Source organism: Oncorhynchus gorbuscha, linkage group LG16 (genome assembly GCF_021184085.1).
Source record: "Oncorhynchus gorbuscha isolate QuinsamMale2020 ecotype Even-year linkage group LG16, OgorEven_v1.0, whole genome shotgun sequence".
Lineage (NCBI taxonomy): Eukaryota > Metazoa > Chordata > Actinopteri > Salmoniformes > Salmonidae > Oncorhynchus > Oncorhynchus gorbuscha.
In genome coordinates, this window is record NC_060188.1 from 47,420,115 (window position 1) to 47,698,471 (window position 278,357).

At 42.9% G+C, this 278,357-nt stretch overlaps 4 protein-coding genes and 1 long non-coding RNA gene across 11 annotated transcripts; 1 reads left to right on the forward strand and 4 right to left on the reverse strand.

Moving 5' to 3' along the window:
* The first annotated feature begins 25,891 nt into the window (after positions 1-25,891).
* foxr1 (forkhead box R1) lies at positions 25,892-27,722 on the forward strand. The gene is made up of 4 exons (XM_046307484.1): positions 25,892-26,027; positions 26,208-26,476; positions 26,890-27,122; positions 27,465-27,722. Exons 1-4 carry the CDS (start codon positions 26,025-26,027, stop codon positions 27,491-27,493), a joined length of 534 nt encoding a protein of 177 aa, XP_046163440.1. The 5' UTR covers positions 25,892-26,024; the 3' UTR covers positions 27,494-27,722.
* A 2,657-nt stretch (positions 27,723-30,379) lies between these two features.
* Positions 30,380-35,096, reverse strand: LOC123999239. Its single transcript, XR_006832413.1, has 4 exons — positions 35,002-35,096; positions 33,360-33,514; positions 33,023-33,242; positions 30,380-30,718 (listed from the first exon to the last, which is right to left on the reverse strand). It is a non-coding gene; the product is annotated as an uncharacterized LOC123999239 (long non-coding RNA).
* A 16,209-nt stretch (positions 35,097-51,305) lies between these two features.
* Positions 51,306-208,932, reverse strand: LOC123998912 (rho guanine nucleotide exchange factor 12-like). 4 transcript variants are annotated; one of them, XM_046304137.1, is made up of 40 exons: positions 207,802-208,932; positions 133,104-133,124; positions 132,286-132,380; positions 126,107-126,205; positions 125,494-125,543; positions 124,018-124,075; positions 123,655-123,860; positions 122,319-122,396; positions 113,033-113,152; positions 112,733-112,849; positions 111,879-111,986; positions 111,684-111,728; positions 111,095-111,205; positions 106,817-106,915; positions 104,730-104,772; positions 104,311-104,416; positions 102,523-102,660; positions 101,302-101,334; positions 97,971-98,085; positions 97,434-97,539; positions 91,699-91,920; positions 90,489-90,642; positions 89,234-89,269; positions 88,099-88,256; positions 86,301-86,447; positions 86,071-86,156; positions 84,803-84,928; positions 78,364-78,478; positions 74,174-74,274; positions 73,488-73,565; positions 72,092-72,167; positions 70,920-71,087; positions 70,260-70,347; positions 69,844-69,921; positions 69,595-69,689; positions 69,175-69,477; positions 65,891-66,196; positions 65,021-65,235; positions 61,786-61,858; positions 51,306-58,100 (listed from the first exon to the last, which is right to left on the reverse strand). In XM_046304137.1, the coding sequence occupies exons 1-40, from the start codon at positions 207,831-207,833 to the stop codon at positions 58,090-58,092; spliced, it is 4,416 nt and encodes a 1,471-aa protein (XP_046160093.1). In that variant the 5' UTR covers positions 207,834-208,932; the 3' UTR covers positions 51,306-58,089. The 4 variants fall into 4 exon arrangements, with proteins under 4 accessions (XP_046160093.1, XP_046160091.1, XP_046160094.1 ...); XM_046304135.1 differs by having other exon boundaries at positions 111,684-111,782; positions 207,802-208,931; XM_046304138.1 differs by having other exon boundaries at positions 111,684-111,782; positions 208,495-208,930.
* A 17,755-nt stretch (positions 208,933-226,687) lies between these two features.
* Positions 226,688-249,610, reverse strand: LOC124000347 (POU domain, class 2, transcription factor 3-like). Of its 2 annotated transcripts, none has more exons than XM_046306641.1 (13): positions 249,481-249,610; positions 249,050-249,106; positions 242,125-242,141; positions 241,159-241,260; positions 240,131-240,242; positions 239,824-239,912; positions 236,823-236,999; positions 236,025-236,166; positions 235,758-235,891; positions 235,147-235,311; positions 234,247-234,313; positions 227,452-227,563; positions 226,688-227,295 (listed from the first exon to the last, which is right to left on the reverse strand). In XM_046306641.1, exons 2-13 carry the CDS (start codon positions 249,096-249,098, stop codon positions 227,253-227,255), a joined length of 1,209 nt encoding a protein of 402 aa, XP_046162597.1. In that variant the 5' UTR covers positions 249,099-249,106; positions 249,481-249,610; the 3' UTR covers positions 226,688-227,252. The 2 variants fall into 2 exon arrangements, with proteins under 2 accessions (XP_046162597.1, XP_046162598.1); XM_046306642.1 differs by having other exon boundaries at positions 249,050-249,122; positions 249,481-249,606.
* Positions 249,611-253,364: 3,754 nt separating this feature from the next.
* Positions 253,365-264,255, reverse strand: LOC124000512 (out at first protein homolog). Of its 3 annotated transcripts, none has more exons than XM_046306919.1 (4): positions 263,577-264,255; positions 257,869-258,003; positions 254,246-254,450; positions 253,365-254,039 (listed from the first exon to the last, which is right to left on the reverse strand). In XM_046306919.1, the coding sequence occupies exons 1-4, from the start codon at positions 263,805-263,807 to the stop codon at positions 253,762-253,764; spliced, it is 849 nt and encodes a 282-aa protein (XP_046162875.1). In that variant the 5' UTR covers positions 263,808-264,255; the 3' UTR covers positions 253,365-253,761. The 3 variants fall into 3 exon arrangements, with proteins under 3 accessions (XP_046162875.1, XP_046162876.1, XP_046162877.1); XM_046306920.1 differs by having other exon boundaries at positions 254,246-254,426; positions 263,577-264,241; XM_046306921.1 differs by lacking the exon at positions 263,577-264,255 and adding an exon at positions 261,874-261,999.
* Between the last annotated feature and the right edge of the window lie 14,102 nt (positions 264,256-278,357).

The following is a 278,357-nucleotide window of genomic DNA, read 5'->3' on the forward strand; positions in this document are numbered from 1 at the left end:
TTTTGTCAAACTTCAAGTAGGCTGTCATGTGCATTTTACTGAGGAGTGGCTTCCGTCTGGCCACCCTACCATAAACGGCAGATTAGTGGAGTGCTGCATAGATGGTTGTCTTTCTGGAAGGTTCTCCCATCTCCACAGAGGAACTCTGGAGCTCTGTCAGAGTGACCATCGTGTTCTTGGTCTCCTCCCTGACCAAGGCCCTTCTCCCTCGATTGCTCAGTTTGGCCGGACAGCCAGCTCTAGGAAATGTCTCGGTGGCTCCAAAGTTCTTACATTTAAGAATAATGGAGGCCACTGTGTTCTTGGTATGAACGACGAGTTGCTTTGTGGTCTGATAGAAGAGTTCCAGGCCATGGCCAAACATCACAAGCTAGCATTGGACACATTGCGGAAGAAATTCAGTGAGTTGTCTACTAGGCAGCCTACCCCTCAGTAACCTGGCTGGTAGCAGCGCTGTCACCCCGGTTTCCCGGGAACCCTGCTTACCTCCCCCAGAGTGCGTCAGTGGAGTGCCGGGCACCTGTCGGGCGTTTCTCGCTCAGTGTTACCTCGGCATGGAGCTGCAGCCTTCATTTTGGTTACTACATGATTCCATATGTGTTATTTCATAGTTTTGATGTCTTCACTATTATCCTACAATGTAGAAAATTGTCAAAATAAAGAAAAACCCTTGAATGAGTAGGTGTTCTAAAACTTTTCAACAGCAGTGTATATTTTTTATCTGTGCTGTGATGTTTCACACATTTCCATAACCTTTATATTATAATAGTTGCCACAGATTGTAAATGAACAATATATTGTTTTGCTAAGAGTATTATTATTTTATTATTGATCGATTGAATATGACTTTTCAAATTTGCAGAGTTAGCTCCAGATAAATGTTGTAATTCTTCAGCCTTTCCTGACCCTGCGACCAAAAACAAGCTGCATGGGGGCAGTACCAAAACAAGTGAACAATAATTCTGTGTCTTTGTAGCAAAATCTGCAGAGCTGGGATGGTTGTATCCCCCATATAGAGTTGAAGTCGGAAGTTTACATGCACTTAGGTTGAAGTCATTAAAACTCAATTTTCAACCACTCCACACATTTCTTGTTATCAAACTATAGTTTTGGCAAGTCGGTTAGGACATCTACTAGTAATTTTTCCAACAATTGTTCACAGACAGATTATTTTAATTATAATTCACTGTTTCACAATTCCAGCGGGTCAAAAGTTTACATACACTATGTTGACTGTACCTTTAAACATCTTGGAAGATTCCAGAAATTGATGTCATAGCTTTAAAAGCTTCTGATAGGCTAATTGACATAATTTGAGTCAATTGGAGGTGTACCTGTGGAGGTATTTCAAGTCCTATCTTCAAACTCAGTGCCTCTTTTGCTTGACATCGTGGGAAAATCTAAATAAAATCAGCCAAGACCTCAGAGAACCTCCACAATAAATCAGCCAAGAATTGTAGACCTCCACAAGTCTGGTACATCCTTGGGAGCAATTTCCAAACGCCTGAAGGTACCACGTTCATCTGTACAAACACTAGTATGCATGTTTAAACACCATGGGACCAAGCAGCCATCATACCGCTCAGGAAGGAGATGCGTTCTGTCTCCTAGAGATGAACGTACTTTGGTGCGAGAAGTGCAAATCAATCACAGAACAACAGCAAAAGGACCTTGTGAAGATGCTTGAGGAAACAGGTACAAATATCCACAGTAAAAGGAGTCCTATATCGACATAACCTGAAAGGCTGCTCAGCAAGGAAGAAGCCACTGTTCCAAAACCTCCATAAAAAAGCCAGACTACAGTTTGCAACTGCACACGGGGACAAAGATCGTACTTTTTGGATAAATGTCCTCTGGTCTGATGAACCAAAAATTAGAACTGTTTGGCCATAATGACCATGGTTATGTTTGGAGGAAAAAGGGGGAGGCTTGCAAGCCGAAGAACCTCATCCAAATACCACCATTCATGGGTGTGGCAGCATTATGTTGTGGGGGTGCTTTGCTGCAGGAGGGACTGGTGCACTTCACAAAATAGATGGCATCATGAGGCAGGAAAATTACGTGGATAATAACCCCAAGCATACTTCCAAAGTTGTGGAAAAATGACTTAAGGAACAGCAAAGTCAAGGTATTGGAGGGGCCATCACAAAGCTCTGACCTCAATCCTATAGAAATTCTGTGGGCAGCACTGAAAAAGCATGTATGAGCAAGCAGGCCTTACAAACCTGACTCAGTTACACCAGCTCTGTCAGGAGGAATGGGACAAAATTCACCCAATTTATTGTGGGAAGCTTGTGGAAGGCTACCTGAAACATTTGACCCAAATTAAAAAATTTAAAGGCAATGCTAGCAAATATTAATTGAGTGTATGTAAACTTCTGACCTACTGGGAATGTGATGAAAGAAATAAAAGCTGAAATAAATCATTGTCTCTACTATTATTCTGACATTTCACATTCTTAAAATAAAATGGTGATCTAACTGACCTAAGACACAGAATCTTTACTAGGATTAGATGTCAGGAATTGTGAAAAACTGAGTTTATATGTATTTAGCTATCAACTGTATATAACATTCTATTGTTTGAATTGTATATAATAATTTAAATTGAAAAACAGCATTTTGAATCCCGCATCATTTTGTGTACCAGGTCATAAACCATGTTCCATGGAATCAGTACATTGAAAATCTCTATTTTGCAACCTGTATGGCACAGCAGTACATGTTTTGGTCCTTTATGCAGGGCCGACAGACAAGTTCCTTACCTTCTTCCCCTTCCACTTGCCTCTTCAATTTTTTAGGTAATGCTGCAATTAGTTGGTTGTAATTTTGAATAGCAGACATTTCCATATATTTTTGCTAGCTGCATGTGTGATTTAACTCAACTCAATCTATTTATGATATAATTTACAGAGCTTATACAGTTTAAAAACATTTCCCAATTAATTGTATTTTGATCAATTAGTATATTTACGTGATAATGCCCGAGAAGCCAGTGTTTGGAGGATATTTTGGCACAGGTGTTGTTAGGCTCAAGACAAAGTCGAGGGCGACCCAGTCGTTAGTTTTAAATGTTCCATTGTCATACTAGCTGGCAATGTTCTCATCCCTCGCTTGCTAGCTAGCCAACTATTGCTAGCTTACAGTCACATCAAACAGTGCAGACAGAATAACAACAGTAGCTGCATTTGTTTAAGTTGTTTCTAGTGACATTTATTTGGATACTGTACATCCATAACAATGAGCTAATGAGGCACGATTTTGCCTGGCATAGGAAATGTGCTCTCTCATTAGGACACTGTTGTTCAAGGAGCTAGCCAACAACACAGCTAACACAATAACTTCAAACTGAAGCTGGAAAGACTGCAAACTAGCTGCACTTCATTTCGTTTGAACATTTTTCAATTGACATTTCTTTGTATATATCCATATAAATTAAGCTGATTCATGATTTCTACTGGCTGAGAAACGCTGCCTGCCTCACTCTTGTCCCGACTCCTTGACCCCTACACGTTCATTATGGGACAGTTGGAAATCAAATTTGAATATTGAAACAATGTTGCAAATGTCAGAGACAGACAGCAAGGTTTATAGAAATCTCTGCTGTTGAAAACTAAATGTTAGTCGAAAATAACTGTGAGATAATGTCTACATGCTTTTTATTGTGTAGATCTTGAAGATCTTGAAGAATGATCTTGTGTAGATCTTGAAGAATGATCTGGCCTTAATATGTACGCTTATAATCTCCACCCGGCACATCCAGAAGAGGACTGGCCACCCCTCAGAACCTGGTTCCTCTATAGCAGTGGTTCCCAATCTTTTTATAGTCCCATACCCCTTCAAACATTCAACCTCCAGCTGCATACCCCCTTTAGCATCAGGGTCAGCGCACTCTCAAATGTTGTTTTTTGCCATCATTGTAAGCCTGCCACACACACACTACATTTATTAAACATAAGAAAGAGTGCGAGTTATTGTCACAATCTGGCTTGTGACAAAGTGACAAAGAGCTCTTATAGGACCAGGGTACAAATAATAATGTAATAATCAATAATTTTGCTCTTTATTTAACCATCTTACATATAAAACCTTATTTGTTCATTGAAAATTGTGAATAACTCCCCACACGTTAATGAGAATTATTGAAAGGATGCACATAACTCTGCAATGTTGGGTTGTATTGGAGAGAATCACAGTCTTAAATCATTTTCCACACACAGTCTGTGCCTGTATTTAGTTTTCATGCTAGTGAGGGCCGAGAATCCACTCTCACTGTCATGTTTTGTCTTAGATTGTCTTGTCATTTTGCTTTTCCCTCTGTTCATTTTCCCCCTGCTGGTCTTTTTAGGTTCGTTCCCCTTTTTCTCTCTCCCTTCCTCTCTCTCTTCTCTCTATCGTTCCATTCCTGCTCCCAGCTGTTCCTATTCCCCTAATCAATCATTTAGTCTTCCCACACCTGTTCCCGATCCTTTTCCCTGATTAGAGTCCCTATTTCTCTCCTTGTTTTCCGTTCCTGCCCTGTCGGATCCTTGTCTATTGTTCACCGTGCTGTGTCTATGTATCGCCCTGTCGTGTCGTGTTTCCCTCAGATGCTGCGTGGTGAGCAGGTGTCTGAGTCTGCTACGTTCAAGTGCCTTCCCGAGGCAACCTGCAGTTCTTGATCAAGTCTCCAGTCTGTTCTCGTCATTACGAGTAGAATTATGCCTTTTGATTGTAAAGTTACTTTACTGGATTAAAGACTCTGTTTTCGCCAAGTCGCTTTTGGGTCCTCATTCACCTGCATAACACTCACATAGGTACGTGGTTGCAAAGGGTATCAGTGTCTTAACAGCGTGATTTGCCAAGGCAGAATACTCTGAGCGCAGCCCAATCCAGAAATCTGTCAATGGCTTCTGATTAAATTACATTTTCACAGAACCGCTTGTTGCAATTTCAATGAGTCTCTCTTGTTCAGATATTGGTGAGTGGACTAGAGGCAGGGCATGAAAGGGATGACAAATCCAGTTGTTTGTGTCATCCGTTTCGGGAAAGTACTTGCGTAATCGTGCACCCAACTCACGCATGTGCTTCTTTATATCACATTTGACATGGTCCATAAGCTTGAGTTCATTTGCACACAAAAAAATCATACAATAATGGAAATTGTCCTTGTTAATGCAGACAGAGAAGAGCTCCAACTTCTTAATCATAGCCTCAATTTTGTGCCGCACATTGAATATAGTTGCGGAGAGTCCCTGTAAATCCTAGATTCAGATCCTTCAGGTGAGAGAGAAAGAACATCATCCAGATAGGCCAGTCGTGTGAGAAACTCATCATCATGTGAAAATGATGGTCAGTAAAGAAAACTTTAAGCTCGTCTCTCAATTCCAAATAACATGTCAATACTTTGCCCCTTGGTAACAGCACACTTCTGTATGTTGTAAAAGCGTTACATTGTCGATGCCCATATCATAGTGCAGAAAATACATGAGAGTTCAGGGGCCTTGCTTTAACAAAGTTAACCATTTTCACTGTTGTGTCCAAAACGTCTTTAAAGCGGTCAGGCATTCCCTTGGCAGCAAGAGCCTCTCAGTGGATTCTGCTGTGTACCGAAATGGCATCGGGAGTAACTGCTTGCACACACGTTACCACTCCACTATGTCTTTATGTCATGACTTTTGTGCCATCAGTACAGATACCAACATGAGAAGCAGCTATGTGTGGCTACATACGGACTGTTAGTGGAATTCCAGGGAGAGAGTAACGGTTAATGTGATTGGATGTTAATTATTTGACTAAGCTACCTGTATTTGACATTGTGTTGTTATTTCGCTGAACACTAGATGGTTAAATTTTATTTTTGACATTGAAATGAGGTTACTCAGGCAGGAAAAAAATCTCACCCAAATGTATAGCCCCATTGGAAAATACTGTTTGAAAATGTGAATTTAAAAAATGTACCTCTTTTATTTATTAATAAATGATTTAAAAAAGTGAATCACATTTGTATTTGGCGTACCCCCGACAGAATTACCCTAGTTTGGGAATACCTGCTCTATAAATTTCTTCCTAGGTTCCTGCCTTTCTCGGGAGTTTTTCCTATCCACCGTGCTTCACTCACCAGTTGGTATTGTTCTCCTGTATCGGCGTACTGCCTTATGTTAGTGTCGTGTTCTTGGTTTTGTTGTTTTATTAAAACATTTCACCTGCTTCCAACTCACCTTCCCATCATTGCAACTACATCTGCATTGCTTGCTGTTTGGGGTTTTATGCTGGGTTCCTGTATAAGCACTTTGTGACATAGGCTGATGTAATAAGGGCTTTGTAAATACATTTGATTTGATAGTATTTCCATTTTACCGTCAGACTATTTTACTGGTAAACTACACAGTAATGTAAAAGTAGTATTTTTTTGTGATCCAATACGTAATATAGTACACATCATAATTAAATTGTGATCCAGAGATGTTAGAACAATTTTCTAGATCCTCTGAGGCTGTGGAGGGATCCAAATTGTGAATTTAAAAGAACAGCGTTCAATGTCAACTTTGTTTTTTAGTCCTGGATTTCAGGGATCGGATATTGATAGCTAACATTTCAATGGCAATAATAAATAGATATGTTGATTGTGGAAAACCTTGTTTTACTCCTCTTGACAGTTAGCACACCCAACTACCTCATCCCCATATTTTTATTTATCTTATTGTTCTTTTGCACCCCAGTATCTCTACTTGCATATCATCATCTGCACACCTATCACTCCAGTGTTACTGCTAAATTGTAATTATTTCGCCTCTATGGCCTATCTATTGCCGTACCTCCCTTCTTCTACATTTGCACACACTGTATATAGATTTTTCTATTGTGTTATTGACTGTACGTTTGTTTATGTGTAACTATGTGTTGCTGTTTTTGTCGCACTGCTTTGCTTTATCTGGGCCAGGTCGCAGTTGTAAATGAGAACTTCTTAACTGGCCTCCCTGGTTATATAAAGGTGAAATATAGCCATATTTTACATCTACATTTACATTTACATTTAAGTCATTTAGCAGACGCTCTTATCCAGAGCGACTATACATAACTTTAACCCATTGTATTAGAGATTCTCCTAAATGAAAATATTATATTTATATATAAATTCCAGTCGTACTTTATCAAAAGCCTTTTCAAAGTCAGCTGTGAATATTAGGCCTAGTTTCCCAGATTTTTAAAAGTGTTCTATTGTTTCCAGTCTTATAGTATCTCAACTGTATCGTACATCTAAAAAAAGTCTGATTAGGCTAAATAATATCCGACAATACCTTTTTAATTCTATGCACAATGCATTTGCTAGAATGTTTGCATCACAATACTGAAGTGTAAGCCTTCTTGTTGAATATCTGATAACCACTCCTATGAAAATGGTAGACTAAAACATTCGAATAACGGTCCTGTAAGTACATCAAATAAAAATGGTGATATACCTCAACATGTATGCCATCAATCCCTGGACTTGTCCCTGACTTAAAGGCATCAAGACGTTCCTCCTCTGTTCCTTCCCTGAGTATTTCTGTACAGCTGTTCATTTTACATTATTAATAGAACAAAAATCCTTGCAATTAACTTCAGTTAGTGGAGTGGAGGAGACTGAAATCAAAACATATGCTTAAAGTACTTTGCTTCCTCTTTCAAAACATGGTTTCGTGAATCATGGGTGACTATTCCCCATATTCCATGCAGTTCGCTTGATTTTTTATAATATATTACACTTGATATTTCTTGATGAACGTCCTCCAGTTCTTTTTCCTCTAACTCATTCTGTGCCTCTGGTACCGTTTTTATTGCCATCTATCTGTACTGTTAGTCCCACTAAGTCCTTTGTTAGTATTAACGCTTGAGCTAAATTTATTTTGTTTTAAAGATGCGAATTGAAATGAATGGCCTCTAAAGGCACATTTAAAAGTGTCCCATACAATAAGGGAATCTGTTGAACCTATGTTATAAATTCTTCAGCCTTGGTTAAAAACAAGTTGTCATCCAATAGGCTTTGATTAAATTTCCAATATCCTCGTCCACGTAGAAATTGGCTCCCCAATGGTGGAACAAACTCCCTCACGACGCCAGGACAGCGGAGTCAATCACCACCTTCCGGAGACACCTGAAACCCCACCTCTTTAAGGAATACCTAGGATAGGATAAAGTAATCCTTCTCACCCCCTCCCCCCTTAAAATATTTAGATGCACTATTGTAAAGTGGTTGTTCCACTGGATGTCATAAGGTGAATGCACCAATTTGTAAGTCGCTCTGGATAAGAGCGTCTGCTAAATGACTTAAATGTAATGTAAATGTAAATGTAAATTCTAAGACATGTATAACAAGACATGTATAAATCAGGTATATAGGCTACAAGAATGAACGGGTGTACTCTGTATATCATTGAATATATTGTCTAATCTCTAATGAGCCTATAGATTATTGAGACACATATATTGAACTATAGACAATTAATAACAACATTTCTCATATGAAGGTGTGGAGGCCTCTTCAACACAGTTTCACTGTCACTGCCTTGGGGCCTTGGGATTGGATTACCTTTGACCAGAGCCCCTTGGTGGCCATCCAATATCACCAATATCACCATCATCTCCACTGCTGCTACTATCAAAAAGACAGGAAAAACCTGTTCCTTAAAGAGATTATCCTGTATTTTTTGTTTACTTTTTAGACAATAGTTCTGAAAATAGTACTCACATATGTGCAGATTTGTGCACCACGTCATTGCGCTCTCTTGCCACGTTCAAAACTTTGAACTGGCCACTAGGAAATCTTTGACTTTTGACTTCAGTGTTTCCAAAACAATTGGAAACTCTGAAGAAGAAAAAATCCATCTGGGAAAAATAGATTTGTACGGTCATCCAAATTGGAATTCCAACTCGGGCCTCTTTCTAGAGCTCCGGCTTTCTGACCTGAAGATCACTGACGTGATGATTTGACCTTGTATTTTTACAAGTTCCCAGTTGTTTTGAACACAGCATCTTTCTCGCTCTGCTGTGGTTGCATGGTGTGCCTCTTGCTAGCTGTCACTCATATGGTGAGAGTCTGAAGCTCATTGGTTGAACTCAAATTGCTAGGTGGCGGCCCACGTGGAGGAAAATGTATGGAAAATGTCTCAGCACAGCTTTCAGAAAAACAGTCTCTTTCAAACTAGGGATTTTGTGACTAATAGCTGTAAAACATAAATTCTGATTATGTATGTCTGAACTACACATTGACACATCCAGCCCAAAGCGGAACTGTAATGTGGTAACTAGCTTGTTCCATCTTGCTTTGATCGGCTCGGTGGAATTTTTGCCATATTCCTTACACCTATCAAAACTCAGATCTCCATAAGTGCCTAGACTAGAGTGCTAGGGATTGATTTGGGATTCTTTGAAATCCACTGTCTGTAACATTAGCAGTATCAAACATATTTTTAGCTAGCTAGCTAGCTCAGCTGACCTTTTGCTGATTAACTTAGCCTAGCTAGTTGAATCCAATACCAGGGTTTTGTCTAGCTAGCTGGACATGTGTTTCACCAACAATAAATTATAATTAGGTAAACCAATGAGTTATGAATTACCAATCTGATCAAAAATGAAAATGCAAATAAACCATAACATCAACACGCATGCACGCACCCAGACTGTTCTAACTAGGCATTTCCGGGTCACGTATTTCTTCTTCATCTTCTATGTTTTGCAAACAAACATTAGAGGTGCATTCCGCCACCTGTTGTACTGGTGTGTAGTCAATCCCAGTTTACAGACTAAATTAATAAAGAATCAAACATTAAGAAATACTAAACCCTCCTACCTAATCCTGTATTACAAAGAAAATAAAAAAGAGCCCTACTAACTTCTAGGGGAGGGTTTGTGAGAAGTTAGTTAGGCTCTAATTTACTGCTCTAATTACGTTGGTATCCAGTTTATAACAGCAATAAGGCACGGCTGTGGTATATGGGCTAAATACCACACCTCCTCGTGCCTGATTGCTTAAATAAACCATACACTCCGTACACAAACCATTCACATGCTTGCCAACCAGATGACAAATCCCAGAATGTCCTCTCAAAAGGTACAGCAGGACCTAACACAGTGGCAGACCTAACAAAAGTCCATTAGAGAGGAAAAAAATGTATTGCTGGGTCTCAGGAAGTGAAGATAGGCTTATGAGGATATGTTCGATCAAATTCTGACAAAATTGTGTCTTTGTGTGTCACGCCCTGACCTGAGAGAGCCTTTTTATGTCTCTATTTTGGTTTGGTCAGGGTGTGATTTGGGTGGGCATTCTATGTTTTGTTTTCTATGTTTCTTTATTTCTATGTTTTGGCCTGGTATGGTTCTCAATCAGGGACAGCTGTCTATCGTTGTCTCATTGGGAATCATAGTCCTTTTCCCCTCCTTCAGTGTGGGTAGTTGACTTTGTTAGAGCATTATAGCCGAAGTTAAGCTTCACCGTCGTGTCCTTGTTTTCTTGGCTACATTTTCTATATATTAAAGGAACATGTCACCACGCTGCATCTTGGTCTCCTTCCAACGACGGCCGTGACATTGTGTGTATCAATTTCTAAGTCAGACTAAATATTCTATATTGTAGACATTTACATTTGTTTCATAGATCCGAAACATAACACACCTGCATTTGAGAGGGTGAAAAGCAGTCCAAAGGAGATGATCATTATCCTCATTGTTTTTGATAGTCTTCAATTTAGATGATATCGACAAATTTTTAGTTTGTGGCTGTTGCAACTAGTGGAAATACTAATTATATGCTTTACTGACTATAGCTCCAGATTGGATTAGATTCAGGCCGGTGACGCACCCAACTCACTCAATGAGATCACAGGTGCGGGGTTGTCACCTTGATCATTCTTTCTTTCTGGTTCTTCAAAATGGCTACCATCACAATAACCATCACAATTAGAAAATGTTATGATAAGTGTGTGTAATGATCATTTATGTCAGTTTGATATTCAAATAGTTTCAAATAATAAAATCTCAGGAATAGTTTGAGTTTCAGAGTAGTGCAATAATTTTCCCCACATTAAATGAGAGCTTGTTAATAAATGTCCTCTGCAGTGGAAATGAGCTAAATACAGTATGGTTTTTACCTACAGTCCCAATTTACTGTAATGTTACATATTTCATATTAACTATCAACTGAGTCAGTTTTGTAGCACAGTTTTGCGCCTATCAAATCGTATTGGTCGCATACACATGGTTATAGCAGATGTTAATGCGAGTGTAGCGAAATGCTTGTGCTTCTAGTTCCTGCCGTGCAATAATATCTAACAAGTAATCTAACAATTTCACAACAACTACCTTATGCACACAAGTGTAAAGTAGTTGTTAAAAATATGTACATTTAAATATATGGATGAGCGATGGCCAAACGGCATAGGCAAGATGCAGTAGATGGTATAGAGTACAGTATATACATATGATCATCCATACATATATATATCATCCAGAACGCCGCAGCCCATCTAGTGTTCAACCTTCCCAAGTTCTCTCACGTCACCCCGCTCCTCCGCTCTCTCCACTGGCTTCCAGTTGAAGCTCGCATCCGCTACAAGACCATGGTGCTTGCCTACGGAGCTGTGAGGGGAACGGCACCTCAGTACCTCCAGGCTCTGATCAGGCCCTACACCCAAATAAGGGCACTGCGTTCATCCACCTCTGGCCTGCTCGCCTCCCTACCACTGAGGAAGTACAGTTCCCGCTCAGCCCAGTCAAAACTGTTCGCTGCTCTGGCTCCCCAATGGTGGAACAAACTCCCTCACGACGCCAGGACAGCGGAGTCAATCACCACCTTCCGGAGACACCTGAAACCCCACCTCTTTAAGGAATACCTAGGATAGGATAAAGTAATCCTTCTCACCCCCCCCTCCCCTCCTTAAAATATGTAGATGCACTATTGTAAAGTGGCTGTTCCACTGGATGTCATAAGGTGAATGCACCAATTTGTAAGTCGCTCTGGATAAGAGCGTCTGCTAAATGACTTAAATGTAAATGTAAAATGTATATGAGATTAGCAATGTAGGGTATGTAAACATTATATAAAGTGGCATTGTTTAAAGTGACTTGTTACATCTAATTATTAAAGTGGCTAGAAATTGAGTCTGTATGTTGGCAGAAGCCACTCAATGTTAGTGATGGCTGTTTAACAGTCTGATGGCCTTGAGATAAAAGCTGTTTCTCAGTCTCAGTCCCTGCTTTGATGCACCTGTACTGACCTCACCTTCTGGATGATAGCGGGGTGAACAGGCAGTGGCTTGGTTGGTTGTTGTCCTTGATTATCTTTGTTGGCCTTCCTGTGACATCGGGCGGTGTAGGTGTCCTGGAGGGCAGATAGTTTGCCCATGGTGATGCATTGTGCAGACCTCACTACCCTCTGGAGAGCCTTACGGTTGTGGGCGGAACAGTTGCTGTACCAGGCGGTGATACAGCCTGACAGGATAATCTCGATTGTGCATCTGTTTGTGAGTGTTTTTGGTGAAAAGCTGAATTTCTTCACCACGCTGTCTGTGTGGGTGGACCAACTCAGTTTGTCCGTGATGAGTACGCCGAGGAACTTAAAACTTTCCACCTTCTCCACTGCTGTCCCTTCGATGTGGATTGGGGGGTGCTCCCTCTGCTGTTTCCTGAGATTCACAATCATCTCCTTTGTTTTTTTGACATTGAGTGAGGTTATTTTCCCGACACCACACTCCGAGGGCCCTCACCTCCTCCCTGTAGGCCGCCTCGTCGTTGTTGGTAGTCAAGCCTACCACTGTGGTGTCGCCTGCAAACTTGATGATTGAGTTGGAGGCGTGCATGGCCACGATGTCATGGGTGAACAGGGAGTACAGGAGAGGGCTGAGAACACACCCTTGTGGGGCCCGAGTGTTGAGGATTAGCGGGGTGGAGATGTTTCCTACCCTCACCACCTGGGGGCAGCCCGTCAGAAAGTCCAGGACCCAGTTGCACAGGGCAGGGTCGAGACCCAGGGTCTCGAGCTTAATGACGACTTTGGAGGGTACTATGGTGTTAAATGCTGAGCTGTAAATCGATGAACAGCATTCTTACATAGGTATTCCTCTTGTCCAGATGGGTTAGGGCGGTGTGCAGTGTGGTTGCGATTGCGTCGTCTGTGGACCTATTGGGGCGGTAAGCAAATTGGAGTGGGTCTAGGGTGTCAGGTAGGGTGGAGGTGATATGGTCCTTGACTAGTCTCTCAAAGCACTTCATGATGACGGAAGTGAGTGCTACGGGGCAATAGTCATCTAGCTCAGTTACCTTAGCTTTCTTGGGAACAGGAACAATGGTGGCCCTCTTGAAGCATGTGGGAACAGCAGACTGGGATAGGGATTGATTGAATATGTCCATAAACACACCAGCCAGCTGGTCTGTGCATGCTCTGAGGACGCGGCTAGGGATGCCGTCTGGTTCGGCAGCCTTGCGAGGGTTAACACGTTTAAATGTTTTACTCACGTTGGCTGTGGTGAAGGAGAGCCCGCAGGTTTTGGTAGTGGGCCTTGTCAGTGGCATTGTTTTGTCTACAAAGCGAGCAAAAAGTTGTTTAGTTTGTCTGGGAGCAAGACATCGGTGTCTTTTTGTAGTCAGTGATTGATTGTAGAACCTGCCACATACGTCTTGTGTCTGGACCATTGAATTGCGACTCTACTTTGTCTCTATACTGAAGCTTAGCTTGTTTGATTGCCTTGCGGAGGGAATAACTACACTGTTTGTATTCGGTCATGTTTCCGGTCGCCTTGCCATGATTAAAAGCAGTGGTTCGCCGTTTCAGTTTTGCGCGAATGCTGCCATCAATCCAAGATTTCTGGTGGGGGAAGGATTTAATGGTCACCATGGGTACCACATCACTGATGCACTTGCTAATAAACTCGCTCACCGAATCAATGTTATTGTCCGATGCTACCCGGAACATATCCCAGTCCACATGATCGAAGCAATCCTGAAGCGTGGAATCGGATTCATCAGACCAGCATTCAATAGACCTGAGCATGAGGGTTTCCTGTTTTAGTTTCTGTCTATAGGCTGGGAGCAACAAAATTGAGTCGTGGTCAGATTTGCCGAAAGGAGGGTGAGGGAGGGCTTTGTATGCATCGCGGACATTAGAGTAGCAATGATCCAGGGTGTTGCTAGCCCGGGCTGCACATTAGATATCCTGATAAAATTTAGGGAGCCTTGTTTTCAGAGCAGCCTTGTTAAAATCCCGGCTACAATAAATGCATCCTCAGGATATATGGTTTCCAGTTTACATAGAGCCCAATGAAGTTATTTCAGGGCCGTCGAGATGGGGTGGGGGGGGGGGGGAGATATACACGGCTGTGATTATAATCAAAGAGAATTCTCTTGGTAGATAATGCGGTCTGCATTTGATTAAAGGAATTCAGGTGAACAAAAGGACTTGAGTTCCTGTATGTTGTTATGATCACACCACGACTTGTTAATCATAAGACATACACCCCCACACTTCTTCTTACCATAGAGATGTTTGTTTCTGTTGGCGCGATGCGTGAAGAAACCAGGTGGCTGTAGTGACTCTGATAATGTATCCTGAGTGAGCCATGTTTCTGTGAAACAAAGAATGTTACAATCTCTGATGTCTCTCTGGAAGGCAACCCTTGCTCGAATTTCATCTACCTTGTTGTCAAGAGACTGGACATTGGCAATTAGTGTACTCGGGAGCAGTGGGCGATGTGCCCGTCTACAGAGTCTGACCAGAAGACCGCTTCTGCGTCCGTCCCTTCTGCGGCACCGTTGTTTTGGGTTGCCTGCTCGGATCCGATCCATTGTCCTGGGTGGTGGTCCAAACAGAGGATCCACTTCGGGAAAGTCGTATTCCTGGTAATAATGTTGGTAAGTTGATGTTGCTCTTATATCCAATAGTTTCTCCCGACTGTATGTAATAAGACTTAAGATCTCCTGGGGTAACAGTTTAAGAAATAATACATTAAAAACGCGAAGGGAGGCATCCATCTCTGTCGGCGCCTCTCACCACATACAGGTAGCTTTTATTTCTTCAAGATTTGACCGCAATCAAATTGCTGCTTTATTTATTTCCATGCTTCAGAATGTGCTTGGAGCAGAGAAGAGCAACATTCTGGAGGTTTGTAGTGGACATCAGCTATGTTTTTTACCTACTGTCCACATTTACTGTAATGTTAAATCTTTCATATTTACTATCAACTGAGTCAGTGGCATACTGCAGTTTGGCTAATTTCATTCATTTTAGAGCAAATCTCATGCTATTTTGCCATGAAGCTGGGAGGAAATTCTGTTTTAGAGCAAATTTCCCACTATTCTACTAATTTTGTCATGAAGCAGAGATAGTTTTTCATGAAATATCACATATGGAATCATGTATAAAACCAAGTGTTAAACAAATCAAAATGTTATTTGCTATCTGGGGGGCCCTACCTCTGGAGGGACCCCAAAGCTTGTAGGCTCCCCCGCCTTGCGGGAGTGTGTGAAAGTCTAGTGAACCGAGTCCTAATGTGCACATACAATAAAAAATAAACAATAATACTGCTGATAATGTGTGGTTATTCCTTCTTCAAACTGTTACTTTACTCTAGAATTCCAAGCGAGTCTTCTGAAAGAGTCAGATGGAGTTGTGACAGGCAGGTTGGCAGGCTCTACTTTTGAGTCTGCCTCCATGTGTTTTGGCACCACAGAGTGTGACTTCAGTACAACAGCCCTGACACCAATGAGAGCAGTGAATGTTTGATTTGGCCTTTTGTTTTGTAATCAATGAGAGGAATCTTGCATAACTTTCCATTCAATTTCTAGAACTATTAACTTGGTAGATGTTATTCTGACTGTTAACTTTTATTTATCTAGATATGGTTAAATAAAAACATGGTCAATTGAAATATACTAAACCAGTGATGTAATTGTTTTTATTGTGGTCATTAGAAAAATTTATAGTACTGGGCTATGAATGTCTCATTCCACAGAAATTTTGGCCAATATATTCAATGTGCCCCCATGTCGGCTCAGAAGGGACATCATCTCAACCGTTGAGAATATGGCCAGTTCACTGTTCACTAGGCTACTTGACCAATTGACAATCTCAACCCTATTACAACACCATTTCCATGTTAAATATGACATGTTATTTGTTTTACTGCGCTGCTTAGTTTTAAAAAATGATATATGGTATCTATGTGGAAGCAAAATTAAACAACATTCGAAAGTTACATTTCATGATTATTAATAGTAACAAACATCATTAGTCAGTCTACATTAAAGGGATACTTCCAGATTTTGGCAATTGATCTACTTCTCCAGAGTCAGTTGAACTAGTGGATACATTTATGTTTTTGTAGCTAGGTTTCCATCCAATTGGCGACAGATTTGTGTGAATATAAAAAAACTGCATAAAAACAATATATAGTTTTTTCCCACCAGAGATGTGTTTACATCAAATTGAATTGTCGCGGACAAAAGGATGTGCGTGATGACGTAGTGCACATAAAAAACGTCCGATGTACCAAATAAAAAAATAAAATCTTCAACTCTAGTGATGGATTTGTTGCAAAAAATGTTGCGTTATATACCGAATGTGTCCACTGGTATTGGCACATGCGCCATAGCTAACAGCTCGCAGATACAGTGCGGGTAAAGCCTACATTATGAGATTATTAAGAGCAAGATTATTTTTATTTGTCAAATGGCAGCCAAGCGTCGGTCATCATGTCACCAGAATAAAACCCTCAATGTCTATTGGAAAGGAGCATCAAGCTCATCACTTTTCATTTTCACCACGCTGTTAAGTTCATCATTTATTTCATCTGTAGCCTAATAATCTGCATGCTTTCCCAAATTGTAGTGGACGGCCACACAACATGACATTGCGTAACTAAGTTTACTTCAATATGATGGTTATTATATCAATATTTGCGCACAAATGTATTTTCACCACCATTTCTCACATAATTTATTTTACAGACACAAAAAGATCCCACCTTGTGTAGCGCATTTTGTTTTTTTCAACTTTACCTACAAATTTAGCTGTTTCCATCAGGCCTGTCGTGACATTTTGAATCCGACATGTACTTTACTCGCATAAAAAGGATGGAAACCTGGTTACTGTCCATTAGCACAATGACTGGAAGTCTATGGGTTTCTGCTAGCATGCTAGTAGATACCCATAGACTTCCTGTCATTGCGTTAATGCTAGTTAGCATTGGCTCATGAAACTACCTCTAACTTCCTTCACACTGGACACAGAGATAAAAATTGTATCCACAATTTCATCTTCCTCTGAGAAATTATATAAAGGGCCTCATTGCCAAAACCCTGATGTATCCCTTTAACTGGGCTAGGGGCTGTGCAGGGGGGCAAGCAGGGCTTTAGAAGATATCTTCTCCACCTCTCCTGACAGATTTGCTCCAGTCTCTCCTTCAGCTCACACACTCTCTTCGTCACATCCTCTAACCAGAAAAGGGGGCAACAGGAGGTGGTAGGTACAACCTTGGGGTCCAGCACAGGACTTAGAGACTGGATACTGGAGAAAGTGGATGTGATCCTCTGTGAGTGAGAGCTGCTCCAGCTCGGCGTCTTACCTCAGCTCACAAACCTCTTGCTTCAGTTGCTCCGGGAGTCCTTCAGCCTCACTCCCGGCTGCCCTCTCCTGGGCTCTGATCAGCTCCTTCACTTCAGAGCACTTTCTCTCAATGTAGCGGATCATCTCAGCAAAGATCCTCTAACTGTTCTCCACTGCTGCATGTGAAGAGCGTGTGATGTGGAACATACCCAGTTTCTTGTCTCGCAGCTCCCTTCCCCGCTCATGGATCATCTGCTGGTACGGCATCTGTTTCAGATCCAGCAGATTCTGAAAGTCTCTAATTCAGCTGCCTTTCATGGCCTTTATGTTCATCCATCAAACAGATACAGTGCTATCAGTATGGGAGTAAATCTCCAGCAGCTTGTCATGACGAGAGCATTTTGTTGCCTTACAACCTGGAATTAAAATGGATATTTTGTGGGTTTGTATCATTTGATTTACACAACATCCCTACCACTTTGCAGATGCAAAATATTTTTTCAAATTGTGAAACAAATAAGACAAAAAAATAGAAAACTTGAAGTTGCATAACTATTCATCCCCCAAAGACAATACCTTGTAGAGCCGATTTTGCAGTAATTACAGCTGCAAGTATCTTGGGGTATGTCTCTATAAGCTTGGCACATATAGCCACTGGGATTTTTGCCTATTCTTCAAGGCAAAACTGCTCCAGCTTCTTCAAGTTGGAAGTGTTCTGCTGGTTTACAGCAATCTTTAAGTCATACCACAGATTCTCAATTGGATTGAGGTCTGGGCATTGACTAGGCCATACCAAGACATTTAATTGTTTCCCCTTAAAACTTCTTAGGGCTGCAATCCCGTTAACGGGATGATATGACAACAGCCAGTGAAAGTGCAGGGCGCCAAATTCAAAACAACAGAAATCTCCATTACAATTCCTCAAACATACATGCATTTTATACCGTTTTAAAGGTAATCTAGTTGTTAATCCTACCACAGTGTCCAATTTCAAATAGGCTTTACAGCCAAAGCACAAATGATTATGTTAGGTCACCACCAAGCCACAGAAAAACACAGCCATTTTTTCAGCCAAAGAGAGGAGTCACAAAAAGCACAAATAGAGATAGAATTAATCACTAACCTTTGATGAGCTTCATCAGATGACACTCATAGGACTTCATGTTACACAATACATGTATGTTTTGTTTGATAAAGTTCATATTTATATAAAAAAATCTGAGTTTACATTGGCGCGTTACGTTCACTAGTTTCAAAAACATTCAGTGATTTTGCATAGCCACATCGATTCAACAGAAATACTCATCATAAACGTAGATGATAATACAAGTCACACACACAGAATTATAGATATACCTCTCCTTAATGCAACCACTGTCTCAGATTTCAAAAATAAATTACGGAAAAAGCAAACCATGCAATAATCTGAGACGGCGCTTAGAAAGTAAATACAATTTTCCTCCATGTTGGAGTCAACAGAAACCAGAAATCACATTATAAATATTCCCATACCTTTGATGATCTTCATCAGAATGCACTCCCAGGAATCCTAGTTCCACAATAAAATGCTTGATTTGTTCGATAATGTCCATTATATATGTCCAAGTAGCTACTTTTGTTAGGACTTAGGTATACAAACCCAAACGCTCATGCAGGTCCCGCATAACTTCGGACGAAAACTTCAAAAAGTTATATTACAGGTCTTAGAAACATTTCAAACTAAGTATAGAATCAATCTTCAGGATGTTTTTATCATAAATCTTCAATAAAGTTCCAACCGGAGAATTCCTTTGTGTGTAGAGGAGCAATGGAACACAGGTTGTTATCATGTGAAATGCACTTGACCAGGAAATGGCTCTGCCAGTAACCTGACTCATTCAGCTCTTATTCAGGCCCACAACACAGTAGAAGCCTCATTCAAGTTTCAAAAGATGGTTGACATCTAGTGGAAGAGTGCAACTTTATCCATATCCCACTGTGAATTCAATAGGGCCTGGGTTGAAAACCGATCAACCTGGATTTCTTCAGGTTTTTGATTGCCATATGAGTTCTGATATACTCACAGACATCATTCAAACAGTTTTAGAAACTTCCAAGTGTTTTCTATCCAATACTATTAATAATATGCATATATTAGCAACTGAGACTGAGGAGCAGGCTGTTTACTCTGGGCACCTCTGGGCACCTTTCATCCAAGCTACTCAATACTGCACCTGCAGCCATAAGAAGTTTAAACCACTCTAGTGTTGCATTAGCCGTATGCTTAGGGTCATTGTCATGCTGGAAGGTTAACCTTCATCCCAGTCTCAAATCTCTTGGAGACTGAAACAGGTTTCCCTCAAGAATTTCCCTGTATTTAGCGCCATCTGTCATTCCTTCAATTCTGACCAGTTTCCCAGTCCCTGCCGATGAAAAACATCCCCACAGCCTGCTGCCACCACCATGCTTCAATGTGGGGATAGGTTTCTCGGGGTGATGAGAAGGTGCTGAGTTTGCACCAGGTATAGCATTTTCCGTGATGGACAAAAAGCTCAATTTTAGTCTCATCTAACCAGAGTACCTTCTTCCATATTCTTTCAATTTTTTAATAATGGATTTAATGGTGCTCCGTGGGATGTTCAAAGTTTCGGATATTTTTTTATAACCCAACCCTGATATGTACTAATCCACAACTTTGTCCCTGACCTGTTTGGAGAGCTCATTGGTCTTCATGGTGCCACTTGCTTGGTGGTGTTGCAGAATCTGGGACCTTTCAGAACATGTATATATATATACTGAGATCATGTGACAGATCATGTGACACTTAGATTGCACACAGCTGGACTTTATTTAACTAATGTGACTTCTGAAGGAAATTGTCTGCGCCAGATCTTATTTAGGGGCTTCAAAGCAAAGGGGGTGAATACATATGCACACACCACTTTTCAAGTTATTTCTTTCATTTCACTTCACCAATTTGGACTATTTTGTGTATGTCCATTACATGAAATCGAAATAAAAATCTATTTAAATTACAGGTTGTAATGCAACAAAATAGGGAAAATGCAAAGGGGGGGTGAATACTTTTGCAAGGCACTGTAACTTCAAATACAAAGTTGACAAAGTCTTTGCAATTGATACAAACAAGTGACATATAAATATATGCTTCAAATGAAAACTGAGATGACTACATTAAAAAATAAACAGTAGACTATAAGGGGCAGCAGGTAGCCTAGTGGTTAGATTGTTGGGCCAGTAACCGAAAGGTTGCTAAATCAAATCTCAGAGCTAACAAGGTAAAAATCTGTTGTTCTGCCCCTGAACAAGGCATTTAACCTGCTGTTCCTAGGCTGTTGTTGTAAATAAGAATGTTTTTAACTGACTTGGCTAGTTAAATAAAAAATAAATAAGCCTATTTCAATCATATAGATATACATTTCATGTTTAATCAGTTGAGTCCTATTTTGCTACTTGTAGGCTAGCTCTTAAAAACCAGTCTTCTCCGTATGTATTGTTTTCAGCCATTCACCCACATTTGGCTCTATGTAAACTACAATTTCGACGTTGTGTTTTAACGGCAATAATCATTGCTTTTGAAACAATTTTCGAAACATATGCTGATATTCCCCTTATCTTTCATGTCAATGATAAAGAAGCTTTAAAAAAAAGATACCCTTAGTTTAGCAGTTTTGCAAAGATCCATCTGTGTGTGCCTCCAGTTGATGAACTGCACTTCCTCCCCAGTTAGTTTACACACAGGTGTTCGGAGCATGCTAGATAGCCAATTAGCATAGGTGGCAGGCCTATGTCTTCTGTCTGTCTTCCGTAAACAAGCGCTGTAACATGGAGATATGGCTGTGTGGGAAAACTAACCCTAACCCCATAAAGGTGTATAGCAATTGGCCTTTTCTTTTTTGAAAATTATTTCTCAATTATATGAAAGATACATACAGTACCAGTCAAAAGTTTGGACACACCTACTCTTTCAACGGTTTTTCTTTATTTGCACTATTTTCTACATTGTCAATAATACTTAAGACATCAAAACCATGAAGTAATACGTAGTAACCAAAAAGGTGTTAAACAAATCAAAATATATTTTAGATTTGAGATTCTTAAAAATTGACACCCTTTGCCTTGATGAACTCATTGCACACTGTTGGCATTCTCTCAACCAGCTTCACCTGGAATGCATTTCCAATAATCCTGAAGGAGTTCCCAAATATGCTGAGCACTTGTTGGCTGCTTTTCCTTCACAATGCAGTCCAACTCATCCCAAACCATCTCAATGGGGTTGAAGTAAGGTGATTGTGGAGGCCAGGTCATCTGATGCAGCACTCCATCACTCTCCTGCTTGGTCAAATAGCTTTTACACAGCCTGGAGGTGTGTTGGGTCAGTATCCTGTTAAAAAATCGAATGATAATCCCAATAAGCGCAAACTTGATGGGACGGCGTATTGCTGCAGAATGCTGTGGTAACCATGCTGGTTAAGTGTGCCTTGAATTCTAAATAAATCACTGACATTGTCACCAGCAAAGCACCGTCACACCTCCTCTTCCATGTCTGTTACTTAAACTCTGAAGCATCTATTTTGGCTGCAATTTCTGAGGCTGTTTACTCTAATGAACGTATCCTCTGCAGCAGAGGTAACTCTGGGTCTTCCATTCCTGTGGCGGTCCTCATGAGAGCCAGTTTCATCATAATGCTTGATGGTTTTTGCGACTGAACTTGAAGAAACGTTCAAAGTTCTTGAATTGTTCTGTATTGACTGACCTTCATGTCTTAAAGTAATGATGAACTGTCATTTCTCTTTACTTATTTGAGCTGTTCTTGACATAATATGGACTTGGTCTTTTACCAAATAGGACTATCTTCTGTATACCACCCTACCTTTTCACAATACAACTGATTGGCTCAAACACATTAAAAAGGAAATAAATTCCACAAACGAACATTTAACAAGGAACACCTGTTAATTGAAATGCATTCCAGGTGACTATTTCATGAAGCTGACTGAGAGAAAGCCAAGAGTGTGAAAAACTTTCATCAAGGCAAAGTGGGGCTATATCAAATATAAAACCACTTTTTTTGGTTACTACATGATTCCATATGTGTTATTTCATAGTTTTGACATCTTCACTGTTACTCTACAATGTAGAAAATAGTCAAATAAAGAAAAACCCTTGAATGAGTTGGTGTGTCCAAACCTTTGACTGGTACTGTATGTTCCACATGGCCTCAGCAGAACTCAGGGCATTCATACTTCTTGTGCTTCATGGAGCAGCGCAGAGCTGTTGATTAGAGCTGTTGTGAAGGAAAATGTCAAGAAAGTGAGTTTGTGTTTATACAGGACCTCCCTCCCCCACCTACTTTCAACCAGTCATGTAAAAACAAATATGGTGGCGCATAGCAATTCAGTACAGAGCTCAATATGGCCTCTCCATGCCTCTGGAGGCACCACAATTGCATCACACCCTCCATACAGAGCCTTTGAGCACATTTGCGGATCAAGCATAAATGGGCTTTTAGTGGGGTGGCTCTCCCATAGACTCAAATGTATTAGCAGCTGGGTCTGGTCTGCTTAGTTTATTGACTGTATATGAACCAGAAAAATGTGAGAGTGGATGTCTCTTGCTTCCTCTTCCCACTCTACTTTAACCACAATGAAATGTGAAATGAGAATTGTGGTTATAGAGATACCCAGCCTAAAACCCCAAAGATAAAGCATTGCAGATGTAGAAGCAAAGTGGCTAGGACACACTCCCTAGAAAGGCAGGAACCTAGGAAGAAACCTAGAGAGGAAACAGGTTTGAGGGGTGACCAGTCCTCTTCTGGCTGTGCCGGGTGGAGATTGTCCAGATCACTCTTCAAGATGTTCAAACGTTCATAGATGATAGTAACAGTTATAGCGGGTGAAACAGGTCAGAACCTCAGGAGTTAATTAATGTCAATTGGCTTTTCATAGCCGAGCACTCAGAGGTCGAGACAACAGGTGAGAGAGAGAGAAAGAGAGACATAGAGAGAGAGAAATAGAGAAAGGGAGCGAGAGAGGAGGGGTCTGTGGCATCATGGCATCTGTGACAGTCTCAATGGGGCTTCCCATGCTATCTCCATGTTAAAGTAGTACATTTTCTTCTTCTTTTGATGTTTGAAAAAGTGTAAAGTTAATATTGGTTACCACCACATGCAGTGCTGGAGTTGAACCAAATGGAGTTGAACCAAATCTTGTCATTCATTTATTGTGGCCACTAGATGGCGGCCATATAGCTTAAAGACATTTACAAACTAGGCAAACCCATTTGAAGAAGACAATGACCTGATCATTGGCTGATCACTCCCAACCCATAAGAATCCCCAACCAGTTGACTACCTTAAAATGGTGAATGCCCTCAATGGTAATGGTCATGCAAAAATGGTTTATTTCCATTTATTGATCTCTATGGGTAAGAGCCTGAAGCATCTGGTCGGGGATTCCACTTACCACCAAATATAGTGGTGAGAGGAAATCCAGTGACCGGCGGTGAAGATGGAGCATAATAAAACTTGGTTGGCATTCGGCATTTCTCATGGATCTTTTGGATCTCAAGACAGTTTTCTATTCTCAAAACTAGAATCTTTAACGAGATAGTTCACCTAAATTACAAAAAGACATTGGTTTCCTTACCATGTCAGCAGTTCTATTGACAATGTATGACGGCAATACATTTTGGAGCTTATTTCCCCGGCACTGGTTTACAAATGCTAACGATTTTGCATTTGTGGCACAAATCAATCATTCAAGTTATGGTATCCAGATTAGCATTTTTTGGTAGTTGATGCGCAAAAAAATGCTAATATCAGAACCATGACTTGCTTTTGTTTAAATATGATAATTATATATTTTTTATGTTGAAGTGATCCTTGTACGAGAAATGTTCCAAATTCCACCAAGTGGGTTCACCCTATTGGCGCTATGCGTAGGATATTTGCCTTTCACGCCAGCGACCCGGTTTTACTTCCCCGCCCCACCATTCCCTACAGTGGTGTCAGAAGCGGGATGGCGGTCGTTAGGCCTGGACGTGTAAGGGGGCTGAGAAGTTGAAACACTGACCATGCCTTCCCGTTGGAACGTGGCTCTTATATTTACTATAAGAGCCATGTTACAATTTCCATCTATTAGCGCGATGCGTAGGGTTTTTTGCCTTTCACACCAGCGATTCTCCGCTTACCTGCTTTGCCATTAACTACAGTATCAAGGAAGTTAATTGAGCATCTCTTTTGCAGTGATGACAGCACAGGAGGCTGCTGAGGGGAGGACAGCTCATAATAATGGCTGGAATGGAGTGAATGGAATGGTATCAAACATATGGAAACCATGTGTTTGACGTGTTCGATATCATTCCATTTATTCTGGTCAAAACATTACTATGAGCCCGTCTTACCTAATTAACGTGCCACCAGCCGCCTGTGGATGACGGCTATTAGAAAACAACTGTGGTAATACATTTTATAAAACATTTAAAGTTTTTCTTGATGACAATTAGGACGCTTATCATATTTCCTAAATAAATACAATCTTTTAAATGAGGCCTAACCAAATGTAATTTCAACATTTTATAGGAGAGAAAGACAGAACTGATCAAGGCACTAATGGCTAATTCTTCACACCTGGCATAAATGCTGTGGCAAGGGCCTTACCTATAATTGGAGATTTGAGTGAATTCACTCAGAACTTATGATGAGTTTCAAGAGAGGGCTATTTTGGCGTGTGTGATATATTCAGAAGTGTTTTTTACATTACTCATATCAACAGAACGAGAATGTCTCTACAATTCCAAACTCGAAGCAGGTTTCTTGAGCTCCATCTTTCAAACAGCCTTAACGACTGGGATATGGATGAAGAGATCAAGCTGACCACAACAACTGACCAATTTTACCAAGGTAAGAAAAACACCTGTGTGCAATTTACCCTCCGAATGGGATTAATGATGACATGCTGCCCTGAAAAGTTGTGGTACAACACTTTGTTTTTTTGTCTGTCTATTACTCATTAGCAGGAGACAAACGGAATGATCAGTATCTGGTTCAGTGGCAGTATGCAAGAATATCGAGAAGAAAGGACGACCTCTCTTTTCAAAACTATCAGAAATCAGTTGAGGGTAACATACCTAATAGAGACGTTACTTAACTTTAGTCTTAGCCCCATTTTTAAATGTTTCATGTATGTGTTTGGTGCTTCAACGTTATCTTAAAATGTACTTTCATTTCAGACTCTCCAATACAGCCAAATCTGTGGTTGATGGTCAACCCCAACCTAGCCTGCCCAATTAAGTATCCCCAAAAAGTAACAAAGATATTGAGTCCCAAGGTGCCACTGAAACACCTGGCACCAGTATCCAAGCCCACAGTCCCCATGTCAAACCCAAGTCTATCCCAAATGTGCTTCCAGTTTCACCTACTGAGGACACCTGCTTGGCTGACTCTCGACATGACACATCCTCCAGTGAGTACATGGTAGGTAAACTCTGATCAGGAGATTGAACTTATAGTGAAAAAAGATATGTATTTAGTTCATGGTTTTCAAACAAGATTAAATCAGTGCAATATGTATAAGCATTTAAGAGCACATTGGACATATTGCACTCAATTGATCTCTTGCTTCAATAACTACATCTTGTGACATATTTTTCATAGCTTACAGATGAAGATGACGCCTCTTCGGTGGATGTCCCCATTTGTCGGAAAGTCAAAACTGCCCGCAAGGCAAAGGCCCCTAAGGGTGGACCACGAAAGCTTAGTCTGGCCCAAAGCAAGCGCCTCCAGCGGGTCCTTCAAGACAGCAACAACCTGAAGAGCGGAGCCTGGCTGCGTCCCCCTGTCAACTACTGCATCTTAATCGCCATGGCTATTGGCAGCAGCCGCACTGGCAGCCTCAATGTCCAGCAGATCTATAACTTCACAAGGTAAGAACTACTGACCACAGAGAAGCATCACGTGTTTTTGAACTGATAGGTGGAGATTACCAGACCAGTAACACAATGCAGTTACTATTTTGTTGAAGCTGGAGAAACTATACTGAATCCCAAATCGACCCTTAAGTACTTGTGGAGAGCTGAGAGGATTTGACAGATGTACAGCAAGAATGTAATGGAGCCACCTTGTCCTCTGATAGCCTAAGGGTGGAGGTTTCACCATGTTGCTTATATCAACATCATCTCAGTGCTTCACAAGTGCATACAGAAGAGTTTGGGGATCTATTTGTTATTGTGCCATCTTTATCGTTTCCATCTGTCATTGTTGTGACACCTTGAGGTCTCAGTCCTTGAAAGTGTAATGGAGGATGATTGTGTGTGATTCTCACGGCTCCCTCTCCCAGAGAGCACTTCCCATTCTTCCAGACAGCCCCTGACGGCTGGAAGAACACTATCCGACACAACCTATGTTTCAGCAACAGCTTTCGTAAGACCCCCCAGCAGGTGTGCAGCGAGGGGAAGAGGAAGTCCTGTCTGTGGCACCTGACTCTAGAAGGACGCCGGAGGCTGAGGGATGAAATCCACACCCTTACCGGGGACTCGTACAAAGTGTTGAAGAGAAGCATGAATAATCCTGGTGAGTTTCAGGGGAGCATAGTCATAGAATTACACACAGAGCCATTGAATTAAATTATAGAACCTCCATGTGCAGAGCTGTCTTATTAGGGGGTGACAGAGGACAATGTTTTCTTGCTATTTACATACGTAGGGCTGTGTTTGATTAATATTGGATGTCGATGACCCAATGATGTCCACCATTGTGCATACCAGTATTTTTTTACATACTAATGTATGAGCCAGGCTTTCAAATGAGGCTAAGGAAGTGGTTGGACAACAGGAGGGTTTTCATACTAAGCTGGAAATACTGTCAGTTACATTGGTGTGGCAACCTGTACATGTTTTTTTTCTTATTTGACAGATATGATTCAGACTTTGTTTGCACTATGATCTGTGCCTTAGAGGTTACCCCAAACTGAGGTGGGACCTTGGGACAATGGCTGTGATGCAAGGGGCATCGATGGCTGTTGATAATGGATAAGTGAACAGCAGCACTTCAATTATGTTTTCCTTAGACTGTATATTTTTGGGGGTGTGCTAAAGTTTTTCAGACGTGTGTATGAATTCATCACTAACTGTACTTTTGGATTTGTTCTGAAAATAAAAATGCATCATAACACCTTGTTTATCTACTATCATCACAGTTGGCTGATAGATATTAATAATACATCTAAAAATGGTTTTGCATCTGTAAAGATGAATAGTAAAAAACAAACAAATCTACAATAGATGGGTTGATTGTTTAGCAACACAATGTACATGTGCACAACTATGGGACAAAACGGATGGGGTTTGCTTTGTTGCTTGTTAGCCATATTAGCATTGACATGAAACCAGCTGAAATGAAGCTACCATTTGGGGAATGGTAAATGCTTAATGTCATTGTTTGTAGCTATCGAGCCATCCATGCTTGATTTGGAGGCTCTGTGAGGAGTCTCCAGAGCAGGGGTAGGCAACCCTGGTCCTGGAGTGCTGCAGGCACTTCATGTCTTTGATTTAACCAACCTGGGAGACCAGGTGTGTTGACTTTGGGCAATCACTGAACTGCTTAATTACCTCAGTCTTGTGTGGTGTCTAGAAGAATAATCCTGCAGCACTCCAGGAACAGTTGCCTAATGGAGCTCTGTACCGCATTGCATGGCGCCTCCCAAATGTAACAATGTGGAGGGCTCCATGTAGCTCCGCATGTGACATGATTGGTTGACAATAGGTGGGGGTGGTACATCCTGTATAAACTCCTTGACAACAAATATGGAGAACTTTGACGAATGGCTTTACCTGGAATGCTTTTCCAACAATCTTGAAGGAGTTCCCATATATGCGGAGAGCGTGGCATGCACTCATGTTGTGACTTTTTACCAGTTGTAGGTAGGCTATTTAGATTCATTATCGAGACATTTATTTCCAAACCTTTTTCCATAAAACATATGAATACTCTAGAACTGATGTACATCAAGAAATAATGGCAACAAAGCACTGGAAAATGGCTTTGGGCGCACTAGAGCGTATTACATAAATCTGTTCGGAGGTGGTTTAAACTGCATTCTAATGTTGACTGCTTAAAGAAAACTGTATCAAAGTGCGTTATGCATGCTCAGTTCTAGGGTCTCGGGGGCTGCCTGAGCAGACATTTTAAATGGAAGATATGGAACTCCCTCGCAAGGTTCTTTTTATGGGGGAAAAGTCCTCAAACTGAAGGCTAAATGTGGAGAATTATACATTTGCCTCAGGTCATCAAGTAGCCTAATGTACAGTGGGGGGGGGGGGAGTATTTAGTCAGCCACCAATTGTGCAAGTTCTCCCACTTAAGATGAGAGGGCTGTAATTTTCATAGGTATGACAGAGAAATCCAGAAAATCACATTGTAGGATTTTTGTATTTATTTGCAAATTATGGTGGTAAATTAGTATAAAAAAAATTAGGACCTTTGTAGCCTGTTTATCAAATGGTAGTCTGCAACTGGGCCATTTAAGTTTGTCTTAAAAGCACAATTGCCAGAAAATAGTCTAATGTGTTGTGTTTCATGCTCAGATCTTCTGTCCAACTTTCATCACTCAAACTCTCCTGATTTTATCTATGCACATGTGCAAAGGGTATTTACAATTATACACCTGGTTCAAGCTCGGTGCTGAAAGCTGTGGTATATCAGACCATAAACCATGGGTATGACAACTTTTTACTGTTCGAATTACGTTGGTAACCAGTTTATAATAGCAACAAGGCACCCTGGGGGTTTGTGGTATATGGCCAATTACCTTTTCTCTTGTCATATTCATTAGCTTGCAATTATTTTGAAAACCTGAATTTTGAATCTAACGCTGTTACAAGTTATGATTCCTCAATTGGCTTGATAATGTTATGGAAAAAGGGGTTAATGTATAGATATGGCAACTATTTTCTCACTGTGAAAATAAGTTGGTCAGGTTGAGTGTAACGGCTACACTTTTTTCCTGACCTGGCAACCCTGGTCCCACTGAAGTGTGAGCATTGTTTTCATGATGTTGTCAGCTGACCCATCTATAACATGGGGAACCTTTTATTTTGACGTTCAATGACAACCTGAACCAGAAATGATCCACAAAGGTCGATGACATTTTCAAAATAAGGTCCATGCTAGCATCTTGTGTACTCCATTGTACAAGAATGGCAGGGATTCAATCCAAACGTGCTCATAGGCAATGTTCGCGTAAACGCTGAAGATGTCGGCTCAATTGGAAATCGCCTTAAATGTGAAGCTCTCTATAGCACGTTTCGGATTGAATCCTGGCCAATGTTTCCAAGTAAAATAATGAACTGGACTACAGCCACACTCCTGTTTCTCTCACATATGTAGTGCAATGTGGGGAGCGGCATTAGCCGCCTGTTGGAGCTGGGACTTTGAAGTACAGCAGTACTGGTACACTTTTTCCTCCACAGGGCAAATGCTTTGTTTCAGAGCGGGTAGTAATCCCTGAACCCAAGGACCAAGGCTGAGGATGAAACACAGGTATGTCAGACCTGATGTCTCATCTAATGAACTAAACCAAGTGGAAAGACGGCCCAGGGTCACTGCTCGGGGATGGTTCAGAACTTGGGAAGATTGAACACTAGACGGGCTGCGGCGTTCTGGATGAGTTGTGGGGGTTTAATGGCAGGACAGGGAGCCCAGCCAACAAGGCCTGGATTAGGACCTGCGCCGCTTCCTGGGAGGCAGGGTGTACTCTGCGGATGTTGCAGAACCTTGGGAGCAGGCAGTCGCCCGGGAGAGATCCACTGAGGTCTCTGACCACCCTACCTACACATTCTCCTCTGAGATCTGGTGAGTGTTCTCTGGGTAGTGGTGGTTGCACCTGCAGTCCTTTATATCCCCTGGGCTTATGTGGACGTGAGCACAGCCACGCGGAGCCAAAATGGCTTCCTGTACCCGTCTGAGACAGAGGTGCCATAGGACTGCTGCTACTGTTGCCCATTCCACACATGCCGTTACTGAGGGTGCAAGCGGCTGTCCCGGGCCTGCGCTCCTCTGGAAGTGTCTGTAGTAATGTCCCTGGGCCTCGTAAACCACACAGTGCCATTACTGTCCTCACACAGCTGGATCACATGGAGAGCCCTCAGCATCTCTGTACACAAGGAGAGCTAGAAGGGAACAGGAAAGGGCAAACAAGAGTTTTGGAGAGAAAAGAAAGAAGGGATACTGGTCTGTATCTTGTAGGTTTTTCAGAATGAGACAACTGAAGTACTATACAGTTGTATAGTACTTCAGTTCTGTTTTTGAACAGAAGAGAAGGATTGAACAGAAGAGAAGGATTTTTTTGAACAGAAGAGAAGGATTGATTGTTTTCAGTGCTTTAAAGCTTGTTTCTTCCGCTTTGCATTCTTTGAAGTCTAGGTTCCAATTTGTTTAACTTCACATGTAATGTCGCGTTGTCAAGCTTGGTGTGAAATCTTACATACTGAATAACAAACAAAGCCTTATAAAGATGCTAGCTGTTAGGGAGCTATGTGCAGTCTCAGCCAGGCTGGTTTGTAATGAGTTACTAAGGGGCCTAACTTTCCCTTATGTTGAATTTTTCACTTAGTCTCCCATTGACAATCCAATGAGCAGCCACACTATAACAATCTTTTAAAGGTAATTTATGATTGAGCAGCTTTTACCATGAATGCGATCTAACACCAGGGAAAATGACTTTAAAAGATGCATTGCCGGCTGTATAGTGCGCTATTCCATAACGCCCCTTGGATTGACATTTTGGGATTTGCTCCTAAGACGGCTGCTAAGCAGGGAGAGCAGATGTGGTCCTTCTGTAGCTCAGTTGGTAGAGCATGGCGCTTGTAACGCCAGGGTAGTGGGTTCGATCCCCGGGACCTCCCATACGTAGAATGTATGCACACATGACTGTAAGTCGCTTTGGATAAAAGTGTCTGCTAAATGGCATATATTATTATTATTATATATATATGATAACCCCTCACCTCTGACCCCAGAGTGTGTTGCTGCACCCAGGCAAACTCCAGCCCCACAATGAACACCGCTCGCAGTAAAACCAGACAGCAGGACCCACCTATATTTTCCATGCTTAGCCCTACCCCAGAGAGAGAAAAATGTGATGTAAATGGTCTGGTGATAAACTTCCCTGATTAACACTTGACATTGATGTGACATGTACATCACTATTGATGTTGCATTGCTGTATAAAAAGCATAGATGTTAAATGTCATTATACAACGGGTGGGTCTAATCCTGAATGCCGATTGGTTAAAACCGCATTCCAGCTGGTGTCTATTACACAAGTTACAACCAGCTAAATCTATGATGTTAAAATGCCTATTTACTCTGTTCCATCTGACTGCGCAATCCACTGTGTCATCAGCCCAGACAGGGAAGTTATAAACTTGATCTACACTATAAAAAGCATCTAGACATTATCTCACATTTATTTTCGACTAACATTTAGTTTTCAACAGCAGAGATTTGTATAAACCTTGCTGTCTGTCTCGGACATTTGCAACATTGTTTCAATATTCAAATTCGATCTCCCTTAGTAATGAACGTGTCGGAAGTTGGGACGACTGACGAGACCGACATGCAGCGTTTCTAAGCCAGTCGAAATCACGAATCAGCTGGCATCATTTTTATGGATATATACAACGAAATTTCAATTGAAAAAAGGTAATTTGCAGTCTTTCCGGCTTCAGTTTGAAGTGATTGTGTTAGCTGTCTTGTTGGCTAGATCCTGTGAACAACCATGGCCTGACGAGTGAGCACATTTTCAATGCCAGGCAAATTCGCAACTTATTAGCTCATTGTTATGGATGTATCCAAATAAATGTCACTGAACAGCTTTAACAAATTAAATGCGGCTACTTTGCTGTTATTCTGGCTGCACTGTTTGACGTGGCTAAGTTAGCTGTAGTTGGCTAGCTAGAAAACAAGGGATAAGCACGCAATGGAACATTTAGAACGAACGACAAAGTCGTGTCCATAGATACAGAACAAAAAGACTGAATGACTGGGTCATGTCTCTGGCAACCAAACCGATAGAATGACCAGCCAGCTTGGGTAGCAACCCTATATTTGTGTTGGGACGATATCTTATGTAAGGATGAAATCGTATGAATACATTATTCAAAATAACGTTTTTAATTTAAAAAGGTGAATCATTATTGGAATCTGTTGTTCTGAACAACCCAGTGGCATGAACAACGCAGGTCTTACCTTGTGGTATGAACAACCCAGGTCTTACCCAGTGGTATGAACAACCCAGGTCTTACCCAGTGGTATGAACAACCCAGGTCTTACCCAGTGGTATGAACAACCCAGGTCTTACCCTGTGGCATGAACAACCCAGGTCTTACCCAGTGGTATGAACAACCCAGGTCTTACCCAGTGGCATGAACAACGCAGGTCTTACCCAGTGGTATGAACAACCCAGGTCTTACCTTGTGGCATGCCAATGCCGTAGCTCTTGGTGTCCAGCAGGCCTCCTATCTGGGTGAGGTTACAGTTGCGTTGGCGGTAGTACTCATTCATGGTGCTCTCCAGCAGGTAGTTGGAGTTGAGCACCCGGTCGAAGCCTTCCTCCGTGCTCTTCACAAACACACTGGGTTAATTGGTGTGAATGAAGTTCCACATGCGCTGGTAGGTTTGGTACCGCGAGTTCTGTGGGCAAGCAAGTGAGAAGAAGAGAAGGCTGCAACGAATCTGTAGGCTAACCCAGCGGATAAAATTGGTTGAAACAACGTATGAGATGGCAAGCATTATGATCTCTCTCTCTACCTGAAAGAAGGCCATGGTTGAGCCTCCCTGCATGGTGCCATACTCTGTTGGTCTGGTCTGCCAGGTCGTGCGCTGACTCAATGGGAGCCTCCATCCTCTGGACAGTGAGGAAGGTGGCCGTGTTGGAGGACACTATGATCAGTGTGAAAAACCACCTGCAGCAGGAAGGAACAGCCCAGCTGTTCTTAGTACACAGAAAGGCTCCCCGTTAAGCGCAAGCCCCATTTGAATATTGAGGTGTGAATCCTGTTTATCGTGAGACAGTCAAATTGGTTCATACAGCGTGGTAAGCATAAAGTGCATCAATACCTGTGTGTGTGTCTTAATGTTAGAGTGAGTTAATGAATGGCCAATGGTTATCTTTGTGTTGGAAAAACGTATGTGTGCATGCGTGCCTATGGGTCAATGTAGTCCCTATATAGGTGATTGTTGTGTAGTCTATTCACCAGACAGCGTGTGGACAGGGCATGGCTGAGCCTTGCTGCTTGAACCCCCCTACAAGGAACCACAGACTGTTCCCCAGAGTGTACTGGTTCAGAACCAGCTTAGAGCACCCCCGCAGGCATGGCTCAGTACTGAACCACTTATACAGCCAGGAGAATAAAAACCGGGTGCTCATTATAGGGAAGATGAAAGCGTACAACTAGGGTTGTGTTGAATAGGAACACAACAGAAGTCAAATATTTGAAAACGGGGGAGGAAAGCTACAATCTGATCTTAACCAATAAGTAAGCTCCTTTTAATATGACGTTTTCAAAATCATTTTCTCCAGTTTGTGCCTACCAAACAGGTCACCCCAAAAATTATAGCGTGGAAATTAGAACGCAGCTTCAGAATAGAATACCTGTTACAGTCCACAGCACCGCCAGTAGGCGTCTGTGTCAATCTGCACATTTACCTGGCCACTAGGAAGAGCACACAGCTGACAATCAGATAGGCCAGCAGAATGCAGAGCCATACGCCTGGAGAGAAGGGGTCTAAAAGGACCAGTAGCCTGGTCGACAGGTCTAAAGAAGCCAGAGCATAAATAATTTAGCCTGGACCTGAAAAATTGAATCACGTCGCCCATCTATTGGTTTGAAGACAGACTGATAAGCGGAGTGAAAAAATAGTGAAAGTAGTGTTCATTCTTGATCCACCAGGCTATAAAGAATTACCATGGAGATTCAATAGTTTCCAGGAAAGTGTTATTCTCTCATTGATATGGTTGATAAGAAACTATGGATTTGGGTACACTCACCAGGTTTGAGTGCCTAACCTCTATCAAAGACACTCAATTACCTTGATAAACTACAGTATATCAATGAAGTTTAGATTTCTTACATTTCCAAGATGGTTGAAAATTAATTTCTATATCTGATGTGCATGTATCTATAATAAACATATTTTGTTGTCTGGTTTCACCAAAGAACTGTGCAGTCATATCTGGCATCTTTCATTGACTCACTAGACAGATTACAGTAGAGAAATTGCCGATATGCACATATCTAGGATGAGCTTGGCATACCCAATCCTAAACCGTTAACATTATGGAGAAGAATGTAAAACTGACCTAAGCTCTTCATCCAATCTAATCATGGACTAAAGTCGGTGACCATTGTTTGACCAGTTCTCTATGCATGTGTGCGTGCTTGTGTCTCACCATATGTGCTGTGTACATTATGCTGATGCCCAGGGTTATGAAGGGTTTGGAGAAGTCAATGACCTTCTCTCTCTCTCTGAGATGGTGTGTCCCGCTACAGCCAGGTCAGCTTTCTGGAAGAGATTAGTTAGCCTACTGTAAATATGGAAAACTGGTCCTGTGAGGGTTCGATTCCTGCTGGGGCCATCCATACAGGAAAAAAAACAAGTATGCACTACTGTTAAGTTACTTTCGATAAGTGTCTGCTGAATGTGTGTAGGTTATTAAAAATCCAGTGTAGTGGACCTTGAGGCCCGGATGACCCGTGGTTTAAAAGGTATATATTGCAAAACATCTCTGACGTCAAGATCTTATAAAACAATCCATTTATTTATGCATTTAATTTGAGATAAGGCCAAACAATGTTTCCTAGGCTCGTCCTTAAATGGGAAATCTGCTGTTGCTACATCCATTTTTAGAATTATAAATGTACCCTTTGATAGTTGAAGAACATAACTTAAATGCCTCATGAGCTTAGTTCAACTGTCGTACCCAATCAGAACCCAAAATATAAGCTTGTTTTACTTCAATGTTTGTAAACAAAGTAAATGTAAAAAAAAATTTAAAAAAGAGTCTACAGCCTCATAACATGGTTAAAACTATCATTTTGATATCATGGATGGTCAGTCCTTGCATCCATAGCTCTGTCTATACATTTGAGAGTGGTTCGATTTCTCCAGCCCCATTCCTCAGATTTGTACAGAAACACAGGCGGGGATATGGGGCGGCTGGGTAGCCTAGTGGTTAGTTACGTATTTTATTGAACTGGTGGCATCCATAAGTCTAAATATAGCTGTTACATTGCACAACCTTCAATGTTATGTAATAATTATGTAAAATTCTGGCAAAATAATTACGGTGGTTGTTGGGAAGAAATGGTCTTCAAACAGTTCGCAACGAGCCAGGCGGCCCAAACTGCTGCATATACCCTGACTCTGCTTGCACAGAACGCAAGAAACGTGACAATTTCCCTAGTTAATATTGCCTGCTAACATGAATTTCTTTTAAATATGCAGTTTAAAAAATATATACTTGTGTATTGATTTTAAGAATAGCATTAATGTTAAAGATTAGGTAGATTGGTGCAACGACAGTGCTTTTTTGCGAATGCGCTTGTTAAATCATCACCCATTTCGCAAAGTAGGCTGTGATTAAATTATTAATTAATAGGTACCGCATCGATTATCTGCAATGCAGGACAAGCTAGTTAAACTAGTAACATCATCAACCATGTGTAGTTAACTAGTGATTATGTTAAGATGGATTGTTTTTTTATAAGATAAGTTTAATGCTAGCTAGCAACTTACCTTGGCTCCTTGCTGCACTCGCATAACAGGTGGTTAGCCTGCCACACAGTCTCCTCGTGGAGAGCAATGTAATCGGCGTCCAAAAATTCTGATTACCGACTGTTATGAAAACTTGAAAATCGGCCCTAATTAAATCGTCCATGCCGATTAATTGGTCGACCTCTACTTGAGACGTCTTAAGAAATTAAAATTAAGACATCTTGAGACATTTTAGAGAGTCTATAGACACGTGTTGGAAATACCAATGTCTTGAGGCATTTGTTGTTTTCATTTTTTATTAGTTATTAAAGGGGAACTGCACCCGCTGATTTGGCCTCGTTTTTTGGCTCGCTCCTCAAGAAATGCTGGTGGCCATGACAGAAGCCAAATGTGAGTTGGCTTGGAGGTGTGGTTTGATGTGGGTGTTTCTTAGGTGTATCCATGCCACCACCAAGACACACCCATCTGTTAGAACTTTGCCTGCAGCTGTTTCCCTCCAGTCAATCACAACAAAAATCTCCAGCAGGTTGTGCTCAGTAACTACAGGCAGATGTATGGTGAGACGCCAGAAGCTTTTATTTATTTATTTATGTATTTATGTATTCATTCATTATTCATTCATTCATTCATTCAGGGGAAACCCATTGAGACCAGGGTCTCATTCATAACTGTGTCCTGATGATGACAGCTTGGCTGTCGAAACGTTGGTTATAAATTTATTGCGTTTGAGCTCCTAGAGTGTGCGGCTCTCCTTTTCTCTTCGCGTTCTTAGGAAACTATGCAGTATTTTGTTATTTTATGTATTATTTCTTACACTGTTAGGAGATCTTAAGTCTTATTACATACAGTCGGGAGAAACTATTGGATAGAAGAGCAACGTCAACTTACCAACATTACGACCAGGAATACGACTTTCCCGAAGTGGATCCTCTGTTTGGTCCACCACCCAGGACAATGGATCGGATCCTAGCAGGCAACCCAAAACAATGGTGCCGCAGAAGGGGCAGACGGAGCGGTCTTCTGGTCAGACTCCGTAGACGGGCACATCGCCCACTGCTCCCGAGTACAATAAATTGCCAATGTCCAGTCTCTTGACAACAAGGTAGACGAAATCCGAGCAAGGGTTGCCTTCCAGAGAGACATCAGATTGCAACATTCTCTGCTTCACGGAAACATGGCTCACACGGGATACGTTAGAGTCTGTACAGCCACCTGGTTTCTTCACACATCGCGCCGACAGAAACAAACATCTCTCTGGTAAGAAGAAGGGTGGGGGTGTATGCCATATGATTAACGAGTCATGGTGTGATCATAACAACATACAGGAACTCAAGTCCTTTTGTTCACCTGACCTAGAATTCCTTACAATCAAATGCCGACTTATCTACCAAGAGAATTCTCTTCGATTATAATCACAGCAGTGTATATCCTCCCCAAGCAGACACCTCGACGGCCCTGAAAGAACTTCATTGGACTCTATGTAAACTGGAAACCACATATGCCAAGGCTGCATTTATTGTAGCTGGGGATTTTAGCAAAGCTAATCAGAAAACAAGACTCCCTAAATGTTATCAGGATGTCGAATGCGCGAACCGGGCTGGCAAAATCGTGGACCATTGTTACTCTAACTTCCGAGATGCAGAAAAAGCCCTCCCTCGCCCTCCTTTCAACAAATCTGATTCCATTTTTGTTTGCTTCCCAGCCTACAGACAGAAACTAAAACAGGAAACACCCATGTCCAGGTCCGTTCAACGCTGGTCCGACTAGTGCAATTCCACGCTTCGAGATTGCTATGATCACGTGGACTGGGATATGTTCCGGATAACAACAACATTGATGTAAATTCTGATTCGGTGAGCGAGTTTATTAGCAAGTGCATCAGTGATATTGTACCCACGGCAACTATTAAAACCTTCCCCAACCAGAAACTGTGGATTGATGGCAGCATTCGCGCAAAGCTGAAAGCGCGAACCACTGCTTTTAAATCAGGGCAAGGTGCCCGGAAACATGACTGAATACAAACAGTGTAGCTGTGTAGCTATGCCAGCCCAGACGGCATCCCTAGCCGGGTCCTCCGAGCATGCAGAGACCAGCTGGCTGGTGTGTTTACGAACATATTCAATCAATCCCTATCCCAGTCTGCTGTTCCCACATGCTTCATGAGGGTCACCATTGTTCCTGTTCCCAAGAAAGCTAAGGTAACTGAGCTAAATGATGATCGCCCCGTAGCACTCACTTCCGTCATCATGAAGTGCTTTGAGAAACTAGTCAAGGATCATATCCCCTCCACCCAACCTGACACCCTAGACCCACTCCAATTTGCTTACCGCCCCAATAGGCAATGCAATTACAATCACACTGCCCTAACCCATCTGGACAAGAGGAATACCTATGTAAGAATGCTGTTCCTCAACAACAGCTCAGCATTTAACACCATAGTACCCTCCAAACTCGTCATTAAGCTTGAGACCCTGGGTCTCGACTAGAGGTCGACCGATTATGATTTTTCAACGCCGATACAGATTATTGGGGGACGATTAAATCGAGCGATTTAAAAAATAAAATGTATTTGTAATAATGACACTTACAACAATACAGAATGAACACTTATTTTAACTTAAAATAAATCAATAAAATCAATTTAGCCTAATAAATAATGAAACATGTTCAATTTGGTTTAAATAATGCAAAAACAAAGTGTTGGAGAAGAAAGTAAAAGTGCAATATGTGCCATGTAAGAAAGCTAATGTTTAAGTTCCTTGCTCAGAACATGAGAACATATGGAAGCTGGTGTTTCCTTTTAACATGAGTCTTCAATATTCCCAGGTATGAAGTTTTAGGTTGTAGTTATTATAGGAATTATAGGACTATTTTTCTCTACAAATATAATTTGTATTTCATATACCTTTGACTATTGGATGTTTCATATACCTTGACTATTGGATGTTCTTATAGGCACTTTAGAATTGCCAGTGTAACAGTATAGCTTCCATCCCTCTCCTCGCTCCTACCTGGGCTCGAACGAGGAACACATCAACAACAGCCACCCGCGAAGCAGCGTTACCCATGCAGAGCAAGGGGAACAACCACTAAGTCTCAGAGATTTCCACAGATTTCCAATTGTTATGAAAACTTGAAATCGGCCATTCCAATTAATCGGTCGACCTCTAGTCTCTACCCCGCCCTGTGCAACTGGATCCTGGACTTTCTAATGGGCCGCCCCCAGGTGGTGAGGGTAGGAAACAACATCTCCACCCCGCTGATCCTCAACACTGGGGCCCCACAAGGGTGCGTTCTCAGCCCTCTCCTGTACTCCCTGTTCACCCATGACTGCATGGCCATGCACGCCTCCAACTCAATCATCAAGTTTGCAGACGACACTACAGTGGTAGGCTTGATTACCAACAATGACAAGACGGCCTACATGGAGGTGGTGAGGGCCCTCAATATGGTGTCAGGAAAATAACCTCACACTCAACGTCAACAAAACAAAGGAGATGATCGTGGATGTCAGGAAACAGCAGAGGGAACACCCCCCTATCCACATCGACGGGAAAGTAGTGGAGAAGGTGGACAGTTTTAAGTTCCTCGGCTAACACATCACGGACAAACTGACAAAGCTGGGACTGAGAGACTGAAAAAACAGTCATCAGACTCAAGGCCATCAGACCGTTAAACAGCCATCACTAACATTGAGTGGCTGCTGCCAACATACTGACTCAAATCTCTAGCCACTTAATAATTCAAAATTGGATGTAATAAATGTATCACTTTAAACAATGCCACTTTATATAATGTTTACATGCCCTACATTACTCATCTCATATGTAAATACTGTACTCTATACCATCTACTGCATCTTGCCTATGCCGTTTGGCCATCGCTCATCCATATATTTATATGTACATATTCTTATTCATTCCTTTATACTTGTGTATAAGGTAGTTGTTGTGAAATTGTTAGATATTACTGCATGGTCAGCACTAGAAGCACAGGCATTTTGCTACACTCGCATTAACATCTGCCACCATGTGTATGTGACCAATACAATTGGATTTGAAGTGTTCTACTCCGCTAGCCGGCACCTCGCTTAAATAGGTGTGCATTTCTTTCTCCTTCAGATTGCCCTGATCATAGTAACACATCGAACACAATGAAACAAAATCACAATCAAATGACAACAAATGACCTTTGAATATGTCAGTAGCCTACAGAGTAATACCAGAAGAATACAGTTGCTGAATTTATGTAAATATTCTAAACTAAGTGTTTTGATAACTTTCAAATTTAGTAACAGGTCCATGTAAAATAAACAACCCTTTACATAATACCATAGAAGCAGTGTTCTGCTAATATAACAATGTGCACCTTTCAGATACTGTGCCTTGTCTATTAATGTTCTGTATTATGTCATGTTTCACACACAATACAAACACTTTAGGGCTATATCTTGAAATACGGCGGACATGAAATGAAACTCTACAGGCATTCAGGCATGAAATCATTATACATAATACCACAGCAGGTATGAATACAGTAGCTCACTTTGAATAAAATGCATACATGCATGGCCTACCAAGGCAGGCATGAAAACATTAGGCTAAAATATGTTTCTGCTTGAGATTTGGGTTTGGGTATTTCCCTTTATTGCTTTCACCTGATGTTATTGAGCGGTGGAAATGTTTAAATCCCCATTAGCTGCGTGCCACAACCTGTGCAGGTACATTGCTGTCAGCTTCAGTAAACAATAGCGTTATTTCCAAGGTATCTGGAAGTTATAGGTTTCCTGAGAGAACGCCAGAAAATCTCTCCATCAAAGCATGAATGAGGTTGTTTATAATTTCCTCTATGGCCAACAGATAAAAATCGAGTTGAAGTCGGATATCATGCAAGATGCACTCGTGAGAAATGTTGCTTTAAGTGACTGTCCCTAGTGAACTGGATGTCATGAGTAGGCATGAATGCACATACTTGAAATTACTTTACTGACTACTAGAAGTATCCTATTGACTGTGCAGTGTGTCTACTACATTACAAAAATAACCCGCACTGATTAACATATTTCTAAAGATGAGGCTTTTATAAAAGGGGGAAATGAGAAACATCAAATGAAACTTAAATGTAAATGTAAGATCCAGAGGTAGGTTAAATGAAAAGTAAACCACTCAGGTCTCACGTCTCTTAAACATTAGTGTCCACTGTGGGTTTCACTCACGGTAATCCTCTTCCTTTTATGCCCATTGCGGATAAAGAATTAATGCCATGCAAAATTTTAAAAGTCGGTTAAATGTAACCCACAATTCGACGAACACAGTATCATGCCCAGCAAGTTCGATCCTGTCACTTTCCACCTCATGATGCCCTTTGTGTTACTCTCTGTCCACCTGCTGAATTGTCACTTACTCATGACATTTGTCGTAGCTTCAGCAGGATGGCCTTAAGGAAGAGCCGGTGTGGTCTAGACTGGAGCAGGATTAAGCTCCCTATGGGTGATGGCTCAGCAGCTGAGAGTACATGGACAATGCACTGGTGAAGCTAAGGGGACTGCCAGCTAAGAGGCCAGGACGGTGCTTCTATGTGGAGAAGTCGGACGAGGTGGTCCACTCAAAGTGGGTGAGTGGTGCGGCTGGTAAGACCGGGAAGGAGAGTGCAGGAAGCACAGTCAAGGAGGAGTGGGGCCACACATACCTAGAACTCCAATCAGGGGCGGACTGGGACCAGAAATCAGCCCTGGCATTTCTCACACCAGCCCATTCTCTCTCTTTAGGCACCCACACCGGACAATTATTTTCCTCATGGCCCCCACACCTGCCCATTTATTTTCCCCATGAGGCCCCTGTTATTAGCCAGATAATTCTAATTTTAACTGTAAAAACCTAAGTTAGACTGGCCCACTGGGCTAAAAACTAGGATGTGGTAATGAGTCTGACACTTTGGAAGTTATGGGAAACAAGATGGACGTCTGCCTCATGGGCTGCACCACCTCCTGTGCCTTTTGTTTCTGTTTTATTTGGTATGTTTTATATTTACATGGTTGATTTGTGTTCTTGGGTCAACCTGGACAGTACTGAAAACATGAACTGATGGAAGCCAGGTCTTCATTTATTAAATGCTTTAAAACTGGTCCTTCACTGCCTGCTCAACCCAGATCCAAAATAATATGTCACATTCCACCTCATGACATACAGTGGGGCAAAAAAGTATTTAGTCAGCCACCAATTGTGCAAGTTCTCCCACTTAAAAATATGAGGCCTGTAATTTTCAAAAAATTAGAGAAAAAAAATCCAGAAAATCACATTGTAGGATTTTTAATGAATTTATTTGCCAATTATGGTGGAAAACAAGTATTTGGTCACCTACAAACAAGCAAGATTTCTGTCTCTCACAGACCTGTAACTACTTTTTAAGAGGCTCCTCTGTCCTACACTCGTTACCTGTATTAATGGCACCTGTTTGAACTTGTTATCCGTATAAAAGACACCTGTCCACAACCTCAAACAGTCACATACAAGACCACTGATAATCTCCCTCAATCTGGGGCTCCACGCAAGATCTCACCCCGTGGGGTCAAAATGATCACAACAACGGTGAGCAAAAATCCCAGAACCACACGGGGGGAGCTAGTGAATGACCTGCAGAGAGCTGGGACCAAAGTAACAAAGCCTACCATCAGTAACACACTACGCCGCCAGGGACTCAAATCCTGCAGTGCCAGATGTGTCCCCCTGCTTAAGCCAGTACATGTCCAGGCCCGTCTGAAATTTGCTAGAGAGCACTTGGATGATCTAGTAGAAGATTGGGAGAATGTCATATGGTCAGATGAAACCAAAATATAACTTTTTGGTAAAAACTCAACTCGTCGTGTTTGGAGGACAAAGAATGCTGAGTTGCATCCAAAGAACACCATACCTACTGTGAAGCATGGGGGTGGAAACATCATGCTTTGGGGCTGTTTTTCTGCAAAGGGACCAGGACGACTGATCCGTGTAAAGGAAAGAATGAATGGGGCCATGTATCGTGAGATTTTGAGTGAAAACCTCCGCCCATCAGCAAGGGCATTGAAGATGAAAAGTGGCTGGGTCTTTCAGCATGACAATGATCCCAAACACACCGCCCAGGCAAGGAAGGAGTGGCTTCGTAAGAAGCATTTCAAGGTCCTGGAGTGGCCTAGCCAGTCTCCAGATCTCAACCCCATAGAAAATCTTTGGAGGGAGTTGAAAGTCCGTGTTGCCCAGCAACAGCCCCAAAACATCACTGCTCTAGAGGAGATCTGCATGGAGGAATGGGCCAAAATACCAGCAGTGTGTGAAAACCTTGAAGATTTACAGAAAACGTTTGACCTCTGTCATTGCCAACAAAGGGTATATAACAAAGTATTGAGATAAACTTTTGTTATTGACCAAATACTTATTTTCCACCATAATTTGCAAATAAATAAAAAATCTTACAATGTGATTTTCTGGATTTTGTTTCTCATTTTGTCTGTCATAGTTGAAGTGTACTTATGATGAACATTACAGGCCTCTCTCATCTTTTTAAGTGGGAGAACTTGCACAATTGGTGGCTGACTAAATACTTTTTTGCCCCACTGTATAAACACCTATAAAACCACACTAAACCTGTCCAGTTTGTGGTTTAACTGTTACCAGCCTTCTTGCTCTCTATTTTCATAGTAAATTACCCCGTATAATTTAAAATTTTTCATTGAAAGTTTATTTAACTAGGCAAGTCATCTAAGAACAAATTCTAATTTACAATGATGGCCTACCAAAAGTCCTCCTGCGGGGATGGGGGCTGTGATAAAAAAAATATATAAATATAGGACAAAACACACATCAAGACAAGAGAGACAACACTACATAAAGAGAGACAGACTTAAGACAGCAACATAACAATGCAGCAACACAAAACATGGTACAACATTATTTGGCACAGACAACAGCACAAAGGGCAAGAAGGTAGAGGCAACAATACATCACGCTAAACAGCCACAACTGTCAGTAAGAGTGTCCATGATTGAGTCTTTGAATGAAGGGATTGAGATAAAACTGTCCAGTTTGAGTGTTTGTTGCAGCTCGTTCCAGTCTTCAGCTGCTGAAAACTGAAAAGATGAGTGATCCAGGGATGTGCGATCTTTTGGGACCTTTAACAGAATGTGACTGGCAGAACGTGTGTTGTATGTGGAGGATGAGTTGTGCAGTAGATAACTCAAATAGGGGGGAGTGAGGTCTAAGAGGGTTTTATAAATAAGCATCAATCAGTGAGTCTTGCGATGGGTATACAGAGATGACTAGTTTACAGGAGTATAGAGTGCAGTGATGTGTCCTATAAGGAGCATAGGTGGCAAATCTGATGGCCGAATGGTTTTCTTTTTTTATTTCACCTTTATTTAACCAGGTAGGCTAGTTGAGAACAAGTTCTCATTTGCAACTGCGACCTGGCCAAGATAAAGCATAGCAGTGTGAACAGACAACACAGAGTTACACAGGGTAAAGAACATCTAGCCGTTCGAGAGCACCATTACCTGCCGATCTTTAAATGATGTCTTCGTAATCTAGCATGGGTAGGATGGCCATCTGAATCAGGGTTAGTTTGGCAGCTGGGGTGAAAGAGGAGCGATTATGATAGAGGAAACCAAGTCTAGATATAACTTTAGCCTGCAGCTTTGATATGTGTTGAGAGAGGCTAGTGTACCATCTAGCCACACTCCCAGTACTTGTATGAGGTGACTACCTCAAGCTTTAAACCCTCAGAGGTAGTAATCACACCAGTGGGGAGAGGGGCATTCTTCTTACCAAACCACATGACCTTTGTTTAGGAGGTGTTCAGAACAAGGTTAAGGGTAGAGAAAGCTTGTTGGACACTAAGAAAGCTTTGTTGCAGAGTATTTAACAAAAAATCCGGGTAGGGGCCAGCTGAGTATAAGACTATCATCTGCCTATAAATGGATGAGAGTGCTTCCTACTGCCTGAGCTATGTTGTTGATGTAAATTGAGAAGAGCGTGGGGCCTAGGTTTGAGCCTTGGGGTACTCCATTGGTGACAGGCAGTGGCTGAGACAGCAGATTTTCTGACTTTATACACTGCACTCTTTGAGAGAGGTATTTAGCAAACCAGGCCAAAGACCCTTCAGAGACAACAATACTCCTTAGCCGGCCCACAAGAATGGAATGGTCTACCGTATCAAAAGCATCAGCCAAGTCAATAAAAATAGCAGCAATGGTGACGTCATTGAGGACCTTTAAGGTTGCAGTGATACATCCATAACCTGAGCAGAAACCAGATTGCATACGAGAGGGAATACTATAGACATCAAGAAAGCCTGTCAGTTGATTATTGACACGTTTTCCCAACACTTTTGATAAACAGGACAAAATAAAAATAGGCCTATAACAATTAGGATCCAGACGGATTTGTGGGGTCAAGTTCAGGAGCTCGTTTAGCACCTCAGACTCAGTGACTGTCTGCAGGGAGAAACTTTGTTGCAGGGCAGGGGAAAAAGAGGGAGAAGCATTGTGGATAGTCGCATTAGAAGGGGTTGGAGATGAGGGAAAAGTTGGACGGGTAAGGAGGCATGGCTTAGTCAAATAGGAATCCTGACTTAATGAGATGACATTATCACTTTATCACAGAAATAATAGTACTGTATTTCATTATCGCAGGCTGTGTATAACTTATTTGAGAGGTAGTTCACTATGGGTATAGATAATTTAAATTCATTTTATTCATAATTCAACTTCAATACTTGGCTGCTACCTATTTAAGTGATCATGTCAGAGAAGCCGGTGTTTGGAGGATATATTGGCATGGATGTCAGTCGAGGACCTTCAAACCGTGCCAATACATCCTCTAAACACCGGCTTCGAGGTCATTATCACTTTTATAGAACGGGTTACCAACATATACAAATAATGATGTACATATTTTCATGAACAATGTTATTTTGCTGAATTTATTCATACTATTTCATCATCTCCGAGTTGGGCATCTCCGGCGCGGCCCACGCTTGGATTGCGTCCCACCTGACAGGTCGCTCCTACCAGGTGGCGTGGCGAGAATCTGTCTCCTCACCACGCGCTCTCACCACTGGTGTCCCCCAGGGCTCTGTTCTAGGCCCTCTCCTATTCTCGCTATACACCAAGTCACTTGGCTCTGTCATAACCTCACATGGTCTCTCCTATCATTGCTATGCAGACGACACACAATTAATCTTCTCCTTTCCCCCTTCTGATGACCAGGTGGCGAATCGCATCTCTGCATGTCTGGCAGACATATCAGTGTGGATGACGGATCACCACCTCAAGCTGAACCTCGGCAAGACGGAGCTGCTCTTCCTCCCGGGAAGGACTGCCCGTTCCATGATCTCGCCATCACGGTTGACAACTCCATTGTGTCCTCCTCCCAGAGCGCTAAGAACCTTGGCGTGATCCTGGACAACACCCTGTCGTTCTCAACCAACATCAAGGCGGTGGCCCGTTCCTGTAGGTTCATGCTCTACAACATCCGCAGAGTACGACCCTGCCTCACACAGGAAGAGGCGCAGGTCCTAATCCAGGCACTTGTCATCTCCCGTCTGGATTACTGCAACTCGCTGTTGGCTGGGCTCCCTGCCTGTGCCATTAAACCCCTTCAACTCATCCAGAACGCCGCAGCCCGTCTGGTGTTCAACCTTCCCAAGTTCTCTCACGTCACCCCGCTCCTCCGCTCTCTCCACTGGCTTCCAGTTGAAGCTCGCATCCGCTACAAGACCATGGTGCTTGCCTACGGAGCTGTGAGGGGAACGGCACCTCAGTACCTCCAGGCTCTGATCAAGCCCTACACCCAAACAAGGGCACTGCGTTCATCCACCTCTGGCCTGCTCGCCTCCCTACCACTGAGGAAGTACAGCTCCCGCTCAGCCCAGTCAAAACTGTTCGCTGCTCTGGCCCCCCAATGGTGGAACAAACTCCCTCACGACGCCAGGACAGCGGAGTCAATCACCACCTTCCGGAGACACCTGAAACCCCACCTCTTTAAGGAATACCTAGGATAGGATAAGTAATCCTTCTCACCCCCCCCTTTAAGATTTAGATGCACTATTGTAAAGTGACTGTTCTACTGGATGTCATAAGGTGAATGCACCAATTTGTAAGTCGCTCTGGATAAGAGCGTCTGCTAAATGACTTAAATGTAAATGTCTGTTGCAGGGTAAAGCACTGGAATGAGAGCGAAGAGAAAGAGAGAGAAAAAGATCAATCTTAGCTGTGGTCTTCAGGCCTGCCAGTGTCTGACTGTCCGATGGTTTGTTGGTTTGTTTGTTAAAGCTTCGCAACAATGTTGCTACTAATCCATGCGATCCATAACGGGCGCGGTCCCAAACAAAAACAACCACGATCTAAAGTGATCACACCGATGATTGAGTTAAATACTTTATAAACTACAAACGCTGAAAACAAACAAAACTTCTGCAGCACACACAATCAAACTGTAGCGCCACCCAAGAGCTCCTCCCCAAAGAGCTGAACGAGCTCTTTCCTTACTGCTCATGCGCTCTTAAAGTGGCAGTGCACGGTGAAGGCTCCGAGCAGATTTCGCCACAATGTGAATCCAGGTGAAAGCTATGACCTCTTGTTAAATCCACTTCAATCAGTGTAGATGAAGGGGAGGAGATGGGTTAAAGAAGGATTTTTTTTTAAAGCCTTGAGACATGGATTGTGCATGTGTCCCATTCAGAGGGTGAATGGGCAAAACAAAATATTTAAGTGCCTTTGAAGAGGGTATGGTAGTCGGTGCCAGGCACCCCGGTTTGAGTATCAAGAACTGCAATGCTGGGTTTTTCACCCTCAACAGTTTCCTGTGTGTATCAAGAATGGTCCACCACCCAAAACACATATATCCAACTATGGGAAGCATTGGAGTCAACATGGGCCAGCATCCCTGTGGAATGCTTTCGACACCTTGTAGAGTCTATGCCCCAACAAATTGAGGGTGTTCTGAAGGGAATAGGGGGTGCAACTCAATATTAGGAAGGTGTTCAGTTTTTGAACACTCACTGTAGGTCAATGGTTCTGCAATAAGTGGTGCAGAAAGCTGCAGTAAGGAGGGATTAAGTGAATCAGCCCCAAATTGATTTTTTAAACAAATATTTTCAAAGCACTTAGTGCATCAGACACCAATGGTTGAAATGAAAATAAAGTATATGTCTGTTAGTCACCCCAGAACAAATTGTAGAGAATGATGCATTAGAGGACTCCGAGATCACCCTTTCAAATAGGTGGCCAGCTGAAACAAAACAGCAATTAAAGTACCACACATTTCCATTGTGTCTAGTATGGGACCAAAGGCTGTCAAAACCAGCTGTCAATAAGGGGATGGAGTTTTGTTTCAAAGATTTGACCACTTTCGGGAAGTTAGCTGGATTACCACAAATGTGTCCTCTAAACTGGGCGCAGAAAAATATCAGCCCCCTCAGAGTAGCACGAGATTGAACTTCACTCAACTTTCTAGAGATTTCCTCCTTAGTTGACACTATCAACGTTTCCCTTTACTGTGGGAATTGTGATCAAATCAAAGCAATATTAGTCACTTTCAATGCAACATAATGAAACAAAAGGAACTATGCAAGAGATTGTTGTAGGCAGAACGCATTGGAGTAGGATTATATCACATTGACATGCACAACTCAGCTGTACTCTACACAGACTGGTGCTGCATAACCAAGATGTGCTTGTTTTTAGAACAAAGTGAGAGCTGCATGTAGCACGTGTGCACATTTGTTCATATCCTTTGCTAGTTAGTGAGTTAGTAGCCCAGTTATAGATAATTTATAGTCAGCAATGAGGGGGGGGGGGGGTTACCTCCTACAAGAGCACAACGGTACATTTTTAGACATCTTTGAAAAGCAAGTCTGGTAAAAAGCCTTTTTTCCCCTTTTCCCTTGCAGAGTTGTATTTTGAGACTTGCTTGAATAAGCTAAGTAGCCAATAGGCAGAGAGTAGCATAATTTGCCTGATTCTCTGTAATATTGGTATGGGAATAATTATGCATTTTAATTTGTAAAGTGGTTTCTTGCAACAAATACAACATTTTCAGTTACCTCGTTGTCTGAAGGATAAATGGATGCTCAGGTTAATATCAAGCACTGCATGTTTTTTTCAAAAGTCATGGAATGTAGGACTAAATTGAACACCACACAATGACTGCTATTGTAGGCAGAATGATAGAACAGCAATTTCCATGTTAAAATGTTATGCATTGTATCCATTGTTTCTGATGGTAGGCCACTACATTATGGTCAAATAGCCACAGTAGCCTACTTGACCACTGTCTGAAACTGTAACTTAAAGCGGGTACAGCCTCAGAGATCCCAGTAAAACACACACCGGAAGTTGCCCAGAATTTTTGTTCAAGTTTGTGCTCAACAGAATGAGGGAACATTGATTACCACCACTATCAATAGAATGAGGGAACATTGATTACCACCACTATCAACAGAATGAGGGAACATTGATTACCACCACTATCAACAAAATGAGGGAACATTGATTACCACCACTATCAACAGAATGAGGGAACATTGATTACCACCACTATCAACAAAATGAGGGAACATTGATTACCACCACTATCAACAGAATGAGGGAACATTGATTACCACCACTATCCGATACACAATTCAAGAAAAGCTGATTTTGCTTTTCTAACCATTTATTTCTCAATTGTCTGAAGGACTTTCAATCAAATGTAGAATCAGTCAGCTTTAGCCCAAACTACATTTATTTGCTGCAAATTAATGTTTGAACCAAGGACTAGATCTGTTTTTCACCCGAGAGCATTTTGTGCGGTGCATGTTTATCTGCCAGAGTTAAACAGGGAAATAAAAGGGTTAAGAGCCTTATCCGAATCTTTGATACAACCCATCAGTCAGTCAATCGACCTTAGCTCAGACATGAGCAAGATTTAGGTAGTTTAACATGTTTTATACAGGCAATGGGACTATAGTCACTGAACTCATTGGCAATTATCCCATTGGCTGTAAATTTATGAGGGGTATTTGTTAGAATAATATCTAAGTAGATTTCTCAGGGTGTTTAAAGTTGGGGTGAGTTGGTTATCCGCGGAGTTAGATTTAGCTCAGTATAAATATCAGATACTGGCATCAACCAATCCAGATTAAGATCACACACTACTAATAATTCGGATTTAGCATAATTAGACAGCAGGTCAGACAATTTGTTGAGAGCACAAAAGGATGCCTAGGGAGGGTGATAAATTCCCACTAGTGTCAAATGGGAATTATTACACATTTAGGACTAGACATTCAAATTGCTTAGGGACTAAGGTGGTAATAGATACAGAAACATATTAGTTGCTCTTTATGTATATGGTCACACCCCTTCTTCCTCTGCCAACACTATCAGATTAAAAAATAAACAAATAAAATGATATCCAGTATATGTTACATCCTGAATGTTTTTTGTTACGATTTCCAAATGTTCTACGAATTTGAACGGGATCTTAAGCATTTACAATCTCTTTGTAGCAGCCCTAACCCTAATAGACATGTCCAGTTGGATCTGTAACATTTTATTTGAACTATATCTCAATTATAACACTGTCCAAAGGTTGTCAAACATGTTCACATATAATTGTGCGCTGGCCTATGGGGCTCCCAATCACGGGCCGGTTGTGATATAGCCCGGAATCGAACCATGGTATGTAGTGACGCCTCTAGCACTGCGATGCAGTGCCTTAGACTGCTTCGCCACTCGGGAGCCCAAATCAGAAAGGTGCAGGCAGAGGTCTGGCCCAGAGACAATCTTAGCTGTTATAGTATTGTTGATATGGATATATTAGAGTCCAGGAGATGAGATTAGGACTTTCTCTTCTTTGTTAGGTATTTACTTATTCTATGCTGTATGATGCGGTCTTGTACTGTTTTTTTCTTGTGTTTTGTCTATATTCCATCAGGGACCTGTAATGAACACGATGGGAGACAGAGTGCTGGTTTCAAGCACAGAACACAGCAGGTGTTTATTTGTAAAAGACCACAGGAGGAGGCAGGTAGCTGGGTCCAGGGGCAGGCAGAAGGTCATACACAGGGGGTCCAAGAAGGCAACAGTAACGTCGTCTGGGAGATCAGGCAATAGGTTGATAACAGGAAATCCTATAGGCCAAAGTACAAGCAGGAAATAAGTAAAAAGGCGTCGTTAGTGAGGCAGGCAGAAACTATAATACATCAGAGGATTCAATTATGGGAAAAATAGATCTTTGAAAAGAAGTGTGTCACAAAACAAAAAATACCTCACAATGATGGGCTGCAAAGAACTGAACTAAATAGTGCGTGACAATGACATACAGGTGTGTGAACAGGTGAATGGGATCTGGGGAGTGAGCTGTGTTTAGGAGATCTATGTGTTTGAGAGTGTGAGCTGGAAAGTAGGCTAGAAAGTGAGCTGCGTTCAGGGGATCTACATGCTTGAGAGTGAGTTGGAAGCAGACGTTACAGTACCCCTTCCCCCTCACGGGTGGCTCTTCATGGCCTAGGAAGCTGAGCAGGGGGCCTCCCCCGGGGACGTGGAGCTGGGTGGTCAGGACGGTTAAAGTGGAAAGCCAGAATCATGGCAGGGTCGAGGATGTCCTGGGCGGGGACCCAGGAACGTTCTTCAGGTCTGTACCCCTCCCAATCCACCAGGTAGTGGATGCGACCACCCAAGGCTCTTGGAGTCAAGGAGGGCTTGGACAGAATAGGCCAGTGCACCGCCGACATCAAACGGAGGAGGTGCACCGAGGTGCGCCACTGGAGGATGGAGAGGGCGGTACCTCACAGGCTTGAGAAGGGACACATAGAAGGATGAGGAGATCCGGTAATGGCGAGGCAACTGGAGATGGTAGATGACAGGATTGAAGCGGTGTGTTATTTTGAAGGAAACAATGAACCGGGGACTGAACTTTTGCAGGGGTCATGAAGCCGGATGCTCCGGGTAGAGAGCCACACACCAGGGTGGAAGAGTGGAGTAAGTCGGCGACGCCGGTCAGAAATCCGTTTCTGGGAGAGGGAAGCTTGATGTAGGTGTCGATGTGCTGGCTCACTCAAACCACTCATCGGCGGCAGGGGTGGTATCTGAGGACACACTGAAAAGGAGATGGAGAGAGTAATGCACCAGGGAAATCTGTGAGTATTCGTTCCAGGCTAGATAGCGACTCCAGTGGTGTGGTTGGTGTGTGCAGTGTTGGCAAAGGTAATTCCCTATTTCGTGATTCAGGCGTTCCATCTTCCCATTAGTTTGGGAATGGTATCCGGAGGATAGGCTGATGGAGACACCAGTCGGTCCCAGAAGGCTCGCCATACCCTGGAGACCCCGATCCGAAACAATGTCTTCCGGGATCCCATACAGAAGAAACACCTGTTGGAACATGCACGCGGACATTTCCATGGCATTAGGTAGATGCGGAAGGGGGATGAGTCGGCACATCTTGGAGAACCAGTCCACTACAACTAAAATAGTAGTGAAGCCCGAAAAGTCTGGCAGATCAGTGAGAAAATCCATAGTGATGTGGGACCATGGTCTACGTGGTGTAGGCAAAGGCTTCAGCTTACCGGTAGGTAGTTGATGAGGGCTCTTTATCCATGCACAGACGTGACAGGAAAGAGAGTAATCTCGGACAGTTGCTGTTAGGGATGACCACCAGAACTGAGTGTCAGTAGCTCCGTGGTCCGGGTGATCCCGGGATGGCCAGAACTCAGCGAGGTATGGCACCACTGCATTAGTTGGAGTCTGATGGACGCCAGAACGTAGGTCTTGCCTGCAGGGCTGTCGGGGGGTGCTGGATCGTGGCGTAGGGCCTCTTGGACGGCTGACGACAGAAGACGGAGGCAGGATGGGCTCGGGAGCTGGGTTAGAGGAAGGGGAGTCAAATAGATGGGATAATGAATCATTCTTCACATTTTTATTGCCAGGCAGATGACGGTGAAGTTGACTGAATCGGGTGATGAAGAGTGCCCAGCGAGCCTGTCTGGGGTTGAGCCTCTTAGCACTTCTTAAGTACTCCAAATTTCGGTGGTTGGTAAGGATAAGGAATGGGTGATGAGCTCCTCTAACCAGTGGCGGCACTCTTCGATAGCCAGCTTAATGGCAAGGAGCTCTCGGTTCCCGACATCATAGTTCCTCTCAGATGGGTGGCAGTTTCTTGGAAAAGAAGCCACATCGGTGTAATTTGGGAGGTGTCCCTATCCACTCCTACGACAAAATCCTTGGAAACGTTGTAGTTCCTTTACGGTGGTTGGTTTGGGCCAGTTGAGCACAGCCGTGACTTTGACTTCGTCCATGTTGACCCCTCCTGGTGTCAACACGAAACCTAGGAAGGTTACCGTACTAAAGTGAAAGGCGCTATTCTCAGCCTTGACATAAAGATGGTGGTCCTGTAGCCATTGGAGGACGTGTTGCACATGCTGTACGTATTCTGCAATGGAGTGAGAGTAGATCAAGATATCGTCAATGTACACGATGAGGAATTGGTTGATCATGTCCTGGAAAACTTAATTCATGAAGGACTGGAAGACTGCAGGAGCATTGGTGAGACCGTATGGCATAACGAGGTGTTCATAGTGTCCCCTAGCAGTGATGAACGCCATCTTCCACTCATCCCCACTTCGGATACAGATTGGGTTGTAAGCACTATGTAGGGCCAGTTTGGAGTAGATGGTAGCCTGTCCAACTTGTTCTAGTGCGGACGAAATCAGAGGAAGAGGGAAGTGATTCTTGATGGGAAAGTCATTGAGGGGTCGGTAATCTATGCAGGGATGGAGACTGCCATCCTTTTTGATGGCAGGGTCGTGAATGCTTAGCCAGGGGTGACTGAGGATGAGGGGTTCTTTAAGCTAAGACAACACCATTAACTGAATGATCTCAGAGTGAAGGAGGCTAATCTGAAGGGTGATACTTTCGGTCATGCGAGTCACAAGACCAGTTCCGAGAGGTTATCCGTCCAGCGCATTAATCCTAAAGGGAGGATTAACAGGGATTAGTTTGACTCTTAACTGTTGTGCCAATTGTTCGTCAATGAAATTACCTGCCGCCCCAGAGCCCTCTAGTCCCTCCACAAACAGAGTGACCCCATTAGCAGGAAGAAGAGCTGGGATACCAAACTGCCTTTTGGTAATATTCAAAACGTAGAGGTGCTTACCCGAAGTGGTGGGGTTATGGTCACCCCTTCGTGGTCACCCCTTCGTGGGGGACCATAATGGGTTCGGGGCTATTAGACTATGAAGGGCGTGGAAGACTCGCAGCCCATGGGCGACTGTATAGGTCTGTGGTCCACCAGTAGGTTGCCAATGGATATGGACATCCGGATGTTTTGGTTGAGGTCCGTTAAATCTCCTTTGCAGGCCAGTTTGGTCTGTAATTTACGATTACAACCCCTCTAAGGAGACTGTAAGGAGAGCTGGTTCACTCCTTCCTCTGCCGGCAGCCATGGAGTGGAACTCAAGGGCATTCTCAGTGCTGGAGCGACGGCCCTGTCGCAGCTCACATAACAGGTCCCCGGTGTGACGACCTGAAACTGAATGGTCGAACACCTCCTTGAAGAGGGAACGTGATTCAGAGGACAGATTAGAACTCTGAGCAGTCCGCAGGGCTGTGACCCAATCCAGGGCTTTGCCTGTGAGTAGGGAGATGAAGAAGTCAACGGGGTGATGGTCTATGTACAGGTTACATACATTTCATGAGAAATTTCCCTGGGGAGCCGTCGTGTTTATTAGGCGTGGATATGGGGGAGATGAACGAGAGGAGGCTGTGGCACCTGATATCGGTGACACAGGAATGGACTGGCGAAGGAGGTCGGAATTCATCGATTCGTTCCTCCTGTCGGACTAGACATAGCTGCAGAGAGCTGCTTTCAAGCGCAGGGCACAGCAGGTGTTTATTTGTAAAGGACTACAGGGGGAGACCGGTAGCTGGGTCCAGGGGCAGGAAGACGGTCATACACAGGGGGTCCAAAAAGGCAACAGTACAGGCAGGGAAAAGGCTAGGAACGTCGTCCGGGAGATCAGGCAATAGGTTGATAACAGGAAATACGATAGGCTAAAGTACAGGCAGGGAATAGGCAAAAAGGAGTTGTTAGTGAGGCAGGCAAAAACTATCATACACGGGAGGATTCAATTACCAGAAAAACAGAGCTTCGAATAGAAGTGTGTCACAAAACAAACAATACCTCACAATGATGGGCTGCAAAGAACTGAACTAAATAGAGGGAGAGGGAGCTGCGTTCCAGGGATCTATGTGTTTGAGAGTGAGCTGGAAAGTGAGCTGCGTTCAGGGGATCTACGTGTTTGAGAGTGTGAGTTGGAAGCAGACGTTACAGGACCATGTTGTAGACAAGTGAATTTCACTCGGTTGTACTCAACGCATCTTTTCCCCCAATAAAATCCATGTCAATCAATCAATCAACACATGTAGGACTACAAGACTCTGTTTGGGTGTATTCTAAAAAAAAGGAGCTCAACGAAGTTTGAATTTACTTGGTCAAAATATATAAATTCCAAAGTGGCTGACTCCTCTTTCTAATACACACTTGTGCTGTTAATTCACAACAAAAAATGTTGGGATAATTTTGGGATCAGATATGAAAGAACCCTGGCATACCTTGAAAAATAGTCTGTGTAAAATACTTTCAGGGTGAGGAATCACATAACATTAAGGCCAGGACTCAATCCGATCATGCTTTGTCAGCGTTTACTGTGAATGCGTTCTCCGTGAACACGGGAACATTGCCTTTTAAAGCTGTATAGCTGACAAAGCGCGATCAAATTGAATCCTGGCCTAAGTTGTGCAATACTGAACTTCCCTTTTAAGTATCTTTAACAAGTAGTTGGGAAATATGTGTGGTCTCATTGCATTGCGAATAAAATGAAAGATAAATATGCGAAACAAGAAACAAAATATGCTGCAGTATTTTCACATCCAAGCTCAGAGAATAATACTCCATCATCTGTGTTTCCAGCCAGCTTCTTTAATCATATTTCAAACTCATATTTCCCTCCCTCTACCCAGCAAGATGAACTGAAACAAAATGAAGACATTTTGTAATCTTTCCCTTCATTTTAAACAATAGATCAGTCAAATTTAAATCGCTCATCTAAAAAGAACTATTTACGTTTTCAGAGCCAGAGACCATATTAATAATAGTGCTCATAATAATATAATAAAGTCTAGACAAAAATAATAAAAATACAAATTACATTAATATTTGAGGAAAAAAGTCTTATTTTTTAAAATGTTTTAGTAGTTTCTGTTAAAATAATACATGATTGTATGATGTAGAAAGCAGAAGGAAAATAACAACAAAACCAAGGAAATATGAAGATTTCTCTTACTTTAAGAGATGCAGTGTTTGTCATTATTGTACATAATTGTATTTCTTTTACATTTAAAATAGTCCATAGAAGTCTCTTGTTTTGTTGTTGTTCACTTCTTTGTTTCCATCCAAGAATCCAAGCCACAACTTCATATTTAAACATTCTTCCAGCTGAGCTAACATTGGAGTGAAATTAATATACAGTATTTGTTGTGCCAGTACTTTCTCAATCCAACCATGAAATCACAGAGGCCTGTGCTCTCACCCCAGAAGCTACATTTGTGAGTGAAGAGCTCCTCAGTAGCTTGGAGCCAAAGGACACAGAGTTTGGATGTACAGCTACTGGGCACATAGCTGGGGGGGGGTTCCCCCGATCTAAGAGGTTCACTGTCAATTAGGGATGGATGAATACCACATCACTTCAGGGGAAAGTCAATAACAGTAACGACGGACTGTCCTCTCATATTTTACTATATCACACATGCTTCCAAAGTGCTACTAATGCCAGCCAGAGGAGATACAGCCACACTGAAAGATTACGAAAAATGTATCTTACTAACTACTAACAGTATTTCACTGGGTTGGCAAAGTAGACCTATCTAGCAGACCGAACTAGTCCGATTTCTTGAGATGCACAACATTTTCCTTTTTTTGGAGAACTGCTTGTTTTTCTTGAGATCCCAATTACTTGAGGACCTCTTAAGGGGATAACCCTAACTTCCACTTCCAATAGTCTTCCACATCTATACATACCGAAGGGAACATTTTACTAAGTTAAAGTTAGGATTCACCCCTGGGTGATTAAAGAATCACTTCAGAATGTCATTATAGGCATGATGGTGGGCTAACTTAACGTACTATTATGTTTTGAAGTTTAGTAGAAACCACTGATTTAAAATCTCAATGACCATTCTCTAAACTTAAAATGTTTTGTTCTAGCGGAATTTGATCGATCTTCTGCACACTTCTCACTTTGGTGTGCCTTTGCTATGGTCCATGATCCTCTAGGCCGAAAGCATTAGCCACCACACGGGGATGCTTTAAGTTGGACTATAGCATCACGTACAGTGTGTTTCTGGACCCTGCTGGATAAATTGAAAGTGATGAGTTCCGAAGGCCCAATGCATGCGAGCAATGGGAAGATGACACTCTTATCCACAGGAGGAAAAAGATCTGGTGGTTGAGGGGGTTATAGTCCAATGGTCCTTGTGAGAAGACTGTGGAGAGTTGTGGCGTTCTTCCCTGATTTCCGTGTGTGCCTGTGGGGTGTCTCAGTCTCCACTTTGGGAAAAGCAGCATTGGAGGGGGTTGGATTGGAGGGGGTGATGTGGGGGCATCAAGAGGACAGGGAACGTTGACCAGGTGTCCCCCTTCCTGTCAATGTCACTATTTTGTTCTCTTGTGGTGGAGGATTAGGGGCTCTGTCACCACTAACTCTCATCTGAAGAGAGACAGAAAACAAAGAGAGAAATAGTGAAAACATATTTCCATTTTGCTTTCCTCATCTTGTTTTGCTCTTTAATGTCTGACCACAAAATGTATTGAAGTGATAATGCCCGAGAAGCCAGTGTTTGGGAGGATATATTGGCACGGGTGTTGTTAGGCCCGAGTCGAGGGCCGCCAAACCGTGCCAATATATCCTCCAAACACCGGCTTCGAGGGCATTATCACTTTTATACAACGGGTTACCAACATATTCAAGTAATTATTAACATTATTTTGATGAATTTATTTCATCCTTCCACAACACAAATCTAGAGTTGCTAGAGACGCGACCGAGTTGTTCAGTCTTTTTGTTCTGTATCTTTGGACGCGCTCCAGTTGTTCATTCTAAATGTTCCATTGCCATACTGGCTGGCAACATTCTCATCCTTTGCTTGCAAGCTAGCCAACTACGGCTAACTTACAGACACACCAAACAGTGCAGAAATAATAATAACAGTAGCTGCATTAGTTTAAGCTGTTTTCTAGTGACATTTATTTGGATACATCCATAACAATGAGCTAATGAGGAACAATTTTGCCTGGGATAGAAAATGTGCTCTCTCATTAGGACACGGTTGTTCAGAGGAGCTAGCTAACAAGACAGCTAACACTAACTTCAAACTGAGGCTGGAAAGACTGGAAACTAGCTGCACTTCATTTCGTTTGACCTAGTTTTCAACTGACATTTCTTTGTATATATCCATAAAAATTCATGATTTCTAGTGGCTGAGAAACGCTGCCTGCCTCTCCCTCTCATCCCGACTCCGACACGTTCATTACTGTGGGATAGTTGGAGATCAAATTTGAATATTGAAACAATGTTGCAAATGTCGGAGAGACAAGACAGCAAGGTTTATAGAAATCTCTGCTGTTGAAAACAAAATGTTAGTCGAAAATAAATGTGAGATAATGTCTAGATGCTTTTTATAGTGTAGATCAAGTTTATAACTTCCCTGTCTGGGCTGATGAGACAGTGGATTGCGCAGTCAGATGGAACAGAGGAAATAAGCATAGATTTATCTGGTGGTAACTTGTGGAATAGACACCAGCTATGATGTTCTTTTAACAAAATTAGCATTCAGGATTAGACCCACCCATTGTATACGTTTAGACCCACCCATTGTATTAGACCCACCCATTGTATACATTTAGACCCATCCATTGTATTAGACCCACCCATTGTACACATTTAGACCCACCCATTGTATTAGACCCACCCATTGTATTAGACCCACCCATTGTATACATTTAGACCCACCCATTGTATACATTTAGACCCACCCATTGTATACATTTAGACCCACCCATTGTATTAGACCCACCCATTGTATACATTTAGACCCACCCATTGTATTAGACCCACCCATTGTATACATTTAGACCCACCCATTGTATTAGACCCACCCATTGTATACATTTAGACCCACCCATTGTATTAGACCCACCCATTGTATACATTTAGACCCACCCATTGTATTAGACCCACCCATTGTATACATTTAGACCCACCCATTGTATACATTTAGGCCCACCCATTGTATTAGACCCACCCATTGTATACATTTAGACCCACCCATTGTATTAGACCCACCCGTTGTATACATTTAGACCCACCGGTTGTATACATTTAGACCCACCCATTGTATACATTTAGACCCACCCATTGTATACATTTAGGCCCACCCATTGTATTAGACCCACCCATTGTATACATTTAGGCCCACCCATTGTATTAGACCCACCCATTGTATACATTTAGACCCACCCATTGTATTAGACCCACCCGTTGTATACATTTAGACCCACCCATTGTATACATTTAGACCCACCCATTGTATACATTTAGACCCACCCATTGTATACATTTAGACCCATCCATTGTATACATTTAGACCCACCCATTGTATTAGACCCACCCATTGTATTAGACCCACCCGTTTTATACATTTAGACCCACCCATTGTATTAGACCCACCCATTGTATACATTTAGACCCACTCATTGTATTTAACCCACCCGTTGTATACATTTAGACCCACCCATTGTATACATTTAGACCCACCCATTGTATACATTTAGACCCACCCATTGTATTAGACCCACCCGTTGTATACATTTAGGCCCACCCGTTGTATACATTTAGGCTCACCCGTTATATACATTTAGGCTCACCCGTTATATACATTTAGGCCCACCCATTGTATTAGACCCACCCGTTGTATAAATTTAGGCCCTCCCGTTGTCTTAGACCCACCCATTGTATTAGACCCACCCGTTGTATACATTTAGGCCCACCCATTGTATTAGACCCACCCATTATATACATTTAGACCCACCCATTGTATACATTTAGGCCCACCCGTTGTGTTAGTCCCACCCATTGTATTAGACCCACCCGTTGTATACATTTAGGCCCACACATTGTGTATTAGACCCACCCGTTGTATGCATTTAGGCCCACCCATTGTATTAGACCCACCCATTGTATTAGACCCACCCGTTGTATGCATTTAGACCCACCCAGTGTATTAGACCCACCCATTGTATACATTTAGACCCACCCATTGTATAGATTTAGGCCCACCCCTTGTATTAGACCCACCCATTGTATACATTTAGGCTCACCCGTTATATACATTTAGGCCTACCCATTGTATTATACCCACCCGTTGTATAAATTTAGGCCCACCCGTTGTCTTAGACCCAACCATTGTATTAGACCCACCCGTTGTATACATTTAGACCCCACCATTGTATTAGACCCACCCGTTGTATACATTTAGGCCCACCCATTGTATTAGACCCACCCATTATATACATTTAGACCCACCCGTTGTGTTAGACCCACCCATTGTATACATTTAGGCCCACCCGTTGTGTTAGTCCCACACATTGTATTAGACCCACCCGTTGTATACATTTAGGCCCACACATTGTATTAGACCCACCCATTTTATTAGACCCACCCATTGTATTAGACCCACCCGTTGTATACATTTAGGCCCACCCGATGTGTTAGACCCACCTGTTGTATACATTTAGGCCCACCCCTTGTATTAGACCCACCCGTTGTATACATTTAGGCCCACCCATTGTGTTAGACCCACCTGTTGTATACATTTAGGCCCACCCATTGTATTAGACCCACCCGTCATGTTAGACCCACCTGTTGTATACATTTAGGCCCACCCCTTGTATTAGACCCACCCGTTGTGTTAGACCCACCTGTTGTATACATTTAGGCCCACCCCTTGTATTAGACCCACCTGTTGTATACATTTAGGCCCACCCCTTGTATTAGACCCACCTGTTGTATACATTTAGGATATCCAACAACAAATCTAGTTACAAGTTGTGATACGTATTCTGTTTGTTGTCCCGTGTGTATGGTTTACTCAAACTTCAATGCTTGCAGAAATTACAATGCATTAGTGGAGCACAAGATATCTATGCTGATGTATTACAAAAGCCCTTTCAAGCATCTTGTGCATGCAAACTACTCTTGTATCTGTTCATGATCAGTAAAGTATCAGTGTGTGTCCCCAATGGCACCCTATTCCCTATAAAGCCTTATGGGACCTGGTCAAAAATAGTGCACTGTTAAAGGCTCTATGGGACACAATATCAATAATTCACGGTACCTTTGTTCTCCTCTGTGTCAGTAGCGGTTTCACTCAGCCTTTGGCGCAGTTCATTATACTTGGTTTCCACTTTCTGAAAATAAATAGTTGACAAACTTATCTCTGGTAGAACAGAAGCGATGGATAAAATGAGTGTGTGGATGGATGGGTGAATGGATGAATAGAAACATTTGATAGTATGGGCAAAAGCATGAGGGACTGAAATTATAGAATTTGAATGACTTTACTTAAAGCGCTTCTCATACATTTCTGGTACCATGAAGTTCTGGAATGTATAGTCAATGCTTTAAGGGCTCCTGTTTTGTTTGTTGCTATGATAACATTTTCAAATGTTTGTTTTTTTACATAATGTTTCTGCCATTGTTTCCTAAGACCGAAAATAACTTCTGGACATCAGTGATTGCTAACCTCGATTCGGATGAAGATTTCTACTTCAACAGGTCGGCGGCGCAGGACATATTGCTCACCCCGACTAGGCCCTAATACCCGACACTCGGAAGAGAAAGAGACGGCCATATAGAAAACGATGTGCGGGCACTATGATAAAACTTGCGGCGGTGAGTAAATAAACCACCCTCTTTTTTCAATTGGCAATTGTACAATTACTGGAGAATAAACTGGATGAACTCCATTCGAGACTATCCTATCAACAGGACCTGAAGAACTGTAATATCCTATGTTTCTCAGAAACATAGCTAAACAAGGATATGGATAATATACAACTAGCTGTTTTCTCTATGCATCGGCAGAACAGAACGACAGCATCGGGTAAACACAAGGGGGAGGTGTGCACTTCTTAACAAGAGCTAGTGCCCAATCTCTAATATTAAGGAAGTCTTGAGGTTCTACTCGCCAGAGTTAGAAAACGTCATGATAAGCTGCAGACCATACTATTTACCAAGTTTTCATCTACAGATGAAGTCTGAAGTTTACATACACCTTTGCCAAATACATTTAAACTCAGTTTTTCACAATTCCTGACTTTTGATCCTAGTAAAAATTCCATCTTACGTCAGTCAGGATCACCACTTTAAGAATGTGAAATGTCGTTAATAAATGCATTGATGACATTGCATTCCCACAGTGACAGTATGTACATATCCCAACCAGAAGCCATGGATTACAGGCAACATTCGCACTAAGCTAAAGGCTAGAGCTGCCACTTTCAAGGAGCGGTACACTAACCTGGACACTTATAAGAAATCCTGCTATGCCCTTCGATGAACCATCAAACAGGCAAAGCATCAATACAGGACTAAGATCGACTCCTACTACACCGGCTCTGAAGCTCGTCGGATGTGGCAGGGGTTGCAAACTATCATGGATTACAAAGGGAAACCCAGCCGCGAGCTGCCCAGTGACACGAGTCTACCAGACGAGCTAAATGCCTTCTATGCTAGTTTTGAGGTAAGCAACACTGAACCATGCGTGAGAGCACTAGCTGTTCTGGACGACTGTGTGATCACACTCTCCGTAGCCGATGTGAGTAAGACCTTCAAACAGGTTAACATTCACAAGGTCGGAGGGCCAGACAGATTACCAGGGTGTGTACTCAGTGCATGAGCTGACCAGCTGGCCAGTGTCTTCACTGACATTTTCAACTTCTCCCTAACCCAGCCTGTAATACCTACATGATTCAAGCAGACCACCACAGTTCCTGTGCCCAAGAATGCCAAGTTAACCTGCCTATCGCCCCGTAGCACTCAGAGGCTACACAATTGTAGCCATGAAATGGGAACACCCATGTGAGAATGCTGTTCATTGACTCATTACTAAGCTAAGGACCCTGGGGCTGAACACCTCCCTCTTCAACTGGATCCAGGACTTCTTGATGGGACTCCCCCAGGTGGTGAGGGTAGGTAACACATCCACCACACTGACCCTTAACACGGTGGCCCCTCAGGGGTGCGTGCTTAGTCCCCTCCTGTACTCCTCGTTTTCCTATGAATGAGTGGCTGTGCACGACTCCAACACCATCATTAAGTTTGCAGATGACACGACGTGGTAGGCCTCATCACTGACGATGTTGAGGCTGCCTATAAGGAGCATGTCAGAGACCTGGCAGTGTGGTGCCAGGCCAAAAACCTCTCCCTCAATATCAGCAATACAAAGAAGATGATTGTGGACTAAAGGAAACAGAGGGCCGAGCGCACCCCCATTCACATCAACGGGGCTGAAGTAGAGCTGGTCGAGAGCTTCAAGTTCCTCTGCGTCCACATCAAAGGATCTATCATGGTCCAAACACACCAACAGAGTCAAAAAGAGGGCACGACAAACCCTCTTTCCCCTCAGGAGGCTGAAAAGATTGGGCATGGGCCCTTAGATCCTGAAAAAGTTTCTACAGTTGCACCGTTGAGAGAATCTTGACTGGCTGCATTACCACTTGACATCCGACCGCAAGAGGGTAGTGCATAGGGCCCAGTACAGCACTGGGGCCAAGCTCCCTGCCATCCAGGACTTCTATACCAGGCGGTGTCAGAGGCCCTAGAAGGCCCTAGAAATGGTCAAATACTTCAACAACTCAAGTCATAGACTGTTCTCTCTGCTACTCCCAAGCTAGCGGTAGTGATGTACCAAGTCTGGAACCAACAGGACCCTGAACAGCTTCTACCACGAAGCCATAAGACTGCTAAATAGTTAACCAAATAGCTACCCGACCCTTTTTGCACCAACTTTTTAGACTCATCGCATATGCTGCTGCTACGGTTTTTTAAATCTCACTTTATTTCTAGTTATATGTACATATCTACCTCAATTACCTTTATACCCCTGCACATCAACTCGGTAATGGTACCCCTTGTATATAGCAAAGTTATAGTTATTCATGGCATCTATTATTATTTTTATTACATTTAAAAAAAAAACTTTTCAATAATTTCTCTATTTTCTTTCTCTCTGCATTGTTGGGAAGGGCCTGCACGTAAGTAAGCATTTCACTGTTAGTCCACACCTGTTGTTTACAATGCATGTGACAAATACAATATGATTTGATTTTGTGCCGAAGCTGCCCTGGGTCATCCATCAAAGAGCCGTTAAAACTGACCTTAGATCAGACCTGGCTTCAAATACTATTTGAAATCTGTCAAATACTTTAAGTGTTTACTCTAGCCTGCCTGAAGTGCGAACACAATCAAGCACAGCAAGTATTTAAAATGAATTCAAATAGTATTTGAACCCAGGTCTGATCTAGGGGGGCAACTTCTTCATGGTACTCAAAGGGGGGTTGATGGTGTACCTTCAAGTGCTGCAGGTTGGCCTGCAGCAGGCGGATGTGGGTCATGACCTGACGGCTGAGGTTGGGGCCAGCATCCCCTGTCTGCGAGGATGAGGAGAGCAGCTTCTTCAGGTCGATGTCCGAGCCCCACTGGGCCCTGCCTCCACCCTTGCCACTCGCCTGACCGTCATCGTCTGTGCTGCTCTCCCCCGAGCCCCCCCGGACAATGTAACTGCCTGAAAAGGGAGAGAGAGGGCGCAAGAGTCTGATTTATTGCCGGGTCTTGTCCACTCTGCTCTAACGAGTAATGCATGGCTTGTGGTCATTGTAGAGGGAAACAGAGGACACATACATTTTCCTTAGAGCCTTATTCTTCAATGGCGGGGTCTAATATTTAGTTGCTTAAACAGTTCATAAGATAGTCACATTTGTAGGAAGCAATTTTCTTATTTTATTTGAGAGTTTTTCTCGTGACCCCATTTTCAAATCAGGTGGCTCCATATGGGGTAGCGACCCTTAGCTTGGGAAATGCCGGTTTAGAGCCATAAAGCAGATAATCTCTGAAAAGTGTAAGTTATACCCATCTGAGAACTTTTAACGTTGATAATTAAAAAGGAAGAACCTCACACATGCATAATGATATCATAAAACAGCTTGCTATAAAATCAATAAAACGGCTATAAACACAACTTGTTCAGCTATGAGGATATTTGAACAATACACATTACAGGGTGAATCCTAACCTCCGCTTAAGTCAAATTCAAACTTGTTCTCCTATTGACATCAAAACATGACTAAGTGAAAATTTGACTTAAGCAGAAGGGGATTGGCCACTAAGTTTTCTGCCCTCCCGTGACTTGTCCAGCTCCCTGAATGTCCCAGTTGGCTCACCATAGTCCTCAGATGTCTCGAAGAAGCCTGTGTCCCCAGGCGGGAGTTCTGAGGATCCTGGGGCACCCTCCTCCCTCCCCGCCGTGCCGTTCTCCGAGGAGCCAGGAGAGGATGCTGCTGCGCTCCTAGGGCCCGATGTACTGCTGTTGCTGTCCTCTGGGCCCCTCATTGACGTCGTCCTCAGCAGGCGGGCGCCATGGGCCAAGCCCTTTCTCTGCTCCTTCTCCTTCCTATTCTCATTGTTCTTGTCGCTGCCCTCCTCTCTGCTTGTCATGTGGTTGAGAAGGACCTGCCTCAGGGCTGCCACTAGGAGAAGGAGAGACAGAGGGCAGTTAATAAAACAAGCATTTATTCAGGGGAACCCAATTGAAACCAGTCTCTCGTTTACAATGATGCCCTGAGGACAAAAAAAGTCATCAAAACAACAAAAATATATAAAACTACAAAACAGCTACAGCATAAATACAGTACCTCAGGTTATTACAACAATCAATTGAAACAATTGCACACTTCAGTGAACTAATTTAACTGAGTTTTAAACTGCCCTACTGGCATCAGGTAATCCAGGTGCAGTTTTTTTTGAAAGGTATTCCATAACTGTGGTGTGTTTGAAAGGTATTCCATAACTGTGGTGTGTTTGAAAGGTATTCCATAACTGTGGTGTGTTTGAAAGGTATTCCATAACTGTGGTGTGTTTGAAAGGTATTCCATAACTGTGGTGTGTTTTAAAGGTATTCCATAACTGTGGTGTGTTATAAAGGTATTCCATAACTGTGGTGTGTTAACTGCTACATGGTCATGTCCATTAGGCCAATAAAAGTGTTGCGCGATTGACTGACGGTTCAATTATTTCAATGCCTTTTTTTCCCTGTGAGCTCAATGCGCATATTGCAGTTTCTTTAGAGATAAATCAGATCCAGCCTGAGCTGTTATTTTGACTGTTGAAGATGGCTGTTATTTTGACATTAATTCATGTCACATATCAGTTTGCAAACAATGTAAAAAAAAAATGATTGCGTTAATTTTATTGTATTTAATCTTAAGCCTCATTCAAAGTCTCTTTCTTGAGTAAGGTATCTCCAAAATGCAGGTATTTCAGCCTAGCTTAGAGCTTTCTGTTGTGAAGGGGCAGCCAGCGGAATATACAGAGCGTAGACGTTGGTGATATTCTCTTGTTGCGCCGTGATTTGCTCAGTAATCTGTCACTCATCGGGACACTACGTCACCGCAGAATCTACAGAGAGAGCTAGGCAGTTCAAGCCCCTTGGGTGCTGCCATATATTTACATTACATTAGAAGTGCCCATCCAAGAAGGCTCTAGGTCATTGACCACAGACAAAATGACGTCTAATCACATATCTACCGCAGCTTTGATTGGACTGACCATGTTGCTAGGAAGCTAGACAAGCAGTCATCATCATGAATCACGTTGACAATCTACTGGCAAATCTTTTTCAATCCTTGTCATATGAAAAAAATGTATGTATAAAAAGGTATCGGTGCTCATCGGCAATTGGACATAAACATTACACAACAAGTCGGAAATTGCAAATTCAACAGTGAGTGGTTTGGAAGGAATCAGTGGACACCTGCAAGCGTCGCAAAGCAATCACTAGCCTGCTATTCAGTGGAGTGGGTGTGTGGTCCAAATCTGGGTTTAAGTTTTTGTTTTTCTTTTCCAAGCTTAAAAGGATAAACATTCACATGCAACACCATGGATGATAAAAGGCTGAATACATTGGACATGCTGTCAATCCAGCATGACTTCTGCCTGCGTTCAAAACAACTGGAAACTTGGAACTGGGAAATTTCGACTTCAGGTAGTTCAAGACAACTGGGAACTCTGAAAAAAACTAGCTCCGACTGGGAAAATATGTTCTGAACGGTCATCCAACTCAGAATTCCAAGCCGGTAACTCAGGCCTCTTTGTACAGCTGTGAACTTAAAAATAACTGATGTCATGATTTGACCTTGTCCCCCCCCAGAGTTCCCTGTTGTCTTGAAAGCACCCTTGATGACAAATGTTGCCCACAAGAACAACCGCCATGCCACCTTCCTGTTCAAGTGAGCACAGCACAACAATGTTAGGTCCAAAAATGTCTTGTATGCTTCTGCATAAATTAGCTCATGTGCTTTTCTTTCTTGTAACCATGTTTGCCAATGACAGTCTCTTCCCATTCAAATATTTGTTTTCAACAAAAGGTTCAGTAATAGACCCATGTAATTCCAGTTGATATTGCGAGGGTTGTTTTGTTTGCGCAATGCTCTGTCTATGCGTCTGGATCCTCGTGATTGTATTTTCCTTCAAATAGTAAGCGAACCGCACATCCATCCATCTCTCTCTCGAAGAGTCAAGGCCTCAACATCTTGCTGAATTTATCTGAACTAACATCTGAATCTCTGTCGCTGTCCATTTTGAAAGTGCTGAACAAATAGGCCTACCTCGTTGCAGCTCGTTTGTTTGCACTTGCTTATACTTAAAGCTAAGTGTTAATTATAGAAGAACAAACATGAATTTACTGAACATAAATGTAATACTGTTTTAATGGTTCAAAAGTCAACTCATGTTGGCGTTCATTATTATTAAGGACAATGAGGTTCTTATCGACTTACACAAATCCGCAGGGAGTCAGTAGAAACCACATTTGTTTAAGCAAGTCTTGAGTTTGCCCCACCAAGATTTACATGCTAAAATCGCCACTGGCGATGTAGTAGGGAGTTGTAATTTTCAACAGGCCAATATTATACAAAGTGGTAATTAACTCCAATGACCATAATCCATTGGGCATCTACTTGCCCGGTCCGTGTTTTCTATAGCAGGCATCTACTAGAGGCAGAAGAATGCTCGATCGTAAGGGGATATAGAGCACAGCTGTTGCTTCGCGAGGTATCTCTACCTGAAAATACATGATCTAAGTGATTGATAGTTGGTATCCAAGCAGTCATAAAAGTATGCCTTATTTACTTTAAAAAACTACCAAATAATGATTTTGTCAAACAGCATATGCAGCAGCTCTATGATGGTTAATAAGCAGTCACCACAATCATGTAACTTTTATTAATTGCTTTATTCAGTGTTGTTACAGCATTCAGACCAAAGTAATTGAAACCGAATTTGAAAACGGATTATTTTTTCATAATCGAACCATCCTCAAAAAGCACTAATCGCTCAGCACTGGACAATAGGAAACACATTTTTAGTTTCCGTAGCAAAACATTATGATAGTGTCATTCAATCGCTATGTGTCATATGGGTTTAACTAAGGCCAAGGTAGTAAACTCACAGGTTCTTAGGGCCTCCTCGGCTCTGGAGGGGGGCATGACGAAGGCATCATGGGGCTCCTGGTCATCGATGGCAATGCCTTGGCATGACCTCTCCTGGAGTAAGGGCAGTCTGTCTGCCAGCTCTCCAACCAGACACGCTTCAACTTCCTCCTCGTCTACCTCCTCCACTTCCTCCTCCTCCTCTTCTCTTCTGTCTAGCAGTAGCGGCGACTCTTCTTCCTTGTCATCTGATTTGATGCTGTCAAATGGGTTGATCGATGTGGGCGTGGGTTGCAGACCAGGCGAGGAAGTGACATATTTTTCTGGGGGACACAGAAACATGGGTAATGAAGTTGTTTTAAAGCTGCAAGAAGCATAGTCAAACTCACATAACTTTTCATAGGGTCGAAAAACTAGTTTAAATGTTGTGTAATTGATACCTGCGAACTGGATACTTCCCGTAGAAAGGCGGTCTGGGTCTTTGCTCAGTTTGGGTATCCCTGTGCTGATCACCTCCACTGCGTCTCGCTCAGCACTGCAACACACATGAAAAATGCACACACGTAAATTATAAACTAAAGCGATGTGAAACGGGAGCCTTTTTTCATTTGACAGCATATAAGTTAAATATAAAAAATATATATATATATATATATATATATATAGCCAAAAAAGGCCAGTTAACTTACTCGGTCTGAGGTAAAGGTATGATGTTGTGCGGTTTCGTCTTCATGGTGTCTGCCATCTGCGTTATCAGACACTGCCACCTGGTGGATGGGAGGAGCTAATGAGAAACATAGCAACCAGAGAGATAGAAAGAGAGCCCATCCAGTCTTTCTGGCAAGTGCCATCTATCTCTATGAGAGCAACTTAGCCTGGAGGGACTCGACTTAAAATTAAAATAAAACCAAGAAAATACTGCTTTTTCAGAAATATTAGTTGGAGGACCCTTATTTCCCCCTAGAATCCTTCAACTGGAATTTCTGGAAAACCTGGGAACTTTGATAAACTGTCCAGAATGTTTCAATCCTAGTTCCAGCCAGGTGACAACTGAATGGGAAGCTTGAATTAAGTGACTTTGGGACAAACAAACAAACAGACTTACGTTCTTTGCTCGGACACGGTCTGGGCCATTAGCTCGTAGATCTGGGCTCCGTTGTCTGACATAGACAGCACGAAGAAGGACTTGTTGTCTGTTAGGGGAAGAGACAGCATATCATCAGAACATATATTATGACAGTCTGCTATGTTGTCTTTCCTCTCCAAAGCCCGCCAGATATAGCCTGGTGCCAGATCTGTTTGTGCTGTATAGCCAACTCTGATGTAGCCTGGTCACTTCAGTAAAACAGAATGTGAGCTACTGCAAGATCAAACAGGTTCCAACCAAACTTAGTCTAATGTCATTGTCATTCCAAACATGATGGTTGGCAAGACTGCACAAACACATCTGGGACCAGGCTACCACAGATATGATGCTTGAAGCAATTTTATTGGACATTGATTCCAAGAGACTTTTCAGTGGGACCCAACATTAAGAATGTGACAGATAGAAATAGAGCATATAAAGCTGACACAAATCTCCATTCGGCATAACAGAAAATGACATCTGTTCTACACAGAATTTGTTTAAACATTACACACTCCTGAACAACCCTCTTAATTAAAGTAAGAGGACGTGGCTTGCTAGTGCTTCCTTGTGTGTCTTATGTACTCCTGCAGAATGGATTTCCCTGTGGGGACAATAAACTGAATTCAATGGACTTACCGGTGGCCACCGAGCGTACCAGCACAGTGTTGAGCTTGATGATGGGGCTAAAGATGTGCTTGGTGTCGGCGGTGCCCGCCAGGTTCTTGCTGTGGCACTTGAGGACCAACCGCTCGTCCTGCTTCTGCAGCAGCACCAGGATGTCGTCCAGGAGCAGCGTGTACAGCTCTGAGGTCACAGGAGGAAGTTCAATAGTTAAAGGTCCAATGAAGCCATTTTTCTCTCAATATCAAATCATTTATGGGTAACAATTTAAGTACCTTACTGTAATTGTTTTGCAATTAAATTGGTAAAGAATTTTGCTAGGACTGTCTGAGAATGGTCTGAGTGGGAAACTGGAAATGAGCTGTTATTGGCAGTGAGGCTTGGACCTCTTTCTTATTGGTCTCTTTACTAATTTACGGCCTGGTGATGTCAGAAGTGTACTCATGCTACTTTTGGTTGATCAATTGGTAGTAATGTACGGGAACATTTGTATCGATCAAATTGATTTATAAAGCCCTTTTACATCAGCCGATGTCACAAAGTGCTATACAGAAACCCAGCCTAAAACCCCAAACAGCAAGCAATGCAGAAGCATGGTGGCTAGGAAAAACACCCTAGAAAGGCAGGAACCTATAAAGAGACCTAGAGAGGAATCAGGCTCTGACGGGTGGCCAGTCCTCTTGGCTGTGCCGGGTTGATATTATAACAGATTATAACAGCCATGATGTTCAAACGTTCATAGATGACCAGCAGGGTCAAATAATATTAATCACAGTAGTTGTCGAGGGTGCAGAAGGTCAGCACCTCAGGAGTAAATGTCAGTTGGCTTTTCATAGCCGAGCATTCAGAGTTAGACAGCAGGTGCGGTAGAGAGTATCTCTCAGTTCTGGCGTTTGATACAGAGAGCAGATGGTTTACAACACACAGAAAATCACTTACACTAGAGAGGACAAGCTAGTGCTTATGTAGGCTAAAACTAGCATGTGTACCCTTTTGTTTTCTACTGTATGTTGTAGCCTTCTTAGTTTTTCAGCATTACATGATGACAACTCAAGTGTACCAAAGGGCTAAGCTGAAAATGATATTAGACATTGTCCTAAAGGTAAAAAAAATATATATATATAGACTCTACATTATCAACATTTATATACCGCTAAAACACATTATGTTAAATTGTGGGCACCTACCGATTGTCTTGTCTTTGTTGACCTTCCAGGAGAGAGGTCCCTCATGCACCATCTTCCTCTTGGTCAGGTCCAGGCTCTACAGACACACACACACACACACTTCATTTGATTTAACCCTTATTTTAACAGGTATGTTGACTGAGAACACATTCTCATTTACAGCAACGACCTGGGGAATGGTGGCCATGATGGTATGATGGCCAGATTGGGAATTTAGCCAGGACACCAAGGTTTACACTCCTACTCTTACTATAAGTGCCATGCAATCTTTAGTGACCACAGAAAGTCAGAACACCAGTTCAACATCCCGTGGGCAATGTCCCCAATCACTGCCTTGGGGCATAGAGTACCACATTATGAGTGATAATAACCATAAAACCTAGTGGTCAAACAGGGAAATGGTTCCAATCGTTTTTCCACCATTCAATTTGCCCATAGAGATTTTTAGAAAGACTTAAAATAATAATCTTCTGTGTAGGCTTACCCTGGCGTGACGTTTTGATAACTGTGCAAATAGGACTAGGTGACTTTTATGAATATATTTGCCTGTACTTACCCCCCCCAAAATTAAATGCTTATTGGCTGCCAATGTGGCTATCATAAAGAACCACAAATTCCATGATCTGGATGAGACTGACACCGAGGCAAATGTAAGAATCTCTGGATTAACTATCTAATGTTAGCTAAATTTAGTAATGAATAAATTGACAATTCTGTGAACTATCTTGTGGAAGTTTTAAATTGGCACAATACCTGTTAGCAAAGGTGTCAACTAGAGATGATGTGCAGGAGCTTGCAGGGATTTGTAGTCTTGCATGATTTCTACTTTGATGCTAATTAGCATTTTCAAATCTGAGAGTAAATAGAGAGGGCTATATTGATAAAAGTCAACTTGTCCGAGAGAGATTTACATGGTTATCAAAACGTCACGCCAGGGTGAGCCTACACGAAACACAGCCCTTATTTTAAGTGATTCTAATATCCCCTATGGGGAAAAAACTATTGGAACCATTTCCCTGTTTGAATGCTAGGTTTTATGGCCTCCACTGTGGGCTCTAGTGGGATATTTTATTTTGACCAGAGGAAAGAGTGCCTCCTACTGGCCCTCCAACACCACTTTCAGCAACATCTGGTATCCCATCCAGGGACTGACATGGACCAACCCTGCTTAGCTTCAGAAGCAAGCCAGCAGTGGGATGTAGAGTGGTGTGCTGCTGACGACACTGACACGCGTGTGCACACAGAGACCACGCCAGCGCACGCATCGAAAGCTGTATGCCAACTGGGGTTGTTGCCAATGAGCATATGTCATTAATCAACTTCCCTGGTCAAACAAAGGTACATGCATGTAAATAAATGGTGAGACAAGTGGAGGAATAGAGGAGTTGAGTCTCACCTTGAACTCTGAGATCATTGGGTTCTCACTCTGTTTGAGTGAGGACAGGTCCAGGCGTCTTTGGTAGTCCTCTAGCCTCTGTAGGGAGAGGAGCACACAGACTCATCAGCACTGGCTAGACAGGACCTATACAGTCCCTTCGCTGATATATTGTGGTAGAAAGGTGGCAGGCATAAGAGTTGCACTGTTTACTATATTTTACATGAATACTGTTTACACAGGAAACTCATGTATTTGTTTAAGCATTTACTATTAAATAGAAGAGAACCCATTTGGTGTTAGGCTGTGCTCCTTCAGGTGAGCTCACTGCCAGAGCAATACATCAATTATTAACATTTGAATACAATTTGAGGCTGGGGTGGTGGTGGACTGGCAGAAAACAGACAAAGCATAGCAGGTGGCAGCAACAGTTACAGGAGCCGAAATATTAAGCAGAAAAGACAAACCAATCGCATAGCTAGGATATGTGTGCACAACTGGTCAATTTAAATAGACTGCCATATTAAGGTAGGAAGTGTTGTTTGAATCCCTTTATCAGTTTCCCATCTGAACTGGCTTCGCTTAATTTTGCCAAACAGTTTTCCACTGATTCATTTAATCTTCACCATCAACATGACAACTGTTGGTGTAGCTCAGCTGTGGACATGTGTCTAGTCCCAGTGGTTCTCCTCTCCATAGTCAGTTACCTGTTTGTTCTCTGCCTCTTTCACTGTCTGGTTGACATAGTTGAGGATTTTCCTGCAGCACTCCCCGGCCCTCTTCACCTTGTCCCTCTCCGCTGCATCCTCTGTCAGAAACCCCCCCACAAATTGATGATATCAGTCTTATGGATCGGATGCCTGGTTTTGCCAATGTACTTTGTCGGACCTGCCAGTAGTGCAGGACAGAGGCTATGCCCAGTGTGCGCTCATGACCTGAGAAAGGGGGAGGGAGTATTTATGGATGTAATATTTAGTCGTTTAAATCCAAAAATGCATTCTGATTGTCATAAGGTGGGGTCAAATTGACCGTTTTGTTTTGTCACAGAAAGGGATCAAATGTGTTTAACTTTTCCAGACAGCTACAGCTAATAATAAGCTAGCTAGTAGCTAATAGCGTTACATTTTGGTAGCGGCAAGCTGAATAATTAAAGCTGGCTAATCAGCATGGATATCTGAAAATGGCTGGGTACTGCCAAGAGCAAAAAAACGGAGGACCATCATGTCGAGTGAGATGCTAAGCTCACCGAGCAGTCTGCTGGGCCAACCACCGAGGTTGAGGGGCCTAGCAGAAAATGTAATACCACTCATCCCCCACGCTGCTTGCTGACCAACAAGATTGAGAAGAGCCAGGGCCTAGCACCAGCAGGATGAGGGCGACAACACAACAAGCACCTGCACCTCCGTTACTCCAGCCACTAGCACCTGACGACCTGTTGGATCTAACCAAAACTGAACCAGTGGAAGCAGTTTAGTGATTCTTGCAAAGTGAAATCGTAACCACAGCCCCACTCAGTGCTCTTCAAAGTAACGGCGGGGCGGGCCTTTGTCAGCAATTCCAACTGTGCTGTTGTCACTGGAACATGGATTTGGATAAACATTTGGGACATCTAGAGCAATGTGCGAAAATTCCTTCTCCGTTTTTCAGTGAACACAGAATGTTACATCAACGAAAAGCCCAGCTTGTCTAGCTGGCATTTGATAGGGGGCCTGACAAGTACATTTCGCCAGGAAGGAAAATGGAATCAGAAACTTCATGAGATTAACCTCTTCAACCTATGGGGGCGCTATGTCATTATTGGATAAAAAAAACGTGCCCGTTTTAAGCGCAATATTTTGTCACGAAAAGATGCTCGACTATGCATATAATTGGCAGCTTTGGAAAGAAAACACTCTGACGTTTTCAAAACTGCAAAGATATTATCTGTGAGTGCCATAGAACTCATGCTACAGGCGAAACCAAGATGAAACCTCAAACAGGAAATTAGCAGAATTTGAGGCTCTGTTTCCCATCGTCTCCTTATATGGCTGTGAATGTGTGATGAATGAACCTAAGCTCTCTGCCGTTCGTCCAAGATGTCTGCAGCATTGTGACGTATTTGTAGGCATATCATTGGAAGATTGGCCATAAGAGACTACATTTGCCAGGGGTCCGCCCGGTGTCCTTTGTCTAAATTGTTGCGTAATCTTCAGCTGCATGCATTTTGCCATGCGATTCAGAGGGGAAAGGACACTTCCACTAACCATATATCATCGAAGAGATATGTGAAAAACACCTTGAGGATTGGTTCTAAACAACGTTTGCCATGTTTCAGACGATATTATGGAGTTAATTTGAAAAAAAGTTTGGCGTTTGGATAACTGAATTTTCGTTTTTATTTGGTAGCCAAACGTGACGCACCAAACGGACCGATTTCTCCTGCACAAATAATCTTTCAGGAAAACTGAACATTTGCTATCTAACTGAGAGTCTCCTCATTGAAAACATCCGAAGTTCTTCAAAGGTAAATGATTTATTTGAATGTTTTTCTGGTTTTTGTGAAAATGTTGCCTGCTGATGCTAACGCTAAATGCTAATGCTAAATGCTAACGCTAAATGCTAAATGCTAGTCTTGCTATGGTTGAGAAGCATAATTTTGAAAATCTGAGATGACAGTGTTGTTAACAAAAGGCTAAGCTTGAGAGCTAGCATATTGATTTCATTTCATTTGCGATTTTCATGAATAGTTAACGTTGCGTTATGGTAATGAGCTTGCGGATAGATTTACACAATCCTGGATACAGGTTTTTTTAGTAGCTAAACGTGACGCACAAAATGGAGCGATTCCTCCTAAACAAATAATCTTTCAGGAAAAACGGAACATTTTCTATCTCTCCTCATTGAAAACATCCGAAGTTCTTCAAAGGTAAATGATTTTATTTGAATGGTTTTCTGTTTTTTTGTGAAAATGTTGCCTGCTGAATGCTAACGCTAAATGCTAATGCTAGCTATCAATAGCTATCAATACTGTTACACAAATGCTAGTTTTGCTATGGTTGAGAAGCATATTTTTGAAAATCTGAGATGACAGTGTTGTTAACAAAAGGCTAAGCTTGAGAGCTAGCATATTGATTTAATTTCATTTGCGATTTTCATGAATAGTTAACGTTGCGTTATGGTAATGAGCTTGAGGCTGTATTCACGATCCCGGATCCGGGATGGCTCGCCGCAAGAAGTTAAACACAACATGGAGGAGGCTGCAACTTGTGTAAATGGTAAGCTACAACCTTTATGGGCCTCCGTGCCAGAATTATGAATTAATTGATTTTCCCTCATGTACGCCTACTGTTTGTTTGGCGGATATTTTTTATGTCACAGTTTTAGATGTTTTGGCAGTGCATCCAACGTTATCCTTTCATCGCACTGACTGGTGGTAGCCTTCTTTCCATTGTCCTGAATCATTGGTTATGGTGTGTGCTGTTTAAATGAGCGCATCTTGGGCTACCAGTCTCGGTGGGCTTTTCTTCAACATTGTGTTTTCTTGTGTACAATAGTAAAACTATACCTTATTTGTTTTTGTTAATTTACAGATAGCCAGGGGCACACTCCAACGCACAGAGATAATTTGCAAACAAAGCATTTGTGTTTAGTGAGTCGGCCAGATCAGAGGCAGTAGGGATGACCAGGGATGTTCTCTGTTTAGTGAGTCGGCCAGATCAGAGGCAGTAGGGATGACCAGGGATGTTCTCTTGGTAAGTGTGTGAAATTGACAATTTTCCTATATCCAGTTAAGTACTTTTGGGTGTCAGGAAAAATGTATGGAATAAAAAGTTTTAAAAATTCTTTAGGAATGTAGTGAAGTAAAAGTAAAACATTTTCAAAAATATAAATAGTAAAGTACAGATACCCCAAGAAACTACTTAAGTAGTACTTTCAAATATTTTAACTTAAGTACTTTACACCACGGCAAATTAGCTACTGCCAGGTAGGACATTTCACATAAACTATTACTATAGAATATGCACTTAGTTTGATTTAGTTTTCCTTACTGAAACTCTCCCACACAGAAAATATTGCGCCCCTGGAGAAGTGGCGGCTTGGTTACGCTCATTGCGTCGTGTGTCAAAATCGTCAGAAAAGAAGCCTATAGTTCTAATTATTGAAGTTTAAGCGATGAAGCCTGTAATAATATTTGACAAGCTAGTGGTGCTCACCCTTTCGAGTTGATCTGTGCGTGTTGGTAGGCGCAAATTATGTGTAGGCCTAATGCAGCTATGGTTGCATTTCAGGTGCACATGTCGTAGTGGGGTGCATACTGTATCTTTCTTTTGTTATTATATAAAGTGACAGTTGTTAATGTGAACGGCTACAGTTTAGATACATTTTGTATATTTGAACAGTAGTAGGACTAACCCACCTTGTGTTATTAAGGCGCTAAAGCAATACTAGTAGTTGTGCCCTTCCATGGATTTAAAATGCCTCCTCAGGCATGTCACCCTGGAGCTGGGCCTGCAAATACGTGCAATATAGTCTTATGGAGTGGGCCAAATAAGTGCTCTACAAGACCAAGAATGTGAAGGGATGGGATGATGATGCCGGCTTCATTTATAGCCTAATCTTCAGAATAATTTCTTCTTCAGATTTTACGATCTCTGGTTGTAAAAGTAGCTAAATCTGCAGTGCTGCAATTGAAAAAGGCCTTTAGTTCAGTAATGTTATTAAATATTAGAAGATCATAGGGCTTGGAAATAAACCCCTCTTCAATCAACCATAAAGAAATGCAATACTTATCTTCCAACAGGTGGACTCAGAAGAAGAGAGATACAACTTATTCCAAATTCTTTTCAGGCCCAAGTCTCAATTTGTAATAGTTGTGTGGACAGACATGGTGTTTTCTAGTGGTGTCTGTCTACTGTACCTGTGTACTTGGCTATGCTCTCCAGCAGCAGTGGATACTTGGTCAGCCTCTGCATCTCCACTGGAATGATATCCTTCAGCTGCAGTCTGCGACACAGACGGTTGCTCTCAGCCTCCTTCGGGACGGGACACACACCCGAGTCAATACTACAGTCACTCACTCCAGATCACCTCAGTTCATCCATGCCTTGAATCTCCCCATCTATAACTGAGCTTGTATCAATAACTGAGCTTGTATCAATGGAGTCAATAACGTTGTATTGTTCTATATTGAATTGCAACGTGTAGTGCAGTATAGTATAATACTGTATATTGCACTACATTAGTATAGTATAATAAAGTATTGTATAGTATATCATAGCATAGTATAATAGTATAACATACCATAGTTTAGAAAAGTATAGTATATAGTTTGGTATTCATGGGTTGCACCTCACGTCATTGTTATGAACATTCTTAAGAAGGCTCATCCATGGGGCTAATGATTGTTTAGTCTAAATTACACGATAGTGGCTTGGAAATACGATGACATTGCTAAAGTAGGTGAATAGTTAGTAGGAAACAAAAAATAATATGAGGATGTCGTCAAATTTAATTTAAAACAATGTTGTCATTCGCAATAGAAAAGTTAGTTAGCTAAAATCCGGTGCTTTCCCCTCAATCTTACCTATCAAGCTAACGTTATACTACATCTAAAGTCAATCTGACGACATCACAATGATGACAACAGTCATTTTATTTCTACAAATGTTTAGCTTCCTATAGAAACCTATAGTGTGTCCAAGCCACTAACCTTGACTCTGTCAGGTTACTGACACAGAACCCCTCCACTGATTTCTTGGGCTCAGTGCTAGTGAATGACACTCAACCTGTCTTCATCATAAGGGAGGTTTCTGAGTCAAAGGTGAACAAGGTGATTAGCTCACTAAAGAACTCTAAAGCCAAAGATGTGTTTGGGATGGACTCTACCTTTCTTAAAAACTACAAAGAGTCACTCATTGGCCCCATTACTAAGGTCACCAACACATCTATTGGTCTCGGTGTGTTTCCAAGGGTATGGAAGTCGGCCATAATAACGGCCATCTTTAAATCAGGCGACCCTGCTGACGTGAGTAACTACAGGCCCATTAGTATACTACCTGTGGTGTCAAAGGTTGTTGAAAAGTGTGTAGCAGAACAACTGATTGCCCACCTCAACAATAGCCCCTTCACATTACACTCCATGCAGTTTGGCTTCAGAGCGAAACACTCCACAGAAACGGCCAACTGCTTTCTTCTGGAAAATGTTAAGTCCAAGATGGACAAAGGGGGTGCTGTTGGGGCTGTGTTTCTGGACCTAAGGAAGGCTTTTGATACTGTTAACCATGAGATTCGCATCACAAAATTGTCCAAGTTCAACTTTTCCCCTGATGCCTTGAGATGGATGAAATCATACCTTGAAGGCAGAACACAGTGTGTCAGAGTGAGCAATGAGCTGTCGCCCACTCATAGCTATGATGTGGGCGTGCCCCAAGGGTCAATACTGGGGCCCCTCCTGTTCAGCCTGTACATTAATGATCTGCCTTCTGTCTGTACTGGGTCTGAAGTTCAAATGTATGCAGATGATACAGTGATATATGTGCACGCAAAGAGCAAACAACAAGCTGCACAAGAACTCACTACTGTAATGGTCCAGGTTACAAAGTGGCTCAGTGACTCGTGTTTGCATCTCAATGTGATAAAAACTGTTTGCATGTTCTTCACAAAGAGGGCAACAGATGCTACTGAGCCAGATGTCTATGTGTCAGGGGAGAAGCTCCAGGTGGTATCCGATTTTAAGTACCTTGGCATCATACTTGATTCCAACCTCTCTTTTAAAAAGCATGTGAAAAAGGTAATTCAAATAACCAAATTCAACCTAGCTAATTTCCGATTTATACGAAATTGTTTGACTACCCGGTCGCATTCACAGGTAGTATCACATTTTCACTTCATTTCATTACAGTACAACGGTTTGATTTGTTTGATCGTAGCTAGCTACATAGCCGTCTTTGTATCAAAGATAATTGTGTAGTCTAGAGCGATTTTCTAGGTTCGCTAGCCAGCTATTGTCGTTCTTTTAACGCAACGTAACGTAAACAACACTGCTAGCTAGCCAGCTAGCCCCCGAATAGCAACACTGCAGAAACTATTACACTCAACGGAACGACTTGATTAGTGTAGTGTCAACAACGCACCCACTGCCAGCTGGCCTACTTCAGCAGTACTGTATCATTTTAATCATTTTAGTCAATAAGATTCTTGCTACGTAGCTTAACTTTCTGAACATTCGAGACGTGTAGTCCACTTGTCATTCCAATCTCCTTTGCATTAGCGTAGCCTCTTCTGTAGCCTGTCAACTATGTGTCTGTTTATCCCTGTTCTCTCCTCTCTGCACAGACCATACAAACGCTCCTCACCGCGTGGCCGCGGCCACCCTACTCTGGTGGTCCCAGCGCGCACGACCCACGTGGAGTTCCAGGTCTCCGGTAGCCTCTGGAACTGCCAATCTGCGGTCAACAAGGCAGAGTTCATCTCAGCCTATGCCTCCCTCCAGTCCCTCGACTTCTTGGCACTGACGGAAACATGGATCACCACAGACAACACTGCTACTCCTACTGCTCTCTCTTCGTCCGCCCACGTGTTCTCGCACACCCCGAGAGCGTCTGGTCAGCGGGGTGGTGGCACCGGGATCCTCATCTCTCCCAAGTGGTCATTCTCTCTTTCTCCCCTTACCCATCTGTCTATTGCCTCCTTTGAATTCCATGCTGTCACAGTTACTAGCCCTTTCAAGCTTAACATCCTTATCATTTATCGCCCTCCAGGTTCCCTCGGAGAGTTCATCAATGAGCTTGATGCCTTGATAAGCTCCTTTCCTGAGGACGGCTCACCTCTCACAGTTCTGGGCGACTTTAACCTCCCCACGTCTACCTTTGACTCTTTCCTCTCTGCCTCCTTCTTTCCACTCCTCTCCTCTTTTGACCTCACCCTCTCACCTTCCCCCCCTACTCACAAGGCAGGCAATACGCTCGACCTCATCTTTACTAGATGCTGTTCCTCCACTAACCTCATTGCAACTCCCCTCCAAGTCTCCGACCACTGCCTTGTATCCTTTTACCTCTCGCTCTCATCCAACACCTCCCACACTGCCCCTACTCGGATGGTATCGCGCCGTCCCAACCTTCGCTCTCTCTCCCCCGCTACTCTCTCCTCTTCCATCCTATCATCTCTTCCCTCCGCTCAAACCTTCTCCCACCTATCTCCTGATTCTGCCTCCTCAACCCTCCTCTCCTCCCTCTCTGCATCCCTTGACTCTCTATGTCCCCTATCCTCCAGGCCGGCTCGGTCCTCCCTCCCGCTCCGTGGCTCGATGACTCATTGCGAGCTCACAGAACAGGGCTCCGGGCAGCCGAGCGGAAATGGAGGAAAACTCGCCTCCCTGCGGACCTGGCATCCTTTCACTCCCTCCTCTCTACATTTTCCTCCTCTGTCTCTGCTGCTAAAGCCACTTTCTACCACGCTAAATTCCAAGCATCTGCCTCTAACCCTAGGAAGCTCTTTGCCACCTTCTCCTCCCTCCTGAATCCTCCGCCCCCTCCCCCCCCTCCTCCCTCTCTGCAGATGACTTCGTCAACCATTTTGAAAAGAAGGTCGACGACATCCGATCCTCGTTTGCTAAGTCAAACGACACCGCTGGTTCTGCTCACACTGCCCTACCCTGTGCTCTGACCTCTTTCTCCCCTCTCTCTCCAGATGAAATCTCGCGTCTTGTGACGGCCGGCCGCCCAACAACCTGCCCGCTTGACCCTATCCCCTCCTCTCTTCTCCAGACCATTTCCGGAGACCTTCTCCCTTACCTCACCTCGCTCATCAACTCATCCCTGACCGCTGGCTACGTCCCTTCCGTCTTCAAGAGAGCGAGAGTTGCACCCCTTCTGAAAAAACCTACACTCGATCCCTCCGATGTCAACAATTACAGACCAGTATCCCTTCTTTCTTTTCTCTCCAAAACTCTTGAACGTGCCGTCCTTGGCCAGCTCTCCCGCTATCTCTCTCTGAATGACCTTCTTGATCCAAATCAGTCAGGTTTCAAGACTAGTCATTCAACTGAGACTGCTCTCCTCTGTATCACGGAGGCGCTCCGCACTGCTAAAGCTAACTCTCTCTCCTCTGCTCTCATCCTTCTAGATCTATCGGCTGCCTTCGATACTGTGAACCATCAGATCCTCCTCTCCACCCTCTCCGAGTTGGGCATCTCCGGCGCGGCCCACGCTTGGATTGCGTCCTACCTGACAGGTCGCTCCTACCAGGTGGCGTGGCGAGAATCTGTCTCCTCACCACGCGCTCTCACCACTGGTGTCCCCCAGGGCTCTGTTCTTGGCCCTCTCCTATTCTCGCTATACACCAAGTCACTTGGCTCGGTCATAACCTCACATGGTCTCTCTTATCATTGCTATGCAGACGACACACAATTAATCTTCTCCTTTCCCCCTTCTGATGACCAGGTGGCGAATCGCATCTCTGCATGTCTGGCAGACATATCAGTGTGGATGACGGATCACCACCTCAAGCTGAACCTCGGCAAGACGGAGCTGCTCTTCCTCCCGGGGAAGGACTGCCCGTTCCATGATCTCGCCATCACGGTTGACAACTCCATTGTGTCCTCCTCCCAGAGCGCCAAGAACCTTGGCGTGATCCTGGACAACACCCTGTCGTTCTCAACCAACATCAAGGCGGTGGCCCGTTCCTGTAGGTTCATGCTCTACAACATCCGCAGAGTACGACCCTGCCTCACACAGGAAGCGGCGCAGGTCCTAATCCAGGCACTTGTCATCTCCCGTCTGGATTACTGCAACTCGCTGTTGGCTGGGCTCCCTGCCTGTGCCATTAAACCCCTTCAACTCATCCAGAACGCCGCAGCCCGTCTGGTGTTCAACCTTTCCAAGTTCTCTCACGTCACCCCGCTCCTCCGTTCTCTCCACTGGCTTCCAGTTGAAGCTCGCATCCGCTACAAGACCATGGTGCTTGCCTACGGAGCTGTGAGGGGAACGGCACCTCAGTACCTCCAGGCTCTGATCAGGCCCTACACCCAAACAAGGGCACTGCGTTCATCCACCTCTGGCCTGCTCGCCTCCCTACCACTGAGGAAGTACAGCTCCCGCTCAGCCCAGTCAAAACTGTTCGCTGCCCTGGCCCCCCAATGGTGGAACAAACTCCCTCACGACGCCAAGACAGCGGAGTCAATCACCACCTTCCGGAGACACCTGAAACCCCACCTCTTTAAGGAATACCTAGGATAGGATAAGTAATCCCTCTCACCCCCCTAAGTTTTAGATGCACTATTGTTAAGTGACTGTCCCACTGGATGTCATAAGGTGAATGCACCAATTTGTAAGTCGCTCTGGATAAGAGCGTCTGCTAAATGACTTAAATGTAAATGTAAATGTAAAGGTAGCAAAACTGTACTTCAATTCTATGATACTCCCCCACTTAACATACTGCTTGACTAGTTGGGCCCAAGCTTGCTGTACAACATTAAAACCTATTCATTCTGTCTACAAACAGGCTCTCAAAGTGCTTGATAGGAAGCCCAATAGCCATCATCATTGTCACATCCTTAGAAAACATGAGCTCTTGAGTTGGGAAAATCTTGTGCAATACACCGACGCATGTCTTGTATTCAAGATCCTTAATGGCCTGGCTCCCCTTCCACTCAATATTTTTGTTAAACAGAAAACCCAGACATATGGCAGCAGATCCACAAGGTCTGCCATGAGAGGTGACTGTATAGTTCCCCTAAGGAAAAGCACCTTTAGTAAATCTGCATTCTCTGTGAGAGCTTCCCATGTCTGGAATACACTGCCATCAGACACACATAACTGCACCACATATCACACTTTCACAAAATGCTTGAAGACCTGGCTAAAGGTCAATCAGATTTGTGAACATGGTCCCTAGCTGTGTGTTGCCGCTTTCCATGTTGTCTGTTGTCTGTAGCTTGTGAGGTGTGGAAACACTTTGTTGCTTTTATGAATTTTGTTTTGCTGCTTTTTGTTCTATGTTGCTCTATGTCTTGCTTGTCCTATGTTGCTATGTCTTGCTTGTTCTATGGTGCTATTGTCTATATTGTAATTGTTTTTAATAACCTACCCAGGGACTGCGGTTGAAAATTAGCCGGCTGGCTAAAACCGGCACTTTTACTGAAACGTTGATTAATGTGCACTGTCCCTGTAAAAATAAAATACACTAAACTAAACTAAAAACTATGATGCACTTCAGACAAAATCTAAATTAGCAGCAATTATGAAAGCATTGAGTAGAACGTCCAGTCCTCAAGACAACCTTCACAACAAAATTGTGACGCAACATGCAACCCATGACTAGTATAGTATAATATAGTATAGTTAAGTATATTGTCGTACCTGCATAAAGGAGGTGAAGCGCTGGTCCTTCTTCTGCCGGGTCTTGATGAGTTCCAGGGCGAAGGGCTGGTTACTGCAGAAGGTGCCCACCGCCCGCTTGATCTTCTCCTCCTCGCCATCACTGAACTACACATGCACACACAGAAAGACATGGTAACATGTGCAAAAACACATACGCACGGAGGGACATGGACACACCCGTACGCACGGAGGGACATGGACACACCCGTATGAACGGAGGGACATGGACACACCCGTATGAACGGAGGGACATGGATACACCCGTACGCACGGAGGGACATGGACACACCCGTACGCACGGAGGGACATGGACACACCCGTATGCACGGAGGAACATGGACACACTCTTATGCACGGAGGGACATGGACACACCCGTACGCACAGAGGGACATGGACACACCCGTATGCACGGAGGGACATGGACACACCCGTACGCACAGAGGGACATGGACACACTCGTATGCACGGAGGGACATGGACACACCCGTACGCACAGAGGGACATGGACACACCCTTACGCACAGAGGGACATGGACACACCCGTACGCACAGAGAGACATGGACACACTCGTATGCACGGAGGGACATGGACACACCCGTATGAACGGAGGGACATGGATACACCCGTACGCACGGAGGGACATGGACACACCCGTACGCACGGAGGGACATGGACACACCCGTATGCACGGAGGAACATGGACACACCCGTACGCACAGAGGGACATGGACACACTCGTATGCACGGAGGGACATGGACACACCCGTACGCACAGAGGGACATGGACACACCCTTACGCACAGAGGGACATGGACACACCCGTACGCACAGAGAGACATGGACACACTCGTATGCACGGAGGGACATGGACACACCCGTACGCACAGAGGGACATGGACACACCCGTATGCACATGGACACAACCGTATGCACGGACGGACATGGACACAACCGTATGCACGGAGGGACATGGACACACCCGTACGCATGGAGGGACATGGACACACCCGTACGCATGGAGGGACACAAAGACAAACACACGCACGACATGGACAGACAAATGACGCGCGCACACACACACACAACAATGTTATCCCAATGGCTTTTGGATGTACAGTAATACTCCCCCCTCCCCTTTCCTGCAGTGACGGAAAGTTTGTCCCAAATGGCCCATAGGGCTCTGGTCAAATGTAATGCACTATAAAAGGGAATATGCTGCCATTTAGGATGCAAGTCTTTTCTTACCCAAGCTAGTAGATCGTCTCCTATCAGGTCTATCACTGACGTCTCGTTCTTCTTCCGAATGACTGTCACCTGTTCTGTTATCGACACTAGGGAGGGAGAGAAAAGCGATTACATGAGATGAGATAGCAAGGATTGCTAAGGTCCATATCAATGATTTAGGAAGTGAAAATGGAAGTTGGGATTAGCCCTGAGAGAAGAGTTTAACCGACACTGACATACACACAGCGTACCATGTAGCTGGACAATCTCCTCTAGGTTAGTAAAGATGTGTTTAATGTCTCCAGGAGGCAGGATGCTGTCTCGGGTTAGTTTCTGGTAGAACACGTTATCCAGAACCTTCAACATCCTCAGGTGGGCTCGCTCTGTGTAGAACAGCTCTGTGGAGACACGCACAAAGTCAGACCCAAAGAATGAAACAGAACAAGACTGCTGTCAGCACATTCTAAAGCTATGCAGGCCTATGACATCAGCCACTAGTGTATTTTATACAACGGGTGTGTCTAATCGTAATCCTAAATCCATGACGTTAAAATGCTTATTTCCTCTGTTCCATCTGACTGCACAATCCACTGTCTCATCAGCCCAGACAGGGAAGTTATAAACTTGATATCCACTATAAAAAGCATCTAGACATTATCTCACATTTCTTTTAGACTAACATTTAGTTTTCAACAGCAGAGATTTCTATAAACCTTGCTGTCTGTCTCGGACATTTGCAACATTGTTTCAATGAACGTGTAGGGGTCGCAAGAGAGAGGGCAGGCAGAGTGTCTCAGCCATTCGAAATCATGAATGAGCTGGCATCCTTTTTATGGATATATACAAAGAAATGTCAATTGAAAAAAGGTCAAATGAAACAAAGTGCAGCTAGTTTGGAGTCTTTCCAGCTTCAGTTTGAAGTTATTGTGTTGTGCAGAGGCGAACTCCTCTGAACAACCGTGTCCTAATGAGAGCACATTTTCTATCCCAGGCAAAATCGTTCCTCATTAGCTTATTGCTATCGATGTATCCAAATAAATGTCACTAGAAAACAGCTTAAACTAATGCAGCTACTGTTGTTATTCTTTCTGCACTGTTTGGCGTGACTGTAAGTTAGCTGTTGTTGGCTAGCTAGCAAGCAAAGGATTAGAACGCTGCCAGCCAGTATGGCAATGGAACATTTAGAACGAATGACTGAGTCGCGTCCATAGATACAGAACCAATAGAACAAACGACCAGCCGGCTTGGGTAGCAACCTTAGATTTGTTTTGGGACTATATGTTGAGGAAGGATGAAATAGTATGAATAAATTCATCAAAGTTTATGAAAATATGTCATTAGGTCATCAATCATTATTTGAATATGTTGGTAACCCATTGTATAACAGTGATAATGCCCTCGAAGCCGGTGTTTAGAGGATATATTGGCACAGTTTGCAATATCCGTGCCAATATATCCTCCAAACCCCGGCTTTGAAGGCATTGTCACTTAAATGTATCTTTATGGTCATAAACTAGGTGGAACCCATCTTCTTCCCAATAGATGGCATCATTCTAACGTGACTGCATCTGACTTAAGACAATGAGGTGGAAACAAGATTTTATTTTGGGATTGAGGCCTGCAAATCCCCTGGTGTATCAGGATCTACACAACATGTTGACGAATTTGGACACTTTCTTACGAAAACATCACACGAACTTTAGTGGCTTGTTGTTTAGCTAGCGGATCTACAATCACTGATACTCATAGTGAAAAAGTTCACCACTTGAATGGACACAGTAGCCTTGGTCATGGACACAAACTCAAATAACTAATTAGGTCAGGCTGGGGCGGCTAGGATATAAAGCTATGTATGAAAATAGAGAACAAATTCTAATCCAGCACATCATACTTGCCATCTCAATAACAATGTCTCTTAACAGCTAACATGGCTTGCAATATTCAACAAATCTATCTTCAGCAGACTGATAGCATGAAACTACTCGATCTGTATGATTGATCCCCAGGCAGCAGGACACTATGTGGAAGAGAAATGGTTACCGGCCTCACCGTTGATGACTTCCTGTCTCTTGATCTCCTGTGGCGTCAGGCCCGCCAGGACCTCTCGGCTGACTAGCGTCTGCCAGTTGGGAGAGTCCTGCTTGCACTCGATCTCATTCCCCAGGTCGTCCTCATTCGGCACATCTGGACAGCCTAAACCCTGCATCCTGACATGAGAACAACAAGTCGCTGATGATGACACCTGGATTGTGTTCATTAGGGCATGCAGTGGCAACATTTTTTCAACGGAAAATGAAAACAAGCATTTCTTATTGGATAAGAGTTCAGGGTGTCCCTCCCTGTTTCAGTCAGTCTTCTTCTGGTTGGTTTTATTTACCTTTACCTAATGAACACGTCCCTGGGGCCATTTAAACAACATTAAAGCGCAAGTCTCCCATTGAGATCAATGTGTGATTAATTGGGAAAGTTACCAAGTTACTAAGTGCAGATGTCAAGCCTTTAATAATAGGTTGAGAGAGGTGGACTATTAACTCAATCAATTCTATTCAAAGATTTCGCCAGAGTTAAGAGGCTCCCGAGTGGCGCAGCAGTCTAAGGCACTGCAACTCAGTGCTAGAGGCGTCACTACAGACCCTGGTTCGATCCCGGGCTGTATCACAACCGGCCGTGATCGGGAGTTCCATAGGGTGGCTCACAATTGGCCCAGGGTTAGGGGAGGGTTTGGTCTGGGTAGGCCGCCTTGTAAATAAGAATTTGTTCTTAACTGACTTGCCTCGTTAACTAAAGGTTAAATAAGTCAAGTTTAATCACATTAATGATGATTAATCAAGCACCACTGATTCAGTTCATTAAATTGTGTGGGAAACGCAAACCCTTTGAATAGCTGATGCCACAGAACAACTGAGGAAAATCAGTTCTCATTCATGCCAAACCTTCATACGACTACAGAGACCAAAAAAATATCTAAAATAAACAGACCTGGATTCAAATACTATTTGAAATAATTTCAAATTCTTTGTCCGTACTTGATTGAGCTTGCCTGGCTAAATTGACCAATGGAACAGTCAAACTAGCGCAACTGCTCAAAGTATTTGAATGATTTCAAATACTATTTGAACCCAGGTCTGTAAACAACATCACATGAAATGGACAACAACACAAATAAAAGTTAAAAAAGACTCACCTCCGGGCTGGTTTGGGTGTGCTTCCCTCTTGAACTCTGGAGAGAGAAGATCACAGTCAACACACTTTCTACCGAGCCCAAATCCCGGAGGTCCTAAGGCATAGATTGGAGAACTCCCCATCTCCAAGCAATACACCATAAGAGGACATATTATTTCAATGAGTTTCAATAAGGTAATGAATGATCAGAGAGACAAAGAAAGGGATTTCAATGGCTCCAGTATGTCACTGAGTGCTGTAGTAGAACAGATATGGCTCTGAGTACGATGGCTGGGTATGGGCTGGGTATCCCGGCACAATGGCCGAATGAGACTGTGAGACAGCAGACTTTGCTGTCGACCGGTGATGTCGGATGATAACAAATGAGCTTGGCAGTGGACCAACACATCAGCAAAACATTCTGCCTTGGAAGGATTTTTCTGGGAAAGCTTGCTCCTTCGTCAGACCAATATTTTAGTGATCATGCAATTCATCCAGCATGAGATTTAGTGTGTGTCCCAAATGGCACCATATTTCCCTATTTAGTGACCTACTTTTGACTATATAGGTAATGGGATGCCATTTGGTTTGTAGACTTAGCGTAGATTTGTGTTGACCCAGAAGACAGTCCTCACTCTGATTAGATAAACTGTTCAAGATGAAAGGTTGGTATAGATTAGAGTTTCTCAACCCTTAAACAGATTAGACATTCACTATGTATTGACGAAACCATCACATTTGATTACAGCAGATCTGCCCTCAGTATTTCTACGTGGTGTACTTCTCAATGGTCATGTAGGCTAAGTAACTAGCACATTATATGGAAAGGTGCTGTCACCAAGTCAATAAGCCTATCTTACTATAACCTCACTATGTAAAAAATATGATTTTTGAGGGGGGTAAACGCCAATGCAAGCAAAGACATTATCATCATATAATTTGTAAACTTTTTTGTTGTTGCATTGGTCGTAAAATACATTGATTTATGTTCTCGCTTACCTCATAGTTTAGTAAAAAAAGTGTTAAAGAAATAGGCTCATTGAGTCAATTGACTTCAATGGCCCCATTAGCCTGAATTCGTCTCCATATTTAAGTTGTATATTTCCCAAAGTCTAATCAATACCTAGCTGTGTGTTTTACACTGAAGTGTGTTATAGTAAGAGAGACACTATCAAAGGTGTATAGACCACGTGGCATGTGTGGTCTAACAGCTAGTACCGCGTAGTCGGCAATAGTTTGAATCCAACCCGACACCATGACATTGTGCCCGCCCTTACCCGTCACTCTCACGCTCCTCCTCCTGCAATTGGTCCAGGGTGCAGGGGCTGAAGTCAAAGTGGGTGCTGGTTGGGTGGGCCATCCTGTTCTGGGTGTCGCCCGAGTGGAGCCAGTCAGAGCTCAGTCTGGGCAGGGCGGAGGAGGGAGTGAGACCTGGAGAGGAGAGAACAAAGGAGGAGAGGAGAGGTCAGGGGCTGTATGTAAAAATAATCTCGGAGTAAGAGTGCTGATCTACAATCTGGTCCCAACTGGCCCTGTAATCTTATTTCCGTTGTGATCTAAAAGAAAAGACCGATCCTAAATCAACAGTCCTACTCAGACACTTGATATGACCGCAGAGGGAGGTCCCCACATTAGAACAATAATCCAAAGGTAAAGGGGTAGTGTCCCTCCACAAGTGGATTAATAAAGTTATATTCAATTCTACCAGGGTGAATGTTCCTCTCCATGTGAATTAATAAACTTATATTCTACTCCACTTAAGTCCACATAAGTCCAACAGGAGGCAATACAGCGAAGGCTCACAGAAGTTTCTTCATTCGGAAGGTCAAACAAGATCTCCATTGAAGAGAAGCACGTTAGTCCACATTTACGCTGTGTTCATTGTCTTATCGTGTGATGGAACAAGCTCAAAAAACGAGATCCCCTTTAGTCGAAAAGCAGTGCAAGAAAGAATATCCGCACGACATATAGCAAGACGTTCAAAACTCAAATAGAGAGGGGTTGTTTCGACAGATCTTATACAGACAAAGACGACATGCGGACAAGAAGGCCGCCCCCCAATTAGGAATAAACAAGAAGAAACCAAAGAAGGCAATTATTTTCCAGAAGGCTGGGCCACTGTAAGACAGGCTAAACCAGTGTAATGAAGTCCTGACAACAAAAGGCCAGGGAGCAAACTTGTCGGAGAGGAGGGAAGTGGACCACAGAACAAAGGCAAACAAACAGCGTGGGAGAGAGAGGGTGGGGTGGTGCATGGAAATATAGAGAGGAAGCCAGATGGAAGCAAGACATGGAGGGAGAGAGTTGATATTGGATGAGGCGAGTCCGCCCCTCAAATATATAGCAATTGGAGCACTTGGAAAAGTACTGCAGCGCTATAACATAATCCTTTACCTTCTATCATTATTTGAGAAATTGGAGAGGAAAAGGCAAATAGGAAGAGAGAGTAAGGAGGAAAAGCATGGGGAAGAGACAAGGGGTCCCTACCCGAGTCAGAATCGCGTCTCATGGGGTCGGAGCCCTGGCTGGTTGGGGCACTGTGTGGGGGTGATGCGATGAAGGCCGAGGGGTCGGTTGCCACATCCGAGCCTGGATCCCTTGATTGGCTGCCGCAGGCCAAGGATTCTGGGAGATCTGGGATGCTTAAGATGGGCTGGGAGAGCTGCTTCTGAGGGCCCCGCTGTTTGTTCATCTCTATGGCCTTGCCGACTACACACACACACACACACAAACAAACAGACATGCCCGCATTAAAATAAACTACAGTCAGTACTGTAGCTCACATAGCCATGGGAAATCCATGGTAATACAGTTAATGATGCCATTGACCTTAACAATGGCCCCAGGACCAGTGGAAGCCAAATAACGCCATACCTTAAAAGATCCACCACCATATTTTACCATACGTATGAGGTACTTTCCTGCATATGCTTCTGTTTTTCAACACCAGAGGACATGAAAATAGAGCTCTTTGGCCACAAACACCAATGATGGGTTTGGTGTTGAAAAACATCAGAAAAGTACCTCATACCTACAGTACAATATAGTGGTGGATCTTTGATGTTATAGAGCCATTTTGCTTCCACTGAACCCCATTGAAAACCTGTGGTTTGAATTGAAGCAGCCAGTCCGTAAGAGCAGACAAAGGATATCAAGGATCTGGAAAGATTCTGTATTGTCACACCCTGACCTGTTTCACCTGTCTTGTGCTTGTCTCCACCCCCCACCAGATGTCTCCAATTTTACCCCATTATCCTGTGTATTTAAACCTGCATTTTCTGTTTGTCTGTTGTCAGTTTGTCTTGTCAGGTCATACCAGCGTGTTTCCCATTTTCCTGTTCTCAAGTTTTGTTTCTAGTCTTCCCGGTTCTGACTTTTCTGCTTGTCCTGTGCCTACCTGCTGTCCTGTACCTGCCTGACTCTGACCTGGATTATGAACCTCTGTCTGCCCTCGACCTACCCGGAGAATCTGATTTCACCCCAGTTCCCTATGAGCCTCGTACTCCTCTCCATGCCATCCTGCTGTGGGGTGACAAGTCCAAATTTCTTTGGGTGCTCATTGACTCTGGGATGCTACCCTGGTGTCGGAGCTGGGAATCTTCACACAACCCCTCTCCATTCCCATGGACGCCAGAGCGCTGGATGGGCGCTCTTATTGGCAGAGTCACCCATAATACGGTTCTTATCAACCTGCGAGTGTCAGGTAATCACAGTGAGTCTACGCAGTTCCTGCTCATTCGATCTCCTCATGTACCCGTCATTTGGGGGTTTTCAGGGATCCAGAGGCACAATCCCCTGATCGACTGGGCTACTTTTTCTATCATGGGTTGAAGCCCATTCTGCCATGCGCATTGTCTGAAGTCGGCGCATCCTGCTCCGGGACGTCTTCCTGTGGCCATGGAGTACCAGGACCTCTGGGAGGTTTTCAACAAGGCTCGCGCCACATCTCTTCCTCCGCATCGACCCTACGACTGTGCTATCGACCTTCTCTCGGACACAACACTGCCTTGAGGGTGGCTTTATTCCCTATCGGGTCCGGAGACGAAAACGATGGATGGGTAAATTGAGGACTCTTGCTGCAGGGAGTATTCGTCCATCTGCCTCCCCCGCCGACATAGGGTTCTTCTTTGTGGAGAAGGACAAAACTCTGCGCCCACCTATCGACTACCACGGCCTTAATGACATCCCGGTTACAAAATGTTACCCACTACCACTCATCTCCTCGGCTTTCGAGCCTCTCCAGAGGGTGACCATCTTCTCGAAGTTGGACCTTCGGAACGTCAACCATCCGGTTCAGATACGGGAAGGAGATGAATGGAAGTCAGCCTTTAACACTGCTAGCGGGCACTACGAGTACCTTGTGATGCCATTCGGACTGACCAACACCCCCACAGTGTTCCAGGCCCTGGTCAACAATGTGCTCCGTGATATGTTGAACCGGTTCGTATGAATCTACCACAACAACATCATTTTTCCCCCATTCAGCTCAAGAGCACGTCCTCCAGTGTCTCCTGGAGAACCAGCTTTTTGTGAAAGCAGAGAATTGTGAATTCCATTGCTCCAGCATCTCCTTGCTACCTCATCGCTGCAGGAAATATTCAAATAATCCTGACAAGGTGAGAGGGGTGGTGGATTGGCCTCAACCCACATCCGGAGTGCAGATGCAATGTTTCCTTGGGTTTGCTAATTGCTACTGCCGCTTTGTCCGGGGTTACAGCACCCTGGCTTCCCCCCTCTCAGAACTCACCTCTCCCAAGGTTCTGTTCACGTGGTCTCCAGCAGCTGACCTGGTATTTTTGAAACTCACATCTTAATGCATCCGGACCCATCCCGTCAGTTCGTGGTGGAGGGCTACGCCTTGGATGTCATCCTCAGATGCCATTCTGTCCGCGTCCTGCCCAAGACTAAAAGCTGCTTCCCTACGCTTTCGTCTTAATCCCGCTGAGAGGAACTATGACGTGTGAAGTCAAGAACTACTCACAGTTAGGATGGTGTTGGAGGAGTGTTGGCACCGGTTAGAGGGGCGAAACATCCATTCTTAGTGTGGCCTGACCATGGAATATCTCCGAACTGCCAAGCTCCTCAACTCAAGGCAGGCTCGATGGGCCCTGTTATTCACTTGTTTTAATTTTACTCTCCTACTGCCCTGGGCCCTAGATTGTGAAGCCTGATGCGCTCTCACGCATGTATAGCCCCCCTGCTACACCATCTGACCCAGAGACCATCCACCCTACCTCCTGTCTAGCGGTTGCACTCATCTGGGGTATAGAGAGCCTGGTCCGTAAGGGGGGCCCGGCTAACTGGGTGTTTGTCCCGGACTCTGCCCGTTTCCCGGTCCTGGAATGGGCACATTCCTCTAGACTTACCTGCTCCCGTCGGACCATGGCCGACAACGTTTTTGGTGGCTCACCATGGTTCCTGACGTCTCCGAGTTTGTTGCTGTGTGTGAGCAGAATAAGACTCTGCGGCAAGCTCCGGCTGGCCTCCTTCAACCACTCCCTGTTCCTCACCACCCCTGGTTCCATATATCCCTGGACTTAGTCACTGGTCTTCCTCCATCAGATGGCAACACCACCAATCAATCTACCTTTTCAGACTGTTATGAGTATTTATCTGGTTAATATGTAAATGTATTATGTCTGTAACAGTGTGTTATATGTGAAAATGTGATTGTATTATAAATTGTATTTTAATGTTTAAGGACTCTTGGAAGATTATTCCAAAATGAGGACTAAAAGAGATCCTAATAAAATAAAATCAACCATCCTAACGTTGGTGGACAGGTTTTCCAAAGCCGCCCATTCTATTCCCATAACCAAGTTACCCTCAGCCAAGGAGATGGCCCAGGTCATGGTGCACCATGCACTTCCGGTCGCCGATCGCGGTGCTCATTTTTTGTCCCGGTCCTGGAAGGCGTTCTGGTACCCTCATTGGGTCGTCGGCCAGCCTGCATTCCGGTCAGTCAGAGCGAGTCAAATCAGGGCCTGGAGACGGCTCATCGTTGCCTCATCTCTGCCACCTGGAGCCAGCAATTTGTGTGGGTGGAATATGCCCGCAACACCATTCCCTGCTTTGCCACTGGTCGGTCGCCCTTTGATTGTTTCTTGGGATATCAGCTCCCGCTCTTCCCTGAGCAAGAGGAAGAAGTCAGCATACCCTCTGCCCAGATGTTTGTCCACCGCTGTCACCATACCTGGAAGAGCCCAGTCCGCTCTTCTCAAGACCACCTCCAGGTATCGGTGACAGGTGGGCCGCCATCGGACCCCTGCTCCCCGTTATTGTCTCGGGCAGAGGGCATGGCTTTCCACTCGGGATCTACACCTCCGGGTGGAGTCCCGTAGACTCCCCCCCCCCCCCCCCCCCCCCCCCCCCCCCGTTTTATCGGCCCTTTCCCCATCTCTAAAATCCTTAGCCCTTCTGCTGTTTATCTTCTGTTGCCCTGCACCCTCTGTATACATCCCACTTTTCATGCGTCTAGGAATAAACCTCTGTCTCACAGCCCTTTGTCTGTTTCCAGGCCCAACCCTCTGACCTGTCTCATCGACGACCATCCGGCATACATGGTGAGGTACCTCCTGAGTGTTCAAACTTGGGGCAGGGGATTCCAGTTCCTGGTCGACTGGGAGGGTTATGGCCCGGAGGAGAGGTGCTGGGTCTCCGCTCTGAATATCCTGGACCCAGCCCTCATCACTGAGTTCCACCGTCGGCACCCTGGTCAACCAGGCATGTGTCCAGATTGGACACCAGGTAGCACACTTAGGGGGGGTACTGTTACACCCTGATCGGTTTCACCTGTCTTGTGCTTGTCTCCACCCCCCACCAGGTATCTCCCATTTTTCCCCATTATCCCCTGTGTATTTAGGTCTTGTCAGGTCATACCAGCGTGCTTCAAGTTTTCAAGTTTTGTTTCTAGTCTTCCCGGTTCTGCCCTTTCTGCCTGAAAGTATGCATCTTATAAATAGTTTTACATAAATCTTTTGTCTGAACTCAGAATCAAAGTTTTCACAAAAAAATAAGATGGTCAGTGTGGTAGAACGTTTATTTTGATTGCCGATTTTCTGCATTTATTAAAAGTCCCATCAGATAGATGGATTTCAGATGTGTCCACATAAACAGGATTATTAGAGATCTTGCAAAGCATGTAAAAGTTTTTCACTATTATATTAACCTGACCATCCACAATAATCACAGTGTTGTTATTCTTGCAAGGAGAGGGTGCAAAATTATTGAAAACAGGAGTGCCTAAAATTGACCCCTATCTTTTTTAGATTCGTTGTTATTTGTTAAACAAAATCTCTTTCTCTGAGCAGTTGTATTAGAATAAAATAATATAATTTCCCAATTTTTGGAGCATACAGTATAGCTCAATATTTGTATTTAATTTAAACAGCATTTTTTTTGCTAATCTTTATCAAGAGTGACACTAATTATGGACCTGACTATATATGGTGGGAGCAGCACAATGTAATGGGGAGCTGACTCACACAGCTCCAGACAGGCACTTCCTGCTGCGGAAGTTCACAATCTCTTTACAGCGCTGGATAAAACAACACCACTGGCGTCTGTCCGCAGTACAATACCAGGACACATTCCACTCAACTAAGTTAAAATATCAACACTTCCATACTAGTGGTGATGTATTGGCCATGCATGCTAAGAAGTATACTAGTGGGGATATTGGGACATAGGGATATGGTCTTGTTTTTCTTAATCTTATTTTTTTTTTTACTTCAAGACATAATGGTCTAGGTAGGCTGTCAGATTGTCTTCATATTTGCGTTACGACATTACTGTTTCTCGTAGGACAAATATTTTAAAGAGCAAATGTGGCCTTTTTACGTGGATTCCTCTCAGGGTTTGGGTCAATTACATTTCAATTCAGCAAAATCAGGAAGTGAACTCAAATTGAAACGCAGAACTTTCTCAATGCTTTTCTATGAGGAAAATCCTAATTTCAGTTTACTTCCTGAATTGACTGAATCGAAATGGAATCGTTGAGAATCTCAAAAAAAGTTATAGTTTTTTCTTCTTATTTTTTACAATGATTCGTTTGAGATTCAGGCTCAGTAGTAGTGTATTCAGGCTCAGTAGTAATATTATATCTCAACTTCATATACTACGTTACTACAGAGCCTGTTACACATCTCAAACTAACCATGTTTTTTTTTTCCACACTGGTGCTGCACACTAGGAGGGAGCACTTTGTAGTCTTCTACACTTACTTGAAGTGGAGTCCACACGGCTGGGCCGACGAGGAGGGCCGAGGATGCTGGGAAAACGAGGCTTCTTCACCTTATCCTCCCCCTCTTTCTCAGTTTTGATGCTCTTCTGCTCCATAAAACAAAACAAATTCAAACTACCCAGTCAGAGAATTTAAAGCTGGGCCAAATTTAGTTGTGGAACGCTGCAGATAGACATGTCATGAATAGAGCTGATGTGATTCCTTATTCTACATTACACATTCTACATGTCAGAGAGACATGTTTTTTCTATGCTATATTACTATCTGAACATTGCACAACATTGCTGCCTGCTGAATGCTGCCCTGGAAAGCTGTTAACAAGTGGGCCAAACTGTTACCATGCTTGGTACCAAGAAAGACCTCGCACCAAGAAGTGTGAGTAAAACAGTGCCACCATGGGAAGATACAGAATGATTTATGCTACATCAAATGTGAAGTTCATACAAGCAGTAAAGGACTAAAATATTGTACTGATATGCATAATTGATGTGGCTGTGTGTGTGTGTGTGTGTTTTACCTTGATCTTGGGTAGAAAGTTGATGCGGACTCGTTTGGGCTCTAGGCTACGAGGTTCCTTCACTTTAACTCCCAGGTGTTTCATATATGTGAGGATAACATACTGCATAGTAGTGCTGGAACAGAACACAATACACTATTAAAAGGATTCTCTGGTACTTTTGTATACTTTTTAGCCAGTAGTTCTGAAAGTAGCGCTCACGAGCCAAAAGTGATTTTAGAAAATTGCAAACTCTTTTTCAGGACCCCGTCTTTTAAAGATAATTTGTACAAATCCAAATAACTTCACAGATTGTAAAGGGTTTAAACACTGTTTCCCATGCTTTAATTAATGAACATGCACCTGTGGACCGGTCATTAAGACACTAACAGCTTACAGATGGTAGGCAATTTAGGTCACAGTTATGAAAACGTATGACACTAAAGAGGCCTTTCTACTGACTCTGAAATATACCAAAAGAAAGATGCCCAGGGTCCCTGCTCATCCGTGTGAATGTGCCTTAGACATGCTGCAAGGAGGCATGAGGACTGCAGATATGGCCAGGGCAATAAATTGCAATGTCCGTACTGTGAGACGCCTAAGACAGCGCTTCAGGGAGACAAGACGGACAGCTGATCGTCCTCGCAGTGGCAGACCACGTGTAACAACACCTGCACAGGATCGGTACATCCGAACATCACACCTGCGGGGCAGGTGCAGGATGGCAACAACAACTGCCCGATTTACACCAGGAACGCACAATCCCTCCATCAGTGCACAGACTGTCCGCAATAGACTGAGAGAGGCTGGACTGAGGGCTTGTAGGCCTGTTGTAAGGCAGGTCCTCACCAGACATCATCGGCAACAACGTCGCCTATGGGCACAAGCCCACCGTCGCTGTACCAGACAGGACTGGCAAAAAGTGCTCTTCACTGACGAGTTGCGGTTTTGTCTCACCGGGGGTGATGGTCGGATTTGAGTTTACTGTCGAAGGAATGAGCGTTACACCGAGGCCCGTACTCTGGAGTGGGATCAATTTGGAGGTGGAGGGTCCGTCATAGTCTGGGGCCGTGTGTCACGGCATCAACAACTGAGCTTGGTGTCATTGCAGGTAGTCTCAATGCTGTGTATTACAGGGAAGACCTCCTCCTCCCTCATGTGGTACCCTTCCTGCAGGCTCATCCTGACATGAACCTCCAGCATGACAATGCCACCAGCCATACTGCTTGTTCTGTGCGTGATTTCCCGCAAGACAGGAATATCCGTGTTCTGCCATGGCCAGCGAATTGCCAGGATCTCAATTTCATTGAGCACGTCTGGGACCTGCTGGATCGGAGGGTGAGGGCTAGGTCCATTCCCTCCAGAAATGTCCGGGAACTTGCAGGTGCTTTGGTGGAAGAGTGGGGTAACATCTCACAGCAAGAAAATGGTGCAGCACATCTTCAAGAAAAACAGTTGCTTTGAAACTAGGGATTTTGTGGCTAATTGAAGTAAGACAATACTTCTGCTCATATATTATGCATGTATGAACTACACATTGACACATCCAGCCCATAACGGGAGGTTTAAAAAATAAATACTTAGTCGCCAAAGTTCTGGAACATGTCTTTAATTAACTGTTAACATTATTATAAATACACTTTCAATTAACATTAAAGGTCCAGTACAGCAGTCTTGATCTTAATAATATGAAATAATTTACAAACATTCAACCATCATATTGATTAACTGCAATAATAATTATACTTTTTAAAAGAAAGTCTCATGATAAATAAAGGTCTCTCAAGGCTCTTTGAAAACAGTCATAATACGACACGTTATCAATCACTAGAACAACATTTGGGGAAAATCTAATGAAATGGTTAAGACACGTTTCTTCAAACCTGACCTGATCAGTTTTTACTATCACCGTATTCTTCTATACAATTAATTATTTCAGAACAGGGCCGAGTTCATAAGGGAGTGCAACCAAAAAATACAATTGTATTTTTGCATTGGACAAGACCAGGTAGTCCCTTGCCATTTCAGTCAGTTCTCTTCCACTTGGTGCCTAATGAACAAGGCCCAGGCCTAACTGTAAGTGTGTAGTACCACAGATCTCCAGCAGATAGAGTGAGAGGACTATGATAACCACTGATGGCAGACTCTCAGGATGCATCCCAAATGGCACCCTATTCACTATATATATAGCGCAATACTTTTGGGCAAAAGTAACCTGTGCCACGCCAACAACTTTTCTCACAGGATGGATACACAACATGCTGATGGAATTCATGGAACTCAATACACTTTAAAATGACTAAAACCAAATTGAAACTATGTAGAAATTATAAGGACCTGCATTCATACAGTTTCTTGACTGTGTCCAGCTCACTAATAATCACTGAATAGAGTATTAAACCAAGTATCAGAGAACTTGATTCCAATACACTTTAACTTCAGAACAGGGCCCGCATTCACAAAGCATCTGGTAGTAGGGGTGCTGATCTAGGATCAGGTCCCCGGTCAATATAATAACATTCATTATTATCCAAAAGAGGCGAAATTATCTTAGGTCAGCATTCCTACTCAGAGAATACTGGCCCAGATAAAGTATGTGTGATTCACCTTGACCTTCACGAGTAATTGAACACATACATTTACATTGTTGTCATTTAGCAGAAACTCTTATCCAGAATGATTTACAGGAGCAATTTAGATTAAGTGACTTTCTCAAGGGCACATTGATCGATTTTTCACCTAGTTGGCTCAGGGATTCGAACCATCAACCTTTCAGTTACTGGCCCAACGCTCTTAACTGTTAGGCTACCTGCCGCCCCACATTTACATTTAAGTCATTTAGCAGACGCTCTTATCCAGAGCGACTTACAAAATAGAGACAGTAGATCTACCCAATAGAGACATAGAGACAGTAGATCTAGCTGGTCTTCATTTTATAATAGAGACAGTAGATCTACATGGTCTGTCAAAATATAATAGAGACAGTATATCTAGCTGGTCTATCATAATATAACAGAGACAGTAGATCTACCCAATAGAGACATAGAGACAGTAGATCTAGCTGGTCTGTCATATTATAATAGAGACAGTATATTACATTACATTTAAGTCATTTAGCAGACGCTCTTATCCAGAGCGACTTACAAATTGGTGCATTCACCTTATGACATCCAGTAGAACAGTCACAACCCTGCTACAACCCCTGTATGACAACACACACTCACTTGAATTAATTCAACAATAAACACTGCTACTTCCACTGTCTGGAGTAAACTCTAGCATGACAGCAGACCTATCAAGTCTTATTCTGTGGTTATAATTAGATGGAACATAGAAAAATCCCACTTCTTACCACTTCTCCTCTTCTGTGGGCTGTGACGTCAGCCTGGAAGGATAAAAACAAACACAGGGTGAACTGACGCTCACACACAAACCACACACAGCTTCCCTTATGCTACAAAAAGATGTGAAGTCTGCTGGTGCAATGGTAACACAGTTCCATTAGCCTATGGGTTTATGTCAGGGATGGGCAACTTTGATAGGGGTGAGGGCCACAAAAAAATCTGAACTCATCATGAGGGGCCGCAGTGGCTCACGGGTCTGCGTACCCACATCTATAAATGACTTAAATGTAAATGTAAATGCATATGCAGTCAGCTGGCCCTAGACGTTTTGGGGCGCTAAGGGAAATTTTGTTGAGGGGGTCAACATTTTAAATGGCCCCCCTCCTGACAGCAGAGAGAAAAAAGTTTTAGAGTTAATTTCCTGCAAGTCTTCACATGTTTCAATAGGGTGGAGAGAAATGTTTGCAGTTTGTAATGTTATATCTGAGTGAGAGTGGCTGAGTGAGAGTGACTGGGGCCCCCAGTCAGTAATTCAACCATGATTACCAAGTTTAGATCGCTGGCTAGACTAACTTACAAGTCTCCATTTTTTTGGGCTATGCTGACATGGGCTAATTGAGTGACTTTCAGTGAATGACATAACAATAGAAAAACTGCTGATGCACAAACACATTTTGAAAATGAACCTGGTGTATTCTACTATTCGAACTCACTACAGTATGTAGACACAGCGACTGAGGATTTTTCTCTTATCAAAAAACACCCCAAAAGCCAGTTTCAAAAGGCTATCCTATCTATCTACAGCCATGTAATCTGTCTAGTTCAGAGTGTTTGAGGCCCTGAGAACAGAGACACGCAAGCACTCACTGACCTGGAAATAACCACCAGAATGGCTGTGCGTGTCTGTGTAACTGGAGACAACACACTTTTGCACTCTAACCTACACCTTATGCCATTACCAGACTAGATAATCCTTATCGAGCTGATAACTTCATGCTACTGTGTGTGTAGTGGCATGTGTGTGTGTGTGACAAATAATGTGTGTGTAAGAAAGAATGAGCAATTGTACACTACATTCGCCTGTCTAACTCAAAGTGGAAAACAGAGACAACAGCTTTCTTTGACTGTACTCATTCAATAATCTTGATGATGCTGGTAAAGTCTGTGTCTCTGTATGTGTGTGTGTGTTTCTGTCCCTGTGTGTGTATGCATGTATTTCAGAGACTTACAAGACGTCCTCTATCTTGGAGATGATGTGTTCGGCACAGGAGCGTTCTCTATCCAGCGCCACGTGGTCTCTCACCCTCTCTGTGTCCAGTTTAGACAGCTCCCCCTCTGCCAAGGTCAGACCCATGCTGCGCTTTTGCCTGTATACACATACAGGCAGACACACACAAATGAATAGACAAAAACAGGCAGACACACCGATGGATACGAACGCGCACACACACACAAATGATTAATACATGCATTAATTATTTGAACATCATCTTTGAGAAGTGAGTGTTTGCACGTGTGTGTTTGTAGTGTGCATTTATGGTGTGTGTGTGTGGGTTTGTAAATATATAAATATAATCACGTCAACAAATAATGTATTAAAACACACTATTTTGCAAAGAAGATCTACAGTAGCCACAACAGCACTCTGTAGGGTAGCACTGTGGTGTAGTCGGAGGACTGCTAGCTTCCGTCCTCCTCTGGGCACATTGACTTCAATACAAAACCTAGGAGGCTCATGGTGTTCACCCCTTTTCATGGACTTATACAGTAATTATAATGTCTTGCAGCATGAACTGACATGTTGTTCACCCAATCAAAGGATGAGAGAATTAATCTTGAACTGAAAGCATAAGCTACAGCTAGCTAGCACTGCAGTGCATACAATGTGGTGAGTAGTTGACTCAGAGAGAAAGACAATAGTTGAACAGTTTTGAACAAATGCATTTCTTCCAAAATGAAGGAGAAGCAAGAGAGAAAGAAATATATAGAGAGATGTCATTGTTTTTCACTTTCACTTACTTAGCTAGCAAATGCAGCTCTCTAGTTCAGCCTACTGAATCACCCTGCTCAAACAGAGGGATGCTATGTTAGCTAGCTGGCTATGAGGTCAAGGTAAGCTTCAGGTTTTACGCCATAGTAACTGCTTACTGCCTGATTGTAGCAGGTTTACTAACGAGTTAGTTCTAATAGCTATGCTGACTATGACGTAACTTTAGCTAATATGGTGACAACGATATAGGCTGTGTGTAGTGGTTTGGCCTGGTCACATACAGCTGATGTGGTGTGCATTGAAGTCCACAAGTGAAGGGAAGAGGTGATAGGAGGAGACCACATAGATGCGAGAAGGAATACAACGTGACTGTGTTTACGCGTGATCAGGGGTGTATTCATTCTGCCGATGCTGTTGAAAAAATAATTCTTATATGGAACAAAATGTGAATAAAATACTTGTAATTGTCCAATGGAAACTCTCATTTGCAACTGTTGGACTAATGATTACATCCTATATCAGCTAGATGTAGGCAAGAGTGTGCAAGGTGGTATTGAATTTCACTGTCTGTCCATGTGTCACTGGGTCTCACCTCAAATTTGTCTCACCACCTGTGTGCACCTATGTTGTAAACTTTCATTCATAGGCTAGGTTGTAGCAACCTCATGATGGGTAGAGGAAAAATGTTAGTATCATGTTGTAGCCTAAACCTATTGCTATTACATTGAACTGGGTGAATGGAATGTATTATTATAATTATTTATTATCGATGCATAGTCACTTCACCCCCACCTACATGTAAAAATGACCTCATCTTCTTGAACTGCACGGTTGGTTAAAGGCTTGTAAGTAAGCATTTCACGATAAAGTCTACTCTTCTTGTATTCGGCTCATGTGACAAAGTTTGATTTGATTTGAATTTGAATGACAGTCATGCTCATGAAAAGAAAATGTCGTCCCTCATCTTAAATGGCACTGACCGCCACTGGTGTACATGTGTCTGTCTAGATGCGTGTGTGTGTGTGACCTGAAGTCCTCTAGGTTCCCCTGGATGTCTGGTAGCAGTGTGTCCTGTAGCAGCTGTGTGTACTGTCTGTGTAGCTCCTCTGGGATCAGCTCAGGTCTCCGCCGATCTGGGAACACACAACAGCATGTTAGCCAACACACACACACACACACACACACACACACACACACACACACACACACACACACACACACACACACACACACACACACACACACACACACACACACACACACACACACACACACACACACACACACACACACACACACACACACACAAGCTGTCTTCCTTTTTTGGAAATGTTCTAATCAATTACACTAGACGATACACAACTGTATTGCTATAACTGTCGCTAAACCTGAAACCTAAGACCTGAAAGGATTATGTGAAAACAAAAAGGGGTTGAAACAGCTTACCTAGTTCAGAGGCAATAGACTCAGGCACAGCTACTTTCAGATTCTGCAAGGGAAAAAGAGTCAAATATCTAAACAAAAAAAAAAGAATATATAGACTTTCAGCAATTCAATCCCAACAAACACAAATATAATTTCCTTTGCCTCCAGCATAGCAGATAAAGACTGTACATTTAACAGAATACTAAGCATCTTGCAGATCAGCAGAAGCACACCGTTAGTAAAGGAACTTGGCTCTCCAGACACACTCACACCTAAGTGGACAAAGATTCCTCAAGCAACATAAGGAAGACTGGAGAAAAGATAGAAGAGCAGAAAAGAGGATCTGATGGATGGTGTTTAATTCACACTAATGTGCGTGTTGACTCATAACCCACCGTCCCTGCAGTTATATCCGCGGGGCGGGTTTAGGGTCATGAAATACTGTGTGGATGAAGGGTGGGTGGGTGGCTGGCTGGCTGGCGGGTTGAATAAAGAGAAAACAATAACTTAAAAAGTCCATAAATGTATCATTCTTATGCAATTTATATCTGTAGGGTATATTTCTTTAATTATGTGACGTAATCTGGAACCAGTGCATAAACCTAAGATTCAGGGCCTAACAATATGTGCATCAAATAGCCTGCAAGCCAATTGCCAAATACTTTTGGGAACGGGCAGAAAAAGTTAACGTCAATCCACGGCGGCTAACAAATAACTTTGTCTTTACTTGAATAAGAGAAAAGCTGAGAAATGGAGAGTTGAAAATAAAGTGAAGGGAGGGCCAGAAAAATAATGTTTGGAAAAGATTTGGTGAAGTGGTAAAAGAGAATGAGAATGATAGCATTGCCGGCTATGTTATGTGTGATGATTGTGAGGTGCGGTACAAATTCGACAGTCAGAAGACAGGGACTTCAAGTAGGCCTATGGCACGTCAAGGAAACTATAGCCTACTGTTCAGATCGGTTAAATGGAAAATGGAGTCAGGACACTGATTGTAGGTCTATAACCTCTAACTTAGTGTTAATATTTTTAATTGATTTAACCTTTATTTAACTAGGCAAGTCAGTTAAGAACAAATTCTTATTTACAATGACAACCTAACCCAGACGACGCTGGGACAATTGTGCACTGTCCTTTGGGACTCCCAATCACGGCCGGTTGTGATACAGCCTGGAATCGAAACAGGGTCTGTAGTGACGCCTCGAGCAGTGACCGCTACGCTACTCAGGATCCTACAGAGGTAAGTGTTTTTTGCAGTAAAATTACATACCAAATTTAGGCAAATAAAATGTACTCTGGAACAGCAGTGGAGAAATATGATTTCTTTCTTTCAGCATCTTGAGAAAATGTGAATGCGCAGTTAGATGCCGTCTGTAGAGGTGCAGCTGATAGTATTTCAACCACACATAAAATATGCATCCAAGCCAAACTTAAATCTCATCAGAACATTGAGGAAGTACAGGTCCCGCTCAGCCCAGTCAAAACTGTTCGCTGCTCTGGCTCCCCAATGGTGGAACAAACTCCCTCACGACGCCAGGACAGCGGAGTCAATCACCACCTTCCGGAGACACCTGAAACCCCACCTCTTTAAGGAATACCTAGGATAGGATAAAGTAATCCTTCTCACCCACCCCCCCCCTTAAAATATGTAGATGCACTATTGTAAAGTGGCTGTTCCACTGGATGTCATAAGGTGAATGCACCAATTTGTAAGTCGCTCTGGATAAGAGCGTCTGCTAAATGACTTAAATGATGTAAATGTAAACATGTTGGGTCGTTTTCACAGCTTTCTATTTCCTTACAACCGGTCAAACTGATGTCATTTGAACATTTTGTCCAGTAAATCATAGGTGCGGGGGAGCTGTTGCTGTGGGACGTTAAGTGTGTTGCTTAAGGGCACAACGGCAGGCAATGACATCTAGGGTTTGATACCAGCTCATCTCCTGCCAGATTTTCCCCGTCGGATCCAGAGATTCGAACGGGCAACCTTCTGGTTGCAGGCTCTTCTCTCTAACCGCTAATGTGTTTGTAAGCATGTGTAATTACATGCGTCCATGCGTGCCTTTGCGTGTGCTCCCACATAATGTATGTGTACATGTGTGTCTTACCGCTGCTCGGTCCATAAAGAAAGTATAGAAATCCATGAAGATCCGTCTGGTCTCTTTGGAGTTGGTCTGCTTGTACAGGTCGGCGTAAAGGTAGCACAGCTAGGAGAGGACAAGGACAACGTTAGGTCTTAAATACTGACCTACTTGGGTCAAACCACCAAAGTGCTAGAGAGTAACTGCTGTATCCTATTAGAAAAAATGTGATTATTAGGGATGCAAAATGTCACCATATTTTCTGGATTTTCATTTTATTTTGGGACAGTTACCAGAATTTTGAACATCTAGGGCTCTATTTTAACAAACCTAACACAATGGTAAATCTAAGCGCAGGCGGGAACACTGTGTCAAAAATATTTGAGCCATTTTCACTATTACAATTTTCGGTGCACTTGCTGCCGTTGCGGTGAAAGGGCTGGGTTGCGATGAAGAAACAAGTTGTGGGTGTGTCGAGGCTAGGCACTTCATTGGCCAATCAGAACGTACTCCATGGCGAAATATGTGACTCGCTTCAGGAAACTAGGCATATGGCGCACATCACTACTTCACAGGAGCGACATTTGAACATACATATTTTTTTTTATCAAAATGCGTTTTTATGCAGGAATGCCTGTCATGTGACTTAATAAAAAAACTTGTATTCCATCCATAAATACAAACACAATTGTTAAATTATGAGCCTAGTTGGTTTAGCCACGGAAAACGTTAGGAACCTTCCCACTAGCGATGATTGGCTGAGATAATGGATGGGCTGGACATGCCAGGAGATAAGTTTGGATTGGTCTGCCATGTAGCTCGCTTCTGTCTATAACGTGAGCTGTTAAGTATGTGTGACAGTCCTTTCTACCAAGCCGTTTTTGAAAGACATAACATTAGCCATTGAGACCCACAAAACTTGCTACTTTTCTCAACAACATTGATGCCCTGAATTTAGCAGGCGCTATCGACAGACAGGCTACTTTCTGCACACGTCCTTAGTCCTGTATTGACGCTTTGCCTGTTTGATGGTTCGTCTGAGGGCATAGCGGGATTTCTTATAAGCTTCCGGGTTAGAGTCGCGCTCCTTGGAAGCGGCAGCTCCAGCCTTTAGCTCAGTGTGGATGCACTGGTTGGGGTATGTACGTATGGTCACTGTGGGGACGACGTCATCGATGCACTTATTGATGAAGCCAATGACAGTTGTGGTGTACTCCTCAATGCCATCGGAGGAATCCCGGAACATATTCCAGTCTGCGCTAGCAAAACAGTCCTGTAGCTTGGCATCTGCTTCATCTGACCACTTTTTTATTGATCTAGTCATTGATGCTTCCTGCTTTAATTTTTGGGAGAGCTTTGTATGCATATCTGTGTGTGGAGTATAGGTGGTCCAGAGTTCTTTTCCCTCTGGTTGCACATTTAACATGTTGATAGAAATGAGGTAAAACTGATTTAAGTTTCCCTGCATTAAAGTCCCCAGCTACTAGGAGCGCCACCTCTGGGTGAGCGTTTTCTTGTTTGCTTATGGCGGAATACAGCTCATTCAATGCTATCTTGGTACCAGCCTCTGACAGCTACAAATAATATAGATTAAAACTTTCCCAGAGGTAATGTTGTCTGCAGCTTATCATGAGAAACTCTACATCAGGTGAGCAATGGCTCAAGACTTCGTGCACCAGCTGTTGTTTACAAAAATACATAAACCGCCGCCCCTGGTCTTACCAGACGCCACTGTTCTATCCTGCTGATACATCGTATAACCAGCCAGCTGTATGTTGATATTAACCAGCCAGCTGTATGTTGATATTAACCAGCCAGCTGTATGTTGATATTAACCAGCCAGCTGTATGTTGATATTAACCAGCCACCTGTATGTTGATATTAACCAGCCACCTGTATGTTGATATTAATCAGCCAGCTGTATGTTGATATTAACCAGCCACCTGTATGTTGATATTAACCAGCCACCTGTATGTTGATATTAATCAGCCACCTGTATGTTGATATTAACCAGCCAGCTGTATGTTGATATTAACCAGCCAGCTGTATGTTGATATTGTCGTCGTTTAGCCACGACTCCGTGAAGCATAAAATGTTACAGTTTTTAATGTCCCGTTGGTAGTTTAATCTTCCCAATAATTTGTCCATTTTATTGGCACATACACACTCTTTCTCCGCCTCCTCTTCATGCAGATCACTGGGGTCAGGGCCTGTTCCCGAGGGAGCCGTATATCGTCCGCCTCGGGCTCGTCAGAGTCGTTGAAGAAGTAAAAGGATTCTGATAGTCCGTGGTGAGTGATCGCAGTCCTGATGTCTAGAAGTTATTTTCGGTCATAAGAGATGGTAGTGGCATCATTATGTCCCAAAGAATTGTAAAAAAATAAGTTACAAACAACACAGATAAATAAACAAAACACAATCGGTTGGAGCTTTTTGCTCCAGCGCCATTTTTTCACAAGTACTATCACTGTAGCGTTTACACCTTCTGTATCCTGTGCATGTGACAAATAAACTTAGATTTGATATAGCGTATGGTTACCACATGGCCTAACATGTGAATCCTTAAAAAGATGGGAGGGGTCACAGCTTAAGAGGGTGTGAACGATGCTGAATGTGTGTAGAAAAAGAAGAGCTCTCCAGTACATGTACTAAAACATTTTCTCAAAAGTGGGAATACAAGTTTTTCAACTTTCAAAGCAGAATAACTGTCCCATTGTTCCTCAACTGCAGTATATGACATACCATTTTCTAGCTCTGAGTCTGTACTTTTATCCAATGTAAAAAACACCATTTCAAATGTTGTCACATATGTGGTTGTTTCAAGTTGTGTACTTGCGGTCTTTTATGTATTGCTTTGGAATCAACCACAATTCCAATGTTATTCCATTATAGTTTGTTAAATGGGTTACAGTAATGAAATAACAAAATGTAGATCTATCTTTGCTAAATACGTTAACTTGAACCCATTTGCACTCCACATTGTTCTAATTAATCGCATGGTATAGGGGCTAGGCCTACTGTCAATTGCATTATGGCTGAGCATGGACATGCCAATAAGCAAGATTAAATAATAATTTTAATCAAATTCTAAACAAAATAACAACTTGTTTTAAATAGGCTATGTTACACTTACAGGCACCATCATTTCTTTATGTGGGTAGAAAATATTAAAACAAACGCAGACTACAGAGGGTATTACACACATCCAAACTTTTCACAGTAGCTGGATCCAATATAGATCCAATGTATACACTACCATTCAAAAGTTTGGGGTCACTTAGAAATGTCCTTGTTTTTGAAAGAAAAGCAAATGTTTTGTCCATTAAAATAACATCAAATTGATCAGAAATACAGTGTAGACATTGTTAATGTTGTAAATTACTATTGTAGCTGGAAACGGCAGATCTTTTCTGGAATATCTACGTAGGCGTACAGAGGCCCATTATCAGCACCATCACTCCTGTGTTCCAACGTTGTGTTAGCTAATCCAAATGTTTGTGATGATTAAAGGCCAGCATCCCGGAGTCGCCTCTTCACTGTTGACGTCGAGACTGCTGTTTTGCGGGTACTATTTAATGAAGCTGCCAGTTGAGGACTTGTGAGGCGTCTGTTAACCGTTAATAATCACCGCGTGCAATACGTTTTGGAAATTCCACTTTCATATCACTCCAAAATTATTTTAAAAATACAAAAGATGCACTTACTGTGCTCCGTTTTAATAGATTCCCATGGAGGTGTTTTGCATTGCACTTCCTGAGTTAATGGAAACTCGGGAGGGAACAAAAAAAAATGTCTCATAGCTGTGTTACACAAAGATATATCAGTGGAAATTTGTGGTAAAAGAGCTAACAGTAAGTGTATCTTTTGTATTCGTAAAGTTATTTTGGGATCATAATTAAGTTTCCAAGAGCAACCAAAGATAATGTGTCTAGAAAGAGCATTTTACATTCGACCAGACCACATCAGATAATCAAAAGGGAAGTAGAATGAGTCCAATGTAGTATTGGATTCATGAGAAGGGCTAACCTAACCTATGACATGACCCGTCACGTTATGTATTACTGCCCCCCGTTGAAAGAAGTGACATCTCAAAAAAACACACAAACTATACAACCCAAATGGTTCCTAGCCTTCCACGCATGCTTTATGTCCCTAACACCAAAACTAAATAATATAAAAAATATATATATATATGTTGATACAACTTAACTAGAGAATCTAATAGAAAAACACAACACTTTAATAACATTGGTGTGCGCGCGTGTGTATATGTACAGTGAGTGTGTATGTATGTGGTGGTCTTACCAGAGGTGCAGGGTCAAACTGAGAGACCACATGATGGAGGAAGGCGGCCAGGTGAGCGGGCCGAGACTTAAGCAGCTCTATACTCTGGAAACAACAACACTGACCATTGATCTGAGAGACAGGGAGACAGGGTAGAGATCAACAGACAGAGTTGAGTAAGAGAGAGATACCAACCCTGTTGTCTTGTGGTTAAAGTGTTTTCACCCCGAGATTGAGAGGTTGGCGGTTTTTATCCCCAGTCGAATCATACCAAAGACTATAAAAATGGGATCTGATGCCGCTCTGCTTGCTTGGCATTCAGCATTAATGTGATGGATTGCGGTAAGGCGCTGTGACAGACTAGCATCCTGTCCGGGGGTGTACTTTTACATCAAGCTGCCTCACGCTACTAGCTTGGCTTTATTTTCCCAGGCTTGCTAAGAGAGAGAGAGTCATCGAGAGAATGAGACAGACAGGCACAAAATGAGAGATAGAGAGAGATAGACAGCCACAGAGGGATAGATAGCCAGAGACAGTCAGACAGAGCCAGACAGTCAGAGCCAGACAGACACGACAGCTAGCCAGCAGTCTAGCACTAGTCCACCAGTACCTGTTCCTGCTCGGTGTCAAAGTAGTCGTCCTCTGCTCCGATGATCTGGGGGTTGAGACAGGTCAAGGGGCTGCCCACACTACACTGGAAGTTACAGTTCTGAATCACACATACACAGACATGAGCATGACTTTCACCTAAATCTAGTTTTGTGAATATACAAATATACTGTGTGTGTGTGCATCTGTGTCTCACCAAGTCCGGCATGTCCTCGGCGTCAGGCGAGGGGCAGGAGTTGAGGCTGTCTCGGGGGGTGGTCTTTGGGTTATGGCACGGACTCTCAGGGAGGGGACTGGGAGACACCTGAAATACAGAAACACACACACACCATTCACATAATGTATAACATTTGCCAGTCTCCAATTTTGAATGGGCATTTTGATAGTGATACCACACGTTCCAGTCAAATTTTCTGATAGAAAAGTATTCGGGGATCCCAAGTGGCGCAGTGGTCTAAGACAATGCATCTCAATGCAAGAGATGTCTGCAGTACCTGGTTCTAATCCAGGTTGCATCACATCCGGACGTGATTGGGAGTCCCATAGGGCGGCGCACAATTGGCCCAACGTCATCCGAGTTTGGCCGGGGTAGGCCGTCATTGTAAATAAGAATGAGTTCTTAACTGACTTGCCTAGTTAAAAAATTGAGAAACATAGGAATTGGCACCTCAGTTTACTTCCTAATTTGACCAAATTGAAATGGAATGGACCCCAACCCTGGTTGGCAGGTAGCTTAGCGGTTGGAGCGTTTACCAAGTAACCAAAATGTTGTTGGTTTGCATATCCAAGCCGACAAGGTGAAAAATCTGTTGATGTGCCCTTGAGCAAGGCAGTTAACCTTAATTTGTTCCAGGGTTACCTGGCTGACCCTGTATAAGGCATATTTCATGGCTCCTATTGGGTGTATGTGACAATAAAACATATGATGATTATTTTATTTATTTATTCCAGTACAATGGTATTGTATTGAGAATGCCAATTCACATGTAGTTGTCATGGAGCGTCTGGTGGTGATAATAACAGACAGGCTAATTGGCCAGGTTGACTCACAGTGATATTGGTCCAGGTTCCATTGCTGCCACTCTCTACCTGCGAGGAGGGGGTCTGCTCTCGATCAGCCGCACCAATGCCCCCCCCCTCACCGTCCCAGGGGGAGAGGGAGCCATCCTGAAAACACACACACCTACTATAAATGGGTGATAGGCCAGGCAGTAACTGCGCTGTCCCTTTGAGAGTGTGTCTGTACCTGTGAGATGGAGACAGCAAGAGAGTGTTTGTGTCTATGGGAGAGAGAGTGTGTTTGTATACATATGCACGTACATGTGTGTGAACATATGTACATGTGTATACCTGAGGTGTGCCTGTGGCCTTTCTGAGTTGGCCACGTAGCATAGGAATGTGTTTCTTGGCCTCCTGGATGTCCTTCAGTAGTTTCGCTGTGGGGTTCCTGCTGTACTCCTCCTTCATAGCCTAGATATAACGTGACGTAACACAGGACACGTTAGGAGAGGAATTAGGTAGGAAGTGGGGGGGTGGAGAAGAGGAGGTGTATTATAAGTGTGAGTGAGTGAGTGAGTGAGTGAGTGAGTGAGTGAGTGAGTGAGTGAGTGAGTGAGTGAGTGAGTGAGTGAGTGAGTGAGTGAGTGAGTGAGTGAGTGAGTGAGTGAGTGAGTGAGTGAGTGAGTGAGTGAGTGAGTGAGAGAGAGAGAGAGAGAGTGTGTGTGAGTGTACATGCATGTTTGTGTGTCCAGTTCCCACAGTCCTAGTTTTAGTTCATGGTCTATCATAGAAGGAAGTGAAACTAAGGGGAGGGCAAGATGTGGTCAGTGTTTATCAGTGGTTACCCATGGCATCTGTAGTGTATCTGATTAGTGGTAAGAATGATTGGCTTTTGGGAAATGTAACCACTACTTTCTTAACAAAAACGAAAGGCATTCATAATAAAAAAGACTTACAAGAGAAATAGAAAATCTAACATTACACATCAATGGTGAAAATAAAATACATATAATATAGAAGCACTGAATATTCTAGAGGAAAAACAAAAGGGCTTTGAGGTTCTTATTCAGGAAATATTAGATTTAATTTATTTAAAAAATAAATAAAAAAGAGAATATTTGATGGAGAATGCCAAAAAGATGCATCAAAGGTTTTTCCTAAACCTTCAATATAGAAACGCGAACAAAAATAACTTACAAAAAAATAGTTCAATGATGGAGAAATCCTTATCGCACCAACAGAGATCTTGCATGAGGAAGCAAAATATTTTTAACAAATGTTCTCTTGTATTGCTCATAGAACCAAAAAGTCCCAACCAGATATTATTCATCACGATCAGATGAGATTCTTAAAAGGTATATAAAAGATAAATTGAAGACAACATTAGACATCCACTAGAAATAATGGAAAACTATGAGAATGCAGGGAAACCAGATATAATCTTTATAGCATAATTTCAGAAAACATTTGATACAGTACATCTAGAATATGTTTATAAGTGCCTGGAGTTTTTTTTACATTTTGGAGAATCTCTCATAAAATGGGTAAAAGTCAGGTATAACAAAATAATAAATAATGGTTACTTCGCTCAAGAGGTGTAAAACAAGGTTGCCCTCTATCAGCATACTTATTTATTATGGCCATTGAACTGTTAAGTTGAACTATTTAGCATTATGGCTAATGATGGGCTAAAAGGGCTTAGAAACAGAAGTATCAATCTATGCCAATAATTCAAGTTCTCATGAGTCCTCAATCTTCAAGGGCCTCAATGTGAACATAAATAATTTCTCCAGTTTCTCTGAACTAAAACCGAACTACAATAAGTGTACTATATTACGGATTAGGCCTCTAAAAGATACAAACTTTTACTTGTCATGTGTTCGCCTGGTTAAATGGTCAGATGGTTAATTCGAAAAGATACTAACTTTATCCCGAAAAAGTAGAGCGATCTTGCAACAATAAATGTTGATCAAAAACTGAGCAAAGTTGCCTCTCCACGGTTTCAAGATTCTATCTATTTGCGGGAAGAATACCCAGATGAATTCTCTAGTGATATCGCAGTATATTTGTTCATGGTTCCAGGAGAATCTTGTTTCAAATCATGCGATAGAAAAAAAAACTTTATTTGTAAAAACCAGATAAAGATAAATGAGCATATTTATAATGGACATGAGTGAAATCTATTCAAATAAAACATATCTCTTAAAGCCTTCATTGTATCTAAATCCAAATGGGTTTTCTAGGAAAGCTACTAAGAGAGGCCCATCATATGTTTAAGACTGGGCTCTTTGGCTTTTTGCAGATCAGGGGTAATTTCAGTGTAGGAAAGGATAAAACAGTGTCTGTGCCACCAGTAAGTACAGATACTAGTATAAATCCCCTCACACGGTCCCCACAGCCGGACAACTTTCTCATGGCTTCTGGAGGGAAATGCTGTAGGAATGTGCAACCGTTGTCGCTCATTCTGCTGACAGGAACTTTCAACCGGTTCTCCTCATTAAGCAGCAAGTCAGAGTCAGAGGCCGAGCTTTCTCTGGCCTCTAACTCCTCCCATTCCAGGGTCTTAGACGCCGAAGCCTCCCACCATTTGCTCTGACAAATTGAAAACCTTAGTCATTGGCGACTCCATTACCCGCAGTATTAGACTTAAAACGAATCATCCAGCGATCATACACTGTTTACCAGGGGGCAGGGCTACCGACGTTAAGACTAATCTGAAGATGGTGCTGGCTAAAGCTAAAACTGGCGAGTGTAGAGATATTGTTATCCACGTCAGGCACCAACGATGTTAGGATGAAACAGTCAGAGGTCACCAAGCACAACATAGCTTCAGCGTGTAAATCAGCTAGAAAGATGTGTCGGCATTGAGTAATTGTCTCTGGCCCCCGCCCAGTTAGGGGGAGTGATGAGCTCTACAGCAGAGTCTCAAAACTCAATCGCTGGTTGAAAACTGTTTTCTGCCCCTCCCAAAAGATAGAATTTGTAGATAATTGGCCCTCTTTCTCGGACTCACCCACAAACTGGACCAAGCCTGGCCTGTTGAGGAGTGACGGACTCCATCCTAGCTGGAGGGATGCTCTCATCTTATCTACGAACATAGACAGGACTCTAACTCCCCTAGCTCCACAATGAAATAGGGTACAGGCCAGGTAGCAGGCTGTTAGCCAGCCTGACAGTTTAGCGGAGTCTGCCACTAGCACTGTCAGTGTAGTCAGCTCAGCTATTCCCATTGAGACCGTGTCTGTGCCTCGACCTAGGTTGGGCAAAACTAAACATGGCAGTGTTCGCCTTAGCAATCTCACTAGAATAAAGACCTCCTCCATTCCTGCCATTATTGAAAGAGATTGTGATACCTCACATCTCAAAATAGGGTTACTTAATGTTAGATCCCTCACTTCCAAGGCAGTTATAGTCGATGAACTAATCACTGATCATAATCTTGATGTGATTGGCCTGACAACCATGGCTTAAGCCTGATGAATTTACTGTTACTGTCCTGGTTACACTAGGGGGTGTTGCTAACATTTACAATAGCACATTTCAATTTACAAAAAAAAATGACGTTTTCGTCTTTAGAGCTTCTAGTCATGAAATCTATGCAGCCTACTCAATCACTTTTTATAGCTACTGTTTACAGGCCTCCTGGGCCATATACAGTGTTCCGCACTGAGTTTCCTGAATTCCTATTGGACCTTGTAGTCATAGCAGATAATATTCTAATTTTTGGTGACTTTAATATTCACATTGAAAAGTCTACAGACCCACTCGAAAAGGCTTTCGGAGCCATCATCGACTCAGTGGGTTTTGTCCAACATGTAGGTGTCATATAGTAGGTGTCATACTCTGGACCTAGTTTTGTCCCTTGAAATAAATGTTGTGGATCTTAATGTTTTTCCTCATAATCCTGGACTATCGGACCACCATTTTATTTTGTTTGCAATTGCAACAAATAATCTGCTCAGACCCCAACCAAAGAACATCAAAAGTCGTGATATAAATTCTCAGACAGCCCAAAGATTCCTTGATGCCCTTCCAGACTCACTCTGCCTACCCAAGGATGTCAGAAGACAAAAATCTGTTAACCACCTAACTGAGGAACTCAATTTAACCTTGTGAATACCCTAGATGCAGTCGCACCCCTAAATACATTTGTCGTAAGATACTAGCTCCCTGGTATACAGAAAATACCCGAGCTCTGAAGCAAGCTGCCAGAAAATGCGCCATACTAAACTGGAAGTCTTCTGACTAGCTTGGAAAGACAGTACGGTGTAGTATCGAAGAGCCTTCACTGGTGCTCGATCATCCTATTTTTCCAACTTAATTGAGGAAAATAAGAACAATCCCAAATTAATTTTTGATACTGTCGCAAAGCAAACTAAAAAGCAGCATTCCCCAAAAGAGGATAGCTTTTACTTCAGCAGTAATACATTCATGAACTTCTTTGAGGAAAAGATCATGATCATAAGAAAGCAAATTACAGACTCCTCTTTAAATCTACGTATTCCTCCAAAGCTCAGTTGTCCTGAGTCTGCACAACTCTGCCAGGACCTAGGATCAAGGGAGACACTCAAGTGTTTTAGTACTATATCTCTTGGCACAATGATGAAAATAATCATGGTTTCTAAACCTTCAAGCTACATACTGGACCCTATTCCAACTAAACTACTTAAAGAGCTACTTCCTGTGCTTGGCCCTCCTATGTTGAACATAATAAACATCTCGGTATCCACGGGATGTGTACCAAACTCACTGAAAGTGGCAGTAATAAAGCTTCTCTTGAAAAAGCCAAACCTTGACCCAGAAAATATAAAAAAACTATCGGCCTATATCAAATCTCCCATTCCTCTCAACATTTTTAGAAAAAGCTGTTGCACAGCAACTCACTGCCTTCCTGAAGACAAACAATGTATACGAAATGCTTCAGTCTGGCTTTAGACCCCATCATAGCACTGAGACGGCACTTGTGAAGGTGGCAAATTACCTTTTAATTGCGTCAGACCAAGGCTCTACATCTGTCCCAGTGCTCCTAGACCTTAGTGCTGCTTTTGATGCCATCGATCACCACATTCTTGGCCTGATTTAGATCTTATCTGTCGGAAAGATATCATTTTGTCTATGTGGATGGTTTGTCCTCTGACAAATCAACTGTAAATGTTGGTGTTCCGATTTAGGACCACTATTGTTTTCGAAAACTAATGGGTGTTGCCATCGTGACCAGTGAACTGAGATAAGGCGGAGCTTTACCTAGCATGGACTTGTAGATGACCTGGAGCCAGTGTGTCTGGCGACGAATATGTAGCGAGGGCCAGCCGACTAGAGCGTACAAGTCGCAGTGGTGGGTGGTATAAGGTGCTTTAGTGACAAAACGGATGGCACTGTGATAAACTGCATCCAGTTTGCTGAGTAGAGTGTTGGAAGCAATTTTGTAGATGACATCGCTGAAGTCGAGGATCGGTAGGATAGTCAGTTTTACTAGGGTAAGTTTGGAGGCGTGAGGGAAGGAGGCTTTGTTGCGGAATAGAAAGCCGACTCTAGATTTGATTTTCGATTGGAGATGTTTGATATGAGTCTGGAAGGAGAGTTTACAGTCTAGCCAGACACCTAGGTACTTATAGATGTCCACTTATTCAAGGTTGGAACCATCCAGGGTGGTGATGCTGGTCAGGCGTGCGGGTGCAGGCAGCGAACAGTTGAAAAGCATGCATTTGGTTTTAGTAGCGTTTAAGAGCAGTTGGAGGCCACGGAAGGAGTGTTGTATGGCATTGAAGCTCGTTTGGAGGTTAGATAGCACAGTGTCCAAGGACGGGCCGGAAGAATATAGAATGGTGTCGTCTGCGTAGAGGTGGATCAGGGAATCGCCCGCAGCAAGAGCAAAATCATTGATAAATACAGAAAAAATAGTCAGCCCGAGGATTGAACCCTGTGGCACCCCAATAGAGACTTCCAGAGGACCGGACAGCATGCCCTCCGATTTGACACACTGAACTCTGTCTGCAAAGTAATTGGTGAACCAGGCAAGGCAGTCATCCGAAAAACCGAGGCTACTGAGTCTGCCGATAAGAATATGGTGATTGACCGAGTCGAAAGCCTTGGCAAGGTCGATGAAGACAGCTGCACCGTACTGTCTTTTATCGATGGCGGTTATGATATCGTTTAGTACCTTGAGCGTGGCTGAGGTGCACCCGTGACCGGCTCGGAAACCAGATTGCACAGTGGAGAAGGTACAGTGGGATTCGAGATGGTCAGTGACCTGTTTGTTGACTTTGCTTTCGAAGACCTTAGATAGGCAGGGCAGGATGGATATAGGTCTGTAACAGTTTGGGTCCAGGGTGTCTCCCCCTTTGAAGAGGGGGATGACTGCGGCAGCTTTCCAGTCCTTGGGGATCTCAGACGATATGAAAGAGAGGTTGAACAGGCTGGTAATAGGGGTTGCGACAATGGCGGCGGATAGTTTCAGAAATAGAGGGTCCAGATTGTCAAGCCCAGCTGATTTGTACGGGTCCAGGTTTTGCAGCTCTTTCAGAACATCTCTCAGAGTTCTAATGAACTCGCCCCCCTGAATCAGCGCATTCGTCAATGTTGTTGTCTGACGCAATATGGAACATATCCCAGTCCACGTGATGGAAGCAGTCTTGGAGTGTGGAATCAGATTGGTCGGACCAGCATTGAACAGACCTCAGACCTCCTTGTTTTAGTTTCTGTCTGTAGGCAGGGATCAACAAAATGGAGTCGTGGTCAGCTTTTCCGAAAGGAGAGCGGGGCAGGGCCTTATATGCGTCGCAGAAGTTGGAATAGCAATGTCTGTAATTAGGTCTAACACCGTTGTGTCGTCTGCAAACTTGATGATGGTGTTGGGTGTCGTGCTTGGCCATATGCAGTCATGGGTGAACAGGAAGTACAGGAGGGGACTAAGCATGCACACCTGAGGGGCCCCCCGTGTTGAGGATCAGTGTGGCAGATGTGTTGTTGCCTACCTTTACCACCCGGGGGCGGCCCGTCCCAGGGTCCTTAGTGATGAGCTTTGAGGGCAATATGGTGGTGAATATTGAGCTGTAGTCAATTAATGGGGGGGGGGGGGGGGTCAAGTGCCATTGTTTGATAAGTGTTTTATAAAATTATTTGAGGTGAGGGGGAGGATTGTTTAAGATACTATTTCAGGAGAACAGAATATGAGTTGGCCTACTGTATGTTATCTGGCTATGCGCCATGCCATAGGCTTGTTCATTTATCAGACAAGATACGCTTATACAGTACATTCGGAAAAGTATTCAGACCCCCTTCACTTTTTCATCTCAAGGATGATCAATGGATACAGGCTGCACCGGAGCTCAATTTCGAGTCTCATAGCAAAGGGTCTGAATAGTTAGGTAAACAAGGTATTTCTGGTTTTTATAATACATTTGTAAAAATGTTTTTTTGTTTTTTTGTTTTTGCTTTGTCATTATGGGGTATTGTTTGTAGATTGATGAGGGAGAAAAAATGATTTAATACATTTTAGAATAAGTCTGTAACGTAACAAAATGTTGTAAGAGTGAAGGGGTCTGAATAGTTTGCGAATGCACTGTAAGTCCCATGTCATTATTTTATATTATATGATGGAACAGTAAGAAGAATATAACTCAACTTCGCCGAATAAAATAAAAGAGGATATTCTTCATATTCAGGAGCAAGTCTGCATATGAAGTGGCTACCTTGAGCATAAAAGTGATCAATTGAAACATGTCATATATGCTAGATTTAGAATTATTTGGCAACTTTAGTTGTGAATGAAATCAAAACATATATGGGCTGCATGATGCGACTGTAGGCTATTAATGATTTGAAAAGGTCACAAAAAAGCTTGCACTATGGTCCTTGCCTCAGGCTTGCAAACACTGTTCTCTTATCAAGTGATAATATTTTCACCCATCAGACTATTCTCAATTTAATATTGTCTTTATTGATACTGTATGTAGAAATGGGCAGGACATTCATATGCACTCGAATAGCGAATGGAGGCCGCTTTCCTGCCAGTTAGTTTTTCCATGCTGGGTCGGCTACTCATGTTATTTCACTACATGTATCAACCACTGTTTGAGGAGCATGTAGCCTCTCGCCATGCGACAGGTGATATTTCTCCAAAACTCTGTATGTCATGGGCTCTCCAAACCTGTTCCTGCAGCTACCGTGCGCTGAATTTGGGAAACCAAGTGAAATCTGTTCGGGAACATTGATAGTGACATGTTTTCACAAGGAAACATATCAAATTCAACTGTTGACAGCCCCTCTCTCTGCATGCTTGAGAAAGGAATGAAGGAGAGAGAGATGGAAACGCATGGTGTTCAGATATTCTGTAGCTAAAGGTAATGTGTCATCCTGTATGAGGAAAAAAAACTACTACTAGGCTATTCAAAATCAAATACAAATTCACTATAAATGTAGGCTAACACTTTAAGCAAGTTGGGTACTACCAATGCATGTCCAGAGGGCATTAGAGGAGATTACAATGACGGTCATGTGTGGCTCAGTTGGTAAAGCATGGTGCTTGCAATGCCAGGGTTGTGGGTTTGATTCCCATGAGGGACCAGCAGATGCTGGATAAGTGCGTCTGCTAAATGTCAAAAATATAAATGTATAGTGGTAATAAGGTCACTGCAACAACCCTAGGTGAGTCTTAGGCTTAAGAGGGTGTGAATGATGCTAAATGGGCATAAACAAAGAGCAGCACTGTAGCTGTTCAATGTGAAAGGTTATCTTTATTATACAAGAATAGGCAATTTAATAATGTTAATGGTTTGCCTAGTGGGGGAAGTTGGTGAGAATGTTCAGAGAATCCATTTTGGAAATTTGGTGAAAGTATTCCTTCTCTAAATATATGTTTCCCAAGGATTCATGTCAAGCAAAATGTTTGAATGCCTTTTTCTCCAAAATGGGATTACAAATGTATACATTTTTAAAGCAGCATTACTTCCCCAATTTCAAATTTTGGAACATAAGACTGACGAGAGATGGGGACGGTTACATGGCGTTTAAGGAAACTCAGTGAGTATTCTATGCTCCACTGGAATGATGCCACTACTATGGATGCTGCTAGGAACTGAATTGTGCTGTAAATTAACATAATGAATAAGCAGAAACATGCGCAATGACAATTTAATGTGTGAATGATTTGTATTTAATCTGGGTCTGTATTTGGGCTCCTGAGGGGCGCAGCGGTCTAAGACAGTGCTAGAGGCGTCACTACAGGCCTTGGTTCGATCCCGGGCTGTATCACAACTGGCCGTGATCGAGAGTCCCATAGTGCGGCGCACATTGGCCCAGCGTCGTCCGGGTTAGGGGAGGGCTTGGCTGGGGTAGGCCGTCATTGTAAAATAAGAATTTGTTGTTAACTGGCTTGCCTAGTTAAATAAAGGTACAAAATAAAATAGGAATCATATAGTATCATTGATGTAGGCGGACCTGAGATGCTTCATGAACATGGCTCCAGGTCCTATGAACCTAACTATATTTTAAAAAACATTGTCAATTCCAAAGAATACTCGGAATTTGAATTATCTCATTCAAATCAAAGATTAAAAGGTCGACTAGATGACTGTCTCATCTCCTCATGTAGAAAACTTCAGAGTATGGTGATACTATGTGTGTGTGTGTGTCTTGCCTGTAAGTCCTGCTGCTGCTTGGACAGCTTCTTCTTTAAGATGTCCACCTTCTGGCTGTGTACAGCGTTATTCTCCTCCTTAGGGACCAACCAAAGTAAAGAAAAACATAAATTATAAGAGTGTTTGCTTCCGGACAGGACAGCGACAAGTGCAGCAGAGGGAGAGTGACAGATGTATGAAAAAATTGAGGAAACTAGTGAGAGAAGCGTGAGAATACAGATCCAGTTAGAAAGTGAAAGAGGTTGAGTGAGTGGGGGGGTGGAGGCTGAAAGGGGAAAGAGGACGTGTGAGTGGGGGGGTTGGGTGGAGGCTGAAAGGGGAAAGAGGACGGGTGAGTGGGGGGTTGGGTGGAGGCTGAAAGGGGAAAGAGGACGGGTGAGTGGGGGGGGGGGGGTGGAGGCTGAAAGGGAAAGAGGACGAGTGAGTGGGGGGGGGGGGGTGGAGGCTGAAAGGGGAAAGAGGACGGGTGAGTGGGGGGGTTGGGTGGAGGCTGAAAGGGGAAAGAGGACGGGTGAGTGGGGGGGTGGAGGCTGAAAGGGGAAAGAGGACGAGTGAGTGGGGGGGTGGGTGGAGGCTGAAAGGGGAAAGAGGACGAGTGAGTGGGGGGGTGGGTGGAGGCTGAAAGGGGAAAGAGGACGAGTGAGTGGGGGGGGTGGAGGCTGAAAGGGGAAAGAGGACGGGTGAGTGGGGGGTTGGGTGGAGGCTGAAAGGGGAAAGAGGACGGGTGAGTGGGGGGGGGTGGAGGCTGAAAGGGGAAAGAGGACGAGTGAGTGGGGGGGGGGGTGGAGGCTGAAAGGGGAAAGAGGACGAGTGAGTGGGGGGTTGGTGGGTGGAGGCTGAAAGGGGAAAGAGGACGAGTGAGTGGGGGTGGGTGGGTGGGTGGGTGGAGGCTGAAAGGGGAAAGAGGACGAGTGAGTGGGGGTGGGTGGGTGGGTGGAGGCTGAAAGGGGAAAGAGGACGAGTGAGTGGGGGTGGGTGGGTGGAGGCTGAAAGGGGAAAGAGGACGGGTGAGTGGGGGGGTGGGTGGAGGCTGAAAGGGGAAAGAGGACGAGTGAGTGGGGGGTGGGTGGAGGCCGAAAGGGTAAAGAGGACGAGTGAGTGGGGGTGGGTGGGTGGAGGCTGAAAGGGGAAAGAGGACGAGTGAGTGGGGGGGTGGGTGGAGGCTGAAAGGGGAAAGAGGGCGGGTGAAGAAGGGATGTGGAACTGTGGAGGCTGAGAGAGAGACAGAGACAAAGAACAAAAGAGACACACATCTGAAATGGCACCCTACTCTATATAGTGAAAAGGATGCCATTTCAGTTGTAGCCACAGAGCAAAGGTGGCCATCAGTCGTACCCAGAGGGGCAGCGGGGAGATGATGTGGTCCTGGGGACTGGTGGAGGTGGAGCAGCGCTCCCCTGTTCCCCCCATTGTTCCCGGAGAGTTGGGTGAGGAGAGGGACGACGACAGGACCCCTGGGTCTCCACCCTCACCTTCTGACAGGGGGACTTGGGCCAGTCCCGGGGGCCTCCCCAGCACTGTGAGGGCCACATAGGAGCCCGCTGACACAGAGAGACAAGAGAGTTTGGTTACATTTTAAGCAGGTCAAAATGCATTATAGGCTACTACTTGTTAGCTTTAAGAATGTGTGTCTCTTGAAGAGCCTGTGATTGTTCATGTCAATGAACAATTAGATATAAAACAGCAACTTTGACTTACATTTGATTAACTTTACGACTTCTACATGGTTTGAATGTGTTACTAAGCTCCCGTTAACCTGCAACAAAAACAGATCATCTGCTATATGTCACAACATCAATCAAAATGAAACACTTTCTATGGGAGGACTATGCATTCTGTCCCAGATTAGAAACCCCATATTAGTTCATGGGTACATTCAACAGGAGCAGGCGTACATAACTCTTTCCATGCCAAGAAACACCTTATTTCTTTCTAAATGTTTATTCATTTTAAATTGACATTTAGTAATTTAGCAGACACTCTTATCCAGAGTGACTTATAGGAGCAATTAGGGTTAAGTACTTTGCTCAAGATAACATCAACAGATGTTTCCCCTAGTTGGCTCAGAGATTCGAACCACCTATCTTTCGGTAAAATGGCCCAACCTGCAGCACTACCTGCCCATTCAAGTGTAAACATCCATACATCCATGCATATCTAAGTGAAGATTTTACTTAAAGGGAAGCTGTACCTATAGACTTACATTCATTGCAGAAATGCTAATTAACAATGTCTCACAAAACTACCTTTAACTTTTTAAAACTGAACACAGAGACATAAAATTGTATCAATGAGTTAATCTGACTCTGGGTAAGTAGAAAAATTGTCTTGATTGCCAAAGTCTCACACTCTCTCATTAGGAGAAAGTTGGGATTCCCCCACACAGACTAACAATTCATTTTCTGCACTGACACTACGCACAGCATGAAGGCATCCTGCCCTTTCTAATGACATTGGAATACATTACCATGTTATGGTGTAGCTCCTCATCAACCCAGCAGAGGGCAGAGTGGGAAGGTATGCAGGGGGCTTAATCCATGACCCACAACTTACCTTAGTACCCTGCAGGGTTCTCTTGTCTGAGGCGGGATGAAGTTGCCCCAACACACTGATCTTGGGTCAGTTTAGCATTTTCCCTACTATGGTTAAGTTTAGGGGATACTGATCCTAGATCTGTACCTAGGGGAAACTTCACCCTGATCGGTTTCTGTCTAAGAGACAGTGGCAGAATGAAGTTCCCCCTTCACACTGATCTAAGTCCGGTTTAGCATTTTGGTTGAAATGCATAAGGTAAGATTTTTGGAAAGGTAACCCTTAGATCTAGGATCAGTTTATCTCGGACAATAATTAAATATGTGAAATTACGTCAGATGCTTAATTAAGTTCTGGGGGGAGACAGGTTAGAAAATGTACTAGCGAAGTCTCCACCCCTCTAAACAAAAACTCTCAGCAAGTCTCGGGCAAATCTATGGGCCAAATAGAACCTGCGAAATTGTGATTTGTCCAAAATGATCAGACACGAAAAATCAGTGTACCAGAACAAAGTTCCTCGTTAGTCATCCCATCCCACAGTCTATTGACAGACGCTACTACATGCATCTGTCAATGAAAGATTAGGCTAAGGGTAATGTCTAGCAAGAGTATAATGGGCCCCAGAGAGGGAATGAGCCTCACCTTGATGATCCTATCACCCGTCTGGACTCCCGCTCGCATGGCAGAGCCATCTGCAGAAGAAGACAGTACAGGACAGGACACGTAATGGGAATGAGAATTATAAAAGGTTAGCGATATTACTGTATCCAACTGTATAATGACACATTCAGAGATAAATCCAATACATCGTATTGTTGCCTTGGATATCAAGACTATATGATGTAGAATATATATTCATATTCTGCTCCCAATCAAACATGTTGATCTAACGTCAAAGGTTTACACCCCCAAGATATGCACTTACATTTCCTTAAAACATTATATATATTATACATATATTTTTATATGGGTGGCCCTAGTGGGAATCGAACCAGCTACCCTAGGGTTGCAAGCACCATGCTTTACCAATTAAAGGAATACTTAGAGATTATTGGCAATAAGGGCCGTTATCTACTTCCCCAGAGTCAGAAGAACTTGTGGATACCATTTATGTCTCTGTGTCCAGAATGAAGGAAGTTAGAGGTAGTTTCTCGAGGGCCAATGCTAACTAGCATTAGCGCAATAGGTATCATCATCATTTCCTTGACTACAGCACAGGAAGGTGTAGATTAGAATAGGATGGAAAAGGCCTTACCATCTTTGACCAGCTGCACAAATACAGGGTTGTCTCCGCTCACCGTCAGCCCAAAGCCGTTCTCATCTTTCTGAATGATCACACAACGCTGGACAAGCCCTACACAGACAGACAGAAGAGAACGATATGGTGGGTTACGCACCATCACCACACAACACACGGGTTGGCACAGTGAAACAAGGATGGCGATGTGGGACACGGTGTGCGTGACGGGGCATTATACGAACTGTGGGTGTCAAACTGTTTTCCTATACAATATGTAATATTGTCAATATTAATTGGCAATATGTCTGCTTGGTGGCGGAAGTACTCTTTCAATAGCTCTGTATTTATGGCTAGTAGTTTTTATAAAATGTTGACGAGGCCTGAGGAAAGTGGCTTTTGAAGCTTCTATTGAGTGGCAGAAATGAATGATTGAAACCTGTTTTCAAATACTTAATACACCCCAGTTATTATAGAACTCCACTCTCCTTCAAAAGCCTTTAACACATGGATGCATTTTGAAAAGTGTTTATTGTTGTTAAAGGGATAGTTCAGCTAAATTGCATATTAGATATTTTTCCCTGAACTGGAAAGCAGTCTATGCACAAGGACAAAATAGCACAAATGTGTGGATTGCAGTCACTCGTTGTCCATAGACTGCTTTAAGGTAAGGAAACAAATATCTAAACAAATTTGCTGAACTATCCCTTTAATATCAGTATGATGCCAAGATAGGCTGTTATGAATAATGGCATGACACATGACCCTCTAAGAACCCAGTTTGACACTCATATGAGGACATGTTGTTTGGGGAACATTGGTATAAGTGACAACAACACCCCCTGTCATGTTTGCTTGAACACAGATATTGAGTTGTTTGAGTTGCAAATAGAGACACACACAGGATCACACCAGTTCACAGGCAGGTCAGTTTCACTAACAGGTCAAACACAATGGTTCAGCCAAACCAATATTGTCATTATATACAGGGAGTGCATATTGTAAAAGTCAAATGAGAAAGCAGATTAAACTAGTAATCCAGGTTGCATGAGGCACAGCAAGACATGTTGCAATGTCAAATAATGGCTACCCAACAACTTATTATTCAATGTATTGCTTTGGTTTCGTTAAACTGACACTGTACATATCTTTTTAGAAAAGTATTGGGTGGACTGCCTAAGTTTTTTTTTTTTAGGGGAAAAATTGGATGGAAAATAGTTTTCAGTGTAAATGTCATGCAGAAAATATAATGGAAATATATATTTTTTAAATAATATAATCTTTGAGAACTAACAATCAAAACCTAGACAGACAGTCAGGCAGAATCTAAAATTTACATAATGATGCATTCAGGAGTATTTTTGTCATGACATGGGGGCCCCCACTGACTTTGTTATAATGTTTGAGGCACTCAGAATGCATAAGAACATGGTATAAGTCATGGCAAAAAGCGTAGAATTGCAGGAAATGTGCTTTAAAACTGAAACTGTTCTCTCAGTCCCATGGAAAAATGTGTATGATTGCATGAAATTTGTTTTAAAACCGCAACATTTTATCTCCGCAGCCAAGAGGAGGACATCAAAAAGTTTGGTGGGTGACCACGCCATTTGCCACGGCCACCACCTAAGCCCCCATTTGAACCAGAAAAACCCCTGCTATAATAGCATTTTCTAGCCAAGAACCAAAGTAAATTCATGTCCCCCAGTTAGCATGTTTTAAATGTCATGTCCAAATCACATCAAAGTTATTGGGCTACACAATCCCTTTCAGATATGAGCTGGACATGAAATTGAAAGCGTGCTAACTGGGGGACATTGACATACATTGGTTTTTGGTTACAAAATGCTAACATTAACGGTTGGTGGCAGTAGCTAGCTTAATGACAGCAAAGCATGTAAATAAATAGGTAATTTGGCTGAACTGCCCCTTTAACATTTTAGAGTCAAATGTATTTTTCAGGCCTAAATAGGAGTCTTCATACATTGACTTAAACAGGTGTATTTTTACCCCCCCCCCCCCCCCCAAACCCTCCTGGTAGCATTCCTTCCTCAACCCAAACATCTTCCTTCACGCTACTCTGGCCAAACACTGTGGGAAAGTTCACATGGCAGAAGGACTGGGGATAAGTGATAGGTGAAATGTGAAAAAAAAGCTTAGTTCTGGTGAATCTGGACTCGGAGGGGATTCCCTCGGCTACTACACAGCCAGTCTGCTGCACAGGCACGTCTAGTACAACACGTCAGACAGTACACATGGTAAAGTAACACAACCAGGACACACGGAGGGGAAAAAAACACCAAAAGCCAAGAAAATCTAAAAGGAAACATTGGGAGGTGAAAATAAACAATGACAGAAAAAAAGAGTGAAAGTCTTCTTCCCCAGTGTGACTATGCACCTTACAGTCTGAATTTTGTTGCAAATAGTAATTGTTCTTGATAACGCACCCTTGAAAAAAAAAAAAACTGAAATGGTAACTGAGGGTATGAATGTTAAAAAAAGATTAGCAATATTCAAACGAATAATGATTCAGCCTAAAATGGCGCTTATACAAAGAAAACGAAGGCATAAAGTTAAACGTTTCTCAACCCTTTTTGTACCTGTTTTTTCCTCCTTGCGGAACAGCTTACATTAAAACTAGCTCTGTATACCTGACCAGATTAGAGTCTCAGGAACCGTTCAGCAACATACCATGGATCGGAGGTTGAGAAACACTGATATATACTGTATATTGTTAGGCTTAAATGGCATGTTTCCATTATTCCCTAGACCTACATGTAACATTCACAATACACTAACAACCTTCTGTGGTACCAGACCATACAGAACATCCTATGAGGGTATTTTTTACATCAGCAGCGAATCAAAGCATAATTACAATTCAGACCTGGAACTTTAGTGTAGTGGACGCCATACCACTTCTTTGTTTATTCCAATTTCTCAGTGAGAAGAACAGTGTTCAAATCGACAACGCCCAGTACTGAGGATACATTTACACTACAAACAGCTTTGACTAGGAAACATGCTGTCACCAGGGCATTGAATAGTCATTCCAAGAAAGTCTTTCACATAGTCTAGCAAGAGAGGGATTTTGGTGCTGCGTTTGTCTGTAGAGCAGACTACCTCATCACATGACTAAGGCTCAAAGTGCACTTTCAACCTCGAACTCCAGCAGCCGTGACTGTGTGTGTCTTTCATCCTAAGACTCCAGCAGCAGTGGCGTGTGTACGAGTGTGCATGTATTACTGTGACTGTGTGCGCGTGCGTGTGTGTGAGAGAGAATGTGTGTGTTTCATTTTGCTGCTGCTGGCATTTCCCCAGCCTAACAGAAGATAAGCATCAGCCTGGTGCTGCGTGTTTATCTGTCTGTCAGCTGGGGAGCCACTGCGCTCCCATTTCATCCCCCAGCCCAGACCAAACATTAGCTCCTAGTCTCCAGAGTGGAGCTTTAATACCAGGGTCATATTCATTAACAGTCGTGGACCCTAGGCAACACAAACCCTAGGCAAATGGTACATTTGAGGCAATAAGAATCTTGTTTTTTGTTGCGAAACATTTTCAGTTGAAAAATGGTTTGAGACAGAAAACATAAATGTACCTTTCTTATTGGACAATAACATTGGACGTTATTGGACGATAACAAATGATTGGATTCAGCATGCATTGATGTCAATGGGAGACTAAAGGCCTTAGTTAAATACAGGGACACCGATAATATACAGGAACGGTACATTTCAGTTTGAAACGATTCGGTGCGATTCGATTTGATTAGAGGAACGAATCAATGCGATTCGGTTTGATGCGATACGATTCAATGCACTAACATCTGTTGCATAAACACATTCATTTTCCATTCTGTTGCTGATGGAGCTCATGAGCTGGGCCTCTCTGACCTGGATCTGTCTGAGCTGACGTGTGTGTTTGTGTGTGTAAATGATATACACCCTCCTTATATTGAGTTGCACGCCCATTTGTCCTCAGAACAGCCTCAACTCATCGGGGCATGGACTCTACAAGGTGTCGATAGTGTTCCACAGGGATGCTGGCCCGTGCTGACTCCAATGCTTCCCACAGTTGTGTAAAGTAGGCTGGATCACCTTTGGGTGGTGGACCATTCCTGATACACACAGGAAAATGTTGAAAAACCCAGCAGTTCTTGACACGCCTGGCACCTACTACCATACCCCGTTCAAAGGCACACAAATATTGTCTTGCCCATTAACCCTCTGAATAGCTTTAAAGTCCTTCTTTAACCTGTCTCCTCCCCTTAATCTACACTGATTGAAGTGGATTTAACAGGTGACATCAATAAGGGATCAGAGCTTTCACCTGGTCCTTATATGTCATCGAAAGAGCAGGTGTTCCTAATGTTGTGTGCACTCAGTGTATATGTCTATGTTGTATTTAGGTACCTGAGCTGAGAAAAAAGGTAAAGTGGGCATCTACCACTCCACTATAAGTTAGGGAGGGGGCATTGTTTGCTTTTATCCCTCCCCCTACAGCTTTCGAGGAACGGGACACAGACACTTACAAGAAAGCCCTCTACGACATCCGACGAGCCATCAAACATGGAAAAGGTCAATATCGGACTAAGATAGAATTCTACTACACCAGCTCTGAAGCTCGTCGGATGTGGCAGGGTTTTCAGACTAGTATGGACTACAAAGGGAAACCCAGCTATGAGTTGCCCAGTAACACAAACCTCCCAGACGAGCTGAATGTCTTCTATGCTCGCTTCGAGGCAAACAACTGTGATCGCTCTGTCCGTGGCTGATGTGATTCTCAGAGCATGCACACACCCTCTGGGAAGTATCTACACAGACATTTTCAACATCTCCTTGTCCCAGTCTGTAATCTCCCAACATGTTTCAAGCAGACCACATGTGCCAAGAACCTGCCTAAATGACTATTGTCCCGTAGCACTCACATCTGCAACCATGAAATGCTTTGAAAGGCTGGTCATGACTCACATCAACACCATCATCCCGACATCCTGGACCACTCCAATTCGCATACCGCACCAACAAATCCACAGACGACGCAATCTCTATTGCACTCCACACTGCTGTCTCCCACCTGAACAAGAGGAATATCTATGCGAGAATGCTGTTCATTGACTACAGCTCAGCGTTTAACACCATAGTCCCCTCCAAACTCATCACCAAGCTCAGGACCCTGGGACTGAACACCTCCCTCTGCAACTTGATCCTGGACCTTCTGAAGGCCGGCCCCAGGTGGTGACGGTTGGTAACAATACATCTGCCACGCTGATTATCAACACGGGCCCCTCAGGGGTGTGTGCTTAGTCTACTCCTGTACTCCCTGTTCACCCACGACCATGTGGACACACAGCACCATCAAGTTTTCTGATGTCACTACGGTGGTAGGTGATGAGACCCCCTACAGGGATGAAGTGAGAGGCCTGGCAGTGTGGTGACAGGACAACAACCTCTCCCTCAACTTCAGCAAGACAAAGGAGTTGATCGTGGACTACAAGAAGCGGAGGGGCGAGCATGCGCCCATCCACATCGACGGTGCTGTAGTGAAGAAGGTCAAGAGCTTATTATTATTGTATTTTTTTTACAGCTTTTTCTCACCAAGTTCGTGATATCCAATACAGTATCGCTGCAACTCCCATACAGACTAGGAAAAGGTGAAAGTCGAGAACCATGCATCCTCCGTAACACGACTGCCAAGCCACACTGCTTATTGATGTCAGAGAGGAAACACTGTCCAACTGGTGACCGTTTCAACATGCATGCCCCCGGCCCACCATAGGAGTCGCTAGAGCGCGAAGGGACAAGGACAACCCCACCGGACAAACCATTCCCCTAACCCGGACGACGCTGGGCCACATTGTACACCGCCTCATGGGTCTCCCGGTCGCGGCCGGCTGCGACACAGCCCGGGATCGAACTGGGATCTGTAGTGACGCCTCTAGCACTGCGATGCAGTGCCTTAGACCACACCGCCACTCGGAAGGCCCAGATCCTCATAAAGTTACATGCATACAGCGGCACCATTGAGAGCATCTTGACTGACTGCATCACCACTTGGTATGGGTTCTGCACCGCCCTCGATTGCAAGGCGCTACAGAGGGTGTTGCAGACAGCCCAGTATATATCACTGGGGCTGAACTCCCTGCCATCCAGAAACTGCATGCAGTGTCAGAGGAAGGCCCGGAATATTGGCACACTTACCAGTAGGGTCAAACTCCTGCAGAGGTGGGACTGTGTTTTTGTCACTCTTGGGTTTTTTGTCTGGGGGGTGGTCCTTGCTGAGAATGCTAAGGGTCCTGGGTACACAAAAACATAGATGGCATGGTGAGTAACACACACACACAGACAGACAGACAGACAGACACATACACACACACAGGAAGAACAGACTCGACACATCGGTCTAGACACATGACAGCTGTCATCCAGAAAGTGAGGTCAATACAGGTACTTTAAAGCTTGGACCGAGATATTGAAAACAGGTTCTATCTCAAAGCCATCAGACAGTTAAATAGCCATCACTAGCCGGCCACCACCCAGTACCCTGTCCTGAACTTAGTCACTGTCACTAGCCGGCTACCAATCGGTTACTCATCCCTGCACCTTACAGGCTGCTGCTCTATGTACATAGACATGGAACACTGGTCACTTCAATAATGGAACACTGGTCACTAATAATGTTTACGTACTATACTCCAGACTCCGACATTGCTCGCCATAATATTTCTAAATTTCTTAATTCCATTCGAAACACATTAAGTGTAATCTTAATATGCTGAACAGAGTGTAAGGCGGTATGGGGTCCTAAAGCTTAATCACATCGGGATTAATCCACTCAAAACACAGGGCTGCATCTAATAAGGTTCCATTACGGACACATACCAGGTGTCCCAACTCTTGGGGGCATATGATTTATTTTGTGGTAAGACTTTCTAGTTATACGCAGATATTCATCTCAATGTCACAATTGCATTCCTTCGTGATTGACAATGTGGACAAAGATTAACAAAACAACTTACCTGGTTGCTTTTTTGGGAACCCTGCAAAAAGAAAAATTGAGAAAGAATTAAAAACTATAATTAATACTCTTTGTCATTGGTGAAGTCCTGTTCTAATTCTATATTGTGATGCCTATTCAGATTTTCTAGACAGGATCATTTTCGCCAACTATATGAAGACTCCTTGGGCCTGTAGAATTTTGACATTCGTGAGGTACAGAAATGTTAAGTCAAGCAACAACTGATTAAGCCTGTACCTGGACTAAAACATGTTCATTAGAGAATTTATTAAAAAGTGTTTTCTTAATTCGCTACCACATGTGACTATATTCTACAACTTTTTATTGCCATTGCATTCTACGTCAAGAAAGTTACACAATGAACATACACTACCAGTCAAGTTGACTATTTTCTAGATCGTTGAATAATAATGGTGAAGACATCAAAACTATGAAATAACACTTACGGAATCATGTAGTAACCACAAAAGTGTAAAACAAATCAAAATAAATGTTATATTTGAGATTCTTCAAATAGCCACCCTTTGCCTTGATGACAGCTTTGCACACGCTTGGCATTCTCTCAACCAGCTTCATGAGGTAATCACCTGGAATGCATTTCAATGAATAGGTGTGCCTTCTTAGAAGTTCATTTGTGGAATTTATTTCCTTCTTAATGCTTTTGATCCAATCAGTTGTGTTGTGAATGTGAAATATAAAATATAGTTGTTTAACACTTTTTGGTTACTACATGATTCCATGTGTTTTATTTCATAGTTTTGATGTCTTCACTATTATTCAACAATGTAGAAAATAGTAAAAAAAGAAAGAAAAACCCTTGAGTAGGTGTTCTAAAACTTTTGATCGGTAGTGTACATTTTCAGAAACGATAGGTATATACAGTAAATGTACAGTTCCGGGGAAACCAGGGCCTGTATTCATAAAGCACCTTAGAGTAGAACTGCTGATCCAATATTAGGTCCCCCATGTACAGCCTAGATCAGCCCTCCTACTCTGATGCACTTTATGAATACAAGCCCTTGTCTTCCTGGTCATCTGCATGTTTCTGTATACTTAGGTTTGTGTTTCTGATAGTGATATCCTCAGTGAGCCACAGCCAGCTTCTAACCCCCCTCCCACCTCTAAACCGACTTTGCCAAGTTGCCGCTGGTACTGCCCATAAGATGCTGCTAACCAGTAGAGTGCACTATCATAGGAACATCTGTCATCCTCTGCTTACACAACACATGATCACAACCACCACCATAACTCAGGGGGACCAGAAAGGACTTAAGACCAGACCCACTAATTAATTTAATAATCAAACGGGCGGTGGTGTGACGATGCCAACATAAGCCCCATGTCCTCAGGCACCTTCTGGCTCCCAGTTGTTCCACTGGCTGGCATATCAAACACATAGATCCCTACCCTACCCTGATCCCTAAGTCTGACAGATAGGAGGATGGGAGGGATCTCCATATAAATAGCACAGGCCCCCCTCTCTCTACCCCTCCACATCCTTCTGCGGGTGGTTTTTGTTTTTGTTGCTGTTCCTTCTCTCAGACAATGGGGCCTGAACTTTGAACAATGGCGTTCACGTCAAAGCCAACTTACTACACTGCAGCATTGTGGGACAGATTCCCGGAAACAGAGGGGGCTTCTGGCAGGGCTCCCATTTCCTGTCCTGAATGTGGGCGGGTGGGGGATGAGAGGGGAGGAGAAGAGGGGGAAAAGGGGAGTGGGTATCTTTAAGAGAAGGCAAGAAGGGTAGGATTTGGAAAATCCTGTGCTAGTACCCAGACTACAGAGCTCGTACTTGAAGGTCTCTTTTTGACAGAAAGAAATCACTCAATCACTCATTATGGATGAGATCCATAATATAACATTTACCGAATACACTGTGATACAACACTCCACCGCTACTGCCTTGAATTTGAGAACACCTCTTAATAGTTTAAAAGTTACTTAATTCGACCAAATAGCGCCGTTTATAAAAAGGAAATTAACATCATTCAATAAAAAATCTGACATCAAGCCAGTCATATTGAACCCCTGCCAAATAGAGAGACATGGGATTCACTACTATACTGTCTGAGAACAGGGTGAGCTTTTAAACTGGTTCTCCTCTGATGTGCCCTGAGGAGATTAGGATGGGATAGGGGATAGACTGCATGGGTGAGGAAAGACATCATGCACACTGGGTGGTGGCTAACCAGCTAGCTGAGAAGGGGATTAAGCTGATATTTAGACCCTTAAATGCACACTCATTGAAAATTGAGAAAGAGAGGCCTAATTGATACGTTGAAAGTCTGAGGGGAACAATGAACTTGTTATCGTGTTCAAGCTAACAAGGCTGATCAATGGAAAACAAAGATCCAAGAGCAGGGAAATCGATTGCTAGCCTTGAACTATTATCCGTTAGCTTTAGCAGAAGGTTAGCTCCCACTGCAAGTAGCTTTTAATTTATTTAGTCTTGTTATAAAATCAATTCCTTTAAGGTAGGAACCATGAGTTTTTACTTACCTAAGTAACAACACAGTGTGGTCAAAGACTAAATAACTTAGTGAGAAAGGGAAAGGGCATACTGTACCTAGTCAGTGGCAAAACTGAATGCATTCAATTGAAAAATATCCACCGCATTTAACCCAACCCCTCAATCACAGAGGTGCGGGGGACTGCCTTAATCAATGTCCACGTCATCGGCGCCCGGGGAGCAGTTGTTGCAAGGGTGAACTGCCAAACTACCAGTACAGCGTCAGTGTCAGCATTGATGGAGACAAACCGGGTAAATTCAATATGGATTTACCTCACTATATCACTATTGAATTAGCTTACGTTCCCTTGGCCAGTGAAACGGCCTCACCCTCTGAAGGCCTCGCCATGACTCTTCTTTGACTTTGGTAGCCAACTCAGCCATCAATCGGTAAGTCTCCACTCCCTCTACTTTATATCTGTTGTTCTAGACTAGTTTATATTGTTTTGTTCTAGACTAGTTGTTCTCTGGCTTAATACTAAGCTATGTTGACCATGGTGGTTTACATTATAGAGAATAGGCTGGCCTACCGCGTCCTCCATATTACGTCACAACCCGCAAATGTTTTTTTCTGCCATCATTTTTCAGAATTCTGATCAGTTTAATGAAAAAATGAAAAAAAAAATAGGAAAATGAGATGTCACTTTGCATTGGGACTTTTGATGCGTATTCTAATACAAATCCATGTTACATGTGGTTAAGTTTATGCTACCGAGCCTTTAAATTGAATAATCTTTATCAATATTCCATTTAAGTTCTACTTTAACAACAAAAGGCCAAGTTAACACCATCTAGCAAGAGACCACTCAGATATGGACAAGTATGTAGCGAAATAATTGAATGATCCTTCAATTTATTACAGTAAATACTAGCCAAAAGCAAAATAAAATGGGTAAATTAGCAAATATATAGCCTTGGCAGTGCAGCAATGGCTGCCTAATTTTAAATGGCAAGCAAAAATCATTACTCATGAGACACTGCATGTAAACAGTTCTGTGATAGTCACATCCCATTGCCTCTCTCGTGAAATTACTTGTCTATTTTTCCTATGACCAATGTCGTCAAAGACACTTATTACTACGACATGGAATATTTCAAATTGGAACTTTATCATAGGAACAACAATGCAAAAAAAGTGTGACAGCTAATGTTATGAAGGAATCATCTTGGCTTCACATCCTCTTTGATGTTACTGACCAACCCCAGTTTTGCACAAGTGGACAAGGTAGAGGGGGAAAAATGAAAACAGCACAAGAGTTCTACAGAAGGATGCACTCGAGGGTGTCCATTTTGTGCCAGTCCCATACATAGAGGATTGAACACCATTCCTGTATGCCTCGAACATGACTACCTCTCTACCTCACTCTTCATTGCAGTTCATCGCTAAAACTGTTACAACAACAAATGGAGTGCCGGAAAGTGCTCTCACTCAGTGGTGCCTGCTAAGCTAAATTAAGCTTCTTGGAAAGTGTGAGTAAGGTAACAGGTTTGCCCGGGATACTTGGCACGGGGACACTTGGTTTTTAAGATTTCTAAGACAATCAGGTCTATGGAAGAGGTTCAAAACAACACAGAGAAGAGTGGGAAAGTGAGAAAGGGAAGCGGCACTGCAGTGGCAAGACTTGAAACGGTACGTCTTTGGGATATGACCTGATCCCTTTCGATGTAGACAAGCTACAGGGCCAGAGAGGCTTAGGGGTCATTCCACTTCAAAAAGCAAAAGAATGAGGACTTCCCATCTCAAATTGTTCTGAACTTGTTTCTTTAGTTAGAAATAGATAAGATCAGCATTTCAGCAAAATTATTTTGATGAAATATAATTTGATCTGAGAAATTAAGCTAATTTATTGCAACCAAATTGGCCATTTTAATTTATAGGATTCATATAACATTAAATAAATATAGTACCTAACATTAGATTTTGACAAAACTTCATCCTAACAATGAATTTAAAAAGAAAGAGTAAATAGCCACCCACGGACCCCCCACACCAAGCAAAACCCAACGGCCAGTATACAGTATCATTTCTCTATGTTTGACAAGTAGTATGAGGCGGCAGCTTGGAGTATTATTTATTCATTCTATGTATTGTATTCTCTGTGAAGTTGATGTTTTTGTCACTGTTCAGAGAAATTAGCCATTGAAGTCTCATGCACCCAGAGTTGGCCCAGTATTCAACAGGACGTAATCTCATGTTGAATTCTGTATTTTGCTCCCTGTTTCGTACCTTTTCTACAGGGCTGTAACCCTTTATTTTGTCGTTTGCAAGTAAAGGCAATGAACATTGAAAAGCGTGTGGATAATCCTTGTTAAGTTACCACAGGTAAAATGGTAAATGTCACTAATCACATAATTTCCTAATCATTTCATACAAATAAATACATAATGGTTTATAATTATATTATTTTATTAGGTTTTTCAGAACATTTTAGTCACTTTCCCATTTCTCCATCTAATTTTTGGGGCTTCATATGAGAATTGTACCATAGGGATAGCCCTCTCAGAGAGCTGCCACTTGTTGGACTATCCAAGGAGAACTGGGTTGAAGCATTAGGTTGCTAAGAAAATGACAAACTATGTGAGAATAACCACACTATTTATTTTCATCATGAGCAAAAGCTATTGGTTTTCTACCTAAAGTTGCAACGAATATGTTGTGATACATTTGATAAACACAAGAGACCTGAAAAATGGACAAAAGGCCAGTAGAAGGAAAAGGGCATCTAGTGGGCGAAACCTGGTAATTTCACTTAAACCCCTAATAGTGCTGATGAGCGATTAGTGCTTTTTGAAGTGGGTTCAGTTTCAGTTATGTTTTAGATAATCAGTTTTTGATTTTAGTTTTGATTTTAAACAATAAATGTATTATGTGGGTTGAATGCTGTAACAATACAACAATTCATGGTATTGACCGCCAATTACTATCACTTATTAGGGCTCTAACAACTTATTCACATTACTTTAAATATTTTGGTTGTGCATATTAGATTTGTTTTTAGTATGACGATGACTTTGTAAGTTAATTAATACAAACTCAATAAAGCATCCTATATTCACACTACTTTAATAACATATTTCAGTTGTCTTGTATATTTAAAAAAATATTTGATTACTTATTTCATTCCAAATCATCTCTGCTCAGGCAATAGCAGCCAGCCAGCCATCGATCTCTGTGCTCTCAAAAGAGTCATCCTATTCAGGCTTGGAGCCCAGCTGGTTAGCTGCCTGCTGTCTGACAGAATCACTATTTCAGTAGTTATTCAAAGTAGTGTAACAACCCTGGGTTTATAAGCACGGAAACCGTCCCTGCCGCACGAGCATGCTTTTGCGGCACAGTCGATAGCGCGCCTGACCTCGGGCTCAAAGGTCGAGGGTTCGAGGCCTGCTCCCTGCCTGTTTCATTACATTGGTGTCAGAAGTGCTCCTTTATGATCTAGTCAGGTCATTACAGTAGATAAGACTTTTAAGACTGCTGAATAACAACTATCAATAAATTAGATGTATTGTAGGGCAGAGATACCTAAGCAACTTCTCTATAGCCCTTGTTCGCGACGCATTCCTTCCCACTCCCTCCCTCCCTCCCTTCTTTTCCGTGTCTGTCTGTCTGGCTTGCCATGCAATAACCAATGAAAATAGGCAGCTGTAGGCACAATGGATTCCGGTCAATATAGTTAATTAACAGATTTTCTGCACTAACTATGATGAATATTAACCTGTTGAAAATTACACCTTCCTATAACATCCCACAGTTCATGCTTGATTTGTGCGTTGAGCTCACAGGAAAAAAAACTAAATGGAATTAAAATAATCAATTAGTTATTTAAAAAACAAAAGTAAACTGAAGTTTTGGCTAATCTCTCAGCACTAAACCCCTAGAGTTGATTGACGCACCTGGACATCACACGGTGACGCTTTTTGAAATGTGAATGGCTCCCTGTGTGTTTATGCTAGAGACGTACCGTTTTGTGCAGTGGCAGTAGCTCAATCCCCTCTTTCCACCGATTTAAAACTTCCATAACATGGGGCTTGTGAAAGCTGTGTTTTTCTACAAGAATATCATCAGGAAATTGTCTGTAGAACCCAAACCTTTTCAGCTAAACTAATGAGTCACCACCATCAAAAGATACCCCACATTAACTGTTTTACTCTATGACAAGTTTTACGGCAGTCGTCTGATCTCCGTTGTGGATGTCCTAATTTCGAAGGTGTCTTCTCACAAAGCCAACTGTCCAGACTAAACCGTTTGAACTACAAACCAATATCGAAAGGGCAGACTCTGACAAACAGGAAGGTGTCGGTTGTTTTTGCTCTATGACTCACGGCTTCTGGGGAGTCATCTGAAGGTAACTTCTTAACTCTCTCAGATATAGAACAAACACTTCAAACCCCTATTTCTTGTGATGTATTATGATCTGTTTTGCCATGTACAAATGTGTTATTCAATGGTGTTTCTATCGACTATAGCAGTAACCGCCAAATTAAATGTTTAATCAAATATTTTTTTCTGATATATTGTTTTATACCTACAAGGGTCCTAAAATTCGAAATCAAATGGCCAAATTATCCATTTTATGACGATCTTAGAACAATTATATACAGTTGGGCAAAAAAGTATTTAGTCAGCCACCAATTGTGCAAGTTTTCCCACTTAAAAATATGAGAGAGGCCTGTAATTTTCATCATATGTACACTTCATCTATGACTGACAAATTGAGACAAAATGACAAAATCCAGAAAATCACATTGTAGGATTTTTTATGAATTTATTTGCAAATTATGGTGGAAAATAAGTATTTGGTCACCTACAAACAAGCAAGATTTCTGGCTCTCACAGACCTGCAACTTCTTCCTCTGTCCTACACTCGTTACCTGTATTAATGGCACCTGTTTGAACATGTTATCAGTATAAAAGACACCTGTCTACAACCTCAAACAGTCACACTCCAAACTCTACTATGGCCAAGACCAAAGAGCTGTCAAAGGACACCAGAAACAAAATTGTAGACCTGCACCAGGCTGGGAAGACTGAATCTGCAATAGGTAAGCAGCTTGGTTTGAAGAAATCAACTGTGGGAGCAATTATTAGGAAATGGAAGACACTGATAATCTCCCTCGATCTGGGGCTCCACGCAAGATCTCACCACGTGGGGTCAAAATGATCACAATAACTGTGAGCAAAAATCCCAGAACTACACGGGGGGACCTAGTGAATGACCTGCAGAGAGCTGGGACCAAAGTAACAAAGCCTACCATCAGTAACACAATATGCCGCCAGGGACTCAAATCTTGCAGTGCCAGACGTATCCCCCTGCTTAAGCCAGTACATGTCCAGGCCCATCTGAAGTTTGCTAGAGAGCATTTGGATGATCCAGAAGAAGATTGGGAGAATGTCATATGGTCAGATGAAACCAAAATATAACTTTTTGGTAAAAACTCAACTCGTCGTGTTTGGAGAACAAAGAATGCTGAGTTGCATCCAAAGAACACCATACCTACTGTGAAGCATGGGGGTGGAAATATCATGCTTTGGGGCTATTATTCTGCAAAGGGACCAGGACGACTTATCCGTGTAAAGGAAAGAATGAATGGGGCCATGTATCGTGAGATTTTGAGTGAAAGCCTCCTTCCATCAGCAAGGGCATTGAAGATGAAACGTGGCTGGATCTTTCAGCATGACAATGATCCCAAACACACCGCCCGGGCAACGAAGGAGTGGCTCCGTAAGAAGCATTGCAAGGTCCTGGAGTGACCTAGCCAGTCTCCAGATCTCAACCCCATAGAAAATCTTTGGAGGGAGTTGAAAGTCCGTGTTGCCCAGCAACAGCCGCAAAACATCACTGCTCTAGAGGAGATCTGCATGGAGGAATGGGCCAAAATACCAGCAACAGTGTGTGAAAACCTTGTGAAGACTTACAGAAAACATTTTGACCTCTATCATTGCCCACAAAAGGTATATAACAAAGTATTGAGATAAACTTTTGTTATTGACCAAATACTTATTTTCCACCATAATTTGCAAATAAATGCATTAAAAATCCTACAATGTGATTTTCTGGAATTCTTTTTCTCATTTTGTCTGTCATAGTTGAAGTGTACCTATGTGGGAGAACTTGCACAATTGGTGACTGACTAACTACTTTTTTGCCCCACTGTATGTTATCTTAGTAGATATTAAGTTAGTTTAGTTGTCACGATCGTCGTAAGAAGCGGACCAAAGCCCAGCGTGGTGTGAATGCATCATTTTAATGGATGACGAAAACACAAAGTAAACTGAACAAAACAATAAATGAACAACGACCGTGAAGCTCATCATAATCATCATAATATTTCTACTACTGTACATTGTATTTTAGTTACACTGTTTACACACACGGAAAATGTATTTATGCACTGGATTCTTGACATATCTACAGCTGTACATATAATTCTTAGCTGATCTTCTGTAAATCCTCCCGGCCTACATCAGTATTTTTTTCCCTTACATTTGAATTATTTGACATTTTACTGTATTGTCAGGAGCTTGTAACATAAGCATTTCGCTTCACCTGTTAGAACACCGCTAAACTGATTCACAACTCAAATAGCACTGTAGCAGTAATCAAATGCAATCTATATATATGTGCACCGTGAGAATCCAGTGCATAAATAAATATGCAGCGTCTATAAACAGTGTAACTAAAATACAATGTACAGCAGTAGAAATATTATGATGCGCTACGTTGGGGATAAAGCATTGAAAGACACCGTGTGAAATGGGACACGACCAGTAGTTCAAAGTCTCTATAGCATGGGACAGCAGCGTTGTCTGAGTGTGTGTTGTGACGGCCCTGAATTTTTCTGAACCGTCTCAGTGCAGCTCCTTCCAATAGGGCGCTTTCCCTTTAATTCCCAATTAAATAGCCAGTATCAGCTGCGCAAAAGTGGGGGTTGTGATGGAGACGTGACTGAGGATGTGTTCAACCCTCAGTTCCCGAAGCTTCTCTATTCCGTTGTTTTGTTGCCGTTAAACGTGTGTTTTGTTGCCTAATAGAGTTTACCCAGGATCGGATCCACTCTTTGCGTCCCTGGACTACACCTCTCCGTTCTTCGTGGCCTTTCTCCGCGGGAGATCTATTGGCGGATTGGATTGTCTGACTGACCGACTGACTACCACCTTTTTGTATACGGTATTTCATTTGTTTTGATGTGATGTATACTGTGATTTATGTAGTTAGTTGTAGTTGAGGACTTATTAAGAGTGATACGCTTTAAAGTTCTGTGGTAAACTTATTGTTCTATTGATGGTATGATTAATACTGGGTTTATGCTACACGGAATGAACGGACAAACATTGCGTGACAGAAGTCACTTGAGTTCCCTGAACTCTACCGGGCAGGACTCTTTTTAGGCCCGAGGTACAGGACATTTCTGGAGGAACCAGAACTCATTGTGTTATATTATTATATGTGTGTGTAATCATTGATGTTGTTAATACAACCCACGCAAAAGAGTATAGTTGTTTTTGAAGTTCTTTCCAATGTTTTAAGGGTTTATGAAAAGTTTATTTCCATCCTGACTTTTACGTAAGTCCTTTGTATTGGTGTAGACTTGACGGACCAGATGGGACTCATTCCCACCCAAACTAAAAGGAGAAACCAATGTTTTCTCTGGTAGGCACAACCTACCTGGCACCCCTATAAATAATAACCTCAAGTCAAAACCGTTACATAAAAAATGGCACCCCAGATGGGACAGCTCAACATTGAGAACTAACCAAAGCAAATATTTTGTGTGGAATTAAAACAATGGATTCACCCCAAGATAATGTGCTCATCCATGTCATACCTGTCAATGGGAATACACAGGGCCATTCTGACCATCAAGCTGACAATACAAATCATAATGTGAATGGAGATAATGGAGTTGCTTTGGGCCAGAGCCCTGGGAATCTGAATGCCCGGCCTGAGCCACAGGCCACAGGAGGTCTAACCAGTTACTCACTTATTGACATGGATCTGTGTGGAAGTACTGAGCTAGCCCTCCCTCTGACACCCAACCTTCCTCCATTGTCTGGTTTATCTCCAGAGGTTGTAGTCTTACAACTTCAAGGTGACATCCTTGATATTCGTCGGACTCAACAACATCTCCAAACTCTTATCCACCATAATTTCAAATGTCTGAGGGAAGAGCAACAACAGAGTGCCATGGAATTCAGAAACTCACTGAGCACTCTAACCCACATGCTGACAGAGCTCAGTGAGAGTGGAAGACGGGAAATTACTGGTGCCCTGGACAGGCAGTTTGACTACCAACGAAACCAACTCACTGCCACTCTCCAATGGCGCCTGCAACATCACCACACTGAGGTCCTCAAGGACGTTAATTCTGTTTTTTCTCCCATGGTTAACACTGTAGGCCACTTGCAGAGAGAACTCTCTAATTGTGTTAAAATGTTGGATGACGTGTCTGTGGACATGGCCTCCATTAGGCACAACTCCTTACACAGAGTTTCTCTGGTGTCCACTTCTGTTCAGACCACTGAGGGCCAAGCTGGCACCTCTGAACAGCCAAGACAAGGCAATGCTACAGTCATCACTGTCGATGGACTGGTTCGCTTGGGACAGCAGTTTGAGAAGGACAGAGAATGCCAACAGCAATATGACCAGAGAAAGAAACAGACACCCAAACAGTTGCCCAAGACAGACCATCAACAACAGCCAGAGTCTCCAGCCAAGACCTCTCTCATGTTCTGTTGGAGATGTAGCCAAAAGGGACATTCTTCAGCTACATGTCCAAGACCGTATCAAGTAAACCCTTCCAGAAACCACAAATCACAACAGGCCAACACACCTAACTCTCTTCGCAGCAATGACCATCCTTCTCTGGGTGCTTTAACCAGAGCTGAAACCCCAAGAGTCACTGCCTACGCCCCCCCATCGACATCCCCATCCTTTCAGTTAATACCGCACCAATCAGAAGCTAAAAAGTTACATGATTGGGGTTCAAATGTGGCACTCTTCTCTGCCGTTGCTCCGGTACCACTAACCCTTGATAATCCTTCTGACGATCTCCTTTTACAGGCTGTGAGAAGAGCTCAGCTGGAACAGCCAGAGGAGTTACGGCTGTTGGAACAGCTGCAGAATAATGCTGATGTATGTACTTCAAAGCTAGGACGCACCGGGCTCCTGAAGCACAAAATATTCCTTACACAGGAAATGCCGATCAAGCTAAAGCCATATCGTTTGTCCCCAGCGAAGCTAATCATCCAAAAGGGACTCATAAATGATATGTTAGCACAAGATATAATAGAACGTTCCTCCTCTCCCTGGGCTGCTCCTGTTGTCCTCATCCCAAAAAAGACTGGTGGTCTTAGATTTTGTGTGGACTATAGGAAGACCAACAATGTTTCTCAGACTGATGCCTATCCTCTTCCTACCATCCATGAGATCCTGGAGTCATTGTCTGGCGCTGTTGTGTTCACTACCCTTGACCTCAATAGTGGTTATTGGCAGGTTGAGATGGACCAGGAAAGCAAGGACAAGACTGCTTTTGTCTGTGCTGAGGGCTTGTTTTCCTTTAAGGTGATGCCCTTTGGATTAAAGAATGCCCCTGCCACTTTCCAAAGACTCATGGACATTGCGTTAGGTGAGCTCAAAGGGAAGATCTGTTTCGTCTACCTGGACGATATAATTATCTACTCTCAGAACAGAGAAAGACACTTTCAAGATCTTCAAGCAGTGTTGGACAAGCTACGAGAAGCTGGTCTGACCTTGAATATGAAGAAGAGCAACTTCTGCCAAACCTCCCTGAAGTTCCTTGGCCATATTGTGTCTTTCGACGGCATTCATGTGGATTCTGAAAAGACAAAGGCTGTACAAGACTTCCCTGTGCCAACCACACTCAAGGCCCTTCAACGGTTCCTTGGTATGGCTGGATGGTACCATCGGTTTGTGTCGAACTTCTCCCAGGTGGCAGAACCCCTCAACGCGTTGAAGCAAAAAGGAGCGAAATTCCAATGGACGGCAGAGTGCCAGACCTCCTTTGAAACCCTGAAACGACATCTCGTCACACCTCCCATTTTAGGTCATCCCAACTTTGATTGCCCTTTTGTTGTTTACACTGATGCAAGTGATGTTGGACTTGGTGCTGTCCTAGTCCAACAGACTGGACTTGGCACTGAAGAAGTGCTAGCGTTCGCCAGTCGGACATTGAATGGAGCAGAACGGAACTACTCCACAACCGAGCAAGAGTGCCTTGCAGTTGTCTGGGCTTTGGAAAAGTGGAGGTACTACTTGGAGGGTAGACACTTCACTGTGGTCACTGACCATTCCTCCCTTGTGTGGGTGTTCAAGACCAACAAACCAAGCACCAGACTCATAAGATGGGCTCTACGGTTGCAAGAGTTCACATTTGCAGTGGAATACAGGAAAGGAAAATACAACACTGTTCCAGATGCCTTGTCCAGAGCTCCTACTTGTGATAACGGTGGCCCTGATCTTACATGTGCTACTGTCCGGTCAAGCAGTCGAGACTCGCCCAAAACAGACTTTCCCATCTCTGATGAGGCAATATGGAAAGCTCAACAGGATGATCCAGAAGTACAGGCTTTGTACCAGACTATCCTGGAAGATGGAGAAAAGATGGTCAATCCTACCACAAAGCTGACCATCATTGAAGATAAAGTCTACCGAGTCGTACAACTACCTCACAGAACACTCTACCAAATGTACATACCGGACACTCTACGCCTACAACTGCTTCAACATTTCCATGAAGACCCATTAGCTGGTCATTTGGGCAGGTTCAAAACCTACAAGCGGTTGCAAGCGTTACTCTACTGGCCACATCTGAGCATGGATGTGAAGTCACACATCCGAAATTGTCAGGTTTGTCAAATGTACAAACCAGAAGGTAGAAAGCCTGCTGGCAAGTTGCAGCAAACGGTGGTTACCCGACCTTGGGAAATGTTAGGAGTGGATTTGATGGGTCCATTTCCTAGAAGCTCCAATCAGAATGTGTACATACTTGTTTTTGTTGATTACTATTCAAAGTGGGTGGAACTCTTTTCCCTGCGTCAGGCCACAGCAAGGACCGTCTCTAACATCCTTACGAAAGAGATCCTGACTCGCTGGGGAGTGCCTGATTACATCCTGTCTGATCGAGGTTCCCAATTTGTCTCTGATCTCTTTGAGGAGACCTGCCAAAGATGGAACCTGAGGCAGAAGTTGACCACGGCCTATCACCCACAGACCAATCTCACTGAGAGAGTAAATCGAACCTTGAAGACAATGATTGCTTCCTATGTAGGGACCCAGCACAAACACTGGGACAAGCACCTTCATGAGTTTCGATTTGCCCTGAATTCTGCTGTGCAAGAGTCCACTGGAGTCACACCTGCAGAGCTGAACCTAAGTCGTCCTCTCCGAGGACCCTTGGATATGGTGCTACAGCCCCAGCAGCTTACTCCAGACGCTGCTTGCTATGACCAGGTAGGCCATCTCCATGACTTGAGAGCTCTTGTCTCAAAGAACATGATCCAGGCTCGACTCAAGCAGAAGAGAAATTATGATAAGAACAGACGAGACATGCAGTTCCAGCTTCGTGATCGGGTGTGGCTTCGCTCTCATCCTTACTCGAAAGCTGAACAATTCTTCTCGGCCAAGCTCGCTCCTAAATGGCAAGGACCATATAGGATTGTGGAGCAGATGGGCCCTTTGAACTACCGAGTGGTGAAAGAGGACACAGGTGAAGATATGCGCATCGTCCATGTCTCACGCCTTAAGGCCTGTTACCCCTCGGCTGAGGAATTGGAGGCGATTGAGCGCCGCAAGGTCCTGGATATCTTTGAAGAGGATAGTGAGGATACTTTTCTCGGATTCCCAGACCCAGAAGTCTCGCACCTTAAGGCCTGTGACTCCTCAGCTGAGGAGCGTGAGCTCCAAAAAGTAATGAATATTTTTGTAGAGGAAAGCGATGAGGAGACCTTTCTCGGTTTCCCCGACCAAGATGTGCCTTCCAGGGCAATGGTCGGCTTTTTCCAGGGGAGGGGGGCGTGTGACGGCCCTGAATTTTTTCTGAACCGTCTCAGTGTAGCTCCTTCCAATAGGGCGCTTTCCCTTTAATTCCCAATTAAATAGCCAGTATCAGCTGCGCAAAAGTGGGGGTTGTGATGGAGACGTGACTGAGGATGTGTTCAACCCTCAGTTCCCGAAGCTTCTCTATTCCGTTGTTTTGTTGCCGTTAAACGTGTGTTTTGTTGCCTAATAGAGTTTACCCAGGATCGGATCCACTCTTTGCGTCCCTGGACTACACCTCTCCGTTCTTCGTGGCCTTTCTCCGCGGGAGATCTATTGGCGGATTGGATTGTCTGACTGACCGACTGACTACCACCTTTTTGTATACGGTATTTCATTTGTTTTGATGTGATGTATACTGTGATTTATGTAGTTAGTTGTAGTTGAGGACTTATTAAGAGTGATACGCTTTAAAGTTCTGTGGTAAACTTATTGTTCTATTGATGGTATGATTAATACTGGGTTTATGCTACACGGAATGAACGGACAAACATTGCGTGACAGAAGTCACTTGAGTTCCCTGAACTCTACCGGGCAGGACTCTTTTTAGGCCCAAGGTACAGGACATTTCTGGAGGAACCAGAACTCATTGTGTTATATTATTATATGTGTGTGTAATCATTGATGTTGTTAATACAACCCACGCAAAAGAGTATAGTTGTTTTTGAAGTCCTTTCCAATGTTTTAAGGGTTTATGAAAAGTTTATTTCCATCCTGACTTTTACATAAGTCCTTTGTATTGGTGTAGACTTGACGGACCAGATGGGACTCATTCCCACCCAAACTAAAAGGAGAAACCAATGTTTTCTCTGGTAGGCACAACCTACCTGGCACCCCTATAAATAATAACCTCAAGTCAAAACCGTTACAGTGTGTGTGTGTGAATGTGAGTGCATGTGCGTGTGTTTGTGAGAATAAGGTGTGTGTGTGATTGCTTGCTTGCATTCGTGTATTGTGTGAGTGAGTGAGTGTGCATCACCTGGTAGACGGCTAGTGATGCTTGTTTTGATTTGACCTGGGCTTGTGAGATAAGACAACTCGTCTAGAACACACTGCCTCCTCCAATGAATACACCAGAACACAGAACAGTCTGACCAACAACAGAGAGCATTTGGAGAGAGAGGGAGAGAGAAAGACAAATCTGGCATATCTGTCTATGCTCAGAGAAAAGCTAACTCTAGGCAAAGACCTAAAAGAGCTAAATGTCATAATCAGATTAGTGTGACTGTGACCGTCATTTATCAACATCAGCCCGACTGCTCATATCAATAAACCCTTCTTTCTACGTAACTCCAGTACCTACTACCTAGACAGACAGACGTCATCACTATCAATTGCTGCCAGCTTATTTGTCACGTTCTGACCTTAGTTCCTTTGTTTTGTCTTTTGTTTTAGTATGGTCAGGGCGTGAGTTAGGTGGGTTGTCTATGTTAGTTTTTCAATGATTTGCTATCTCTGTGTTTTGCCTGGTATGGTTCTCAATCAGAGGCAGCTGTCAATCGTTGTCCCTGATTGAGAACCATATTTAGGGAGCCTGTTTTCTATTGTGTTTTGTGGGTGGTTGTTTTCTGTCTTTGTGTGTCTGCACCAGACAGAACTGTTTCGGTTGTTTTCTTTGTTGTTTTGTTATTCAGTGTTCAGTTTACATTTAAAAAGATGAACACGTACCACACTGCGCATTGGTCCTCACCTTCATCCCAAGACAGCAGTTACATTATTAACAACTGTTAGAATGGACAAGGAGTTGTGTAGCACTCAGGTGCAGGTGGCACTTTGAGCTACTGGAGAAGCACTATATAAATCCAATTTGTTATTATTATATACAAATTTTAATGCATCGTTGTAGCACAGGAAGTCTGCGACTGAAACACGAGCATATTCAACTCAAGGCTGTCAATAATATTATTGCTGTAAAGTCTGTAAAGATTGTATATTGTACATTGCCACATCACGAATAAAGAAACTATAGGGATACGATTGGTAAAAGACTCACTACCACACCATTGGTGGTACTTACTTGTTGATTAATCCCTTAATTGTACATTTGAAGAATCAAATAGGCTTTCAACAACAATGGAAGAGTCCTGTGAAGTCATTTCTTGAATGGGGATCATACTCTTATTCAAAACAATGGGGTTTATTGTGTTGGGACTGGTGGGAAGGAGGTGCAGAGAGAAAGAACGATAAATCCACTAGAAGAACAGCCAGCCAGCTCCCAAGAGAGACGAGCAAGCACCTCCATATTTACCATGTTAAATCCCTTTAGGCAGGCAGTGAAGGCAAGGCCGAGCCTGGTCTGATTTACACATAGCTAGGCTACAGACTACCCTACAGTGACACAGAGACCAACACAAGAGGTGTGAGGGTGAAATTCTTGAGGATAACACATTTCTGTAGTCCTGGGAGGTTGAAACTGTGCTTTTATTAATGAATGAATGTATTATTGTTATTACCGTTTAAGGCAGGTCATGAGCTTGGGGGAGACTCGGCAATGAATAATGCATTGATCCATTAGAAACACTGATGTCACATGAGAACTGGAACCTCTGTGGGATAAACTAGAGGGGGATGGACATTTACAAGCATAACATGTGTTCCCCCATTACAAAGCAAAGCACTTTGAGCACTGGGAAAAAGCTTTATTATTTAAAAAAATATATATTAAAGTGTGACAATTTAGTGTTTAAAGCGTGAAATAACTAATTTAGTTTTTGAAGCACCACATAAATCCAATCATCATTATCCATTATACTAATGGTTCACCATTGGTGAGATATGAAAGGTGATCCTAGGCGAAGCTAGGTCTTTGGGTAATGTGGAAACATTAATACTAAATGGTCACGGTTTCCCAGTGATACGTACAGTGGAATGTATAGTTGGGGGGGGGGGGGGTAGAAAGTCCATGGAAAATAGTTCAAGTGAGTTCAAGAGAAGCTCCAGGCAGAGAGAGGCATAGTGATGCCATGCAGTTCCGAGGCTCCTGACGGCAGTGAACTCTTCAAAGCACTGCAGACAGAACACTCCTCTGGTCAAAGTATATAATCAAGAGAGAGAAAGTGAGAGAGAGACAGAGAGAGAGAAAGGGGGAGATAGAAGAGAGAAAGCGGGAGAAAAAAAAGAGAACACGAAAGAGATTAAGACCTAGAGAAAGGGAGCGGAGAGAGAGAATATCCTACCAACGGGACATCAAAAACTGTAATATCCTATGTTTCACGGAATCGTGGCTAAATGATGTCATGGATATTAAGCTAGCGGGATATACACTGCACCGGCAAGATAGAACAGCACACTCTGGTAAGACGAGGGGGGTGGTCTGTGCATATTTGTAAACAACAGCTGGTGCATGAAATCCAAGGAAGTCTCCAGATTTTGCTTGCATGAAGTAGAGTATATTATGATAAATTGCAGGCCACACACACTACTTGCCTAGAAAGATTTCAGCTATACTTTTCATGGCTGTTTATTTACCATCACAGACAGATGCTGGCACTAAGACTGCACTCAGTCAGCTGTAACAGGAAATCACTCACCCAGAGGTGGCGCTCCTATTGCTTGGAGACATTAATGCAGGGAAACTTAAATCAGTTCTACCAAAGTTATAGCAACATGTTAAATGTGCAACCGGGGGGGGGGGATTCTAGAGCACCTGTACTTCACACACAGAGACGCGTACAAATCGCTCCCTCGCCCTATATTTGGTAAATCCGACCACAACTCTATCCTCCTGATTCCTACTTACAAGCAAATATTCAAGCAGGAAGCACCAGTGGCTCGGTCTATAAAAAAAGTGGTCAGATGATTCAGATGCTAAACTACAGGACTGTTTTGCTATCACAGACTGGAACATGTTCCGGGATTCTTCCGATGACATTGAGGAGAACAACACATCGGTCAGTGGCTTTATCAATAAGTGCATCAAGGACGTCGTCCCCACAGTGACTGTACGTACATACCCCAACCAGAAGCCATTGATTACAGGCAACATCTGCACTGAGCTAAAGGGTAGAGCTTCCGCTTTCAAGGTGCGGGACACTAACCCGGAAGCATACAAGAAATCCAGCTACGCCCTGCGACGAACCATCAAACAGGCAAAGCGTCAATACAGGGCTAAGATTGAATCATACTACACCTGCTCCGGCGTTCGTCTTATGTGGCAAGGCTTGCAAACTATGACAGACTACAAAAGGAAGCACAGCCACGAGCTAACCAGTGACACGAACCTACCAGATAAGCTAAATAACTTCTATGTTTGCTTCGAGGCAAGCAACACTGAGGCATGTATGAGAGCATCAGCTGTTCCGGGTGACTGTGTGATCACGCTCTCCGTAGCCGACGTGAGTAAGACCTTTAAAAAGGTCAACATACACAAGACTGCGGGGCCAGACGGACGTGTGCTCCGGGCATGTGTTGACCAACTGGAAAGTATCTTCACTGACATTTTCAAAATGTTACTGACTGAGTCTGTAATACCAACATGTTTCAAGCAGACCACCATAGTCCCTGTGCCCAAGAACACACAGGCAACCTGCCTAAATTACTACCAACCTGTAGCACTCACGTCCGTAGCCATGAAGTGCTTTGAAAGGTTGGTAATGGCTCACATCAACACCATTAAACCAGAAACCCTAGACCCATTCCAATTTGCATACCGCCCAAAAAGATCCACAGATGATGTCATCTCTATTGCACTCCACACTGCCCTTTCCCACCTGGACAAAATGAACACTTACGTGAGAATGCAATTAATTGACTACAGCTCAGCGTTCAACACCATAGTACCCTCAAAGCTCATCACTAAGCTAAGGATCCTGGGACTAAACACCACTTCTGCAACTGGATCCTGGACTTCCTGACAGGCCGCCCCCAGGTGGTGAGGGTAGGTAGCAACATGTCTGCCAAGCTGATCCTCAACACTGGAGCTCTCCAGGGGTGCGTGCTCAGTCCCCTCCTGTACTCCCTGTTCACCCACGACTGCATGGCAAGGCACGACTTCAACACCATCATTAAGAGCCTGCTACATTATACAGAGTCCGGACAAGGTCAAGTCAGAGAAAATATAAAGAGACAAAGACAAAAACATGTTCCACCAGTGAAGTCTGAGAAACCAACTATCACCCTGATTACCACCGTACCCCCCCTTCTATCTGAGAACAAAAGCAAACCTGATGCTGATTTCTACATCAAACAAGCGGTGGAACAGGCATGTGTGTCTGATGATGAAAGGTGGCAGCTATCCCAGATGTTGGACGTGAACAGTGAGGTCTGTACTCTTACACTCGGCCGTACAACCGTCTTCAAACACAAAATCTCTACCCGGCATGAGGTCCCCATTAAGCAGCGTCCCTACAGGCTGTCCCCGCCAAACTGGCAATTATCAATGAACAGCTCAAAAGCATGTTGGAGAATGGAATTGTGGAACCTTCTTTTTCCGGGTGGGCTTCTCCGGTTGTCCTGATTCCTAAGAAAGATGGTGGATATCGATTCTGTGTGGACTACAGGAGGCCGAATGCAATAACAGAAAGCGATGCCTACCCTCTACCAAACATAAATGACATACTGGAATCTCTGGCAGGAGCATACATCTTTAGTAATCTGGATCTGAACAGTGGCTATTGGCAGGTGTCAATGGATCCCGCTAGTCAGGACAAGACTGCCTTTGTCACGCCTGCTGGTTTGTACTCCTTCAAAGTCATGCCTTTGGTTTGAAGAATACTCCAACAACCTTCCAACGGTTGATGGAGACTGTCCTGGGAGATTTGAGGGGTAGAAATTGTCTTGTGTATCTGGATGACATCATAATCTACTCCTCCTCTGTCGCGGATCATCTGCAAGACATTCAGTCAGTCTTCGACAGACTAAAGGCTGCAGGTTTGACCTTGAACTTGAAGAAGTGTAGTTTCTGTCTGCCAGAACTCAAGTTCCTTGGTCATGTGGTTAATGCTGAAGGTATCCATGCAGATCCAGCCAAAGTTGCAGCCGTGCAGGAATTCCCAATTCCCACATCCCTCAAGGCTGTTCAGCGGTTTCTGGGTATGGCTGGATGGTACCACAGGTTTGTGCCTGATTTTTCAAAGGTAGCCGAACCCCTCAACCACCTTAAGAAGAAAGGTGTGAAATTCCAATGGACCCCTGCATGCCAAGCACATGCCATGCACTCAAAAACAGTCGAATTACTCCTCCAGTGCTTGGACATTCTAACCTGAATGCTCATGTCATTGTGTACACGGATGCAAGTCAAAAAGGACTTGGAGCAGTCTTGGCTCAGCAAACAGGACTTGGAACAGAAGAAGATCGTGCCTATGCAAGTCCAAGATCCACAAGAGTCTGTCTGAAGAAGACTCCAAGAGTCGCTTCAATGATAAGTATAGCATAATTCAGGATAAAGTGTATCGAAAAACTCAAAGAGGAGATGGAATACACAGCTTCATTCCCTCTACATTGAGTGACCAGATAATCCAAGTTGATCATACCAATCCCATGAGTGGCCATCTTGGAGTTTTTAAAACTTATCGAAGACTACAATAGGTGGTTTACTGGCTAGGCATGTGGGTTGATACCCGGAAGTTTGTACAGCAGTGTGAAGTCTGCCAGAAATACAAACCAGACATTGGCAGACCTGCCGGTAAAATGCAGCAGACCGTGGTGAACCATCCAAATGAAATTTACATTTACATTTAAGTCATTTAGCAGACGCTCTTATCCAGAGCGACTTACAAATTGGTGCATTCACCTTATGACATCCAGTGGAACAGTCACTTTACAATAGTGCATCTAAATCTTAAAGGGGGGGTGAGAAGGATTACTTTATCCTATCCTAGGTATTCCTTAAAGAGGTGGGGTTTCAGGTGTCTCCGGAAGGTGGTGATTGACTCCGCTGTCCTGGCGTCGTGAGGGAGTTTGTTCCACCATTGGGGGGCCAGAGCAGCGAACAGTTTTGACTGGGCTGAGCGGGAACTGTACTTCCTCAGTGGTAGGGAGGCGAGCAGGCCAGAGGTGGATGAACGCAGTGCCCTTGTTTGGGTGTAGGGCCTGATCAGAGCCTGGAGGTACTGAGGTGCCGTTCCCCTCACAGCTCCGTTGTTGGGATGTTGGGAATTGACCTAATGGGACCTTTTCCTCCCAGCCGGGGGACACGGAATGAATTTTTATTGGTGGTAGTGGTCTACTACACACACTGGGTGGAGTTGTTTCCCCTCCGCAAAGCCACTGCATCAGCCATTGCTCTAATTCTGAGAAGGGAGGTCTTTACCAGATTCGGGATTCCAGACCAAATCCTCTCTGACCGAGGTCCGCAGTTCATATCAGGAATCTACAAAAGAGCTCTGTACCTACTGGGGTGTAATTGCCAAGTTGACCACAGCCTATCATCCTCAGACCAACCTGACCGAGAGGGTAAACCGAACCCTGAAGGGGATGATTGCTTCATTCGTGGGGGATCAGCACACAAGGTGGGATCAGCATCACCCTGAATTTCGCTATGCGCTGAACTCTGTCGTGCAGGAGACTTCTGGGGTCACTCCCGCCGAACTCCACCTGGGAAGACTGCTAAAAGGTCCAATGGACAGAGTCTTGCAAAGTTCGAATGTTTCACCTGACTGCCCAACGTTTGATACCGTACAACACCACCACACCTTGTTAGCCAGAGTGGAGGCCAGCAAAACCAAAGCCAAACAACGACAGCTGAGAAACTGACAAACATAGACGAGACGTGTTTTCCACCCCAGTCTCATGTCTGGGTACGTTCACATCATCTGTCAAAGGCATCTAAGAAGTTCACTGCCAAGCTAGCTTCGAGATGTAAAAGTCCATACCGTGTAGTGCAGCAGTTGGGACCAGTGAACTACTTGGTCTGTTTGGAGGACACTGAGGAATGTCAGGACAGTGCATGTTGTTGACCTAAAGCCCTGCTACGCTACGGCAGAAGAGCTGGATCGCAGGCAAAATCAACACCTGCAGGACCTCTTTGTGGAGGACTCTGACGATGAGGACTTCCCTGGTTTTGTGTAGCAGGATCATGAACCTGTCAAAGCCTGCATCCTCTCTGTTTCTACAGGCTTTGTTTTTTCATGGGGGGAGGAGTGTGGCGAAATCTGCTCGGAGCCTTCACCGTGCGCTGCCACTTTAAGAGCGCATGAGCAGTAAGGAAGGAGGAAATAAAGAGAGCTCGTTCAGCTCTTTGGGGAGGGGCTCTTGGGTGGCGTGACAGTTTGATTGTGTGTGCTGTAGAAGGTTTGTTTGTTTTCAGCGTTTGTAGTTTATAAAGTATTTAACTCAATCATCGGTGTGATCGCTTTAGATCGTGGTTGTTTTTGTTTGGGACCACGCCCGTTATGGATCGCATGGATTAGTAGCAACATTGTTGCGAAGTTTTAACATACAAACCAACAAACCATTGGACAGTCAAGACAGGCCTGAAGACCACAGCTAAGATTTCTCTTTTTCTCTCTCTCTTTCTCTTCCCTCTCATTCCAGTGCTTTACCCTGCAACAGACTCTATTTTTCAAATGAACTTACCGCTACAAACTTGATGTTGTTGGAGTAGTGGGTGAACAAGGAGTACAGGAGGGGACTAAGTGCACACCCCTGAGGGGCTCCCATGTTGAAGGACAGTGTGGCAGACGTGTTATTACCTACCCTCACAACCTGGGGGCAGCAAGTCAGAAAGTCCAGGATCTAGAGGGCTGTGTTCAGTCCCAGGGTCCCGAGCTTGGTGATGAGCTTGGAGTGGACTATGGTGTTGAATGCTGAACTGTATTCAATGAACAGCATTCTCACATATAAATTGCTCTTGTCCAGGTGGGAGCAACAGTGAGGATTGCAATAGAGATCTGTGGATCTGTTGGGGTGGTATGCGAGTTGGGAGTGGGTCCAGGGTGTCTGGTGTTGATGTGTGTCATCGCCAGTCAATTCCTGGTTACAGATGTGAGTGCTACAGGACGATAGTCATTTAGGCAGGTTGCCTTTGAGTTCTTAGGAACAGGGACAATGGTGGTCTGCTTTAAACATGTTGAGATTACAGACTGGGACAAAAGAGATGTCGTTAAAGACACTTGCCAGCTGTTCTGTGCATGCGCTGAACGCGCCTTGAGAATGCGTATTTCATCTAGCTCCGAGGCCTTGCAAGTGTAACCTAATAAAAGAAATCTTACTCACATTGGCCACAGGGAGCGAGGTCACACAGTTGCCCGGGATAGCAGGGGCTCTCATGCCTGGATCAGTGTTTGCCTCGAAATGAACATAGAAGGCATTCAGCTCGACTGGGAGGTTTGAGTCACTGGGCAACTCCCGGGCTGGGTTTCCCTTTGTAATCTGTAATAGTCTGCAAACCCTGCCACATTTTACAAGCATTGGAGCTGATGTAATTGGATGTAATCTATGTAATTAATCTTAGTCCTACAGTACATTGACTTTTCCAAGTTTGATGGCTCGGAGGCTTTCTTATAATTGTCCATGTCCGTGTCCCTTTCCTTGAAAGTGGGAGCTCGTCTTTAGCGTGATGCGAATATTGCCAGTAATCCATGGCTTTTGGTCAGTGGAATGCCCGGTGGAAGCAGAGTATGATAGCTAAAGAGATTGAGAGAATTCTGGCATTTGATTGCAAATATGCAGAGGGAGTGGAAAAAAAAGAACATACAGAAGGCTGTTGTATTAAACACTTATCTCCGGATTACATCTACAAACTAAGGGCAACCATGGCATCTGTGACAGAGGGGGAGAAACATTCATCCATGTGTACGGTAAGAGAGTCTAGCTAGCTACATTTTCAGACATATGTTTCTAAATTTGTAAGAAAGTCGTTTTCATTGTAAGTTAGCTAGCTAACGTCAGTTGGCTGGATGGCTAGCTAATGTTAGGTGTATGATCTGTGTAGTAATATTATTTGTATCTCAGAATGGTTTGCATTATTAGTTATAGCTAGATTGCTAACATTAGGCTAACATTGATCATGGTTGGTTAGCTACCTGCAGATTAATGCAGGGTAGTAAAATTGTGACCGACTGGCTCAAATCTGTCTTAAGTAGCAAAATGTATTTTTCTATATTGGATAAAAGTAGAGACGCAGTGATACAAAATTGTATATCATACACTACTGTTGATGAACAAATGGGAAAGTAATTTTGCTTTGAAAGATTATAAACTTGTAACCATACTTTTGAGAAAACGCCCTTTGAATGTTTTGGTACTACTACTGGAGAGCCCTGCGTTGTCTAGAGCCATGCAGAATCATTCACACCCTCTTAAGCTTCAGCCTCACCCATCTCTTTAAGGGTTGTTCAGAATGTACCATCAACAGTCAAGCACCCAAGCCAACTTGCAAGCTACTTCCAGACATCTAAGTGAGAGAGAACAGCTCACTGAACATTACTCGCCCTAGCAGAGCTGGTTAGGCTGTTATGTTATCCAGAGCATTGGTGACTGCAGCTGTGCTGTCAGATTGTACGTTTGTACATTTAGAATGTAGCACAGACACTCTGGCTGATGAGTTAACTGACTTTTACTGACACCGACCTTATACAATGCGTGTTGAGCATTTGTAAATTCATCAGTTATTCAGTGCTCTCTGGCACACAGACGAGAGCGCTCTGAAATCAGAGTATTTTTAGTTTTATTTGATATAACCTTTCTTCAACTAGGCAAGTCAGGTAAGAAAACAATATTATTTACAATCTCGGTCAAACCCTAAAATGGCCCAAACCTAACCCGGACGAATCTGGGAAAAATTGTGCGCCACCCTATGGGACTCCCAATCACAACCAGTTGTGATAGACCCTGGAATCTACAGGTAGCTAATCAACCAGGTTCAATGTTTCAATGTTAGCTAGCAAACATTAGGCTATATCAAGCCAAGCAAATGGCTCTTTGTCAAAATTAGAAACGTGTAATATCTGAGAATGTAGCTAGCTAGGATAACTTACCAGTATACATAATTCATTGTTGGACGCGTCTCCTGTCGGATGCCATGGTTGCCCTTAGTTTGAAGATGCAATCTGGAGACAGGTGTTCTCTCAATCTCCTTAATTATCATACTCAAATTCCACTGATTTCGAAACTCAGTCCTCCAGAAAGTGGAGATCAACACAGCAGTTTTAATTAGGGATGCACGATATAAAATCAGTGAACATATCGGAATCGGCCGATACCAACGTTGGCATTTTTAGCTAATATCGGCCGATTCGGATAAGTTCACTGATGTGTAGATTAATTCCCCAATGTGCAAAACCGATGATGTCGAAGCTGATGTGCATACCTACAGTTGAAGTCGGAAGTTTACATACACCTTAGCCAAATCCATTTAAACTCAGTTGTTCACAATTCCTGACATTTAATCCTAGTAAAAATTCCCTGTTTTAGGTCAGTTAGGATCACCACTTTTTTTTAAAGAATATGAAATGTCAGAATAATAGGAGAGAGAATGATTTATTTCAGCTTTTATTTCTTTCATCACATTCCCAGTGGGTCAGAAGTTTACATACACTGAATTAGTATTTGGTAGCATTGCCTATAAATTGTTTAACTTGGATCAAACGTTTCAGGTAGCCTTCCACAAGCTTCCCACAATAAGTTGGGTGAATTTTGGCCCATTTCTCCTGACAGAGCTGGTGTAACTGAGTCAGGTGTGTAGGCCTCCTTGCTCGCACACGCTTTTTCAGTTCTGCCAAGAAATGTTCTATAAGATTGAGGTCAAGGCTTTGTGATAGCCACTCCAATACCTTGACTTTGTTGTCCTTAAGCCATTTTGCCACAACTTTGGAAGTATGCTTGGGTTCATTGTCCATTTACAACCAAGCTTTAACTTATGTCTTGAGATATTGAAGCAACATATCCACACAATTTTCATACCTTCTGATGCCATCTATTTTGTGAAGTGCATCAGTCCCTCTTGCAGCAAAGCACCCCCACAGCAACATGATGCTGCCACCCCCATGGTTCACGATTGGGATGGTGTTATTTGGCTTGCAAGCCTCCCCCTTTTTCCTCCAAACATAACGATGGTCATTATGGCGAAACAGTTATACTTTTCTTTCATCAGACCAGAAGACATTTTTTCACATATGTGGTTCTTTGTCCCCATGCGCAATTGCAAACTGTAGTCTGGCTTTTTTATGGCGGTTTTGGAGCAGTGGCTTCTTCCTTGCTGAGCGGCTTTTCAGCTTATGTCGATATAGAACTCGTTTTACTGTGAATATAGATACTTTGTACCCGTTTCCTCCAGCATCTTCACAAGGTCCTTTGCTGTGGTTCTGGGAATGATTTGCACTTTTTTTGCACCAAAGTACATTCATCTCTAGAAAACAGAACGCGTCTCCTTCCTGAGCAGTATGATGGTTGCGTGGTCCTGTGTTTAAACTCGCGTACTATTGTTTGTACAGATGAACGTGGTACCTTCAGGAACTTGGAAATTGCTCCCAATGAGGTCTTGGCTGATTTCTTTTGATTTTCACATGTCAAGCAAAGAGGCACTGAGTTTGAAGATAGGCCTTGAAATACATCCACAGGTACACCGCCAATTACACCGACTCAAATTATATCAATTAGCCTATCAGAAGCTTTTAAAACCATGATGACATTTTCTGGAATTTTCCAAGCTGTTTAAAGGCACAGTCAACTTAGTGCATGTACAATTCTGACCCACTGGAATTGTGATATAGTGAATTATAAGTGAAATAATCTGTCTGCAAACAATTGTTGGAAAAATTACTTGTGCCATGCACAAAGTAGATGTCCTAACCGACTTGCCAAAATTATAATTTGTCAACAAGAAATTTGTGGAGAGGTTGAAAAACTAGTTTAGTTGACTCCAACCTGAGTATTTGTAAACTTCAGACTTCAACTGTATATCACGTAAAATGTTGTGCTATATGAGCAGCACAGCATTCTTAAACTAGCCCACAACGTCTGCTGTGTGGATCGAGCAGTCATTTGAAAGAGTAACAAAATTTCAGCGAGACAACTCAAAAGGCGAAATCCATTAAAACCAAGATAATGGAAAGCATTGCCCTTGACAATCAACCGTTCTCTGTTGTTGGAGATGTTGGCTTTTGCCGACTGGTCGAGCACCGGTACACACTACCAAGTGAACTATTTTTCAGATGTTGCCCTTCCGGAGTTACAAAGTAATAGCGTCACTACTATTAGCATCACGATATATATACTGTGGAACGCTGTTTGGGTCTTTGCGTGTCAGAAAAGATACAGTAGCACTGTCAAAGCTGTACAAAAAAGTCTGCAAACAAGCAAATCCCGTTCACGAACAATGTGTTTACAATACCACATTAGTAATAACATAATTTGTTCGACCGCAACCTCTGGGGTAGCTAGATTTAGCATGGTCCCTAGCGAGCACTAATACAACCAGCCTGTAAAGAATGACCAGTAGAACCTGCAGTCATTTTCATTGTTCTTAGCAATTATTTATGAATCCTTGTGAGTAAGTATTAGCTAGGTTGCCACTTGTTGTTCGCCTATTGAAATTGAAATTCAGTTCATGAAAATAAATAGCTAGTCAGCAACTTAACCCTGTTGCCCAAAGCAAACATTATAAGCAGCCAGCTGGCTTCATCTGGCTAGTGAGGCTCGACCGCACAGGGTTATGTGTTTTGAAGCTAGCCACAATAATGGAATTTGCGGTTTGCCTTCAAAATAAAATTGTGTCACTGACAGTAATGCAAATGAATACAAATAGTAGAATAATGCCATACTTTATTTTCAAGGCTAACTGCAAAGTCCACTATTGTAGCTAATCCTTATTGTGGCTAGCTTCACATAGATGGTTCGACAACCCATTAATAAAATAAGAACTGTCTTATAAATTAGGGTTATTTTAGATGATGACACCTAGCTATATAGCTATATAGTTAGCTAGCTAACAAAAGCTACTGAAACAGATGTCGTGTTATTTGACATGTTTCTATTTTGACACACAAAGACCTAAACGGTGTTCCATAGCAATCCTGGTTGAGAATGAAACGACTGAACAAATAAACAATGAAATAGCACAGGTTTTGATTATGTTTTACTGGTAATGGGGACATACGTAAATGCCAACAAAATTACTTTTTGGTCAGTGTGGTGTGTGTGGGACTCCCAATCACCGCCGGATGTGATACAGCCTGGAATCGAACCAGGGACTGTAGTAGCGCCTCTTGCACGGAGATGCAGTACCTTAAACCGCTGGTCCATGTGTGTGTGTGTTAACCATTTAACTGTACTAGAATGCTTAAAAGGCTGCTATAAACCTGTAAATATCGTTCATCGGGTTTTTTTGGCAGGAAAATATCGGATATCGGTATCGGCCAAACATGTACTATCGGTGCATCACTGGTTTCAATACACAATACATAAAAAAAGAAAAGCTGCCTAAGACATACTGACCAGCTCAAACAGACAGAAGTGTGCTACATGGCAGACCAATCCAAACTCATCTCTCGGCATGTCCAACCCAATCATGGCTAGGGGGAAGATTGCTGTCGTTTTCTTTGGCTAAACCAACTAGGCTTGTAATTTAACATTTGTATTTGTATTTACAGATGGCATACAAGTTTGTTATTAAGGCACATAAAGTTAACGTTCAAACGGCTCTCCTGTGAAGTAGTGACCCGCGACATAAGCCTAGTTTCCTGAAACGGGTCACAATGATGAGTTAGGATTATGGTTCATTGTTTAGCGTAAGATAGCTAGCTAACACGCTAGAAATTAAGCATAGTTTCCAAAAGTTGCTTTTAGTTGCCTGGTTTGCTAGATTGACAAATACTAAATACATTTTTAAACGGTTGGATTTATTGGTGTTAAAATATACCAGTTATGCTATTTTGGCTGTTGATGTCATTCGGCTTGTAGTTTGTGTTTATACTTTTTCATTATGACAAGTTTGATTTCGGACGACAATAGAATGTTCATGATGTCACCGAGACAACTGTCGACAGACGTAGTATAAACCAACCTTTATTCTTGAAATCTTTGATCGTTTAGTACATGGCCTCACATGTGAACCCTTAAAGAGATGGTGGGGCTAAGAGGGTGTGAACGATGCTGAATGGATGTAGACAAAGAAGAGCTCTCCAATAGGTGTACCAAAGCATTCAGGAGCCATTTTCTCAAAAGTGGGCTTATAATTTTATCAAATTTCAAAGCAGAATTACTTTCCCATTGTTCCTTAACTGTAGTGTATACCATTTTGTAGCTCTGAGTCTCTACTTTTATCCAATGTAACAAACACAATTTCAAATTTTGCTAAATTAGACAATCTAGCCAGTCGGTCATATATATGTTTTGATTTCTAAGACATTCTAAGGATGGTATCTTTCACAACTAAAGTTGTCAAATAACTCTGAATCTAGCATATAGGACCATATAGTTTCAAATGATCACTTTTACGCTCAATGTAGCTACTTCATATACGCACTCGCTCCAGAATGGGAAAAATATCCTTCCCATTTGATTCAGCTAAGTTAAATGATATTCTTCTTACTATAAAATCATATATAATAATGGCACGGGACTTATAAGCATGTCAGCTAAAGACCAAGCCTATGGCATGGAGCATAGCCAGTCTGGCTGTCCAGCTGTGTCTGTCTGTGGTACATGTGTGCGTGTTAGTAGTGTCACATCAGGGTAACAAAGGCCCGTGACACCGCTCAGATGGGTTAATCTCCGAGGATTTAGAGGTCTACCAGATGTTGATAGGATCATTAAAAAAAACAAAATAAAGACACACACACACACACACTTCAGCGAAATACATTATCACAACCCTATGCTGTGGTGTTTTCCTGGCATGACAGTAAAACAATGAAAATGCACAACCATCCTAGTGAGGTGCTACTTGGGATGTGTACCAAATGGCACCCTATTGCCTTTATAGTTCATTACTATTGACCAGGGGCTCATAGCAATCTGGTCAAAAGTATTGTCCTATAGGGAATAGGGTGCCTTCTTGCATCATTATGTGAACCATGGACGTTTTCCCAACTTCCGTTTCCATTTGTATCATGCAGGGGATGGAGAAAGTGGAAACAAGACACTTTCCCCCTCGCCTCTACTCTCCCACACCCAACACTGGCCCTGAGGCACAGCCAGGGTCTCTACCTCAATCTCCACTGGTCAGACACTTTTAAACATACGAAATGCTGGCACACATATCTAGTGCCTTATAAAATATTAACAGATTTTTCACTTGATTCCATTTAGTCTTTCCCCAAATTCCCTTTTCTCCATTTAGTTTTTCCAGGTTTCAGTTTCCCCTGTTTTTTCAGGTTTTTGTTCTGCCAGGTAAGCATAGGCTACTTTGTAGTTAATAATTAAGAATGTTTTTGGGAAAGCTTTTCCATTTACTGTACCAGAAGACTTTTCATTAGCATCATTGCTAATGGCTACACAATGCACATACATAGACGGGGAATTTTCATTGCCTCGTCAGAAAGTTGCAGGAAATACGAATCCCTGATGCATTCTGTTCATGTCTTAAACTTGGGCAAATGTATTAATAAACTTGGGCAAATGTATTAATGTCCAATATAATTTAATTGATTACCTACTAAGTTCGATGAATGTTTCTATATTGTTGATTTATGTTTTAATGTCTGGATTCTGTCTTTGTTCTCCGCATCACAGATTGTATAGGGCCCTACATATCCACGTTGTACATGTTCCATCTCAGGCTGATACAGTGAGACTCATCCATGCTTCCATTACAAGCAGGCTTGACTACGGCAGGTAGCCTAGTGGTTAGAGTGTTGGGCCAGTAACCAAAAAGGTTGCTGGATCAAATCCCCGAGCTGAAAATGTAAAACTCTGTCGTTCTGCCCCTGAGCTAGGTAGTTAACCCACTGTTCCCCGGGCAGACATGGATGTCAAGTAAGGCAGCCCCCGCACCTTTCTGATTCAGATGGGTTGGGATAAATGCAGAAGACACATTTCAGTTGAATGCATTCAGTTGCACAACTGACTAGGTGTCCCCCTTTCCCTACTGTAATGCTCTCCTGTCTCAAGAAAGCCATTGGTCAACTGCAAAACATACAGGATGCTGCAGCACGGGTATTGACCGAGATCAGACGGAGAGCACACATTACACCAGTTTTAAAGTCTCTGCACTGGTTTTTAGAATACATTAAGATTAAGACATTAAGATTATTCTATTGGTTTTTTAATCAATCCACGATTGTGCACCCCAATGCATGTCAGACATCCTTTTAAGTTATGTACCCAGTAGGTCCATCAGGTCTTCTGGAACTGGCCTTTTAACTATCCAAAAGCTTAGGAGGCATGGAGAGGCAGTCTTTAGTTACTATAGCCTGCCAGAGAACCTGAGGGAGCCCGAATCTGGACATATTTAACCCTACTATTATGTTGCGGGTCAATCTGATCCATTTCCACTTTGAGATGTCTAAAATACTAGTGGACCCTCTCTTTTTCTCCATGAAATGGACTTTTCCTCATTTAGGGTCATGAACCTAACTTCAAAATGTGGACACACTGATGTGTTGTGGAATATCTGTGTATATTTTGTATACAAACATGATGTTGTGGGTCATTTTGACCCGGAGGCTTTTTACACAGGTCCAAAATAAGTGTCTTTTATATATTTTGTTTTGACTGGTTTTGGTTGCATTTTTACAATTATGTTTGGGTGAAAAGGAGCTTTCCCAAGCTTCTCCTCAGTGCGAGAGCACCACATCTCTGACACAGACACTCAAAAATGAGCTCCAAAAGATTTTCAGTCACAAATTCTGGACTGTGCTTTTTTTAGTCTTTCAGTTTTTATTGTTATTCTTTTGTTTTTATCCTCCAGTGTTTTCCTGTGTAATAAATATTTCTGTTTTTATTTTCATTGTTTTTATGTTTTTCTCCTGTGAAGCGCATTGTGTCTGTGCATCCATGTCTGAAATGTGCTATATAAATAAAGCTTGATTTGATTTGTAGACGATAAATGCACATAAACTCCAGTTACGCATATTTTTCCATTTTGTGCAAGCGCTTACCAACCTATTGTGGAAAAATGCAATAAGAAGAGACTTGCTTGGGCCAAGAAACACACACAATGGACATTAGACTGGTGGAAATGTGTCCTTTGGTCTGGAATCCAAAATGGAGATTTTTGGTTCCAACCGCTGTGTCTTTGTGAGATGCGGTGTGGGTGAACGGAAGATCTCCGCATGTGTGGTTCCCACCGTAAAGTATGGAGGAGAAGGTGTTATGGTGTGGGGGTGCTTTGCTGGGGACACTGTCTGTGAATTATTTAGAATTCAAGGCATACTGAAGCAGCATGGCTACCACAGCATTCTGCCATCCCATCTGATAGTCCCATTAGTGGGACTATCATTTGTTTTTCAACAGGAAAATTACCCAACACACTTCCAGGCTGTATAAGGGATATTTTACCAAGAAAGAGAGTGATGGAGTGCTGCATCAGATGACCTGGCCTCCACAATCCTGCGATATCGACCCAATTGAGATGGTTTGGGAAGAGTCGGACAGCAGAGTGAAGGAAAAGCAGCCAACAAGTGCTCAGCATATGTGATAACTCCTTCAAGACTGTTGGAAAACCATCACAGGAGAAGCTGGTTGAGAGAATGCCAAAAGGGCGCAAAGCGGTCAGCAAAGCAAAGGGTGGCTATTTGAATAATCTAAAATATAAAATATATTTAGATTTGTTTAGCACTTTTTTGGTTACTACATGATTCCATATGTGTTATTTCATAGTTTTCATGTCTCCAATATTATTATACAATGTAGAAAATAGTACAAATAAAGAAAAACCCTTTAATGAGTAGGTTTTCTAAAACGTTTGACCTGTAGTGTATATGCATATCGAGTGGTTTTAAGCAGGTGCAGGAGATCTAAGAATAAAGACTGCACATACAGCCATCTATACTCACACTGAAACATCCTTGAAACAATGTTCCGTGGGAAGGCAGAGACTGAATCCGTTCCATGATCATTTCTAACTGTAGTTTTCAAAAGGGGAGATGCCATACCAATATATAGTACATAACATAATTTGAATATGACTCCGAGCTTCAAGAAAAACTATGTCATGATGATGATGATGATATAACAAATGGCAAATGTTACTGAGAATGACAACACTTGAGTTTGTGTCTGGGGTCAAGGCTACTTTAGCTGCACTGCAGCAGTGCTGTAAGGCTAACCCCCCCCCCCCCCCCCCCTGTGAGGTCATGGGGAGGTGATAGATGGGGCGAGAAGGAGACATGCTCCAATCAGGCGAAGGCTGGGGAGGCTTGGGCAAACAACTGATTCACCAGCAGCTGAGCTGACAACACCGCCTCGGTGAACCAGCTACACTCACTTTGTGTGTGTGTGTGTGTTTATTGTCTGCCAGCAACATTGTGCCTTTCACACCAGACTGGTGCTGAGGTAAGTTCATAAAAGCCCCTGTAGCGTGGAGGCCCCCTGGGGTGTCTGCCATAGACCAGGCTACTATGCAACCTGCCACAGGTCTGATTCCATTAGTCATCCATCGGGCCCCCCCCAGATAGGCCTGTGCATTTGGCTTCCCAAACAGAATACAGTGTACCACCCATCCGTATCGATCCTACATACAGCACAGAGACCGACACAGAGAGACCTAGCCCACCACCCACACACCCCAACACAGTGGAGGAACTGACACACATGAATCAGATTCCAGTGATGTGTAATAACAGAACCTTGGATTAACCTTCAAGTTTAGGGCAGATCCGTGAGCACTTGGCTCATGAATAGTTAATTAGCCCAGAATGTGAATTAAGCACAGTATAAGAGGGTTGAGTGTGTTTTTAACCACCTATTTTTTCATTATCACTGGCAACAAAGAATACTATAAGAGTCATTCACACAACCTCTAGTTTTCTGCTTTGAAAAATGATCTGTTCTTTATTCTAAATCAGAATATGCCATTGAGGAGCAGTTGATAATTAGTTGATAAATAGATCTGAAAAAAAATTGATGAAGCCACACAATAGCAGAAAATGAACTAAATCATCATGATATACAATTGAAGTCGGAAGTTTACATACACCTTAGCCAAATCCATTTAAACTCAGTTTTTCACAATTCCTGACATTTAATCATCAGCCCACAAATTTTATATAAGATTGAGGTCAGGGCTTTGTGATGGCCACTCCAATACCTTGATTTTGTTGTCCTTAAGCCATTTTGCCAGAACTTTGGAAGTATGCTTGGGTTCATTGTCCATTTGGAAGACCCATTTGCAACCAAGCTTTAACTTCCTCACTGATGTCTTGAGATATTGAAGCAAAATATCCACATATTTTTTTCCCCTCATGATGCCATCTATTTTGTGACGTTTACCAGTCCCTCTTGCAGCAAAGCACCCCCACAACATGATGCTGCCACCCCCGTGCTTCATTGTTGGGATGGTGTCTTCAGCTTGCAAGCCTCCCCCTTTTTCCTCCAAACATAACGATGGTCATTACAGCCAAACAGTTCTAGTTTTGTTCCATCAGACCAGAGGACATTTTTCCAAAAAGTACATTCTTTGTCCCAATGTGCAGTTGCAAACCGTAGTCTGGCTTTTTTATGGCGGTTTTGGAGCAGTGGCTTCTTCCTTGCTCAACGGCCTTTCAGGTTATGTCAATATAGGACTCGTTTTACTGTGGATATAGATACGTTTGTACCTGTTTCCTCCATCATCTTCACAAGGTCCTTCGCTGTTGTTCTGGGATTGATTTGCACTTTTCGCACCAAAGTGCGTTCATCTCTAGGAGACAGAACGCGTCTCCTTCCTGAGCAGTATGACGGCTGCGTGGTCCCATGGTGTTTATACTTGCGTACGATTGTTTGTACAGATGAACGTGGTACCTTCAGGCATGGACATTTGGAAACTGGAAATTGCTGCCAAGGATGAACCAGACTTGGAGGTACTTGGTGGTACTTAGAGCAAAGTTAATTGCAGATTTATTTTAAACAGCGCTGGTACATAATACCTTCTCCTGAGAGCGCTTGCCAAACGCAAAACACTGAGTCAATATTGTCCACAGCAGGGTTTCCTGCACTCGGTCCAGGGTTAAAGAGTTAGAGTTACTGCGACATTCTGGAAATTGAATTAGTTACCCAGAGTAGGAATGACTGGGTTAGTTACCCAGAGTCAGATGAACTCGTGGATACCATTTTATTGTCTGTTTGCAGTAGGAACGAACTTAGAGATAGTTTCACCAGGCAATGCTAACTAGCTTTAGCGAATTGACTGGAAGTTTACAGGTATGCTAGTGTATGCTACCGTACCTGTAGACTTCCAGTCATTGAGCTGACACCTGGGTATGTAGAAAATCGTGCAATATCTCTTTAAAGAGTTCTCATCCTTTTTCCCTCATAATATCGAAACAAGTTCATTGGTAACTGACCTTGCCAAGATTTCATGTTTGACAATAGGCCACCAATGGCCTTAAACACATCTGCCTCTGCCTCTTTTTAAAATAGTGAAATTAAGACAGTGTCACTTTATTGAGTGCATTCACATTATAGAAGACTAATGCTCTGAAATACTTTGTTTACTATAGCTAGCTGCATTTCCTCTCATTTCAGTGACCAGTCAAGCACCACACAAAGAACCATTGTAGCCTACCTTGCCAGGTTCATGAACCTTGCTAAGGTTATATCAGGTTGAGTAACCTACAGTGCCTACAGAAAGTATTCACACCACTTGACATTTTCCAAATGTTGTTGTGCTTCAAAGTGGGATTAAAATTGATTTGTCATTTAAGGTCAACGATCTACACAAAATAGTCATGTAGTAGTGAAAAAAACAAACACATTTATAATAAATTGTATGAAAAATAAAACACATATCTTGATTAGATAAGTATTCAACCCCCTGAGTCAATATATGTTGTAATCGCTGCCAAAGGTGATTCTAACTGAGTCTTTCTGTGCAAGTCTCTAAGAGCTTTGAACACCTGGATTGTATAATATTTGCCCATTATTATTTAAAAAATGATTCAAGCTCTGTCAAGTTGGTTGTTCATGAAGCTGAATTAAGTCAAAACCGTAACTAGCCACTCAGGAACATTCAATGCCGTCTTGGTAAGCAATCTGCTCTATATTTGGCCTTGTGTTTTAGGTTATTGTCCTGCTGAAAGGTGAATCTCTCTCGCAGTGTCTGTTGGAAAGGAGGCTGAATCAGGTTTTCCTCTAGGATTTTGCCTATGCTTAGCTGTATTCCATTTATTTTTATCCCAAAAAACTCCCTAGTCCTTGCCGATGACAAGCATACCCATAACATGATGTAGCCACCACCATGCTTGAAAATATGAAGAGTGGTTCAGTGATGAGTTGTGTTGGATTTGACCCAAACATATTGATTTGTATTCAGGACAAAACATTGTCCACATTTTCTGCAGTATTACTTAAGTGCCTTGTTGCCCACAGGATGCATGTTTTGGAATATTTATTCTGTACAAGCTTCCTTCTCTTCACTCAGTCATTTAGGTTAATATTGTGGACTAACTACAATGTTGTTGATAAAATCCTCAGTTGTTTCCTATCACAGCCATTCATTTTTTTATTTAACTAGGCAGGTCAGTTAAGAACAAATTCTTATTTACAATGAAAGCCTACCCCGGCCGACGCTGGGCCAATTGTGTGCCACCCAACAGGACTCCCAATCATGGCTGGATGTGATACAGCCTGATTAAACTCAAACTGTTTTAAAAAGTCACTATTGGCCTCATGGTAAAATCCCTGAGCAGTTTCCTTCCTATCTAACAACTGAGTTAGGAAGGATACCTGTATCTTTGTAGTGGTTGGGTGTATTGATACACCATCCAAAGCCTAATTAACAACTTTACCAAGCTCAAAGGGATATTCAGCATCGGCTTAGTTTAGTTTTCTTTCACATCTACCAATCGATGTCCTTCTTTGCGAGGCATTGAAAAACCTCCTTGGTCTTTGTGGTTGAATCTGTGCTTGAAATTCATTACTTGATTGAGGGACCTTACAGACAATTGTATGTGTGGGATACAGAGATGGGGGTAGTCATAAATTATGTTAACCACTATTTGAGTCCATGCAAATTGTGAAACACATTTTTACTTCTGAACTTATGCCTGCTCCTTCTTCAGTGCTATTTATAGCCACAAAGTTATAGGCAGGACAATAAAATGATACACTGGTGTAAAATACTTAATTAGCACTTAGTATTTTTACATAAGTAGTTTTCTGGGTTATATGTACTTTACTTCTATTTTTGACTACTTTTACTTCATTACATTCCTAAAGAAAATGGTGTACTTTTTACTTCATGCATTTTCCCTGACACCCAGGTAGACCTACTTCTATATGCGTGTCCTTACTCAAGACTCAAGTTGTATTTTACTGGGTGACCTTTGCTTTCACTTGAGTTATTTTCTATTAAGGCATCTTCACTTTCACTAAAGAATGACAATTGGGTACTTTTTCCACCACTGAAACTATACAACAATAATACACGCATGTCTTGGATACCAAAAATATCAGACAATTCCTTTGAGATGATCACATCAGAGTACAGGCTGAACCACACAGAGGCCCAGTTTCCAGCCACCGCAGCCCTAGCTAAGATGAAACTTATGCCTACTACACCTTAGTATGTGCAGTGTGAGAACCCATTGATTCATGTTTTGGAGTAGCACTAACGTATGACTCATTGACTGTAAAAACAATTGGGTAATATATGAGCCCTTTTCAAACAGCCCCATCTTTACCTCTTTGTTGTCGGCATTCACCTTCTATATTGCAACTGACTTAGCTGCAACTGAACAAGAGACAAACTTTGCCCTGTTCTTGCGACCGTTGTCCTAGTAACCTGATGCAGCAAGCAGCATTGATCAAGTTCTAAATTCCTCAATAGGGATCCGGTCTAGAATTGTTTTTGACTGCGTCTAGTCTTGCTTCAGTACTGTTGTTTAACTGACGCCAGGCCCAGAAAGACCATTTCCATAGACTGCCACACGGAGTAGTCAGATTAGAAAATTCCTAATAAGACACTTTAGTTATCACTTTTGAGCACAAAACATCCATTGAATTGTTCAAGTAAATAGTCCCTGCGGCCAATTTTTTTCATCACTCACAGCCGGAGATATTAACATTTTATATTCATCCAATGTCTGCCATGTTTTTGGATGATGTGGTGTCATTGCTACTGGCACTGCTCGCACTGATTACTAGTGTGTATGTGAAGTTGGGCCATGTAAACCTGATGCAACCCGGATAGACGGTCGAAGAATCGGCGAATGTGAGTAGATTACATTGAAAACAACGGTTGGACTGCTTGGATGCAGTCTCCAGTTAAATTTACAACAGTAAGTTAGCAGCTCGCCATACTTGTAAATAATGACCTTGTATTGTGTTAATTTTCCTGTCATGCTGAATAAATATTGGCTACAGTTAAACTCAAAACTGGTAATATGAGCTGGCTAGCAAGCTAGATAGCTAACTTATCTAACAAGCTACAAACCAAAGCATTGTCTAGAAAGTAGCTGTTAGTTTTCTGGCTTGCTTGATTTACATATCCTAAATACATTTTTTAACAACAGATTTTTGGGGGGAAGGGGAAAAAAATAGAGCAGGTAACATTGCTATAGAACAACAATAGAATGTTAATGATTTGATCCGTGCCATAGCCGGCAAGAAGAAAGGGACATTTATAATGAGGGCTTGGCGGGACTTTTAAACATAATACCACAATCATGACTAGGTCAGTTAGCAGAAATAAAAGTACAGGCTTTCAAATCAAATACAATTGTATTTGTCACATGCTTTGGAAATAACAGGTGTAGACCAACATTGAAATGCTTACTTACTGGCACTTCCCAACAATGCAGAGTGGGGGGGGAGATAATAATAATGCCGGCAATACCTTTTAAGATAATGAAAATGCCGGCAAAATGTCTAGGTTTGAAGGGTGTATAAGACTGCAAACAGCAGGTAAATGAACTTACTAAGAAGTTAAGAGAACATAGGCTTAAAAATAAAACCCATAGATATTTATGTTTCCCTTCCAAAATGGCATCAAATAAGTAAGCCTGGGAGGGACATATCAAGATGGCACGCTAGTTTGTGGAACATGCACAGAAGATCAGCAGAACCTGAGTTAACTATAACTATTGGGGCTCTAAATGTGTTCCTACTTTGTTTAGGGAGAACAAAACCAAAAGCCCTTTTCTCAGCAGTTGTCTTTCTGATAGGCCTAACAAAGAGTGAGTGTGAACAGTGTGCAAACATTTCAATGGTCCTCCACATAGCTGCTGTCTATGCATGTGTGGGAGAATACCACACCTAGGCCAAAACACAGAATCCCAAACACATAAACCCACAGGAGATTTGCTGAAAGGTATCCTGCCATTTACAAAAGGGAAAAGCAGGGTACCGTTCATTTCCAGACAAAAATGACCCTTAATACAGAATATCAGATAATCCCCAATTCCCTGCTTGTTTATTGTATTAAACATTTAACTAGGCAAGTAAGTTTAGAGAAAATTCTTATTTACAATGACGGCCTACCAAAAGACCTCCTGCGGGGACGGGGGCTGGGATAAAAAAAAATACATATATAGGACAAAACAAACATCACGACAAGAGACACCACAACACTACATAAAGAGAGACCTAAGACACCACAGCATGGCAGCAACACATGACAGCAACACAGTCGCAACACATCATGGCAGCAGCACAACATGGTAGCAGCACAAAACATGGTACAAACATTATTGGGCACAGACAACAGCACAAAGGGCAAGAAGGTAGAAACAACACATCACGCGAAACAGCCACAAGTGTCAGTAAGAGTGTCCATGATTGAGTCTTTGAATGAAGAGATGAAGATAAAACTGTCCCGTTTGAGTGTTTGTTGTAGCTCGTTCCAGTCGCTAACAGCAGCAAACTAAAAAGAGGAGCGACCCAGAGATGTGTGCTTTTAACAGAATATGACTGTCAGAACGGGTGTTGTATGTGGAGGATGAGGGCTGCAGTAAGTATCTCAGATGGGTGGAGTGAGGCCTAAGAGGGTTTAATAAATAAGCATCAACCAGTGGGTCTTGCGACGGGTATACAGAGATTACCAGTTTACAGAGGAGACTAGAGTGCAGTGATGTGTCCTATAAGGGGCATTGGTGGCAAATCTGATGACTGCATGCTAAAGAACATCTAGCCACTCAAGAACACCCTTAAAACCTCTTTGGGATAGGGGGCAGCATTTTCACTTTTGGATAAATAGCTTGCCCAATTTCAACTTCCTGCTACTCATGTCAAGAATATAAGATATGCATATTATTAGTAGATTTGGATAGAACACACTCTGAAGTTTCTAAAACTGTTTGAATCATGTCTGTGAGTATAACAAAACTTATGTAGCAGGCAAAACCCGAGAACTAACCATTCAGAATTTTTATTTTTTGAAGTCACTGTCTATTCAATGATATTTCATTGGGAAACGAGATTTGGACATCTTGTTTGCAGTTCCTACCGCTTCCACTGGATGTCCCCAGTCTTTAGAAATAGGTTGAGGTTATTCCTTTGTGTAATGAAGAAGTACGGCCATCTTGAATTTGTGTCATTTGAAGTGTACTTTTTGAGAAGGCGCCTGACTGGAAAAGTAGCGTGAGTTTGTTGCCTTCCTGTATTGAACACAGATTGTCCAGTCTACAATTTGATCGATTGTTAACGTTTAAAAATACCTAAAGTTGCATTACAAAAGTAGTTTGAAATGTTTTGGCAAAGTTTACAGGTAACCTTTGAGATATTTTGTAGCAAATTGGAAGCCGTTTTTTTCTGGATCAAACGTGCCAAATAAATGGACATTTTGGATATAGATCGATGGAATTAAGCGACCAAAAGGACAATTTGTGATGTTATGGGACATATTGGAGTGCAAACAAAAGAAGCTCGTCAAAGGTAAGGCATGATTTATATTTTATTTCTGTGTTTTGTGTGGTGCCTGCAGGGTTGAAATATGCTACTCTCTCTTTGTTTACCATTGTGCCTTCACCAGATAATAGCTTCTTGTGCTTTCGCCGAAAAGCCTTTTTGAAATCTGACATGTTGGCTGGATTCACAACGAGTGTAGCTTTAATTTGGTATCTTACATGTGTGATTTAATGAAAAGTTAGAATTTTATAGTATTTTATTTGAATTTGGTGCTCTGCATTTTCCCTGGTAATTGGCCAGGTGGGACATTTGCGTCCCGCCTATCCCAGAGTTTGTTTTTGTTCACCTTTATTTAACCAGGTAGGCTAGTGGAGAACAAGTTCTCATTTACAACTGTGACATGGCCAAGATAAAACATAGCAGTGTGAACAGACAACAACAGAGTTACACATGGAGTTTACAATTAACAAGTCAATAACACAGCAGGAAAAAAAGAGTCTATATACATTGTGTGCATATATACATAGATGACCTGGAGCCAGTGTGTCTGGCGACGAATATGTAGCGAGGGCCAGCCGACTAGATCATACAGGTCGCAGTGGTGGGTGGTGTAAGGTGCTTTAGTAACAAAACGGATGGCACTGTGATAAACTGCATCCAGTTTGCTGAGTAGAGTATTGGAAGCTATTTTGTAGATGTCGAGGATCGGTAGGATAGTCAGTTTTACTAGGGTAAGTTTGGCGACGTGAGTGAAGGAGGCTTTGTTGCGGAATAGAAAGCCGAGTCTAGATTTGATTTTAGATTGGAGATGTTTGATATGAGTCTGGAAGGAGAGTTTACAGTCTAGCCAGACACCTAGGTACTTATAGATGTGCACATATTCTAGGTCGGAACCATCCAGGGTGGTGATGCTAGTCGGGCGTGCGGGTGCAGGCAGCGAACGGTTGAAAAGCATGCATTTGGTTTTACTAGCATTTAAGAGCAGTTGGAGGCCACGGGAGGAGTGATGAATGGCATTGAAGCTCATTTGGAGGTTAGATAGCACAGTGTCCAAGGAAGCGCCAGAAGTATACAGAATGGTGTCGTCTGCGTAGAGGTGGATCAGGGAATCGCCCACAGCAAGAGCAACATCATTGATATATACAGAGAAAAGAGTCTGCCTGAGAATTGAACCCTGTGGCACCCCCATAGAGACTGCCAGAGGACTGGACAACATGCCCTCCGATTTGACACACTGAACTCTGTCTGCAAAGTAGTTGGTGAACCAGGCAAGGCAGACATTAGAAAAACCAAAGCTACTGAGTCTGCCGATAAGAATATGGTGATTGACAGAGTCGATGAAGACGGCTGCACAGTACTGTCTTTTATCGATGGCGGTTATGATATCGTTTAGTAACTTGAGCGTGGCTGAGGTGCACCTGTGACCGGCTCGGAAACCAGATTGTACAGTGGAGAAGGTACGGTGGGATTCGAGATGGTCAGTGACCTGTTTGTTGACTTTGCTTTCGAAGACCTTAGACAGGCAGGGCAGGATGGATATAGGTCTGTAACTGTTTGGGTCCAGGGTGTCTCCCCCCTTTGAAGAGGGGGATGACTGCCGCAGCTTTCCAATCCTTGGGGATCTCAGACGATATGAAAGAGAGGTTGAACATGCTGGTAATAGGGGTTGCGACAATGGCGGCGGATAGTTTCAGAAATAGAGGGTCCCAATTGTCAAGTCCAGCTGATTTGTACGGGTCCAGGTTTTGCAGCTCTTTCAGAACATCTGCTATCTGGTTTTGGGTAAAGGAGAAGCTGGGGAGGCTTGGGCGAGTAGCTGGGGGGGGGGGGGGCGGAGCTGTTTGCAGAGGTTGATTATCATGGATTTATCGGTGGTGACCGTCTTACTTAGCCTCAGTGCAGTGGGCAGCTGAGAGGAGGTGCTCTTGTTCTCCATGGACTTTAGTGTCCCAGAACTTTTTGGAGTTAGAGCTACAGGATGCAAATTTCTGCTTGAAAAAGCTGGCCTTTGCTTTCCTGACTGACTGCGTGTATTGGTTCCTGACTTCCCTGAACAGTTGCATATCGCGGGGACTATTCGATGCTATTGCAGTCCGCCACAGGATGTTTTTGTGCTGGTCGAGGGCAGTCAGATCTGGAGTCAACCAAGGGCTATATCTGTTCTTAGTTCTGCATTTTTTGAACAGAGCATGCTTATGTAAGATGGTGAGGAAGTTTCTTTTAAAGAATGACCAGGCATCCTCAACTGACGGGATGAGGTCAATATCCTTCCAGGATACCCGGGCCAGGTCAATTAGAAAGGCCTGCTTGCAGAAGTGTTTTAGGGAGCGTTTGACAGTGATCAGGGGTGGTCGTTTGACTGCGGACCCGTAGCGGATACAGTCAATGAGGCAGTGATCGCTGAGATCCTGGTTGAAGACAGCGGAGGTGTATTTGGAGGGCCAGTTGGTCAGGATAATGTCTATGAGGGTGCCCTTGTTTACAGATTTAGGGTTGTACCTGTTGGGTTCCTTGATGATTTGTGTGAGATTGAGGACATATAGTTTAGATTGTAGGACTGCCGGGGTGTTAAGCACATCCCAGTTTAGGTCACCTAACAGAACAATCTCTGAAGCTAGATGGGGTGGGCGATCAATTCACAAATGGTGTCCAGGGCACAGCTGGGAGCTGAGGGAGGTCGGTAGCAGGTGGCAACAGTGAGACTTATTTCTGGGGAGAGTCATTTTTAAAATTAGTAGTTCGAACTGTTTGGGTATGGACCTGGAAAGTATGACATTACTTTGCAGGCTATATCTGCAGTAGACAGCAACTCCTCCCCCTTTGGCAGTTCTATCTTGACGGAAAATGTTATAGTTGGGTATGGAAATCTCAGAATTTTTGGTGGCCTTCCTAATCCCGGATTCAGACAGGGCAAGGACATCAGGGTTGGCAGAGTGTGCTAAAGCAGTGAGTAAAACAAACTTAGGGAGGAGGCTTCTGATGTTGACATGCATGAAACCAAGGCTTTTTCGATCACAGAAGTCAACAAATGAGGTTAACTGACGATCTATAAACTACGTCTCCGTAATATAGCATGGGTAGGATGGTCATCTGAATCAGGGTTAGTTTGGCAGCTGGGGTGAAAGGGGAGCAATAGCCTGCAGCTTGGATATATGCTGAGAGAAGGACAGTATACTGTCTAGCCATACTTATACTTATTGTATGAGATGACTACCTCCAGCTCTAAATCTTCAGAGGTTGTAATCACACCGGTGGGGAGAGGGGCATTCTTCTTACCAAACCACATGGCCTTTGTTTTGGAGGTGTTCAGAACAAGGTTAAGGGTAGAGAAAGCTTGTTGGACACTAAGAAAGCTTTGTTGTAGAGCGTTTAACACACAATCCAGGGAGGGGCCAGTTGAGTGTAAGACTATCATCTGCAATTAATTGGATGAGAGAACTTCCTACTGCCTGAGCTACATTATTGATGTAAATTGAGGAGAGTGGGGGACCTAGGTTTGAGCCTTGGGGTACTCCAACTAACCCTGACAGGCAGTGGTTGAGACAGCAGATTTTCTGACTTTATACACTGCACTCTTTGAGAGGTAGTTAGCAAACCATGCCAAAGACCCCTCACACCAATACTCCTTAGTTGGCTCAAAAGAATGGAATTGAATGGTCTAACATATCAAAAGCTTCAGCAAAGTCAATAAAAATTGCAGCACAACATTGCTTAGAATCAAAGGCAAGGCGACGTCATTGAGGACCTTTAATGTTGCCGTGACACATCCATAACCTGAGCGGAAACCAGATTGCATGTCAGAGAGAGAGAATACTACAGACATCAAGAAAGCCAGTTAGTTGATTATTGACAAGTTTTTCCAACCCTTTGATGAACAGGGCAAAATAGAAATTGGCCTATAACAGTATAACCCTTTAAATAAAAGATGTACCTACCCAGAGAGGAGAGACAGGTTAGAAAGGTCAGAGATAGCCTCTACAATGTTAGGGGCAGCAACCTCTACATGATCAGTGTCCCATCCTCGGGACGGTTGAACTAACGTAGGCTAATGTGATTAGCATGTGGTTGTAAGAAACAAAATAAAAATCCCAGGACATAGACATATTTGATATGGGCAGAAAGCTTAAATTCTTGTTAATCTAACTGCACTGTCCAATTTGCAGTAGCTATTACAGTGAAAGAATACCATGCTATTGCTTGAGAAGAGTGCACAATTATGACCTTGAAAATGCATGAATAAACCAATTAGGCACATTTGGGCAGTCTTGATACAATATTTTGAATATATATGCAATAGTTCATTGGATCACTCTAAAACTTAGTGCTGCCATCCAGTGGCCAAAGTCTAAATTGCACCTGGGACAGAAGGTGCAATACATGCCTTATGGCCTTTCTCTTGCATTTTTTCTTTGTATTATCTTTTACCAGATCTAATGTGTTATATTCTACTACATTAGCTTCCACAAACTTCAAAGTGTTTCTTTCAAATGGTACCAAGAATATGCATATCCTTGCTACAGGCAGATAGATTTGGGTATATTATTTAAGACAAAAATGGGGGGGGGGGGCTATCCCTAAGTTAATGAAGCTGTCAGTTGAGGACTTGTGAAGCGTCCGTTGTTCAACTAGACAACTAATCTAATCTACAACGAATCTACTTGTCCTTTTGCTAAGTTGTGCACCGGGGCTTCCTACTCCTCTTTCTATTCTGTTAGAGCCAGTTTGTGCTGTTCTGTGAAGGGAGTAGTACACAGCGTTGTACGAGATCTTCAGTTTCTTGGCAATTTCTTGCATGGAATAGCCTTCATTTATCAGAACAAGAATAGACTTACGAGTTTCAGAAGAAAGTGCTTTGTTTCTGTCCATTTTGAGCCTGTAATCGAACCCACAAATGCTGATGCTCCAGAAACTCAACTAGTCTAAAGAAGGCCAGTTTTATTGCTTCCTTAATCAGAACAACAGTTTTCAGCTGTGCTAACATAAACATAATTAGAAAAGGGTTTTCTAATGATCAAATAGCCTTTTAAAATGCTAAACTTGGATTGGCTAATAAAAAGTGCCATTGGAACACAGGAGTGATGGTTGCTGATAATGGGTCTCTGAATGCCTATGTAGATATTCCATTAAAAATCTGCCATTTCCAGCTACAATAGTAATTTACAACATTAACAACGTCTAAACTGTATTTCTGATCAAATTTGTTATTTTAAAGGACGGATTTTTTTGCTTTCCTTTCAAAAACAAGGACATTTCTAAGTGACCCAAAACGTTTGAACGGTAGTATATACAGTTGAAGTCAGAAATGTACATACACTTAGGTTGGAGTCATTAAAACTCGTTTTTCCAACCACTCCACAAATTTCTTGTTAACAAACTATAGTTTTGTCAAGTCTGTTGTGTCATGCACAAAGTAGATGTCCGAAGTAATTTTTACTTATAATTCACTGTATCACAATTCCAGTGGGTCAAAAGTTTACATACACTAAGTTGACTGTGGCTTTAAACAGCTGGGAAAATTCCAGAAAATTATGTCATGGCTTCAGAAGCTTCTGATAGGCTAAATGACATAATTTGAGTCAATTGGAGGTGTACTGGAGGTGCACTTCCTGTCAGGAAGTACACCTCCAATTGACTCAAATTATATCACTCCTGTGATGGTCGCAAATAGGTCTTCCAAATGGACAATGACCCCAAGCCTACTTCCCAAGTTGTGGCAAAATGGCCAAGGACAACAAGTCAAGGTATTGGAGTGGCCATCACTAAGCCCTGACCTCAATCCCATAGAACATTTGTGGGCAGAACGGAAAAAAAGTGCAAGCAAGGAGGCCTACAAACCTGACTCTGTTACACCAGCTCTGTCAGGAGGAATGGGCCAAAATTCACCCAAAACATTTGACTCAAGTTAAACAATTTAAAGGCAATGCTACCAAATACTAATTGAGTGTATGTAAACTTCTGACCCACTGGGAATGTGATGAAAGAAATAAAAGCTGAAATAAATCACTCTCTACTATTATTCTGACATTTCACATTCTTAAAATGAAGTGGTGATCCTAACAGGGAATTTTTACTAGGATTAAATGTCATGAATTGTGAACAACTGAGTTTAAATGGATTTGGCTAAGGTGTATTGAAACGTCCGACTTCAACTGTATCTCACACATGCAGGAAGTTGGCTGATGATTCGATGGTAGTGAAAGGCGCGGCGGGGTGTAGCTAGCGACTTTACCGCTTATCTGCAGCCAGGCCAGATGTTGCCAGCTTGGTAGGCTTGCAGAATGGATTTTGTCTGTGTTCACAATGTGCGAGTGTGTGTGTAATGTGTTTGAGTGTGCCCATGCATGTTTATGTGTGCGCAATTTGCATGTGAGAGTGTGTGTGAAGATAGCGGCAGGGTGACTGCGCCTGCTGTTGAGACTCACGCTCCAGTGGGTTTGAGTAAACAAGGAATGCGTGGGAGACAGGAACAGGAACTAGAGGCCTGCAGGTCCAGGTGCACTGCCTCAAACAGAGCTACAAATGAGACAGCAGTAGCAACAGCGGTCCCCACACTTCTCTCTTTCCCTGGTGCATATGACACTTATGCCAAGCCAACTCACTTTGAAGCATATGGCTAATTCCCTTCACCTACTCATGCAATTCCTATGTTGCGTAAATAAAGTTGCTTAATTGTGACTGCGGGGTACAATGTGATTTGAAGCTCTGAGCAAATTACAAAAAGAAAATGGCTAAATTAAATAAATGAGACAAGTCACTGACTCATAAATGATGGATAGTTTTGAAAATAAAAATGAAACGTGCACACTATTTGTGCACCAAATATGCCGGCTTATTGGACATGAAAGATAGACTTAATATACCCAACAGGTGCATATTTCCATGTGGTCACATTTTCTCAACAAAACCTCTTTTTTCCACTGACCTTGAGAACACAACTCATGTTTAACATTATACATAGGCCTAAATCACAAGTCCAGAAAAAAAATTCAGCAGCTATAACACTTCTCTAGTATGTTTAGATTGGCACGCCTCTCTCTCACTTTCTCTCTCCAGACATGGGCTGACTGACTTCACCTCAGAGAAGCAGTCTGAGGTGGGCTGCTATCAATCCAAATCACTTCAGGCCAACACAATATATTGGGCTACATAAACCGGTCATGCTGGAGGATGTTGCAGGCAGCAGAACCTTCTCCACGGCGTCTCCGGACTCTGTCACGTCTGTCACATGTGCTCAGTGTGAACCTGCTTTCATCTGTGAAGAGCACAGGGCGCCAGTGGCGAATTTGCCAATCTTGGTGTTCTCTGGCAAAGGCCAAACGTCCTGCACGGTGTTGGGCTGTAAGCACAACCCCCACCTGTGGACGTCGGGCCCTCATACCACCCTCATGGAGTCTGTTTCTGTCTGTTTGAGCAGACACATGCATATTTGTGGCCTGCTGGCGGTCATTTTGCAGGGCTCTGGCAGTGCTCCTCCTGCTCCTCCTTGCACAAAGGCGGAGGTAGCGGTCCTGCTGCTGGGTTGTTGCCCTCCTACGGCCTCCTCCACGTCTCCGGATGTACTGGCCTGTCTCCTGGTAGCGCCTCCATGCTCTGGACACTACGCTGACAGACACAGCAAACCTTCTTGCCACAGCTCGCATTGATGTGCCATCCTGGATGAGCTGCACTACCTGAGCCACTTGTGTGGGTTGTAGACTCTGTCTCATGCTACCAACTAGAGTGAAAGCACTGCCAGGAAGCATTGGAACTGAGAAGTGGTCTGTGGTCACCACCTGCAGAACCACTCCTTTATTGGGGGTGTCTTGCTAATTGCCTATAATTTCCACCTGTCTATTACATTTGCACAACAGCATGTGAAATATTTTGTCAATCAGTGTTGCTTCCTAAGTGGACAGTTTGATTTCACAGAAGTGTGATTCACTTGGAGTTACATTGTGTTGTTTAAGTGTTCCCGTTATTTTTTTGAGCAGTGTATATATATTAGAGGTCGACTGATTAATCGGAATGGCATGGCCGATTTAATTAGGGCCGATTTCAAGTTTATATAACAATCGGTAATCTGCATTTTTGGACACCAATTATGGCCGATTACATTGCATTCCATGAGGAGACTACGCGGCAGGCTGATTACCTGTTACGCAAGCGCAGCAAGGAGCCAAGGTAAGTTGCTCGCTAGCATGAAACTTATCTTTTTGTTTTTACTATCTTAACATTAGCACTAGTTAACAACACATGGTTGATGATATTACTAGTGTATCTAGCTTGTCCTGCGTTGCATATAATCGATGCGGTGCCTGTTCATTTATCATCGAATCACAGCCTACTTCGCCAAACAGGTGATGATTTAACAAGCATATTTGCGAAAAAGCACTGTGCAGTTGCAAAAACCATCAAGCGTCATGATGAAACTGGCTTTCATGAGGACCGCCACAGGAATGAAGACCCAGAGTTACCTCTGCTGCAGATGATAACTTCATTAGTTACCATCCTCAGATTGTAGCCCAAATGAATGCTTCACAGAGTTCACGTAACAGACACATCAACAGTTCAGAGGAGACTGTGTGAATCAGGCCTTCATGGTCAAATTTCCGCAAATAAACACAACTAAAAGGACACCAATAAGAAGAAGAGACTTGCTTTGGCCAAGAAACACAAGCAATGGACATTAGATAGGGTTGAAATTTGTCCAAATGTGAGACCGCCGTGTCTTTGTGAGACACAGAGTAGGTGAACGGATGATCTGAGCATGTGTGGTTCCCACTTTGAAGCATGGACGAGGTGTGATGGTGTGGGGGTGCTTTGCTGGTGACACTGATTTATTTAGAATTCAAGGCACACTTAGCCATCATGGTTACCACAGCATTCTGTAGCGATACGCCATACCATTGGGCTTAGTGGGACTATCATTTGTTTTCAACAGGAAATGACTCGACACACCTCCAGGCTGTGTAAGAGCTATTTGACCAAGAAGGAGAGTGATGGAGTGCTGCATCAGATGACCTGGCCTCCACAATCACCTGATGCCAATCCAATTGAGATGGTTTGGGATGAGTTGGACCGCAGTGAAGGAAAAGCAGCCAAGAAGTGTTCAGCATATGTAGGAACTCCTTCAAGACTGTTGGAAAAGAATTCCAGGGGAAACTGGTTGAGAGAATGCCAAGAGTGTGCAAAGCTGTCAAGGCAAAGTGTGGCTATTTGAAGAATCTCAAACATAACATATTTTATTTTGTTTAACACTTCTTTGGTTACTACACGTGTCATTTCATAGTTAACGTCTTCACTATTATTCTACAATGTAGAAAATAAAAATAAAGAAAAACTCTGGAACGAGTAGGTGTGTCCAAACCGTTGACTGGTACAGACACATTTCATGTATTTTAATCAAATAAACTATATGCACTGAGCTTGTCTGATGCTTAAAGTGCACTGTTTACTGAAATTATTAAAAGAGACACAAAAACATCAACGAGATCAAGAATCCGACTGCAATTGATGTTCTGTGTTTAAAAAAAAGACAGAGAGTGACTGTGACTAGCACCCGTTCTCTCTCTCCTGCAGCGACCACCACAGAACATCAGTGTTATCGCGCTGTCCGTGTTGCTGAACCTGAAAATAATTACAGCCATATCTGACTGAAAAGTTCTCTTACCGAAATCCCTCATTTGTTTAGGAAATACATTCTCTCTTCCCTCAAACCTTGCTCTCTTTATGTGACACATGTATGCATCGCTGGCACGTGACCAATAGGGCCTGACCTATAGCATACCTTAAATCACATGAATAACTTGGTTATAAACACTCTGAACATGTGACAGCAAAATGGAGGCAGGTGACGTGACAAACTCGAAACGGGGGAATGGTTGGTTACTGAGGAGGTAAAGAGGAAGTCAGATGTATGGAATACATTTGACTGGTTGTGGAAAATACTGGAGATCAAGAAAATGAAGATAAGAAGCAAGCGCTGCATGCATATTATTTGTGCCAAACAGGTGCTGTTAGATTACAATATCATTTGTCTGTCCCTTTGGAACAATGTAAACAACACTAAATAAATTATAAGCGTAGAAGAGTGTTGTAATTATTATTATTTTATTGTTTTTGAAAAGCCTTTATTATTGCAAAGACCCAAAAAAGTAGCATGCATTCGTGAATACTGTTGCTGACATGGAATGGTTTATTTATTGTTTATGCTAATATTTCAAAGGATGCTTTGTTATTTTAAAACTAAAATGCTTGACTGCATTTGAAATCATGAAGGACACATATGCCATGAACAAATTAATAATCGATTGATACAGCCTATAAAAGTACTGAAATATAGGCCTAAGTTACAGTATTAAACCCTCCTTGATCTCATTGTTGTTTTTGTTATGATCATTATAATAAGTAATGTTATCATTAGTAGGCTTAGCTAAACAGGACTCGCTCTTAGGCCTACAGCCCGATGGTGGTTATACAAGGCTGCTATACTTATTATTATTACAAATATAATTTCTGACAAATTGGAACAGTGTAAACAAATAAATCATAAGTAATTCTAGACAGGCTGTTCTAAGGGGTGAAAAAACCTTGTCTAAACCCTTTATTACGGCATAGGAAAGATTAAAAACTGAATTTGTAAAATTGTTTATCAGACGTTGTGATTGCTAGACGCTTGGTGCTCACGAAATCAGTAGGCTATTAAACAAACAGTCAAACAGGCTACTGAAGCAGGATCTGCATTATTTTTTCCCCCCCACCCACACACACCAGTTAGGCTGTTGATTATAGACCTAATGAAGTTTGGCGTTTCCTCTCTCCTCACTATTCTTAGACAATTATGGGTTGTTTTCTCATCTCCTAAATGCACTGCTGTCTCCGGCGGATTGTTCTCAACGCCAACATGCTGATTAACTTTGCTCTTATGCACATAGCAACATGATCTATGAAAAGGCACCAATTCAACAGCACCCTGATGTTTCAAAACAACGGACAGCGACCGCTATCCAACGCGGGAGAAAGCGCATTTGTTAGTGTTGCACCATCATTACTATTATTATGTAATATAACCATATACAATTTCAGTAGCACGTCTTAGAGTAATGAACTGTGCCATCTCCCTCCACAATGGATTAGTCCACTCAGACAGGAGCGAATCAGACAGGTGTCTTGTACACCATCATTTATTTACATTTTTCTTGCTATATGCTCGACTAAAGAAATCTCGGTCAACCAACAGCCTATCGACCAAACAATCGACCAGTCGACTAAATGGGGTCAGCCCTAATCTCCTATTACGTCAAGTAGCATACATCAAGTAGCTCAATTTTAGCTCAGTCATTGGCTACTTTCACCAAGGTAGTAAACTGCTTCAATGCCTTTGATTGTGTAATATAGATAACGCTTCCTTCTCTGTTGTTTCAGAGACTCCAAGGAAAAGGAACCAAAATCAGGCATAGAAAGTGGAAGAAAGTATCATTTCTTTGCCATATACCAATTCCAATTCTTATAATCTGTGGCCATATCCTGTCCACTGCAATAACCTAAATGTTCTGGCTTCTGAAGCAGAAGCAATAACCAAAAGCATGAAGAGAGCAAAGTGACTGTCGACACAAAATACCACAGACATTATGAAAAGTTAGGACAGAAGTAAGTTCCCTGAGAGGCATGTGACTTGCTGCTGCATCACATGTGGCAAACAGACAGCAGAGTGTAGAAACAGCTGGGCAAAGCTGTAAGAGTGAGAAACAACTGTTGACAGGCGTAGCTGTTAAATTCGCTCAGGCTATCTACATTTTGGGCTCCCGAGTGGTGCAGCGGTCTAAGGCACTGCATCTCAGTGCTAGAGGCGGCTCTACAGACCCTGGTCAGTAAATGTTGGAAAAAAAGTATTAATTGTTGCCATCAGTACTGTTGCAGTCACCAACGCTCTGGATACCATAAATCAGGCTAACCAGCTCTGCTAGGGCAAGTAAAATAGTCAGTGAACTGTTCTCTCATTTGTGTCTGGAAGTAGCTAGCAAGCTAGCCAGTTAACTTGGGTGCTTGACTGCGGTTGTTGGGACAGAGCGCTCAGATAAACCCTTAAAGAGATAGTGGGGCTAAAACGCAAGAGGGTGTGAACAATGCTGAATGGGTATAGACAATGGAGTGCTCTCCAGTATGCCTACCAAAATATTCAAAGGCCATTTTCTCAAAAGTGAGGTTACAAGTTTATCAACTTTCAAAGCAGAATTATTTTCCCATTGTTCCTCAAATGCAGTGTGTGATATACCATTTTGTAGTTTTGCGTTTACATTTTATCCAATGTAAAAAAATTATTAAAAAACTTTGCTACATACTGTAAGACCAAATCAAGGCAGTATGTCACAATTGCTTTACCTTTTGTTAATAAAATACTTTTTCTGCAAACAGATCCTTCTGTAGGTATTACATTATTGTTTTTAATCCTGGTACTGAGTTAATGTGAAGCGGCTAATTGTATAGCTAATAGGCTAGGTGTTTGTAGATCGAATGAGGTGACTGAAGCTACAGCAACAAATGTGAATGGCTGGGGTCATTTTCGCTTGTTTTAGCTGTTCTCCAAACAGCATTTTAGAGTTTTTAAATTGAATAGGAATGCAGTAAATGAGTGAAAGGAGAAAAAAGAGAAAGGGACAAAGAGGGAAAGAGACAGCTGGTCACATTACTAAGGCAAACAATAACCTAAGGAGGACATAATTACTAAAGGTTGTAGCGGTTTGTGTAGACATTTGAAAAAAGGGCCTGTAGGACCTGTCTGGTCGACTGAGATGACAACATAACATTACATCTAAGTCAAGGCAGAGCAACGCCATATCATGGACAAACCTCTTCCCATTTTACCAACCATTGAGTCTATATGTTTTGACCATCAAAGCTTGCCATCTGGGGTTATACCCAGCAGTTTAGTCTCCTCAGCTTGCTCAATAGCCTCATTATTCAATAATCGATCTAAACAAGGTTTAGAGTTGAGCGAGTGATTGGTCCCCAAAATGATGCTTTTAGTTTTTGAGATATTTGCCACCAGCCTATTGCTAGTTACCCATTGTAAAACTAACAGGAGCTCTATGTTAAGTGTCTCATTTATTGACTTGACGTGTATACTGTTGAGTCGTCAGCATACCTAGACACAGCTTGATATAAGATTAATGGAAGGTAATATTTAAAAACAGAAAACAATAAAATGGCCCTAGCCGGCTGGTTATGATCAATGACATCAGAAGCTTCACTGATCAAAACACCTCCCATAATCTATCAATTTCTTTCAGCCAATCATCAATAATTTGTGTCAGTGCCAAACACCTGCCCGGTATGCTTGTAATTATTAAGGACTGAGGAGTTTGTCACGATTCAAAATAAACCGAATGGAGCTAAGCACAGGCATCCTGGAGGAAAACTTAGTTCAGTCTGCTTTCCACCAGACACTGGGAGATGAATTCACCTTTCAGCAGAACAATTACTTAAAACAAGGTCAAATCTACAATGAAGTTGCTTACCAATAACACAGTGAACGTTCCTGACTTCAAGTAAATCTATGGCAAGACCTGGAAATGGTTGTTAAGCAATGCTCAACAACCAATTTGACAGAGCTTGAAGAATTTTGAAAATAATACATTTGGGCAAATGTTGCGCAATTTTAGGTGTGGAAAGCTCTTAGAGACTTACCCAGAAAGACTCACAGACGTAATCACTGCCAAAGGGGCTTCTACAAAGTATTTACTCAGGGGTGTGAATACTTATGTAAATGAGATTTTCTGCATTTCATTTTCAATACATTTGCAAAAAATTATATGAACATGTTTTCATTATGGGGTATGGTGCGTAGATGGGTGAGGGGGGGGGGAATCTATTGAATCCATATTGAATTCAGGCTGTAACAACAAAATGTGGAATAGGTCACAGGATATGAATACTTTCTAAAGGCACTGTATGTATGCTTAGTGTGCATGTCACTTTTTCCCCCGCTTCATCCTCTCAGGACAGGGGGCTCTCCTTGAACTGGAAAGGTTTCTTGTAGTCTGTTTATGGCTTCATCGGCGCTTGTGAATTCCATCCTTTGCGTTGAGATATGATTCCTTTGTCCGCCAGTGACTGTCTGATCGGAATTTATTGCTTGCTATTTTTTCTCAGCCTAGCAGACAGGTCCTGGACGATTTCAAATGGATTGGCCATGGTTTTTGATTTCCTACCTCCCCGTGCCTTCAGATGGTTGACTTTGGTCTGATAGTTCCACAACTTGAAGATTAGCACGTGAGGGTACCTAACAGTTTTCTGTTTCACGCCGATCCTATGGTACCGTTACAGATCCTCTGGTGATACATCCACGTCAAGTTCCTCTGATATCAGTTTGACCACGTAGCTGGAAAGGTCTCAGTTTTCCTCATCTTCTGGGAAGGACAATATTCCCAGGCTGTTTCGTCTCATTCTGTTTTGATGCTGGTCCAATTCATATTGTTACGTTTGCAACTTTGTTGTCTTGCGCACGCCTTGTATGTGCATGTCTGACGCGATAGACTACTTTCTTTTCGAGCTAAATCTACTGTAACAATAATCAAATCAAATTTTATTTGTCACATACACATGGTTAGCAGATGTTAATGCGAGTGTAGCGAAATGCTTGTGCTTCTAGTTCCGACAATGCAGTAATAACCAACAAGTAATCTAACTAACAATTCCAAAACTACTGTCTTATACACACAAGTGTAAGGGGATAAAGAATATGTACATAAAGATATATGAATGAGTGATGGTACAGAGCGGCATAGGCAAGATACAGTAGATGGTATTGAGTACAGTATATACATATGAGATGAGTATGTAAACAAAGTGGCATAGTTAGTGGCTAGTGATACTAGTGATACATGTATTACATAAAGATGTGGTAGATGATATAGAATACAGTATATACGTATACATATGAGATGAATAATGTAGGGTATGTAAACATTAGATTAGGTAGCATTGTTTGTAAGTCGCTCTGGATAAGAGCGTCTGCTAAATGACTTAAATGCAAATGCAAATACAAATTGTTTAAAGTGGCTAGTGATATATTTTACATCAATTCCCATTATTAAAGTGGCTGGAGTTGAGACAGTGTGTTGGCAGCAGCCACTCAATGTTAGTGATGGCTGTTTAACATTCTGATGGCCTTGAGAAAGAAGCTGTTTTTCAGTCTCTCGGTCCCAGCTTTGATGCGTATGCAGAGGAACTTAAAACTTGCTACCCTCTCCACTACTGTTCCATCAATGTGGATAAGGGGGTGTTCCCTGAAGTCCACAATCATCTCCTTAGTTCTGTTGATGTTGAGTGTGAGGTTATTTTCCTGACACCACACTCCGAGGGCCCTCACCTCCTTCCTGTAGGCCGTCTCGTCATTGTTGGTAATCAAGCCTACCACTGTTGTGTCGTCCGCAAACTTGAAGATTGAGTTGGAGGCGTGTGTGGCCACGCAGTCGTGGGTGAACAGGGGGTACAGGAGAGGGCTTAGAACGCACCCTTGTGGGGCCCCAGTGTTGAGGATCTGCAGGGTGGAGATGTTGTTGCCTACCTCTAACCACCTGGGGGCAGCCCGTCAGGAAGTCCAGTACCCAGTTGCACAGGGTGGGGTCGAGACCCAGGGTCTCGAGCTTTATGACGAGCTTGGAGGGTACTATGGTGTTAAATGCCGAGCTGTAGTCAATGAACAGCATTCTCACTTAGGTATTCCTCTTGTCCAGATGGGTTAGGGCAGTGTGCAGCGTGGTTGAGATTGCATCGTCTGTGGACCTATTTGGGCGGTAAGCAAATTGGAGTGGGTCTAGGGTGTCAGGTGGAGGTGATATGGTCCTTGACTAGTCTCTCAAAGCACTTCATGATGACGGAAGTGAGTGCTACGGGGCGGTAGTCGTTTAGCTCAGTTACCTTAGCTTTCTTGGGAACAGGAACAATGGTGGCCCTCTTGAAGCATGTGGGAACAGCAGACTGGGATAGGGATTGATTGAATGTGTCCATAAACACACCAGCCAGCTGGTCTGCGCATGCTCTGAGGGCGCGGCTGGGGATGCCGTCTGGGCCTGCAGCCTTGCGAGGGTTAACACGTTTAAATGTTTTACTCACCTTGGCTGCAGTGAAGGAGAGGCCGCATGTTTTGGTTGCGGGCCGTGTCAGTGGCACTGAATTGTCCTCAAAGCGGGCAAAAAAGTTATTTAGTCTGCCTGGGAGCAAGACATCCTGGTCCGTGACGGGGCTGGTTTTCTTTTTGTAATCCGTGATTGACTGTAGACCCTGCCACATACTTCGTGTCTGAGCCGTTGAATTGAGATTCTACTTTGTCTCTATACTGACGCTTAGCTTGTTTGATTGCTTTGTGGAGGGAATAGCTACACTGTTTGTATTCAGTCATATTTCCGGTCACCTTGCCCTAATTAAAAGCAGTGGTTCGCGCTTTCAGTTTCACGCGAATGCTGCCATCAATCCACGGTTTCTGATTTGGTAATGTTTTAATCGTTGCTATGGGAACGACATCTTCAACGCACGTTCTAATGAACTCGCACACCGAATCAGCATATTCGTCAATGTTGTTGTCTGACGCAATACGAAACATATCCCAGTCCACGTGATGGAAGCAGTCTTGGAGTGTGGAATCAGATTGGTCGAACCAGCGTTGAACAGACCTCAGCGTGGGAGCTTCTTGTTTTAGTTTCTGTCTGTAGGCAGGGATCAACAAAATGGGAGTCGTGGTCAGCTTTTCCGAAAGGAGGGCGGGGCAGGGCCTTATATGCGTCGCGGAAGTTAGAATAGCAATGATCCAAGGTTTTACCAGCCCTGGTTGCACAATCGATATGCTGATACAATTTAGGGAGTCTTGTTTTCAGATTAGCCTTATTAAAATCCCCAGCTACAATGAATGCAGCCTCAGGATGTATGGATTCCAGTTTGCAAAGAGTCAAATAAAGTTTGTTCAGAGCCATCGATGTGTCTGCTTGGGAGGGAATATATACGGCTGTGATTATAATCGAAGAGAATTCCCTTGGTAGATAGTGCGGTCGACATTTGATTGTGAGGAATTCTAAATCAGGTGAACAGAAGGACTTGAGTTCCTGTATGCTTTTGTAACCACGTCTCGTTAGCCATAAGGCATATACCCTCGCCCCTCTTCTTACCAGAAAGATGTTTGTTTCTGTCGGCGCAATGCGTGGAGAAACCAGCTGGCTGCACCGACTCCGATAGAGTCTCTCCAGTGAGCCATGTTTCCGTGAAGCAAAGAACGTTACAGTCTCTGATGTCCCTCTGGAATGCTACCCTTGCTCGGATTTCATCAACCTTGTTGTCAAGAGACTGGACATTGGCGAGAGTCCGGAGTCTGACCAGAAGACCGCTACGTTTCCCTCTATTACAAAGTCGTTTTTTTGGGTCGTCGGTTGGGATCCATTCCGTTGTCCTGGGTGAAAGGCAGAACACAGGATCCGCTTCGTGAAAGTCATATTCTTGGTCGTACTGATGGTGAGTTGACGCTGCTCTTATATTCAGTAGTTCTTCTCGAGTGTATGTAATGAAACCTAAGATGACCTGGGGTACTAATGTAAGAAATAACACGTAAAAAAAACTAAAAACTGCATAGTTTCCTCGGAACGCGAAGCAAGGCGGCCATCTGTCGGCGCCGGAAGAGACAATAGATTGTAGCAGTTTGTTTTGGTGTACATTGAGAGCATTTTAGCCATGTTTTCCTAGATATCCTTTAGCAGTTCATTACTCTCATTTGTATCTCCAGGTTATTTGTAGAAGCCAGACAAAAGTTTAAATTAAAAGCCTCTAAAATTAATAGATCAATAATCAGCTAAGCAGAAAGCTACCATTTCATTGTAGGATATGATTTGTCACTGTTGATATATTTTAACTAATGCAACCACTACATCCATCTAACTTCCTCCATATGTAGGAATACTGATGTTAAGATATTGGTATCCCAAGACAGTCATTCATATGATCATAAATAGTTCATTCAACTCCACTCACAAGCAATTTTGCATGAAATAAGTAGAGAGACGTTCAGCCACAATGTTTTGACTGTCTGTTCAAATACATACAAGGCCCTTGATGCTGTAATTTGCAAAGGGTGCAGAATGACAGTGAGGCTCCACTCATTCCCATCCTGCACCACTCTGGCCAGCAGCTCTGTCAGGAAGGGCTGGTGGCCTGGCCGGGCTGACAGACATTGTTTATCAGTGATGTCACCACTTCCCGCGAGAGTGGGTGGAGTGAGGGGAGAGAGAAAATACACATATCAGCTAAACTGTGACAAAGAGCAAATAGAACCAATTGCATTTCCCAGCCTTCGTCAGTGATTCAACTGCATGACACTTCCAATTGGCCCTGAATGCCCTGAACCTCTGTGGCAGTCAGTCATGGACATACAGACATAGTTTTAAATGTAATGTGCAGAAATACAGTGAAATGCCTTTACTGCAAGCTCTAAACCCAACAATGTAGTGATCAATATCAATGTAGTACTAAAATTGCATACGGTAGAACAAAAACAAGAAATAAAAATAAGAAAAACACGAGAAAGTAAGAAGCTATTTACAGGGTCAGCTCCAATACCATATTTTCAATGTGCAGGGATACTGGAGTGATAAGAGGTAGATATGTATAGGGGTAAGGTGAATTGGCATCAGGATGAATGATAAACAGAGTAGCAGCAGAGTAAAGGAAGATTTTATGTGAGTGTGTGTGTGCGCGTGAGTATAGAGTCAGAATAAATGGGTGTGTTGGAGAGTCAGTGTGTGTATGAGCAGGATTGTGCCAGAAGGTGGAGGAACTCTTCAGCTTAGGCACGGTGAAGGAACTCCACCCACTAGTATGCATTCCTGCAGGTGGCCATCAGAGGTAAGATATACCGGAGCCAAACCACAGAAACTCTGCATAACCCACAGCATTAAGGTAAATTCACACACTACAGAGACGAAAGGTACAGAGAGTAGTGCAGTGTTGCAATGTCGTTTCTCACCAAAGGGGCGGCTCCTTGTAATGCGCACCGGCATCTGACAGTTGTTTTGCTATCTGGAAATTGAGATGCGCCGTAACATTCCTTGCTAAGACATGAGGGGCAGTATTGAGTGAGTTTTGCAACGGAAATCCTGCCCTGTGTCTACATCACATCTCTTCTAGTATCCCTTCTGGTATAAACACAGAAGAGATGGACATGCAGCTATTTTTCTGCTACTGCTATTCTACCTGCAATCATATATCTTTGTGCTTTTATTTCAACATTTGCTACACTCAATTATGTCTCTGTCCAGATGAGGAGCATCTGTGCGAGGACGTGAGATGATACGATGACCTCTGCAATCATTCGATGCAGTTGTAGTCGGTTAAAGTTAACAGCTGGAAGGAGATAATCACAAAATTTGAACACTGATACCGATAAAGTAAAATGGAGAACTATTCGGAACCGGTATGTTTGCAAATGAAAAGGTGAAGGAAACGAGGAGTGGGGCTGCAACCGATTGCCCGGTTGGCTTGGTACTTAAGCGAAACATCGTCAGACAGACACCAATACGGTATGTTGTCTTGTAATGCAGCGGAGTCCTTTTCTGCAGTGTGTTTTTGATCTTGGTTTAGCAGGCCTAGTTAGAACATGTGAAATCAACTCGTTTCTGGATGGGAGAAATTGTGAGTGGGAAATATCCTGTGCCTGTGTCATCATAACGATTAACAGGGCTAGTTCAGACACCGTGTGTATGTGTGCTATTTAGATTGAGATGTTCATGAAATCAGTTCTTGAGTGAGCATTTAAACTCAAAGGAGCCCATAGAGATGTTTAAGATAGCAATGTATTCTAAAGCATTCACCATCTGCTTGTAGTAGGGCTGGCGATATGGCCTAAAAATGATACAGTATCTAATTATTTTCAAAATTTAAGTCGGTGATTCACAACATAAACTATCTATACAAAAGTATGTGGCCACCCCTTCAAATTAGTGGATTCAGCTATTTCAGCCACACCCGTTGTTGACAGGTGTATAATATCGAGCACACATCCAAGCAATCTCTATAGACAAACATTGGCAGCAGAATGTCCTTACTGAAAAGCTCAGAGAATTTCAACATGGCACCATCATAAGATGCCACCTTTCCAACAAGTCAGTCAAATTTCTGCCCAGCTAGTGCTGCCCCGTGTCAACTGTAACTGCTGTTATTTTGAAGTGGAAACGTCTTGGAGCAACAACGGCTCAGCCGAGAAGTGGTAGGCAACGCAAGCTCACAGAACGGGATCGCCGAGTGGTGAAAGGCATAAAAATCATCTGTCCTCTGTTGCAACACTCACTACCGAGTTCCAAACTGCCTCTGAAAGCAAGGTCAGCACAAGAACTGTTCGTTGGGGGCTTCATGAAATGAGTTTCCATGGCCGAGCAGCTGCACACAAGCCTAAAATCCCCATATGCAATGCCAAGTGCTGGCTGGAGTGATGTAAAGCTCGCCGCCATTGGACTATGGAACAGTGGAAACGGGTTCTCTGGAGTGATGCATCACGCTTCATCATTCTGGCAGTCCAACGGACTAATCTGGGTTTGGCGGATGCCAGGAGAACGCTACCTGCCCGAATGCATAGTGCCAAACTGTAATGTTTGGAGGAGGAATAATGGAATGTGCTGTTTTTCATGGTTCGGGCTAGGCCCCTTCGTTCCAGTGAACGGAAATTGAAACGCTACAGCATACAATGACATTCTGGACAATTCTGTGCTTCCAACTTTGTGGAAGGCCCTTTCCTGTTTTAGCATGACAATGCCCCCCATGCACAAAGCGAGGTCCATACAGAAATTGTTTGTCGAGATCGGTGTGGAAGAATACGACTGGCCTGCACAGAGCCCTGACCTCAACCACATTGATCACCTTTTGGTGTACTGTTGACATACACTACATGACCAAACGTATCTAGATTCTCTAAATAATCTTAAGTGCGCAGATTCTCTAAAATTATACCTAGGCTAAATAAAAGCCTTCAACCATGAGCCACTAATAATTTAATTATTTTCTCAAAACAGTTAATCACTGATCTGACTTTCAAGTCTATAAAAATGCCCCCTTTTGTATTATTTTTTTACCCGAACCATGCAAATGACATTTTATTGGTCACATACACATGTTATTGCGGGTGTAGCGAAATGCTATTAATGCGCATCCACTAATAATGACCAACTTCTGGTAGCAGGCATAATAGAAAATGAACTGAGGTTTCAAAAACAATTTCTTGAGCACAACTGCTAGTGAGTAGCCAGCTAATCTTCATATTTAAAATCTAGCCAACTTGGATCTACATTGCCTTCAGAAAGTATTCATACCCTTTGACTTATTCCACATTGTTGTTACAGCCTGAAATCACAATGGATCAAATATTTTTCAAACCTCACCCATCTACACACAATACCCCATAATGACAAAATGAAAAGATTAGACATTTTTGCTAATTCATTGAACATACAGAAATATCTCATTTACAAAAGTATTCACACCCGAGTCAATACTTTGTAGAAACATATTTTGCTGCAAATACAGCTGTGAGTCCTAGTGGGAAAGTCTCTAATAGCTTTCTGCACCTGGACTATGCAAGAGTTTGACCATTATCATTTTCAAAATTCTTCAAGCTCTGTCTAATTGGTTGTTGGTCATTGTAGTTTCAGTTCCTATCCTGAAAAACTCCCCATTCCTTATAGATTACAAGAATACCCACAACATGATGCATTCACCACTATGCTTAAAAATATGGATAGTGGTACTCAAATGTGTTGCATTGGATTTGCCCCAAACATAGCACTTTGTATTCAGGACTAAACGTGAATTGCTTTAGCACATTGTTTGAATTATTACTTTAGTGCCTCGTTGCAAACAGGATGCATGTTTTAGACTATTTTTTTACGTACAGCCGTCCTTCTTTTCACTCTGTCATTTAGTTTAGTCTTGTGGAGTAAATACAATGTTGTTGATCCATCCTCAGTTTTCTCCTATCACAGCCATTATAAACTGTCACTTAAAGTCACCATTGGCCTCATTATGAAATCCCTGAGCGGTTTCCTTCTTCTCTGGCAACTAATATAGAAAGAACGCCTGTATCTTTGTAGTGACCGGGTGTATTAATACACCATCCAAAGTGTAATTAATAACTTCACCATGCTCAACGGGATATTCAATGTCTGCTTTTTTTATATATATATACCCATCTACAAATAGGTGCCCTTCTTTGAGGCATTTGAAAACCTCCCTGGTATGTGTTTAAATCTGTGTTTGAATTTCCATGCTTGACTAAGGAACTTTACAGATAATTATATGTGTAGGGAACAGAGATGAGGTAGTCATTCAAAAATCATGTTAAACACTATTATTGAGTCCATGCAACTTATTAAGCGACTTGTTAACCTCTCTGGGATTGTTTGAGACGCTAGCGTCCCATCTCACCAACAGCCAATGAAATTGCAGGGCACCAAATTCAAAACAACAGAAATCTCAATTAAAATTCCTCAACCATACACGCAATTTTACACCATTTTAAAGATACACTTCTCGTTAATCCAACCACAGTGTCCGATTTCAAAAAGGCTTTTCGGCGAAAGCAGAACATATATCATTATGTTAGGTCAGCAACTAGTTACAGAAAGCATTCAGCCATTTTCCAACCAAAGAGAGGTGTCACAAAATTCAGAAATATAGATACAATTAATCACTAAACTTTGACGATCTTCATCATATGACACTACCAGGACTCAATGTTACACAATACATGTATGTTTTGTTCGATCAAGTTCATATTTATATCCAAATACCTAAGTTTACATTGGCGCCATGTTCAGAAATGCCTCCAAAACATCCAGAGAAATTGCAGAGAGCCACTTCAAATAGCATAAATACTCATCATAAACTTTGATGAAAGATACATGTTTTACATAGAATTAAAGACAATATTGTTCTTAATGCAACCGCTGTGTCAGATTTCAAAAACTATTTACGGCAAAAGCACAATATTCAATCATCTAAGAACAGCGTTCAGCCATAAAAGCAAGCAATACAGTTACCCGCCAAATTGTGGAGTCAACAAAAGTCATAAATAGCTTTATAAATCTTCACTTACCTTTGCTGATCTTCGTTGGAATGCATTCCCAGGACTCCCACTTCCACAAGAAATGTTTGTTTTGTTCAATGAGGTCCATATTTATGTCCAAATACCTCCGTTTTGTTCGCGCGTTTAGTTCACTATTCCAAAGGCACAATGTGCGAGCGCAAAATCCAGACGAAAAGTCAAAAGAGTTCCATTACAGTTTGTAGAAACATGTCAAACGATGTTTACAATCAATCCTTATGGTCTTTTTATAATAAATCTTCAACAATATTCCAACCAGACAATAGCGTATTCATTACAAAGGAAAAAGAAGGAACGGCACGACCGCGCAGTAAACAACTGATTGGCCTCAGCCTAGTCCACTTGTTGAATCAGCTCTTATTCGACACCATTCCACAATAGAAGCCTCAAACAACTTTCTAAAGACTGTTGCCATCTACTGGAAGCCTTGGGAAGTGCAATCTGGCCCAATAGACACAGCATATTAGATAGGCAATCGCTTAAATGAAGCTACAAACCTCAGATTTCCCACTTCCTGGTTTGATTTGTCTCAGGTTTTCGCCTGCCATACGAGTTCTGTTATACTCACAGACATCATTCAAACAGTTTTAGAAACTTCAGAGTGTTTTCCATCCAATACTACTAATAATATGCATACATTAGTATCTGGGACAGAGTAACATGCAGTTTACTTTGGGCACCTTATTAACTCAAGCTACTAAATACTGCCCCCCTGTCACCAAGACGTTAAGCAACTTTTTACTCCTGAGGTTACTTAGGCATGCCATAACAAAGGGGTTGAATACTAATTGACTCTAGCCATTTCAGAGCTTCCGAGAGCTGGCCGCCCAGCCAAAGTGAGCAATCAGGGGAGAAGGGCCTTGGTCAGGGAGGTGACCTAGAGATCCTCTGTGGAGATGGTAGAACCTTCCAGAATGACAACCATCTCTGCAGCACTCCACCAATCAGTCCTTTATGCTAGAGTGGCCAGATGGAAGCCACTCCTCAGTAAAAAGGCACACGACAGCCCGCTTGGAGTTTGCCAAAAGGCACCATAAGGAACTCTTTGCCTGAATGCTAAGTGTCATGTCTGAATGAAACCTGGCACCATTCCTACGGTGAAGCGTGGTGGTGCAGCATCATGCTGTGGGGATATTTTTCAGCAGCAGGGACTGGGAGACTAGTCAGGATCGAGGGAAAGATGAACAGAGCAAAGTAAAGAGAGCTCATTGATGAAAATCTGCTTCAGAGCGCTCAGGTTCACCTTGCAACAGTTCACCGCTTATAGGCAGACTCAAAAGCCTTGGTTTCTCAAATGACTGTCTCGCCTGGTACACCAACTACTTCTCATACAGAGTTCAGTTTTTCAAATCGTCTCTATGGGGGTGCCACAGGGTTCAATTATTGGGCCGACTCTCTTCTCTGTATACATCAATGATGTCGCTCTTGCTGCTGGTGATTCTCTGATCCACCTCTTTGCAGAAGACACCATTCTGTATACTTCTGCCCTTTCTTTGGACACTGTGTTAACTAACCGCCAGACAAGCTTTAATGCCATACAACTCTCCTTCCGTGGACTCCAAATGCTCTTAAATGCAAGTAAAACTAAATGCATACTCTTCAACCGATCGCTGCCCACACCTGCCCGCCCGACTAGCATCACTACTCTGGACGGACTTGGAATATGTGGACAACTACAAATACCTAGGTGTCTGGTTAGACTGTAAACTCTCCTTCCAGACTCACATTAAGCATCTCCAATCCAAAAATCTAGAATTGGCTTCCTATTTCCCGACAGCATCCTTCACTCATGCTGCCGAACATACCCTCGTAAAACTGACTATCCTACCGATCCTCGACTTTGGCGATGTCATTTACAAAATAGCCTCCAACACTCTACTCAGCAAATTGGATGCAGTCCATCACAGTGCCATCCATTTTGTCACCAAAGCCCCATATACTACCCACTATAGATCGACCAATTAATCGGAACGGCTGATTAATTAGGGCCGATTTTAAGTTTATATAACAATCGGTAATCTGCATTTTTGGACACCAATTGTGGCCGATTACATTGCACTTCACGAGGAGACTGCATGGCAGGCTGACTACCTGTTACGGAAGTGCAACAAGAAGCCAAGGTAAGTTGCTAGCTAGCATTAAACTTATCTTATAAAAAACAATCAATCTTAACATAATCACTAGTTAACTACACATGGTTGATGATATTACTAGTGTATCTAGCTTGTCCTGCGTTGCATATAATCGATGCAGTGCCTGTTGATTTCTCATCGAATCACAGCCTACTTCACCAAACGGGTTATAATTTAACAAGTGCATTCGCGATAAAAGCACCGTCATTGCACCAATGTGTACCTAAGCATAAACATCAATGCCTTTCTTTAAAATTTAAAAGGGCTGATTGCTCTAACAAGTACCAGAACTTTAAAGAGGAGATGATTCGGGTTTTTGACCGTTCAGTTTTTGGTAGGGAGGCTTCTAGGGCCCTGGCTTCCCTATGCCAAGGTGAACGGTCCATAACGGATTATTCTATTGAGTTTCGCACTCTTGCTGCCTCTAGTGAGTGGAACGAGCCGGCGCTGCTCGCTCGTTTTCTGGAGGGACTCCACGCAGTGGTTAAGGATGAGATTCTCTCCCGGGAGGTTCCTTCAGATGTGGACTCTTTGATTGCTCTCGCCATCCGCATAGAACGACGGGTAGATCTTCGTCACCGGGCTCGTGGAAGAGAGCTCGCATCAACGGTGTTTCCCTGCTCCGCATCGCAACCATCTCCCTCCTCTGGCTCAGAGACTGAGCCCATGCAGCTGGGAGGGATTCGCATCTCGACTAAGGAGAGGGAACGGAGGATCACCAACCGCCTGTGCCTCTATTGCGGAGTTGCTGGACATTTTGTTAATTCATGTCCAGTAAAGCCAGAGCTCATCTGTAAGCGGAGGGCTACAGGTGAGCGCAACTACTCAAGTCTCTCCATCAAAATCCTGTACTACTTTGTCGGTCCATCTACGCTGGACCGGTTCGGGTGCTACATGTAGTGCCTTGATAGACTCTGGGGCTGAGGGTTGTTTCATGGACGAAGCATGGGTTCGGAAACATGACATTCCTTTCAGAGAGTTAGAGAAGCCTACGCCCATGTTCGCCTTAGATGGTAGTCATCTTCCCAGTATCAGATTTGAGACACTACCTTTAACCCTCACAGTATCTGGTAACCACAGTGAGACTATTTCTTTTTTGATTTTTCGTTCACCGTTTACACCTGTTGTTTTGGGTCATCCCTGGCTAGTATGTCATAATCCTTCTATTAATTGGTCTAGTAATTCTATCCTATCCTGGAACGTTTCTTGTCATGTGAAGTGTTTAATGTCTGCCATCCCTCCCGTTTCTTCTGTCCCTACTTCTCAGGAGGAACCTGGCGATTTGACAGGAGTGCCGGAGGAATATCATGATCTGCGCACGGTCTTCAGTCGGTCCCGAGCCAACTCCCTTCCTCCTCACCGGTCGTATGATTGTAGTATTGATCTCCTTCCGGGGACCACTCCTCCTCGGGGTAGACTATACTCTCTGTCGGCTCCCGAACGTAAGGCTCTCGAGGATTATTTGTCTGTGTCTCTTGACGCCGGTACCATAGTGCCTTCTTCCTCTCCGGCCGGGGCGGGGTTTTTTTGTTAAGAAGAAGGACGGTACTCTGCGCCCCTGCGTGGATTATCGAGGGCTGAATGACATAACGGTTAAGAATCGTTATCCGCTTCCCCTTATGTCATCAGCCTTCGAGATTCTGCAGGGAGCCAGGTGCTTTACTAAGTTGGACCTTCGTAACGCTTACCATCTCGTGCGCATCAGAGAGGGGGACGAGTGGAAAACGGCGTTTAACACTCCGTTAGGGCATTTTGAGTACCGGGTTCTGCCGTTTGGTCTCGCCAATGCGCCAGCTGTTTTTCAGGCATTAGTTAATGATGTTCTGAGAGACATGCTGAACATCTTTGTTTTTGTCTATCTTGACGATATCCTGATTTTTCTCCGTCACTCGAGATTCATGTTCAGCACGTTCGACGTGTTCTACAGCGCCTTTTAGAGAATTGTCTCTACGTAAAGGCTGAGAAGTGCTCTTTTCATGTCTCCTCCGTTACTTTTCTCGGTTCCGTTATTTCCGCTGAAGGCATTCAGATGGATTCCGCTAAGGTCCAAGCTGTCAGTGATTGGCCCGTTCCAAGGTCACGTGTCGAGTTGCAGCGCTTTTTAGGTTTCGCTAATTTCTATCGGCGTTTCATTCGTAATTTCGGTCAAGTTGCTGCCCCTCTCACAGCTCTTACTTCTGTCAAGACGTGTTTTAAGTGGTCCGGTTCCGCCCAGGGAGCTTTTGATCTTCTAAAAGAACGTTTTACGTCCGCTCCTATCCTCGTTACTCCTGACGTCACTAGACAATTCATTGTCGAGGTTGACGCTTCAGAGGTAGGCGTGGGAGCCATTCTATCCCAGCGCTTCCAGTCTGACGATAAGGTTCATCCTTGCGCTTATTTTTCTCATCGCCTGTCGCCATCTGAGCGCAACTATGATGTGGGTAACCGTGAACTGCTCGCCATCCGCTTAGCCCTAGGCGAATGGCGACAGTGGTTGGGGGGCGACCGTTCCTTTTGTCGTTTGGACAGACCATAAGAACCTTGAGTACATCCGTTCTGCCAAACGACTTAATGCCCGTCAAGCTCGTTGGGCGTTGTTTTTCGCTCGTTTCGAGTTTGTGATTTCTTACCGTCCGGGTAGCAAGAACACCAAGCCTGATGCCTTATCCCGTCTGTTTAGTTCTTCTGTGGCTTCTACTGATCCCGAGGGGATTCTTCCTTATGGGCGTGTTGTCGGGTTAACAGTCTGGGGAATTGAAAGACAGGTTAAGCAAGCACTCACGCACACTGCGTCGCGCGCGCTTGTCCTAGTAACCTCCTTTTCGTTCCTGTTTCCACTCGTCTGGCTGTTCTTCAGTGGGCTCACTCTGCCAAGTTAGCTGGTCATCCCGGTGTTCGAGGCACTCTTGCGTCTATTCGCCAGCGCTTTTGGTGGCCGACTCAGGAGCGTGACACGCGCCGTTTCGTGGCTGCTTGTTCGGACTGCGCGCAGACTAAGTCGGGTAACTCTCCTCCTGCCGGTCGTCTCAGACCGCTCCCCATTCCTTCTCGACCATGGTCTCACATCGCCCTAGACTTCATTACCGGTCTGCCTTTGTCTGCGGGGAAGACTGTGATTCTTACGGTTGTCGATAGGTTCTCTAAGGCGGCACATTTCATTCCCCTCGCTAAACTTCCTTCCGCTAAGGAGACGGCACAAATCATTATCGAGAATGTATTCAGAATTCATGGCCTCCCGTTAGACGCCGTTTCAGACAGAGGCCCGCAATTCACGTCACAGTTTTGGAGGGAGTTCTGTCGTTTGATTGGTGCGTCCGTCAGTCTCTCTTCCGGGTGTCTCCCAGGTCGTCAATCCTGTCGCTGTGCGACTGCTTCTTCCGCGACATCTTCGTCGCGTCCATCCTGTCTTCCATGTCTCCTGTGTCAAGCCCTTTCTTCGCACTCCCGTTCGTCTTCCCTCCCCCCCCTCCCGTCCTTGTCGAGAGCGCACCTATTTACAAGGTACATAAGATCATGGACATGCGTTCTCGGGGACGGGGTCACCAATACTTAGTGGATTGGGAGGGTTACGGTCCTGAGGAGAGGAGTTGGGTTCCGTCTCGGGACGTGCTGGACCGTTCACTCATTGATGATTTCCTCCGTTGCCGCCAGGATTCCTCCTCGAGTGCGCCAGGAGGCGCTCGGTGAGTGGGGGGGTACTGTCATGTTTTGTCATTGATTATCATGCCTTGTCCCTGTTCTTCTCCTTCTATTCGTTTCCCTCTGCTGGTCTTATTAGGTTCTTTCCCTCTTTCTATCCCTCTCTCTCCCCCTCCCTCTCTCACTCTCCCGCTCTCTCTTCTCTCTATCGTTCCGTTCCTGCTCCCAGCTGTTCCTATTCCCCTAATCAATCATTTAGTCTTCCCACACCTGTTCCCGATCCTTTTCCCTGATTAGAGTCCCTATTTCTCTCCTTGTTATTCGTTTCTGCCCTGTCGGTTCCTTGTCTAGAATTCACCGTGCTGTGTTTGTGTATCGCCCTGTCGTGTCGTGTTTTCCTCAGATGCTGCGTGGTGAGCAGGTGTCTGAGTCTGTTTGGTTCAAGTGCCTTCCCGAGGCAACCTGCTGTTCACCTGCTGTTCAAGATCGAGTCTCCAGTTTGTCCTCGTCATTTCGAGTGAAAGTTGTGTTTTTGATTGTATTTACTTTACTGGATTAAAGACTCTGTTTTCGCCAAGTCGCTTTTGGGTCCTCTTTCACCGGCATGACAGTTGTTGTAATTGTCATTATTACAATAAATAGGCAGATTAATCGGTATCGGCTTTTTTTTGGGTCCTCCAATAATCGGTATCGGCGTTGAAAAATCATAATCGGTTGACCTCTACTACCCACCACTGCGACCTGTATGCTCTCGTTGGCTAGCCCTCACTTCATATTCATCGCCAAACCCACTGGTTCCAGGTCATCTATAAATCTTTTCTAGGTAAAGCACCGCCTTATCTCAGCTCACTGGTTACTATAGCAGCACCCACCTGTAGCACACACTCTAGCAGGTATATTTCACTGGTCACCCCAAAAGCCAATTCCTCCTTTATCTTCCAATTCTCTGCTGCCAATGACTGGAACGAATTGCAAAAATCACTGAAGCTGGAGACTTATATCTCCCTCACTAACTTTAAGCACCAGCTGTCAGAGCCGCTCACAGAACACTGCACCTGTACATAGCCCATCTGTAAATATCCCCATACTGTTTTTTATTTTGCTCCTTTGCACCCCAGTATCTCTACTTGCACATTCATCTTCTGCACATCTATCACTCCAGTGTTTAATTGCTATATTGTAATTATTTCGCCACTATGGCCTATTTATTGCCTTACCTCCCTTTTCCCCATCTCATTTGACCACACTGTATATAGACTTTTTCTATTGTATTATTGACTGTACGTTTGTTTATTCCATGTGTAACTCTGTGTTGTTGTTTGTGTCGCAGTGCTTTGCTTTGTCTTGGCCAGGTCGCAGTTGTAAATGAGAACTTGTTCTCAACTAGCCTACCTGGTTAAATCAAGGTGAAAAAAAATCTAATTTTTAAAAAAACTGGACAACGACCCTAAGCACACAGCCAAAATGAGCAATCGCGGGAGAAAGGGCTTGGTCAGGGAGGAGGTGACCCAATGGTCACTGATAGATCTCCAAAGTTCCTCTGTGGAGATGGGAGAACCTTACAGAAGGACTGTGGATAGACGGCAGAATTCCCGGAAAACTGAAAGCACAAACCACCGCATTTAACCATAGCAAAGTGACTGGGAATACAAACAGTGTAGTTATGCAGAAAACAAACAGTGTAGTTATTCCCTCTGTAAGGCAATCAAACAGGCAAAACGTCAGGACAGAGGCAATATAGAGTCGCAATTCAACGGCTCAGACACGAGACGTATGTGGCAGGGTCTACAGACAATCAAGGATTACAAAGGGAAACCAGCCACATCGCGGATGTCTCACTTCCAGACAAACTAAACACTTTCGCCTGCTTTTAGGATAACACAGTGCCACCGACTCAAGGATTGTGGATTCTCGTTCTCCGTGGACGACATAAGTAAGACGTTTAAACAAAATCCCTAGCTGCGTCCTCAGAGCATGCGCAGACCAGCTGGCTGGAGTGTTTACAGACATACAGTTGAAGTCTGAAGTTTACATACACCTTAGCTAAATACATTTTAAATCCATTTCTCACAATTCCTGACATTTAATCCTAGTAAAAATTCCCTGTCTTAGGTCAGTTAGGATCAGCACTTTCTTTTAAGAATTGAAATGTCAGCATAATAGTAGAGAGAATTGATTTACTTCAAATTATATTTCTTTCATCACATTTCCAGGGGGTCAGAAGTTTACACACACTCAATTAGTATTTGGTAGCATTGCCTTTAAATTGTTTAACTTGGGTCAAACGTTTCGGGTAGCCTTCTACAAGCTACCCACAATAGGTTGGTGAATTTCGTCCCATTCCTCCTGACAGAGCTGGTGTAACTAAGTCAGGTTTGTAGGCCTCCTTGCTCGCACACGCTTTTTCAGTTCTGCCCACAGAACTATGTGATTGAGGTCAGGGCTTTGTGATGGCCACTCCAACACCTTGACTTTGTTGTCCTTAAGCCATTTTGCCACAACTTTGGAAGTATGCTTGGGGTTATTGTCCATTGGGAAGACCCATTTGCGACCAAGCTTTAACTTCCTGACTGATGTCTTGAGATGTTGCTTCAATATATCCACGTAATTTTCCTTCCTCATGGTGCTATCTATTTTGTGAAGTGCACCAGTCCCTCCTGCAGCAAAGCACCCCCACAACATGATGCTGCCACCCCCGTGCTTCACGGTTGGGATGGTGTTTTTCGGCTTGCAAGCCTCCCCTCTTTTTCCTCCAAACATAACGATGGTCATTATGGCCAAACAATGGCCATAATGTGGCTTCTTGCTTGCTGAGTGGCCTTTCAGGTTATGTCGATATAGGACTCGTTTTATTGTGGATATAGATACTTTTGTACCCGTTTCCTCCAGCATCTTCACAAAGTCCTTTGCTGTTGTTCTGGGATTGATTTGCACTTTTCTCACCAAAGTACTTTCATCTCCAGGAGACAGAACAAATCTGCTTCCTGAGCGATATCACTGAGTTTTGAAGGTAGGCCTTGAAATACATCCACAGGTACACCTCTAATTGACTCAAATGATGTAAATTAGCCCATCAGAATCTTATGAAGCCATGACATAATTTTCTGGAATTTTCCAAGCTGTTTAAAGGCACAATCAACTTAGTGCATACAAACTTCTGACCCACTGGAATTGTGATATAGTGAATTATAAGTTAAATAATCTGTCTGTAAACAATTGTTGGACAAATGACCTGTGTCATGCACAAAGTAGAGGTCCTCACCGACTTGCCAAAACTATAGTTTGTTAACAAGACATTTGTGGATTGGTTGAAAAATGAGTTATGACTTGAACCTAAGTGTCTGTAAACTTCTTACTTCAACTATAGATATTCCATAAAAATATAAATAAATCTGCCGTTTCCAGCTACAATAGTCATTTACAACATTAACAATGTCTACACTGTATCTCTGATCAATTTGATGTTATTTTAAATGGACAAAAAAAAGTGCTTTCGTTTAAAAAACAAGGCCATTTGTAAGTGACCCCAAAATGTTGAACGGTAGTGTAATACTTCAAAGTACTATTTAAGTAGGGGGTATCTGTACTTCACTATTTATATTGACAATTTTTACTCCACTACATTCCCAAAGAAAATTATGTACTTTTACTCCATTCATTTTTCTGGACACCCAAAAGAAGTCATTACATTTTGGATGCTTTGCAGGACAGGAAAATGGTCCAATTTACAAACATATCAAGAGAACATCCCTGGTCATGCCAACCGACAGCCTTTGATCTGGCAGACGCCCTAAACACAATTGCCTAGTTTGTAAATGTTGTCTTGAGTGTGCCCCTGGCTATCTGTAAATTTAAAAATTAAAAAACAAGAATTGTGCCATCTGGTTTGCTTAATATAAGGAGTTTGAAATTTTTACTTTTGATACTTTCACTCAAGTAGTATTTTACTGGGTGACTTTCACAGGAGTCATTTTCTATAAAGGTATCTTTACTTTTATTCAGGTATGACAATTGGATACTTTTTCCACCACTGCCTTTTTCCAAAAACACGCATTGCTTGAGGTACGTTGTTTAGAGCAAGTGTCAGGGCTCTTAACAAAACTCCCCCATACCTTCAATAGGCGCTAAAGCAGTTCGCGTCTATGAATGGGGTAGGAGAAAATCAGACACATCTAATAATATTAGAAAGGGAAAGGGAAATGGGATTTCATAACAAACGCGTTGGTCCACTGGCCTGAAACCATGACATGGAAAAATGCCATCATGTGTATTGCTAGGCTACATTACAATATGCTGATAGTTACATTAAAATACCAATACAGCGCCGTGGGAAGGGATAAATGCAACGGCATAAGCAGTATAGGAGTCGAGCTACCATTCATGCGTCGTGGGAATGAGATATTATTTACCTGTCAGTGAGTGTTGACTGTGTCTCGCTCATTGGGCTTCCGTTGTTTTTTCCACACGGATTTTATCCAACTAACGTTAGCATTTTCATCAAAATGACAAACTGTATTTTGGAGAATGGCTTCGTCTTGGCTTTCAATGTCCGTCCAAGGGCGTTCCACAACGATTCAAATTCGTTTAATCCATTAAAATAAGAACATATGGGTTCAGTGTAGACTTCAATTCTTTGGTGTATTTCGTTTTTTCAAATATTGATGTAAAACAATTGTTCCAGACAGAAGACATCAGAGATGACTGTAAACGTTCTTCTTCAGAACCATTACGGGGGCGTGCATTAAACAACGTATTGCCAATGATACATTGATAACTCTGAGTATGGTGAACTGTTACTAGAAAATAAAAGTTAACCTCTCAATATCTTTAGGAGAAACATTAATTGCGAACACACTGTATCATGGGCATCGCCTGCCGCTGCCTGCATCCGTCTTTGTCAATAGACTACCGGGAAAGTATTAGCACTGGCTACCTATTGTTAATTTGTTTCCATGTGAAATAACACTGCACAAAGTTACTAATTCGACCAATGTTTTGACAAGATTGGTCTAATCGTTCTGAAGATTCCTTTTTTTGGTTTTCTTTTCATTAAGTTATCTCAAATGAAGCTTGGTTTCTCTCGAAGTTGGTCGCTTATTTACCTTCCAAAATGTTTTCATGGTAAAATTCCCATCCGATTCGCCCCTTAACCCAGACGAATTTGGTCCTTCATGCCCGGAAGAATGTCGACAACAATGAAAGTGATCCTTGCTGCGTTCTAAAAGTTTTCACCACTCCGTTCCAAATGCCGTTTAGATTACATGAGCGATCCTCACAGGCCTTACGCTCTTTACTGTACTATTACTATAGTGCGGATGGAAATTGAAATAATTTTCCCACGCCTAAAAAGGGAGCGGAAAAAATATATACAAAAATATCACCTTTCCTCTTGGGCCAAACCGGGTCCCGACACAGCAATTCGTAACAGCAACTTTTGAAAGCAACACACAGATCTCGACAAATTCCGTTTGCTGCAGCCTAGTTTATTTTGCGGTTGAGACTACTACGTTTCATTGAATTACAGTATGTATTTGAATCAAAACACCCAGGTACGTTTTCGGAATAGAGCTTTCAAAACCTTTGATGTTAGGCTGGCTAAATGGGATGGTCATGATTCAACATCTTATCTCCATGCTATATATGACAGACAAGTAGATGGCCCATTTACTAAGCCTATTATTGCACATTCCAACAGATACATTTTAATATAATGTTTATTTGGCTATCAACTACATTATATTATATTGGCTAGATATATATGTATAGGCTCTATAAGTAGTAGCCAGGCCCAGCCAGTCAATTATTTTATTCTTTTTTTTCCACAAAAGGGCTTTATTACAGACATTCTGAGGAAATGTTCACATGGTATATATCTAAGCAATAATTTATCATGTTTCTCTGTCCGCTTTTGTATGTTTAGCATATAATCTAGATCATGCATTCTATTGTACTAGGTACTGATTTATTGATTTTCTGATGTACACTACATGACCAAAAGTATGTGGACACCTGCTTGTCGAACATCTCTTTCCAAAATCATAAAGTTGGTCCCCATTTGCGGCTATAACAGCCTCCACACTTCTGGGAAAGCTTTCCACTAGATGTTGAAACATTTCTGTTGCGAATTGCTTCCATTCAGCCACAAGAGCATTAGGTGAGGTCGGGCACTGATGCTGGGCGATTAGGCCTGGCTCACAGTCGGCGTTCCAATTCATCCCAAAGGTGTTAGTTGGGTTTGAGGTCAGGGCTCTGTGCAGGCCAGTCAAGTTCTTCTTTGTGTACTGGGGCATTGTCATGCCACAAAGTTTGTCTACAATGTCATTGTATGCAGTAGCGTTAAAGTTTTCCTTCACTGTGTCATGCAGGTGAAAGAGGACCCAAAAGCGACTTGGCGAAAACAGAGTCTTTAATCCAGTAAAGTAAATACAAACAAAAAAACACAACTTTCACTCGAAATGACGAGGACAAACTGGAGACTCGATCTTGAACAGCAGGTGAACAGCAGGTTGCCTCGGGAAGGCACTTGAACCAGACAGACTCAGACACCTGCTCACCACGCAGCATCTGAGGAAAACACGACACGACAGGGCGATACACAAACACAGCACGGTGAATTCTAGACAAGGAACCGACAGGACAGGAACGGAACACAAAGGAAGAAATAGGGACTCTAATCAGGGGAAAGGATCGGGAACAGGTGTGGGAAGACTAAATGATTGATTAGGGGAATAGGAACAGCTGGGAGCAGGAACGGAACGATAGAGAGAAGAGAGAGCGAGAGAGTGAGAGAGGGAGGGGAGAGAGAGGGATAGAAAGAGGGAAAGAACCTAATAAGACCAGCAGAGGGAAACGAATAGAATGGGAAGCACAGGGACAAGACAAGATAATAAATGACAAAACATGACAGTACCCCCCACTCACCGAGCGCCTCCTGGCGCACTCGAGGAGGAATCCTGGCGGCAACGGAGGAAATCATCAATGAGTGAACGGTCCAGCACGTCCCGAGACGGAACCCAACTCCTCTCCTCAGGACCGTAACCCTCCCAATCCACTAAGTATTGGTGACCCCGTCCCCGAGAACGCATGTCCATGATCTTATGTACCTTGTAAATAGGTGCGCTCTCGACAAGGACGGGAGGGGGAGGGAAGACGAACGGGGTGCGAAGAAAGGGCTTGACACAGGAGACATGGAAGACAGGATGGACGCGACGAAGATGTCGCGGAAGAAGCAGTCGCACAGCGACAGGATTGACGACCTGGGAGACACGGAACGGACCAATGAACCGCGGAGTCAACTTACGAGAAGCTGTCGTAAGAGGAAGGTTGCGAGTGGAAAGCCACACTCTCTGGCCGCAACAATACCTTGGACTCTTAATCCTGCGTTTATTGGCGGCTCTCACAGTCTGTGCCCTGTAACGGCAAAGTGCAGACCTCACCCTCCTCCAGGTGCGCTCACAACGTTGGACAAACGCTTGAGCGGAGGGAACGCTGGACTCGGCAAGCTGGGATGAGAACAGAGGAGGCTGGTAACCCAGACTACTCTGAAACGGAGATAACCCGGTAGCAGACGAAGGAAGCGAATTGTGAGCGTATTCTGCCCAGGGGAGCTGTTCTGCCCAAGACGCAGGGTTTCTGAAAGAAAGGCTGCGTAGTATGCGACCAATCGTCTGATTGGCCCTCTCTGCTTGACCGTTAGACTGGGGGTGAAACCCGGAAGAGAGACTGACGGACGCACCAATCAAACGACAGAACTCCCTCCAAAACTGTGACGTGAATTGCGGGCCTCTGTCTGAAACGGCGTCTAACGGGAGGCCATGAATTCTGAATACATTCTCGATAATGATTTGTGCCGTCTCCTTAGCGGAAGGAAGTTTAGCGAGGGGAATGAAATGTGCCGCCTTAGAGAACCTATCGACAACCGTAAGAATCACAGTCTTCCCCGCAGACAAAGGCAGACCGGTAATGAAGTCTAGGGCGATGTGAGACCATGGTCGAGAAGGAATGGGGAGCGGTCTGAGACGACCGGCAGGAGGAGAGTTACCCGACTTAGTCTGCGCGCAGTCCGAACAAGCAGCCACGAAACGGCGCGTGTCACGCTCCTGAGTCGGCCACCAAAAGCGCTGGCGAATAGACGCAAGAGTGCCTCGAACACCGGGATGACCAGCTAACTTGGCAGAGTGAGCCCACTGAAGAACAGCCAGACGAGTGGAAACAGGAACGAAAAGGAGGTTACTAGGACAAGCGCGCGGCGACGCAGTGTGCGTGAGTGCTTGCTTAACCTGTCTTTCAATTCCCCAGACTGTTAACCCGACAACACGCCCATAAGGAAGAATCCCCTCGGGATCAGTAGAAGCCACAGAAGAACTAAACAGACGGGATAAGGCATCAGGCTTGGTGTTCTTGCTACCCGGACGGTAAGAAATCACAAACTCGAAACGAGCGAAAAACAACGCCCAACGAGCTTGACGGGCATTAAGTCGTTTGGCAGAACGGATGTACTCAAGGTTCTTATGGTCTGTCCAAACGACAAAAGGAACGGTCGCCCCCTCCAACCACTGTCGCCATTCGCCTAGGGCTAAGCGGATGCCGAGCAGTTCACGGTTACCCACATCATAGTTGCGCTCAGATGGCGACAGGCGATGAGAAAAATAAGCGCAAGGATGAACCTTATCGTCAGACTGGAAGCGCTGGGATAGAATGGCTCCCACGCCTACCTCTGGCGTCAACCTCGACAATGAATTGTCTAGTGACGTCAGGAGTAACGAGGATAGGAGCGGACGTAAAACGTTCTTTTAGAAGATCAAAAGCTCCCTGGGCGGAACCGGACCACTTAAAACACGTCTTGACAGAAGTAAGAGCTGTGAGAGGGGCAGCAACTTGACCGAAATTACGAATGAAACGCCGATAGAAATTAGCGAAACCTAAAAAGCGCTGCAACTCGACACGTGACCTTGGAACGGGCCAATCACTGACAGCTTGGACCTTAGCGGAATCCATCTGAATGCCTTCAGCGGAAATAACGGAACCGAGAAAAGTAACGGAGGAGACATGAAAAGAGCACTTCTCAGACTTTACGTAGAGACAATTCTCTAAAGGCGCTGTAGAACACGTCGAACGTGCTGAACATGAATCTCGAGTGACGGAGAAAAAATCAGGATATCGTCAAGATAGACAAAAACAAAGATGTTCAGCATGTCTCTCAGAACATCATTAACTAATGCCTGAAAAACAGCTGGCGCATTGGCGAGACCAAACGGCAGAACCCGGTACTCAAAATGCCCTAACGGAGTGTTAAACGCCGTTTTCCACTCGTCCCCCTCTCTGATGCGCACGAGATGGTAAGCGTTACGAAGGTCCAACTTAGTAAAGCACCTGGCTCCCTGCAGAATCTCGAAGGCTGATGACATAAGGGGGAAGCGGATAACGATTCTTAACCGTTATGTCATTCAGCCCTCGATAATCCACGCAGGGGCGCAGAGTACCGTCCTTCTTCTTAACAAAAAGAACCCCGCCCCGGCCGGAGAGGAAGAAGGCACTATGGTACCGGCGTCAAGAGACACAGACAAATAATCCTCGAGAGCCTTACGTTCGGGAGCCGACAGAGAGTATAGTCTACCCCGAGGAGGAGTGGTCCCCGGAAGGAGATCAATACTACAATCATACGACCGGTGAGGAGGAAGGGAGTTGGCTCGGGACCGACTGAAGACCGTGCGCAGATCATGATATTCCTCCGGCACTCCTGTCAAATCGCCAGGTTCCTCCTGAGAAGTAGGGACAGAAGAAACGGGAGGGATGGCAGACATTAAACACTTCACATGACAAGAAACGTTCCAGGATAGGATAGAATTACTAGACCAATTAATAGAAGGATTATGACATACTAGCCAGGGATGACCCAAAACAACAGGTGTAAACGGTGAACGAAAAATCAAAAAAGAAATAGTCTCACTGTGGTTACCAGATACTGTGAGGGTTAAAGGTAGTGTCTCAAATCTGATACTGGGAAGATGACTACCATCTAAGGCGAACATGGGCGTAGGCTTCTCTAACTCTCTGAAAGGAATGTCATGTTTCCGAACCCATGCTTCGTCCATGAAACAACCCTCAGCCCCAGAGTCTATCAAGGCACTACATGTAGCACCCGAACCGGTCCAGCGTAGATGGACCGACAAAGTAGTACAGGATTTTGATGGAGAGACTTGAGTAGTTGCGCTCACCTGTAGCCCTCCGCTTACAGATGAGCTCTGGCTTTTACTGGACATGAATTAACAAAATGTCCAGCAACTCCGCAATAGAGGCACAGGCGGTTGGTGATCCTCCGTTCCCTCTCCTTAGTCGAGATGCGAATCCCTCCCAGCTGCATGGGCTCAGACTCTGAGCCAGAGGAGGGAGATGGTTGCGATGCGGAGCAGGGAAACACCGTTGATGCGAGCTCTCTTCCACGAGCCCGGTGACGAAGATCTACCCGTCGTTCTATGCGGATGGCGAGAGCAATCAAAGAGTCCACATCTGAAGGAACCTCCCGGGAGAGAATCTCATCCTTAACCACTGCGTGGAGTCCCTCCAGAAAACGAGCGAGCAGCGCCGGCTCGTTCCACTCACTAGAGGCAGCAAGAGTGCGAAACTCAATAGAATAATCCGTTATGGACCGTTCACCTTGGCATAAGGAAGCCAGGGCCCTAGAAGCCTCCCTACCAAAAACTGAACGGTCAAAAACCCGAATCATCTCCTCTTTAAAGTTCTGGAACTTGTTAGAGCAATCAGCCCTTGCCTCCCAGATAGCTGTGCCCCATTCTCGAGCCCGGCCAGTAAGGAGTGAAATGACGTAAGCAACCCGAGCTCTCTCTCTAGAGTATGTGTTGGGTTGGAGAGAGAACACAATCTCACACTGCGTGAGAAAGGAGCGGCACTCAGTGGGCTGCCCGGAGTAGCAAGGTGGGTTATTAACCCTAGGTTCTGGAGGCTCGGCAGGCCAGGAAGTAACAGGTGGCACGAGACGTAGACTCTGGAACTGTCCAGAGAGGTCGGAAACCTGAGCGGCCAGGTTCTCCACGGCATGGCGAGCAGCAGACAATTCCTGCTCGTGTCTGCCGAGCATGGCTCCTTGGATCTCGACGGCAGTGTAACGAGCGTCTGAAGTCGCTGGGTCCATTCCTTGGTCGGTTCCTTCTGTCATGCAGGTGAAAGAGGACCCAAAAGCGACTTGGCGAAAACAGAGTCTTTAATCCAGTAAAGTAAATACAAACAAAAAACACAACTTTCACTCGAAATGACGAGGACAAACTGGAGACTCGATCTTGAACAGCAGGTGAACAGCAGGTTGCCTCGGGAAGGCACTTGAACCAGACAGACTCAGACACCTGCTCACCACGCAGCATCTGAGGAAAACACGACACGACAGGGCGATACACAAACACAGCACGGTGAATTCTAGACAAGGAACCGACAGGACAGGAACGGAACACAAAGGAAGAAATAGGGACTCTAATCAGGGGAAAGGATCGGGAACAGGTGTGGGAAGACTAAATGATTGATTAGGGGAATAGGAACAGCTGGGAGCAGGAACGGAACGATAGAGAGAAGAGAGAGCGAGAGAGTGAGAGAGGGAGGGGGAGAGAGAGGGATAGAAAGAGGGAAAGAACCTAATAAGACCAGCAGAGGGAAACGAATAGAATGGGAAGCACAGGGACAAGACAAGATAATAAATGACAAAACATGACACACTGGAACTACAGGGCCTGGACCATGGAAAAAGGCCCCAGACCATTATTCCTCCTCCACCAAACTTTACAATTGGCATCATGCATTCAGGCAGGTAGCGTTCTCCTGGCATCCGCCAAACCCAGATTCGACCGTCAGACTGCCAGATGGTGAAGCATGATTCATCACTCTAGTGAACGAGTTTCCACTACTCCAGAGTCTAATGGCGATGAGCTTTACACCACTCCAGCCAACACTTGTCATTGCGTATGGTGATCTAAGGCTTGTGTGTGGCTGCTCGGCCATGGAAACCCATTTCATAAAGCTCCCCGACAAACAGTTATTGTGAAGCACAAGGCAGCTTGGAACTCGGTAGTGAGTGTTGCAATCGAGGACAGATTATTTTTACGAACTATGTGCTTCAGCACTCGACTCTCCCGTTCTGTGACCTTGTGTGGCCTACCACTTTGCGGCTGAGCCATTGCTGCTCCTAGACATTTCCACATCACAATAACAGCACTTAGTTGACCGGGGCAGCTCTAGCAGGGCGGAGATTTGACTAACTGACTTGTTGGAAAGGTGGCATCCTATGACGGCGCCACGTTGAAAGTCACTGAGCTGTTCAGTAAGGCCATTCAACTGCCAATGTTTGAAATTAAATTGCATGGCTGTGTGCTCGATTTTATACACCTGTCAGCAATGAGTGTGGTTCAAATAGCTAAATGCACTAATTTGAAGTGGTGTCCACATACCTTTGTATATGTAGGTTTCGGTCCAAACACTTAAAAGACACACCCTTGTCCACTTACCCTCGCACTTGGGGGAATCCCCGTCGCCATCTTGGCGGGTGGTCCAAATGATTAGCCAAGCAAGGGAAGTTTGCAACGTAAGCCCCTCAGCCCTCGTTTTTAGTCAGCTTTGCGAGTGTACAATTATATTCACTCCGTGGCCTGAGACTCCCCATAATTAAATGTGACGATTGTACACCCGCTAAGAAAAGTCTGCATAAACTTAAAAACAACATCAATGGAGAAGTCAGCATACAAGTGGAAGTGAAAACGAATACAAATAAGTTAGAAATTGTGCTACTAATGCACGACGGCACAAACACGTACATACAAACATTGTAAAAAGTAAATCTGTTTTTGTTTGGTTATCTTTTGGAAATTGTAGAAATAAAACGTTTTCCTTCTTCAGAAGATCCAACTAGGCAGGCTAACATTAGTTAGCTAATTAATTTGCTAGCTATCATACTGTAGGCGTATATTAATAACTATACATTTCATATGAGTAGACATGCATTCATAATTGACTGTAGACTCTACAGTCAGTGTAGAGTATATAAAGCACCAACAAGCTACCGGTGGCTGAAAACCCAATCATTGCGGGATGAACGAGTGTCGATTTTTCAGCCAAAGGTGGTCCATTTAAAAATCCCTCCCTCACTTCCACACACAAGTGTGTGTGCTGATAATTTACACTGATGATGGCCTGAGGCAAAATCATTTTTGTTTTGTTTTCACCTTTTATTTATGCACTTTTTTGCACCATAATATCTTCTTTGGCACCATGATGCTTCAATAAACATCTTTATTTTGCATCCAAGCCTCAGTTTTAAATCTATTCCTTTTTTCTACAGTGTGCGGTTCTCTATTTCCTCCAGCAGCCCTGTTACTGTATATTAGCCCAAAATCCTTTCAGTGAACCATTTATAGTAGGCTACATTCTGCATGACAGTCTTTTAAGCTGCATTGTATACACTGAAAAAAAACTGATGGTATTTCCTCCTTTATCTCCCTTATCTATGATCAGAGGATGTTATGTGTGGTAATATATCCGAGTCTCCAAATCTTTAGCCAATTGTCTGACCAATCTAAGTACTGGGTAATTATTCATTATATAGCCTACCATGCTTAATGCATTTTACCTGGCTATATAACATACAATTGTCTCATCACAAATCGTAATTATAATCAGGATTAGTTATAGGACGTTGCAGTTATTATTTAGTCATAAAATAACCACAAAGAGGTGCATCAAGGTGGCTCTGACATTCAGTTCAATGCAATTGGTTATAGTAGGTGATTGATGCCAATACCTCCCCATATACCTCCTTAGATCTATGATCAATAGAATCAGCCGTACAAAAAGAGATTCCAGAAATCTTCATGTTTAATATAGAACATGTGTACCTGCTGACAAACAATAACAGTATTCAGTGAATGAACACTTGACCACACCACTTGCATCAATACTGGTAGGTAGGGGCCTACTGTCTTAGAGGAACTTCCCTTTGTGCAATTTCAATCTTGGCTGCACACTTTCTCATGATGCTCATGGAAAAATGCAATTGGAGTACACTGTCACCCAGAGGACATATAATGTAATGCAAGACCACTTTAAAGGGGGCTGAACTTCCTCGTTTTTTTGGCTTAGCCATTAAAACTTCTTCAGGGTCGGTGGGTCCCTTGTAGAACGTTGAGATTAGCATGTGATTAGCATGAGGTTGTAATTAACAAGAACATTTCCCAGGACATAGACATATCTGATACTGGCAGAAAGCTTACATTCTTGTTAATCTAACTGCACCATCCAATTTACAGTAGTTTTTAGTGAAATAATACCATGCTATTGTTTGATGAGAGTGCACAGTTTTGAACATAAAAAAGTTATTAATAAACCAATTAGGCACATTTGGGCAGTCTTGAAACAACATTTTGAACAGAAATAGAATGGTTCATTGGATCAGTCTATAACTTTGCATATACACTGCTGCCATCTAGTGGCCAAAATAGACATTGCAGCTGGGCTGGAATAATACATTTCTTGCATTTCAAAGATGAAAGTACAAAGAAATGTAAAAGAATGGTTGTCTTTTTTCTTTGTATTATCTTTTACCAGATCTAATGTGTTATATTCTCCTACATTCCTTTCACATTTCCACAAACTTCAGTGTTTCCTTTCAAATGGTACCAAGAATATGCATATTCTGAGTTACAGGCAGTTAGATTTGGGTATGTCATTTTAGGCGAAAATTGAAATAAAGGTCCAATCCTGAAGAGGATTTATTAAAGCGCAACTGGAAGCAATAAACAACTTCTCTGATAGAAAACGGCCAATGTGGCATCGATATTAGTCAGAAACATTTATTCAAGTGTCAAAATTGCGCTCTAACCAATACTACGGCAGAACACACCACAGTGAGACCGATGGCTTGTCGGCACTGGTGGTTTGTTTACATAGCAGGTTACAAGAATTCATGTGGCGGGTTAGAAGAAATAACTTGACAGGTTATGAGACCTAACCAGGTAGGTTAGGATAACTAATGTGTCAGGTTAGGAGACTGATGTTAAGGTTAGAAAAAGGGTTAGGGTTAGGCTTAGCTAAAATTCTACAGTTGTCAACAACTGTTATCCTCGACACAACAACTAGATTGAGCTGAAATGGTAGCCACAATGGTACAAACCATCAGTATCATAATACCTGCCCATCAGCGCAGCGGATCTGACTTTCTTTACATAAGACAACAAGTTTCCATTTTCTTTACTTGAGAAATACTGCACCAAGAACCTTAGGTAGATGTACAATTGCACGACTAAAACCTCCTCGGCAAAAATGTCCAAATTAATTACAGGTTGCTTAAAATATCATAGATTCATTCAGACTATTTTAGGGAAGTAATACTGGCTTTGTTCATAAGGCGTCTCATGGGGAACTAACATCAGTAACTGTGGCTAGTTAGGGACCGTCAATGTTGCACATCTTTCAGTTGTATCATTAAATGCTTTCAATATTTGTTTATGAATTTCTACAATTTATAGTTGGTTTGAGGTTTTCAAATCTTAGAAATATGGAGCTATTGACATTTTTTATATTGTCTCATGTACATTGTGTTATTTACTGATGGTCCATAACTAGCCCCATAGGGATATCGAATGTCAAAGCAAGTTGTGCAGCTGCCCTCTGAATTGATGATCACTTGGGTGCTGCCAGCTGTGGGTATGTGCACAGGATTAAAGTAAACAGAACATAATGAAAAATGTTATGGTACCCTTCATTCTGGGACATTTCTTCCCCCTATAATCTCGCAAATCTCTGTTTTGTACGAGACTGACTTTATGACCAAAATTATATACTTTGAAGTCAATTTTTACACTAGAATAAATGTTTCTGAAGATCATCCGTTCACCTACTCTGCGTCTCCCAAAGACACGGCGGTTGGAACCAAAATTCTGAAATTTGGACTCATCAGACCAAAGGAAAGATTTCCAACGGTCTAATGTCCATTGCTCGTGTTGGCCTAAGCAAGCATTTTCTTCTTATTGGTGTCCTTTAGTAGTGATTTCTTTGCAGCAATTCGACCATGAACGCCTTGGGATAAAGGCGCCGGAGGGAATGGCTGCCGTTTTACGGGCTCCTAACCAACTGTACTATTTTGTTATTTTTTTCGCATTGTTTGTAACTCATTCTGTACATAATGTTGATGCTACCGTCTCTTATGACCGGAAAGAGCTTCTGGACATCAGAAAAGTGATTACTCACTTCAAACTGGACAAAGTTTTTTTCTTTAATGAGTCCGACGCAAAGGATATACTGCTTTGTCGAGACAAGGCCCAAATCCCTGTCATCCTAGTGAAGAAAAGACAGAGAAAAGGGGGGAAGAGGGCGGGGTGCCTTGGAAGAATTTGCAGATGAGTAGGTAAACCACCACTACCCGCTGTATTATTGGCCAATGTGCAATCATTGGAAAACAAACTGGACGATCTACGATTAAGACTATCCTACCAATGGCACATTCAAGACTGTAATATTATATGTTTCACCGAGACATTTCTGAACAACGACACCGATAATATAGAGCTGGCTGGCTTCTCTGTGCATCTGCAGGACAGAGCAGCTGCGTCTGGTAAGACACGGGCGGGGGTGTGTGTCTATTTGTCAATAACTGCTGGTGTGCAATGTCTAATATTAAAGAAGTCTCAAGGTATTGTTCGCCTGAGGTAGAATACGGCATGGGACCCGAGATCCTCAAAGTTCTACAGCTGCACCATCGAGAGCATCCTGACCGGTTGCATCACTGTCTCCTATGGCAACTGCTCGGCAACTGACCGTCATGCGCTACAGAAGGTAATGCGTACGGCCTAGTGCACCACTGGGGTCCAGCTTCCTGACATCCAGGACCTACAGTACCAGTCAAAAGCTTGGACACACCTACTCATTCAAGGGTTTTGATTTTATTTGACTATTTTCTACATTGTAGAATAATAGCGAAGACATCAAAACTATGAAATAACACATGGAATCATTTCATAACCAAAAAAGTGTTAAACAAATCAAAATATATTTTAGATTCTTCAAAGTAAACCCTTTTCCTTGATGACAGCTTTGCACACTCTTTTCATTCAACCAGATTCATGAGGTAGTCACATGGAATGCATTTCAATTAACAGGTGTGCTTTGTTAAAAGTTCATTTGTGGAATTTAATGCGTTTGAGCCAATCAGTTAGGGGCGGTATACACAAGATAGACATTTGTGGTAAAAGAAAAAGTCCATATTATGGCAAGAACAGCTCAAATAAGCAAAAAGAAACGACATTCCATCGTTACTTTAAGACATGAAGGTCAGTCAATGCGGAAAATATCAAGAACTTTTAAAGTTTCTTCAAGCGGTATGAAGAAACTGTCTCTCATGAGGAATGCCACAGGGAAGGAATACCCAGAGGTACCTCTGTTGCGGAGGATAAGTTCATTACAGTTACCAGAAATTGCAGTCTGATGTCATGAGAGCTCTAGAGCAAGTTTTTATCAAGGATCTCTCTGTACTTTGCTCTTTTCATCTTTCCCTCGATACTGACTAGTCTGAGAGTCCTTTCGGTGCCTTTTGGCAAACTCCAATCGGGCTGTCATGTGCCTTTTACTGAGGAGTGTTTTCCGTCTGGCCATTCTACCATAAAGGCCTGATTGGTGAAATGCTGCAGAGATGGTTGTTCTTCTGGAAGTTTCTCCCATCTCTACAGAGGAACTCTGGAGCTCTGTCAGACTGACCATCAGGTTCTTGGTCACCTCCCTGACCAAGGCCCTTTTCCCCCTTGATTACTCAGTTTGGCCCTGGGGCCAGCTCTAGGAAGGGTCTTGGTGGTTCCAAACTTCTTCCTTTTATGATGGAGGCTGCTGTGTTCTTGGGGACCTTCAATGCTGCATAAATGTCTTGGTACCCTTCCCCAGATCTTTGCCTCGACACAATCTTGTCTCGGAGCTTTACGGACAATTCATTTGACCTCATGGCTTGGTTTTTGCTCTGACATGCAGTGTCATGTCCCATCAATTCTACTTTTAATAAATGTGAAGGAAAAAATCCTGTTTTCGCTTTGTCATTATGGGGTATTGTGTATAGATTTTTAAAAATCAATTTTAGAATAAGTCTGTAACGTAACAAAATGCGGAAAATAAAGGGGTCTGAATATTGTCAGAATGCATTGTATGAAGCTAATGTATGCAGTAGGAGGTACTAAAGGATCCCGTGTGTCACCAGTCAGCAGTTCCACTCCTTGCCACGCTGGCCATTCACACCTACAAAAATAGCATTGTTGACACTCAACAGGTGAAACCAGAGTCCTCTTGACATTACTATGCAGTAAAAGTAACATTCTGATCAAACAGAGGCAATGCAATATCTAGGCTTACATTAGTATTATATCTGCTATAGCTTTATACCCAAATAGCCCAAGCACATAATATTCATATCACACCCTTTTTATTTTAGTGGTAATATTTGAAGTCATTGTTACATTTGGTTAAGTAGCTAGGTGTCACACCCTGACCATAGTTTGATTTGTATGTTTCTATGTTTTGGTTGGTCAGGGTGTGATCTGAGTGGGCATTCTATGTTGGATGTCTTGTTTGTCTATTTCTATGTCTGGCCTGATATGGTTCTCAATCAGAGGCAGGTGTTAGTCATTGTCTCTGATTGGGAACCATATTTAGGTAGCCTGGGTTTCACTGTGTGTTTGTGGGTGATTGTTCCTGTCTCTGTGTTTTGCACCAGATAGGACTGTTTTAGGTTTTCGCACGTTTGTTGTTTTGTTAGTTTATTTGTGTACAGTTTCTTTATTAAAGTACAATGAATAACAACCATGCTGCATTTTGGTCCGCCTCTACCTCACCTAAAGAAAACCGTTAGAATCACCCACCACAACAGGACCAAGCGGCGTGGTAACGGGCAACAGCAAAAGCAGGAGCAGCAGCAGCAGCAGTGGGAGAGGCTGCACTATTTGGAGGAATGGACATGGGAGGAAGAATTGGAAGGAAAAGGACCCTGGGCACAGCCTGGAGAATATCGCCGCCCCAAAGGCGGAGAGGCGCTGGTATGAGGAGGCAGCACGGCGGCGTGGATGGAAGCCCGAGAGTCAGCCCCCAGTGCGGGTGCATAGCCCGGCGCGGTACATTCCAGATCAGCGTATCGGCCGGGCTAGAGTGGGCATCGAGCCAAGTGCCATGAAGCCGGCTCTACGCATCTGGTCTCCTTGGGCCGGCTTACATGGCACCAGCCTTGCACACGTGTCCCCGGTTCGCCTGCATAGCCCAGTGCGGGCTATTCCACCTCACCGCACTGGCAGGGTGACCGGGACCATTTTACCCCTGGCTATCCGTAAATAAAAAGCAAGAAAAGGGCGCCATCTGTTTTATACTTTTACTTTTGATGCTTAAGTATATTTTAGCAATTACATTTATTTTTATACGTAAGTATATTTAAAACCAAATACTTAACTTTTACTCAAGTACTTTTTTTTACTGGGTGACTTTTACTTGAATCATTTTCTATTAAGGTATCTTTACTTTTTATCAAGTATGACAATTGAGTACTTTTTCCACCACTGCATAGCCTACATACGGTACCTTTTATCCTTTTCTCTCCACAAGCATCATAACCTGTAATCCAGATCTGCAATATCAACAACAAATGTATGCCATCTTGAGCCTCCATATGTGTTGCTATTACCTTTCTGATCTGCCTCAAAGTCAGTCCAAAAAGGCCTGGCACATTTAAAATGGAGTGCATGTTCACTTTTTCACTGCAATAAAATGTCAAGGAAGCCTACCACAATCAATTAGTCCCCTAACTAGTCTAAATCCCTTCCCCTTGGTTCTCAAGCAGCTTTAGCCTCTTATGAGATTAGTTGATTTCCTCCAATTATATAGATTGGCTGTAGACCAAGCAAGTGATATAAGGCACTACAGTTACTCTCTCCTCGAAATACTACATGCAACAGTCTCTATGACTGTAACTGTGAGGATTATAGCATTGAGTGAAATGTAGGTTAGCCTTGGACATTGTAATGACTAGGTCACCCGTGATACAAGTCAGTATTCGATATCCATCCATGTTTGAGGTTGTTGGGAGAAGATGTGGAAAACGGCCACTAGGGGCAACGGTGAGTGCTGTTACGTTAAAGTGGGGTTCAGTTGTGCTAGGGTGTTGTGGATGAACATCTGCCTCTGATTCCAAAGGTTGAAAGTTTGAATCCAGCAATATAGTCATTGAATTCTAGCAATATGGGTGTCACGACTTCCACCGAAGTCTGTCCCTCTCCTTGTTTGGGCAGCTTTCGGCGGTCGACGTCACCGACCTTCTAGCCATCGCCGATCCACTTTTAATTTTCCATTGATTTTGTCTTGTCTTCCATCACACCTGGTTCCAATTCCATCAATTACATGTTGTGTATTTAACCCTCTGTTCTAAATGTTTGAGGTTGTTGGGAGAAGATGTGGAAAACGGCCACTAGGGGCAACAGTGAGTGCTGTTACCTTAGAGTGGGGTTCGGTTGTGCTAGGGTGTTGTGGACGGGATGGTGGATGAACATCTGCCTCTGATTCCAATGGTTAAAAGTTTGAATCCAGCAATATAAATGTAATTTTTGTTTTAAGCCTATCCAAAAAGTTAACCTGATAGCATTTGAAGACAGGTAGCCTCAAAATACAGACTGAATCATGCAAATGAGCAACAGTGCTGAATTCAGTCTGGATTTCAAGGTGACAAGCATTACAAGCCTGGCAATTAAAGGCAAGTCAAGTGTGCAGGGTCTACAAGCATCATAACACATTCTTGGAAACTAGTGTTTCCATGTTTGATTTGGCCCAGGCCTCCTTTCTTCGTTGGGACTGAGTTAATTATCCGTAGAGCTATGAAACAGACAGGTGACAAATGGCCTCTTTACACTATACTACTTTGATGATCCAAACTAGGTCCAGGAGAGATACAGTACTTGTGAAGTATAAAGAGACGGATCTAGATTCAGAGTTGGGAGACATCTACACCACATACCCCCCTCTGATGGGTAAAGTGTAAAGACAATAGCTGTCCCACACCACATGCCCCTGCAAGAATGACCTCAATTACCCACACCCAAGAGACTCCACTAAAATTAGCTACAATGTAACAAAGTGTGTTTAATGAAAGTAATAAACTGTAACAATGTATGAATTGGACCATTGATAGATCACACTGAAACATATTGCAGATTTTAAAGTGTGATGTACTTCTGAAACATTCCTTAAAAAATACTAGTGCTGATTTTTTTTATGTTAATCATTTCATTTTTCTAAAGTTCTGGCCCCTCTATAATATTTAATAATTTGACAACCTAAATATATTTGCAAATATTATATATACAAATACAAATAATAGACAACATCTGTAAGATTGCTGTCGTTTACTATGTACACCTTCACACAATTATTGTCACACCTGAACCCCTGATGAATAACAAAGAAAATATCCAAATTAACCTCACTGTACCCAGTACGATAACACTTTACTTGACACCCAGGGTCATAACACATGATGACATGATCATAACCATGACATGATATGTCATAACAGCTGACATAACTTGTCATAATAGGATCACAACACTGTAATGACACAAATTTAGACCTGTTGTGAAATATATTACATTATTTTATGGCTGGTTATGACACCTACATAAGAGTGTCAAAACCCACAAAACTACCACACCAGGCAAATCATTCCATTACACCACAGCCTACTTGTTTGTGTTATATAACATTTTCTGAAATGTACCATATTAAATTAGCATTGTAACTGTGCACACATTGATGTCAAACATGCACCTACCCCAATGCTCTGTTTCTAATGACTGGGATGAGCACAGAAACAGATTTCAGGAGCACGAGAAGACTATTTTTGACTGATGACAGATGTAAGGGCATGTATGTGATAGGCCTATCTTGGTTATATAATTATGATGGTCATACTGCTTCTTGGTAGTGTCATAAAGTGTATTTTCTTAGTCCAAGTAAAGTGACACAGTATAGTCATAATGTTTCTTGACAGTGTCATAAGTGTATTTTCTTAGTCCATGTGACACAGGGTGGTTATAATGGTTTATGACCGTGTCAAAAAGTATATTTTCTACAAGTTAGTAGAAAATGATTTAAAATAGTTATTTAAAATAAGATGGGGGGGGGGGAAACATGACTGTAAAGAATTCATAACAAAAATAAAGGACGAAGGACAAACTTTCAAATGAAAGGAAACTTCTTGGCAGGGACAAAACATTTTGAATAGGTGTCATAACCAGCCATAAAATAACGCAATATATGCCACAACAGGTGTAAATATATGGGTCATGACAGTGTTAAGATCATGTTATGTCAGGTGTTATGACATATTACGATATGGTTATGACTGTGTCATAACTTATTATGAAGCTGGGTGTCAAGTAAAGTGTTACTAAACAAAACAATGTACATGGGCAGCTCAACTGAATCCAACATATACAACTGTATAGGCTACATGCATTTTCCGGTGGTCAAATACATTTTAATTTTTTTGAACCTTTATTTAATAAAGGCCATTTAAAAATGTTTGCCTACTTCAGTCTTTAACTCGAATACCATTTTGTTTTTCCAGGTTTCGGATTTCCCTCATTTTCTTCTGGTTTATCCCAGGTTTTCAAATAGAAAAACGAAAAGAAAAAAAAATCTGTGTTCACAACGATGCTTAAACCACATCAGGGGACGACTTTTGAGGTCTAGGAAAAATCTAAGAAATTGTGTTTTTTTTGTGTGTAGTTGCCCTTTATTTCAGTGAGCATGCCCTGCACTGTTCTTTGGTGAGCAGATTTTCTGTAGTACAGTAAGCACATACACTACCGTTCAAAAGTTTGGGGTCATTTAGAAATGTCCTTGTTTTTTTAAGAAATCTAACATTTTTGGTTCATTAAAATAACATCAAATTGATAAGAAATACAGTGTAGACATTGTTAATGTTGTAAATGACTATTGTAGCTGGAAGGCGTAAAGAGGCCCGTAAGCAACCATCACTCCTGTGTTCCAATGGCACGTTGTGTTAGCTAATCCAAGTTTATAATTTTAAAAGGCTAATTGATCATTAGAAAACCCTTTTGCAATTATGTTAGCACACCTGAAAACTGTTGTTCTGATTAAAGAAGTAATAAAACTGGCCTTCTGTAGACTAGTTGAGTATCTGGAGCATCAGCATTTGTGGGTTTGATTACAGGCTCAAAATGGCCAGAAACATAGATCTTACTTCTGAAACTCGTCAGTCTATTCTTGTTCTGAGAAATGAAGTCTATTCCATACGATAAATTGCCAAGAAACTGAAGATCTCGTACAACGCTGTGTACAACTCCCTTCACAGAACAAAAATGTGATTTTAAACCTAACCCTAACTTATGAAGGCCAAGTTTAATGTGTTGGTCCACCAGACCTTCTGCGCATTTGGGCAGAAGTGTTTGAGGTTAGGAGTAACATGACATCACTTTAGAGCCTTATGCCCTGCTTCAGCACAACATGTCACCCTTTTATAAAGCACATGTTTATATCACATTCGACATAGCGGGTTATGGCAACTGACATTGGTGATTATGTCACATAGTTAGGCCACATTTATGAACCCTTTATAAACCATGGAATACAGTTAAATATACTTTGCAACACATTTATGTAGTGCTTATGAAGGCATCATTTAGCTTCTATAATTTGAACATCGTTTAAAGCGGGACCAAGTATTGTATATGACATTTGACAATATGTGTGTTTGATGGATTGTATCCATTTCTGTTTCCCTTCATTGACATCGGTAGTTTTAGTTCTCTTCCACAACAGGCAGGATTTCTCAGTGGTGATAGGGCATAGGGTTCCATGTGCGATACCACGACCTGAAACGTAAACATAACAGATTCATCGCTCATCTGTACAATGCCATGTTGCCATTACAGCACTAGAATAATCTTCTGGGTGTCTCTAAAATGACACCATATTCCCTATGTATTGCACTACCTTTGCTTGGATGTGGTGAGAGGTGAATCCCTTACCCTGGTGAGCTGAAGGATTGGTTGACCTGGGAGGTCAAAGCAGGGGAGCCAGACGAGAGTGTGCCGAGCGAAGGCCCATGACTAGGACTATTAGGAGAGGGACTCGATGACACTAGAGCACAAATGAATAAACTCAATTTAACATGCACACTCACTTTACAAGAAAGCTTGAGACTTCATACAGTGAGTTTCATATGGATGAAGGTTTTACAGGTTAGATTACTCAGACAGTGTGGATTTCACACAAATGTCTTCATGCCCTTCACTTTTACAGGTCTTAAGTACTACAGACTACGGTGGGGTCCAAAATGACTGATACCTTTGATAAAGATGAGCAATAATGACTATAAAATGAATGATTCAAGTACTGAGCTATATTGTATGCTGAAACACATTTATACTAATACAATTGCTCAGAGAAAGAGATTTTGTTTAACAAGTAATCAAAAAAAATCTTTAAACGGTCAGGATAAACATTATTGACACCCCTAATGATTCTTATAAATAAAGTAGTCAAAAGTTCAGTGTTTGGTCCCATATTCCTTGGACGCAATGACTACATCAAGCTTGTGACTCTTAAAAACTTGTTGGATGCATTTTCAGTTAGTTTTGGTTGTGTTTCAGATTATTTTGTGCCAAATAAATATGAATGGTAAATAATGTATTATATTATTTTGGAGTCACCTTTATTGTAAATAAGAATAGGATAGGTTTCTAAACACTTATACATTCATGTGGATGCTACCATGATTATGGATAATCCTAAATGATTTGTTAATAATGGTGAGTGAGAAAGTTAGAGAGTCAAAGATCATACCCCCAACACATGCTAACCTCCCCTGTCATTGGTAACAGTGAGAATTTAGCATGTCTTGGGGGTATGATCTTTGACCCTCTAACGTTCTCACTAGATGTAGTCATTGCATTCTAGCAATATGGGTGTCCCAACTTCCGCCAAAGTCGGTCACTCTCCTTGTTCGGGCGGCGTTCGGCGGTTGACGTCACCGATCCACTTTTCATTTTCCATTGATTTTGTCTTGTCTTTCATCACACCTACTTCCAATTTCATCAATTACACGTTGTGTATTTAACCCTCAGTTTTAACCCCATGTCCTTGTCCGTAATTGTTTGTTGTAGTGCTTGTGCACGTTATGCTGGTGTGTACTGGGTTTTGTTTGACCCATTTATTGTATTGATTCTGTTCAGGGTGGTTTATGATTCATAAACTCAACCTTTGTAAATCAGTTTCCGCTCTCCTGCGCCTGACTTCTCTGCCGCCAGTAGCATCGTATTACAATGGGACCAAATACTACATTTTGTCATAAATTAAAGTACCGTAATTTCTGGACTGTTAAGCGCACCTGAATATAAGCCACACCCACTGAATAAAAAAAAAGATATGTATTTTGTAGATAAATAAGCCACATATGTCTATAAGCCGCACGGCTTGTTACAAAAATTAATAGGCCTTTAAACGAAACACGGCTTGTAACAAAAATAAATAGGCTTCAACATCGGTGGAAGCTTTTCTCCCGATGCCGTGCAGCTCAGAACACAGGTGAAGTGCGTTTTTTCATGCCCAGTTGTTTTCAGCGTGACGGATGATTCGCCTTTCCTGTTGACAGCTCGAGTGAGAGGCAGGTCAAACGTCAGAGGAACCTCATCCATATTTATGATGTCGTGCGGGCCGATGGAATGCTCCGCTATCTTTGCATCAGTGAATTTGCGGAAGTTTGAAACTTTTTCCTTGTAGTCGGGAGGGATCTGCTGAAACAGACTCGTCAGTACCCTAATGGACAGGCCTTTACGTCTCATAAATCTTAGACACCACGATGGTCCACCTCTAAAATCCTCAAACTTCATTGCGGTGGCGATTGTTTCAGTCGGATCTGCACAGTTGAAACACCTCGGCCGTCTGCTCTCTGTGTGTTGACCCAGTCTTCAAGCTCATTTTCTAGTTCGGGCCATCTGCTTTTCTTCCCTCTGAAAGCTTTTGTTGTCTTTTTTTGCACTGAGTCAGTTCCTCACGCTGCTGTTTCCAACGTCTTATCATCTACTCATTAAGGCCAAGCTCCCGTGCAGCAGCTCTATTTCCTTTTCCAACAGCTAGATCGATCGCCTTCAACTTGAAAGCTGCATCATATGCATTTCTCTGTGTCTTTGCCATGATGAGGGTGACAAAATGACTACCGTAATCAGAATGATGGGAAGTTTGAGCGCACTCGATTTACGTCACATTATGTGGCGGTGCTCAGTTTTTTGGCGGCATGAATCTTGTGAAAGCGGGAAAAATCCATAAATTGCCACGTCATTGTATAAGCCGCGAGGTTCAAAGCGTGGGAAAAAAGTAGCGGCTTATAGTCCGGAAATTACAGTAGTCTAATTTTTAGGGGTGTCAATCATTTTGACCCCTACCTTACGGAGAAAAAAATATTACTTGTTACAGAAAATCTCATTCTGTCACAAATCCCGCTGAAGGTGGTTCCTCTTCCTGTTTGGGCGGCGCTCGTCGCTCGTCGTCACCGGTCTACAAGCTGCCACCGATCCCCTTTTCTGTTTCAGTTAGTTTTGTCTGATTTGTTTGGGTTTTGATTTGGGCTATTTAACCAGGTATGCCCGCCTGCTTTTGTGTAGGCTTGTTTTTCTGTTCACGTGGTATGTATTCTCGTGGACTATTTTCTCCGGACTGTTTGGTCCTGCTTTTGGGCTGGTTTAAGTGACGCGCCTTAGTGTTTGGTCGTTACCGTTACTTGTTGTTCTGGATTAAAAGATCACGATTGAACTACCTCTGCTCTCTGCTCCTGACTTCTCCACCCACTACTCCTAGAAGCCGTGACACATTCTCTGAGCAATTGTATTAGTATAAAATAATATAATCTCTTCATTTTAGGGGCCAGGGGTTCCTTCTCCAACTGGACCTATACCTGGCCACCATCCACCCAGCTCCGTCAGGCCGTGAGAGGTTGTCCGCCAACGTCTCGTGCCTCACCGGGGAAGCCCTGGAGTGGGCCAACGCCGTATGGAGAGAGGGAGATGCGGCGATAAACCAGTTTGAGGAGTTCACCTGCCGTTTCCGGGCAGTCTTTGACTGCCCGGAAACTCAGTTGGTAGAGCATGGCGCTTGTAACGCCAGGGTAGTATGTATGCACCCATACGTAGAATGTATGCACACATGACTGTAAGTCGCTTTGGATAAAAGTGTCTGCTAAATGGCATATATTATTATTATATATTCACCCGCCCTACGTTCGAGCGGCGGGTGAGCTCCTCTTCCATCTGAGGCAGGAGACGAGGAGCGCCCAGGAGTTCGACCCTGGAGTTTAGGACCCTGGCTGCCGGCACGGGATGGAACAACAGGGCCCTGATCGACCATTACCGCTGCAGTCTGTGAGAGGATGTCCGTCAGGAGTTGGCATGCAGAGACACCACCCTTACGTTTGACCAGCTGGTGGACATGTCTATCCGGCTGGACAACCTGCTGGCTACCCGCGGACGTTCAGATCGGGGTCTGGTGGTTCCATCCCCCTGCACCCTCTCTCCGATACCTATGGAGCTGGGAGGGGCGGTGCGCAGGGAGAACGGAGGGGGTTCCAGCTTGTGCACCATCTGTGGCCGCAGAGGTCACACTGCCGGGGATCGAGGTAACAGGCATCGAGGTAACAGGCAGGGTGCTCTGGCGTCACCCCAGGTGAGCAGGCACCATTCTCACCCAGAGCCCTCTGTTGCCCATATGTTTGTCTATGTTACTTTTTCTGAGTTTTCCCAGCATATTGTCGATTCAGGCGCGGCTGGGAACTTTATAGATAGAGCGTTCGCCTATAGTTTAGGAATCGCATTGTTCCCGTGGTTGTGCCCTTCCCCGTTCACGCCATAGATAGTCGACCATTAGGGTCAAGTTTGATCAGGGAGGCCACCGCTCCTCTGGGCATGGTGACGCAGGGGGGAGGCACAATGAGAGAATTAATCTCTCCTTATTGACTCTCCTGCGTTTCCCGTGGTGCTAGGCCTACCCTGGTTAGTTTGTCATGACCCCACTATTTCTTGACCACAGAAGGCTCTCACGGGGTGCTCGCAGGAGTGCTCGGGGAGGTGTTTAGGGATTTCCGTTGGGGCGACTATGGTGGAAGGTCCAGACCAGGTCTCCACCGTGAGCAATCCCCCTGAATATGCAGATTTGGCTCTCGCCTTCTCTAAAAAGAAGGCAATTCAATTACTACCCCATAGACGGGGCGATTGTGCGATAAATCTCCTGGTAGACGCTGCATTTCCCAGGAGTCACGTGTATCCCCTCTCACAGGAACATATGTCTCCGAATCCCTGCGTCAGGGGTACATTCGGTCCTCCACTTCACCTGTCTCCTCAAGTTTATTTTTGTGAAGAAGTAGAGAGGTCTACGCCCGTTTATTGACTATCGGGGTCTGAATCAGATCACTGTGAGGTATAGCTACCCGCTACCACTCATAGCCACAGTGATTGAGTCAATGCACGGGGCGCGCTTCTTCACCAAACTAGATCTCAGGAGCGGTAACAACCTGGTGCGTATCCGAGAGGCAGACAAGTGAAAGACTGCTTGCAGTACCACCACAGGGCACTATGAGTACCTCGTCATGCCGTACGGGTTGAAGAATGCACCATCAGTCTTCCAAGCCTTTGTAGACGAGATTTTCAGGGACCTGCACGGGCAGGGTGTGGTGGTGTATATCGATGACATTCTGATATACTTCGCTACATGCGCCGAGCATGTGTCCCTGGTAAGCAGGGTGCTTGGTCGCCTGTTGGAGCATGACCTATACTTGAAGGCTGAGAATGCTTGTTTTTCCAGCAATCCGTCTCCTTTCTAGGGTATCGCATTTCCACTTCAGGGGTAGAGATGTAGAGTGACCGCATTTCAGCCGTACGTAATTGGCCGACTCCCACCACGGTAAAGGAGGTGCAGGGTTCTTAGGGTTTGCCAACTACTACCGGAGGTTTATCCAAGGTTTTGGTCAGGTAGCGGCTCCCATTACCTCACTGCTGAAGCGGGGCCCGGTGCGGTTGCAGTGGTCGGCTGAGGCGGACAGGGCTTTTTAGTCACCTGAGGGCTCTGTTTACCTCGGCTCCCGTGCTGGCCTATCCGGATCCCTCTGGCATTCATGGTGGAGGTGGACGTGTCCGAGGCTGGGATAGGAACGGTGCTCTCTCAGCGCTCGGGTACGCCACCGAAGCTCCGCCCCTGTGCCTTCTTCTCAAAGAAGCTCAGCATGGCGGAGCAAAACTATCACATGGGGGACCGGGAGCTGTTGGCTGTCGTCAAGGCTTTGAAGGCATGGAGACACTGGCCTGAGGGGGCTGGACACACTTTTCTCATCTGGATTGACCACCGCAATCTGGAGAACATCCAGGCAGCGAGGAGACTGAACCCTCGCCAGGCAAGCTGGGCCATGTTTTTAATCTGTTTTGTGTTTACCCTTTCCTACAGACCAGGCTCCCAGAACTTGAAGGCAGACTCATTGTCCCGGCTGTATGACACAGAGGAGCGGCCCAGTGACGGGGCGTCTGTACGTCCCGTCTGCTGTTCATGACCGGTTAATCTATTGGGCCCACACGTCACCCTCCTCTGGTCATCCTGGGATCGGTCGGGCAGTGCGCTGTTTGAGCAGGAGGTACTGGTGTCCTACCTTGGCTAGGACGTGAGGGTTTATGTTTCCACCTGCTCAGTGTGTGCCCAGTGTAAGGCTCCTAGGCACCTGCCCAGAGGTAAGCTACACCCCTTACCCGTTCCACAGCGACCTGTCGACCAAGGCCAAGTTCATGGAACGTCTGGGGGTCTCGATCCGCCTTACTTCAGGTTTTCACCCCGAGAGTAATGGGCAGGTGGAGAGAGTGAACCAGGATGTGGGTAGGTTTCTGCGGTCCTATTGCCAGGACTGGCCGGGGGAAAGGGTGGCGTACGTGCCCTGGGCCAAGATGGCACAGAATTCGCTCCGCCACTCCTCCACTCCTCCACTAACCTCTCTCCCTTCTAGTGCGTACTGGGCTACCAGTATGCACGACTGTTTCAGACAACTGTTTCAGGCACGAGGAGGAGTCCGTGTCTACCTTCAGCAGGCCATGAGGCGCCCAAAGAAGAACGCAGATCGCCACCGCACTGAGACCGCGGGACCGGGTCTGGCTCTGGACCCGAAACCTGCCCCTCCACCTGCCCTGCTGGAAGCTGGGTCTGCGGTTTGTCTTCCATCACACCTGGTTCCAATTCCATCAATTCCATCAATGTTGTGTATTTAACCCTCTGCCCCCCCCCCATGTCCTTGTCCGTAATTGTTTGTTGTAGTGCTTGTGCACGTTATGCTGGTGTGTACTGGGTTTTGTTTGACCCGTTTATTGTATTGATTCTGTTTACGGCGTCTGCTAAATGACTTAAATGTAAATGTAAATGTTTATGGTTATTAAACAGTGTAAATCAGTTTCCGCTCTCCTGCGCCTGGGCCAGTCGCATCGCATTACAATGGGACCAAATACTACATTTTGTCATAAATTAAAGTAGTCTAATTTTTAGGGGTGTCAATAATTTTGACCCCTAACTTTTTGAGAAAAAAATATTACTTGTTACAGAAAATCTCCTTTTCTGAGCAATTGAATTAGTATAAAATAATATAATCTCTTCATTTTTTGGAGCATACAATATAGCCTTTCAATTATTTATTTGATACAGTTGTTATTGCTCATCTTTATCAAGGGTGTCAACCATTTTGGACCCCACTGTATATGAAGTTGTCTTAAATACAGATTATATGAAGTGCATATGGTGACACTTGCCTCCTCCTGAAGCAAGAGGGCTGTATGATCTGGACGTGGAGGCCTGAAACAGGGTGTTACATGAAGGCTAGTGGGAAAAAAATAAGACAATGTACTGAAAATGTTGTAGTGTACATAATGCATTACTATTACACTACTCTTTTATTATACAAATCTTATCATATACCAGTGAAGAGCGAAAGCCCCTAAAAAGCAACTTCTCGTTTTGAAAACGGCCTACGTGCTATTGTTAGGAGTCAGAAACATTTATTCTAGTGTCAAAATGGACACTATTCAAATATTATAATGTTGGTCATCAAGTTAGTCTCATCCAAAACTGAAATTTGCAAGGTTATAGGAAAAAAAGGTATGTCACGGAATGAAGGGTACCTTCAATCCTGCCCATATGCCCACAGCTGGAAGCACCCAAGTAATAATCCATTTTGAGTGCAGCTGCACGTGACCCAATCATAATGCCCATGATATCCCTATGGGTCTTGTTAGGGACCATCAGTAAATTACACAATGTACATGAGACAATATTTTAAATGGTTAATAGCTCTAAATTTCAATGACTTAACCTCAAAACAACTATAAACTGTAAAAATTCATATAAAAATATTGAAAGCATTTACAATGTGTAATTTATTGACGGCCCCCAACTAAAATCAACTTTGCCACAGTGGCACACCAGCCACGCTAATTGGCGAAAGCAATAGCTTGACTGGGCAACTTCTTAATGACCAAGGCGAAAAATGTGGCCAAATCAGAAAGTTCAGCCCCCCTTAAAAATATATAGGCTTTCAAATTGACTTGAAAATATAGAGCTACTGTACATATTCCTCGCTGGCCACTTTACTATCATGAAAAAAACATACAACATTTTCCCAAAACATTATCACTAAGAGATTTAAAGCTAACCATTCTGGGGTTGAAGTTATGTGATTTCATGGGTGAGGGGGACACAGGGCAGTAGATCCTCTTTTCCTTCTGTCTACGGTTACAGAACCACACCCGCACCACCTCCTTCTCCATAGACAGCTGCTCTGAAATCAGCGTGATCTCCTCCGAGTTAGGCTTGGGGTTCTGAATAGAAACATGGGTATAATGGTATTACTGTAGGTGCTATTAGCATCTATGAACCTTTATAATGCCTTATGATATGGCATATAATATGTAGCCGCTCTGATATGATTGTGATCTTCTCTGAGTTGTGCTTAGGCTTCTGAAAAGAAACCTTGGTAGTTAACTGTAAAGCCTGCAAGTACAATGCTTATGACTTATTATAAGCATGCATGAGCTTCTATAATGTCTTATAATAAGCCATATCATATGTATCAACATTGCAACTAACTTTGAAATGGCTGCTATGTAGTCACTCAAGTGCCACAAGCAATGTGCACGAAGGGGGATTGTTTTGCTCCCTGCATGAAGTGTTTTTAAATACAAAATTATATCAACAGTTCCTAAATTATGTATTTATGGTTGGAAGTGCAGGGGACAATGTTAGGGGATAGACAGAGTTAACTCACGTCAAGAAAGCGTTTCTCCAGGGTGAACTTGATGTTGGTTTCAATGCTTGTTCTCTTTTTCCTTTTCCTTCCATAGCCTTCCATCGGGGGGGGTAGAGAGGCAACGTTGGCCATAGAGTCAGAGGGAGAATTCTCTGATGTGGAAAGAGATAGTGAACATGATTTAAAATGATTTTTTTGAGCCAATAAAACAAAATAAATATCCCCTCGGCATAGAAATCAACAGTACAAGTGTGTAAAGACAAAATATGTTATACACTATAGTACCTGCGTCGCTCAGCCACTTCTCCAGTAGCGGCTTCAACTTGCACATATTTTTGAAGCTCAGGTTGAGTGCCTCGAAGCGGGAGATGGTAGTCTGACTGAAGTCATTCCCATACAGTTTCCCCATATCCAGGCCTACATCACCCTGGAACACACACAGGATATATTTTAATCTGATTATGGCAAACTTTCAAATAATAATGTTATCTCTTTGAAGTAGTTTGACTACAGAAAACATGTCACTTCACTACTGTCTTTGCACTGTGTGTGTTACAAGGCTGACAGGAACATTTGACTTTGCCATGACTTATGCCATGTTTATATGATATCTGAGTGAGAGTGACTAACAAAAAGAGTTCAGGGCCCATTGGCATGTGCCTTGCATTCCCGGTCAGTAATTCAGCCATGATTACTACAATATTTAGATAATTGGCTAGACTAACTTACCTATAAATCTATCAAATGTTAGCTGACGTGGGCTTATTGAGTGACTGACAGTGACTGACATAACAAGAGGAAAACATTTGATGCACCATCAAATTTCGAAATTGCACGTTGTGTATTCTACAATACTAACTAACAATAAGTTGAGACCCCCACTGACTTCCTAAAAATAAAACCACATTTTATTGCATTTTTTGGTGGTTTGGCTGTGGGGCCCTAAGAGGCTGCTTATTTTGCTTACGCCTAGAAACAGCACTGCCTGTATATGTGGTGTCCGGGGCATAGGGAAAATAACAAGATAGCAAAAATACAAATAAAGCTATATTGTATTTTGAGCCAGTGGTCCTCAGTCTGTACCTGGGTGAAGCCCAGTTTGATGCGTCTCTGTTTGAAGGCCTTGGCAAACTGTTCCAGCTCCTCTAGGTCGCTGGGATCGTCCTGCTGGGGGGCCCCAATGTGTTTGGGGACCTGCAGGTGGGACATGTCCACGTGTCCTTCCATGGACGACGACGTCAGGCCCGACCGACTCATGGCCTTTCAGGAGGAGAAAAAAGGTTAAATGGATGATAGAACGTGTTGTGTATGTGTTCAGCTATGTGAACATTTTAGCAGTGTTAGAAACCTTGTTCATATGGAAATGTAACATGTTTTTGTGATATGCAAATGTTCTCTTCATATTTCCTCATTACTACACCGAGTGTACAAAACAGTAGGAACATCTGTTCATTCCATGACAAAGACTGCAAGGTGAATCCAGGTGAAAGCTATGATCCCTTATTGATGTCACCTGTTAAATCCACTTCAATCAGTGTAGATGAAGGGGAGGAGACAGGTTAAAGAAGGATTTTTAATGCTTGAGACAATTGAGACAAGGATTGTGTATGTGTGTGTCATGACGTTGCCTTATTTGGGTACAGCAAGCCCATCCCCCCTCTCCCTGCCTTCCCCTTTCCTCCTTCAACTCTGCTGCTGTGGTCAGATAGAGGTCGTAAATTCCTGAGGATCTCCTCATGGCCACACAGTACAGAGATAGAGTGAAGTTTCATAGAGAACAAAGGAATTTCTTCCACCTCACAGAACTCGAGGTCCGAACAAATTTCATGTTCCAGAGAAGGTATAAAAGATCGGTAAAGAATCCAGCTACGAACTGGTCCGTTTGTTACAACTTGGGGAAGCTCATGGGAGACGGTGTGGCCACATTACCATAACGCTGTTTATATAATAGCCTCAGATATGAGGTTTACATCTAATTGTTGTATAAGATGAATGAGTGAGTATGATGCCAATTCCCTTTTGAGTTTAACTGAATCAGAGGACCGCCCCTGAGCCCAGTTAGGGTCAGGCATCCTGGGACAGCCCCTTTTCGGCAATTCCGAATAAAACCCAACTTTGAGAAATTATCACCAGACCATGTTTTTCTCAATCACGGGAGTACAAAGATTGTAGACCATTGCTGAATATTTTAACCATACCACGTGGTTAAACTCTTAGACTATCGATACCGACAGAATAAGAACAAGTCTTTGATATTAATTACTAGTCTGCAGCTAGGAATTCGGTATCATTGAACGCGAAGAACGACAACTGCTGAAACATCTATTCTGTAACAAATTAATGAATGTCACTCTGAACTATTCCCTCAAACCAAGACAGAGAGAGAGAGAGAGACAGAGAGAGAGAGAGGACAAAACTCTCCAACAGAAACAAACTTTTCAACAGCGATCAAGACGACACAGTGAGCGTAAATATATAAATTGATTGCAATTGTTCCCGAATGAGTGAGCGTTCATGTGCAAAGGATTAGCATTTAAATTGTTATAATTATCACTCTAGTGACTTCTCAGCTGACTCCCCCTTTTGTCCACCAAGCCGCGATCCCAATCAAATAAAAAAGGCACTGTTGTGTTAAACAAACAACATATCCAAAAACCAGGACAGGTCAAAGTAAAATGGAAAATATGTCAAGGACATTCACAACTGTTGTACAGGACCTTTGCATAATTGTCATGATTAGTGCTTTCAAGTTTGTATCTGTACATTTTTGACAAGCTGATCATAGCAGAAAAATAAAATGTATTTATGCTTTTCCCGCTGTGTGAACACATTGCAAATAGTCACATCCATTAGTCACAGGAATCAGGACTAATAAAGCGAATGCAATGACCTGTTTTACAAATGGTGGGCCTATCACATGGAAGGGCATATATAAAATTCCATTGCAGTCTTTTTTTGTGTTTTACAAAACTTGCGGACTCCTTCACCGCAGTCAACGTGAGTAAAACATTTAAACGTATTAACCCTCGCAAGGCTGCCGGCCCAGACTGCATCCTTAGCCGCGTCCTCAGAGCATGTGCAGACCAGCCGGCTGGTGTGTTTACGGACATATTCAATCAATCCCTATCCCAGTCTGCTGTTCCCACATGCTTCAAGAGGGCCACCATTGTTCCTGTTCCCAAGAAAGCTAAGGTAACTGAGCTAAACGACTATTGCCCTGTAGCACTCACTTCCGTCATCATGAAGTGCTTTGAGAGACTAGTCAAGAATCATATCACCTCCACTCTACCTGATACCCTAGACCCACTCCAATTTGCTTACCGCACAAATAGTTCCACAGACGAAGCAATCGCAATCACACTGCACACTGCCCTAACACATCTGGACAAGAGGAATACCTATGTAAGAATGCTGTTCATCGATTACAGCTCAGCATTTAATTACTTAGTACCCTCCAAACTCATCTTTATGCTCGAGACCCTGGGTCTCGACCCCGCCCTGTGCAACTGGCCGTATTTTCAAAATCCGGAAAATAAATATTTCCTACCGTCATTCAGAACCAAAAATGAACCTGATTTCAATGACCGGAAAATACGTATTTTTCCCATGTCTGGAAAATATGCCTTTTCAACTTACTGGAAAATATGTATTTTAAACGAGCGGAAAATATGTATTTTCACATTTCATTCAGAACCTAAATTTAAACTTAACTTCACAATCTGGAAAAAACATATTTTAAATGTCTTTTAAACGTAATTTTGCTTACTGGGACTATTCTAGTTTTGCGGGGTGGCATTTTTTTGGTCTCGACAAAAATGGCAAGGTCCGGCTCTGAACTCAATATTAGGAAGGTGTTCGTAATGTTTTGTCCACTCAGTGTATATCTGACTGATGTCAGTGAAAGTTCCATGATACTGTAAGACCTTATCCCTCTCATGGTATGTCCTGTAAACAGATCATTCGTTTATCAAGTTCAAGGATCCGGATGCATAACCTGTATTGTTGCCCTTTAATCTACTTAGCAAATGTGATCACTTGACTTACAGCTAATAATGTCAACTGGTGTAAGAGGTATGATTTTTACCTGAGGTGTTAGTGCTAACCCAGGCTGATGCTGGAGGAGACCTGACTGGCTCTGGGTGGGAAGGTTGTGCAGGTTCTGCTGCAGAAGTGCTACACAGGGGCAAAAAATTGTTATTGATACAATTTGTTTAGAGAAGTATCATAGATATTGTAAACTTCCCAGATTTTTCAGAAATCCTCATTGAAGGATTCCCAGTTGGAGGATTCCCTCCCTGCTTATTCTCTCCTGGTTTTCGGAGTCCTCAAACTGGTATACTGTATCTGGAAAAACTGGGAACTGTGGGAAAGTTTACATTATACATGTTTACCTTGATGCCCCGTATGTTGTGTCTGAGAGAGGAGGAAGGAGGAGGGGGATGAGAGATGGTGAGAGCCTGACATAAGCACCAGCTGCGGCATGGTGTGGAGGGAGGGGAGCTCCTGTGGAAACAGAAATACTATCTTAGATTTTTCATTTATTTAAGATGTATTTATCCAGATGAGTCTCGTTTAGATCAAATATATTTTGCAAGGGAGACCTGGATGTAAACCAAAAGACAACCAACAAAATGCATTCCTTAAAGAATGACTATTTCCTCCTATTCTTAGAAAATGATCAATAATCATAGCTTTACGTGACATTAAACATGGGGTGGTATATACAGTGCCTTTAGAAGGTATTCACGCCCCTGGACTTTGTCCCAAATTTTGTTGTTTTACAAAGTGGGATTAAAATGGATGTAATTGGAATCTACACAATATACTCTGTAATGTCAAATTCAAACATTTGTAAAACATGAATAAAAATAAAACACCTATATATCTTGATTAGATAAGTATTCAACCCCCTGAGTCAATATATGTTAAATTCACCTTCACCGTCTGCTAAATGACTTAAATGTAAATGGAAATGATTACAGCTTTGTCTTTCTGGGTAGGTGTCTAAGAGCTTTGCCCACCAGGATTGTATAATATTTGCTTATTATAATTTGTTTAATTCTCCAAAATATATGCCATTTAGCAGACGCTCTGCCAAGTTGGTTGTTGATCATTGCTAGACAGCCATTGACTTGCCATATATTTTCAAGGTTATTTAAGCCAACACTTGAATCCATTTTAAATTCAGGCTGTAACACTACAAAATATGAAAAAGTAAAAGGGTGTGAATACTTTCTGAAGGCACTGTATCAAGCGTAATAGAGTAGGAGTGCTGATCTAGGATCAGGTCCCCCCCTGTATATATAATCATATATATTATGATTTAAAAGGTAAAACTGATCCTAGGGCAGCACTCATATTTTAAGACACTAGATACATATGGCCCCTGATCTACTGAGACAGAAGATGTGTGACCTACCACTGACAGCTGGCTTGCCTGGACTCCAGGTATTGGGGATCCTTGTGCCGGGTGACATGTTTTGTGTGCATGGAGAGAGTCGTTGAAGTTCTCTGTTTTAATCTGTGAACCAATCACATGACAGTATTACTCACTTTCCTCCTTCCTGCTGTCTGATGTTGACATTGTCTTTAGAAGAATAACAGTCCATTAACACTGTCTTGTCTTTTTCAATGGAAATCTGCATATCAATTGTGTATGACCAATTGACATGGAACAACCAGGCTGACATTTGGCCTATGTTGTCATAGATCACAGTGTGTGTGTCTGTCTCTCTGTCTATGTGTGTGTATGTGTATCTCTTTCTGTGCGTGTGCGTGTGTGTGAACCGGTTGGGTTAGGCTGCTGGACTTGTTTAACAAGATACAAACTGTGATAAACACAACTCCCCTCAGGCAGTGCAGTATGCAAATGTCTCACCGGGGCTCAATGCAGTTTCTGTAACCCGCAGGACTAAAACAATAAACCTCTAACAATCTCCCAATGCCAATTGGAAATACATAGTTTACGAATAACTTATAGGGAATAGGATATAATAATAGGAAGACATTGAGGTATATAAACAGTTGTGCGAAAAATCTGATGATCTTAGTTTAACTGTCCAGCAGTCTATTCAGTTCCTGTAATACGATAGTAGAAGTTCTTATGACATTATTTACACTGTCTTTCGTACATTACTTTCAGTTTGGACTGACATCACAATCAATGTTTTTCTTATAAAATCATACAAGTACCAATTGTCTCAAGACATATGGCATGAAGTAAAAACCTTTCAAGTTTTTCTATATCGAATAAATTGCAAACATGGATTTCCTGTAACATCCTACTATAAATCTGTTCTCAGACGGAAAGTAGCTCCCACTTGAATGAATTCCCATTTATGGAGAGTTAATCTGAAGTTAGAATTAAATGTGTTTCTATACTCACTTGTCTTTGTTCAATGTCTGCAGGAGAAAATAAATATCAAATATTAGACAGCCAAATATCACAATGCCCTTCCTAGCATATTAGGGCTACACTGGGTTAAACTACCTTTAGTTTCTAAGAATAGGCCTACACATTAAGTAGCGCTCTGGATAACAGCATGGCTCAGAGATGGGCAAATGGCGGTCCTCTCCACCCTATGGCAAAAAATGTGTAGAATTGCAGCAAAATGTCTTTAAAAGTACAAAATGTTTTCTTCTTTCCATAGCAAAATTGCAGGATATCTCGCCACTGTTAAGTGGGGTCCTAAAAGGTTTTGCTCGCAAGGTGGGGGGGACCCAACTCAACTGAATTTCACTTAGGGCCTCCAAAAGACTAGGGCCAGCTCTCACTGCATGTGTGGGTATGGATGTGGGTACGCAGACCCGCAAGCTACTGCGGCCCCTGATTATGAGTTCAGGTTTTTCTGTAGCCCCCACCCCCATCAAAGTTGCCCATCACTGGTATGTGTCACGCCCTGGTCTTAGTATTTTGTGTTTTCTTTATTATTTTGGTCAGGCCAGGGTGTGACATGGGTTTATTATGTGGTGTGTTTGGTCTTGGGTTTTTTGTAGGTATTGGGATTGAGGTATAGTGGGGTTATCTAGAAAAGTCTATGGTTGCCTGAAGTGGTTCTCAATCAGAGGCAGGTGTTTATCGTTGTCTCTGATTGGGAACCATATTTAGGCAGCCATGTTCTTTGAGTGTTTCGTGGGTGATTGTTCCTGTCTCTGTGTTTGTTTGCACCAAATTGGCTGTTTAGGTTTTCACGTTACGTTTGTTGTATTGTTCGTAGTTTCATCTTTATTAAAGATGTATACAAATAACCACGCTGCATTTTGGTCGTCCTCTCTTTATCCAGAAGAAAACCGTAACAGTATGGATGGTTTTTCAGGATTAAGCTACAAGAGGGAATATTAAGCAAATCATTAAATCCTTTCTAATAACTTTCATGAATAAGGCATTATAAATGCTTGTATATAATGCTATATATATAAACTTCAGACGGGCCTGGCTTAAGCAGGGGGACACATCTGGCACTGCAGGATTTGAGTCCCTGGCGGCGTTGTGTGTTACTGATGGTAGGCTTTGTTACTTTGGTCCCAGCTCTCTGCAGGTCATTCACTAGGTCCCCCCGTGTGGTTCTGGGATTTTTGCTCACCGCTCTTGTGATCATTTTGACCCCACGGGGTGAGATCTTGCGTGGAGCCCCAGATCTTGCGTGGAGCCCCAGATAATTGCTCCCACAGTTGATTTCTTCAAACCAAGCTGCTTACCTATTGCAGATTCAATCTTCCCAGCCTGGTGCAGGTCTACAATTTTGTTTTTGGTGTCCTTTGACAGCTCTTTGGTCTTGGCCATAGTAAAATTTGACTGTTTGAGGTTGTCGACAGGTATCTTTTATACAAATCTTGTTTGTTTGTAGGTGACCAAATACTTATTTTCCACCATAATTTGCAAATAAATTCATTAAAAATCCTACAATGTGATTATCTGGATTTTTTTTCTCATGTTGTCTGTCATAGTTGAAGTGTACCTATGATGAAAATTACAGGCCTCTCTCATCTTTTTAAGTGGGGGAACTTGCACAATTGGTGGCTGACTAAATACGTTTTTGCCCCACTGCATATATATATATATATAATGCTTGTTCATAATGCTTTATAAACTAGAATACTTTTTTATAAACATTTATAAATTGTTACGCTCGTAACACTTGTAATTATTTATAAATGTTTACAAATGATGAAGTACTTCTTTATTTAAAATAATTGATGAATGCTATTTCACAACATTTATTATAACGTGTTATAATAAACAACACACAGAGACACCATGCCCTGAATTTTATCAAAATATAGGATAATAATATACAAGATACAGCTTCTTGGCACTAATCATATCTATCCTAATCAGGGGTATAATGTATAAATTCAATACAGCCATATGGATGATTCACCACCATGTGGAGTGATTAAGAAGGTTATGATCATTTTAAGCCTACACTGGCACCCTCCCTTCAATACAACAATACCATGTGACAGACAGAGAGTGCAAAGGTCTGCTGTGACAGGTAATCTTCCCTCATTTGAATTTCAAATGGTACCTCTGGGAGTTTGTGGCGAGCGATGTGCCTGCTCGACCCACAGTATGGAAATCTCTCCCCCCCCCACCACCCTGTTCAGAGGCCAACCCTCCAGTATGGAAATCATCAAGCCATGCAAATCAGCTGTGTAGTCCTGGCAACCTTTTCAGGCCCTTCCATTGTAATGTTTACAGACCCCCAGGTGCACTGTACACACGGACTAAGGGACCTATTCATTCCGCGTTACGGAAATCCAGCTTTACAGCGTGATTGAAATTTAAAGGCAATGTTCCCGGTTTAGCAAAGACTGCATTCACGGTAAATGCTGCATATGTCAGCTCAATCAAAAATTACCTTTAAAGCCGCAATATCTAACTTTGGCAACCCAACCAAATTCACATAAAATTGTGTAATTGATCTGTCATTCTCATTGAAAGCAAGTCTAAGAAGTTAAATTTGTTTCTGACAGGTTAGAGAGCCCTAGGACCCACAGACCAAGCGAGTGTAGCGATAGCAGTAGGTTAAACTGATCAGTTTTGGAACACTACGCATAGTGTTCAGTGGATCTGTTCTATGTGAGCTATTTCTATACTTCTCGTTCTTCAGTTAAATTTTTTCTTCTTTTAATTTCGGTTCTGTAAACCATCTTCAAACAGCTTTTGGTTATGGTAAAGACATTTCACAGCGGTTTAGATGGTACAAAGATTCTCTACACTATACTTGCTTGTTTTGCCACATAAACTGAAATTAGGCTAACTATTAGAATTAGCAACCAGGAAATGGTGGAGTGATGTTTGCCTAGGTAGCCTAGTGGCTAGAGCATAGGGCCACTAACCAAAAGGTTGCTAGATAGAATCTCCGAGCTGACAAGGTAAAAATCTGTCATTCTGCCCCTGAACGAAGCAGTTAACCCACTGTTCCTAGGCCGTTGTTGTAAATAAGAATTTGTTCTTAACTGAGTTGCCTGGTTAAATGAATAAAAAGGTCTTTACATTTCTATTGCAGATTCAGAAATGTTTCAGCTTTACAGATTGAATAGAGCCCTAACTCCAAACCTAGAACTATAATGGAACTGGGTTTAACTTCCATATAATGGTTATATCACACCCCTTGCAATTCTAAAATCTCTGATAAAAAGTGTCTTATGATTTTGTTTCCCATAATACACATTACCATACTAATAGTAATGGTAATTGAGTTGACAAAGAATAGACTGTCTGGTTGCTCTGGATGACTACTCAGTCAGGTTTTCAGTAATGGGACTGACAGTTTCTGAATCAAGTGTCAAAGCCCTCCATCCAGGATACACTGCTGTAGAAATCAATGCACCTCTGAAAGTGATATCTGGAAAGCCACTTTCTGCAATTAATCATGGTAGTTATACATCAATAAATATTGATGACTCAGCAAATAGACTGTTTCTGAATTTCTTATTTGTATTTCTCATCTGTTTTTGTTCTACCTTATGTAGTATGACAGTGAATTCGGAGTGTATTCAGACTCCTTCCTTTTTTCTACATTTTTTTGCCCTACAGCCTTATTTTATAATAATGACAAAGGGAAAACAGGTTTTTAGAAGTTTTTGTGAATGTTTAGAAATAAAAATTAACTGAAATATGTTATTTACATAAGTATTCAGACCCTTTGCTATGAGACTCGAAATGGAGCTCAAGTGTATCCTTGTAACGGCGTTCGTCTGTTGTAAGAAGAGAGTCGGACCGAAATGCAGCGTAGTGGTTACTCATGACTTTAATGAAGGAAAACGGAACGATACATGAAATAACTCATAAATACAAAAACAACAAAACGGAACATGAAACCTATTACAGCCTATCTGGTGAACACTACACAGAGACAGGAACAAACACCCACAAAATACAAAGCGAAAGTCAGGCTGCCTAAATATGGTTCCCAATCAGAGACAACAACAAGCACCTGACTCTGATTGAAAATCGCCTCAGGCAGCCAGGCCTAACAACACCCCTAATCAGCCGCGATCCCAAATAATACAAACCCCAATACGAATACAACATATCATACCATCATATCATACCATGTCACACCCTGGCCTACCCAAACATATAACGAAAAACACAAAATACAATGACCAAGGCGTGACAATCCTGTTTCCATTCATCTTGATTGGAGTCCACCTGTGGTAAATTCAATTGATTGGACATGATTTGGAAAGGCACACACCTGTCCTTATATTGTCCCACAGTTGACAGTGCATGTCAGAGCAAAAACCAAGCCATTAGGTTGAAGGAATTGTTCGTAGAGCTCCGAGACAGTATTGTGTTGAGGCACAGATCTGGGGAAGGGTGCAGCATTGAAGGTCACCAAGAACACAGTGGCCTCCATCATTCTTAAATGGAATAAGTTTGGAACCACCAAGACTCTTCCTAGAGCTGGCTGCCCGGGCAAAGTGAGCAATCGGGTAAGAAGGGCCTTGGTCAGGAACCTGATGGTCACTAAGACAGAGCTCCAGAATTCCTCTGTGGAGATAGGAGAACTTACCAGAAGGACAACCATCTCTGCAGCACTCCACCAATCAGGCCTTTATAGCAGAGTGGCCAGACAGAAGCCACTCCTCAGTAAAAGGCACCTAAAGGACTCAGACCATGAGAAACAAGATTCTCTGGTCTGATGAAACCAACCGCCACATCTGTTGGAAACCTGGTACCATCCCTACGGTGAAGCATGGTGGTGGCATCATCATGCTGTGGAAATGTTTTTCAGTGGCAGGGACTGGGAGACTTGTCAGGTTCGAGGGAAAGATGAATGGAGCATAGTACAGAGAGCTCCTTGATGAAAACCTGCTCCAGAGCACTCAGGACCTCAGACTGGGGCAAAGGTTCACCTTCCAACAGGACAACCACCCTAAGCGCACAGCCAAGACAACACAGGAGTGGCTTCGGGACAAGTCTCTGAATGTGCTTGAGTGGCCCAGCCAGAACCCGGACTTAACCCGATCGAACATCTCTAGAGAGACCTGAAAATAGCTGCGCAGCGACGCTCCCCATCCACCCTGACAGAGCTTGGGGGATCTGAAGAGAAGAATGGGAGAAACTCCCCAAATACAGGATTGCCCAAGCTTGTAGCGTCATACCAAGAAGACTCGAGGCTGTAATCGCTGCCAAAGGTGCTTCAGCAAAGTACTGAGGTCTGCATACTTATGTAAATGTCATATTTTAGTTTTTAAATGTTTAATAAATTAGCAAACATTTGTCATTATGGGGTATTGTGTGAAGATTGATGAGGGGACAGAAAATATATATTTTAGAATAAGGCTGCAACATAATGAAATGTGGAAAAAGTAAAGAGGTCTGAATACTTCTGGAATGCACTGTACCTTGTTATTGATCACTACATTGTTGGGTTTAGAGCTTGCAAGAAAGGCATTTTACTGTACGTGTGTATGTAACATTAAAACTTGAAACCGATAAAAGGTCTCCATGCTCTAGTATATTATACAAATACTATTCATGAATTTGCTGAGGGGATATCCTCTCAAAGGTACAATTAACACACAGAGAACTATCTTATCTTATTTCATACAGACCTTTCATTGAAAAAAAAAATAATTAGGGAGTTATGTTGTTTGATTAATTTTGGTTCATTTGTGTTGAAAAATACAATAAAACAATGAACTGTAAGCTGTGGGAAGGGATTCATGATAACTTTGCTCTCGGGGCAAAACGATAGTGATATTTTCTTCTCTTAACTGATGGTCTTGCGTAGCGTTGTGGCTATTAGTGTTAGATTACATGAAATTCATAGCTGGTGTGATCCTGATGTGATCCTATGAGGTGAAGTTGATTCAACTTGAAAGGTTAATGCAACCAGCTACTGCTGCACTCATATTTCAAGGTTTCTCAACCTTGGAGCAGGAAAGTTCAACTAACATTAATTCCTGAGTTCTCTCAACACATTGGACAATGTTTCTACTCCTAGTGTACTCAAATGATCCCAATTGTTTTACATTGATTTGTTTGAATAATATGAATGAAGCTGGGGCAACATCATGATGGAAACGGATTAAAAAACTATTTTTGTAAGATTATGTCCAAAACTTTAAAACAATGAATTCACTTCCATACACTCTGAATCCAAGTTCCACATTTTCATTGAGTTTGTTCCGTGTTTCACCACCTCTCCCATGTCACCTAATAGCCTGGGGATGTGGCAACTTCTCTGCAAACAGCTTGAGGTACAGACAGCACATCCTGGTAGAGCCTCCAACGGACCGAATCAACACATCCTATTTCAGAAACACTTGTTCATAGTAAAGTGTTATTGAGGGAGATGTTTGCTGTTGATAAGGTTCTTTCAACCAGAAAAATTATACAGAGAAATAATAATTCACTATTCACACTGTGGTAATCAATACACCCTAACTCCCCACTTATCAGTAAAGGATTGTGGAAGAAATGCTGATAAATACTAAAGAGTTTGTGGGACATATAGCTTAAAACTACAAAACAAATGTGCAGACACACCATAACTATTTCAGAAATAAACTTTTAGGATTAAAATAACCATAGCAATGTAAAATGTTCATGCTCTGCATGGAAGTGCCACATACCCATGCATCCATGAGGACAGTACGAATAAGCAGAAATTTAAAGGAAAATTCTGTAAGGCTATTTTGTTTTAAACACCACCATCACCAAGAAAAATGTTTAGCAGGTGCAATGGAGGACAAAAGTTTACATCACAATTTGTTCAGATACACCCGACAAGAGTTAGCGACAAACACACAAATTGAAAATAAACATTGAAAATCAGGTGAAACATCCTTACCTGCTTGTTCATGGTGAGCCTTTGAGTGTTCCACACCATCTGTGCTCATCTTAATATCTGTAAATGATAAATACTGCTGATTTTCCTAAAGGATTGTAACTTCACTGGGACAGTGCAGCACACAGCTCTACCAGTAAAATCAAATTGAGGTTATTCTAATGCAGTTTACTTTCAAATTTTCTCCGACATGTGATTGCTGTTATAATATTCATAAGTTGGAGGGTATCCCCATTCAGTATTGACCACAGTTACTCCAGCTCTCCACCCTATCTGAACTCAGTCAAAACCAGATGAATCAAGTCAAGAGAAACTCACGTTTGTTGAAATGGCTATTTTTTGTTGTTGCTTTTTATTACATTGAATATAAATATGTAACACTTGAACAGGTAATTTATTCATTTTGAGTAAAAAAATAAAATAATAATAATTACCTGGATTGAAGAATTGTTCCACTCACTGGTTTAGAAAGCACTATGTGAATATGTCCTTTTTTTTCTCTAAAAACATGCTGGTATTGGGATAGAAATTTCACAAACCAACTAGTGCTCATCTGCATTTACCTAAGTAGGATAGTGGAGGAACATTGACCTTTTTTTTAGTATCCCACACAGGCAGAGTCATTTGCATAAGTCTCTCTGTGTGTCCTATCCAGTCTCAGTTCTTTTGCATAAAACAACAATGGGTTGTCTGCGAACTTAGGAAAGTTGCTCTTCAGTGTATGTGTTTATATAAAGGGAAGGATAAAGGGAAGGACAGCATATCGCAATGGCATAACTTAGCATCAAAGCAGGGCATATTCGGGAGAGAATTATAGTTATTTGTCACTATGGAACGAGATTGAAATCTACCAATGGGCAGAAAAAATGAGCAGACTGCCAAAATGTGGGTAACACTTTTTAATACATTTCATGAATAAGGTGTATTTAATTATCAATACATGTCAATTTCGTTATTTGTAAACATTTATAAACATGAGCACTTACAGGCATTGTAAGCATTACAGTTCATTCGCATTTATAACATGTTATAACTGTATAAAACGTTATGACAGGTTTGGTTCGAAGTGCATTATCATCTGCTTCTTTTCACTACAAGACAACATTGTGCTAGTATGTTTTGAGAGGATGCCACAACCACAGGTCTGTCTGCCTGAATGACATGAAGAAAAGAAGGCATGGGACACACGAAGACCTTCATACAAATGATTTTGGTCAATCTTAAAACAGATAAAGAGAATATTGATGTCCAGTGGGAGAATGGCCCTGGTGGCGGAGTAAGCAGCTGCCTTGCTCCTCTCTTTGGTTGGCTTGTTGAAACAGCATCTTCAACGGTCTTTCGTGCCATTGGATACGCTCCTTCACACATTGCTCCTACAGAAAGACAAATCCGCACATGTGCGTGCACACACATACACCATAAGGAAATCTGGAAAAGTGCTCAACCTCGGACCCATGTAAGCTTGTCGTCTCCTAGACACATGCATTCAACACAGTTCTCCAATTAATGCACACATTCTGACAGGTTAGAGAGCCCTAGGACCCACAGACCAAGCGAGTGTAGCGATAGCAGTAGGTTAAACTGATCGGTTTTGGAACACTACGCATATGTCATTCATTCAATTGTTGCCTCGTTTCATGAAACGTCATAATCTGCCACACTAAATTAGGTTACAAATCAGTTAGACTATGTTTTTATGGATATTGATTAATTAATTCATCAATAGTCATTTATTCACTTTGCAGATAATGTAGTTTTTCTATACGTGGATCAAAATGTGGTTATAGGCAAATCTGGTCAAATGGTGCTTTAATCAAGACTGCTGGATATTAAAGGTTTGTTTGATGCAGTTTAACAGCAACGTTTCTAAAAACTATGACTTATAATTTAGTTACAGGCTAAGCCTATCATAAAGCTGTCAAGTCTCCTAAATGTATTTTGTCAGGCAACCTTCAGTCCAGTCATCACCAGAGGGCAGTCAAACTCCACAATGGATATTTGTGCATTATGTATACGGTGGATTCGAAAAGGATTCAGACCCTTTAACGTTTTCCACATTTTGTTACGTTACAACCTTATTCTAAAATGTATTAAATCGTTTTACCCTCTTCAGTCTACACGGAATACCCCATAACGACAAAGCAAACACAGGTTTTTAGAAATGTTTGCAAATTTATTAAAAATTAAAAACAGAAATATCACGTTTACATACCGTAAGTATTGAAACCCTTTACTCAGTACTTTGTTGAAGCACCTATGGCAGCAATTACAGTATTGAGTCTTCTTGGCTATGACACTACAAACTTGGCACACTGGTATTTGGGGAGTTTCTCCCATTCTTCTCTTCAGATCCTCTCAAGTTCTGTCAGGTTGGATGGGGAGTGTCTCTGCACAGCTAGTTTCAGGGCTCTCCAGAGATTTTTGATTGCGTTCAAGTCTGGGCTCTGGCTGGGCCACTCAAGCACATCCAAAGACTTGTCCCTGAATGTCTTTAGGTGCCTTTTGATAAACTCCAAGCGGGCTGTCACTTTCTTTTTTTACTGAGGAGTGGCCTCTGTCTGGGCCCTCTACCATAAAGGCCTGATTGGTATAGTGCTGTAGTGATGGTTCTCCTTCTGGGGGGTTCTCACATCTCCACAGAGGACCTCCAGAGCTCTTTCAGAGTGACTATCGGGTTCTTGGTCACCTCCCTTCTCCCCCGATTGCTCAGTTTGCCCGGATGGCTAGCTCTAGGAAGAGTCTTGGTGGTTCTAAACTTATTCCATTTAATAATGATGGAGGACACTGTATTCTTGGGGTTTTAGATGTCTAGATTGTGCATTATGATGTTAATATGCCCACAAATCCAGCTTTGCAAATATGACACCCAACAGAAGAAGCATTAGGCAGTATATTATTAGTATAAAGACTAATAAGGATTTTTGTCAAAGTTAGACACCTTTAGGAAACATTTTTGAACTTCAACTGCAGATTTTTTACATAAAACATTTTAAACCATATAATTACTTTCAAATCAAACAACACAGTGACAAGTTAAGGCACTTACCATCAACCAATAATTTATAGATTTAAAAAATAAAAGGTTTATGTTTTGTTCCTGGACGAATGCTTTAGGTCCATTTTTGAAAAATCACGTTTGTTTGTAACAGTTCTTCCCTCAGAGAGACACATGAGCAGTTATCATAATGTACCAATGACTTGCAGAACAGAAATCTCCAGTACAAGCTTAATCACTGGCACTTTGGACATTACGTTTGAAAAGTTGAATAAATATATAAAGGACAGAAAGACTACATAAACTTTTCAGTCCACTAGTTTGTGTCTTCGGGTTTTATCACGACAAGATAGTAAATCTGAAAATATATTGTTGATCAAAGAGGTTAAAAAAAATATTGACAAAAAAGTAGAACAGAGAAGTTCCCAGATATAAGTTGCCTGATGAATATCTCATACCACCATGAATATGACAGCACAATACTCACAGTTAATCACTTTATTCTGTATACCTATAGTATAAACATGACTTAAGTCAGTGTCTGCATATGATGCTACACGCTGATGTATTTGACAGCAATGACAAAACCCTTCCAGCGAGCCAAAGAATTGGTCCTTATAGTTCAAGGCAAGAGCGTGGATATTGGTTACAGACTGTACTGTTTCAAAACCCTAGTTCTTTTAACAGGATGTAAATAAATGGCTTTATTTTGCATTAAGTCAATAAAAACTACATCAGTTAAGTGATTCATTCACTACCATGGATGAATGTTTTCTCTTGAGCAGATCCACCATCCAATTTTACCCCAACGGAGCACTGAACAAATCAAAACATTCATCCATTATAGCATGGGCAATTCCATCTAGGTTGGGCGATATGACCATTTTCACATTGTCGATTTCCCCCCATTAGGCTCCTGTCTAGCTGCCCTAATACAGACACTTGCATGCTTAGGAAAAGTATTATTATATATGGACTCGACACTCAACACACCACTGTAGGAAACATCCAACATTAAACACACATGGTTACAATAGATATGCTACTGTCTGGTTGAATCCAAATACCTTGGTGGTAAGTCAGAGACACTCTTCTGTCTGAAAATAAGTTAGTGTAAGTCCAAGTGTACAAAACATTAAGAACACTTGATCTTTCATTGATATAGACTGACCAGGTGAATCCAGGTGAAAGCTATGATCCCTTATTGATGTTAAATCCACTTCAATCAGTGTATATGAAGGGGAGGAGACAGGTTAAATACTGATTTTTAAGCCTTGAGACAATTGAGACATGAATTGTGTATGTGTGCCATTCAGTGGGTGAATGGGCAAAACACAAGATTTAAGTGCCTTTGAACAGGGTATGGTAGTAGGTGCCATGCACACCGGTTTGTGTCAAGAGCTGCAATGCTGCTGTGTTTTTCACGCTCAACAGCTTCCTGTGAGTATCAGGAATGATCCACCACTGAAAAGAAATCCAGCCAACTTGACACAACTGTGGGAAGCATTGGAGTCAACATTTCGGCCCCTTGCGGAGTCTATGCCCTGATGAATTGAGGCTTTTCGGAGGGAAAAACTCAATATTAGGAAGGTGTTCCTAATGTTTGGTATACTCTGTATACACTTCAAGGCCTCTTGCCAATCCCCTGCCATGCTCAGCCCAGATGTGCACGGTAGGCTAAATGCCATCTAGGAAAGAACTAAGGGCAAAACCAGCTGCTTTAGGTCTCCTCATCCCATGGGCAGAGCTGTTTATGGGGGACGTAGTAGTCAAAGCGGTAGCCCTTGCTGCAGCTCCTGATGCCACACGTGTACGGTTTGGTCCTTCCAGCCACGCCCCGGCGGCTGCGGCAGTATTTGAGCAGGCAGGGGAGCCACTCCAGACGTAGGTGATAGCTGCAGAAGCATGGCTGCCACAGGTCCAGAGTGGAGGGGCATCGCTGCAGACCAGAGACGTCCACTGTCTGGGGCAGGGGCTCAAACTCAATGGCCTCTATTCCTGTAGAGACATTTTGACTTTCGATCAAAGAATGTCTGTTAAAATGCATGGCAATGAACTTCATAGCTGTGCAGATAAACATCCAAAAGCTTAGGGACACTTAGGCAACAATATGGGGGAAAAAAGCTAGGATAGACAGAATGAAAACGTTCCTTTAAAACACCCAAACAACACTAACAGAGCATCTGAATGGAAGCCAAACTCACCTTTATCCAGCCAATGCTTGGTGTCAGCTGTCCGGGTATAAAACCCCTCATGGGCCTCCTTACACACGTTGTGGATGAGTGTGTTGAGGTGCCCTGCATGACTCACGTTCACCACCATGTCCATGTGGAGGTGTTCCACCCCACGCTTCTCCTCTGCCGTGCGGACCAAGTGGGGGTTCTTCTGTAGAATCCCATCACAGAACAGCTATATTTTAAAATGCGAGGAAGTTCAAAAAAGGACAAGTATTGCTGGTAGAATAGATTTAGCAATAGAATTAAGCTCCACTACTTTGTGTGAGGATTAACAGTTTGGTGGTAAGTTAGATAACTTTGTGCATAATTTTTTACATTATGGGCTAGTGATGAAGATACTGTATTGAAAGTCCAGGACGAGGCTTATTCTGTGTCTGAGAAACCAGCCCTATAACATGTTATTATAACACAAAATGGGTCGTTCCACCAATCCGGTGCCTTTTGAGAGGTTTTTTACAAAAGTTCTGTCGTCAGCTTCATAGAAACACGTATGTGGGAAGGTTACATTTTTTTTAAATACACCACTACCAGTCAAAATTATAGAACACTTACTCATTCAATGGTTTTTCTATATTGTACTATTTTCTACATTGTATAATAATAGTGAAGACATCAAAAATATGAAATAACACATATGCAATCATGTAGTGTCATGACGTTGGCCTGTTGGGGGACACGTTGATGAACCCCATAAATACCTTTCCCCTCTTTCCTCTCTCTACTCTACCGATGTGAAATTCCTTTGTTAACATAGAGAGTCTGGGAACATCAAAAGGTGGGAAACGGAACCCTATTTCGGTAATCCTACCAGTTGAAAATATGCATTGGTACTTACTGAATATGATGTCAGATCAGTTCGCATCTGAGACATTATTATTGATGATAGGACGACATAAACTGTATTTTGGGCCTCCCAGGTGGCGCAGTGGCTACTGTACTGCAGCGCCAGCTGTGCCATCAGAGACTCTTGGTTCGCGACCAGGCTCTGTCGTAACCAGCCGCGACCGGGAGGTCTGTGGGGCGACGCACAATTGGCCTAGCGTCGTCCGGGTTAGGGAGGGCTTGGCCGGTAGGGATGTCCTTGTCTCATCGCGCGCCAGCAACTCCTGTGACTATGCCAGCCAGAATATAGCATGAGCTTAAACGTATGGCAACATGGTATGAACTTCGAACTCTTATTCACTAAAGAAGTGATACCTCCAAGCCGTTGCGTTAGCGAAGCAACTGTAGACGTGGGCTGGGAGAGGATGGACAGAGTATCTGTTCTACCACACGACGACGGTACTACCATGTATCCAGTTTACCACCAGAGACATTCTTCAAAGGACAAGAGATCCCTGCTGGGCAACCCGGCCTACTATCTATGATCAATCTACCAAAGTGCATTATAGAGAAGATAGCCCTATTTGGTAAAAGACCAAGTCATATTATGGCAAGAACAACTCAAATAAGCAAAGAGAAACAACAGTCCATCATTACTATTAAGACATGAAGGTCAGTCAATCCGGGAAATTTCAAGAACTTTGAACGTTTTTTCAAGTGCAGTTGCAAAACTCATCAAGCCCTATGATGAAACTGGCTCTCATGATGACAACCACAGGAATGGAAGACCCAGAGTTACCTTTGCTGCAGAGGATACGTTCGTTTACCAGCCTCAGAAATTGCAGCCCAAATAAATGCTTCGCAGAGTTTAAGTAACAGACACATCTCAACATCAACTGTTCAGAGGAGACTGTGTGAATCAGGCCTACATGGTCAAATTTCTGTAAAGAAAACACTACTAAAGGACAAAAATAATAAGAAGAGGCTTGCTTGGGCCAATAAACACTTGCAACACTTGTGTCCTATGGACTGGAGTCCAAATTGGAGATTTTTGGTTCCAACCGCCGTGTCTTTTTGAGGTGTGGGTGAACGGATTATCTCTGCATGCGTATTTCCCACCATAAAGTATGGAGGAAGAGGTGTGATGGTGTGGGGGTGCTTTGCTGGTGACACTCTCTGTGATTTATTTTGAATTCTAGGCACACTTAACCAGCATGGCTACCACAGCATTCTGCAGTGATACGCCATCCCATCTGGTTTGGCTTAGTGGAACTATAAATTGTTTTGAACAGGACAATGACCCAACACACCTCCAGGCTGTGTAAGGGCCATTTTACCAAGAAGGAGAATGATGGAGTGCTGCATCAGATGACCTGGTCTCCACAATCCTCCAACATCAGACAAATTGAAATGGTTTGGGATGAGTCGGACCACAGAGTGAAGGAAAAACAGCCAACAAGTGCTCAGCATAATGTGGGAACTCCTGCAAGACTGTTGGAAAAGCATACAAGGTGAAGCTGGTTGATAGAATACCAAGAGTGTGCAAAGATGTCATCAAGGCAAAGGGTGAAGAATCTCAAATGTAAAATATATTTTGATTTGTTTAACACTTTTGTTGGCTACTACGATTCCATATGTGTTATTTCATAGTTTTGATCTCTTAACTATTATTCTACAATGTAGAAAATAGTACAAATAAAGAAAAACCCTTGAATGAGTAGGTGTTCTATAACTATTGCCCGGTAGTGTATATAAAGTGCCTACTAAGTGCCAAGTAAAGTAACATGGTTGACTGTGTAATAGGGTTGACAATAAATCCCTTTGTGACAGGGGGGAATAGAAGATTGTTGTGTGCAATACAAATTGGCAATTAAATTAAATTAATTTAAATTGAAACATTTCTAGCCTGTCTATCTAGGGGTAAAAGGGTTGACATGTTACGCTCAACCCATTCAGTTTTCCAACACAAAACAACAGAAAATTGCCAAAAAGTATAAAACCAGCTCACCTGCTTTTAAACTATGATATGTTCAATGTAAAAAAAAATGAATAATTTCACCATATTGAAAAGACAGTTCGGTTTGCATAACAGTTGATCTTAATGAGGGAAAGGAAAAGGGGGGACACCTAGTCAGATGTACAACTGAATGCCTTCAACTGAAACGTCTTCCGCATTTAACCCAACCCCTCTGAATCAGAGTGGTGCGGGGGGCTGCCTTATTCGACATCCACGTCTTCGGCGCCCGGGGAACAGTGGGTTAACTGCCTTACTCAGGGGCAGAACGACGACAGATCTTTACCTTGTCAACTTGGGACAGACGTAAATGAGTCACTAATCACATTAAATAAATGATCATCGTCAAAATTGACTTCCTCAAAGCAACAAAATAACTAGGGCTTTACCATGATGGTGAAAACTTGAAATGTTGGGGTTAAGGATTCCTAGAAGTCACAGTGAAATGCTGAATTTTGGCACTTTAGCAAGTCTTTATGGATCAGTTGATAAATCTATTTTTAATATCCATGTGGTCTATATTAAAGGGTACTGAATTTAATATAAAATTAAATATTAGTGCAAAATGTATACTTAACATATCAAAAGGGATGGAAAAGGCACTCTTTCATGTGAAGACCCATCTCTTATAATAACACCATTGGTACCATTCCTCCACATCCAAAACCTGTCCCTAGTTACCTCTCCCTATGCCATATATGGGAATGATGGCCCAGATTATGAGGGACAGTGGTGGTTTGTTACAGCAGCTCACCTGTCTGAGGCGAGCCATGGACTCAGTGGGGATGATCTCGTGGTGATCGAGGCGCGAGACAAAGCACAGCACCTGGTATTGGTTCTGGCCTCGCTCTGGCTCCCCCAGGATCAGAGCTCGAACGATCCTCACATCCTGAAAAAAAGAGAGAGGAGAGAAATAGGAAATATAAACAGGATATAAATTCACATATTAGTGATACACTATGCACTGAGTGTACAAAACATTAAGAAGACCTTCTTAATATTGAGTTGCACCCCCCATTTTGCCCTCAGAACAGACTAAATTCGTCAGGGCATGGAGTCTACTAGGTATCGAAAAAAAACTACATACATACTGCATGGCATAAGGGAACCTTTGTGTAAAAGTGCTGCCAAAACTCCACTATGCGTTTGGCATTAGGATAATCCATAAATAAGTAACTACTATATCAAGTGTCACGTCTGTTATGAGGGCTGACCTGACCTGACCTGACCTAGAAACATGAGACCTGAATCCAACCCTATACCCACATCTGTCACAATGCTACACTGACTTAATTTTGGCTATCCCAAAATCGACTATGTTTACATGCACACAATACTATGATTATTTTGAATACTCATATTAATATAATACTAAGATTAACATGATTTGCAAGAAGAACGTTTAACCTTATAATGCGGTTAACATGTACATATCTGATAATCAGGCTACAGTGCCTTCAGAAACTATTCACAACCCTTTACTTTGTCCACATTTGTTGTGTTATAAAGTAAAATTAAAATGGATGTAATTGTCATTTTTGGTCAAATTTCTACACAAAATACTCTTTAATGTCAAAGAGGGAGAAAAAAATCAAACATTTGTAAAAAACAAAGACATAAAAATAAAAAATCTAATGTATCGTGATTAGATAAGTATTCAAGCCCTGAGTAAATACATGCTAGATTCACCTTTGGCAGCGATGACAGCTGTGAGTCTTTCTGGGTATGTCTCTAATAGCTTTGCACCCCTGGATTGTACAATATTTGCACATTATTACTTTTAAAATTAATCAAGTTGGTTGTTGATCATTGCTAGACAGCCATTTCCAAGTCTTGACATCGATTTTTAAGTCAAAACTGTAACTAAGCAACTCAGGAGCATTCAATGTCATCTTGGTAAGTAACTCCAGTGTATATTTGGCCTTGAGTTTTAGGTTATTCTCTGCCTGAAAGGTTAATTTACTCTTTCAGTGTCTGTTGGAAAGTAGTCTGAACAAGGTTTTCCTCTAAGATTTTGCCTGTGCTTAGCTCTATTCTATTTTTTTTCTCATAAAAAGAACCCCATAGTCCTTGCTGATGACAAGCATACCCATAACATGATGCAGCCACCACCATGCTTGAAAATGTGAAGAGTGGTAGTCAGAGATATTATTATTAGATTTGCCCCAAACATAATGCTTTGTATTCAGGACATAAACTACATTTCTTTGCCAATTCTTTTGCAGTTTTACTTTAGTACCTTTATTGGCAACATAATGCATGTTTGGGAATATTTTATTCTGTACAGGTCTCCTTCTTTTCACTCTGTCAATAATGTTAGTATTGTGGAGGAACTAAAATGTTGTTGATCCATCCTCAGTTTTCTCCTATCCCAGCTATTAAACTCTGTAAGGGTTTTAAAGTCACCATTGACCTCATGGTGAAATCAATGAGCAGGTTCCTTCCTCTCCGGCAAATTAGTTTGGATGGACGCCTCTTTCTTTGTAGTGACTGGGTGTATATTCAATGCCTGCTTTTTAAAAAAATGTATCAAGCTACCAATAGGTCTCATTCTTTGCGAACCATTGGAAATAAATAAAAAATTAAATTCACTGCTCGACCGAGGGTCCTTACAGACAATTGTATGTGTGGGGTACAGAGATGATGTAGTAATTCAAAAATCATTCTAGCCCTCAGAAAACTGAACACATGAATGTTCTTGCAACGCTCCATTAAACGTGTCTATAACATTAGCACTATTATTGCACACAATGTGAATCCATGCAACTTACTATGTGAATTGTTAAGCAAATTTTTGCTCGCAAAACTTATTTAGGCGTGAATATTTATTGACTCAAGACATTTCAGCTTTTAATTTTTAATGAATTTGTAAAAAATGTAATTCCACTTTGACAGCCTGAATTTAAAATATATACAATTGAGTTTTTTTGGTCACTGACCTACACATGATACCCCATTTCATGTGTAGGCCGGTGACCAAAAATAATACATTTAATATATTTTAAATTCAGGCAGTGACACAGAAAAATGTGGGAAAAATAAACAGGTGTAAACACTTTCTGAAAGCACTGTACCTATAAGGTAGTAGTTTTGGAATTGTTAGTTAGATTACTCGTTGGTTATTACTGCATTGTCGGAACTAGAAGCACAAGCATTTCGCGACACTCGCCTTAACATCTGCTAACCATGTGTATGTGACAAATAAATTTGATTTGATTTGATTTAATAAGACTTTGAAAAATGCAGAAAATCGCCAATCAATATTATCCTTGTATCACAAGCGTTCATATTATTTTTGGGAAGCTTATTTTATTCTAAGTTCAGACATATGCAGTTTGTATGTGAAAACTATTTCTAAGATAGATAGTCTACTATAATTTCGTAACACACTTCACTCGCACCAAGGAGGGAGGCTCGTGAAAGCACATGTGCAAATCAAATACACTGCATTAACTCCGATTAAGGTGTTACATTTTATAATAATTCAAAAGATGGCAACAACAACAAAACTAGTGTTTCAATTTGTTGATGGTTACTCTGCTTATGACCTTACCATAATTAGGGTTATGCCAAACTCAGAGTTGTGTCATAATCAGTTGAATATATTAATATAATACTTAATCATTATTGTGCATGTAAACATACTCATTCTTAAAACTCCCAGTAGAACACAAAGCAGAGGTAAACATCCCAGTCGGCTGAGTAGACAAAGGAAGACAAGGCTATCTGAACAAGGAACAAGTCCTTTTCTTCTCTTCATTTACCCGTCCCATTGGGTTGATCACCCTCGGAGTAAAACAAGTACCATGATTCAAACACTCTGGTCCTCAAGTTGGAGATGTCGATAATGAGGTCAGGGAAACTGTGGAGTGGTTGAGGAAGAAGAAGAGAAGAAGAAGGAGGATGGGGGACTCTTGTTTCCCCCACTGTGACGGTAGAACATCCCGAGGAGCAGATGGATGGGGTATAGAGAGTGGGGGAGGGGATGGGAGCATTCCTGGAGGGGCCTGTGTACAACTCGATTCAAGGCAGGTTTCTTATGGTCGAACTCCAGGCCACCTACAGGGCTCTACACAGTCTACGCAATGGATCCGCAATGGATCTGCTGGAGGTTACTTTGCATATGTACTTTTGTGATGCTGGATTTTTGGAATGCAACGCAAATGGATCTCCATAGCTCTGTCTGCGTAGACTGTGAAATCACTGTGGTGGGCCCTTAACCTCTCAATGGGCAACCAGTGATTGTCTAATGACTAGCATGATCACTAGAGTCCAAGGAAAGCTAAAGTGAGACATGGTTTGGGGATTGACCAGACAAGTTAGGAGGGATTCACACCGACAGAGGATACAGAAACAAAGCTATTTAAATAGGGATTAGGCCGCACGTTGAGAATATCACCACAGTCTGTGAACAAAGCATCAAATGTCTTTATATAAATCTTTAACAAAGTACCCTATAACATAGCTTGATTAAAATGCTTACTTGAACACACCAACACTGATAAAATCGTCATGAACAACAACAAAAAAATGTCAAATGTTACTTTCTCAGAAGGATTGTATTTTTACCAATAACTGCGCTGATGCTGTAAAAACATAGCCTGTACAAAACAAGCTTCCATGGGGCAGCTAATAGCTGGAGGTGAGGGTGCGGAGATGAATGCGTAGTTGGCTCATCATGCATACAATCTGATATAACCTGCATGGGTTTGCTGCTGCCCTGGGTACTTCATGGGGGCTGGGTTGGCATGGTAAATACCTCTCACTGACAGACAAGAAGAAACGCACCACAGAGCCTCCGATGACAGGTCAAACTGCAGCTCCCATAGGGATGAAGTGAGAGGTGACTCTTTTCCTTCATCTTATCCCCATGCCATCACAACCTGGGACCAAACAAATGACAGATGGCTTGGGAATCGCACCAATGGTTGAATTGAGATACATTCAACAGGAGATATGTGTATGGTGGTGTATGAGGGAGATTTACATTTCTCAACTCGGTTTGAGGCAGAGGGATATTTTCCGGTTTTAAAAACGAAGGTTTGTTTTAAGGTCATGCTGAAATAGCGTTCAATGTATGAAGTGGGTGTAACTTGTGGGCCACATGATCACCATTACAGTCGTATACAACAGTCTACAATCCTGGGTACCTTTAACATCACTCCAGCTTGGCAGGCCTCTCACAACTGGATACAGATTGTTCCCTGTCTGGTGAAAAATGCAATATGGCTTGAAATGTCATGGTATTGACATTAAGGTCTGAAAGGCAAGAGTATTTTATGGTTGCCTAAAATGTTGATTCAACTATTCACATATAGAGGGAGGCGCAGGAATAGGGGAGGCACCAGAAACCAACAACACAGCTGCCAAAAAGACTTGGAAAAATAATACCAGAATGCATCTGGAATTTTCAGCCATTGATGCTAGATTCTCTGAATATTGCACAGCCCATTTACGTCTTAAACAATAATGATGTTATTCTCCAGTTAGACTCTGTCCCCTTTCTGCTCCCCCACTTACACACCATAGGAAGACAAATATTCCCTTCATTTTTGTTCATTGCACCTTTTCAACAGGTGCCTCTACAAGATGAGATGTCTCGCTTGGCTGTACAATAACTCCACTCTGGCAGCTGGCCTTCAGACCAATTCCAACTTTCCATAAATGTGCATAATGCCGACAGGAGTAGATTGGAAGCACGCACATGGAGTGAGGGAAAGCTGCTGTCCAAATTGACTTGATCCAGACAGAAGAAAATATGTCCCGTTCCCCTGCCTGTTAACTGTAACCAGATAAGCTATTGGGACTTTGAATGTGTCTAATGTCAGGATATCATGGGTCATTGTAGGGAGTTCATTAGCCAGGGTAATATCAAATGCCTGCTCAATCAGGGGCAGTTCACAGCAAATCCTAATTAACAAACACTTGTATTGATTGTAATAATGGACAATACAAAAAAAATAGGCCTATGTTCACAGAATATAACAAATATGATATAATTCTAAAAGTCAGTCCAAGAGGACTATTTGTCTTTGGTATTTCATCTCTTACAAAAAAAAGATGCTGCAAAAGGGTAGTAATTTCAGTCGGCTGTGATACTTTGGAAGCAGTAATTGCAGAATAACTGCAGTTATACTCCAGTAAAAAAAAAAACTGATTTTGGATGCCGTATTTACAGCATACTGCAGTTATACTGCACTCTGACTGCAATCTTTTCTCGTAAGGGTTATGAAAATATTTGTCTGTCTGGCAACACAGCAGCATATAGTTAAATAGATGTACAGTAGGTCTATAGATAATGGATAGGCCTTTATAATCTAATGTCCAGGATATCTATATAATAGACAGCATAATGGTGTGTGTATGTGTGTTTATAAATATTGGTAGTAACATAATGCAGCATATTACAAAGTTTTTAAACTGTTGTAAATATTTACATTGAAGAATATTGACTTAACTCACCCGTTTGAAATCAAATACCACAGTAATATGAGTACCATCTCCTTGCTTGAACTCGACTGTAATGTCATCATTCTCACTGTTGGCGTCCAAAATCTCCTCCCCAATTAGTCCATCACTTAAACGCACTCGTACTTTTAGTTCTGAACAAATCCCAAGCGATACAAGAGTTACCACTAGCAGAGAAATCCGAACTGGTGGCGATATCGCACTTGCATACATTCTGAAACTCATGGAATAACTTTAACTATTAAAAATCTGTCTACTACCCTCGTTGTAAATCATCTTGAAATCGGTCGCAAATATTTCCAAATCAACGAAAAGTCCTGAAAAGTCTGCATGAAGTTCAATCTATGATCCACAGATTTAATTCAGTATTGTGAAATCTCTGCAAGTGTTGGTGGCTACCATCCCGCATTGATCGTTGTGTCGCCCGAGTACATTCTATATTCTGGTACATTGTAGCGTTTCTGACGTCTGTGAATATAACGTTCTTGCGCACAATCATTAGGCTACTGTAACATTTGCGCTCTTCGTTCAGACGACTTTAACCAGACTTATATTGTGGCAGCCTTCATGAAAAATTGGAAGTCCTCATTTGAGTTTACTATCCCGTTCCCGTCACTTCCTCTGACGAACCCTACTGCACTGTAGGCCTATTGTGGACAATTGCAGGCTCGCAAACCTAAAGAAATATCACTCCCCTAACAATACTTCCCAAGAGGCGCCAATGACATCTGTTGCAGAATAAATTAACTCCTGTTCCATTGATTCAATAGTTTGCGTAATAATACACTTAAATGCATCAATGTGCCCAATTGTTATCCTAAGTGCCCAATTGTTATCCTACGCCTAGGGAAAGTAATTATTGAGCTTGACCAAACTTTTCTAGGGCATACAGATAGATCCCATGCCAAGCAAAGGATAGGTCCATTTAAAATCCGCCCGTCTCTGTCCCCCCAAAAACAACATTAGATTGATTGGGTAATACATGTCTTCTAAGAAGTGGTATTTAACAGGTTTAACAACAACTTAATCACCAAGCTAGTGCTTTTTGCCATATTACAACATGTGCTGTGATATTTGCGTTGTTTGATCTATAACCTGTTTGTTCAACAAACAGTTAGATGATCTACAACATGGTCAAGCAAGTTAATGTTTATAAAATGTTCGGAAGACTAACCAACTATTGAAGTCACAAAGAAAACAGCAACTGTCTCGATTCTTCCAGCACCATTTCAACATATTCAAATCACCTACAGTATGCTTTGTCTATTACAGTTACAACTAAAAGATACAAAACATGATGTAGTTCAATCAATCTAAACTAAATATGATGTGGATGTCCATGGTTATAATTTATCTGTGTATGTGTGCGTTTATGCAAGTAGAAAACATGTTGACTCACCCTTAGAGAAATTCCAATGTCATCCGCCTCTCTTTCATGTTGACAAAACGATGATCTATAACTGTCATGTTGCTGTCTCAGGCTACGTGGATAAAATGCTTGCTCCCTAGAATTTAGGAATTGACGGTTGGATCAGAATTGCCTGTAATTTATGAATTTATGGTTGGATCAGAATTGCTATTATAATAATTGGGCAGTACAGAGAAATAAGTAAAACCACAAGTCCAAATACCTATCTCCATCCATGGCTAATTTTGAAAAGGGCCAATTTTAGTTAGCTAGCCATTGGAGGACAACACAACTAGATGTAACAATAAAAATAATAATGTTTGGTTTTTGATGTGATGTGATTGGTGTGAAGCCGAAACCAAACTGGCTTCTCTTGACACTTTTCTTTGGTGTGCCAGGACCATTAATATAATATAATAATAATAATAATAATATAATAATAATATAATATAATAATAATAATAATAATAATTAACAGTTGAGCTTGCTCAGTTTAGCTCAACACTCATTGGCTATTATTTTGATATATTTTTTGATCAAGGGAGTCCAAATGCTCGCTGGCTTCCCTTGCATTCAATACTATGGATGGCAACATATCATACTCATAGTTATAATTGTAATCATAAAAAAATATGCATTTTTAAGTTGTTTACAGGGAACTAACTCTACAACTATAGATGAGGTTGGGTGGAAAAAGGACTGGGAGGGAGAAATATATCATTTTAAATATGCTATTGGACCAAAAACTGATTTAGCTAATTAATCTATATTGTCCAAATAATGATGATCCACACTTCTTTGGATATATATAAAGTAATCTATTGAGCTCACAAGTAACAAATACATTTTTCATTATGGTGGGAGATTATATACGGTCTTAAGTATCTCAATGGATCATAAAGGAAATCACATAACACACAATCACCCTCATGCACTTAAGATCACACATATCATGGATACATTAGAACTAATGGATAATATGGAGGCTAAAAAAACCTGACCTAGTGAGATGAACATGGAGGAGGCTTAATCAAGCTCTTGACTACTTCATTGTGTCATTCTCGATGCACCAAAAGTTTAAAAAAAATTGTTGATAGGAAACCACATGCGATTGGACCACCATCTAATTGGCCTCCATATAACTAATAATACAAAAAATATCTAGTTAACAGAAGAAAGGAAGACAAAATAAGGACAAAAGAAGGACAGAAGAAAAAGGAAAAGAAAGAGGACAACAAAGTGAAACAGTCAGCACTTCTATTGCAACTTCGTATTTCGTCGTCCTAACGTAGTCTACACTGCTATCTGCCCAGCAGCTAGCCAGCTAGCATACGTCCACCGTCTACCGAATAGCAGAACTGTAGAAACTATTACACTCAACTGAACGACTTGATTAGTGTAGTGTTAGCTAGCTACATAGTTGTCTTTGCTGTCTTCGTATCCTAGATAATTGTGTAGTTTAGAGCATGTAGTCTTAGAGTGATTATCTTAATTTACCGAGGTTAGCTAGCCAGCTATTTGTCGTCCTTAACGTAGGAGACACTGCTAGCTAGCCAACAGCTAGCCAACGTCTACTGAATAGAACTTCCGCACTCAACAACCCGGTCGCATTCCGCTTCGCTCCACAGGTAGTATCACATTTTTCATTTCATTTCATTACAGCACAACGGTTTGATTTGTTTGATCGTAGCTAGCTACATAGCTAGCTACATAGCCGTCTGTGTATCAAAGATAATTGTGTAGTCTAGAGCGATTTTCTAGGTTAGCTAGCCAGCTATTGTCGTTCTTTTAACGCAACGTAACGTAATCAACACTGCTAGCTAGCCAGCTAGCCCCCGAATAGCAGCACTGTAGAAACTATTACACTCAACGGAACGACTTGATTAGTGTAGTGTCAACAACGCAGCCACTGCCAGCTAGCCTACAAAGTCAACAACGCAGCCACTGTCAGCTAGCCTACTTCAGCAGTACTGTATCATTTTAATCATTTTAGTCAATAAGATTCTTGCTACGTAAGCTTAACTTTCTGAACATTTGAGACGTGTAGTCCACTTGTCATTCCAATCTCCTTGCATTAGCGTAGCCTCTTCTGTAGCCTGTCAACTATGTGTCTGTCTATCCCTGTTGTCTCCTCTCTGCACAGACCATACAAACGCTCCACACCGAGTGGCCGCTGCCACCCTAATCTGGTGGTCCCAGCGCGCACGACCCACGTGGAGTTCCAGGTCTCCGGTAGCCTCTGGAACTGCCGATCTGCAGCCAACAAGGCAGAGTTCATCTCAGCCTATGCCTCCCTCCAGTCCCTCGACCTCTTGGCACTGACAGAAACATGGATCACCACAGATAACACTGCTACTCCTACTGCTCTCTCTTCGTCCGCCCACGTGTTCTCGCACACCCCGAGAGCTTCTGGTCAGCGGGGTGGTGGCATCGGGATCCTTATCTCTCCCAAGTGGTCATTCTCTCTTTCTCCCCTTACCCATCTGTCTATCGCCTCCTTTGAATTTCATGCTGTCACAGTTACCAGCCCTTTCAAGCTTAACATCCTTATCATTTATCGCCCTCCAGGTCCCCTCGGAGAGTTCATCAATGAGCTTGATGCCTTGATAAGCTCCTTTCCTGAGGACGGCTCACCTCTCACAGTTCTGGGCGACTTTAACCTCCCCACGTCTACCTTTGACTCATTCCTCTCTGCCTCCTTCTTTCCACTCCTCTCCTCTTTTGACCTCACCCTCTCACCTTCCCCCCCTACTCACAAGGCAGGCAATACGCTCGACCTCATCTTTACTAGATGCTGTTTTTCCACTAACCTCATTGCAACTCCCCTTCAAGTCTCCGACCACTACCTTGTATCCTTTTCCCTCTCGCTCTCATCCAACACTTCCCACACTGCCCCTACTCGGATGGTATCGCGCCGTCCCAACCTTCGCTCTCTCTCCCCTGCTACTCTCTCCTCTTCCATCCTATCATCTCTTCCCTCTGCTCAAACCTTCTCCAACCTATCTCCTGATACTGCCTCCTCAACCCTCCTCTCCTCCCTTTCTGCATCCTTTGACTCTCTATGTCCCCTATCTTCCAGGCCGGCTCGGTCCTCCCCTCCCGCTCCGTGGCTTGACGACTCATTGCGAGCTCACAGAACAGGGCTCCGGGCAGCCGAGCGGAAATGGAGGAAAACTCGCCTCCCTGCGGACCTGGCATCCTTTCACTCCCTCCTCTCTACATTTTCCTCCTCTGTCTCTGCTGCTAAAGCCACTTTCTACCACTCTAAATTCCAAGCATTTGCCTCTAACCGTAGGAAGCTCTTTGCCACCTTCTCCTCCCTCCTGAATCCTCCTCTCCCTCCCTCCCCCTCCTCCCTCTCTGCAGATGACTTCGTCAACCATTTTGAAAAGAAGGTCGACGACATCCGATCCTCGTTTGCTAAGTCAAACGACACCGCTGGTTCTGCTCACACTGCCCTACCCTGTGCTCTGACCTCTTTCTCCCCTCTCTCTCCAGATGAAATCTCGCGTCTTGTGACGGCCGGCCGCCCAACAACCTGCCCGCTCGACCCTATCCCCTCCTCTCTTCTCCAGACCATTTCCGGAGACCTTCTCCCTTACCTCACCTCGCTCATCAACTTATCCCTGACCGCTGGCTACGTCCCTTCCGTCTTCAAGAGAGCGAGAGTTGCACCCCTTCTGAAAAAACCTACACTCGATCCCTCCGATGTCAACAACTACAGACCAGTATCCCTTCTTTCTTTTCTCTCCAAAACTCTTGAACGTGCCGTCCTTGGTCAGCTCTCCCGCTATCTCTCTCAGAATGACCTTCTTGATCCAAATCAGCCAGGTTTCAAGACTAGTCATTCAACTGAGACTGCTCTTCTCTGTATCACGGAGGCGCTCCGCACCGGTAAAGCTAACTCTCTCTCCTCTGCTCTCATCCTTCTAGACCTATCGGCTGCCTTCGATACTGTGAACCATCAGATCCTCCTCTCCACCCTCTCCGAGTTGGGCATCTCCGGCGCGGCCCACGCTTGGATTGCGTCCTACCTGACAGGTCGCTCCTACCAGGTGGCGTGGCGAGAATCTGTCTCCTCACCATGCGCTCTCACCACTGGTGTCCCCCAGGGCTCTGTTCTAGGCCCTCTCCTATTCTCGCTATACACCAAGTCACTTGGCTCTGTCATAACCTCACATGGTCTCTCCTATCATTGCTATGCAGACGACACACAATTAATCTTCTCCTTTCCCCCTTCTGATGACCAGGTGGCGAATCGCATCTCTGCATGTCTGGCAGACATATCAGTGTGGATGACGGATCACCACCTCAAGCTGAACTTCGGCAAGACGGAGCTGCTCTTCCTCCCGGAGAAGGACTTCCCGTTCCATGATCTCGCCATCACGGTTGACAACTCCATTGTGTCCTCCTCCCAGAGCGCTAAGAACCTTGGCGTGATCCTGCACAACACCCTGTCGTTCTCAGCTAACATCAATGCGGTGGCTCGTTCCTGTAGGTTCATGCTCTACAACATCCGCAGAGTACGACCCTGTCTCACACAGGAAGCGGCGCAGGTCCTAATCCAGGCACTTGTCATCTCCCGTCTGGATTACTGCAACTCGCTGTTGGCTGGGCTCCCTGCCTGTGCCATTAAACCCCTACAACTCATCCGGAACGCCGCAGCCCGTCTAGTGTTCAACCTTCCCAAGTTCTCTCACGTCACCCCGCTCCTCCGCTCTCTCCACTGGCTTCCAGTTGAAGCTCGCATCCGCTACAAGACCATGGTGCTTGTCTACGGAGCTGTGAGGGGAACGGCACCTCCAGGCTCTGATCAGGCCCTACACCCAAATAAGGGCACTGCATTCATCCACCTCTGGCCTGCTCGCCTCCCTACCACTAAGGAAGTACAGTTCCCGCTCAGCCCAGTCAAAACTGTTCGCTGCTCTGGCTCCCCAATGGTGGAACAAACTCCCTCACGACGCCAGGACAGCGGAGTCAATCACCACCTTCCGGAGACACCTGAAACCCCACCTCTTTAAGGAATACCTAGGATAGGATAAAGTAATCCTTCTCACCCCCCTTCCCCCCTTAAAATATTTAGATGCACTATTGTAAAGTGGCTGTTCCACTGGATGTCATAAGGTGAATGCACCAATTTGTAAGTCGCTCTGGATAAGAGCGTCTGCTAAATGACTTAAATGTAAATGTAAATGTAATAACTCTTACTGAATTACCATGTGGACGGGGGTATTGGAAATGTAATCAATGCTTATTGGATGACAATTTGATCTTAAATGGTAACGACGTGCGCTGAGAGTCGGGAAGCAAGTTCAGGGAGTGAGTGTTTTAACAAATAAATGGAAACATAATACAAAACAAGAAACTCGAACAGCACACAGACATGAAACAGAAACAATGATGCCTGGGGAAGGAACCAATGGGAGTGACATATATAGGGATGGTAATCAGGGAAGTGATGGAAAGTGTTGCCCTGTCAAGCAGAGTAAAACAAGGCTGTCCGTTGTCTCCATATCTATTTATTATGGCCATTGAAATGCTAGATATTAAAATGAGATCCAACAGGAACATCAAGAGGTTAGAAATCCAGGGGTTAAACATAAAAGTGTCAATGTATGACGATGACTAAAGTTTCTTCTTAAGTCTGCAATCGGGATCCCTGCATGGTCTCATTGAAGATTGAGATCACTTTTCTAGCCTATCTGGACTAAAACACAATTATGAGAAGTGCACCATATTACGTATTGAGTCGTAATATGGGCTGATGGTGAAGTAGACATACTTGGTATTTATATCTCTAAAAATATAAATGAACTTACCACAACCAATTTCAATAGAAAGTTGGTCAAAATAGACAAGATTCTGCAATCATGTAGAGGTAAATACCTGTCTATTTATGGAAAATTCACATTGATTAACTCTTTGGTCCTATCACAGTTTACTTACCGACAAATGGTGCTGCCTAACCCAGAGGACTCGTATTTTAAATCATATGAGCAAATAATATTTCACTTTATTTGGAACGCTAAGCAAGACAAAATGAAAAGTGCCTATTTATATAATGAATATGAGTTTGGGGGCTGAAATGTTTCAATATTAAAGCATTAAACCGCCCACTAAGAGCTTCACTCATACATACGTTATACTTAAACCCGAACTGGTTCTCCAGTAGATTATTAAGAAAGGCCACGAAGTGGTAGGCCACAAAAGCTCACAGAATGGGACCACCGAGTGAAGCGCATACTGTGTAAAAATAGTGTCAAATTCGTCTATCCTCGGTTTCAACACTCACTGACGAGTTCCAAATTGTCTCTGGAAGCAACTTGCCTCTGGAAGCACAATAACTGTTCGTTGAGAGCTTCATGAAATGGATTTCCGTGGCCGAGCAGCCGCACACAAACCTAAGATCACCATGCGCAATGCCAAGCATCTGTTGGAGTGGTGTAAAGCTCACCACCATTGGACACTGGAAAAGTGGAAACACGTTCTCTGGTGTGACAAGTCACGCTTCACCATCTGGCAGTCCGAGGAACAAATCTGGGTTTGGCAGATGCTAGGAGAATGCTACCTGCCCCAATGCATAGTTTGATGGAGGAGGAATAATGATCTGGGGCTGTTTTTCATGGTTCTGGCTAAGCCCCTTAGTTCCAGTGAAGGGAAATATTCCCGCTACAGCACAGAATGACATTCTAGACAATTCTGTGCTTCCAACTTTGTGACAACAGTTTGGGGAAGGCCCTTTCCTGTTTCAACATGGCAATGCCTCCGTGCACAAAACAAGGTCCAAACAGAAATGGTTTGTCGAGATCGGTGTGGCAGAACTTGACTGGTCTGCACAGAGCCCTGACTTCAACCCCATCAAACACCTTTGGGATGAATTGGAACGCTGACTGTGAGCCAGGTCTTGTCACCCAACATCAGTGCCCGAGCTCACTAATGCTCTTGGAGCTGAATGGAAGCAAGTCCCCGCAGCAGTGTTCCATTATGTAGTGGAAAGCCTTCCCAGAAGATTGGAGGCTGTTGTAGCAGCAAAAGCGGGACCAACTCCATATTAATGCCCATGATGTTGGAATGAGATGTTCGACGAGCAGATGTCCACATACTTTTGGTCATGTAGTGTATAAGAACTGTTACAAAAAGCAACACTTTATTCAACACATCAAGTTTTTCAATTTAAATTATTATACAAAATTCTTGCCACCAACAGAATGCTACATATATGGGGCAAATAACAATGTAAACTGCAGATTTTCCTGCGAAGAGACAGAATCATTAGATAATGTATTACGGTATAGCCCCTATGTAGCTTGTTTCTTGTCACAGGTTCAGGAATGGCAAAAAAATAACAACATTCATTTAAAATGTATCCTACAAATAGCAGTGTTGGATGATTTGGAAAGCCATAGTCAATATATCAACAATAGTATAATAATAGTATAATAGGGTTTAAAGGTTTTCATCTTTTTCTGACAATCTGTGGATATAATTAGATTAAAAAGGTTAAACATAAATGTAAAATATCACAGCACAGTATGGCACATGGAAACCAAACGAAGGTGGTCTACGGTGATAGGTGAGATGTGCTGAGAGTAGCTGAGGGGTGGGATTAAGGAGTTTATGATCAGTAATCGTATTATTGAAAACACTACATACCAGAGTAAAATCTAATGTATGTGCATTACAAAAGTTAGGACACACATACTCATTCCAGGGTTTTTCTTTATTTGGACTATTTTGTAGAATAATAGTGAAGACATGAAAACTATGAAATAACACATGGAATCATGTAGTAACCAAAAAATTGTTAAACAAATCTAAATATATTTTCGATTTTATATTCTTCAAAGTAGCCACCCTTTGCCTTGATGACAGCTTTGCACACTTTTGGCTCTCAGACAATGAGAAACAAGATTCTCTGGTCTGAAGAAACCAAGATTGAACTCTTTGGCCTGAATGCCAAGCGTTACATCTGGAGGAAACCTGGCACCATCCCTACAGTGAAGCATGGTGGTGGCAGCATCATGCTGTGGGGGATGTTTTCAGCGGCAGGGACTGGAAGACTAGTCAGGATCGAGGCAAAGATCCTTAATGAAAACCTGCTCCAGAGCGCTCAGGACCTCAGACCGGGGCAAAGGTTCACCTTCCAACAGGACAACAACCTTAGTTACACAGCCAAGACAATGCAGGAGTGGCTTCGGGACAAGTCTCTGAATGTGCTTGAACCCGATGGAACAGCTCTGAACAGACCTGAAAATAGCTATGCAGCAACGCTCCCCATCCAACCTGACAGAGCTTGAGAGGATCTGCAGAGAAAAAATGGGAGAAACTCCCAAATACAGGTGTGCCAAGCTTGTAGCGTCATACCCAAGAAGACTCGAGGCTGTAAATGCTGCCAAAGGTGCTTCAACAAAGTACTGAGTTAAGGTTCAGAATACTTATGTAAATGTGATTTTTCCATTTATATATTTGCCCCCGACTAGTGGCATGTATTCATGGATGCCAAGGGAAGCAAGACTTATATTTTTGAAATATATTTGAAAATTCTTCAAAGTAGCCACCCTTTTGCCTTGATGACAGTTTTGCACACTCACTATTCTAAAATGAAGAAAATAATACAAATAAAGAAAACCCTTGAATGTGTAGGTGTGTCCAAACTTTTGACTGGTACTGTATATACTGTACCTTACTTTGCTCATAATGATGAAATGTTACAAGAATTGTCAGTCTGTGAGAAAAAAGAAGCCTGCACACAGTTTGATCTCAGGTTTGCGCGATTACCCCTGCACCAGTACACTTTTTGGATGTGTATATTATTGCCTTGTTTTAAAGACTAAGATCTATCTAATCCATGGTATTTGCTCATTGAGCTTATAGATGGTGTGTGGTGTCAGAGTGGTTTTCAGCACAACTGTGTAAGGGGCCACTGACGAGACAGGGTATAGGGCCCCTTTGGCTCCTATTGTGTGATTGATTTACAGGCACTGGTCAGAGCTATGGATAAGGGGTGCTTAGTCTCTGTAAATACAGGGACCACAATTACATATTTGTTGTGTTGTGTAATCAACATTACATAAATTACCAAAGCAAATTGAACATCAATATGTGGAGGAATGCACATTGTTTCGGTGAGGACTTTCATCTGTGTTACTTCATATTCTATCATCATTTTTAGTGTCAGTTGATTAGTTTGAAAAAAAGGAATATTGCCACAGAAGAAGTAACCTATTGCCAAATCGTCCATTGAGTCCTTGGATTTCACTTTGCCCCCTATAACACCTTCTCAACTCAGTATTTGTCTCTATGTGTAACAGTGCCTTTAATATATCAGCAACTCCTCTTAGTTTCTGCCTGTTTTATGTAAGACATCTAGCAACATAGAGCTGTTACCACTGCACAAAGATTGGCCAAGATCACATTTTCTCATTATTCAAAAGGAACTAAATGTAGCATCTTCTCCCTGCTACACATCCTTTATGGTGAATACTCTCACCACAACGTCTGCTGACATCAGGCTTTCTCATTCTTGCTCAGTGATCTCATGTGTATACTTAGTGTCGCAGACTTGGCGGAGTCTCTATAAATACAGTGTACTTCTCCTCAGAGGGGAGACGTAACGGCATAGCATAGATGAGCATTCTGTCTAACCCCACTTCCCTCCCACTGCCCAACCCGCAAAGTGCAAAGTCTGGGGCATTCTGCTCAACACACGTCTCTCTGTGTTTCGGCATTCCTCAGTTCAGAAGATTGTTTTCTAATACGCTGTCTAAGCCGGGTTTAATTGTGGCAAGTGTATCATGGATATATCACTCAAAACTGTCTCACCTCTATGTGTGCGGCATACCTTTTAGTGATGGGGGAAATCGATACAATTACATATCGCAATATTATTTTTGGCCGATATTATATTGCTATTTGACTTCAAATATTGATTTGTAAAAAAAAGTGATATATTTGTTAACGCTAGTTAGCACTAGTCGTCTGTACCTACGCCAAAACTATTTTTGGTATTTTTCTTCCTATAGCTTGTTCTCCATCTTCTTTATAAATAGTGAGCCAGTATGTTTCCAGCACTTTTATTTCCCTGACTGATCAAAACTAGTTTTCTCATGCTCTCTTTTGTCTCTCTGCAGCAGACATAGTGAGCAATATGTTTGGAACATCAAATTGCAGTATCGAATCGCAATACATATAGAACTGTGAGAATCGCAATACATATTGTACCGGCACCTTAGTATCATAATCATTTTGTAACTGGAGGTCCATGGCAATTCCCAGCCCTACCATTAAGGGTGGTAGTCGTTCCTCTCACAGCTTAGGTACGATAGAGTGAATAATACCTATGAATCAATCCCACTATTAAGATTTTGATGTGTTTGCATCTAAAAGCTGTATTGCTATAGTAGGTTACATGGCCTAGGCTGAAATCAATAAACAGTGTTCAAAACAACACAATATTGGATTATTCATTTATCCAACAACGTTTAGGCAGTCTTGTAAAGGACAAACCTATATCCATTTTACTACATCTGGTTACATTTTTGTTGGAGATCTAGCCATATTGTTTTTGCCCCAAAACCACCAAATGAGTCTTTAGCTTCTGTAAGAGGAAACCATGTGGGAGAACTGGATGACCTCTTCTTTGCTCAAATCAAATCAAATTTTATTTGTCACAAACACATGGTTAGCAGATGTTAATGCGAGTGTAGCGAAATGCTTGTGCTTCTAGTTCCGACAATGCAGTAATAACCAACGAGTAATCTAGCTAACAATTCCAAAACTACTACCTTATACACACAAGTGTAAAGGGATAAAGAATATGTACATAAAGATATATGAATGAGTGATGGTACAGAGCGGCATAGGCAAGATGCAGTAGATGGTATCGAGTACAGTATATACGTATACATATGAGATAAATAATGTAGGGTATGTAAACATTATATTAAGTATCATTGTTTAAAGTGGCTAGTGATATATTTTACATCAATTCCCATTATTAAAGTGGCTGGAGTTGAGTCCGTGTCATGTTTTGTCATTTATTATCTTGTCTTGTCCCTGTGCTTCCCATTCTATTCGTTTCCCTCTGCTGGTCTTATTAGGTTCTTTCCCTCTTTCTATCCCTCTCTCTCCCCCTCCCTCTCTCACTCTCTCGCTCTCTCTTCTCTCTATCGTTCCGTTCCTGCTCCCAGCTGTTCCTATTCCCCTAATCAATCATTTAGTCTTCCCACACCTGTTCCCGATCCTTTCCCCTGATTAGAGTCCCTATTTCTTCCTTTGTGTTCCGTTCCTGTCCTGTCGGTTCCTTGTTTAGAATTCACCGTGCTGTGATTGTGTATCGCCCTGTCGTGTCGTGTTTTCCTCAGATGCTGCGTGGTGAGCAGGTGTCTGAGTCTGTCTGGTTCAAGTGCCTTCCCGAGGCAACCTGCTGTTCACCTGCTGTTCAAGATCGAGTCTCCAGTTTGTCCTCGTCATTTCGAGTGAAAGTTGTGTTTTTTGTTTGTATTTACTTTACTGGATTAAAGACTCTGTTTTCGCCAAGTCGCTTTTGGGTCCTCTTTCACCTGCATGATAGAAGGAACCGACCAAGGAATGGACCCAGCGACTTCAGACGCTCGTTACACTGCCGTCGAGATCCAAGGAGCCATGCTCGGCAGACACGAGCAGGAATTGTCTGCTGCTCGCCATGCCGTGGAGAACCTGGCCGCTCAGGTTTCCGACCTCTCTGGACAGTTCCAGAGTCTACGTCTCGTGCCACCTGTTACTTCCTGGCCTGCCGAGCCTCCAGAACCTAGGGTTAATAACCCACCTTGCTACTCCGGGCAGCCCACTGAGTGCCGCTCCTTTCTCACGCAGTGTGAGATTGTGTTCTCTCTCCAACCCAACACATACTCTAGAGAGAGAGCTCGGGTTGCTTACGTCATTTCACTCCTTACTGGCCGGGCTCGAGAATGGGGCACAGCTATCTGGGAGGCAAGGGCTGATTGCTCTAACAAGTTCCAGAACTTTAAAGAGGAGATGATTCGGGTTTTTGACCGTTCAGTTTTTGGTAGGGAGGCTTCTAGGGCCCTGGCTTCCTTATGCCAAGGTGAACGGTCCATAACGGATTATTCTATTGAGTTTCGCACTCTTGCTGCCTCTAGTGAGTGGAACGAGCCGGCGCTGCTCGCTCGTTTTCTGGAGGGACTCCACGCAGTGGTTAAGGATGAGATTCTCTCCCGGGAGGTTCCTTCAGATGTGGACTCTTTGATTGCTCTCGCCATCCGCATAGAACGACGGGTAGATCTTCGTCACCGGGCTCGTGGAAGAGAGCTCGCATCAACGGTGTTTCCCTGCTCCGCATCGCAACCATCTCCCTCCTCTGGCTCAGAGTCTGAGCCCATGCAGCTGGGAGGGATTCGCATCTCGACTAAGGAGAGGGAACGGAGGATCACCAACCGCCTGTGCCTCTATTGCGGAGTTGCTGGACATTTTGTTAATTCATGTCCAGTAAAAGCCAGAGCTCATCTGTAAGCGGAGGGCTACAGGTGAGCGCAACTACTCAAGTCTCTCCATCAAGATCCTGTACTACTTTGTCGGTCCATCTACGCTGGACCGGTTCGGGTGCTACATGTAGTGCCTTGATAGACTCTGGGGCTGAGGGTTGTTTCATGGACGAAGCATGGGTTCGGAAACATGACATTCCTTTCAGAGAGTTAGAGAAGCCTACGCCCATGTTCGCCTTAGATGGTAGTCATCTTCCCAGTATCAGATTTGAGACACTACCTTTAACCCTCACAGTATCTGGTAACCACAGTGAGACTATTTCTTTTTTGATTTTTCGTTCACCGTTTACACCTGTTGTTTTGGGTCATCCCTGGCTAGTATGTCATAATCCTTCTATTAATTGGTCTAGTAATTCTATCCTATCCTGGAACGTTTCTTGTCATGTGAAGTGTTTAATGTCTGCCATCCCTCCCGTTTCTTCTGTCCCTACTTCTCAGGAGGAACCTGGCGATTTGACAGGAGTGCCGGAGGAATATCATGATCTGCGCACGGTCTTCAGTCGGTCCCGAGCCAACTCCCTTCCTCCTCACCGGTCGTATGATTGTAGTATTGATCTCCTTCCGGGGACCACTCCTCCTCGGGGTAGACTATACTCTCTGTCGGCTCCCGAACGTAAGGCTCTCGAGGATTATTTGTCTGTGTCTCTTGACGCCGGTACCATAGTGCCTTCTTCCTCTCCGGCCGGGGCGGGGTTCTTTTTTGTTAAGAAGAAGGACGGTACTCTGCGCCCCTGCGTGGATTATCGAGGGCTGAATGACATAACGGTTAAGAATCGTTATCCGCTTCCCCTTATGTCATCAGCCTTCGAGATTCTGCAGGGAGCC

Bases quoted from the DNA above. Each gene is read 5' to 3' on its own strand.
- foxr1 (XM_046307484.1), top strand. The intron at 26,477-26,889 runs GTAAGAACTACT...TCCCTCTCCCAG, and splicing joins CAGATCTATAACTTCACAAG to AGAGCACTTCCCATTCTTCC. The intron at 27,123-27,464 runs GTGAGTTTCAGG...CTTATTTGACAG, and splicing joins GAGAAGCATGAATAATCCTG to ATATGATTCAGACTTTGTTT.
- LOC123998912 (XM_046304135.1), bottom strand. From the start codon at position 207,833: ATGAGCGAGACACAGTCAACACTCACTGACAG. The intron at 122,397-123,654 runs GTACGACTGATG...TTGGTCCCTAAG, and splicing joins TCTCCCCGCTGCCCCTCTGG to GAGGAGAATAACGCTGTACA. The intron at 86,448-88,098 runs GTGAGGCCGGTA...GTGTCTCCACAG, and splicing joins GAGACAGGAAGTCATCAACG to AGCTGTTCTACACAGAGCGA.
- LOC124000347 (XM_046306641.1), bottom strand. From the start codon at position 249,098: ATGAGCACAGATGGTGTGGAACACTCAAAGGCTCACCATGAACAAGCA. The intron at 235,312-235,757 runs GTGAGTTAACTC...GTTTCTATTCAG, and splicing joins TGGAGAAACGCTTTCTTGAC to AACCCCAAGCCTAACTCGGA. The intron at 234,314-235,146 runs GTTAGCTTTAAA...TTTTCCCACTAG, and splicing joins ATAACTTCAACCCCAGAATG to CCTTCATGTAACACCCTGTT.
- LOC124000512 (XM_046306919.1), bottom strand. From the start codon at position 263,807: ATGAGTTTCAGAATGTATGCAAGTGCGATATCGCCACCAGTTCGGATT. The intron at 258,004-263,576 runs GTGAGTTAAGTC...TCTTTTTTTCAG, and splicing joins TGGTATTTGATTTCAAACGG to GATGTGAGGATCGTTCGAGC. The intron at 254,040-254,245 runs GTGAGTTTGGCT...ATGTCTCTACAG, and splicing joins CAAGCATTGGCTGGATAAAG to GAATAGAGGCCATTGAGTTT.